The sequence below is a fragment of the Tachysurus fulvidraco genome, chromosome 10 (genome assembly GCF_022655615.1).
Source record: "Tachysurus fulvidraco isolate hzauxx_2018 chromosome 10, HZAU_PFXX_2.0, whole genome shotgun sequence".
In the NCBI taxonomy this organism is placed as follows: domain Eukaryota; kingdom Metazoa; phylum Chordata; class Actinopteri; order Siluriformes; family Bagridae; genus Tachysurus; species Tachysurus fulvidraco.
In genome coordinates, this window is record NC_062527.1 from 4,066,792 (window position 1) to 4,330,970 (window position 264,179).

At 38.0% G+C, this 264,179-nt stretch overlaps 14 protein-coding genes and 1 long non-coding RNA gene across 54 annotated transcripts in view; 9 read left to right on the top strand and 6 right to left on the bottom strand.

Annotated features, from left to right (window-relative positions):
• Window positions 1-481: 481 nt before the first annotated feature.
• On the bottom strand, window positions 482-20,617 carry LOC125145789. 22 transcript variants are annotated; one of them, XR_007144237.1, is made up of 27 exons: window positions 20,247-20,399; window positions 19,895-20,072; window positions 19,190-19,359; window positions 18,832-19,001; window positions 18,482-18,657; window positions 17,769-17,938; window positions 17,425-17,594; window positions 16,706-16,875; window positions 15,662-15,831; window positions 14,969-15,138; window positions 14,625-14,794; window positions 13,565-13,734; window positions 12,522-12,689; window positions 12,178-12,347; window positions 11,135-11,302; window positions 10,092-10,261; window positions 9,748-9,917; window positions 8,703-8,872; window positions 7,338-7,507; window positions 6,983-7,150; window positions 6,639-6,808; window positions 5,585-5,752; window positions 5,227-5,396; window positions 4,167-4,334; window positions 3,823-3,992; window positions 3,097-3,272; window positions 482-1,041 (listed from the first exon to the last, which is right to left on the bottom strand). It is a non-coding gene; the product is annotated as an uncharacterized LOC125145789 (long non-coding RNA). The 22 variants fall into 22 exon arrangements; XR_007144226.1 differs by lacking the exons at window positions 16,706-16,875; window positions 17,425-17,594; window positions 17,769-17,938 and adding exons at window positions 16,007-16,174; window positions 18,128-18,295; XR_007144236.1 differs by lacking the exon at window positions 17,769-17,938 and having other exon boundaries at window positions 20,247-20,397.
• A 10,685-nt stretch (window positions 20,618-31,302) lies between these two features.
• LOC113654025 (protein SCO2 homolog, mitochondrial) lies at window positions 31,303-33,076 on the top strand. The gene is made up of 2 exons (XM_027163961.2): window positions 31,303-31,442; window positions 32,089-33,076. The coding sequence occupies exon 2, from the start codon at window positions 32,097-32,099 to the stop codon at window positions 33,018-33,020; it is 924 nt and encodes a 307-aa protein (XP_027019762.1). The 5' UTR covers window positions 31,303-31,442; window positions 32,089-32,096; the 3' UTR covers window positions 33,021-33,076.
• A 105-nt stretch (window positions 33,077-33,181) lies between these two features.
• On the bottom strand, window positions 33,182-45,760 carry ncaph2 (non-SMC condensin II complex, subunit H2). The gene is made up of 20 exons (XM_027163959.2): window positions 45,629-45,760; window positions 44,368-44,494; window positions 43,943-44,044; window positions 43,743-43,804; window positions 41,995-42,073; window positions 40,978-41,040; window positions 40,655-40,734; window positions 40,174-40,298; window positions 39,725-39,876; window positions 38,037-38,111; window positions 37,409-37,478; window positions 37,184-37,285; window positions 36,012-36,056; window positions 35,861-35,931; window positions 35,644-35,740; window positions 35,451-35,537; window positions 35,313-35,362; window positions 34,937-35,038; window positions 34,397-34,546; window positions 33,182-33,660 (listed from the first exon to the last, which is right to left on the bottom strand). Exons 2-20 carry the CDS (start codon window positions 44,473-44,475, stop codon window positions 33,520-33,522), a joined length of 1,761 nt encoding a protein of 586 aa, XP_027019760.1. The 5' UTR covers window positions 44,476-44,494; window positions 45,629-45,760; the 3' UTR covers window positions 33,182-33,519.
• Window positions 45,722-54,325, top strand: cradd (CASP2 and RIPK1 domain containing adaptor with death domain). Of its 2 annotated transcripts, XM_047820050.1 has the most exons (3): window positions 45,722-45,837; window positions 46,514-46,835; window positions 52,344-54,325. In XM_047820050.1, the coding sequence occupies exons 2-3, from the start codon at window positions 46,514-46,516 to the stop codon at window positions 52,637-52,639; spliced, it is 618 nt and encodes a 205-aa protein (XP_047676006.1). In that variant the 5' UTR covers window positions 45,722-45,837; the 3' UTR covers window positions 52,640-54,325. The 2 variants fall into 2 exon arrangements, with proteins under 2 accessions (XP_047676006.1, XP_047676005.1); XM_047820049.1 differs by lacking the exon at window positions 45,722-45,837 and having other exon boundaries at window positions 46,013-46,835.
• Window positions 54,326-63,812: 9,487 nt separating this feature from the next.
• plxnc1 (plexin C1) lies at window positions 63,813-87,855 on the top strand. Its single transcript, XM_027163930.2, has 31 exons — window positions 63,813-64,927; window positions 65,069-65,200; window positions 65,469-65,603; window positions 65,795-65,895; window positions 67,648-67,753; window positions 68,172-68,319; window positions 68,453-68,558; window positions 69,584-69,677; window positions 71,342-71,380; window positions 72,379-72,509; window positions 72,593-72,769; window positions 73,517-73,619; window positions 73,816-73,995; window positions 74,704-74,865; window positions 74,971-75,070; window positions 75,189-75,290; window positions 75,561-75,664; window positions 75,755-75,796; window positions 76,383-76,507; window positions 76,826-77,024; window positions 77,278-77,430; window positions 77,881-78,049; window positions 78,255-78,355; window positions 78,533-78,608; window positions 79,640-79,674; window positions 79,923-80,015; window positions 83,364-83,527; window positions 85,167-85,317; window positions 86,047-86,187; window positions 86,355-86,429; window positions 87,246-87,855. The coding sequence occupies exons 1-31, from the start codon at window positions 64,013-64,015 to the stop codon at window positions 87,348-87,350; spliced, it is 4,464 nt and encodes a 1,487-aa protein (XP_027019731.2). The 5' UTR covers window positions 63,813-64,012; the 3' UTR covers window positions 87,351-87,855.
• Window positions 87,856-91,892: 4,037 nt separating this feature from the next.
• Window positions 91,893-95,129, top strand: gcc1 (GRIP and coiled-coil domain containing 1). Its single transcript, XM_027164045.2, has 3 exons — window positions 91,893-92,067; window positions 92,441-93,527; window positions 93,622-95,129. Exons 2-3 carry the CDS (start codon window positions 92,508-92,510, stop codon window positions 94,921-94,923), a joined length of 2,322 nt encoding a protein of 773 aa, XP_027019846.1. The 5' UTR covers window positions 91,893-92,067; window positions 92,441-92,507; the 3' UTR covers window positions 94,924-95,129.
• Window positions 95,130-95,695: 566 nt separating this feature from the next.
• Window positions 95,696-112,231, bottom strand: dennd6b (DENN/MADD domain containing 6B). Of its 2 annotated transcripts, XM_027164047.2 has the most exons (21): window positions 111,948-112,231; window positions 109,561-109,774; window positions 106,216-106,254; window positions 106,081-106,123; window positions 104,645-104,760; window positions 104,476-104,556; window positions 103,791-103,896; window positions 103,383-103,462; window positions 102,258-102,320; window positions 102,117-102,172; window positions 101,479-101,601; window positions 99,134-99,229; window positions 98,868-98,962; window positions 98,721-98,786; window positions 98,535-98,599; window positions 98,331-98,420; window positions 98,160-98,213; window positions 97,865-97,974; window positions 97,665-97,767; window positions 96,988-97,062; window positions 95,696-96,769 (listed from the first exon to the last, which is right to left on the bottom strand). In XM_027164047.2, the coding sequence occupies exons 2-21, from the start codon at window positions 109,717-109,719 to the stop codon at window positions 96,641-96,643; spliced, it is 1,749 nt and encodes a 582-aa protein (XP_027019848.1). In that variant the 5' UTR covers window positions 109,720-109,774; window positions 111,948-112,231; the 3' UTR covers window positions 95,696-96,640. The 2 variants fall into 2 exon arrangements, with proteins under 2 accessions (XP_027019848.1, XP_027019849.1); XM_027164048.2 differs by lacking the exon at window positions 111,948-112,231 and having other exon boundaries at window positions 106,203-106,254; window positions 109,561-109,649.
• ppp6r2a (protein phosphatase 6, regulatory subunit 2a) lies at window positions 111,412-132,517 on the top strand. The gene is made up of 24 exons (XM_027164042.2): window positions 111,412-111,732; window positions 113,987-114,133; window positions 114,982-115,236; window positions 115,610-115,796; window positions 116,082-116,219; window positions 116,517-116,582; window positions 117,530-117,642; window positions 118,107-118,220; window positions 119,065-119,191; window positions 120,124-120,276; window positions 120,521-120,721; window positions 122,955-123,019; window positions 123,133-123,248; window positions 123,588-123,673; window positions 123,927-124,007; window positions 124,141-124,238; window positions 127,552-127,609; window positions 127,710-127,837; window positions 127,964-128,127; window positions 128,253-128,379; window positions 129,071-129,105; window positions 129,185-129,323; window positions 130,136-130,240; window positions 130,381-132,517. The coding sequence occupies exons 3-24, from the start codon at window positions 115,010-115,012 to the stop codon at window positions 130,421-130,423; spliced, it is 2,571 nt and encodes an 856-aa protein (XP_027019843.1). The 5' UTR covers window positions 111,412-111,732; window positions 113,987-114,133; window positions 114,982-115,009; the 3' UTR covers window positions 130,424-132,517.
• A 3,299-nt stretch (window positions 132,518-135,816) lies between these two features.
• On the bottom strand, window positions 135,817-147,214 carry fam3c (FAM3 metabolism regulating signaling molecule C). Of its 2 annotated transcripts, none has more exons than XM_027163928.2 (10): window positions 147,130-147,214; window positions 146,394-146,462; window positions 146,197-146,301; window positions 144,412-144,438; window positions 142,282-142,405; window positions 141,159-141,217; window positions 141,007-141,057; window positions 140,724-140,808; window positions 137,509-137,635; window positions 135,817-137,365 (listed from the first exon to the last, which is right to left on the bottom strand). In XM_027163928.2, exons 2-10 carry the CDS (start codon window positions 146,407-146,409, stop codon window positions 137,276-137,278), a joined length of 684 nt encoding a protein of 227 aa, XP_027019729.1. In that variant the 5' UTR covers window positions 146,410-146,462; window positions 147,130-147,214; the 3' UTR covers window positions 135,817-137,275. The 2 variants fall into 2 exon arrangements, with proteins under 2 accessions (XP_027019729.1, XP_027019728.1); XM_027163927.2 differs by having other exon boundaries at window positions 147,005-147,142.
• Window positions 147,215-149,660: 2,446 nt separating this feature from the next.
• cep83 (centrosomal protein 83) lies at window positions 149,661-166,995 on the top strand. 6 transcript variants are annotated; one of them, XM_047819662.1, is made up of 16 exons: window positions 149,661-149,809; window positions 153,719-153,921; window positions 154,029-154,179; window positions 155,279-155,371; window positions 157,382-157,513; window positions 157,640-157,891; window positions 158,605-158,736; window positions 158,858-158,972; window positions 159,117-159,261; window positions 159,423-159,572; window positions 163,766-163,841; window positions 163,960-164,117; window positions 164,960-165,110; window positions 165,419-165,522; window positions 165,609-165,777; window positions 166,486-166,995. In XM_047819662.1, the coding sequence occupies exons 1-16, from the start codon at window positions 149,681-149,683 to the stop codon at window positions 166,642-166,644; spliced, it is 2,319 nt and encodes a 772-aa protein (XP_047675618.1). In that variant the 5' UTR covers window positions 149,661-149,680; the 3' UTR covers window positions 166,645-166,995. The 6 variants fall into 6 exon arrangements, with proteins under 6 accessions (XP_047675618.1, XP_027019727.2, XP_047675619.1 ...); XM_027163926.2 differs by having other exon boundaries at window positions 149,662-149,809; window positions 164,981-165,110; XM_047819663.1 differs by having other exon boundaries at window positions 149,676-149,809; window positions 153,657-153,921.
• A 9,300-nt stretch (window positions 166,996-176,295) lies between these two features.
• On the top strand, window positions 176,296-188,691 carry lrrc17 (leucine rich repeat containing 17). Its single transcript, XM_027163738.2, has 4 exons — window positions 176,296-176,507; window positions 180,953-181,741; window positions 186,672-186,827; window positions 188,027-188,691. The coding sequence occupies exons 2-4, from the start codon at window positions 181,021-181,023 to the stop codon at window positions 188,452-188,454; spliced, it is 1,305 nt and encodes a 434-aa protein (XP_027019539.1). The 5' UTR covers window positions 176,296-176,507; window positions 180,953-181,020; the 3' UTR covers window positions 188,455-188,691.
• Window positions 188,692-190,565: 1,874 nt separating this feature from the next.
• On the top strand, window positions 190,566-216,681 carry ccdc146 (coiled-coil domain containing 146). 5 transcript variants are annotated; one of them, XM_047819280.1, is made up of 21 exons: window positions 190,586-190,700; window positions 191,583-191,739; window positions 191,922-191,990; window positions 195,480-195,635; window positions 200,350-200,432; window positions 201,056-201,265; window positions 201,820-201,877; window positions 202,701-202,877; window positions 202,953-203,026; window positions 204,374-204,601; window positions 205,254-205,440; window positions 207,137-207,229; window positions 207,357-207,527; window positions 208,030-208,118; window positions 209,621-209,785; window positions 209,983-210,207; window positions 210,529-210,757; window positions 211,852-211,980; window positions 212,068-212,205; window positions 213,164-213,388; window positions 215,788-216,681. In XM_047819280.1, exons 4-21 carry the CDS (start codon window positions 195,486-195,488, stop codon window positions 215,986-215,988), a joined length of 2,832 nt encoding a protein of 943 aa, XP_047675236.1. In that variant the 5' UTR covers window positions 190,586-190,700; window positions 191,583-191,739; window positions 191,922-191,990; window positions 195,480-195,485; the 3' UTR covers window positions 215,989-216,681. The 5 variants fall into 5 exon arrangements, with proteins under 5 accessions (XP_027019535.2, XP_047675234.1, XP_047675236.1 ...); XM_047819279.1 differs by having other exon boundaries at window positions 191,583-191,686; XM_047819278.1 differs by lacking the exon at window positions 191,583-191,739 and having other exon boundaries at window positions 190,585-190,700.
• fgl2a (fibrinogen-like 2a) lies at window positions 197,028-199,238 on the bottom strand. The gene is made up of 2 exons (XM_027163739.2): window positions 198,598-199,238; window positions 197,028-198,416 (listed from the first exon to the last, which is right to left on the bottom strand). The coding sequence occupies exons 1-2, from the start codon at window positions 199,157-199,159 to the stop codon at window positions 197,710-197,712; spliced, it is 1,269 nt and encodes a 422-aa protein (XP_027019540.1). The 5' UTR covers window positions 199,160-199,238; the 3' UTR covers window positions 197,028-197,709.
• LOC113653871 (gamma-secretase activating protein) lies at window positions 216,649-243,392 on the bottom strand. Of its 4 annotated transcripts, XM_027163735.2 has the most exons (32): window positions 243,049-243,388; window positions 242,836-242,965; window positions 242,362-242,432; window positions 240,867-240,923; window positions 238,846-238,915; window positions 236,601-236,651; window positions 235,200-235,288; window positions 232,542-232,611; window positions 232,272-232,321; window positions 230,626-230,730; window positions 229,987-230,043; window positions 229,852-229,898; window positions 229,659-229,738; window positions 229,211-229,288; window positions 229,040-229,126; window positions 228,789-228,881; window positions 228,150-228,373; window positions 227,393-227,462; window positions 227,149-227,228; window positions 226,616-226,696; window positions 226,119-226,253; window positions 225,873-225,931; window positions 225,336-225,367; window positions 224,855-224,916; window positions 224,346-224,441; window positions 220,725-220,795; window positions 219,879-219,973; window positions 219,672-219,791; window positions 219,366-219,427; window positions 217,577-217,681; window positions 217,197-217,293; window positions 216,649-217,094 (listed from the first exon to the last, which is right to left on the bottom strand). In XM_027163735.2, exons 2-32 carry the CDS (start codon window positions 242,915-242,917, stop codon window positions 216,976-216,978), a joined length of 2,595 nt encoding a protein of 864 aa, XP_027019536.1. In that variant the 5' UTR covers window positions 242,918-242,965; window positions 243,049-243,388; the 3' UTR covers window positions 216,649-216,975. The 4 variants fall into 4 exon arrangements, 3 of the variants coding, with proteins under 3 accessions (XP_027019536.1, XP_027019537.1, XP_047675237.1); XR_007144062.1 differs by having other exon boundaries at window positions 224,297-224,441; window positions 242,836-243,392; XM_027163736.2 differs by lacking the exon at window positions 236,601-236,651 and having other exon boundaries at window positions 242,836-243,388.
• Window positions 243,393-256,073: 12,681 nt separating this feature from the next.
• Window positions 256,074-264,179, top strand: part of ptpn12 (protein tyrosine phosphatase non-receptor type 12) — a 56,015-nt gene continuing 47,909 nt past the window's right edge. For all 4 annotated transcript variants that reach the window (XR_003443226.2, XM_027163798.2, XM_027163799.2 and 1 more), the window contains exon 1: window positions 256,074-256,519. Coding sequence is in view for 3 of the 4 variants with exons in the window: in XM_027163798.2 (XP_027019599.2) it covers window positions 256,421-256,519 (99 nt within the window). In the remaining variant the exon portion in view is untranslated. The remainder of the gene's footprint in view (window positions 256,520-264,179) is intronic.

The window sequence follows — 264,179 nt, forward strand, 5'->3', positions numbered from 1 at the left end:
ATGATTTAAAATAAGAATGCTAATCAAAACTTAAATAAAGAACACAAAACATAGCTTTATCTGCATTAACGAAATCCATAAAGTCAGGCCTGTCACAGCACTGTCAGTCCTGTCACACAGGAAATCATTATATAAAAATATAATTTGAGGAAATATTGATGAATTAATCTCTTTAACTGTGTAGATGAATGTGGGGGTATATATCCACTATTATGTTTTTGTAAAAATCTCCTATGTAAAGGTAGTTATTTTATAATTATATGAGTGCCTGGTGGGTATTCTGTGATTTTTGTGTACTATAGTTGACCGAAAAGTTGCTTATATTTCTTATAGGGATTACAAAACCATGTGAAATACAATCAGGGACATGTGACCAATAAGAAAATGCTATTTATATATTAAAAAAAAAATCATTAGGAAACCATTCTAGCATATACAAATTTGTCTGTGACAGGGCCAGACATTTTAGGGGTGCAAAGCGTGTAAAAATGTATTTTATTCAATCATAAAAACATGCTGAGATGGCATGATATGTGTTTCTCATAGTTTAACATGTCCTCAGTATGAATCAATGTTCAGATTTAAGATTCCACACATTAAACGAAAAGAAAAGTCTTCAGCATCCAAGACGCCCTAAATACACTACACTTACTAGAAACAAAAATACAAAGAGTGGCACGTGCACATGTACATCACGTGATGTCTTACCTGTTCTATCTCTTTCCCCGTTTAATACTGTCATTTGATCAACCAGATAACAGACGGTAGGAAACCCCAGAGAGACACGACCAGAATGAGGCATGAAACACTGACTCACCAAAGAACACAGACTTAACCAACATACTATACATAATACAAAGATGGTACAAGGCAAAACAAAACCACACGAGTCAACCACCAAACTACCAAAAGAATGCCGCGTGCCTGAGAACTTCCGCCTCCTGCACAGGTGCTCCTTTTAATCACCAGTGGGCGCCCTCATTGGTGAATACGCGCGTTGTCGTCACCACACGTCACGGTGATTGGCAGACACAAATTGACCTGTTAAAACAAAAAGAGAAGGGAAGATCATATCGGCCATTCATCTTGTGTTTACAAGGTAACAAGTACTCCCATGTTGCTAAGAATTTCAGGTGCAACAGGCCAAGTCACAATTAAGGGTTGGATGATCACCTTTGAGGGCTGTGTAATCTCTGAGGGCATCACATAAACATTTGCAACGGGACTTGCTGCTATGTTTGCAATCTACTACATATTCAACCTTCAGTATGATGAGGCAGCCTGCACTCTGGAATTTATTCAGAGGTAAAAAAAAAAACACACACACACACACACACCCATCTCCAGTCATCATTATATGGATATATACAATTAAATGACTGTGTTTTGTATCTTTTGCATAAAATGGTATTAGTACTGTACATTTCAAGCCTCAACATACACACACACATCTGCACACGCGCATGCACACACACACACAGGGTATAGAGGCTTTATTATAATTCCATTTGATGTCATTTAAGCCACTCTATTTGTGCAATGAAGAAAGACAAAAAAATTAATTGCATTTAACTGCATGAACAAAAAAAAGTATGTTGTTGCAACCCCACTCTGATCTTAGACCTCTGATCTTTTGCTTTCAGGCGCTTCATTGGTATAAATCCAGAGAGAGGGGCAGAGGCAAAAAGGGGCAAGGTTGTCTCCAAGAAGAAAGGTGTGATCGTCTAGAAGTCTTCTGCAGTCAATACACGTCTCTATGCTACTGAAGAATCTCCTTGACTTTGAATGGAACTTCATAGAGATCGGTGAGCTCTTTAATCTTTCTCTCTTTGTTTTGACAGTCTGACATTGCCAGACTCAGTATGTTGTTGCCGATATGATATACAATGTGTCTATCAATGAATCTAAATTATATATAATGTATATTACCAGGCAGTATCAGGCGAGGACTTGCAGGAGACTGAGAGTTGTCTCAACGTCAGCTGCACATACTTTTCCCAAATTGCAATTTAGCAACTGTGACAACATTGGAGGTAATTTATCAGCTTACACGCAGCTTCTCTAAGCCAAAAAATAATTTATACTTCTGTTTTCACATATGTAGTAGAACTCCCCAAAACTAGTACACTAGTAGTGGTGTCTGGACACTAAAGACTGCTGAAGTCACCCTTTAAAACACAGTGATAGAAAGAATAAATAAAACTTACATCTGTAAGAAGGATTTTTGTACATGCATGCAGGGATTCACTCAAAACACATGCTGATACCTAAGATTTCATGACACTGATCATTCCACACACAAATCATCAGATTATCGAGTGTAAATCATATTTTTATCAACACAGTGTGTTTATATCAGAAATCTCAGAAAAAAGCTTTTTTACATTATTTTATGCTAAATAATACAAAATATAATGTTGATGGTGATCTGTGTGTAGTATGATCATTTTCATGCAATCTTAGGTATCAGCATGTGTTTTGAGTGAATCCCCGCATGCATGTGCAAAAGTGCTTCACAGAAGCTGAAAAGCCGTTTGCTGCAGTCTCAGCGCTCTAGCGCCTTTCTTTCATGCTTCTTCTTGAAACCTTAAGTAAGCACACAGCTGACAAGCTTGAAATAGGCTGTGTTGTTTATGTCAGAAATCTTTGAAAAAAGGCTTTTTTACATTATTTTATGCTAAATAATACAAAATATAATAGTTCATATTGAAGGCCAATATGCTGATAAAAATATGATTTACACTCGATAATCTGATGATCTGTGTGTGGTATGATCATTTTCATGCAATCTTCTTGAAACCTTGCATCCCTGCATGCATGTACAAAAGTGCTTTTCAGGAGATGAAAAGCCGTTTGCCGCAGTCTCAGTGCTCTACCGTGTGTTACTTTCATGCTTCTTCTTGAAACCTTAAGGAAACACACATCTGACAAGCTTGAAATGGGCTGTTTTACCTGGTTTCCATGAAACATGATAGGTCACAGTGTGTTTGTCAGAAATCTTGGGAAAAATAGCTTTTTTACATTATTTTAGGCTAAATAATACAAAACATAATAGTTCATATTAAAGGCCATTATGTTGATAAAAATATGACTTACACTCGATAATCTGATGATCTGTGTGTGGTATGATCATTTTCATGCAATCTTAGGTATCAGCATGTGTTTTGACTGAATCCCTGCATGCATGTACAAAAGTGCTTTTCAGGAGATGAAAAGCCGTTTGCCGCAGTCTCAGCGCTCTAGCGTGTCACTTTCATGCTTCTTCTTGAAACCTTAAGGAAACACACATCTGACAAGCTTGAAATGGGCTGTTTCACCTGGTTTCCATGAAACATGATAGGACACAGTATGTTTTTGTCAGAAATCTTTGAAAAAAAAGCTTTTTTATATTATTTTAGGCTAAATAATACAAAACATAATAGTTCATATTAAAGGCCATTATGTTGATAAAAATGTGACTTACACTCGATGATCTGTGTGTGGTATGATCATTTTCATGCAATCTTAGGTATCAGCATGTGTTTTGACTGAATCCTTGCATGCATGTACAAAAGTGCTTCTCAGGAGCTGAAAAGCCGTTTGCCGCAGTCTCAGCGTTTCAAGCGCGTTACGTTCATGCTTTTTCTCGTAACCCTAAGAAAACACATCTGATAAGCTTGAAATGGGCTGTTTCACCAGGTTTCCATGAAACATGATAGGACACAGTATGTTTTTGTCAGAAATCTTTGAAAAAAAAGCTTTTTTATATTAGTTTAGGCTAAATAATACACAACATAATAGTTCATATTAAAGGCCATTATGTTGATAAAAAATGTGACTTACACTCGATGATCTGTGTGTGGTATGATCATTTTCATGCAATCTTAGGTATCAGCATGTGTTTTGACTGAATCCCTGCATGCATGTACAAAAGTGCTTTTCAGGAGATGAAAAGCCGTTTGCCGCAGACTCAGTGCTCTACCGTGTGTTACTTTCATGCTTCTTCTTGAAACCTTAAGGAAACACACATCTGACAAGCTTGAAATGGGCTGTTTCACCAGGTTTCCATGAAACATATGTCAGAAATCATTTTTAAAAAAAAGCTTTTTTACATTTCTTAAGGCTAAATAATACAAAATATAATAGTTCATATTAAAGGCCATTATGTTGATAAAAATATGACTTACACTCGATAATCTGTGTGTGGTATGATCATTTTCATGCAATCTTAGGTATCAGCATGTGTTTTGACTGAATCCTTGCATGCATGTACAAAAGTGCTTCTGAGGAGCTGAAAAGCCGTTTGCCGCAGTCTCAGCGCTCTAGCGTGTCACTTTCATGCTTCTTCTTGAAACCTTAAGGAAACACACATCTAACAAGCTTGAAATGGGCTGTTTCACCTGGTTTCCATGAAACATATGTCAGAAATCATTTTTAAAAAAAAGCTTTTTTACATTTTTTAAGGCTAAATAATACAAAATATAATAGTTCATAGTAAGGCCATTATGTTGATAAAAATATGACTTAGGGTTAGGGTTAGGGTTAATCTGATGATCTGTGTGTGGTATGATCATTTTCATGCAATCTTAGGTATCAGCATGTGTTTTGACTGAATCCCTGCACGCATGTACAAAAGTGCTTTTCAGGAGCTGAAAAGCCGTATGCCGTAGTCTCAGCGCTCCAAGCGCGTTACGTTCATGCTTTTTCTCGTAACCCTAAGAAAACACATCTGATAAGCTTGAAATGGGCTGTTTCACCAGGTTTCCATGAAACATGATAGGACACAGTATGTTTTTGTCAGAAATCTTTGATAAAAAAGCTTTTTTATATTATTTCAGGCTAAATAATACAAAATATAATAGTTCATATTAAAGGCCATTATGTTGATAAAAATATGACTTACACTCGATGATCTGTGTGTGGTATGATCATTTTCATGCAATCTTAGGTATCAGCATGTGTTTTGACTGAATCCCTGCATGCATGTACAAAAGTGCTTTTCAGGAGATGAAAAGCCGTTTGCCGCAGACTCAGTGCTCTACCGTGTGTTACTCTCATGCTTCTTCTTGAAACCTTAAGGAAACACACATCTGACAAGCTTGAAATGGGCTGTTTCACCAGGTTTCCATGAAACATATGTCAGAAATCATTTTTAAAAAAAAGCTTTTTTACATTTTTTAAGGCTAAATAATACAAAATATAATAGTTCATATTAAAGGCCATTATGTTGATAAAAATATGACTTACACTCGATAATCTGTGTGTGGTATGATCATTTTCATGCAATCTTACGTATCAGCATGTGTTTTGACTGAATCCCTGCATGCATGTACAAAAGTGCTTTTCAGGAGCTGAAAAGCCGTTTGCCGTAGTCTCAGCGCTCCAAGCGCGTTACGTTCATGCTTTTTCTCGTAACCCTAAGAAAACACATCTGATAAGCTTGAAATGGGCTGTTTCACCAGGTTTCCATGAAACATGATAGGACACAGTATGTTTTTGTCAGAAATCTTTGAAAAAAAAGCTTTTTTATATTAGTTTAGGCTAAATAATACAAAACATAATAGTTCATATTAAAGGCCATTATGTTGATAAAAATGTGACTTACACTCGATGATCTGTGTGTGGTATGATCATTTTCATGCAATCTTAGGTATCAGCATGTGTTTTGACTGAATCCTTGCATGCATGTACAAAAGTGCTTCTCAGGACCTGAAAAGCCATTTGCCGCAGTCTCAGCGCTCTAGCGTGTCACTTTCATGCTTCTTCTTGAAACCTTAAGGAAACACACATCTAACAAGCTTGAAATGGGCTGTTTCACCTGGTTTCCATGAAACATATGTCAGAAATCATTTTTAAAAAAAAGCTTTTTTACATTTTTTAAGGCTAAATAATACAAAATATAATAGTTCATAGTAAGGCCATTATGTTGATAAAAATATGACTTAGGGTTAGGGTTAATCTGATGATCTGTGTGTGGTATGATCATTTTCATGCAATCTTAGGTATCAGCATGTGTTTTGACTGAATCCCTGCACGCATGTACAAAAGTGCTTTTCAGGAGCTGAAAAGCCGTATGCCGTAGTCTCAGCGCTCCAAGCGCGTTACGTTCATGCTTTTTCTCGTAACCCTAAGAAAACACATCTGATAAGCTTGAAATGGGCTGTTTCACCAGGTTTCCATGAAACATGATAGGACACAGTATGTTTTTGTCAGAAATCTTTGATAAAAAAGCTTTTTTATATTATTTCAGGCTAAATAATACAAAACATAATAGTTCATATTAAAGGCCATTATGTTGAGAAAAATGTGACTTACACTCGATAATCTGTGTGTGGTATGATCATTTTCATGCAATCTTAGGTATCAGCATGTGTTTTGACTGAATCCCTGCATGCATGTACAAAAGTGCTTTTCAGGAGATGAAAAGCCGTTTGCCGCAGACTCAGTGCTCTACCGTGTGTTACTCTCATGCTTCTTCTTGAAACCTTAAGGAAACACACATCTGACAAGCTTGAAATGGGCTGTTTCACCAGGTTTCCATGAAACATATGTCAGAAATCATTTTTAAAAAAAAGCTTTTTTACATTTCTTAAGGCTAAATAATACAAAATATAATAGTTCATATTAAAGGCCATTATGTTGATAAAAATATGACTTACACTCGATGATCTGTGTGTGGTATGATCATTTTCATGCAATCTTAGGTATCAGCATGTGTTTTGACTGAATCCCTGCATGCATGTACAAAAGTGCTTTTCAGGAGATGAAAAGCCGTTTGCCGCAGACTCAGTGCTCTACCGTGTGTTACTTTCATGCTTCTTCTTGAAACCTTAAGGAAACACACATCTGACAAGCTTGAAATGGGCTGTTTCACCAGGTTTCCATGAAACATATGTCAGAAATCATTTTTAAAAAAAAGCTTTTTTACATTTCTTAAGGCTAAATAATACAAAATATAATAGTTCATATTAAAGGCCATTATGTTGATAAAAATATGACTTACACTCGATAATCTGTGTGTGGTATGATCATTTTCATGCAATCTTAGGTATCAGCATGTGTTTTGACTGAATCCTTGCATGCATGTACAAAAGTGCTTCTGAGGAGCTGAAAAGCCGTTTGCCGCAGTCTCAGCGCTCTAGCGTGTTACTTTCATGCTTCTTCTTGAAACCTTAAGGAAACACACATCTAACAAGCTTGAAATGGGCTGTTTCACCAGGTTTCCATGAAACAAAGGTCACAGTGTGTTTGTCAGAAATCTTGGGAAAAATAGCTTTTTTAGATTATTTTAGGCTAAATAATACAAAACATAATAGTTCATATTAAAGGCCATTATGTTGATAAAAAATGTGACTTACACTCGATGATCTGTGTGTGGTATGATCATTTTCATGCAATCTTAGGTATCAGCATGTGTTTTGACTGAATCCCTGCATGCATGTACAAAAGTGCTTTTCAGGAGATGAAAAGCCGTTTGCCGCAGACTCAGTGCTCTACCGTGTGTTACTTTCATGCTTCTTCTTGAAACCTTAAGGAAACACACATCTGACAAGCTTGAAATGGGCTGTTTCACCAGGTTTCCATGAAACATATGTCAGAAATCATTTTTAAAAAAAAGCTTTTTTACATTTCTTAAGGCTAAATAATACAAAATATAATAGTTCATATTAAAGGCCATTATGTTGATAAAAATATGACTTACACTCGATAATCTGTGTGTGCTATGATCATTTTCATGCAATCTTAGGTATCAGCATGTGTTTTGACTGAATCCTTGCATGCATGTACAAAAGTGCTTCTCAGGAGCTGAAAAGCCGTTTGCCGCAGTCTCAGCGCTCTAGCGTGTCACTTTCATGCTTCTTCTTGAAACCTTAAGGAAACACACATCTGACAAGCTTGAAATGGGCTGTTTGGTTTCCATGAAACATATGTCAGAAATCATTTTTAAAAAAAAGCTTTTTTACATTTTTTAAGGCTAAATAATACAAAATATAATAGTTCATATTAAAGGCCATTATGTTGATAAAAATATGACTTACACTCGATAATCTGTGTGTGGTATGATCATTTTCATGCAATCTTAGGTATCAGCATGTGTTTTGACTGAATCCCTGCATGCATGTACAAAAGTGCTTTTCAGGAGATGAAAAGCCGTTTGCCGCAGTCTCAGCGCTCTAGCGTGTCACTTTCATGCTTCTTCTTGAAACCTTAAGGAAACACACATCTGACAAGCTTGAAATGGGCTGTTTCACCAGGTTTCCATGAAACATATGTCAGAAATCATTTTTAAAAAAAAGCTTTTTTACATTTCTTAAGGCTAAATAATACAAAATATAATAGTTCATATTAAAGGCCATTATGTTGATAAAAATATGACTTACACTCGATAATCTGTGTGTGCTATGATCATTTTCATGCAATCTTAGGTATCAGCATGTGTTTTGACTGAATCCTTGCATGCATGTACAAAAGTGCTTCTCAGGAGCTGAAAAGCCGTTTGCCGCAGTCTCAGCGCTCTAGCGTGTCACTTTCATGCTTCTTCTTGAAACCTTAAGGAAACACACATCTAACAAGCTTGAAATGGGCTGTTTCACCTGGTTTCCATGAAACATATGTCAGAAATCATTTTTAAAAAAAAGCTTTTTTACATTTTTTAAGGCTAAATAATACAAAATATAATAGTTCATATTAAAGGCCATTATGTTGATAAAAATATGACTTACACTCGATAATCTGTGTGTGGTATGATCATTTTCATGCAATCTTAGGTATCAGCATGTGTTTTGACTGAATCCCTGCATGCATGTACAAAAGTGCTTTTCAGGAGATGAAAAGCCGTTTGCCGCAGACTCAGTGCTCTACCGTGTGTTACTTTCATGCTTCTTCTTGAAACCTTAAGGAAACACACATCTGACAAGCTTGAAATGGGCTGTTTCACCAGGTTTCCATGAAACATATGTCAGAAATCATTTTTAAAAAAAAGCTTTTTTACATTTCTTAAGGCTAAATAATACAAAATATAATAGTTCATATTAAAGGCCATTATGTTGATAAAAATATGACTTACACTCGATGATCTGTGTGTGGTATGATCATTTTCATGCAATCTTAGGTATCAGCATGTGTTTTGACTGAATCCTTGCATGCATGTACAAAAGTGCTTCTCAGGAGCTGAAAAGCCGTTTGCCGCAGTCTCAGCGCTCTAGCGTGTTACTTTCATGCTTCTTCTTGAAACCTTAAGGAAACACACATCTGACAAGCTTGAAATGGGCTGTTTCACCAGGTTTCCATGAAACATATGTCAGAAATCATTTTTAAAAAAAAGCTTTTTTACCTTTTTTAAAGCTAAATAATACAAAATATAATAGTTCATATTAAAGGCCATTATGTTGATAAAAATGTGACTTAGGGTTAGGGTTAGGGTTAATCTGATGATCTGTGTGTGGTATGATCATTTTCATGCAATCTTAGGTATCAGCATGTGTTTTGACTGAATCCCTGCACGCATGTACAAAAGTGCTTTTCAGGAGCTGAAAAGCCGTTTGCCGTAGTCTCAGCGCTCCAAGCGCGTTACGTTCATGCTTTCTTCTTGAACCCTAAGAAACACACATCTGATAAGCTTGAAATGGGCTGTTTCACCAGGTTTCCATGAAACATATGTCAGAAATCATTTTTAAAAAAAAGCTTTTTTACATTTCTTAAGGCTAAATAATACAAAATATAATAGTTCATATTAAAGGCCATTATGTTGATAAAAATATGACTTACACTCGATGATCTGTGTGTGGTATGATCATTTTCATGCAATCTTAGGTATCAGCATGTGTTTTGACTGAATCCCTGCATGCATGTACAAAAGTGCTTTTCAGGAGATGAAAAGCCGTTTGCCGCAGACTCAGTGCTCTACCGTGTGTTACTTTCATGCTTCTTCTTGAAACCTTAAGGAAACACACATCTGACAAGCTTGAAATGGGCTGTTTCACCAGGTTTCCATGAAACATATGTCAGAAATCATTTTTAAAAAAAAGCTTTTTTACATTTCTTAAGGCTAAATAATACAAAATATAATAGTTCATATTAAAGGCCATTATGTTGATAAAAATATGACTTACACTCGATGATCTGTGTGTGGTATGATCATTTTCATGCAATCTTAGGTATCAGCATGTGTTTTGACTGAATCCCTGCATGCATGTACAAAAGTGCTTTTCAGGAGATGAAAAGCCGTTTGCCGCAGACTCAGTGCTCTACCGTGTGTTACTTTCATGCTTCTTCTTGAAACCTTAAGGAAACACACATCTGACAAGCTTGAAATGGGCTGTTTCACCAGGTTTCCATGAAACATATGTCAGAAATCATTTTTAAAAAAAAGCTTTTTTACATTTCTTAAGGCTAAATAATACAAAATATAATTGTTCATATTAAAGGCCATTATGTTGATAAAAATATGACTTACACTCGATAATCTGTGTGTGGTATGATCATTTTCATGCAATCTTAGGTATCAGCATGTGTTTTGACTGAATCCTTGCATGCATGTACAAAAGTGCTTCTCAGGAGCTGAAAAGCCGTTTGCCGCAGTCTCAGCGCTCTAGCGTGTCACTTTCATGCTTCTTCTTGAAACCTTAAGGAAACACACATCTAACAAGCTTGAAATGGGCTGTTTCACCTGGTTTCCATGAAACATATGTCAGAACTCATTTTTAAAAAAAAGCTTTTTTACATTTTTTAAGGCTAAATAATACAAAATATAATAGTTCATAGTAAGGCCATTATGTTGATAAAAATATGACTTAGGGTTAGGGTTAGGGTTAATCTGATGATCTGTGTGTGGTATGATCATTTTCATGCAATCTTAGGTATCAGCATGTGTTTTGACTGAATCCCTGCACGCATGTACAAAAGTGCTTTTCAGGAGCTGAAAAGCCGTATGCCGTAGTCTCAGCGCTCCAAGCGCGTTACGTTCATGCTTTTTCTCGTAACCCTAAGAAAACACATCTGATAAGCTTGAAATGGGCTGTTTCACCAGGTTTCCATGAAACATATGTCAGAAATCATTTTTAAAAAAAAGCTTTTTTACATTTCTTAAGGCTAAATAATACAAAATATAATTGTTCATATTAAAGGCCATTATGTTGATAAAAATATGACTTACACTCGATAATCTGTGTGTGGTATGATCATTTTCATGCAATCTTAGGTATCAGCATGTGTTTTGACTGAATCCTTGCATGCATGTACAAAAGTGCTTCTCAGGAGCTGAAAAGCCGTTTGCCGCAGTCTCAGCGCTCTAGCGTGTCACTTTCATGCTTCTTCTTGAAACCTTAAGGAAACACACATCTAACAAGCTTGAAATGGGCTGTTTCACCTGGTTTCCATGAAACATATGTCAGAAATCATTTTTAAAAAAAAGCTTTTTTACATTTTTTAAGGCTAAATAATACAAAATATAATAGTTCATAGTAAGGCCATTATGTTGATAAAAATATGACTTAGGGTTAGGGTTAGGGTTAATCTGATGATCTGTGTGTGGTATGATCATTTTCATGCAATCTTAGGTATCAGCATGTGTTTTGACTGAATCCCTGCACGCATGTACAAAAGTGCTTTTCAGGAGCTGAAAAGCCGTATGCCGTAGTCTCAGCGCTCCAAGCGCGTTACGTTCATGCTTTTTCTCGTAACCCTAAGAAAACACATCTGATAAGCTTGAAATGGGCTGTTTCACCAGGTTTCCATGAAACATATGTCAGAAATCATTTTTAAAAAAAAGCTTTTTTACATTTCTTAAGGCTAAATAATACAAAATATAATAGTTCATATTAAAGGCCATTATGTTGATAAAAATATGACTTACACTCGATGATCTGTGTGTGGTATGATCATTTTCATGCAATCTTAGGTATCAGCATGTGTTTTGACTGAATCCCTGCATGCATGTACAAAAGTGCTTTTCAGGAGATGAAAAGCCGTTTGCCGCAGACTCAGTGCTCTACCGTGTGTTACTTTCATGCTTCTTCTTGAAACCTTAAGGAAACACACATCTGACAAGCTTGAAATGGGCTGTTTCACCAGGTTTCCATGAAACATATGTCAGAAATCATTTTTAAAAAAAAGCTTTTTTACATTTCTTAAGGCTAAATAATACAAAATATAATAGTTCATATTAAAGGCCATTATGTTGATAAAAATATGACTTACACTCGATGATCTGTGTGTGGTATGATCATTTTCATGCAATCTTAGGTATCAGCATGTGTTTTGACTGAATCCCTGCATGCATGTACAAAAGTGCTTTTCAGGAGATGAAAAGCCGTTTGCCGCAGACTCAGTGCTCTACCGTGTGTTACTTTCATGCTTCTTCTTGAAACCTTAAGGAAACACACATCTGACAAGCTTGAAATGGGCTGTTTCACCAGGTTTCCATGAAACATATGTCAGAAATCATTTTTAAAAAAAAGCTTTTTTACATTTCTTAAGGCTAAATAATACAAAATATAATTGTTCATATTAAAGGCCATTATGTTGATAAAAATATGACTTACACTCGATAATCTGTGTGTGGTATGATCATTTTCATGCAATCTTAGGTATCAGCATGTGTTTTGACTGAATCCTTGCATGCATGTACAAAAGTGCTTCTCAGGAGCTGAAAAGCCGTTTGCCGCAGTCTCAGCGCTCTAGCGTGTCACTTTCATGCTTCTTCTTGAAACCTTAAGGAAACACACATCTAACAAGCTTGAAATGGGCTGTTTCACCTGGTTTCCATGAAACATATGTCAGAACTCATTTTTAAAAAAAAGCTTTTTTACATTTTTTAAGGCTAAATAATACAAAATATAATAGTTCATAGTAAGGCCATTATGTTGATAAAAATATGACTTAGGGTTAGGGTTAGGGTTAATCTGATGATCTGTGTGTGGTATGATCATTTTCATGCAATCTTAGGTATCAGCATGTGTTTTGACTGAATCCCTGCACGCATGTACAAAAGTGCTTTTCAGGAGCTGAAAAGCCGTATGCCGTAGTCTCAGCGCTCCAAGCGCGTTACGTTCATGCTTTTTCTCGTAACCCTAAGAAAACACATCTGATAAGCTTGAAATGGGCTGTTTCACCAGGTTTCCATGAAACATATGTCAGAAATCATTTTTAAAAAAAAGCTTTTTTACATTTCTTAAGGCTAAATAATACAAAATATAATAGTTCATATTAAAGGCCATTATGTTGATAAAAATATGACTTACACTCGATGATCTGTGTGTGGTATGATCATTTTCATGCAATCTTAGGTATCAGCATGTGTTTTGACTGAATCCCTGCATGCATGTACAAAAGTGCTTTTCAGGAGATGAAAAGCCGTTTGCCGCAGACTCAGTGCTCTACCGTGTGTTACTTTCATGCTTCTTCTTGAAACCTTAAGGAAACACACATCTGACAAGCTTGAAATGGGCTGTTTCACCAGGTTTCCATGAAACATATGTCAGAAATCATTTTTAAAAAAAAGCTTTTTTACATTTCTTAAGGCTAAATAATACAAAATATAATAGTTCATATTAAAGGCCATTATGTTGATAAAAATATGACTTACACTCGATGATCTGTGTGTGGTATGATCATTTTCATGCAATCTTAGGTATCAGCATGTGTTTTGACTGAATCCCTGCATGCATGTACAAAAGTGCTTTTCAGGAGATGAAAAGCCGTTTGCCGCAGACTCAGTGCTCTACCGTGTGTTACTTTCATGCTTCTTCTTGAAACCTTAAGGAAACACACATCTGACAAGCTTGAAATGGGCTGTTTCACCAGGTTTCCATGAAACATATGTCAGAAATCATTTTTAAAAAAAAGCTTTTTTACATTTCTTAAGGCTAAATAATACAAAATATAATAGTTCATATTAAAGGCCATTATGTTGATAAAAATATGACTTACACTCGATAATCTGTGTGTGGTATGATCATTTTCATGCAATCTTAGGTATCAGCATGTGTTTTGACTGAATCCTTGCATGCATGTACAAAAGTGCTTCTCAGGAGCTGAAAAGCCGTTTGCCGCAGTCTCAGCGCTCTAGCGTGTCACTTTCATGCTTCTTCTTGAAACCTTAAGGAAACACACATCTAACAAGCTTGAAATGGGCTGTTTCACCTGGTTTCCATGAAACATATGTCAGAACTCATTTTTAAAAAAAAGCTTTTTTACATTTTTTAAGGCTAAATAATACAAAATATAATAGTTCATAGTAAGGCCATTATGTTGATAAAAATATGACTTAGGGTTAGGGTTAGGGTTAATCTGATGATCTGTGTGTGGTATGATCATTTTCATGCAATCTTAGGTATCAGCATGTGTTTTGACTGAATCCCTGCACGCATGTACAAAAGTGCTTTTCAGGAGCTGAAAAGCCGTATGCCGTAGTCTCAGCGCTCCAAGCGCGTTACGTTCATGCTTTTTCTCGTAACCCTAAGAAAACACATCTGATAAGCTTGAAATGGGCTGTTTCACCAGGTTTCCATGAAACATGATAGGACACAGTATGTTTTTGTCAGAAATCTTTGATAAAAAAGCTTTTTTATATTATTTCAGGCTAAATAATACAAAACATAATAGTTCATATTAAAGGCCATTATGTTGAGAAAAATGTGACTTACACTCGATAATCTGTGTGTGGTATGATCATTTTCATGCAATCTTAGGTATCAGCATGTGTTTTGACTGAATCCCTGCATGCATGTACAAAAGTGCTTTTCAGGAGATGAAAAGCCGTTTGCCGCAGACTCAGTGCTCTACCGTGTGTTACTTTCATGCTTCTTCTTGAAACCTTAAGGAAACACACATCTGACAAGCTTGAAATGGGCTGTTTCACCAGGTTTCCATGAAACATATGTCAGAAATCATTTTTAAAAAAAAGCTTTTTTACATTTTTTAAGGCTAAATAATACAAAATATAATAGTTCATATTAAAGGCCATTATGTTGATAAAAATATGACTTACACTCGATGATCTGTGTGTGGTATGATCATTTTCATGCAATCTTAGGTATCAGCATGTGTTTTGACTGAATCCCTGCATGCATGTACAAAAGTGCTTTTCAGGAGATGAAAAGCCGTTTGCCGCAGACTCAGTGCTCTACCGTGTGTTACTTTCATGCTTCTTCTTGAAACCTTAAGGAAACACACATCTGACAAGCTTGAAATGGGCTGTTTCACCAGGTTTCCATGAAACATATGTCAGAAATCATTTTTAAAAAAAAGCTTTTTTACATTTCTTAAGGCTAAATAATACAAAATATAATAGTTCATAGTAAGGCCATTATGTTGATAAAAATATGACTTAGGGTTAGGGTTAGGGTTAATCTGATGATCTGTGTGTGGTATGATCATTTTCATGCAATGCAGCATGTGTTTTGACTGAATCCCTGCACGCATGTACAAAAGTGCTTTTCAGGAGCTGAAAAGCCGTATGCCGTAGTCTCAGCGCTCCAAGCGCGTTACGTTCATGCTTTTTCTCGTAACCCTAAGAAAACACATCTGATAAGCTTGAAATGGGCTGTTTCACCAGGTTTCCATGAAACATATGTCAGAAATCATTTTTAAAAAAAAGCTTTTTTACATTTCTTAAGGCTAAATAATACAAAATATAATAGTTCATATTAAAGGCCATTATGTTGATAAAAATATGACTTACACTCGATGATCTGTGTGTGGTATGATCATTTTCATGCAATCTTAGGTATCAGCATGTGTTTTGACTGAATCCCTGCATGCATGTACAAAAGTGCTTTTCAGGAGATGAAAAGCCGTTTGCCGCAGACTCAGTGCTCTACCGTGTGTTACTTTCATGCTTCTTCTTGAAACCTTAAGGAAACACACATCTGACAAGCTTGAAATGGGCTGTTTCACCAGGTTTCCATGAAACATATGTCAGAAATCATTTTTAAAAAAAAAGCTTTTTTACATTTCTTAAGGCTAAATAATACAAAATATAATAGTTCATATTAAAGGCCATTATGTTGATAAAAATATGACTTACACTCGATAATCTGTGTGTGGTATGATCATTTTCATGCAATCTTAGGTATCAGCATGTGTTTTGACTGAATCCTTGCATGCATGTACAAAAGTGCTTCTCAGGAGCTGAAAAGCCGTTTGCCGCAGTCTCAGCGCTCTAGCGTGTCACTTTCATGCTTCTTCTTGAAACCTTAAGGAAACACACATCTAACAAGCTTGAAATGGGCTGTTTCACCTGGTTTCCATGAAACATATGTCAGAACTCATTTTTAAAAAAAAGCTTTTTTACATTTTTTAAGGCTAAATAATACAAAATATAATAGTTCATAGTAAGGCCATTATGTTGATAAAAATATGACTTAGGGTTAGGGTTAGGGTTAATCTGATGATCTGTGTGTGGTATGATCATTTTCATGCAATCTTAGGTATCAGCATGTGTTTTGACTGAATCCCTGCACGCATGTACAAAAGTGCTTTTCAGGAGCTGAAAAGCCGTATGCCGTAGTCTCAGCGCTCCAAGCGCGTTACGTTCATGCTTTTTCTCGTAACCCTAAGAAAACACATCTGATAAGCTTGAAATGGGCTGTTTCACCAGGTTTCCATGAAACATATGTCAGAAATCATTTTTAAAAAAAAGCTTTTTTACATTTCTTAAGGCTAAATAATACAAAATATAATAGTTCATATTAAAGGCCATTATGTTGATAAAAATATGACTTACACTCGATGATCTGTGTGTGGTATGATCATTTTCATGCAATCTTAGGTATCAGCATGTGTTTTGACTGAATCCCTGCATGCATGTACAAAAGTGCTTTTCAGGAGATGAAAAGCCGTTTGCCGCAGACTCAGTGCTCTACCGTGTGTTACTTTCATGCTTCTTCTTGAAACCTTAAGGAAACACACATCTGACAAGCTTGAAATGGGCTGTTTCACCAGGTTTCCATGAAACATATGTCAGAAATCATTTTTAAAAAAAAGCTTTTTTACATTTCTTAAGGCTAAATAATACAAAATATAATAGTTCATATTAAAGGCCATTATGTTGATAAAAATATGACTTAGGGTTAGGGTTAGGGTTAATCTGATGATCTGTGTGTGGTATGATCATTTTCATGCAATCTTAGGTATCAGCATGTGTTTTGACTGAATCCCTGCACGCATGTACAAAAGGGCTTTTCAGGAGCTGAAAAGCCGTATGCCGTAGTCTCAGCGCTCCAAGCGCGTTACGTTCATGCTTTTTCTCGTAACCCTAAGAAAACACATCTGATAAGCTTGAAATGGGCTGTTTCACCAGGTTTCCATGAAACATGATAGGACACAGTATGTTTTTGTCAGAAATCTTTGATAAAAAAGCTTTTTTATATTATTTCAGGCTAAATAATACAAAACATAATAGTTCATATTAAAGGCCATTATGTTGAGAAAAATGTGACTTACACTCGATAATCTGTGTGTGGTATGATCATTTTCATGCAATCTTAGGTATCAGCATGTGTTTTGACTGAATCCCTGCATGCATGTACAAAAGTGCTTTTCAGGAGATGAAAAGCCGTTTGCCGCAGACTCAGTGCTCTACCGTGTGTTACTTTCATGCTTCTTCTTGAAACCTTAAGGAAACACACATCTGACAAGCTTGAAATGGGCTGTTTCACCAGGTTTCCATGAAACATATGTCAGAAATCATTTTTAAAAAAAAGCTTTTTTACATTTCTTAAGGCTAAATAATACAAAATATAATAGTTCATATTAAAGGCCATTATGTTGATAAAAATATGACTTACACTCGATAATCTGTGTGTGGTATGATCATTTTCATGCAATCTTAGGTATCAGCAAGTGTTTTGACTGAATCCTTGCATGCATGTACAAAAGTGCTTCTCAGGAGCTGAAAAGCCGTTTGCCGTAGTCTCAGCGCTCCAAGCGCGTTACGTTCATGCTTTTTCTCGTAACCCTAAGAAAACACATCTGATAAGCTTGAAATGGGCTGTTTCACCAGGTTTCCATGAAACATGATAGGACACAGTATGTTTTTGTCAGAAATCTTTGAAAAAAAAGCTTTTTTATATTAGTTTAGGCTAAATAATACAAAACATAATAGTTCATATTAAAGGCCATTATGTTGATAAAAAATGTGACTTACACTCGATGATCTGTGTGTGGTATGATCATTTTCATGCAATCTTAGGTATCAGCATGTGTTTTGACTGAATCCTTGCATGCATGTACAAAAGTGCTTCTCAGGAGCTGAAAAGCCATTTGCCGCAGTCTCAGCGCTCTAGCGTGTTACTTTCATGCTTCTTGTTGAAACCTTAAGGAAACACACATCTAACAAGCTTGAAATGGGTTGTTTCACCAGGTTTCCATGAAACATAGGTCACAGTGTGTTTGTCAGAAATCTTGGGAAAAATAGCTTTTTTAAATTATTTTAGGCTAAATAATACAAAACATAATAGTTCATATTAAAGGCCATTATGTTGATAAAAATATGACTTACACTCGATAATCTGATGATCTGTGTGTGGTATGATCATTTTCATGCAATCTTAGGTATCAGCATGTGTTTTGACTGAATCCTTGCATGCATGTACAAAAGTGCTTCTCAGGAGCTGAAAAGCCGTTTGCCGCAGTCTCAGCGCTTTAGCGTGTCACTTTCATGCTTCTTCTTGAAACCTTAAGGAAACACACATCTAACAAGCTTGAAATGGGCTGTTTCACCAGGTTTCCATGAAACATATGTCAGAAATCATTTTTAAAAAAAAGCTTTTTTACATTTTTTAAGGCTAAATAATACAAAATATAATTATTCATATTAAAGGCCATTATGTTGATAAAAATGTGACTTACACTCGATGATCTGTGTGTGGTATGATCATTTTCATGCAATCTTAGGTATCAGCATGTGTTTTGACTGAATCCTTGCATGCATGTACAAAAGTGCTTCTCAGGAGCTGAAAAGCCGTTTGCCGTAGTCTCAGCGCTCCAAGCGCGTTACGTTCATGCTTTTTCTCGTAACCCTAAGAAAACACATCTGATAAGCTTGAAATGGGCTGTTTCACCAGGTTTCCATGAAACATGATAGGACACAGTATGTTTTTGTCAGAAATCTTTGATAAAAAAGCTTTTTTATATTATTTCAGGCTAAATAATACAAAACATAATAGTTCATATTAAAGGCCATTATGTTGAGAAAAATGTGACTTACACTCGATAATCTGTGTGTGGTATGATCATTTTCATGCAATCTTAGGTATCAGCATGTGTTTTGACTGAATCCCTGCATGCATGTACAAAAGTGCTTTTCAGGAGATGAAAAGCCGTTTGCCGCAGACTCAGTGCTCTACCGTGTGTTACTTTCATGCTTCTTCTTGAAACCTTAAGGAAACACACATCTGACAAGCTTGAAATGGGCTGTTTCACCAGGTTTCCATGAAACATATGTCAGAAATCATTTTTAAAAAAAAGCTTTTTTACATTTTTTAAGGCTAAATAATACAAAATATAATAGTTCATATTAAAGGCCATTATGTTGATAAAAATATGACTTACACTCGATAATCTGATGATCTGTGTGTGGTATGATCATTTTCATGCAATCTTAGGTATCAGCATGTGTTTTGACTGAATCCCTGCATGCATGTACAAAAGTGCTTCTCAGGAGCTGAAAAGCCGTTTGCCGCAGTCTCAGCGTTTCAAGCGCGTTACGTTCATGCTTTTTCTCGTAACCCTAAGAAAACACATCTGACAAGCTTGAAATGGGCTGTTTCACCAGGTTTCCATGAAACATAGGTCACAGTGTGTTTGTCAGAAATCTTGGGAAAAATAGCTTTTTTACATTATTTTAGGCTAAATAATACAAAACATAATAGTTCATATTAAAGGCCATTATGTTGATAAAAATATGACTTACACTCGATAATCTGATGATCTGTGTGTGGTATGATCATTTTCATGCAATCTTAGGTATCAGCATGTGTTTTGACTGAATCCCTGCATGCATGTACAAAAGTGCTTTTCAGGAGATGAAAAGCCGTTTGCCGCAGACTCAGTGCTCTACCGTGTGTTACTTTCATGCTTCTTCTTGAAACCTTAAGGAAACACACATCTGACAAGCTTGAAATGGGCTGTTTCACCAGGTTTCCATGAAACATATGTCAGAAATCATTTTTAAAAAAAAGCTTTTTTACATTTTTTAAGGCTAAATAATACAAAATATAATAGTTCATATTAAAGGCCATTATGTTGATAAAAATATGACTTACACTCGATGATCTGTGTGTGGTATGATCATTTTCATGCAATCTTAGGTATCAGCATGTGTTTTGACTGAATCCTTGCATGCATGTACAAAAGTGCTTTTCAGGAGCTGAAAAGCCGTTTGCCGCAGTCTCAGCGCTTCAAGCGCGTTACGTTCATGCTTTTTCTTGTAACCATAAGAAAACACATCTGACAAGCTTGAAATGGGCTGTTTCACCAGGTTTCCATGAAACATGATAGGACACAGTATGTTTATGTCAGAAATCATTTAAAAAAAAAGCTTTATTACTTTTTTTAGGCTAAATAATACAAAATATAATAGTTCATATAAAAGGCCATTATGTTGATAAAAATGTGACTTACACTCGATAATCTGCTGATCTGTGTGTGGTATGATCATTTTCATGCAATCTTAGGTATCAGCATGTGTTTTGACTGAATCCCTGCATGCATGTACAAAAGTGCTTTTCAGGAGCTGAAAAGCCGTTTGCCGCAGTCTCAGCGCTCTAGCGTGTTACTTTCATGCTTCTTCTTGAAACCTAAAGGAAACACACATCTGACAAGCTTGAAATGGGCTGTTTCACCAGGTTTCCATGAAACATGATAAGACACAGTATGTTTATGTCAGAAATCATTTTAAAAAAAAAGCTTTTTTACTTTTTTTAGGCTAAATAATACAAAATATAATAGTTCATATTAAAGGCCATTATATTGATAAAAATATGACTTACACTCTATAAACACATCTGACAAGCTTGAAATGGGCTGTTCCACCTGGTTTCCATGAAACATGATAGGACACAGTATGTTTATGTCAGAAATCTTTGAAAAAAAGCTTTTTTACATTATTTTAGGCTAAATAATACAAAATATAATAGTTCATATTAAAGGCAATTATGTTGATAAAAATATGATTTATACTCGATAATCTGATGATCTGTGTGTGGTATGATCATTTTCATGCAATCTTAGGTATCAGCATGTGTTTTGAGTGAATCCCTGCATGCATGAAATCTTGGAATCTTGGAAAAAAAATCAAATCAAATCAAGATTTCTGACAAACATACTGTGTCCTATTATGTTTCATGGAAACCAGGTGGCTGTTTCAGAAACACGCTAGAGCGCTGAGTCTGCGGCAAACGGCTTTTCAGCTCCTGAGAAGCACTTTTGTACATGCATGCAGGGATTCAGTCAAAACACATGCTGATACCTAAGATTGCATGAAAATGATCATACCACACACAGATCATCAGATTATCGAGTATAAATCATATTTTTCTCAACATAATGGCCTTTAATATGAACTATTATATTTTGTATTATTTAGCCTAAAATAATGTAAAAAAGCTTTTTTTCCCCGAGATTTCTGACAAACACACTGTGTCCTATCATGTTTCATGGAAACCTGGTGAAACAACCCATTTCAAGCTTGTCAGATGCATGTTTCCTTAAGGTTTCAAGAAGAAGCATGAAAGAAACGCACTAGAGCGCTGAGACTGTGGCAAACGGCTTTTCAGCTCCTGAGAAGCACTTTTGTACATGCATGCAGGGATTCACTTAAAACACATGCTGATAACTAAGATTGCATGAAAATGACCGACCCCTGGTCTAAGACAAAAGATGTGGGACAAGTTACGCGCCGAAAAAGTGTCCGGAAGAAGAAGAAGCAGAACTACAACGGTACATTTCCTAAAGAAAATGTGAATGTGCTTACACGTGATGTCAGTTCCCCTCATCGTGCTGAGTGTTTTATGTTGTGTAACTGAGATATGGCTTCTTTATATTGCAATATGGTAAGGTGCACTACATGGTTGCTAGACTAGTTTCTCACCTTCAACAAAAGAGCACACCTGAAAATCCATTTATCTTTTCCTGAAACAAGCGCCATGAAGATCTTGAACTAAAGCATCAATAAGTGATTTTACTGGGAAAAAATGTAATCACATTACAATAAGGATCATTAGTTCAAATGTAATGTATTAACTAACATTTACTAACCATGAGCAATAAATTATTGTATTTAGTAATCTTTGTTAAAATAAAGTTTATTCTTTATTCATGTTAGTTCACAGTATATTAAGTAATGTTAACACGGTGTTAATAATGTATTAGTAAATGTTGAAATTAACATGAACAAAATTAATAAATGCTGTAGAAGTGCAGTTCATTATTAGTTCATGTTAAGTAATGTGGTAAGTAATGTGGTAACTAATGTCAACTAATGAACCTTTATTATAAAGTGTTAGAAAAAAAAATAGTGTCCAAGGGTGGATTCGAACCCCGAATCTCTGCGAGCTAAACAGGTTCGCTATCCACTAGGCCATCCAGGAACACGAGAAAGCCTTTGCGGTTTTATGTATTAATTCACTAATGTGAAGAATGGCGTGTCTACCAGTACCCAAGCTTTATTATATTACAGTCATTCTTATCATTCTTTGTGATGTACATGTGTCATATGTTTAAAAATTAATTATGTAATGAGCGGAGACAAAGAAAAAATGCGCTTAATTTGAATTAATGGGTGGCTCTTAAAAGAGCCGTTGCTGTTCGTAGTTTAAACTGAAATAAAAAATTATAAAAACTACACTGATAGTTGAAAACAACAAAAAGTTATACAAATGGCAGAAACAATAACATATGCTGTCCAAGGCACGCAACACTAGTTTTAAGCATTAAATACACGGTTAAATGTTATATTGTTTGAAAGCTTAGACGCTCCGGATTTTATTAAGCCCACACACAAAGCATAATATGATTTATAGCCATCATACTAATTTAATCCAACTTGATAGTCACCGGAAATAGGCGGCGCTTACCTTTCGTCACTGGGGTAATATTTTCCAAAACAAATGCTTTTAAAAAATCCCCAAGAGTCTAAGGAACTGGAATATGTAAGCCTTTTAATCCAAAACACTTTAATAAAAAAACGCGTTTCTTGTCCTAGGAGGCTTAAAAAACTACACTGAGCCGTCAGATTTGTAGTCCAGGGCCCAACGAATCAAACGAAAACCATGAAAATAGGGGGCGATCCCACAATATATATATATATATATATATATATATATATATATATATATATATATATATATATATATATATATATGAAATGAAACTGAAGCTCACTGTGAAATATAGCAACAAGCTTTAAAGACCTTTACACTGATTCACTGGTGTCTGCTGCCCTCTTTTGGATGTTAGCACATCTACAGAGAGATTCCCCATTCAAGTCTATGGGGAAAAAAACACCCCTTTGAGCTTCCATACTGGGAATTCTGGAATTCTGATCGCTTATAAAACCTATAGCACACCTCTCCTCAATGAGCCGGTCGATTTCACACCTCATTTATGGGTCTAGGACAAAAGCTGCGGGAGAAGTTACGCACCGAAAAAGTGTCCGGAAGAAGATGCAGAAGAATAATTATCACAATAATAATAATAATAATAATAATAATAATAATAATAAGTATGCAAGAGAATAAGAATGTGCTTTGCAAGCACATTAATAAGTATGCAAGAGAATAAGAATGTGCTTTGCAAGCACATTAATAATAACTAGAACGGTACATTTCCTAAAGAAAATGTGAATGTGCTTGCACGTGACGTCAGTTCCCCTCATCGTGCGGAGTGTTTTGATATATGACATGTCCATGTTGTGCTAAATTTTTTATTTCGCTTATTTTGGGGGCGGGGCTACACGTGACGTCAGTTCCCGTCATCGTGCTGAGTGTTTTATGTTGTGTAAACTAGATATGGCTTCTTTATATTGCAATATGGTTCATAAGGTGCACTACATGCTTGCTAGGGTATGCCTGCACAGTTACTATGGTTATATTTGCAGACTAGTTTCTCACCTGCAACAAAAAGCACACCTGAAAAATCCATTTATCTTTTCCTGAAACAAGTGCCATGAAGATCTTGAACTAAAGCATCAATAAGTGATTTTTCTGGGAAAAAATATAAATCACGTTACAATAAGGATCATTAGTTCAAATGTAATGTATTAACTAACGTTTACTAAATTGTATTTAGTAATCTTTGTTAAAATAAAGTTTATTCTTTGTTCATGTTAGTTCACAGTATATTAAGTAATGTTAACACGGTGTTAATAATGTATTAGTAAATGTTGAAATTAACATGGGTGGATTCGAACCCCGAATCTCTGCATGCTAAACAGGTTCGCTATCCACTAGGCCATCCAGGAACACAAGAAAGCCTTTGCGGTTTTATGTATTAATTCACTAATGTGAAGAATGGCGTGTCTACCAGTACCCAAGCTTTATTATATTACAGTCATTCTTATCATTCTTTGCGATGTACATGTGTCATATGTTTAAAAAATAATTATGTAATGAGCGGAGACAAAGAAAAAATGCGCTTAATTTGAATTAATGGGTGGCTCTTAAAAGAGCCGTTGCTGCTCTTAAAAGGACATTAGTTTAAACTGAAATAAAAAAAATTATAAAAACTACACTGATTTGTTGAAAACAATAAAAGGTTATACAAATGGCAGAAACAACAACATATGTGACCGCAGTGCTGTTAACAATGTTATATTGTTTGAAAGCTTAGACTCTCAGGATTTTATTAAGCCCACACACAAAGCATTATATGATTTATAGACATCATACTAATTTAATCCAAGTTGATAGCTGAACTAGGTGGCGCTAGTCCAGTCGGTTACTTACGATTAAACGCTCCCCTTTCTTCACTGGGGTCATATTTTCCAAAACAAATGCTTGTAAAAAATCCCCAAGAGTCTAAGGAACTGGTATATGTAAGCCTTTTAATCCAAAACGCTTTAATCCAAAACGCGTTTCTGACCGAAAAATGTACTTCCGTCTTAGTTGTTTACTTCCAACGTTGTGTGATCTGACAGATTCACTGGTGTCTGCTGCCCTCTTTTGGATGTTAGCATGTCTACAGAGAGATTTTAAGAATTCCCCATTCAAGTCTATGGGGAAAAAACACCCCTTTGAGCTTCCATACTGGGAATATGAAATCTACATCTACATCTACATCTACAGAGAGATTCCCCATTCAAATCTATGGGGAAAAAAACACCCCTTTGAGCTTCCATACTGGGAATTGTGGAATTCTGATCGCTTATAAAACCTATAGCACACCTCTCCTCAATGAGCCGGTCGATTTCACACCTCATTTATGGGTCTAGGACAAAAGCTGCGGGACAAGTTACGCGCCGAAAAAGTGTCCATAATAATAATAATAATAATAATAATAATAATAATAATAATAATAATAATAATAAGTATGCAAGAGAATAAGAATGTGCTTTGCAAGCACATTAATAATTATAAGTATGCAAGAGAATAGGAATGTGCTTTGCAAGCACATTAATAATCAGAAGAATAATAAGTATACAAGAGAATAAGAATGTGCTTTAGCAAGCATATTAATAAGTATGCAAGAGAATAAGAATGTGCTTTGCAAGCACATTAACGAGTACCTAACCACTAAAGGGCTACGCTTCAAAGAGGACTTGACTGCATCGGACAGAGAAGCACGGAATCGTCTTTGGCCGGCTGTTGAGAAGGAGGGCAAGAATGCATACTTCAGCGGAGCAATGGCGTTTGTGGATGGGAAAGAAATTTGTTTTGAAGAAACAAATCAGTTCCCCTCATCTGGCTGAGTGTTTTGATACATGACATGTCCATGTTTTGCTTATTTCGGGGGCGGGGCTACACGTGATGTCTAGTGAATACCGAATGGGGTGCCAATACTATTGGACAAAAGTTGCTACTGAAATAAAAATTCGTCCGGAGTAAGGTCCTAAAGGAGCTGGTCGAGTTTGGTGTAAATCCCTCGAAAACTTGGCGAGTTATAAACCTCCAAAATTTATAATGGAAGTCTATGGGGAAAAAAGGCCACTTTGAGCTTCCGTACCAGGAATTCCGGAATTCCGATCGTTTATGAAAGTCATAGCACACCTCTCCTCAATGAACCATTCATGGGTCTAGGACAAAAGCTGCGGGACAAGTTATCGCCAAAATTTTGTCCAGCACAATAACAAGAATGTTGCTTTGCAAGCACCATTAATTAGATAACATATATGAGGAAAAATCAAGGGGAGCATTTGCGCGATCTAGACTTTAAATGGTTAGAAAAAGGGGTAAAAAATACTAAATATTTTTTTGGCCTTGAGAAGAGAAACAATGAATTTGCCTTAGTCTCAAAATTAATGATCAACAACGAAATTGTAAATAATCATTTAGTTATTTCAAATTATATAGCCCAGTTTTATAGTAATTTGTATTCCTCCAGCTTGACCACTTCCAGTATTGATGGTTTTTAATAAAATTTATGAGTGACATCAAAAAAGTAGATCAGGATTTTTTTGTACTTGTGTGATAAAGAAATTAATATTGAGGAGTTGAGGGAGTGTATTAACCTGATAAAAAGCAATAAGTCACTATGAAATGACGGGCTAACAGGGGAGATCTACAGGACTTTTTCCAAAGAACTTTCACCTTTTTTATTATTAGTTTTTATAAAAGCAGTAAATAAAGGTGAATTGCCAGCTTCATTAAAACAAGGCGTCATAACATTGATTCCCAAACCTAACAAAGATAAGTCATTTATCGATAATTGGAGACCAATTAGTCTGCTCAATAATGACAGTAAATAGTTTGTGATGATTTTTGCAAGAAGATTGAAACAAGGTTTAAACAAACTCATAGATGAAGAACAGTCTGGTTTTATGCAAGGCCATCATATTAAGAATAATATTAGGCTTTTCTTGGACATGATTGATTATAATCACCTTATAAATTATGACAGTTTTATTTTATTTATTGACTTCTATAAAGCTTTGAGACTGTAAATCATGATTTTATTTTCAAAGTTATTAAGTTGTTGGGTTTTGGTGATTTGTTTTTAAAAGCAGTAAAAACATATAACAGATGTAATAGCTCGGTTAAACTTGCTGGTGGAACTTCACTAACGTTTGATATCAATTGTGGAATTAGGCAATTCCCCTCTTTCTCCTTTTTTATTTTTGCTAGTCACTCAAATTTTGGCAGTACATATTAAGAAAAGTCAATGTAATGGTATCAATGCTTTAGGTGCAGAACTTAGCCAGTTTGTTGATGACATGGCTATTTTAAAAATAAAAATAAAAATTGAGGTTTCAGTTATAATTAGAGTTATTGAGGCATTCTCTCTCTCTCTCAAATAAAAAGTTACATTTTGAACCAATTATTGAAAAAACAAAAAAGAAAATTAATTTGTGGTTAATGAGAGATTTATCAATTTTTGGGAGGATGTCATTGTCTAAGGCAGAAGGTATTTCCAGATCTGTATACACTTCTTTATCATTAGATATGCCCTCCATTGTGATGAAAGATTTGAATAAGATAATGTATGACTATATCTGGAGAAAAAAGATCCATTATTAGGACCGCCGTGCCGTGTACGGCACGGAAGACAAAGTGACCACTAGGGGATGAGCCAGAAACAAGCCTCATTGCAGCTTTAAAGCATTAAATCCTCTAAAAACACAGAAAAAAACTATTTACCTAGTAAAGTTTATACTTTCAAGATTTTCTTAAGCCCACACACAAAGCATAATATGATTAATAGCCGTCATACTATTTGAAAAAATTTTTGGAGAAAACTGACCTAGGTGGCGCTATACCAGTTTTTCCCTTACCTTTAGACGCTTCCCTTTCTTCACTGGGGTAATATATTCCAAAACAAATATTCCACAAAAATCCCCACAGGTCCAAGGAACTGGAATCTTTAATCCAAAACGCTTTGGTCGCCTCGCAAATATTCCGTTTGTGTTCCGAAAACTGGAAACAGTAGTGCGCCACCATCTTGTTTTTCGGCTCTAACTTGTCATTGGGGGTTTCTTCTTCTCCTTCTTCTTCTTCTGATTTTTATTGGCGGATGGCAAACCAACTTTAGGTGCATTTACCGCCACCTACTGGACTGGAGTGTGGAGCGCATAATGGTTTGGAAGAAAAATAAATAAATAAATAAAATAAAATAAAAAATAAAATAAAAAAATTATTAATACAACTGTATGTTAAATTCTATTGATCAGTTTTGTTTGTTTTAAGAAAACAACTAATTACTGGAATATCCTAAACTGTTTTGATTCGTTTCCTAATAGAACCCGAAGGGAAAAATCATTTATACCAAACGATCGTAGTGCTTGAATTAATTTATTTCTTGCTCCTGCATATGCATCACACTCTATAAGTACATGCTCTACTGTTTCTGCTTGACCACACTTATCACAATTGACATTTTCATGTTTACACATTTTATATAGACCCTGATTTAATACACAAATTCCGAGACGCAGTCTTGACATTAAAACATCTTCTTTCCTGTTGCCAAACGTTCTTCTTTCTAGCCCTACGTTCTCTTGTACATGATGAAAGTGTCCACCTTTTGTTCCTCTATCGCACTCCTTCTGCCATTTCTTTCTTGTTTCTTTTGCAATTATCCCTTTTACCTCTGTTTTACTCATTGACACTTTAATGTCAATTTCTGCATGCTTTAAGGCCAGTTTAGCCAGATGGTCTACCTCCTCATTTCCTTCCACACCCTTATGTGATGGTATCCACAGGAATTTTACCATAATTCCATACTGCCTTATTCTAAATAGACTCTGCATCACTTCAATGATCATATCTTGTCTGGCTGTTGATGTTCCACTTAGCAAGCTATTCAAAACTGAAAGGGAATCTGTACAAATGACTGTTTTTGTTGGCTGTACTTCCTCTATCCACTGGAGTGCATTGGGGGTTTCAAAAATTTACGTCATATTTATAGCCCAGAGCCTAAAATCAAACAAGCCCTCACTTGAGCCAATCGGCGCTTGTATTGCAGAGATAGACGGCTGAGAAGCCAATGATTCATGACATCATTTTTGGGAACCCGCCTTTGACTGACAATTACTCCTTCCAATAGCAATGAAATGGGCCGGGACCTATACAGCTCTTTAGCCAATAAGGAGACGATTCCAACGATATGCAACATCCCCCGTCTCCGCTGCCTGGATCTGCGTGAAAAAGCTGCGCACAGGAATTATTGCGCAATCCTTGACCTTTTCTCACTCTCGCAGCTCAGGGTGTCAGGTTACAGGCCTTTTTTTCACAGCAGACTTGTAGACAGAGAGGCTCTGTGTGTTTTAGGCCTTTTAAACTGAGCATGCAGTCTTTTAATTCAAAGTTATACAGTAAACAAGTACACAAAAACACATGACCGGACGGACATGCCCGTAGAAAAATATTTTTATTGAAGCCATTTTTGGGTCTTTTGACTTGAATTTTTTTTTGGTGAAAGCCAAGACATGTGGCTATGACACTCAGTTGTTATTTGGTCCCTAACATGTTCCAGAGAAATAAGATTAATCAGTTTATCAGGTAAACAACTCAGGCAGAAATGAAAATCTTCCATTCTAGCCTCTGTAACTTTGTGCCAGTAAGGCCTAGAATCAATCTGACACTTGTATCTGAAACTAGAGAAACTTCTTTCCAATGAGACCAGGCTCACCCCTGTGTGTCAAAGTATGTGGGAGCTGTACCACTTTTTGTTGGGTAGGTCATGTAGGCGAAAAACCTGCAAAAAGGGGGCGAGGTCCTAAAAGGTTAAAGAAAGAGGTCATATGCAATAATAAAGAACAAGGGGGGCTAGAGGTTCTGGATTATAGTACACTCAGTAATACTTTCAAGATTAGATGGTTAATAGAATTTATGAAAAATAAAGATAGTGTTTGTATTTTCCTAAATATATATTTAACTCTGCTGGGGGCATACATTTTTTGTTGAAATGCAATTTTTCCGGTTAAACTGGCTGGTTTCCATAGACAGGCCCTGTTAGCATGGAATTGGATCTATAAACACAATTTTTCACCACACAGTTATTGCATTTGGAATAAAAAATACATTATTTAAAAACAAATCACTTTTCTATCAAAACTGGCTTAATGAAGGGATTATTTTGGTAAAACAGCTGTTAAATTCTGATGGGTATTTGTTGTCTTACACAGAGTTTCTTGAAAAATTCCAATGACTAGTTAAACCAAGAGATTTTGCTATTGTTATTGATGCAATTCCAAAGAGTGTTGTATTTCTTTTAAAGAATTCGAGTTCGTTGCAAATTAATATAGATGGCTCTTGTGGTAGTTTATACATCGGCAATGTTAATATCTTGAAACAAAAGTGTAGCAATAATATTATAAGAAATGCCCTCTGTTGTGTTTCTTTCCCCGCAGCAAGGTTTTTTTTTGGTCTTCCTTATTTGGCAGTATATACTGGGATAAAACATGGAAAAATACTGAACAGGTTTTGTGTCAACAATAAAATTAAGGTCTTACAAAATTCTACATAGGATTTATCCTGTTAAACATGTTTTGGAAAGATTTAAGCTTAATATTTCTTATGCTTGTGAACTTTGTGGTCAGGAAAAAGAAACAATTTTGCATCTGTTTTATCATTGTATTTACTCAAGACTTTTTTTGGAAACATATGGAAAATTATATTAGTAGAAAATTGGGTTGTGTGGTAGAAATCTGTGTATTTCGTGTGTTTTTTTATTTTGATAAAGATAATTTGGAAAATAATGAACAATATATTATACAGCTATTTATTGCATTAGGAAAGTACCATATACAGTACACAAAACAAAGTGGGCCCTTTGTAAGCTAAATCTGTCCCGTTTTAGAAACGATTTCAAGTTATACAGTAGGAAAAAGTAAAAAACAAAAAAGCTCAGAAAACATGTGATATTTTAAAAGTATTACATTTTTTGTAATTTATTTTCTTTCTTTTCCTTTCCTTTTTGGTAACCTATGTGACTGATACCTCTTGTTCGTGTGGCATTGAACAAAATGTGTATTTTGTGTTTGTCGTTTTGCAATTAAAAAAAGTCATGATTGAAATCTCAAAAAAAAAAAAAAAAAAAACCGACTCTTTTTATAACGAATCAGCTAGCGAAAATCAGCGACTGAACATAAGGGTTGTTGCAAATGTAAATCACAATTTTGAAATATATTAAAATACAAACAGTAATGTTTTATTAAATACACCATTCAAAGTAGTCAATATTAAAACAATATCTCGACTTCATAAAATAAATATTTCTGACATGGCGAATCTGTTATTTCGAAAGTAAAGGAGTATTTACTTGTTTCATGTAGTCCTGGTTCGGCGAGTTATGAAGCTATTGCTGAGGTGAGAAAGATTGGAAATAAGATTTTCATTTATTTTAATCTTTTTAGAGATGTTTTCATGTGAGAAATTCTCGACAGATGAATTTAATACATTTTTACGCGTATGTCAGTGTGTCTAAACGGACTCTTATTGGATGTAACACACTGCATGAGGTTCAGATAAAAGTTATTGTGTTCTAGTGTCGTGTTTAAGGAGCAGGATCACAATCATTATCTTAAACAAATATGGTTTATTATCTTGGTGGTATTTTTCCAGTTCTGGTCCTGAAAAGACTCCAAACCTCTCATCTGAAGTGTGTGTTAACAAAGTGCAGGACAAACACAAGGTCTTCTCCCATCTGGTCCTGCTGAAGGATTTTTAATTAGCTGTTTACTTAAATCGAGAGTGTTTGGACAAAAAATAACTAGAATGCAATACTTGGGGCCTATAAAACTTCAGAAGTTAAATTGCCTTCTATTTAGGCTGCAGACTTTTATTAATGGCAGGTGCGATCTCTGCTTTTAGGGAATGAAAACCTGCAGACATTCTGGCCTTTTCTGGATAAGGTTAATTGTGCAGGTCTACTAGGAACCGCAATAGGAACCAAAATCCTGAAGTATTCAGTGTTTACCTAAATCATTTGTCTGCATTTTTTCTTCTTCTTCAGATCTGAAGATGCTTGGTGTCCGATCTCTTGCCAGTTTTACATCATCATGGAGCATGCTGAGAATCACTCTACAAGCCAGCCACAATAAATGCAATTATGACTCATTATATTATATACCAAGGTTGTATAGCTGCTACACAATACACACAAATAAGTGTCAAATCAGTAAACATGCACATTTCAATAGTCCTTGCAAGAGAGCCTTTCTGTTGCAGTCATTTGGTCACCATCGAGCTATGTTTTCTAAGGACAACAACCAACCTCCAAAGTCCAGTTTCTCAGCCAGGATAAAGCTTCAAACACGACTGGCCATGACGATGCTTGTTGGAGGTGCTATAATTGGCACCTGGTGGTATGTGCATGAGGAAAAACAGCAGAAGTTGCAGATGCAGCGGATAGAGCAGTTGAAGAAAGTGGCCATAGGTCAGGGAGACTTCTGCTTGCTGGACCACACTGGTCAGCAACGGACCAAAAAGGACTTCCTGGGGCAATGGGTGCTTATATACTTTGGCTTCACACACTGCCCTGATATCTGCCCTGAGGAAATGGAAAAGATGAGCAGTGTGGTAAAGCTGCTAGATGAGACAAACCTGCCTTCTGTGCAGCCATTGTTTATAACTGTCGATCCGGAAAGAGATGATGTGGCTGCTATGGCTAAGTACATCACAGATTTTCACCCACGGCTGATTGGATTGACTGGGACACCCGAAAAGGTAAAGGAAGTCGGACAGTCTTACCGGGTTTACATGAGTGCTGGACCCAAAGATGAAGACGGAGACTATATTGTGGACCACACCATCCTTATATACCTCATCAGTCCAGATGGCCTTTTCCTGGACTATTACAACCGAATGAAAAATGCCAAACAGATTGCTGAAAGTATTCAACAACACATGAAGAATTATAAGACGTTATTCCCTAGCCAACATTAAGTCAAGTACAGGGAGATTTCATAATATATTGCAAAATAAAGTGTACTTGGATATGAGAGATGGACTAGTCTTATATTTTTTAAATTGATAAAATCTATCCAAAGGCTTATCCACATAAGAGCTGAACAAAATTAATTAAAATAAATAAATAAAAAACTATATTTTGAAAAATTATGCATGTTCTTTATTACGTTGTTGATAAAAGACAAACATTTAAGATTCATAATCAGTATAAATGTAATATAGCAGTCGATGGTTTAAACGCCAGGTGCAAACAATATATGTAATAAAATATATATAATATTCAAAAGGCATCAGACAGTGACACAAATGACATTACATAGTAAAAATGTGCATAATGAACATCTCGTACACACAGAGCTAGATTTCCCAAAAACTGTACTTAAGACTGATTTTAAAACCAAATGACAAAGGAACCTTTGACCAAAGGAATTTTAATCATACACAGACAGTGAGCCAGGATAAATACTCTGAAAGTTCAAGGAAGGTCATGCTCTAGATGGGCACTGTAGGTCTTGAGGCGTTCATGTGCCCGCTGTTTGGTCAGCAACGTCAGGTGAATGGTGTCTATGCTCTCAAGTCCAGGTCTCTTATCAATCTCTACGGTGTAGTCATTGGCCTGAAGAAGACAGATGTACACACAAACCAACAGCCATCATATCCCAAACTCAAAATCAGTTCATAATTGTACAAAAACTGAATATGAGCTGCTTCTATTTATTTTTGGGCACATTTGGGAGTTTTGTTCCAGAAAATGGAATGGCTCCAGCATTGTAACTTACAGAGAAGCCAAAGTTCTCCCAAACACTAAGCCTTAAATTTTTCCAGTTCTTGCTTGCTTTTTTAGTAAAAAAATCATAAAAATATATATATATATTGGACATTTCCATTGATCTAAGATTGATCACAAAGGAAATCCCTACACGATCTACTCTTTATCATCTTATCTCACTATCAGTATTAAATAACCTATACAACACATTTCTTCTTCCACTTCGGCTTTCAGCCATTTTCTCCTCTCCTAAAAAAATCTTAAGGCTCTTAAAAATCCTCCTCACTACTACTAACACGTTTTGACCTTAAGAGCTCTTTTAAGGGTTAAAATGCTTTATGAACAAATATGAAGATCTTTACTAGGATCCTCTCTTTAATGTTAAAAGGAAACATCCATATTTCTAAGAATTCTCTTAGAATTATGTCACTAGGAGCAACTCTTTAATTGAGAATCTTTATGAATATAGGACAAGGAGTGTGTAGGTCTCACTACAATAATCTTTTCATGTTCTAAACAGAAATCAACCTTATCTAATCACAATTGTGTGTGTATCTTCATGTGTGTGTGCACATTTACTAACCAGCTGAAGAGAAGCCAGCATGTATCTACAGGCCTCTGTGTTTTCCATGCCTTTGACAACCGATGCAAATGATCGCCTTGTCCCAACAGCACCAAGCGCATGGACAATCTGGTCACCATAGTCATGAATGTCAAAAACCCCACGGTCCTCCTAGACAACAGAGCACCACAGATTAAATCAGCTGAATACATCACTTTTTTTTTCCCAATAATAATTGAACATTAAGGGTGATTTTACAGAAAAGCTTATTTAAATTATAATGACAAACCTTTTTATTTTTAAATAATTATTTTTTTTAAATACAGATGTAACAGAAATTCTAAAAATATGTATATCTAATGGTATAGACCATTGGTCCTGCAAGCATGCAGACCTTATTGCAAAATAAAGAGAACACAAGGGTTAAAATGGCAAGAGAAACATATAGTATTCAGCAGATACAGGAATGAAGCTTACATGCAGTTCTAGGATTTGATAAACCCTCCACAACACCAGTAGCTTTTAAAGTACAAGTTCTCCCTCAAACAGATTATTCTTTACCTGAACCAAGAGCCGAGGGTTGATCTCATCCTCCCACTCCTTTACTCTGCGAGACAGCTCTGTCTCCTGAGCGTACTTCTGGGAATTGGCTAAGAACAACTCCTACAGCCAGAGAGGACACAGAATTACACATGCTTGTATTACTTAGTCTGCATAGCTGCATTATTACACAACTGTCCAGTGAATATAATTTGAGCTGTATCCCTGGATCTATAAATAATTTAATCTCTCTAAATAAATGGTGATTGAACAGCAACCTTTATCAATGCTTGACCCTCTAAGAGATTAACAGTTATGCAAAATTAATTACACCAGTTATTAGTTATGTATATGAACATAGATCTGGATCTCTTAAGAATTACAAGGCCATGCATACCACACTCTTTTTGACCAAGTCCTCATAACTGATGCGGCCCATCTGCAAGTCTAAAAACAAAAAGTCAAGACATATAGCTGCAATCCTAAAAAAATGCATTCACGCTTACGAGAACTAGACTAAATCTGTATTTATTACCAGTGAAAACTGGGCCATGTTCACTAATGTCTCTAGGTCCATGATCTTCAACCAAATTCTCATTTTCATGATCTGAGAAGTCATCACCTGCATTAAACAAATCTCATTTATGAAATGAAAAAAGTTAAATGTAACTTATCTGCTTAACAAAACTGTACACGCTATTTATAAGTAGCAAGCTTGTTTCTCTCACCATCCATGTCTGGATGACGGACCACCTCATCTTTTTCCTCTTCATTCTCTGGCTCCAAGAAAGTTCTTCTGAGCTCCTCATCAGAGATGTGCACACCCTGAAACAGCCATGGTCACACTAACACTGATACACACTCCAATTTGCAATTTTCCATTAAGACAGATAAACAAAGTACATAAACACATTAGCCACAATACATTCTATAAGTACAATATACCGCTTTTCTTAGAAACTTCTTCCTTGATTTAAGCCGCTGACGCATCTTGCTCACATACATGTAGTTGAATTCTATAAAGTAAAAATGCATAATGCATTATTTCAAGCTAAATAGGTTGTAGATTGCAGTTGTACATGTCATGAAAATTTACCAGGATAAAAAGGTCCATTTCTAAGCTTGCGGTCCATGCTCTCATCTATAGGAAAAGAGAAGCAGAAGCATGAGAATCATTAGATGGTTCAATCACCTATCTCTCCAAAAAATTACAGCCACCCAAAACATAGTATATACTGCTATGGCTAAATGGATGTGTACACCTGACCATCACACCAATATGTGTTTGTTGAACATCTCATTTTAATTCTATTCCCTCTGCGTTTGCTGTTATAATAATCTCCACTCTTCTGGAAAGGATTTCCAGTAGATGGAGCATGGCTGTGGGGATTAGTGATCAGCCAGCTAAATGAGCATTATTGCAATCACAATGATGTTGTAAGAAGGAGGAGGTCTGTGGTTCAGTCTGTGTAAATTTAGAGTCAGGGCTCAGTGCAGGACACTAGAGTTTTCTTATTCCAGCCTTAACACACACTGTGCACCGTGGGCATTGTCATAGTGGAAGTGTTTGAGCCTTTTATTACAAAGAATCTACTGCAGCAGTGATTGGCAGTGAAGGGAAATTGTCAGTAAAGCTACAGTGTACTAATTCTATACAATTGTGTGCTTCAAACTTTGTGGCAACATTTTGAAGCAGAGCCACAAACAAAATAAACAAAATTGCCATATTAATTTTATACAACAAAAATCTAATTGCTTAACCATTATAAATGTCTATGGTCCCCTATGAAAGTATTTAAATGGTAAGGCTGATTCCTTTATCTTTGCTTTTGAGATCAAAAGTGAAATATCAGCTTTAATTTCCTGATATTTACATCTAGATGTATTAAATTTGTACACAAGTTGTTTATTTCTTTTTCAATACATTGCAAAGTACAGTGCAAGAGCAGTGGCAATGTCTTGCAAGTTCAAATTCTATGGCCATCAAGCTACCACTACTGGGCCTGTGAGACCCAACCCCTCAAATGTTGTAACGATGACAATTATTGCAAACAAGGAATATTCTCATATTCATCTCATTTGCATCTGGTGATGAAACAAATCAGTGTATACAAAAAAAAACAATAAAGCAGTTTAATACTGAAGTACATTAACATAAGCAGTGGAGATTTGGGTTGACAATTCAAGCAGCACCCTACAAGTTTAATGTGCAACATTTTTTCCATATCATAGGAGTCAGTCAGCAATGCCTTTAAAATACAGACTTACAAGCACTTGTGCACCAGCCCCAGAAGTCCTGAATTTTTGAGTTGCCTTTCCGTTTCCTTTTGCCTGATTCATCTAGGCCAGCAGGCACATTGTAGCACTTCCCTAAGAAAAGAAAGAAATGTTTATGTACAGCAATTCAGAGTCAGAAATGTGAGATGGACCACTGCCTATTTTTTCTATTTTATAGAATTTATAATGAAGACATTTCTATAAAGTTGTTTTTACCAGTTTTTAGGGGATTATCTTCTCCTATATGTACATAGGGGTCATGCCATTTCCAAGGATCCACAGTTTCCTGTAACAATTACATGTATACATCATGGCATTTATGTTTTAGTAAACCAGCATCTAAAAGAGATTTGCCAATTGCTCATCCTATATGTTGGAAGTCCATCACATATTGCTGACTTGCCTGCCCAATAACCATTATAAAATGCAGAGTCTCCTTTTAGGGAACCCAGTTATCTGTGCCATAAAATCCATAAAATAAGGTTAGCACACAAATGTTCCATGAGGGAACATGATATCTTGCGATCATTATATCTTAGATATCATGATATCTAAAAAAATTAACTAAAAATAATAAAATCAATAAGACTTATTGTGTTTATAAACACAATATAAATAAATAATAGATTGTGCTGTGCTTATAAACACAATAAAGCTTATTTATTTATATTATTTGTTTTCCATGTGGACAAACTGGACCCTTGATATAAAATATAGAGTGTATATATAATAAACAATAAAATATATGTTATGCAGTTAGTGTCATGTCAATATTCATATAAAGAATATAAACACTATCGATTTGGCCTCTGCAGAATCTGTCTGCAATTTCCTGACTTCTGACCTGCAGCTGCTTGGGCTCCTCAGCAACTGGTTGCACTGTAGGCCTCTCACGCAGCATTCTCTTCACACTGGGGGCCTAAAGGAAATTCAAAGACACCCCTGAATTAGAGGGCAATTCTCTACATCATACTCAAATTGATGTCTCCTAGAGTCATTGATATTATCTCCTTCAGCTTGTCGTCTATCTATTAACATTAATTATCAATGTATGAACTGTTTAAATGCAATCAGAAGAATTATAAGCAGGTGCAGTCTACCACCTTTCTATTTATAACAGTGGTCTAAATTCTCAACCTCCACAAAAAAAATTCATAAATTAACAATTATAATGTTAATGTAAAATAATGCCTATTAATAATAATAATAATAATAATAATAATAATAATAATAATAATAAGTTGATTGATTTCACTGCCTTAAAGATTTATAATACTAAAAGGGAGGTGACTGAGTAGAATCCTATGAAGGCTAAAATCTAATACCTTCTAAAATGTAAAACGTTCAAGAACATCCAAGTGCTGTACTTGTCCAAAGATGTGGAGTGTGTAGTCAAGGTTTTGTGTTTCTGTATAATAGCTATGCAACAAGTCATCAAAAGTAAGCAAAGACAACTGGCATCAATGAGAAAAAATGTCAAGTAAAAAATAAATACATAAGGAAGAGTAATATACAGTACAGACCAAAAGTTTGGACACACCTTCCAAAAGTTTGGACACACCACCTTTTCACCAGGACAATGACCCCAAACACACCTCCAGGCTGTGTAAGGGCTATTTGACCATGAAGGAGAGTGATGGGGTGCTGCGCCAGATGACCTGGCCTCCACAGTCACCGTACCTGAACCCTGATCGAGATGGTTTGGGGTGAGCTGGACCGCAGAGTGAAGGCAAAAGGGCCAACAAGTGCTAAGCATCTCTGGGAACTCCTTCAAGATAGTTGGAAGACCATTTCAGGTGACGACCTCTTGAAGCTCATCAAGAGAATGCCAAGAGTGTGTAAAGCAGTAATCAAAGCAAAAGGTGGCTACTTTGAAGAACCTAGAATATGACATATTTTCAGTTGTTTCACACTTTTTTGTTGTGTACGTATATAATTCCACGTGTGTTAATTCATAGTTTTGATGCCTTCAGTGTGAATCTACAATTTTCATAGTCATGAAAATAAAGAAAACTCTTTGAATGAGAAGGTGTGTCCAAACATTTGGTCTGTACTGTAAATTCCCTTTAGAATAGTACAGGTTTGTCCAGGAATGAGGTAGTACACAGCCAACATTCCATGATGGGGCCAATGTGGGCATTATGTGGGCTGCACCTGCATTAGCCCATATGATTCTCACATCATATGTGGGCTAATATGGGGCCCAAATGGGCAACATACATTATCCATATATATTTATTTATATTTATTATGCTCAATTCTAATTTACCTGTGATTTTTATGTTCTAGCTGAATCCCAAAAAATAAAATGTGATTAATTGATCAAAGCAACAAAAGAATTTCCATTTCATAAATTTCAGTTTTCAGCATGAAAATTCACTGTTCACTTATCTATAAAATCACAAAACATGAAAGAGTTGTAATCTGAAAAATAAACTATAGAAAATAACTATAGTTAATGGTGGAAAAAAACAATTGTTGCTTTGCCAAATATTTTATAAAGCATTAATATAATAAATAATTTATTGGTACCTGATGTCTATCGATATGCTTGTCAGACTCTGGTTCCATGTCCATACTATTGTCCACCAGATGAGCAAGCTCCTCACCACCATGGCCATCATCATCACCATCATCATTCTCATAATGATCAATAGCACCAACTGTCTGTGCCTTACCCAACCCTACACACCAATGCAAAATCCAGAGAGGCATTAAGTGTTTCAAAATACAGAGTAATGATAGATGGTCTCCTGAGCTAAACCAATCTAACAATATAGATCATTCTTTCTTATTGCTTGTGTTCAGCATGTATACAACAAACTGACCTTTTAGTGTTTACAAATTCTCTTACTTGCTCAAGAGCCAATACAGACTATACCTATATATACCTGTACTGCGTCAGGTATATATGGTTGAAATGACAATAAAGGTTTTTTGACTTGATTTAAAGAATAGAGACTGGTGCAAAAGTCGATTACCTGAAGCCTCTCTGTTAAATTGAACACAAGAGGAACCCAGACCCAGGCGCAGGATTCCCATCATGTCTTGGGTGAAGTTATTGATCCGAAAATCTTTACAACTGCCAAGAATCTCACCCTTAAGACTGGAACAAACACAAATAGTTCAAATATCTGAACTACTTAGTTCTGCATCATCATAGTTATTATTTATTATCATTATTATTGTGTGCTTTTCATATTTCAATTAAGCACAACAAACTACATTTTTAGAAGATTGGGCTTGTTTTTAATGCATTTTGTTCAACATTCACAAAATATATAAAATCAGAAAGTATTCTCTATGCATATAGTACAGTTTAACCCTTATTCTAGGCAATGAAAGTTTTGGAAAAATGTTGCTTAGCCTGACCCATTTTGCTTCTAGTGCTTGTCCTGTGAAAAGGCCAGCAGAAGTCCTTACCTAATGTCAAAGAACGGATGCCTTGTAGCTGGTCTTTACCTGAGAAGCGGATACTTCTGTTTTTCATGTGCTTCTGCAGGAATCAGAGACTCGGGAGGGAGCCGAACAATCTTCACTGGCTGAAGGAACACAGAACAGTTATGAAGCAAACACACCCAACATTATACCCGAGAACAATTATTTTTCATCACGTGCATAATATATTACTTACAAATGCCAGTGAACAATGAAATCACATTCATTACATTTACTTGTAAAAATCAGCCAAACTCAAGCAGCATTGATGCACACACTTTCTTGACACAACAAACCCAAAAAAAAAAAAAAAATAAAAAAAAAAAAAAAAAAAAAAAAAAACTTACTTCAGATGGATCACTTTTCATCTCCACACTGTGAGTACTAGGCTCCTCTCCCAGTACATCAAACTGTGCAAGAGCAGAGTATTATTACTCATATGGCATGTATGAGTATTAACTACCTTTTTTATATTTTTAAATAAAACAAAACAGTAATAAAGTATCCAAAGGTAATATTTGGTGTGAGCCTTTGTATTTTATAAAATATCAGTAGTCTCAAGTACACTGTGTGTTTTAAACGAAATTAGTTGATAAGTTTTACTGAGATTTTGGGGATTTTTGTTTCTGGACTCTGAATCGATTCTGTTTTTGTACATAATCCCTGATAAGGTTGAAAATGAGGTCTGTCGCATAATATATTGCTTTCTTAAGTGATATACAGTTTTTTTCAGCAAATATTTCTTTGTTTGAAAATAATGTCTGGAAATATAAAATTTCATTTAGTAATGTAGAATTTACAAAATAAACATCTAAGGTTTTCATAAATCAACCTCAAGCTCTGTGCATGAGCAAAAATTCACTATGTCCCCAACTATATATTTACTTAACTGCAAAACATCACTTGATTTCTCTACTGCTTCACACGCTTTGATAAATTTCATTTCTTATTTGGCAAAGAAATGCATACTTATTCTATGGTCATCTCCACAGGTACAAAATCTGGAGATGTGTTTGGCACAAGTGGCTAATCTTACGCATGACTTGCAGAACAAATCTGAAATGTTTCGGCGGACATGGGCCCCTTTGTGGGATTTACTTGAACAAGCAAGACCCCAACTCTGACCTGTTTTGATTTGCCCTTTGCCTTTCCACAGTCACTCCCATATTAAAAATGCATTGTTGTTATATTGTTACTAATATGTTTGAATGTATACTGTGTGTGCTGACTGATTGGCTCTGTTGTTGATTTGTTTTGTTTTGAGTTCTAATAACAAATCAATAAAATAATTAGAAAAAAAATTAGGTTCCCTAAGACTTTAACTATTTTAAAAAGAGTAATTAAATACCATAGTAATTAAATACCTCACAGTCATCTTCCTCGTTATTTGTGGTTGCTCCATCAATTGCACCATCTGCTGATGCAGAGCCTTGCTTGTCACGTCTATGGGAAAAATAATGCAACAATTTTACACCTGTATCTCAGACTATTTCAACAAACAGTTATAACTTTATTACCCTTAAATCATAATTTAGTTCATCAAGCGCTAATGTAAATTATTTAATTTTTACATACATGTCATATGCAAAAAAATTTGGTGTCCTAGATCATTGTATCAGTGACCTACTAAATGGCAGGTGGTGCTATTTAGCGGCTTCAGATGCTCCAATACCTAATGTCAGAGGTTTTTGATTGGATTCAGGTCTGGGGAATCTGAGGGCCAGGCAATTTCATCAATTCTTTAGACAATCTGAAACTGCCTACAAACTCTGGCCAGATGAGGGAATTATCATGCACCAGGATGTAACTGTGAAACTGAAACTGTGCTGGAAGACACACCAAGCTCCATGTGCAAAAACATATGGATGTGCCATCCTTGGAGGAGCTGAACTACCTATGCAGACTGACTGGGTTGCAGGTGCTGCCCCATGCTGCAAAAAGTGACAAGGACCCTAACAAAACAGGGGTGCTCATCATAGCTGCCCTTAAGCTTTAACCCAAACCTCCAAAGCTGGTATATATGAAGAAAATAATTCCAATGTGCTGCAACATATGTGTGGCAACAGCTTCTTAAAACACTAAAATAGAGACCATTCAGAAGGGATAAGGAGAGAGCAATTGCCTCAGACTACCATAAGTAAAACCATTCCCTTTTTTAGGGTTGTCTTGCTGTTGCTTCTCTAGTGCAGATTTTGTCACTTTGACTTGCACATCAAAGCACTTATGCTGGACAGATTCATATCCCTTAAGTTTAACTGACTTGGTTGGTTACTGTGATGATTAAGTGTTTCCCTTCATTTTTATCATAGTGTATTATAAACAATATTTCATTATTTTTATACAAGTTAAAAATTATATAAAAAGTGCACAGGTTGAATTACAACATGTCAGAGGTTGTGAAATTTATGAAATTACATGTGAAAATGAAGTAATAAACAATCACAAAGAAGTCACTATGCATGTATGCTATCTCAATTCCTGAACTGTATAGACCAGAAGAAGTATCCTAAGAAGTAAAGAATTTACAAACCATTAAATGTACCACCATCATCAACAAACAGAGAAAATGAAACACTGTAATGACATCAAGAGCAGGACGTACCTCTAAGTTTTATAACAGGACAAGATACTTAAAACTTACAGGGAGGATGCCTTGAGGTCTACGGCAACATTAAAGGAGCTGCAGGAATATGTGACAGGTTCGGAAAAATGTCCTTTTTTTGCACCAAACATACCTTTTGGAATTGGTTCATCAGACCATAGCACATTAAGGAACAGCACACCCACATTGCAGAACGGCGGTAGCAGCATCATGTTTCGGGTGGTTTTCTTCAAAAATTAAGCTTTCATCAAGTTGGGGGAATCATGAATAGCTCAGTTTGTGCTACAGTACATCTTTTATGGGATTTGTCCAGATGGACCTCACAATTTGTCTCTTTGATAAAGTTACTTAGATCCTTACACTTGGCCATTTTTCCAGCACATCAACATTGAGAACTAACTGTTCACATGCTGCCACCCAATAACATGTTCCATTGTAGGAGATGTTAGTCACTTCAGCTGTCAATGGTTTTAATGGGATGGCTGAAAATTGGCTGAAACACAATATTACCTGCGGTTCTTGTTTGAAATGTAGTCCAATGTCTGAAATACCAAACTGTGAAGCAGTTCAACCTGAAAAAAAATGTTGAAATTGTTTTTTTAAAGTAATAACCACATACTGTTTGAGACATGTTATCTTTTCTTACAGGAACCAGTCAAGATAACATTATGACCAGCCAAATTCATTCCTATAGCCAGGCTGAAACTCACCTTTCTGCCATAGATGCATGTAGAGCCTTGAATTAAAAGGGCTGCTTCAGCAAAGTTCATCATGGTCTTGCCTCCATCAAATGAGATAGTCATTTGGTCCAGCTTCAGAAGATGCAGATATCAGCAGAAGAACAGTCACAGAGTCTAATCCCTTTAAAATCTCATGGTGTCTGTTGCTCATATGCACCTAAAACACTACATGATTCTTGTGCTGAAATGCAAGAGCTCCCAATGGTGCTCAAGTGGTGGTGTTGGGTCTTGCATAAGGGTATGAGACATACCCTTATGCAAGACCCAACACCACCACCTTATCAGCTATTTGCTTGTAGACAGTATACTTATTTATTAAAACATTTAGCTATATGTACACATGCTTTAAGACCCGGCATTAAGAGTGTAATAAAAAATGATTTTTACAATCTTACCTCTTCTAGGTACTCCCCAAGCTGGGTGGCCAGATCAACATCCCAGTTTTTTAAAAGGTCCCGGATGGGTTGTAATAGGTGAGCAAACCTTGTCTCCACAGAATTCATAGCTATAAATCTGCAAGTCCTTCAAAAGACACATTTCATTTTCTTTGTGATGTTCAGATACATTAACTATACAGAAGTATTTTGCAACTGCATTATCTGTTTGTGGTATAACTCAAATTAAAATGCAAATTGTGTATCACAGTTTTGATTTTCTTTATCGTGCAGTGTCAGTCAAAATTCAAGTGGGAAAAGTCTATTTGCAGTTACATTTCCCTTTTTTTTTCTTTTTTTTTTTACATTTTTTCATGCATTTCACTGTGACATATGAAAAGCATGTCTAATTACATTACAGAAGTGTAATTTTAATTATAAAATTCGGAAGACTCCATTATCAAGAGCAATGAACAACAGTGCAAGTCTCTATCAATGAATACATTCATACTGGTTCAATAGGTTACAATTAGGTTACAACTTAAGATACCATCAACCTAAAAACTCTGTGCAAGGATTATTTTAACAAACAGTCAGGAGGGAAAAGTGCTAAGTATTTTAAGGAAGAGGTTTATTAAAGAATAATTTCTATTCTCTCATCCTTATGATTCTATATAGACAACCAGTTTTATAAACAATATTTGGTTTGACATCTTAATAAGTTACTGTATTTACTGTAATGAATAAATAAAATTCACAGTATGTTCAGATATTTACCCATCAGGGTTTTATTGTTTGCTTGCTTATGTTTTTTGTTTATTATGTTTGTAATGTTTATGCATATAAGGCAGACATGTATTATTTGTATAACTTTTAGTTTAGTCTACATCCACTATTTGCTTTAGAAAAATTGATTTATAACATTGATGCCAATAAAGAACTGCTGAATTGAACTGAGAGAGTGAGATTTGGCTTCTAAGAAAAGAAGTCTTACATTTATGTGTTCAGTCTGCACAGAGGCTTTATACAGTCAGGTGACAGAAACAGAAGTTATGACAGGTGACAATAACAAACTGGCCATATTCCAACTCGTTGTTTATTGTCTGATATACTGTAGATCCTTCTGTAATGTGTTATACAGTGTAACACAGACCACTGAACTGTAAACAATATTCCAGCTCATTGTTTGTCTATATAACACATTACAGGAGGATCTATATCAATGTAACACTGAACTGTAAACCACCATCTAATCATCCACTGCAGCACACAGTCAACTTACTTTATAAAGAAGAGAACTCCTCGGCCAGTTATAGATGAAACTTGCTCTTTACAGAAAGTTGCAATCCGAAACTCTTGAACTGAGCTAAACCGATGATCTAAAGCACAGCCCGCGTAAACACCATATTCAATTTTTTACCGCCTCAGTGACGCTCACAAGAGGAAGTGACGCCACACGGACCGGAAGCGGGAAAGATAGCCGGATATGAGGTATTAGTTCGTACACTAAGGTATTAGTTCGTCATAGATATCTATACACACACACACACATATGTATATATATACATATGTGTGTGTGTGTGTGTGTATATATATATATAATGATGAACATGAAGCTCTGAACAGTATTTATTTGGGTTTCAGCACTTTAATTACATAACAAATATACATACATAATAAGTATGGATTATTTGGTATGTGTGAAAGCACATAGTCAACATGTGAAAATAGTCAACATTCAAAAGATCTAACATAGTAAAACTGCATCGTTTGTCTCAGTATGACGCACTGAGTTTAACACACGTGATTTTAAAACGATTGATAAGTTAGAAGTAAAAATAAGTTTCCATCTTGTGTGGTGGATTAAAATAAACGACTCTTGTGTAAACGTGATGATTTCGCACATGCGCACTTGCGCAGTGGCAGACAAACTGAATTCACCAGACCACCTGCTTAAATATATGAGCGATAAATAATCACAGCCTAAATTAAGCTCGACTATATTTTGATGTCTTGTGTTAATCATAGCCAAACACATGCTGTGTTCGTACTTACTCCTTACTCACACATAACCAGGCGGCTGTAACGACACTACGATTAGCCTGGAAGCTAATAACTTATTTACTTTTATTATCAGCTGTTAATTGTTTCTGTGCTCATTTAAAAGATGGAGCCAAAGCACCAAAAACTTCTCCGAGCGCAGAGGCTGCATCTCTGTCATCAACTCGTTGTGGATGATACGATAGTCCATTTCTTATACCAAAAGGACATTTTAACCGACAGTCAATTGGAAGACATTCTTTCACAGAAGTCGAACAAAAACAAGACGTTAAAGCTGCTCAGTATTCTTCCAAACCGCGGACCAAATGCTTTTAATGAGTTTGTTCAGTCCCTAGAAGAAGGTTTTCCCTGGATTAAAGAGGAACTGCTTCGTCTAGCTGAAGATGATGATGATAGAGGAAGAGGGACAGAGGAAGCCGAAATCACCGGTGAGTTTCAGTGTTCAACCAGCAGGAAGTTTATTACTCACATCTTAAAGGAAAGACTTAATAAATCACAGCTGTCAGCTGGATCACCTCTGTTTAGATCCAGATTCAGCTTTACATAACAGTCATTATAGTATTTAACCGTTCATTACTAGTAGTGGCCATTTAAAATCCACCTGACCGTCATAAAGACAGCTGAATGGTGTTATCTATCCTTCTAGGTTCGATGGTGGACTTTACTAAGCAGAAGGAAATTGCTGTAGTGTTTTCTCACTCTTTGTCTGAAATTAACTGCACATACAGAAAGGATTAAAGTTGGTAAACTAGTTTTAAAACAAAATACAAAATTAAACTAGATTTGTAAAGTTTGTCGCGACAAACTTTGATGTTGGCTTTGACGATGCAAGTATTCACAAAGGCCGGTGCTTTTTGGAGGCGAGTGGACATAAGGGACAGTGTTATGGAAACAAGTAGACAGAAAGCTAGGTGCCAAAACATTTCGAGGTAAGTGGAGACGAGCATGTGATGTCACCCGAATACTCTTGAGGAAGTTTTCCTCATTGTGCTGAGTGTTTTGATACGTCACAAGTCCATGTTGTGCCAATTTTTCATTTTCACGTGACCTCACGTGACGTCATCAGAATACCTGTGAGGATGTTCCCCTCATTGATCTGAGTGTTTTGATATATGACCTGTCAATGTTGTTTTTTGATTTTGCATATTTTGGGGGCGGGGCTCCGGGACAACCGAAAGGCCAGTCGGTACACCAAGGAGCTGGCCAAGTTTGGTGTAGATAGTTCGAATGCTTGCCAAGTTATAAAGCTCCAAATTTTATAATGGGAGTCTATGGGGAAAAAAGGCCATTTTGTGACCCAGTACCAGAAGTACAGGTACTCTGATCGCTTAGAAAAGTAATAGCAACAAACTTCAGACCAGGGTCTACAACATATTTGGTGCATGTGGCTCGAAAGCCCTAGGAGGAGTTACTCTTGATAAATTTTTGTCTAAGCTTAAATAGGAAAACATAGGAATAATCATTATGTTGGCTTTGTAGAAGCCAACATTCTGATTTCCATTATAAGCTTATTATTATGTTGGCTTTGTAGAAGCCAACATTCTGATTTCCGTTATAAGCTATTACTTTTCTAAGCGATCGGAATTCCGGCATTCCCGTTACGGAAGCTCAAATTGGCCTTTTTTTCCCATAGACTTCCATTATAAAGTTTTGAGGTTTATAACTCGGCAAGTTTTCGAGCGATTTACACCTAACTCGGAAAGGTTCTTTATGACCTTACTCTAGACCAAATTTTTATTTCAGAGTTCCGACGGAATTTTCGGTTTTTCGTAGTCAACGGTTGAACATCCCATAGACTTGAATAGGGAATTACGAAAAGTCCTCCAAGCTCTCACACACACAATCCATCCAACATTAAGAATTGCATGTACAGTTCTATGCAGTATAATAAGTAGAATCCCATAATGACTGCAGTATTGACATGAAATGTCCAAACCCTCAGTAGCCACTTTTTGCCAAAAGTATTGGCACCCCACCGGGTATTCTGGTGACATCAAAATTTGCACAACATGGACATGTGACATATCAAAACACTTAGCACAATGAAGGGAACTGCCCCACGGGTATTCTGGTCACGTCACGTGAGGTCACGTGAAAATTAAAAATTTGCACAACATGGACATGTGACATATCAAAACACTCAGCACACTGAGGGGAACTACCGGATCACGTCACATAACTATTTGGATCACGTCACATGCTCATGTCCGCTCACCTCCAAAAGTATTGGCACCCTAGCGGTCCAGTAGCTTTCACAATCTTTCTGTCCACTCGCCCCCAAAATGCACCGGCCTTTGCGAATACTTGCACCGTCAAAGCCAACATCAAAGATTGTTGCGACAAACTTTACAAATCTAGTTATAATAGTCATTAGAAATGACAGCAAGATACAGTTAGAAAGCATCCAAGTATAAGCTACTGTATAATATCACAAATGATCTAATCCCATGGAATCATCAGATTTTGTCAAGGCTGTCAATAAACATGTTAAACATTATACACTTTCTATAGACTATACTATACCTCATAGTTTTGATACTTTTAAATATTTCTGAATTATTGTGTGTTTAAAGTTTTATTATATATTTATTATATAATCAATTAATGATTGATTATATTGTTGCAAAAGAAACTGTACAATGTTCTTTTGTGTGACAAATTGCTGCATTCATAGGCCTGGTTTTCTTTCTTTTCTTTTTTTATTTATATATGGTAATCTCTATAATATCCGCATATCTCTTGTGACTCTGCCTTGGCGCAAATCTCTGTTTCTAATCTGTGATTGGGTGAATCAGGTATTGTGGTTTAGTTTCTTTTGTTGAGGATTTACTTTGTATTTCTGTGTCTCTGCTTTTGTTGTTCTTGTTAGAAGTTATAAACTTGTTATTAATTTATAAACATCATGGGGTATGGTATATGGGCCCTGATAGTGGTTCAAGCTGCCCGTGATTTTGTGCTGTGTTTGGAAATTTTATCAAACTAGGGATGTGATCTTTCTTTTTCAAATTGTGCTATTCAAACAAAACTCTGAGACACACTGAACAAAAAAAGACATGATTATGCAGTAGTGCTCAGAAATGGCATTCACTGTGAACTTTAGAATTTAATTCAGACTTCCTTTCAGTGATAGTTCGCAGAGGTGTAAATTTGTATGTCTGCTATTTCTGCTGCTCCGTTTTTGTATTCTATTTGGTTTGGTTTGTAGTGGTATGGGCTTAGCTAAATTTTAAAGTTGAAATGCAGTTTACATTTACATTTACATTTACATTTACAGCATTTGGCAGACGCCCTTATCCAGAGCGACGTACATAAGTGCTTAAATCTCTAACACTGAATACATTAATGCTGGTTCACTAGGTTACATACTTAAGATACCAAGAGTTTAAAACATTTGTTCAAAGTTAGAATGAAAAAGTGTCAGGTTTTTTTTTTTTTTTTTTTTTTTTTAAAATGCAAAAGATAAGGAAAGAAGTGCTAGTTGAAGTGTTTCCTGAATAAGTAGGTCTTCAACCGCCGCTTGAAAATAGCCAGTGACTCGGCTGTCCGGACCTCTATGGGAAGTTCATTCCACCACCTTGGTGCCAGTACAGAGAAGAGTCTTGTAGTATACTTGCCTCTTACCCTAAGAGATGGTGGAACCAGTCGAGCAGTGCTGGTAGATCGGAGGTTACGGGGTGCAGTGCGAGGAATGATGAGGGCTTTGAGGTAAGAGGGGGCTGGTCCATTTTTGGCTTTGTAGGCCAGCATCAGTGTTTTGAACCGGATGCGTGCAGCTACCGGAAGCCAGTGGAGGGATCGCAGTAGCGGGGTGGTATGCGAGAACTTTGGCAGGTTGAAAACAAGCCGGGCAGCTGCATTTTGGATCATTTGCAGAGGACGGATTGCGTTCATAGGTAGACCTGCCAGCAGTGCATTGCAGTAATCCAGTCTAGAAATGACAAGAGACTGAACAAGTACCTGGGCAGTCTGTGTGGACAAAAATGGCCGAATCCTTCTAATGTTGTAGAGAAGAAACCGACATGAGCGAGTCACATTTGCAACATGAGAGGAAAAGGACAGTTGATTGTCCATGGTTACCCCAAGGTTGCGAGCTGTGGCTGAAGGGGAGATCAGATCGTTGTGCAAGGATATAGCAAGATCGTGACCTGGGGATGAATCACCTGGGATGAACAGCAGTTCAGTTTTGCTAGGATTGAGCTTTAACTGATGAGCAGTCATCCATGATGAAATTTCTGCCAGACATGCTGAGATCCGGTCAGAAGCTGTGGCATCTGAGGGTGGGAAAGAGAAGATAAGTTGTGTATCATCAGCATAGCAGTGGTAAGAGAACCCATGTGATGAAATAACTTCACCAAGAGAGTGAGTATACAAGGAGAAAAGAAGAGGACCAAGTACTGAGCCATGTGGGACGCCAGTGGAGAGTCTGCGTGGAGCAGAAGTCACTCCCCTCCATGTTACTTGATATGAGCGTCCTTCCAGGTAGGAGGCAAACCATTCCCAAGCTGATCCGCAAATCCCAAGACTCTTGAGGGAGGATAAGAGAGTCTTGTGGTTGACCGTATCAAACGCTGCTGAAAGGTCAAGGAGGATAAGGACGGATGATAGTTTGGCTGATCTAGCAGTATGTAGCTTCTCAGAGACATCCAAAAGGGCTGTCTCTGTAGAGTGAGCTGCTTTAAAGCCAGACTGTTTGGGATCTTGGAGGTTGTTCTGTGAGAGATAGACAGACAGTTGATTATAGACAATGCGTTCAAGAATTTTTGAAAGAAATGAGAGAAGTGATACCGGTCTGTAGTTACTGATGTCTGATGGATCCAGAGCAGGTTTCTTTAGGATGGGAATAACCCTTGCTCTCTTGAAAGTAGTTGGCACCTGACCAGATGCTATGGATCTATTGACGATAGTGGAAATGAAGGGCAAGAGGTCTTGTGAGATGGTCTGGAGCATAGTGGTAGGGAGTGGATCCAATGGGCAGGTGGTAGGATTGCAGGACTGGATGAGTTGTAAAATCTCTTCTGCTGCCACAGTTGAAAAATGTGACAACGAAGGTGTAGGGGAATCCATACTCTGAGATGTAAGTGCAGTCGGGGCTGAAGTGAAGGTCCGGCAGATTTCCTCAATCTTCTCCTGGTAGAAAGAAGCAAAGTCTTCTGCAGTCAGGGAGGATGAGGAAGGTGGAGCCGGGGGGTTGAGCAGAGAAGAGATGATGTTGTGGAATTTCCGAGGGTCATGTGAGGAAGCTTCAAGCTTTCCTTGTAGAAGGAAGTCTTGGCAGAAGTCACATCTGAGGAGAACTTGACAAGAAGTGTTCTGTAAAAATCAAGATCTGCATCAAGTTGTGATTTCTTCCACTTTCTCTCTGATGATCTTAGCTCTCTTCGATTGTTGCGCAGCACATCTGAAAGCCAAGGAGCAGAAGAAGAAGTTTTCTTGGGTTTAGTGAACATAGGGCAGAGGGAGTCCATAGTTGAGGAAAGAGATGAGAGGAAAGTATCTGTGGCTGAGTCTAAGGGTAGTGAGGAAAAAGACTTAGCATCAGGAAGGGAAGAAAGAGTGCAGGAAGCTACAGATGAAGGTGAGACAGAGTGAAGGTTGCGGCGAGTAAGAGCAAGGGGGTGAGAGGTAGTTTTAGGTAAGATAGGTAGAGTGATGGTGAAGGATACCAGGTGATGATCAGAGACGTGGAGTGGGGTAGCAGTCATATCTGTAGCTGGAGAAGGACGGGTGAAAACCAGGTCCAGGACATTGCCTCCTTTGTGTGTGGGGATGTAGCTGTTGAGTGTGAGGGAGAAAGAGTCGAGAAGAGACAGGAGGGAAGAAGAATGTAGCTTACAAACTACATACATGTAGTTTACATTAGATTAAAATGTTAAAAGTAGGAGATACAGTTTGGTGATATCATTAAAATAATTTTCTCTCTCTCTCTCTCTGTTTAGCTCAGTGGGCCATTAATAAACACATCCTCCAAATGGTTCCATCTGATCAGCAGCTAAATCGGCTGGCAGTTCAGCTCGGCTCGGAGTCAGAGATGGTGCTGTTAGACTTGGGCTTGACCTCAGTAGAGCTCTCCCGCTGCCGTGCCGATCATCCACACAACAGTCACAGTCAGGTTTTGGCGGCTCTGGTAATGTGGAAGCAGACTCAGGGACGGAGAGCCACGGTGCAACGTCTACTCCAGAGCCTACAGAATTCAGAAATTCATCCTTCTTCCCTCAACCAAGTATTTGTCTGAGGCTACTAGGAGAATGTGAAAACTAGTTGTGCCACTAAGATTAAACATCTGTGAGCAAACAGGAAAGAAAGACAAAAGCACACACAAATGCTGTACAGAGATTTCTTTCTTAATATTTTGTATTTTGTCATGACAGCTTGCTGATATATGGCAAATGAAAATGGCAAGATTAGTTATACCTACCAAGAAGGAAATCATATACTGTATATATCATTATATCATATCTCAATAGTTCACTTATAGTGAATAGTAAAGCAGCACAGAGGACTAAAGGACTATGGGCACAGAACACTCTAAAGACTCTCGTGTAGATGAAATTCCTTGGACATCAGCAGTTTTAGAAATATTCAAACCAGCAGATGAAATTAAATCCAAGTCTGGTGAACAGTGTTGGAATTACAGTGGTTTCCATTTTAAGGAAGCAGAACAAAGTGATGATCTAACATTAAATCATACTGTCCATGTTTCATAAAACTCCAGAGGCTTTGGAGATACAATGAATTTCATAAAGAAATTCACCAGGGTCAAACACCAAATTAGAATGGTGACTGGTGGAGATAGCAACTTCCCCTCCATGCTTCCCCTCCATTGCAGTAAGCTGCAATTAAAGAGTTTTTTAAGTACTTAGCTAGTTTATATATGTACAAAACAGTTCCCCATATATGAAATATATATATCTATAGATATATATATATATATATATATATATATATATATATATATATATATATATACGTATGTATATATAAACCAGTTAAATAGCCAAAAAATGCTTTATTTTTATTCTGTTATTTTAATTAATTGTTTTTTTTTTGTTGTTGTTGTAACTGCATTCCAGTAAAGAGGGGAACACTGGAGGACACCCTCTCCAGTGTCATCCATATGAGAATGGGTTCCCGTTTGAATTTTATATATTTCTGTAAAGCTCCTTTGCAACAATGGCCTTGTCTTAAACTTAAATAATTGTATTGAGTAACTTCTATGCACCACAGTAAAATCCAGTTCTGTTCCATTTTATTTCGATAGCGCTTATTACAATACAAGCGCTAACGAAATAAAATGGAACAGAACTGAATTTACTGTGGTGCATAGAAGTTACTCAATAAAATTATTTAAGTTTAGATAACTCAGTGGTATTCCTGCCATGGGCTCATTCCACTGGTTGAGGCAGGCTTTGCTTAAGTAAAAAGTGTACCTATATGGTTGATTTAAATGATACAATGGGCAAAAGTGTTATATCTACATGTGATAGAGTAGTGGTTAAGGTGCTGGGCTACCGATCGGAAGGTTGTGAGTTTGATTGAAGGTCCACCAAGCTGCCACTGTTGGGCCCCTGAGCAAGACCCTTAACCCTCAATTGCTCAGTTGTATAAAAATAAGATAATGTAAGTCGCTCTGAATAAGGGTGTCTGCCAAATGCCGGAAATGAACATTTACTGTAACCCACATGTTTAGATGTGGTTCTCTGATCTTTATACAGATAAGCTGTACTTGTTCAAGGGCCCATATTTATATATGAATAAGTCTTGTGGAACTTTATTAGTATCACCTTTGACAGCTCCATGCTTAGATTGCATTTTGCTTTACTTTAAGGTCACAATGGATAAAATAAATAATTATGCAATTTATTTCATGTATCAAAATTAAAATATTTGAAAAGCTGAGAGATTCACTCATATAACAACAGATTATGTTGTACTATGGTTTATTTCCTGTTTCCTGCTGTGGTTTTCTTTCTGAGTATTAGAGCTGTGTGTGTGTGTGTGTGTGTTACTTCACAACTGTTCTTTAATATTGGGTGTGGTGTTAGTGCGGCCATTTCCCTGTGTGTATTCAAGAATGTAAAACAGACACGCACTGTATCAGTCTGCAGTACTGCAGCTCCCCATATCAACACAGTTTTAGTCTGACAGTTTCATGTCAGAAGTGGGCACAGTGTCCTTCATCACTGTAGGTTTAGACCAACAGTTTCAGAAAACTGTTTTATTTGTGTTTGCAAAAAAAAAAATATTAAGGTATACATATTACAGGCAACAACAATAGTATTAGATGGTTGCAGTCTGCTTATAATAACCACAAGAACACATTAACCATAACCCAGAGACACCAGTCCACCTCCAGCCCCAGCCTCCAGCCCCAGATTTTTTAAGTTTTTACTTTTTTTTTTTTTTTTTTTTCAGTAGGCTAAAAAGTTTCTTTATTTGTCATTTCGCTACATGTTGAGACTCACAGGTCAAACGGTGCAACATCCATACAGACATTAAAAAAAAAACCACAAAGCACAAAACAAAGCAATACCATTTAAATACACAAAGAATATACACTCAAGCAGTAAATATAGGTATGAAGACTCTACAATGCTTCCTTGTTATTGTACACGTGCAACAGGAGGCATTCAAAGACTAGTGCAAGATGTGGTGTGGAACATGAGCATGTAAACATTAAACATTTTTGATGTGCCAGTGTGCTAATGCTGAGGAAAGTGTGACTGGTGGCAGTCAGGTGGGTCACGTCACAGGAGGCCTGTGTATTTTCAGGGGGGTGGCTATGGAATAAAATCACTGTCAATAATAATCGTACGTAATTCAAAGCATTTGTGTGTAAATTTTAATTTTGCGGAGTTGGATCCCAAAAAGGTCACATTAGGTGCTTAAAGAATACAGCTGTTTAGGAGGTCATCACTGCAGTCTGTAGCGTGATGAGATAGGCCTACATAAAACATGCACACACACACCTCACACCTAGCCATTTCCTGCTGCACTGACTGCCCATTTGACTTGGACCTTCTTTCTTGTGCTGACTGTCCACTGATATTGGACTGGTTCAACATTTTCTGATGTCCAACACATCAGATGTTGGTCAAAATCGGCACCAGATTCTGGGCTGAGTGCAAGATGTCACCTAATGGAACCCGATAAACAATAAAATATGACTTTAACACTTAAGCAGTGAACACATATTGCATGACCTGTGTATTCCAGTGCATGTACACAGCTGTTAGTAAGTTAACACTTAAAATTGCTAATTCTTTTATGTAGGCCTATCTCATCACGCTACAGACTGCAGTGATGACCTCCTAATCAGCTGTATTCTTTAAGCACCTAATGTAACCTTACTCTGAGAGCTAATCTTACTTACTATAGTTAACCTATATCTGTAACATTACTCCTCTCTGTTATTAGTGATAACTAACCCTTAAACATGTCCGAATTTGGAAGGAAAAACCAACGTACCTGAGACGATGAGCAGTGTTGTAATGTAACGGAGTAAAAATACTTTGTTACTGTACTTAAGTAGAAATTTCACGTATCTGTACTTTACTTCGCTAATTAAATTTATGTCAACTTTCACTTTTACTCCACTACATTTCCTAGATAAAATGTATACTTTTACTCTGTTATATTTCCACTAAGCATCTTCGTTACTACAAAATAAAATCAGAAGAAATGTGTGTGACTAATAAGGGAGGTTTGGTGAATCACTGCTCCTAGAATGCATTACGCTCCGCACGCTGTACGGAGAAGCACAGGTACGCGCATCGTGCACGCGCAGTCAGAGCTGGGGGCGTTTATCTATAACGGTAATCGGAAAGATGCAAATACAGCAACCAAAAGCAGTGAAATTTCACTATTCTTATTACCAGAGTTGTAGCACAAACAAAATATTAATGCAAACAATCCATACAATACTAAATAAAAACAACATTTATTGATTTGGTCTTTGTGAATATTTGTTTATTAATGACTGCATGCATTGGACACGCACTGTTTGTAGACATACATGAACTGATCTGATTCAAGACTGACATCATTACATCATGTATAAAATTTTGGTGTCCACTTTTGCCATTTAATAATACCATAACTTTTGGCTTACTATGTAGTCATATAATATATAATATAAAACTCTTCTTGTTTTAAATTCTCACTGAGGGATAAAACCCCTAAAGATGAAACCCTAGAACTGCCCCTGCTCTTATACCTACTGAAAATCACTGACATTTTACTATTTACTTTTTACTTCAAATACTTAAGAAAATGACTTTTGATACTTAAGTACAGTAAATATCAGATAATTTAAGACTTTTACTTGAGTAGTATTCTAAAAGGTGACTTTCACTTCTACTAAAGTCTTTTTCTAGTATGATACTTGTACTTTTACTCAAGTATTGCTTTCTTAGTACTTTATACAACACTGACGATGAGTGAGCGCTTGGCTGCTGATCCGCCATTTCGGCGCCAGTGGGTTAAAAGAGGGCGGGGCGCATGCGCACTTCGTGGAATCGATTCATCTTCCCTCGGATAGTAATGCCTGTGAACGTGATGACGTATTTTTGACAGTTGTTTCGCAGACCGTTTTCGTGTGTGAAAAAGAGGTGTTGTGAAAACAAGCGTTGTGTGTGTAAACTGTCATAGTCGTACATTTTGGAGTTGTATTTGAACAAACACGCAAAATCTCGTATCTGTAAACTGTCGTGGCCGTAGATTTTGGGATCCAACTCTGCAAAATTAAAATTTACACACAAATGCTTTGAATTACGTACGATTATTATTGACAGTGATTTTATTCCATAGCCACCCCCCTGAAAATACACAGGCCTCCTGTGACGTGACCCACCTGACTGCCACCAGTCACACTTTCCTCAGCATTAGCACACTGGCACATCAAAAATGTTTAATGTTTACATGCTCATGTTCCACACCACATCTTGCACTAGTCTTTGAATGCCTCCTGTTGCACGTGTACAATAACAAGGAAGCATTGTAGAGTCTTCATACCTATATTTACTGCTTGAGTGTATATTCTTTGTGTATTTAAATGGTATTGCTTTGTTTTGTGCTTTGTGGTTTTTTTTTTAATGTCTGTATGGATGTTGCACCGTTTGACCTGTGAGTCTCAACATGTAGCGAAATGACAAATAAAGAAACTTTTTAGCCTACTGAAAAATTAAAAAAAAAAAAAAAGTAAAAACTTAAAAAATCTGGGGCTGGAGGCTGGGGCTGGAGGTGGACTGGTGTCTCTGGGTTATGGTTAATGTGTTCTTGTGGTTATTATAAGCAGACTGCAACCATCTAATACTATTGTTGTTGCCTGTAATATGTATACCTTAATATTTTTTTTTTGCAAACACAAATAAAACAGTTTTCTGAAACTGTTGGTCTAAACCTACAGTGATGAAGGACACTGTGCCCACTTCTGACATGAAACTGTCAGACTAAAACTGTGTTGATATGGGGAGCTGCAGTACTGCAGACTGATACAGTACGTGTCTGTTTTACATTCTTGAATACACACAGGGAAATGGCCGCACTAACACCACACCCAATATTAAAGAACAGTTGTGAAGTAACACACACACACACACACACAGCTCTAATACTCAGAAAGAAAACCACAGCAGGAAACAGGAAATAAACCATAGTACAACATAATCTGTTGTTATATGAGTGAATCTCTCAGCTTTTCAAATATTTTAATTTTGATACATGAAATAAATTGCATAATTATTTATTTTATCCATTGTGACCTTAAAGTAAAGCAAAATGCAATCTAAGCATGGAGCTGTCAAAGGTGATACTAATAAAGTTCCACAAGACTTATTCATATATAAATATGGGCCCTTGAACAAGTACAGCTTATCTGTATAAAGATCAGAGAACCACATTTAAACATGTGGGTTACAGTAAATGTTCATTTCCGGCATTTGGCAGACACCCTTATTCAGAGCGACTTACATTATCTTATTTTTATACAACTGAGCAATTGAGGGTTAAGGGTCTTGCTCAGGGGCCCAACAGTGGCAGCTTGGTGGACCTTCAATCAAACTCACAACCTTCCGATCGGTAGCCCAGCACCTTAACCACTACTCTATCACATGTAGATATAACACTTTTGCCCATTGTATCAGGTAAATCAACCATATAGGTACACTTTTTACTTAAGCAAAGCCTGCCTCAACCAGTGGAATGAGCCCATGGCAGGAATACCACTGAGTTATCTAAACTTAAATAATTTTATTGAGTAACTTCTATGCACCACAGTAAATTCAGTTCTGTTCCATTTTATTTCGTTAGCGCTTGTATTGTAATAAGCGCTATCGAAATAAAATGGAACAGAACTGGATTTTACTGTGGTGCATAGAAGTTACTCAATACAATTATTTAAGTTTAAGACAAGGCCATTGTTGCAAAGGAGCTTTACAGAAATATATAAAATTCAAACGGGAACCCATTCTCATATGGATGACACTGGAGAGGGTGTCCTCCAGTGTTCCCCTCTTTACTGGAATGCAGTTACAACAACAACAAAAAAAAAACAATTAATTAAAATAACAGAATAAAAATAAAGCATTTTTTGGCTATTTAACTGGTTTATATATACATACGTATATATATATATATATATATATATATATATATATATATTTCATATATGGGGAACTGTTTTGTACATATATAAACTAGCTAAGTACTTAAAAAACTCTTTAATTGCAGCTTACTGCAATGGAGGGGAAGCATGGAGGGGAAGTTGCTATCTCCACCAGTCACCATTCTAATTTGGTGTTTGACCCTGGTGAATTTCTTTATGAAATTCATTGTATCTCCAAAGCCTCTGGAGTTTTATGAAACATGGACAGTATGATTTAATGTTAGATCATCACTTTGTTCTGCTTCCTTAAAATGGAAACCACTGTAATTCCAACACTGTTCACCAGACTTGGATTTAATTTCATCTGCTGGTTTGAATATTTCTAAAACTGCTGATGTCCAAGGAATTTCATCTACACGAGAGTCTTTAGAGTGTTCTGTGCCCATAGTCCTTTAGTCCTCTGTGCTGCTTTACTATTCACTATAAGTGAACTATTGAGATATGATATAATGATATATACAGTATATGATTTCCTTCTTGGTAGGTATAACTAATCTTGCCATTTTCATTTGCCATATATCAGCAAGCTGTCATGACAAAATACAAAATATTAAGAAAGAAATCTCTGTACAGCATTTGTGTGTGCTTTTGTCTTTCTTTCCTGTTTGCTCACAGATGTTTAATCTTAGTGGCACAACTAGTTTTCACATTCTCCTAGTAGCCTCAGACAAATACTTGGTTGAGGGAAGAAGGATGAATTTCTGAATTCTGTAGGCTCTGGAGTAGACGTTGCACCGTGGCTCTCCGTCCCTGAGTCTGCTTCCACATTACCAGAGCCGCCAAAACCTGACTGTGACTGTTGTGTGGATGATCGGCACGGCAGCGGGAGAGCTCTACTGAGGTCAAGCCCAAGTCTAACAGCACCATCTCTGACTCCGAGCCGAGCTGAACTGCCAGCCGATTTAGCTGCTGATCAGATGGAACCATTTGGAGGATGTGTTTATTAATGGCCCACTGAGCTAAACAGAGAGAGAGAGAGAGAGAGAATTATTTTAATGATATCACCAAACTGTATCTCCTACTTTTAACATTTTAATCTAATGTAAACTGCATTTCAACTTTAAAATTTAGCTAAGCCCATACCACTACAAACCAAACCAAATAGAATACAAAAACGGAGCAGCAGAAATAGCAGACATACAAATTTACACCTCTGCGAACTATCACTGAAAGGAAGTCTGAATTAAATTCTAAAGTTCACAGTGAATGCCATTTCTGAGCACTACTGCATAATCATGTCTTTTTTTGTTCAGTGTGTCTCAGAGTTTTGTTTGAATAGCACAATTTGAAAAAGAAAGATCACATCCCTAGTTTGATAAAATTTCCAAACACAGCACAAAATCACGGGCAGCTTGAACCACTATCAGGGCCCATATACCATACCCCATGATGTTTATAAATTAATAACAAGTTTATAACTTCTAACAAGAACAACAAAAGCAGAGACACAGAAATACAAAGTAAATCCTCAACAAAAGAAACTAAACCACAATACCTGATTCACCCAATCACAGATTAGAAACAGAGATTTGCGCCAAGGCAGAGTCACAAGAGATATGCGGATATTATAGAGATTACCATATATAAATAAAAAAAGAAAAGAAAGAAAACCAGGCCTATGAATGCAGCAATTTGTCACACAAAAGAACATTGTACAGTTTCTTTTGCAACAATATAATCAATCATTCATTGATTATATAATAAATATATAATAAAACTTTAAACACACAATAATTCAGAAATTGCACCGTGGCTCTCCGTCCCTGAGTCTGCTTCCACATTACCAGAGCCGATTATTATTGACAGTGTTTTTATTCCATAGGTGGCAAAGTAATTTTATAAGTTGTGCACGAGGCACTTCAGATTATAGAGAGCATTCGAATGGACAGTGTGATGTTAAGATTGTTGATCCATAATGATAGTAGACAGGGACAGTACATTTTGAATGCATACATCTTCTTGACGTGAATAATGTTTTGAATCACAGTTGCTTATATACATAGCCTTGCATATGTAACATATTGACTAACATATTTATAAAAGTCACAAAACCTCAATTTTGAACTAATGGAGATTTTAACTACAGAATGGCTTTTCTCTATATCATAATAGAAAATAACAAACAGTGACTTTAATAAGAACCTAGAACCACCTAGTTAAGAATGCCAAAAGGTATGTAGTAACAATGTGCATAATTTTCATGAAAAAGAAAAATGAAAGTAGTAGACAGAAAATTCATCTTAAATAGTCTGACATTAAGATGTTAAAAATTGTTAGGTTTGATTACAATCCAGGTGATGAACAATGTAAATTAAGTGGAGACAGGGACTCCAGCAAGACTAGCTATGGCAGCTTAACTTAAAGGCTAGAGCCAGAAGGTGACACAGACACAGACTGCAATGTCATTGCTAAAAATTTCTTACATTTTCAAGAAAATTCCTGGCAGTCCTTTTTCAGAAATGGAAGGTAAGAAGACTCTAATTGTGAATTCATTTGAAACACATTAAAAGTGTATATGAATGGCCAAACTCAGGTTCAGTTCAAATTACAAGGTATAATATTCAGAGTAGTTGGTGTGGACATATTTGTATTTTCACACTGCAGCCTTGTGCTGTGCCGTAAATAATCTGCCCTCTACCACATTTATGAAGAGAAACCACCACAGAACTGCTGCTGACTCAATGTTATTTTGGTGGTGGACTAATTTCAGCATACTGTAGCAGTGAGACTAACAGGGTAGTAACAGAGGACAGTGGTGGTCCTTTGTTAGAAACTGATAAATGACAAATGGGGTAGATGGGAGGCTGAAACTGTGCAGCTGTATGTGGGCTATAGTCTAGTTCATAAACTACAAAGTGCATTTATTTAATAGGTTTTGGTCTATTTAGAAAAAATCCATAGAAGGTGGAGAAGTAAATTGGTCTCTTAATGTATATCCTTTTCTTTGTCACTACAGGACCTGCCAACCTTTACGCATTTTGTGTAGCAGATACGCATTTAGACATCAAAGTACGCTGCTACGATTTGTCACTTCAAAATACGCATTGTAAAAAACCATTGATGCTTTTGAGTACAACTGTCTGTGCATTTGCGCACCAGGCAATGCGCCTATGGGTGTAACCGCATTGGGCAGCAACCTGGGAAAATAATAATTGGCCCAATCAAAATGAATGTGGTTTTCATCTGTCTCTGTCCGTCTTCAATTCTTCTTACAGTGACTGTTTTTTACAAGTTAGGACTTATCGTTTCAAAGTTAAATGGCCAGAATTGTGAATTTCATCCATTTTAATAAGCCTGCCGAACCAAAGGCGTCGTTAGACTCCTTTACTGGGGCATGTGCCCAAGTGTCCGGTGTTGTGCCTCAAGTTTAAGTTTTACGCACAGACCAAGTTTTACTTTATTTGCCAGTATTTATATAGGAAACGTAAGTCATACCTGTAAACGCATTGCCGTCGTACTTTAACGGAAAAGACAAACTGGCGCAAGCACGCAGACATCAATATCCGCGAGCGTCTGTGTATCCCTTTTATAGCACACAGCCATGCTATAACATGACGAAACTAATGTCATTTTTTAAATATCAATCGTATTCTGACTCGATTGTTACACGCTCCTGTAGATCACATCTGATGGACATCAGATTTTTTTGTGAACAGCAGGGAAATAAAAGCAGAAAGTAGAAATGATGAAGGAGGTATTATTATATGATCAGCCAGTCAAAACCATAGTGAAGTCTAGAGTCTTGCATTATTGCTGAGAAAATTAACACATGTATGTGTTGTCAGATATGAAGTTACTGTTTAGTTCATTTGATCTAATTTATGGCAATACATAAAGAGTTGTTAAAATAGTTTTTATGTTGCCTTTTCAAGAGTTCAAAGAGTTCTTCATGGTCTACTTGTATGTTGAATAACTAGATATGGTGGTGAGTGAGAACTATGTGCTAAGTAAAAAGTTGTGATGAGTGTAAACTTAATCAACACTGACCAGCATATGTGCCTGTCCTCGCACCGCGTCGCTGAAGTAAGTTGCTACTCAAAATTTTTTTCCAAGGTTGGCAGGTTTGGAGACCACACCTGTAGAAGCTGCTCTGAACTGGAATACAGCTAGTAACACTCGAGGAATAATCACCTGAATCCAAAAGTATTTGATATTAATAAAAATAAAATAGGTTGAATAGGAGTTTAGAGAATTAATGTGTGAGGTGTGGTGGGATGCAGACTGGACTTGACACGTGCTATATCCAAGAAAGAACCAATAAACAATATCAGTAAGCCAGCTCACACAAATTAGAGTGCATATACAATTAAAATATACAAACAAAACATGATTTGACCAAAATAAACCTCCTAAGAAGGGAATGATATTGTTATGAGAGCCATGAGGGCTCCCTCTGCTGGCCTGCTAGTACTGATGTACTGTGTACTGTAATATGTACTGATGATTCGCTGTATCAACAGCTCATCGGTTCTCGGACGCGTCCGAAACAAGCAGTTCTCAGTTCAGTGTACTGATGATTCGCTGTACCAGTTCATCAGTTCTCGGACGCGTCCGAAACAAGCAGTTCTCAGTTCTGTACTGATGATTCGCTGTATCGGTTCAGTAATTCACGCATGCGCAGTATCAACAGTGTACAAATCAGTTCAGTGTACAGGAGTTACATATACTCCGGGATATTAGTTTATTTAGAGTCGGACCGACTGTCAGGCATGACCGAAAGTGAGTAAATTTAGTAACTTGTGGATCAGCGCTGACTCAAGACGCCAACTGTTTAGAACGAATCAGTCCGATTTGGTGAACCGGTTCATCCAGTTCACTAAAAAGAACTGGTTCAAAAACGATTCGTTCACGAACTGGCCATCACTACAAACTTCATTAACAGCATCAACTGAGCAACAAAGAGGCTGAAGGCTCCAGGATTCAGTCCCCACGCATACAAACGCCATGAGGACTGTGTTACTCATAGTATTTATTTTCTTAAAGGGAGCAATTTGCATGTCTGTCTACAACTTTAGTGGAGTGATCAGACACTTTGCTGTGGGAAAAAGTAAAGTGTTTGTTGCTACAGATTCTCAGCTTTACCAAATGCGGCACGATCTCGTAGAGGAAAAGATTAAAGACATATCAAACACCACGCACCAGAACGACGTGATCATCTTGTTGCCTTTCGAGGCGAACGGAACTCTGATCACCTGCGGCACTTTGGGCTGCAGTTACTGCGAGGTGCTGGACATAAAGGATATAACCCAAACTATCCACAGGGAGACATACATGCCGTTTGTGGCGCCTGTGAATGGATCGTCTGTTGCGTTACTTGTCGATGCCCGTACTTCAAGCACAAGTACTGATACTTACATGTTGGTGGGGAGAGAGTATAAGAATACAAACGATGACTGTGTAGTCGATCCCGGTGTGACATTACGCAACACTCTCGGAACTCAGGCAGGTGACATTTTTTCTAAAACAGGTGCATCTGCAGCTGAAGCCAGCATTAAAGTTTGGCGTGTTGAGTGGGTAGACGGTTTCCAGGTATCTTCAAATTTTCAGTCCTACCTCTTCGCCAACCTCTTTACCTCTTCAGACAAAAAAGTGGTTTTATTAAAGATGGAAAACAAAGGGGGAAAACCAGAAATAACCAAATCTCTGAAAGTTGCCCATTTACGTTGCTGCAAGGATCTTCATCGCCATAAACTTTTGGCCTCCACCACTATCTTGTCATCTCTTTTATGGATTGGAATATTCACTGCAGAACTTCCCCAAAACCCAGAGAACACTGTATTGGCTATTTACAACATTACTGCGATCATACCAGGCAATCCTACTAAAGAATTCACATGTCAACCATCGTGTGGTCCACAGGTTTGAAACAGTCCTAGAAAATTCATAGACGTACTATTTAAAACATGTTGATGTAGAACTATTTATAATTAAGTGATATCCATGCAAGCAATATTAAGGTTATGAATATTACTACTGATAACTGTTTGTTGTCTGTTGTAGAGCTCCTCAATAGTGCCTGTTGAGCCTCTTGCTGTTGTATTCAAGCACAATTCAATGACATCTGTGGCAGCAAAAATGAAAGGCTCTTGGATTGTGCTATACATTGGAACTGCTAATGGGCAACTGCTAGAGGTCTGATTCTCATTAACATTAACTCTCTCTCTCTCTCTCTCTCTCTCTCTCTCTCTCTCTCTCTCTCTGGAGTTTTTATGTTGTGCGCAGTAACAGTACAATACTCAGTATAAACACAGTAAAAACAGAACACATTTTCTATATTTTCCAATCCAATCTATGTAGTTCTCTATATATTGGAATGATATATCAAAATTTGCAATGGCTATCAAATGCTGTTAAAATGCCACATAATGATTCCAAGCCTTGTATTTTTGTGATATAACAGCTTGTGCTGTACCCAGATTATACATCTTTCTGTGCAAAAGTGCTGTACAGATCTGATGATGACAGGATGGTGTTTCCCAAAATGTATTTTGACCCAGTGGATCCTAATTATATCTACATAGGGTTGAGAAATCAGGTGAGTTTTAGCGGCTTAAAGTTAAAGCTGTGCCCACACACATGGATTTCTAGAATGAAATTGAGATATGTGGCCATTTATATTAATTATTTTGAACACATTGCTGCAAATTTAAAACAGATCTATTCAGACCAATAATGTTTGTGTGTGTGTGTGTGTGTGTTTCTGTGTGTTCTGTGTGTGGTCTGTAGATTAACCGTGTTGCTGTGACTCAATGTGGTATGTATGACACTTTGAGAGCCTGCATTGGCAGCATGGGCCATTTCTGTGGCTGGTGTGGGGTCACAAATAGGTACTATCTCACCTAGATACTTTCTCACCTATCATTGTACATGTTTAGTTTAGTAACTCTTCTAACAACCTATGCCTGTTTAAGCTTTCATTCGGCAGTTAGCTAAGTTAGTTAATGTGACTGTCTCATGTGCTTATATCATCCTGCCACTTTATTACGGTAATCATTTTCTAGTAGCTGCACATATCCAACATAATGAAATACAGTCACCACCCACTTTTGTAAGAATGCATGCCCATTCATGCAGTTAATTAATTAGTCAATCATGTTACAGCAGTGTAGTGCAAGCTTCATTACAATGCAAAAATCATGCAGATACAGGCCAAGCACATCACATCAAACATCAGAATAAAGAAACGGTGTGATCTATGTGACTTTGTTCATTGCATTAATGCTGGTGCCAGAAGGGGTGGTTTGAGTAATTCAGAAACTGTTGAGTTTTATATTTTCACCCATGAAAGTCTCTAGAGTTTACACAGAATGCTAGATGGAAATATCTTGTTAATAAGTGAGCTCTCAGGAAAATGACCAGATTGGATGGAGCTACCAAAAAGGATATAGTCACCCTTTACAACCATTATTTTTACAGCCAATCAATCAGCATGCACAACACACCAATCTTGAGGTATATCAGGTTCCACTTCTGTCAGGAACAGGAATCTGAGGATATCATGGGCACAGCAGCTGAACATTAGGTTTAAAAAATTACATTTTCCATTCTTCTACTGTTTAATATCAGTGCCTATGATAGTCTCAGTTTTCTGTTCTTGGTTGACAGGGGTTGACCCTGATGTAGCCTTCTACTGTTGTAACCCACCTACTTCAAGGTTCGATATGTTGTGTGTTCACATGATTGCCTGACTGGATAAGCAAATTATTGTACAGGTGCTACTTACTAAGTGGATGGTGTATGTAGTCTCCTGGTATTAACCTGCTGGATAAAATATCCAGAAAGGATAAAGGGAAAAGGGTTGGTCCACCTGAGATTACTGAAATGTGTACTCTAATGTAATTACATTTCTATAACAAAATACATATTTTACTCTTTACATTTTTATTTAGTTATTTACAATACTTACAGGCAGTAACTGCATGTTAGATATCAGTAATGATTACTAAAATGTAATTTTTAACCAGTGTGTTTTTAAAAAAAAAAAAAACTTGCTGGGTGAAGTTCAGCAACATTTGAATAATATTTTTATACCAAGAATACCTAGATACATCAGTCCTGAATCTATTATCCTTATACAGTACTAATTAAAAGTGTATCCTGACTTATTTTATGTCTGAATTTAGTGATTGATGGTGTCATATGTAATGTTATTAAACATTTTTGTTATTAAACATTTTTGTATGGTAACCATGCACCCATAATATGGAAATGAAGCTGTTTTCTTCCTGCTTGAGAGTTTATCTCTGTCATTAATGATCAGTGGAATGAATTAGAAAGCTACGTTACAGATGAATGAGGCTAATTAAGATATGTGAACTTTTTGAAAAGTGCTTGGGCAGGATGACACCTTTACTTATGTATTAATAGTTAACATTTACATAACATTAACATTTTTGCTTTTGGTATGGTGTAAATAGAATGATGTTTATATTTCTTCAAATCATTACCAGACCTCTCAAAGTACTTACTTACTTGCCTATTCATGATATCCCACAGTTTGTCTGTGTTTAAATGATCAAAAAACCAGCCCCGTGTCATATGGTTATAAATCTCTCCCCATCTTTTTATGTTCACGTTAGATGCTGTATGCAGGAGGAATGTATGAACTCATCTTGGATCTCCATTTCTAAAGAATCTTTTCGGAAAGAGTGGATTTCTTTTAAGGTCTCCATGATCTCTAAAGAGGTAAATGTTATTGAATGTTGAATAATGAAACCAGCTTTTTTTGCTAAACATACAGTTCCTCTTCTTCTTTTACTTTTTCTTCTTGTCAAGTCAAATGAGGAGGATTTTATCGTAATTATAACTATATATAGCTTTTGCAGAACACTGTGGAATGAATAAACATTCCTCTAGGACCCTGGTGCTACTATTAAACACAGATCAACATAAACACAGATCTACATAAAACAAGACAGAAAAAAGAACTAAGTATATTAACATAGCTCTACATAAAGTGTGTGTGCATAATACAGCATAATACAGTTTTGTACACAGAGGAATGCTGATCAATATGCAATTTTGTAGTAAAGTGCAGGTACTGTAAGGGTGCTACAGATTTTAATTGTAATTCTTCATTTTTTTGATTGTTGTTCACACTCAGATCAAGCTGACTCTACACCTGCACCTGAATGCTACAGAAAGTCTTCCATTAATATGTACATTCAAGGCAAGAGGGGGTGATCTGTGTAAAAGCTTTGTTACACATTTGCCCAAATGCTCCTGCAGTTTCCCTGAAAAGTCTTCTGATGGTCAGTATTTTTGCAGTATTCTTCAGAATTGTGTTTCATATTACATTATAAAGACTTAATAAAGGAAACATTTTTTAAGATCAAGGTGATTGAATGAGTTGATTTTATCTAACAATATATAACTCTTCTTCAGGACTCGAAGTTACAGTGATGGTCACAATTAGTAATCAGACCTTGACAGAGAGCCTGACACTGAGGAGCTGCCCAACCATTACAAAGAATATGCAGTCAGAAGAGCAGTAAGAAAATCTCTTATTAAAAATTTGTAAAAAAAAAAAACAAAAAAACAAAAAAACAAAAAACAACAATCTGTCACTAGAACAATACTTTCTTTATTTAACCAGGTAAGTCAATTGAGAACCAGTTCTCATTTACAATGGCGACCTGACCAAGAGGCAGCATAAAAACTAATACAATACACATAAACACAGCTATAAACAATGACATGTAAAAACAAACAACTAAAACAAGTGATCTTGAGTTAGTGACTAAATTTAATTTATAAAGGAAGAGAGCGATATAAATGAACTAAGCTTAAGAGTCAGCTGCAGGTGATTCCAATCATATGCAGCAGAGAACTGAAAAGAGCAACGACCAAAGGAAGTATGGACTTTAGGGATGCAGAAATGAAAGAATCGGCTAGAGCGCAGATTACGACTTGTATTATAAACATTCAGAAGGACTGTAAATACGAGGGAGTTTTACCAATAAGAGTTTTATAAATGAACAGGAACCAATGAGTTTGTCTACGGGAATGAAGAGAAGACCAATTCAATGGTGAGTGTTAAATGAAGCTCCAGTCACAAAGCAGATTGCAGCATGATAAATAACATCCAGTTTATGAAGGAGAGATTTTGAAGTTTTTAAAGCAAGTTCTGACGGTTCCACTGCAGTCTATGGCTGGGTGTCTGCTCCTCTCTGTCCCCTGTCAATCAGAGGGACTGCTCAGTTGCGGCTGTCTGTGAGCTCATGCTTGCAGTTTATTAACTCATTGATATTAAAGCTGTTATTCTGGCTCTGTCTGATTAGTCACTTGATAGAATTGCAGACAGTATGAAACTTACATCAATCAGTGCCCCTGACAAGGAAGCTGATTATCATGCCATTTTGTGATGATTGTTCCTCATTATCTGTTGTTTTGTTGTGAATTGACTGGTCTGTGAGGTTAAAATGTAAAATTAAATTTAGGCGATTAGTTCACACTACATGACATTCTAGATCAAACCAAGAATCAGGTGTCTGATTTAATGTAATGTTTATTTAGATGTGCAGCCTGTGTCTCAGCTGGATGTTATTGGCAAAGCAGTAACAAGACTTGTACCTGGACTCCTGTATCTACACCATATTTACAAATACTGGTGAGCCTACAGAACGTACTCAGCTATAAACAGCATGACACATGTCTCACTAATTTCTATATTTTGGTTACCTTTAGCTAACCTAATTCCAAACACATGTATAATGTATTTAATTAGAGAATTTATGGTACAATCTATAAAGTTCCTACACCGCCCCTTCTGCAGCCTATGTCATGTTTGTTACATGCTTCCTGCTTTTTTTAGTGTTGTCTTAATTTAAGTGTTTTTTTCTTGTTTTGCCTGCTTCTGGAATATGATATAGCCTACATAACCAACCTGACTTGTTTCAGAAGTACCCAGGATTGATTACCTATACGTTTTTACATTTTAGTTTCATGTCTATGTGCCTCTGTATCCCAATGATATCTGCAATTGTCAGGGTGCTCAACATTTCCTTTTCTTTTGCGATCAAAACACTGTAATTATTTTTACTGTAATAACTAACAAAATTAACAGATTCCTTACACTGTTTAACATTTTTGTGCTATTTTATTAAGCTTTATCCTATATTTCCCTGAACATTGTTAAATATTCCTGTGTTCTGCAATGTTATTTCTATGTCTTTTATTTTTCTGTAAGTGTACAGACAAATTCCACTGCCTTTTCTCGGTTCCTGTTTGTCATGTTTCCTTAATTGTACTTACTTAATTTAGTACCTTAAAGTTATAATTCCGGTCTGTGTCCCTGTGAAATGTTTTTGAGGTTTGAACATTTGTATGATCTAAAAATATTTGGATCAGCTTAAACACAGACTAATGTCCTAATACCTGAAACAAATCCACACGTATATACTACCATCTTATATAGTTATTTTGTATTGTGTTTATACACATTCAGAGCTGAGTCATGTACACATAATGATGAGTCATTATACAGTCAGAATTGCACACATCGATATTAAACAAACTTTAGTCTCAATGACTACCTGGACAGTTTCGTAAGAATTTTACACAGATCTCAGGCTTCAGTTTTCTTGTATGATATCGGATTAAATGATGAGCTAACCTTATGTTCATTGTCACTTGGTTGTAAATATACTCAATAAATGTGTAAATATGACTCTAATAATTAATTACATTGTCCCTTTAAATTCTAAAAAACTAGTTTGTTTTACATTTTAGGACATTGGAAGAGACGAATGTTAATCGGAGATATTAATTATTGAGAGAATTGAAAACTTATAGATAGATAAAGTGAGCCGAAAGTGGTCATCTTTTAAAGTGGTCAACATTTTCAATCGATCAACATGTTTTGTTTATCAGGAGAGTAAATAAAAAAATTCAAAATATTCTAGTAATTCTACAATTAAAATCATTATTTAAAAGTGAGAAATTTTGCACATACTGTATTTGGCTTAAGGTGCCAAATCCAAATATGGCTGAGTAATTAATTTCAGAATTATACATCTATACTTGATTTTATCTTAGAATCATAGCTGATTTTGAGTTGTTCCCTTCTTCTTCTTCTTCTTCTTCTTCTTCTTCTTCTTCTTCTTCTTCTTCTTCTTCTTCTTCTTCTTCTTCTTCTTCTTTGTTTCTTATCTAATAATGACTTATATTTCAGCACAGTATTCGGTTTTTAGGTAGTAATTGTAGGTAGTTACACTTTGAATTTGATTATTATAATACTGAAAACATTAAAATGCATTTTTATTCCTTATATAGGACATATGCAGTGGGATTTCATCCGATAGAAATTACAGGGTGAGTGACACAAATGTATGCACAGCATTAGTGAAAATATGGTTTCTGATGGTGAGGAGGAAATTAATTGTGAAAGAAGAATTGGGTTTGTTTGCATTCATCAGGTCTTTTAAAGATTTTTTTAAATTTATACCTTGATATTAGATTTATCTTGATTTATACCTTTAGTATTTAATACGTATTGAATATTTTAATTCTAATTTCATATTAACCAGAATGGCTTTTTGCAACCTCATATGGAAATCATTTCCATTTGTATATTGCCCATGCGTCTATTTCTGCTTCTGCTGGTGATTATAATGATTATGATTAATATTATTAGTAGTAGTAAATAATAATTACATATGCTATATCCAGTTGAGGCCAAGTTTACAAAAACCTTGGCTAAAAATATTCTCATTTCCACAATGCTAAAACACCACACGTGTTCATTGTGTTTCTTTTAGAAAGTCTCTTTGAGTGTCTACTTTATTCATATCAAAGGGATAAACATTTGATTAATTGCTTAGAGACCAATTAATTTCATTATGTCAGATTATCAGATTCTAGAAATTTGAACGAGTCCAGAAATTTGAACTCAGAATAAACACTTTTTGAAACTTCTGATCAATAAAGGAGTTCATGGGTAGAGCAGCTGTGGCTATAAAATGGCCTACTGTACCTTTAAAGTCAGTGACTTTTTGCTCTTGATACTATGGGACAATCAAAGCAGCTCAGCCAAGAGCTCAGAAAAAATATTATGTGAGTTAAATAAAATAAACAATAGCTCTAAACAGGCTAAACAGTCAGTTATTGTGATTGAAGTCAAGCTCAAGTGAATTGATCCACTAAAAATCTGACGTAGTAATTAAAAGCTCAAAGACACCTATATTTGGTCTGTTATTTAAAAAACCTCTTATGAAAATATTGATAAAATATTTGATCAAATTTAATCATAAAATGTTTAATTAAGTGTTATTATCACAGTATCAAATTGATTTTGTCTTTATCCCCATTAGCCAGAGATCCTGTCTGTGTGGCCTAATGAAGTTTCTTTTCATGGCAAAAATAATGCAGAGATAAAAGGAAAAAATCTGGGACTGGTTGTGAAAATTCGCTTCCAAGGTTTTATGGACTGCAATTTAAAGGAGTAAGTGTTACTTAATGTCTGTGTGCTTGTGCACATGTTTTTGAAGACAGATTTGATTTGTTCTGTGTATCAACTGTTTCCAGGTCACCAGTGTTGGTGCGCTCTAATGACACACTGAAGTTTCATATTCCTGGTGGAAACAAAGAAACTATGAGGGTGTGTGTGGTGACGGCAGATGGACAATGTCATAGTAATGCCACCATAAGATATAATTCTCAGCCCACCTGTATGGAATTTCAGCCTTTAAGCACCTGGTCCAGGTAGAATTTTGGCAGAATTTCTTATCCAGTGTGATGTACAAAAATTAAGTCTGCATAAATCAATACTGATTCACTAGGTCATAGAATAAGTATACCCTGAATCTGAAACACAGAATTCAAAATAAGTGCTAGTTTGAGTATTTCAGGAAGAGTTAGGTCTTCATTTATAGTTCAATGACTCGGACCGAGGTGACAGAACAGAGGAGTCTCGATGTATGAAGACAGTAATTAACACTTTTAAAAAATAGCTCAAATGTGTCATTCATTTAAAAATATTTCCTCTGAATTTTTATACCTATAATTGAATTCAAATCCAGATTGTATTTTTGGCTAGATTCTTATAACACATATAAGTATATTATTCTTCAGTGTACAAAATGAAAACCAGTAGTTAAAGTTAAAGAGAAATGGGCTTCCTGTCAGCTAGCTTTACACAATGAAACTGATCGTGAGGAGGATCTATGCATTTGAACAACAGAGGCAAAAAAAAACACATGACATGTATGGAACGGATATCCTGGTGCTCTGATTGTGTGGCCCACTTAGAGATGAAGAAAGATTTAGTCACTTCCTGGTTTCACTTCCCTTTCACTTTAACAGATTATTCTAAAAATAAACATCTGCTTTTCAAATGGATCCTCACTTGCAGTTTAGCCATTTTAAACTTCATTGTATTCTGTTTTACTGTAGCTGAATCTGATACTCTGCAGCTGTTCTATGATAAATTATTGTTTATATGTCATTCAGTGGTGAAAGGAAGATTAATGTGCTGGGGAGTAATTTAGAGTTTGTGGATGCAGTCAATATTCATACGTCTTCCAAAGAGATTACCCTCAAAACTGACAACAAGGTATGAAATACATAGCAAGTAACTAGAAAGAATGTTAAACTCTATGAAACAAACACATAGGCATGCCCCTATGTTCAGGATTGATTTAACTCTGTTATATAATAAAAAAAAATTATAATAAATAATAATAATAACTACCTGTTAAAATAATAATAAAACACCAATATCAATGTCATTACCTTTTACATTCTCCTAGAGCTTTTGGTTTCACACTCACAATCAGAGAGAATTCAGAGATGCTGGACCATTCATTGTCTCTCTTAAAGTGGTGAACTCAACAGTGGTCTGTGCAGGTAAACTCTCTTACCATCCAGATCCGGTATTCTCCAGCTTCTCCACCTCAAAGGTGGTCAATGACGTGCTGGTCACCATACAGGTAGGACAGCATTTCAGAATGTGATTTCTAGCACACTCATGTTGTTTACATACACTCATTTAACAAGGTGGATGCAAACAGATTTTTTCCAAAATCATTTAAACAAGCATTTACACAATAAATTTGGCATCACATAAACTTGTAAAAATATTTGTATCCTACTCATGTTCCTCAGTATGTATAAATTTCTTCTCTAATAAATGTAAACCTTTGTAAAACATGATCAACTTCATATATACTACAAATATAATCTGCACTTTTATATGTGGAGAATTCTGTCAAATTCATATAGCTTTTTTAAAAATATGTTTACAGATTTTAGCAGATGTCCTCATATAGAGCGACTTATAGAAGTGCTCAGCTAATGGAGGATTTAGTGCTCCTTTTTTAATATTGATATTATAAACTCTTAAATATTTGAATTGACATAGAAGTGGGTCAAAATAACAAACACTTGTCTTTCAAACTCTACCCTCATTGTTTGTTTTGTGCTTCCAGCTGTCTGTGCACTTGACCCTGTATGAGATATAAAGCCATCACTAAATGAAAAGGAGCCAGTGTGTTAGATAGCACAATATTGGTTTTGTTTATATTTCAAATGATCATTACTCATTTATCCGTGTCATGTACAATGTAATAAAGAGTCTATTGCTCTTTTGTTTCCAATATGTACACTTATTTTTTTATATTTCTATTTTCTCTCTTTAGAAAAAGGAAGATCAATTAAGGATAGGTGAAGATGACCTAAAGGTGTGGGGCTTAGAGGAAAAAAGGGAATTTGAGTGTACAATAGAGAAAGTGAAGTCCAGTGCAGTGATCTGTAAGATTTCAGTAGTTAAAGATGGTGAACTCAATGTGGACTCAGTTAAGGTATGGTTTATTATTTATTTATTTATTTGTATCGTTTTATCAAGTGTTATTATGCAATGTTGCTTTTTATTTTGAACCCTAAAACTCTGTTTTGTTTTGTTTTAGATTATGTTTGGCGATGTTAAAATAATTTTGACCCAGGATACTTCGGAATATATATATATACTTGTTGCATTAGTCATTTTGATTGTTCTTGGTGCTGTTGGTGAGTATTGACCATATTGTGTATTCTATGTTTGATTTTCTTTGTCCTTGGATACCGTTGCAGCCTGATATTATTACCGTTGCAGCCTCTATATTTATTTATTTGCCATTTTGTCTAGCTGGAGTATTAATCCACCGTAAGAGCCAACAGCAGATGAATGCACAAATGAATGAGCATCTGGAAATGCTGGAGAATGAAATCAGATGTGAGATCAGACAAGGTTAGTCTGGTTACTGTAGCTATATAACTGACATAATAATAAGAAAAGGGTTTTTCAAAATATTCTTGGTATTGTTATGGCTTTGTAGCTTATTTTAACCATTCTGGTTCCTTTCTGGTAAGGAAATATTTTGTTGCATGGCACCAGAAAGGACATTAAAGGGTTCTTCAAAGGGACCTTGAGTGTCTAATAACTTAAAGGAAACAAGTTCCTTAAAATTAATTCAAATGATCTCCTGATTTGAAAGCGATTGTTTTCTGTTTTATACAGGATTTGTGGATTTGCAGACAGAGAGATCAGATCTGGTTGAAAATGTTGCTGCCATTCCCTACCTAGATTATAAACATTTTGCGTTGAAAATATTTTTTCCTGAGGTTTGTTCATTCTAATTGGATGATGTATCAGTGATCTCTATGTGTTTTTTGGGTGTGCGATTAAATTAGTATATTTTGCCCTATATTTAGGGAGGGCCTTTGGGAAACCAGATGATCAAAGAAATTGGGCAGGTGAGAACATTTTTACTGTATGTTCTGATTAGTGCATAAAAAATGGAAACACTATTTAAAGAATTGCTTATTTTGTTTATATAAAGCTTAAACAGAATGTAGTGATGAATTTTATGAGTTCTAGTTGACTGCAATGTGAAAAAATGTATAACAATTTTTTAAATTAAGGCACATGACTCACTGACAGGTTATAGTATGAGTCACCCCACATTACTGTTTAATTTAATTCAGATAAATTAAGAAAAACTGTATTACTAGACCAAAAACACTCCACTATCTCAGACTAACTTCACTGTATGTCTTTTGGTATGATTAATTAATCAGTCTAAAGTTTCATTTGTGTAACTTTGTGACTGTGGTGTCTTTGATCATGCCTTTACTCAAAATGTCTTTCTGAAACTCTTCAGTCCAGAAACGAGGTTTATCATTATCATGCCCTTATGCTTATGATAAATTAGATCTGTTTTTATGGAATTAGGCAGCTTGTGGAGAAGAGTTTTATAGCAGTTTTGACCACTTAGCTGTTTGTTATGTTTTTATAATTTGTATAAAAGGATATGTGCTGGTTCTGATGTGTTCTGATCAGGATGCAGTGAAGTCAGAGATGGATGAAAAATGTCAAGCTTTCTCCTCACTTCTTCGAGACCAGACATTTCTCACATGCTTTGTTCATGCTTTGGAGGAGCAGAAGAGCTTCAGCATAAAGGACAAGTGAGTCTCACAGCTCAGCAACAGACACTCATGAAAAGAAGAAACTACTGTTGTGGCTTCTTTGTAAAAGAAAAAAAAAGTGGAAGCAAAAGATTTCCACTTCACTTTCAATTAAATCTGAGATATGTTTCTGTTCTTTTGGTTCAAATGTGAGATGTCACCCACAAATGTTATGATTTCCTGTGTGCCTTGATATATATTATATTATTATGGCTGATTAGAGGAGTTTTAAGTATTTATGAATTCTGCTCTGCCCTGATTGGTGGAGATGGCACCAATGATTTGTTGGCCTGCTTGTCTTTTCACGTTGGCTCTCAGGTGTATGGTGGCATCCCTGTTGACTGTAACGCTGCATAGTGACCTGCCATACCTCACCCAGCTGATGGAGACGTTACTCCAGAGTCTAATGGATCAGCCCAGCAATGCTCAGCCTAAACTCATGCTGCGTCGTACAGAGTCTATTGTAGAAAAACTTCTCACCAACTGGATGTCCATCTGCCTCTATGGCTTTCTCAGGGTCAGTCCATTCTTTCAGTTTACATGTCTTTTATCTGTTCTATTTTAATTATATATATATCTATATATATATATATATCTATATATACATATATATCTATATATATATGTATATATACATATATATATATATATATATATATATATATATATATATATATATATATATATATATATACATATATATATATATATGTATATATATATATATATATATATATAATTGTTATATGCTTGTGTGATTATTTTCACAGGAGTCGGTTGGTCAACCTCTTTTTCTAATGATATCAGCTCTAAGTCAGCAGATTTCTAAAGGACCAGTAGATGCAGTGACAGAGAAAGCTCTGTACACACTGAATGAAGACTGGCTCCTGTGGCAGGCTCAGGGCTTTAACTTCAGCCTTTTGGTTTGTGCCTTTCTTATTTCCTGCTATTTATGCTGCATTTCTCACATTTGTTATGGATCCTTCAAATTTGATCACTTTGCTATGTCCCTTTTGGAGGTTTTTTAAATGTCCTTAAATGATTACCATATTTTTTCCTTTTGTAATCATGTTATGATTAACACCCCATCTCTTTTGGGGTGAAATTAGAGAGAGTCAGGTCATTTACAATCCATGATTAAGAGGTAAGTGGTTTTACATACTGGGCTGCTTTTAAATAGACAGGGGCAGTAAAAATTCATCTAAGGGTAAAAAAAAACAACAAAAAACTTAACCGTATCCCAAAAATGTGCACAGGTTATAACTCTGTATGAATCCAATACCATGTTAAGAGATATAGATTCCATTATACTAACACACAAACATAGTTATTATAGCCAGTAATTCTCCTCCACCTTGTTTTGCCTATTACAGAAGTTGAAGGTGCTGTTTGCTGTGGGGACAGAGGGAGAAGTAAGTGAACCACTGGAAGTGAACGTCCTGACATGTGATACGATAGAACAGGTGAAGGACAAAATCCTCCAGACCTTCCTGCGCAAGTTTGGCTTCAGATTTACTCAACAGCTTAGAGACATTGGCATTGGTCAGTATATATATATATATATACCTGTGTATACAGTGCTATTAATAATTATTCATCCATTTGGACTTTTCGACTTTTTGTTGTGTTTCAACATCAAACTGGTTTGTTCATGAAATATAATCACAATTTAAAACATTAAGAAAATCTAGTGATAGGTTATTTCTTACTGTACCTGGTAGTTCTGTTTTTTCTTAAACATTGACAGAATATCTGAAGGAAGGAAGTTATGTGCCTCTGGAGGAAATAGATGGAAGCTCAGAGGTGCAGGGGGAGGTGACTATGCTGAACACACTGAAGCATTATCAAGTAAGTATCAAATACACAGCTTAGTGTAAGTCTCTATTATATGCATAGTTGAGGGAGAATGAGATCTTGCATTAAATTACAAGAGAAAGTATAAAATTAAATACTTTGGAACAGATTTACAAAACCCCAATAATGAATTAATAATCAGTGAGTCCATAATCTTATTTCATTCCACAGATCCCAGATGGGGCTCCCATCAAAGTGATCACCAAAAAGGTTCATGCCCCACTTAGTCCACAGACAAGCTTAAAAGGTGAGTATACGATTTCACACAAGCCTGGTATAGCAGAAACATGTCACAATTACTTCCTTTTTAGTTACTGCCTCATGCCTGTTCTTGTGTGGAGTTGGGTTGTGTGGGTAGAGGCAAAGAGGCTTTTTTCATATTGACATATTATGTGAAAGAATCTCTTTACACACATTTCTAATAATTTAACTTTAACCATTTACGTATTTAAATAGCATGTTTTCTTCTAATCATGTTCACTGATCAGTTACATTATATTATACTAACTACTTCTTGATTCTACCTCATAGTCCTGCATACTTTAAAAAACTGATATGAACAAAATAATATTAAGATTCATTCGATTCTAAATTATAGGTTATCATAGATTCTATCATAGATTATATGAGGTATTTTTTGTTCAAACTTTTGTTGGTTAGTGGGAAACACTATGCTTCTTGTCACCTGTTCCTCTTTTTTAAAGAGAACAAGCTTCTTCCTAATTTGCTCCCATGTTGACTCTGTGAAGTTTCTCCTCTGCTGACTCATTAGACATGTGATACATGGATATATTATGAAATGACTGATTTCCCAGAGCCTTTGTCTTTAAAAGTCTAAGAACATTTGCAAGCTAATGTGATCTGTACAGGATGTGGTGTGGCTTGCCCGTCTGCTCAGGATAAGAGCTAACTCATATCATGAATTTTTGAATGAGACTGATTATTTAGATGTATTTTATGCTACTTACAGAAATTGTAGTCGATCAAGTTACACCATGGCTAAAACTTCCCCTAATTCTACTTCCCCTAATCTGAATCTTTTTTATATATGCCATGAGATTCAGCTTGTTTGTATTGTAAAGAACTTAGCATTTTGTTTGCTTGTGCAATACACTAACCGTGTAGTGAAGTCATGTGAGTCAGTGGTCCTGGGAAGAAATAATCTGAACCACTGCAACTAATACTTAGAACTGCACAAAAAAATTCACTCTATGAAAACTTTAATGTAATTCTTATTGAAGTTTTATTTATGTATTTAATCATATTTCATTGTGACAGATGATCAGAACTTCACTACAAAGTACTTTCACTTGGTGAGTCATAACACAAAACAGTGTAATGTGTGTGTGTGTGTGTGTGTGTGTGTGTGTGTGTGTGTGTGTGTGTGTGTGTGTGTGTGTGCATGCGTGCGTGCGTGCGTGCGTGTGTGTGCACGTGCATGGCTCACAACTCAAATTCTCTTCTTTTTGTTAGAGAGCCTGTGTGAATTAGAGAAAATTGCATTATTTTCTTTGGATAATAAAATTATGAATATTACATTAATCAATTCTGTTGTCATCAGATTGACCCAGACATTGCCGAAGACCCAGAACACCCAGAGAGGAAGAAACTGAAGCTCAAAGAGATTTACCTTACCAAGTTACTTTCCACTAAGGTGGGATTACAGAATATGAGTTAGATGAATAACACCTTTTTATTTGTTGAAAACTGGTTTTAGAAGCAAGAAAGGGGTATATATTATTACAGTGGATCATTTTGTTGTACACAGTATACTGCTGTGATAAAATACATTTCAGATCACCAGACTGTTATAAATTCTTTACTTTACCCACTGTTTATATTTCATGTAAGAAAATAGTGACACAAACCAGCTGATAATTTAACCAGAGTTAAAACATTGGTGAAAAAACATAAGACAGATACTTATGTGTATTAAAGAGTATCCGTGAGTAATTTTGAATGTCAATTTCAATTCAATTCAATTCAAGTTTATTTGTATAGCGCTTTTTAAAATAGACATTGTCTCAAAGCAGCTTTACAGAACATAAACATAGAGCAGAAGGTAAACATAATTAATGATAAAGGAAATAACGAATAATAAAAGAAATAAGAATTTACAGAATAAAAATTCTAGGTTATTGTGACCTGTGGGAATGTGCCCTCAAAAAGACAATATATAAAAAGATCAACTTATTTTAAACTGGAATTCTGACAGAGATTGTGGACAGGCTGTGGCTGTAATGTTTTGGCCATTTACAGTGGGCCTGCTGATTCTTCCTCATGTTCAGCCCCGTGGTGTTTTTTTTTAAAACTCAGTCAAACAGCATTTACCTTTATCAGACTAAAAGCAAATTTCTTATCATGAAAGAGCACACAGACACTTATGAGTGTTATAACTGACAGTGAAGGACTGCAACTGAATTACCAATCAGTGTTGTTTCATTGCAAAAGTGTGGCATGCTTTATTTTTGAGCAGCTGTGTGTCAGTGTGTGCCAGTTTATCTGCAATTGCAGCCAACCACAAACTTCACAAACCAAGCCAACCAAGTCTACACAAACAAAAACTAAATATCCTGACTCAAATTTTCCACACCCCCACACATCTCATCATACATTTCTTTTCAAGTCACTGTTGTAACGTATACAGTCATATCCAAAAGTTTAGGAACCCCTGACAATTCCTATGATTTTCATTTATAAATATTTGGGTGTTTGGATCAGCAATTTCATTTTGATTTATCAATTAACTGAAGGACACAGTAATATTTCAGTACTGAAATGAGGTTTATTGAATTAACAGAAAATGTGCAATATGCATCCAAACGAAATTAGACAGGTGCATAAATTTGGGCACCCCAACAGAAAAATCACATCAATATTTAATAGAGCCTCCTTTAGCAGAAATAACAGCCTCTAGATGCTTCATAGAGCCTGTAATGAGTGTCTGGATTCTGGATGAATGTATTTTGGACCATTGTATTACAAAACATCTCCAGTTCAGTTAGGTTTGATGGTTGCCGAGCATGGACAGCCCGCTTCAAATCACCCCACAGATGTTCAATGATATTCAGGTCTGGGGACCTGGATGGCCATTCCAGAACATTGTACTTGTTCCTCTGCATAAATGCCCGAGTAGATTTTAAGCAGTGTTTTGGGTCGTTGTCCAGCCCTGGCATAACTTCAACTTTGTGATTGATTCCTCAATTTTATTCTCAAGAATCTGCTGATATTGAGTGGAATCCATGCGACCCTCGACTTTAACCAGATTCCCAGTACCGGCACTGGCCACACAGCCCCACAGCATGATGGAACCTCCATTAAATTTTATTGTGGGTAGCAAGTGTTTTTCTTGGAATGCTGTGTTCTTTTGCCACCATGCATAACACCCCTTGTTATGACCAAATAATAGAACGGGGGCACAGAAGCCTTTATTATCGCCACATATACATTACAGCACAGTGGAATTCTTTTCTTCACATACCCCAACTAAGGAGGTTGGGGTCAGAGTGCAGGGGCAGCTATGATACAGCACCCCTGGAGCAAGGAGGGTTGAGGGCCTTGCTCAAGGGCCCAGCAGTGGCAGCTTGGCTGTGCTGGGCCTTGAACCCCGATCCTCAGATGAACAACCCAGAGCCTTAACCTGTTGAGCCACCACTGCCCCCAACTCAATTTTTATAACTCAATCTTTGTTTCATCACTCCACAGCACCTTATTCCAAAATGAAGCTTGCTTGTCCAAATGTGCATTTGCATATCTCAAGCGGCTCCATTTGTGGCGTGTGTGCAGAAACGGCTTATTTTGCATCACTCTCTTGTACAGCTTCCACATGTGCAAAGTGCATTGAATTGCTGAATGATGCACAGTGACACCATCTGCAGTAAGTGGATGTTCTAGGTCTTTAGAGGTGGTCTGTGGGCTGTTTTTGACCGTTCTCACCATCCTTCGCCTCTTCAATATTTTATGTGGCCTGACACTTCTGGCCTTAACAAGAACTGTGCATGTGGTCTTCCATTTCCTCACTATGTTCCTCACAGTGGACACTGACAATCTCTGCGATAACTTTTTGTAGCCTTACCCTAAACCATAATGTTGAACAATCTTTGTTTTCAGGTCATTTGAGAGTTGTTTTGAGGCCTCCATGTTGCCACTCTTCAGAGGAGAGTCAAAGAGAACAACATCTTGAAATTGGTCACCTTAAATACCTTTTCTCATGATTGGATGCACCTGTCTATGAAGTTCAAGGCTTAATGAGCTCACCAAACCAATTGTGTGTTCCAATTAATCAGTGCTAAGTAGCTACAGGTATTCAAATCAACAAAAGGGTGCTCACACTCATTACAGGCTCTATGAAGCATCTAGAGGCTGTTATTTCTGCTAAAGGAGGCTCTATTAAATATTGATGTGATTTTTCTGTTGGGGTGCCCAAATTTATGCACCTGTCTAATTTCATTTAGATGCATATTGCACATTTTCTGTTAATCCAATAAACCTAATTTCACTACTGAAATATTACCAAAAACACAAATATTTATAAATTGTCAGGGGTTCCTAAACGTTTACATATGACTGTATGTGACAAAAATAAAGGCTGCTTCTTCTTCTTGAACAATTTCAAATTTACATATTATATTTACATATTAGAATTAACTTTTTTTTCTTAATGTTCTTCATAAAATCATGTGAATTTTGAAGGATGGGTTGGGGCTAGAGGAAAAAAGCTACCTTGTTAAGGAAATAAGGATGTACAGCTGAAAAAGATAAAGATGAACCACTATATGTGACTTCACATATACTATTCACAATATCACAATAGTCAAAAAATCACACAGATTCATTTCAGTGAGAATTACACAGAATAATTTATAGAAAATACTGTATCCATTACAATATATAATATATCTAAATTTATTTATATTACTTTTGATGTAAAAAGTATACTTACTTTGTGCTAGGACATGACATAACCAGTTAGCTGATGTGACTTTTCTATTACTCCTGTCAGGTGGCTGTGCACACCTTTGTGGAGACTCTTTTTCGGAATATCTGGGGAATGCCCAACAACAAAGCTCCCTTAGCAGTGAAATACTTCTTTGATTTCCTCGATTCACAAGCTGAGAAGAAAAAGATCATGGATCCAGATGTTGTTCACATATGGAAAACAAACAGGTACATCCATTGAACATGTAGAATTGGGTATAACATCAATTATCTAATCATATTTGCCTCAATTATATTTTTGAACTTTCATCACATTTTGACACATTACAACCACAAACAAAAATTAATTTTATTAGGATTTTATGTGATAGACCAACACAAAGTGGCACATAATTGTGAGGTGGAAGGAAAATGATAAATAGTGTCCAAATTTTTTTTTTTTTTTACAAATAAAAATCATTCTTACACATGAATATGCTTTGATCTAAACCACTCCATTGTAGCTCTGGCTGTATGTTTAGGGTTATTGTCTTGTTGGAAGGTGGACCTCTGCCCCAGTCTCAAGTCTTGTCACAAACTGCAAATGGGATTTCTTATGGCTTTCTTTCAACAATGGCTTTATTCTTGCCACTCTTCCATAAAGACCAGATTTGTGGAGTGCACGACTAATAGTCTCACCTGAGCTGTGGATCTCTGCAGCTCCTCCAGAGTTATGATGGGCCTCTTGACTGCTTCTCTGATTCTAATGCTATTCTAATGCTCTCCTCGCCTGTCAGTTTAGGTGGACGGCCATGTCTTGGTAGGCTTGCAGTTGTGTCTGGATGATGGATTGTACAGTGTTCCGTGAGGTGTTCAAGGCTTGGGAAATTAATTTATAACCTAACCCTGCTTCTACTTCTCCACACACACACACACACACACACACACACACACACACACACACACACACACACACACACATATGTGTGTATATATATATATATATATATATATATATGTGTGTGTGTGTGTGTGTGTGTGGAGAGAGAGAGAGAGAGAGAGAGAGAGAGAGAGAGAGAATATCTGGGTTGGAGCAGTTCTCCACCAAAGAAAGAAAGTTATCACATAATTATCACAGATGTCCCCCTCGCAGCCAGGATTGTTGTATGGTACTATAGTGGCACTGTTTTTTCAGAACACTTTAGCCCAAGTACTTTGGCCCTGAAGGTGTCTTGGTGACCCTGCTAATCCTCAGACATTAGCATATACTTGTTCACTCAACAACTCTGTGATGGTCAGCAATATAGCAATAATCAACCATCGGGTAAGGCATCCTTGCCAGTGCCATGTGAAGCCTGAAGTTCTAACTCACAGGTGTCCCTTACAGTAATACTTTTACTCCTCCATGTTTAATACATTCACTCTGTCCAGGTTAATTTCAGCAAATAGACTACAGAGTCCTAATTGCAACCCAACATGACCCATTGCTGCTTTCAGTGGATGTTGGGACCACTGTAGAAGCCTCCTCACTGAGCAGGTCTGCTGTCCCTGATGGTTGGTCATGTTTGGCAATCCAACCTAAGTTGCCTGTGTCTGTGGGTTAGGTCCGTCTGTATGAATATCCAAATTCTAGCTCTAGATCGAGAAACATTGCTGAACTGAAGATCCACTGGCACCTGTGCCATGTGCCTTATGTTAAAAATGTTATGTGGATTGTATTTTTATTTGTATGAAATGCTAGTTTGGACCACATTGGACATTTAACTAAAAAAGACCCTGAAATCTGTTATATTAGGTATCAGAAAACAAATGTGGGAACAAAACAAAAGAATGCATTCTCAGTCTACATGTTAGTCTTGATTTAACAAAGGTGTTCTTTTCCTCCTAGCCTGCCACTGCGGTTCTGGGTGAACATTTTGAAGAACCCCAACTTTGTGTTTAGTGACCTTGAAAAGACACCTCACATGGATGGTTGCCTGTCTGTCATAGCTCAAGCCTTCATGGACTCCTTCTCCCTCACAGATCACCAGTTGGACAAAGTAACTACATAAATGACCTACAAATCATATTATTTTTGCAGTCTTTCGTGATTACAAATGTGGAAGCATATGTCATAGCATTTCAATACTTGAGGCTAGAAGCTAGACAATGGCAACAAATACAGCTCACAATCTCCACAGCTTACTGAAATTCCTGAATATTTCAAGCAAACAGCTAAACTTTTTTAACTTTTACTTATTTTCCCCTGGCATGCTTGTGAAAAAAATAAATTTTTGCTGGGATGTTGTATCTCTCGGTTTTAATGAACAGGTCAAATTGTTTATTCTGTTGTCTGTTAAAAATTTTCACCCTGCTCCTGCACCAGACTGTTGTGAAACTGTGAGTTAACCAGACCATTCTAAAAGGTTATTATTTACACTTCCTCATTTGCAACATGGAAGTGTGAAAAACCTTTATTTATCTGCCTTAAAGATATTTAGAACAATTTCTTTCTCTTTCTCTTCCCTGCCATTTGTGATACAACATCAGTCAATTTGTATCAAAGGCATTTTTGCTTAGCTAAAGTAAAGCTTCTTAGTTAGCTCCTAGAAACCACCAACCCCCAACCACTCTCTGTCACTCATAGCTCCCTCTTGGACTTGCAAGGATTTCTCATGATTCCACTTTATGCATGAGCAGTGTATGGGTTTAAGAGACAGAAAAAAGTGTGAATCTTACAAATTCCACATATAAAAAAACTGTTCTCTATCCGCTTTTTATAAACACAGCATGCACCAACCAACAAGCTTCTGTATGCAAAAGACATTCCCCAGTATAAAAAGGAAGTAAAGATGTACTACAAGCTGGTGAAGGATCAGCCATCTGTCAGCAGTCAGGACTTTAAAGTGTTTCTGCATGAAGAGTCAAAGGTCTGCCACACAAACCATGCAAAAAATAAAAAATAATAATTTGAAAATAATTCTAAAAAGAAATTGTAAACCAATGTATATAATGTTTCCTTTATTAAATAATCATTGGGTAAGATGCTTTTTTTTTTTAATAAAAAAAAGTACTTCTATTGTTTCTTGTCCTACAGAAACATGAGAACGAATTCAATGAACCTGTAGCATTGCGAGAGCTGTACAAATACATGGAGCGCTATTTCACTCAGGTATGGAACAAACAGTTAGCTTTTTAGACCATTTCATTTGTATTTTTATTTAATTCCTAGAAGTTTCATTTCATTTGCATGCTGGCTGTCATTGTGTCTCATTAGAGGTCTGTGCTCTATCACTATAGACATGAAGGCTTTATGAAACCTGTTGTTTATTTCCAGAAACACACACACACACACACACACACACACACACACACACACACACACACACACACACACACACACACACACACACACACACACTTATCTCTACCACTATGCCCTATTCAGAGATTGAAAACCACTGAAAAAAATCACGGATACTGGAAATATAAGATTTATATATTTATATCTATATATAAAACATCTAGGTTTGTTTGTATCTATTATAAGGTCACTTTTGTATCTATTATAAAGTGCAAAATGAACATTAACAATATCTGTAATTGTACTATTTTTAATCCCAACAGAATAAAATCACTGGTCACATTAACCAATATATTTTGCTGATTTCTCTTCACTGACTTTCCATAGAACAGTGTTGCTGGTTTTACTTCCGTTTGCTTCAGGCATTTCAACACATGCTGTTGTAACATAAGGCAATCTGTTACATATATATCACAATGTGTGTTGTTTCCCATTTACACTGGCATCACTACAGTGTGATACACAACAAGATGCATGACAGAAAAGAAGATAGTAGAGACATACATCAGTATGTTTAGTGTTTAACAGATAAATATAAGTTTGACGCTGAATCTGTCACAGCAGTACAGTTGTCTCCTTACGGTCTCTCGATCTGATGAGAGCTGTGGTTTTCTGTATTTGCAGATTGAACAACATTTAGAGCTAAATGGCGGCTCCTGTGGACTAAAAGAGGAAATGCACCGTGTGAAGGAGCTTTTTCAAAGTGTGAAAAGGAGTGCATGGATCTGAGCCAATGTACCTTCAACACTCAGATTATATTACCTATTGCCTTAATCATTGCCCGTCTTCTCCGAAGCAACACATGCAGTATGAACCTGTGCAGCACTCGAAATCTACGAGGAGTTTAATTTAAACTTGAACCTGTGCAATGCATTTTTTCCCTCTGACTGTCATCAAGAGCAAATAAATACACCAATGTGGAGGCTGGGCATATCTTAAAAACCACACTTCACTACTCCACTATGTAACTGTTGATTGAATGCGTTTTGTATTGTAAAAGAAACCAATGTGCTCACAAATAAGGGTCTCAGAGAAAATGTTAGCATTATATTAAACTTATGTTAATACTAAACAATGAGCTAAAATGTGCTGGCAAAAAAATTTTTCAAGCTATTTCTGTTATATTTCTCTTTTTAATTGTAGGGTGCATTAAGAGTGCAGATGATGAATAAACATTCTAACTATGCACATCCTACAGATGTACAATAGTGTTAATAAAATGTACAAATCTGCATTTTTGATTGTGTATGTTTTACTTGGGTTTTAGTTTTCTAGAGGAAAAAAACTGATAGTGATGGCCATACTATCCTATTTCTTAAAATTAGTTTAAAAAATAGCTAATCTAGCCATGGGGGTCACAGTCCAGTGACTTCTGTGCCGGTCCCAAGCCCGAATAAATAGAGAGGGTTGCGTCAGGAAGGGCATCCGGCGTAAAACACTGCCAAATTTAACCATGCGAATCGTCAATACGAATTTCATACCGGATCAGTCGAGGAATGAGGATTTGAAGATAGTGGGTGCAAGTGTTGGGGATGCAGAAGATAGGGATAGGTGGAGAGAGATGATTCGCTGTGGCGACCCCTGAAGGGAAAAGCCGAAAGAGGAAGAAGAAGAAGAGTTACAAATAATAGCTCAAAAAGTAACTCAATAAAACATATTGTATAACTAAAAGGAAAAATGTCTTGTAATAGTATTTGAACTGAAGTGGCCTGACTAATTAGAACCAGTCTGACTTAATAGAAGCAGCCCGACTAGTTAGAACCAGCCTAACTAGCAACATCCATCCCCACTAACCCAGAACCATCCTAATTAAAAGTTCATAGATACCCTGACCAACTTTAGCAACTACAGAAAAATATATTTTTTTTATCAATTAAATTTTTCAGAGGAATTGTTAGGGGTGCCAATAATTGTGGGACACATGATTTCAAGTAGGGTTTTTTTTTTCTAAATGTGTGATTTTTTTTTTTACCACCATGTACTTAAATGAAAGGTTGGATTTTTCTCTTTTTTTTGCATTTGGGTTCTATGTTGTTTAAAAAAAAAAGGAGAATTTTTAGAAGTCCACGACCACATCTTAAACAGGGGTGCCAATAATTGTGGAGGGCACTGTATATGGGTGTGTTAAATGAAGATATGAAGGTGATTGGTGCGAGAGTAGAGGATACCCAGGCTGGTTGTCACTAGTTGGGCTGCTTCTACTTATTTAGACTGGTTCTCTTTAATCAGGCTGGTTCTGCGTAGTTGGCTAGTTCTAATTAGTTGAGCTGGTTCTTATTAATTAGTAATTCATGACTTCCTGTTTCCCTGGGGTATAAATATGACTTGACATAGACGCCAAATTCTCTTACCCATTTGTCAACATGGCAAAGACAAGAGAACACATCATTCAAGGCAAAGGCTACAAGAAAATAGCCACTTGCCTGAACTTGCCCGTATCTACAGTCAGAGGAATCATTAAGAAGTTTAAAACAACTGGAACAGTGACAAACAAGGCTGGAAGAGGTCTCAAGTTTATCTTGCCACAACGCACAGTGAGGAGGATGGTAAGAGAAGTAAAAAAATGTCTTAATGTCTTAATTCACAGAATTGCATCAAAGAGTTTGGGGAATTTTGGGGTCACAAAGTCTCCATAACAACCATCAGACACTCTCTACATGCCAACAAGCTGTTTGGGAGGCATGCAAGGAAAAAGCCTTTTCTCACTAACACAAATGTAAACGTCTGGAGTTTGCTAAGCGGTATTGGGACTTAAATTGTAAAATAAAATTTTTTGGCAACAAAAACTCTGGCATAAAACAAAAGATGAGTATGCCAAACAGCACCTCATGCCCACTGTAAAGTATGGTGGAGGATCTGTGATGCTGTGGGCCTGTTTCTCTTCCAATGGCCCTGGGAACCTTGTTAGGGTGCATGGCATTATGAACGCTTTGAACTACCAGGACATTTTAAATAAAAACCTGATGTCCTCTGCCAGAAAGCTGAAGATGGGTTGCCATTGGGTCGTTCAGAAAGATAATGATTCAAAACATGTGGCAAAATCTGCACAAAAATGCTTCAGCCCTCACAAACTCAAGGTCCTCCCATGGCCATCTCAGTCCCCAGACAACCCAATCGAAAACCTGTGGGTCGAGCTAAAGAGGAGAGTGCATAAGAGAGGACCCAGGACACTGGATGATCTAGAAAGATTGTGCAAAGAAAAATGGTCAAAGATCCCTCTCTCTGTGTTCTCCAATCTTGTGAAATGTTATAGGAGGAGATTAAGTGATGTCTTGTTGGCAAAAGTACAAAGTATTGTAAAGGGTTGTACAAAGTATTAACATCAGGGGTGGCAATAATTGTGGGACAAGTTGTCAAGTTGTTTTTTTTTTCTAAAATGTGAGATTTTTTTTTTTACCACCAAAATAATGTACTTAAATGAAAGGTTGGCTTTTTCCCTTTTTTGCATTTGGGTTCTATGTTGTGTAAAAAAAAGGAGAATTTTTAGAAGTCCACGATCACATCTCAAACAGGGGTGCCAATAATTGTGGAGGGCACTGTATCTCCTCTTTGGCCTTCCTCTTGTCCTCTTACCTGGCAGCTCCATCTCCAACATCCTTCTACCGATATAACCATATCCCTCCTCTGTACATTTACAAACCATCTCAATCTAGTCTCTCTGACCTTGTCCCCAAACAGCAAACCTGTCCCCCTAATCCTGTCCATCCTCATCACTCCTAAAGAGAACCTCAACATCCTCATCTTTGCTACCTCCATCTCTGCCTCATGTATTTTCCTCACTGCTACAGTCTCTAACCCCTACACCATAGCTGCACTCACTACTCTCTTCTACACCTTTTCTTTGAATAACTAGAAAAAAAACAACAGTGTTTTGAATCAGATGCGTGCAGCTACCGGAAGCCAGTGGAGGGAACGTAGCAGCGGGGTGGTATGCGAGAACTTTAGCAGGTTGAAAACAAGTCGTGCAGCTGCATTTTGGATCATTTGCAGAGGACGGATTGCGTTCATAGGTAGACCTGCCAGCAGTGCATTGCAGTAATCCAGTCTAGAAATGACAAGAGACTGAACAAGTACCTGAGCAGCCTGTGTGGACAAAAATGGCCGAATCCTTTTAATGTTGTAGAGAAGAAACCAACATGAGTCACATTAGCAACAAGAGAGGAAAAGGACAGTTGATTGTCCATGGTTACCTCAAGGCTGCGAGCTGTGGCTGAAGGGGAGATCAGATTGTTGTGCAAGATGACCTGGGGATGAATCACCTGGGATGAACAGCAGTTCAGTTTTCCCAGGATTAAGCTTTAACTGATGAGCAGTCATCCATGATGATATTTCTGCCAGACATGCTGAGATCCGATCAGAAGCTGTGGTATCTGAGGGTGGGAAAGAGAAGATAAGTTGTGTATCATTAGCATAGCAGTGGTAAGAGACCCCATGTGAACAAATAACTTCACCAAGAGAGTGAGTATACAGGGAGAAAAGAAGAGGACCAAATACTGAGCCCTGTGGGACGCCAGTGGAGAGTCTGCATGGAACAGATGTCACACCCCTCCATGTTAGTCGGGCAGTCGTGGCCTGTTGGGGCAGTTGTGGCCTAATCGTTAGAGAGTCTGACTCGTAACCCGAAGGTTGTGGGCTCGAGTCTCGGGCCGGCCACCACTGAGGTGCCCTTGAGCAAGGCACCGAACCCCCCAACTGCTCCCTGGGTGCTGCAGCATAAATGGCTGCCCACTGCTCCGGGTGTGTGTTCACGGTGTGTGTGTGTTCACTGCTGTGTGTGTGCACTTTGGATGGGTTAAATGCAGAGAACGAATTCTGAGTATGGGTCACCGTACATAGCCGTATGTCACATCACTGTTACCTGATATGAGCGTCCTTCCAGGTTGGAAGCAAACCATTCCCAAACTGATCCGCAAATAAACAGAACTTTATAATCTAGCCTGGTCTGACCTTTATAGTTTATTATTCCCCATGCCTCTGAAATATGAATCACAAGTTGAGGATAAAAAGTGACAAATATATAAAACCCCATCATTCATCAGTCAGTCATTAAAACATGTCGTCACCAGGGTCACTCTGCCCTCCATTTTGTTAAGGAGCTCCTCTTAACAATTAGTATAAATAGAATTTAACATATTATTGAATAAATCGCATAAAATAAATGTTTTGTCTAATTTAGGATAAATGTTGATGATGCATCGAAAGATTTCACGTTTTTTTTTTTTTTTTTTTGCTGTTGTTGTTTTTTTTAAATTAGATTCCACGTGTTTGTAACATATGGAACGTCCCTACGAGCGTCACGCACTGACGTCACTTCCTAGTGCGCTCTGTGGAAGAGAAGCAGGAAGAGACGCGAGTTAGCTAAATACTTAGCAAACAGACTTTAATATTTAAAGTACAGGTGTTGTTACGATGTTATCACTGTAAGACCACCAGGAGAATGTGAATGGTAATTTTCCTCTGCCGTTGCTTTGTTTTTTTAGCATCCGAAATAGCTAAAATGCTATATAGTTGTTACGATGGCAACGGTCCTGTTTCAACAACAGTATATCTATAATGTACATTATATTTAAAGATAATTAATTATACTACCAGTTATTATAGTTACCAAAGTTGTAGGTTGTAGCATAAGTATTGTTTTAATGTGATTTTTAATTTAGCCTGTAGTCAGTAGAAGACTGTGTGTGTGTGTGTGTGTGTGTGTGTGTGTGTGTGTGTGTGTGTGTGTGACAGAGAGAGACTGTGTGAGTGTATAAATTAAGTAATATATATTGTATTATATATATGCACACTGTTTTAATGTTTTTCTTACACCTCTACAGGTTTACATACCTAACCCTCGATATTATGAAACCTCACTGAATTTATGAGTCGAGTGTGTCTTTAAACATGGAGAAATTTGGTATGAGCTTTGGTGGAGGCCTGAGCAAAAAAGAACTGCTTGAATGTATTGAGAGTCAGAAGAAGCAGCTCATCCAGTACCAGACCCGCTTCAAAGATCTTGTTCAGGCCTATAAGAGTTTACTGAAGGAGAAAGAGGCTTTGGAAGCTAGTTTCAAAGTGCTGACTGTGTCTGCACCGTGCCCAGTGACCACCGACCATCCTGATGACCATGGTTCAATTCACAGTGAGGACAGCCTGGATGCCGCTGAGTCAGGGGTTGAAAGCATTGTGACTAGCAGCAGCACTCAAAGTGATGCAACAGATGAAGACCAGGTCAGTCCTGGAGAAGGTAACTCAGTGTTTCTACAGTCTGAGAAGAGTGAACTGGAAAATGGTGGTGTTTCTAGTGGCCCTGTGAATGTGGAGCAAACTGTAGCTTCACCAAATGCAGAATCAGACCGCCGGGTAAACCAACTAAAGTCTCAGCTATCTACTTTGACCATGTCTTTGGCCACGGTTACACAGGAGAAGTCTCGAATGGAAGCATCTTTCCAAGCCGATAAGCGTAAGATGAAGCAGGAGCTGGATGAGGCACGGGAAAAAGCAGAGGAGGAGCATAAGCAGCACCAGATTGAACTCCAGGCTGTACAGGAACAGTTAACAGAGTGCAGAGCACGTATGATTATGCAGCAACACCAGTACGATCAAGAACAGCTTGACCATGGCCACATGCTTCGTGAAATCCAGAAACTCCTCCAGGAGGAGCGGAGCCTTAGGCAGGATGTTGAACTTAGTTTGGAGGATGCCAGGAAAACCCTTGCTGAAACCATGCAGAGCAAAGACCAGGGTTTCGATTATGAAGAGCAGCTGAAGCAGGTTACTCAGGAATGTGAAATGCTGAGAACAAGTCTGCAGGTTCTCAAGGTTGAGAGAAGCAAGCCTGAGCAGCAGGTGATAGAGCTGCAGCAAGAGATTGCTGATCTAAAAGCACACTTTAACCATCAACTTCAGCAGGAGATTAAAAAGGTTTGTCTTCACTCTGATAGTTCTTCTTTAACCCTATATGGCTTATTACTGACATTTGTTAAGATGTTATTTGTTGAATTTCAAATTTGTGCAGGTTTCACAGGCAGAAGCCGCCTTACAGGAGCAGGCAAAGTTGGAGGAGAAACGAGTGGCAACTTTAGAGGAGCGAGTTTCTGAGCTGTCAGGGCTGTTGGGTGCCAGTGAGAAGGCCAGGCAGAAAGACCAGCAGAATGCTCAGAGGCAGCGTGAACAGATCCTTCAGCTGGACACAGAGAACAAGGCCCTAGCTATTGCAGCCAGCACTACCAGGCCCAGCGATTGTGACCTTGGTCTTGATGAAACGAATCTGGATGTGAACACGCTGAAGGATAAGCTGGAGAAGGTGAAGAAGCTGTTGCAGCTGGTTGCACAGAAATCTCCAGAACAAAGTTTGGAAATTGAGAAAATAATTGAAGGAACAGGAGGACAGGATGTGGAAAAAGCCTCAGTGCAATACTATCAGCAAGAGCTGCGGCAGTTGAAGGAGGAGTTTGAACGCTACAAGGTGCGAGCACAGGTGGTCCTAAAGAATAAGAACGGCAAAGACAGCACCCAGACCAAGGAGCTTGCGGAAGCTCGAGACCAGCTGGTTGAACTGAAAGAAAAGTACATCAACCTGCGTGTCCAGTCAGATGAAGCCAACATGATACACAAACAGGAGATCAAGGTGCACCAACAAGCACTAGCAGCCCTTCAGCAGGCTCATAAGCAGGACCTAGAGAAGCTAGAAGCTCAGTACAGAGAGAACTTCTTGCATCTTGAGGAAGAGCTGCACAAGCAGAGGGAGCGCACCATGGCGTTACTCCAAGAGAAGGATTTTGAGCTAGAAAAACTACGAGCTGAAAGCATTCAAGGACAGATTGTTAGTGATGGTGCAGCAGAGAGAGGAGTTAAAGACAACATCGACTTTGAAAGTGGCAGTTCTTCACAAGAGGAATGTGAGATGATTACGCACACCCTGAAGCTAGCCAACCCCCCAAAAAACAGTTTGCTACTGTATGCTGAACAACTGGCTCGAAACGAGGTGGAAATTTCTGCTTTGCGCAAACAAAAGCATCAGCTGGAGGAAGGCATGCATCAACTACAGGCGAAGTTCTTTTCTACTGAAGAGAGGCACAAGGAGGAGATGGATGAGTTGCAGGCTCAGCTGGACAAAAGCATTCGTGACCAGAGCAGAGACGGTGCTAACTTAGAATACCTCAAAAATATCATCTATAGATTCCTTACACTACAAGATTCAAAAGGACGTCAGCAGACGCTCATGGCCATTCTGACCATCTTACACTTCAGCCCTCAAGAAAGGCAGTCTGTCATGAAGCAGCAAGTGCAGAGCTGGTGGACACCCAGGAAGAGATGATGCTGTCATTCAGTTCATTTATTTTTAAAGCTTATATCAAATTATAATTGCAATATCTGTTATCTGTTAATCATATAGAGTAATTCTGTTCAGCTAAAATCTTCTGTGGATTTTCGAGCATTTTCTGACATTCCAGGTGAATAATTCTCTCAATTTTGTCTAGAATATTTATTGGTTGGTAATGGAAAATAAATAATCAAAAATCAGTTATTTAATTTCCTCCTTTGTACAATATTAGTCAACGGTGCCTTGAAAGCTTGTTTAGAAGTGTGTGTGTGTGTATGTGATTATAAACAGAAGCAATATTAAGGCAAGCAGTCCTCTTACCTAAGGCATTTTTTAATTTATGCACAACAATTTGCTGTTTCTTGGTATTTTGATTATGCTATTCTCTGTATTACGTTCTGCTAAGCAATTCTGATTATTACCTTGTAATCAGCAAACCCTTACTGGAGCATCACCAGCTGCAAATTTTGTGACTCTCCAGCTACCGTCAACATATCAGTGAAATACTAATCTTCCTGTGATAAAGTTAGACTGTATAAAAGCCACCACCATGTCATTAATGTTCTCTCTTGACATTTCTTACAGCTATAATCAGAATAATGTATCCTACTGTGTAAATTACAGGTGCCAGCTTAAGTCTTGCTCATTTACTGTCAGAAGAAATTATTCAGTGCCTTTTTAAATGTATATTTTAAATCTTTGCTATACATCCAGCCAACAGTTTTTTTCTTAATAATATGAGGATTTTGTCCTGGGACTGTACATATGTAGGAAACATCAAACTTTTATTATAACATATTAATACACTACATTAAAGATCAATATAAACTCTCAGTGCCTTCTAACATTTTAATGAAAACACGCAAGAATGGATAAACAAGTTAAATAAATACTTTTGTGAGTTTGATCAGTTTTGCATTATAAATAGATCAGTGTAATGAAATGCTAAATATAAAGCTATGTATATGACAATCCAGACAACTCACAACTTTCTAAACTCTAAAAGTTATGACTGAGCATCTAAAAGTCATCACATGCACTGAACACCTTTGGGATGAACCGGAACACAGAATAAACCCAAGACCTGCTCACTCTTACATCGGTGTCTGATCTCACTAATGCTCTTGTGCTATTGAATGAACACAAATCTGCACAGCCACACGTCTAATATCTGTGCAAGTGGAAAACCTTCCCAGAATAGAAACGTGGAGATTATTATAACAGCAAACAGGGGGAAATAAATCAACAGTAAGATGTTCAACAACCACATGTGGGTGTGATGGTCAGGTGTCCACAAACTTCTGAACATCGAGTGTTTTATGTAAAAAAAAAAAAAAAAAAAAATTAAAAAAAGCTTAAGGAAATAATGGCATAAAGTGCAGTATGAGGTTCTGTCATACAAGTTAAGAACATACGAGTTCTGGCACTACATTCCTTGATTTGCATCTCTGATGCAATATAATATATAAATATGCTTAAAACATTAAAGTGATAATCTAAAACATTACATAAAATACATTTCCAACCATTCACCCCACCCCAGTTCATATGTGCCACACAGATCACAGACGTTACATACAGTATAGTACAACGCTACCTCAAACATTTTCATGGGTACGTCTGTTTTTATTGCTGGAGCTCGTAACTGTCTGAAATGGAGCAGCAGAGTTACACGCTGAACTCTTATTCTAATTCCTGCATTAAAATCATTTTAATGTTTGTCTTTGTATAGTACTGTCTGCAGATCCTCTGGCAGAGAGCTGATCACAGAATGGATGTAACGTTCCAGCTTGTCCAGCAATTCCTCCTTCACTGGAAGCTGATACATATGAGCTCTCACCTAGGGCAGGAAGAAGAAATCAGACAAGTCTACATTTAACCTCAGACCTTTTCACAGCGGCGTTTATCTAATTGAAATATAGATGAGAAAACTAGTAGAAACTAACGATAACTAAAACTGCAATCAGGAAGAATTAAGCTGCAAATGCACCAGAAAAAGTAGTGAAATGTCTTTATATATGTGTAATACTGTTTCTAGTTTACAATTCAATCACTAACCAATTTTTCACGCAATTTTAAAATTAGGTCAACGGTCTCTACTTCTGACTTGTCTTTTATCCAACTCAGCAGATCCTGTAAAAAATAAAACACAGCAAAACAATTCCAATAGATCAGACCAGAAAATCCTCCATATAATGAGTCTTAATTATCTAGCATGATACGAACAGATTTACATAAGGATTCTTTTACAGATAATTTGATATTCATGAAAAAACATTCATATCATATTCATGCTCTTGAGTGTGTGAAAAACATCCAAATATGTAGACCAATAACTAATGCTTACCTCAGAGACCTGTCTGTATGTGCATCGCCTCAGCTTTAACAGTTATAAATATTAATATGATAATATGATATAAATATTAATATGATATTAAATAAAAAAATTACCAAAAAGTCTTTTGTCTTGCACTGTTCACACAGGGTTGCACACATGCACTTTATGTGAATAGCTTATTTCACTTTTTAATCTTTTTTAAACTTTTGTAATCTTTGTGTAGCATCAGGGTCCTGGAGAAACTCTGATTCATTACACTGTGTACATTATCAGCTATATATTGACAAAATGAAAATAAAAGCTTATTGATTCAACATGACTAAATGAATAAATGAGGCCCAATGTTGGTATGTTCCAATGTTTTTATGTTTATTAGTAGTTTTTATTTAGTACTCACAGCATCACAGATGGCCTCTAAATGAAGACATTCCACCTTATGTGTCATTTCCCTTTGCTTTGCCCGAAACCAGCCGTCAAAGTTAGGGGACTGAAAGAATTGCCTTTGAAACAGATAAATATATATTCTGTATAAATATAACCTGTATATTCACTGACCAAGAAAACATAAACAGTGTAAGACTGTAGACGGTGAGTTACTTATAAAGTCCCAGCCAGTCTCCTTTGTGCATGGAGGTAATTTGAGGTCCAGCATGATCCAGAGTTGCCAAGAACTCATCCTGACTGAAGGGGCGGACCTGAGGAGGAGTCTAGACACACACACACTTTCTTCATTGTCTTTTTCCTCTTTTACTTTTTTTCCCCCAGCATTTCCATGTCTATTCATTCATTTTTTAAAACTTGCTGCATCAGAAACAATCAAGTCATTTATCATGAATGCAAATTTGTCTTTAACATTTAAAATATAAGCAGGTTTGAATTAGGTTTAATTAACCTTCCAAGGAGTCATGGATATTTGCAGTGGCATCAGGCTGGCCATGTATCGTTCCTGTAAAACATGACAGGGTTTTGAGGTATGACACCCTTCTTAATCGTTGTATTATTTTTTAATTAGTCATATAAAATGAAAAAATGTACTCAGCACAAAGACATAAAATGTCCTCACCAGTGGATTTATAAAGCTCTGTGTCAGTTCTAAGTAATGCCGTCTCAAGATGGCGCTCTGCACCTCAGAAGGCCTTTTCCTCTGAATTCCCTAGAAATTGAATGTTTAGGTTTGTGTGTGTGTGTGTTGGGAAGGTGTTAATGGGTTGATTCAAAACACATTGCTATTAATGTGCAGAGTTTAATATGGCTCAGATTTATTTACCTTTAAGAGTCGCTTGGTCAGGGCTTTGTCTTTATGAAGAAACGATTTGTATGATGTGTATAAACCTTGATGATGAAATAGAACAGAACAGTGATGGACACATATAAAGACAGGTACTGTTCATTTTACAATATTTAGTCATTATGACTTTTGCAATTAAAATTGATGGAATGCATTTATATGCACCTGGTTTTGTGTCCAGTATTTTCAACTTGGACAGTTTCTTGACCTTAACTTGTTTTAGCACATCTCCTAAATGTAAACAGTTAAAATTAAATTGTGTAACAAGAAATGCTTTCATTCCACAAGTATTTCAAATAAAGCATTACTCACTGGACATTTTCAGCTCCCCAAGACACATGATGTGAGGCCAGCTCTGAAAGGTCTTTATAAAGAAAGGATTTGTAACACCTAGTAGTACATTAGGCCTAAAATTACAAGCAGAAAAATGAGGAGAGAAAGTAATGTGTCCTCTTTTGGGTTTTAATGATCCTCTAAAACATGCCTGAACATTTGTAATAATTCTTCATAAAGAATATTTAAATTTTAAAGTGCTATAATTAAGTTTACATTAATGTTCATAACGTGTTGGTGCTTACGGTGCCTGAGTTCTGGTTGTGTACTCCTTAAACTCACTGTCATGGATAGTAAAGTAAGGCCGAAAATCACAGCAGTACTTCAGTGGACTGATGCAGCTAGAAAAAAGCGAACACGACAGAATTATACAGCAGATACTTCACTCTAGGTCACCCTATTTTAGCTAAATGAGTTTAAGCACTTCATCAAATAGAAATCTGAACAATATTTTGGTGCATAATACAAAATAAAAATCAAAATGCAACTCTATTATTAATTCTTCTTTAGTAATTGCTTGATCCTGTTCAGGGTTAAAGTCAATCCGGTGCCAGCGGACACGAGGCTGGAGACGAACGCTGAGCACCTCACATATACACACTGCACTCGTTCAGACCAAAGGGGTTACCAATGCACCTACCAGCATGTTTTTGTGAGGTTGGTGGAAACTGGAGAGGTGCATGAGGTGAACATGCAAAACTCCACACAGACATCAGCCCAAGATCCAACCTTCTTCTAAAGATGGATGACCTGAGAGCTTAAGATATTTTATATGAATTTTATTTTATGGTATTTAAATCTGGATTTATTAGGCCACCCATTACTTTTGTTCAAGCAAATCTATAGGTACAGTCTTTAAGAAAAACTCAAGTAAATAATAACAACATCCTATGCTTGAAATAACTGCATCAAGTATGTGACCCATTCATATTACCAAACTGCTGCATTCTTCTTTTCTAATGATTTTCTATGTTTGTTGCACAGCTTTAGATGTTTTGTTTTGTTGGGTTTCTCCCTTCAGTCTCTTCTTCAGGAGGTTATTGACTTGACCACTCTAAAACCTTCCATTTTTTATCCTGATGAAGTACTTTGTTGTGTTGGCATTGTTTTGGGTCATTGTCTTGCTGCATTATCCTTCTAATTAGGTTAAATCCATTTCTCCTTATATTGTCAAACAGAATGTTTCTGTAGACATCTAAATTCAGAATGCTGTTACCATCATTAATTGATCCAAGTTGACCAATGAGCTTGTATGTTTTGGATCATTAGCAGATCCTTTCTGACTCCACACTTTTTCCTTTCCCTCACTTTGGTAGAAGTTAATCTATGCTCCAGAGATTTTGTAACTCATCTCTGACTTTGTGAAACTTTCTTTGTGATCGGTTCTTAATGGTGAGGAGTTGTTTACATCTTGTGCTATGGCCTATGTCTCAGAGACCTCACCTCTGCCTTGTGGAGATTGTTGGTGATGTCACTGACTGTTGTTGTTTTTTTTCTTCAGAGCTCTCATAATCTTTCCCTCATCAGCTGTTGTTGTTTTCCTGGGTTTTTTGGCCGACCTGTTCAGTGTTTAGTTGTTAAGTGTTTGTTTGTTTTTTCAGGACATTGCAAATTGATGTATTGTTAATGTTCAATGCTTGTACAATGTTTCTGACTTTCCCTCTTTTCTCAGCTTGCATCTCTCAACCAAGAGCTCTTTCTTCACATTAGCTTATCATTTGTAAAAATACACACAGCTTCACAGGTGAAACTGAAGGGTAAAACCAGGAGAAGAGATTCAGAGCTAATAACTGATTAAGCAGTCGACCTAACCAGGCAGTCTCGGGCAAAAAGCAACACCTATCAGCAACATATTCTAATATTTTTGCTCATCTAAAAAGGTGGTCTTATACAAAATGTTCATTCATTCATTCATTTTCTACCGCTTGAACTTCTCGGGTCACGGGGAGCCTGTGCCTGTCTCAGGCGTCATCGGGCATCAAGGCAGGATACACCCTGGACGGAGTGCCAACCCATCGCAGGGCACACACACTGTCATTCACTCACACACACACTACGGACAATTTTCCAGAGATGCCAATCAACCTACCATGCATGTCTTTGCACCGGGGGAGGAAACTGGAGTACCCGGAGGAAGCCCCCGAGGCACGGGGAGAACATGCAAACTCCACACACAAGGCAGAGGCGGGAATCGAACCCCCAACCCTGGAGGTGTGAGGCAAACGTGCTAACCACTAAGCCACCGTGCCCTCCTTTATACAAAATGTGCCATGTTCTATTTTTTTAACATAACTGCATACAAATACCAGAAAAAAAGCTACAATTCTAAACTCTCTTCCTTTGATCTCAAACCCAAATACATTCAGTCTATAGCAAAAACAAATGAATTGGCCTTGCCTTTCAATTAGTTTTGTTGGGTATTGTGTATAATTTACTACCTGTATTGTTCATGCTGTATACCATTACACATATTCCTCTTTAGGTAGATGCAGTCCACCATGTTCCATTTCTGCTATGTTTCTGTATTAGTAATCTATTTATCTTAATAGTCACAGTCAGCATGGGACAGACAACAAAATGATAAGTATACCTAACAAGAGACAGAACCGTCTCTGAGGACACAGAGGGAGAGGGTGCAATGACGACCAATGGCTGTCCTAGCAACATCAGCTCCCACAGCAACTGTATGTGAATGAGGACAGACTGGAAACACCTGATTGGGTCAAAGGTCAATAATTGTCTTTATGTTAGTCCATTACATGACTTTAATTAGGACTGTGAAGATATTCATTTTCTTTCACTCATTAATATCTGGAAAAATCATTGTTCAAATTGTATAATCAAAACTTTTATTCCTAGATTTAATCCAGAGATTGGGAATAAATAACTTAGAGACACTGCTATCTCCAGTGGTACAACTTGTCTGAAGCTCTGAAGTATTTTTTTATAATGGGGTGTTTGTTAAATTCCAGACTAAAAACATATGTCTGTGGCATTTAACATAAAGACTGTAAAGTATGACACCTTCATCAATAGAATTATCTGAAAAGTGTTTTAAAACAAAACAAATAAAAGTACAGAAACAATAACTGTGTCTATGTTAGTAACATATACAATACATTATTAACGACTGTATGTTAACAGCCCTACCTTATATGCAAATATTAAATGAGAGGTCTTGGCTTAATTATGCATGCAACAGATAAAACCAAGCAGCCACATACGTACTTGAAAAGATCCAGCTCATGGATGGTAGGGAGAACCATTGGAGAAGAGAGATGTTTCTGCACAGCACACAAAACATAAAAGGGTCTCAATCAACATTTCAACTACTGACTGCATCATCAAACATAAGACGTAAACTCGCACCTCTTTTGGTCCCTGTTTGCTTGGACTTCCTCCCGGTTTATCATCTTTTGAAGGAATTTTGACCTGAAAATAGAGCATTACACAAATATGAGTTAAGCCAACCAACCAAATAACCAAGCAGCCCATCAAACCAACAAACAAACTCATCAACCCAACCAGCCCAGAACCAGAAAACTAAGCCAACACTAGTTGGACACACTAGTGCTACCCACAGCACCACTGAGACACATCTTTATTTTATTTTTCTCTTTATCTTTTTCTAATAGTTTCTAGCTTTATATTTTCATTTTATTTCTTTCTTCTATATTTTTTTCATTTTTAACATTTTCCCTGATTGAGTGGTTTATTTTTTCAATTAGATTTTCTAAAATATCTAGACAAAAAAGTCTAAAATACAGGAAATATTTTTATTTATAACAGGTATTATTAATAGCCATCTAATAATATTTTACCACCTTTATTTTGTGTCATATAATCGCACAGGCTTGATATCACGATTGCGATATGATTAATCTTGCAGCACAACTACACAACCATGGTAGAAATGTGGTTTTACTTTGGAGCTCAGTGCAATACTTAGGTCATCTTAAAACCAAACAGTACATCTCCCATTATTACAATGTCAACTTTTTTTTGCCATGAGCATGGCTGCCAGTTTCTGTGTACAATGACCACTAAGAAAAATAAGAACAATGATCTACCATATTCTTGAACATTTAAAATTCAGGTCTTTTTTTATTGTTTGTTTGTTTTTGAGTAGTAGTTAGGATGGGAATTTTGTTGAAACATGGTATTCTTCTCCATCCTCCATGTGAGCTGTTCTTAAAAAAAACCTCATACTTGCACATAATGTTTTGTTTTATCATGTCCTGAGAGATCCTGATGGACATCTAATCTGGCTTTCTGGCAAGGATCCTCAAAGAAGATGAAGATGTTATTTGTATTTGTATTCATTTAGGACAAATGATCTGTTCAGTCCATATAAATATTATGAAGGGTAGGTACAACACAATACATCCTGATGCTGCTGGCATAAACATCATTTAAATAAGCATTTCCAAGTTTGCTTCAGCATGGTCTATTTTACTACTAAACCATAAGCAAGAAAGAAGGGTGACTCCAAACCTGTAAGATGACTCCCATCACAGGCAAGCTGAGAGTCTGGCTTGGCACAGGTGGGGGCCACTGATCAATTTCATTGCAAACTGCAAGATTTACAACACATATATCAGGCTACTGTACGAATAAATAAAACAAATAGAACAGTATGAATGCACTAATTAACTAGCTATTAACATTTTATTACTTTTTGTGAACTAACATTTTTACCTCACCAATTAGGTTTCAAGAGAGCTTTCACTACCCTGGCAGATATGCAGCTTTTGATTTATTGTTTAGTCCATCACTGTATTATCAAGTGTGAAACACAATGTTAGAAACCTGCACATCCCATATAAAAAATATAAAACAACATAAACCTAAAATGCAATTTAAATAGGGCTCTTGTTAGACAGATGTACTAACTGTCCTCACCTGCCTCCAAACAAGGCTCTGACTTCTCAAAGTACTCAGGAGCAATGATCTGGAGTAGAGACTGGAACAAGCACACATACGGCAGTCTGGAAACCAGCACCAGAGACTAGGACCAAGAGTAAAATAGTTCAATGTTTATTTTTATTTGCTCATATCTTGAAACGAACTGTGCTATGTGAGAAAAACAATAACGCATTGTGTGAAACAGGTTAAAATTCATGTAAATTATTGACAGCCTTGGTAAATTAAATGTGGGTAATTAGCTTAATCTCAAGCTGAAATTCTGATTTTTATCCTTTAGTTGAAGGAAATTAAAAAAAACAACAACTATATTGTAGGGAAAAAACACATGTAATAAATATATTAATAATTCTAATATGCATAATTTCCATATTATGTATTTGACTACCTATGTATAATATGTATCTATAAATCTTATGTACTATTAAGTGTGCTTAAGTGGGCCGGTGTGGGTGCAGGTTTTCATTCCAACCAAGCAGAAGCCACACCTGATTCCACCTGTTTAATCAGTTGTTCTTGGAATTTAGTAGACTCTGGTGTGGCTTCTGCTTGGTTGGAATGAAAACTTGCACACACACCGGCCCTTTCCGGATAAGATTGGAGACCCCTGCTCTATATTATAACTATGCTCAAAAAGAATTAAAGTGCCACTCCATTTACTCACCTTCTGAAAGTAGCCCCTTTTGACAGAGACATCCTTTACTTGTCTAAAGTAAACATAGCCGTAGAAGTGAGCCATCTCCTTCTAACAAGATAAAAACAGAGCTCTATGACTGAGTGATCTATGACAGATCCTGTTTCATTATTCTGTATATACTAATATCACATTTTACCTGCAGCGTTAGTGGTGCTTCCTTGTTGTACGCATCTTTGTCACCAAAACACATGCCACTCTCTCGTCCCACAGACTGCCGCAGCCTAAAACTGAACTGGGTGTCCCCAAGGCATCCTATAAGCAGAAGAATTGCACTACATGTGACATCAGCATAAAAAATCATAAAAGAAACAACGCATTTTCATTGTAACAATAACAGGATCAGAACTGCTGACCCAATCCAGTAATATCTCACCCTATAACAGACCTACATGCAAAATTAAACTCAAAGTAAACAAAACTGCAGAAGTACATGTTCAAATATTTCAAAAATCTTACACATTGTCCCTGTTTATCTAATTTTTATCTAAAATTTACAATAAAACTTTGTTCATGGATCGCTTTACCATGGCAGCGATGTTAATAAAATTTTCTTAAGAAAACCCAAAAACAATTTTTCTTCACCCTTATCCCTGCCTCCTCCCTACCCCGTTCCTACACTACACATTCAGGATTCCTCTCCTCTGTCTTTGACATTTTCTCCTCTATCAGATCCTGCACATTATCCCCAGCTAGATCCCATCCATTTCCCAATGCTCCAGATCATCACACAAGACCTCATCACCTTCATCTCTTGTATTATTAATGACTCTATAACATGAGGATATAAATACAGAACTCATCAAGGGCAAACTGAAGGCAGAAAAGCACAACTAGGAAACATGATGGTGCTAACCAATGAGAATATCGGGGCAGGACATAAAACAAGTGGCGAAGAAAAAAAGGTACGACAACAGTTTTAATCAACAGTTTGTATGTTCATCTGTCATGGGGCTCCCTAGTATAAACAGAAACTGGCCCCATATGTGGTGCTTGCTGTGTGTCATAATGAATTACCAGTTTGTCAGATATCAAGCAGCTGTCAGAACATGCCACTCCTCCACTCATAGGTATAACTTAAAGGCATGACACTTGCTACTGCTACTTGAATGATACCATATGAAAGTGGCAGTCATCTCTGAAAAGCTTTCCAATCAGTCCTCATGTGGTACCTCATGACCCTGTGGTATGATTTATTCTCACCACACCTGGCAATTTAGGTGGGAAACAAATTGAATTGCTGTATGTAACAGTGGAAGGATTCCCTTCAATTCAAAACCAGCAGGAACTCTGACAGAATGTTTCAGAAAACACTGGCTGTATGGCAATTTTTCAATGAGTCATTTTGTGACTTTCCAAATGTCATGGCATTTACACATAGGCACAAAAAAGTGTACTGTAATTCTTACTTCCCTTGGAGGTGCTCACTGAATGAAAGTTACATATATATCTACCGTTTTAGTACTGGTTCATTTATTATATGATGTTACTAGGATAGTCAGGATTTTGATACTGGCACTGAACTGTTTTTATATCCCAACTCTGACCATTCTGCTCAACACTTAATGAACTTACCTGAAAATGAGTCAGGAAATGCTAAATAGCATATGCTTGTTTTCTGGAGGAAAAAATAAAATAAAAAATTAGACTCAAAGAATAGTGCAGCTAATTATCCATTTTCATAAAAATGCACATACCTCATGCACTTACCTCCTTCTCTGTCATTTTAGCATCATGTGGGTAGATCATCTACGAAAAGAGACAAAAGCAAATACTGCTAGGTTCTAGTGGCTTGTAATATGTGGGATGATTTTAAGAAGTAAAAATTATCCAACAAGCTAATGTGAAATCTCAAAATGTGCTGCATTAATTTATGGTCTATTATTCAGCATCGTTTTTTATATAGTAATTTAGTACACTTGGACAATGACAGAATTTCAGCTATGTAAAAAATCCACCTCGCATACATTCAGCCAGTGACAGCCAATGTTAGCTGAGTTCTGAAAGTCAGCTTCTTTGAAGCCATTGCTTGTCCAACCAAATGTGTACTAACTTTAAATCTGCAATGGCCTAGAGTAGAACAAATCAGATTCTGCATCAGATTCAAGACTGAATCCACATTAAAATCTCTACTGGATAGAATCTTCAAAAGCCAAAGTTACAAAACAATTCAATTCAATTCAATTTATTTGTATAGTGCTTTTAACAATTCCCATTGTCTTAAAAACTTTACAGAAGTTTGGAAACAGAAGACAGAGAAAAAAAGTAATAAATATAAAATAATAATAATAATAATAATAATAATAATAATAATAATAATAATAATAACATACTGTATTATTATAATAGTAATATAATATAATATTAACACATTAGCTAACACATTGCATATACATTGTATATTTATGTATTTCTTTTTTACTACATTAAATGTCATACCTGGTGGAATTCAAATTGAAACATACAAATAAAAAATAGAAAATAAGTTCAGTGTTGGGTGAATGGCTGCACTGAGAAATTAACAGGATCACTAGAGACCTACTGAACCTTATAGTAGTCATGTTTTTACTCTGAATGCTGAACTGAAGGAAAAAACGTACAGAGGACAGGGTGCAGCTTACAACAGCACACAGGAGATGATTATAAAGCTCCACTCGAGTGTTGTTTAATGAACTTTAGGAAGCTCCTTCACCTTCACCATGATGCTGTTTTGATAATTACTCTGGTGTACAAGAATCCTTTTTTGCAGCATCATGAATCTTTCACTATCAGTTTCATTATTTTAAGTCCATACTGCTCTCCAGGACATGTACATATCCCTTACCAGAAAGCGGGACCTGTCACACCCCACAAAGCCTGTTCAAACGCCTAACCTCTAGCAGGTTCATCCGTCATGAATGCGGGAATGAAACGGACCCAAACGCAGGATAGAAAATTAAACAGGGTTTAATAACAAAGGAAACACGACACGGACTAGAGACAGAACATGACGACAGTAGATTACGTGCTGCACAAGGCAAAACGGCACAGTTAAATACACAGGGTAATCACAATAGATAACTGGTGTGTAGACAGGGAGGAGCAGACGAAGGCGGGGCAGACACGTGACGAGAAACGTAAAGAGATGCACGTGGCCAAAGTCATCCTGGCACCGGAATAGATTTTCCTGGAAGCTACAAGGATTAAAGGATTATAAACATCCTCCCATAACCCTCAATTTTTTCACCCCACTGTGAGTGATATGTTTCAAGATGGTGCCCCGTGTGGCAAAACATTTTTTGTCAGGAATTTTTCCTGTTATGTTCAGGCTCCCCGTGACCCGAGGTAGTTCGGATAAGCGGTAGAAAATGAGTGAGTGAGTGAGTGAGAGTGAGTATTAGCTCAGTTAAGGTGTTGGACTACTGCTCGGAAGGTCATGAGTTTGAATCCCAGGGCCACCAATCTGCCACTCATGGGCCCCTGATCAAGGCCCTTAACCATCAATTGCGCAGTCATATCAATGTAAGTCACTCTGGATAAGAGCATCTGCCAAATGCCAAATGCCATTTGCACGGTTAATGGTTAGAGAGTCTGACTCGTAATCCTAAGGTTGTGGGTTCGAGTCTCGGGCCGGCCACGACTGAGGTGCCCTTGAGCAAGGCACCGAACCCCCCAACTGCTCCCCGGGCACCGCAGCATAAATGGCTGCCCACTGCTCCGGGTGTGTGTTCACGGTGTGTGTGTTCACTGCTGTGTGTATGCACTTTGGATGGGTTAAATGCAGAGAACAAATTCTGAGTAGGGGTCACTGTACTTAGCTGTATGTCACGTCACAATTTAATGTAAATTGTCTAGAGCTTCTCTCTCACGCTTGATGGAATCATTGAAGATTTTTGTTGAAAAATAAGGGACTGCTCCATATATACAGTAAGAGCAGAATACCATCTTTGCTTTGAGGGAATTCCACTCTGTGTTTTCTGCCCGCTAGATGCTCATACACGATTATCACAGCTGCATGCTGCTTCAGATTAGACTGTTCATCATGGGAAAATGTATTAGTAGAGCAATCCAGAAATGCTCTACAGTAAATCGTAAAGTTTTAGTCAGCAGCAGGAATGGAGCCATGTCCCATCTCATATTCTCACACCTGTACCTCAAGTCTCTTGCATTTCACTGGAACATTTTCTCCTTTCTTTCTCTCTCCTCCATCTTAAAAACCTGAGGTCTTGAAGACTTGTTTTTAACAATTTATAATTGTTTTATACACAATAAATAAAGACAACACATGTGATTTTGTTCCACAAACCTTCATTGCAACAAACAGTTGGTGCCCTCAGGATCCCAGTACTTACAGCCTCCTCAAGAACCTCTACATGAATTCAACAGTAGGTGAAATTCATCAATCTGAACAGTTTAATAAAGAGGTATTATGTATGTGGTATTAGAGGAACCTGACATACCTACTCTAAAACTACTCAAAGTACATGACTTACATAGTTTACATGTAAGTACATAACTTACATCTGTTTTTTTTATTTGCTCATTAACTCTTTCTTTCTTTTATGGTCACTGTTGAAGCTATATGTACAACTAAAGAAGCCTAAAACTTGGGCTTGTTGCAATACTCTTAATACTCAATACCCTCAGAATCCTCAGTACCAGTCACATACTCAGTATTCCAGTACCCTCAGCATCCTAAGTACCAGTCACATACTCAGTATTCCAGTACCCTCAGCATCCTCAGTACCAGTCACATAATCAGTATTCTAGTACCCTCAGCATCCTTAGTATCCCAGTACCCTCAGCATCCTCAGTATCAATCACATACTTAGTATCCCAGTACCCTCAGCATCCTCAGTACCCTCAGCATCCTCAGCATCCCAGTACCCTCAGCATCCTCAGTACGTCCCATTCTCAGTACTCAGCATGTTCAGTACTCTTGGCATTCTCAGTACACTTGATTTGCAGAACACTGGTACAGAGATGGATACCAGCGTCTTGGCCAGCGTCACTGTGCTGTGTGTGTCCTGCACTATGTGATGTGAGTGCAGTACCGAATGGAAGGCTGTCACTCACCTCTATAGCTTGTCCGAGCTCGAGGTCGAAGGTAACGACACACACACACTCGAGCCAAGCTGTGAAACGCGCCCACGGTACAGAGATCAACTCATTTGTTTCTTTCGAGTCCGTCTTTCTTTTTTGGCCGTTAAAGCGATCCATCACTCCTGCTTTCATGCGGTCTTTCTTCTTCTTCCAGTAACGTGGGGGTCAGTGTTTTTACCGCCACCTACTGATGGACCAGAGTGTTTATAAAGCAGTGTAGTTCATCAAAAAGACATTGAACAAAGCATCAATCAATATAAATAAATAAATGCGTAACTTTTGCTTCCAATTTTTGCTTGTAGCTCGTATACACAAGATGCACTTGGCCCTCTGACCTTCTCTGTAACTGTAGATCATGGTATAAAATGTTCTTTCTAAATTTCTAAAGTAACTCTTTCTCTGATCTGAAGCAGTGGGACAGTAAATGACGTTTCACTCTTCATCTTCTGTTAATTGAAAATCACATTTGCCTATTTTTTTCCTTTTCTGATGGTCTTTTGCCTAAACTCACTGCCCTTTTCCTTGTTTTCCTCTCACTGTTTATTTTCTCTTCATCTCTTCATCTTAATCAAGATCTTACATCTTGTCAGAGAGAGGCTGGTGTAAGAGTGATAGGGTGTTAGTAGGATGGTAAGGTGGTAGGGGTAGAGCCCAAGGGAACGCATGAAAAAGTGGCAGCAGAGTTTGACAACATGGTGGTAGAAGATAGTAATGTGTGTCCTGTAGGCAACTGGAGCATAATTTGATCACTATGCATACATGCTGTAAAACAGAAAAGTAAATACTGAGGACCGCATAGCACCATCTGTGTGTGTGTGTGTGTTTGTGTGTGTGTGTGTCTGATATTACTAGAGCTATAACTCTAACATGTGCAATGTGTTTTACATAGTGATTGAGTACTAAAACTGTTTTTTTTCTATTATAATTAGTAATTGAGTGAAAATGTATCTCGTTACAATGACACCTGTCAGTGGATGTGGTATATAAGGCAGCAAGTGAACAGTCTGTTCTTAAAGTTGATGTGTTGGAGGAAGGGAAAATGGGCAAGCATAAGGATCTGAATGACTCTAACATGATGTCTGTGTATGTAGTTAGTACTGAAAGGGGTCAAGTAGTTAGTAATGTGTTTAGTATCAGTGCTGAAAGCTCCTACACTGTGGACGGCTGTGTGTGTGTGTGTGTGTGTGTGTGTGTGTGTGTGTGTTTGTCTGTGTGTCACATACCTTGGGAAAAAAGGCAGTGTGGTGCTGTGAGTCATGTTGTAAAACCTACCTAAACATTGCTGCAGAGTAAGTTTACCCCCTTTATGCCACTGGCACCACTTAATATCAGCGTCCACTGCAAAAATGATTCAGTAATGTTTTTAGGAAAGTGACAAAGAGTTGGCGAGTTGTTGTACAATTTGTGCATATTCATAAGGTGTATTAATGTTCACTATCCACTTTGTTAGGAACTCCTGCTAATGTGTGCAGTAATCTAATCATCATGTTAATGTTTACATCACACATCAGGATGGAGAAAGTGTTTGATGTTTGTAACTTTAATCTGTTCTCCTAATGTTTACAATATATCTCCCATTAGAAATGTATCTTTATTAGTCATTAGATAGATTTTATATATAAAATTTGACAATGTAAACCGTGTTAAATATAATGTTTATGTAAATTGTCCAACCGGACAGTTAGTTTTTCAACTTCACAACAAAAACCTGCAGGTGGCGGTAACCTGTTTATGCTGCTTATGCATAACCCAAGGAGCAAGAGGAAGACGCGGAGGACGAAGAAAACGATCGGGATGTTGGAGCACTGGCGCCCCCTGGTGAGTAGGGCGGCTTGTGCGGCTCTGAAACTCTTAACGCCATTTTGAATAGAAGAATATGACTTTTTGCTTGTATGTGAGGGTCGGAGTCCGTCGACAGTCTTGTGATTTGTTTTAATCAGGAGCGTAACAGACTGCGTCATGTGTGTGACCTGGAAGAGTGATAACTGTGTGGCTGTGACAGAGACTGTGGAACAGAGTTAGTGCCTGAGAGCTGCTGCTTTACAGAAGCAAAACAGATTGTTAGTGTGTGTGTGTGAGTGTGTGTGTGTGTGAGTGAGTGAGTGAGTGTGTGTGAGAGCAGTTAAACTCCACGAAGAGCCTGAGGTAAGTTTGTGTAACATCACACTGATGTCGCTTAGCGGCTTTTTCTCTCAGTTTCTCTTCATCTTTTCGTCCTGAGGGAGACGTGTTAACTTTCCACTTTACTTTTAATGCTTGGTGACGTTTAACGAGCGAACAGAAGCAAGTTAACAGTCAAACTTAACACACAGCGACACGTATACAGGTCTTCTGTTTACTTTGACACGAAAACTACTTACTTTAATGAAGTAATCCGACTGTTTGGTTGTAAAACTTACGCGGGTCGTGCACCAGCTAGCTGTGCTAAGCTAACGTCAGTGAGCTAACGTCAGAGCTCAGGCCTCTGGTACAAACACACTAATAAACTAACATGCACACGTTACTAGATTTGTGTAACAACAGCAGTTCGGATGGTTTTAGCACGTTTAAATATGTTAGTATCTTTATGTGTCGGACAATTCCGTACTGTTTGGTTTACTTTACTTCAGTGGACGTTTTTTGTATTAACTTTGACGTAGCAACGCAAACGTGACGTCAGAGGCCGACTAGTTCCACACGTGAGTGGCGTGTTAACGAGTAAAATCTGTGATTTACTGTGTTTGTTATCACAGAGTAAAATCGTCATATGATGTATATTTACCGGTGAAATCAGACACGCTGTGATGTGTGTCTTTCTTCCTGTTTAGAGGTTAAATTTCAGACAAACAGAGCTGTCAGTTCTGTGTTTGTATCATGTTTAAAATCCTCATATGTGTCTGTGCCCTTTATTCTGGGCTCTCAGTCATTGTGCAGGTGTGTGTAGGGCTGCAGGTGATAATCATCACAATATCTAACACCAAACCGATGGTAAAGTGTCGTTTTTATGACAGGTGCATTATCATCATTTATGAAATCAGATCTAAATCTTGTGGACTGGTAGGTGCTCGATATGATGCATGTTTTTTCACCAGAAACCTAACAGAGCAACACGATCAAAAATGAAAATATTTTAAATTTGTTTATGTTGGCAAGTCAGCCGCATTAAACATGCCTTGTTAACCAATAACATTTAGGGGACCGAGCACCAAAGATAGGGTAAGTTACAGTTAGAATATTCATCATGGTTACTGGGTGCAGGATTTTGACCAGGCCCAATAATCACTAATGCAAACTTCTGAAGTTTTGAAATTTTATTAAATTAGGGTAAAATTATGTAGTAGCTACAATCTTTAGTCTAAATGAAGTTCATGCCAAAGGTGCTTTATAACGTAGTAATACATCTTTAATAAAATTGCTTGCAAAAAATTTATTATTTGTCTCTGACAAACCTTTTAAGATATAACAGAAAACTTGTGACAGTGACCTCATAGAGCAACATGGCACCTTGGAAACATCTAGAATATTTATAAGACGAACATTTCTAAGACGGTCAAATATGGAAAATTGTCACCTTCTGAGGTCTGTAATGAGGTACATTTGTGTTATTAGAACTTAGGTTCTCTCTTACTCCACTGGTCAGGTCTGTACTTTGTAAAAATATTAATAAAAATAATATACAGTTTGACCATTTTTTTGTGATTGATAAACAAAGGCAATTTTAATAGAAACACCTGTACACCTGCCCATTCGTGTGGTTGTCCAGTTAGCCTGTCATAACTTTGAGCCAATCATGAAGTAGCAACACACAAAAGATAAAACAGCAGATTGGGCAAGTTCAGATTGGGCAAAAAAAAACCTGACTGACTTTGGCCATGGTATGGATAGATTGAATATTTCAGAATTTGATGTAGGCAAAATTAAAAATTTCCAAATTTTGAACCATGAAAATGTTTCAGTGATCTGTATTTTCCAGAGAGTTCAGCAGTTCAGTGTTGCCAATCATGTCTTGTTTTATGAACCAGACTTTACTCTCTTCACTAGTCCACCTTATGTTCAGCCTGACCAACTGACAAAAATCACATTTTTCCCCATTCTGCTCTTCGATGTGAACATTAACTGAAGCTCTTGTTCTGTATCGGTCTTATCATATACACTGCACTGCTGCCACAAGATAAATGCTCCATTAGAGAAATGAATGAAGGAATGAATGAATGAATAAGTACAAGCATTCATAATAAAATGGTGACCGATACGTTGTATATATCGTTTTAGTCTTGTTGCATTACAGATATAGCCTGGTATGTGCTACAGTATTTCCAGAGTGAAAAGTGGTTTCTGGTCAGACATTGTCATCCTAGTTTGCAATCTTTTCTCTGCCTTTGTTTCTCACTCCTGCTTCTGCTCTTTCTGACCCTCTAAGGTATTTGTGTCCTGAGGAGGTGCTGGTGGGAAGCGGACTCCATGCTGATTAATGCTTGTTCGCTCCATGCCCTCTGCAGTCTGCCACTCCAATGCCTTTCTACTTGTGCAGAAGGTGTAATTAAGGATTCACTTATTTCATCTGCTGGTAAATGACTGTTCATTCATTGCATGCATTTTATTCACTGGAGGCCACAGGCTTTTGAAGTAGCTAGCATTTATTTCTGTACTGATTATGTAGTACAAATATGAAAACTAGGAATTATGTGGAGGCCTGAGAAAACTCTTCACTCAGGCAAAGTGGCTTCACTCAGGCAAAGGCATATTCTTCTATATGTAGCACTGAAGATTGCAAGGTTTTCTAAATGGATATTGGTGTATATTTGCATGGATCATATTAATTTCATCAATTATATCGAAAGACACTAAAGAGACACATCTTTCTTTATTTGTAATATAAGCTACTTGTGGAAAAACTACGTTAATGGTGAATTTGAAGGGATTTAGTGGGAAATGACTTCACTTCTCAGCTTCATCCTCATCAGTCTGGGTCTCATCACCTTGGGTAAAGGTTTATGGTACACATTAAAATATGCACCTTGTCACCACTTTACTATACATATCACTGTCCTCTCCTACATTGGGAAATAATCACTCATTAATTTACTGAAATTCTGTTGTTGACTTTCTTTTTATTAATACTTTATTGATGAACGTTATTTGAACATTTTAAAACTGTCTTCAAAACATTCTGTACAAATGTTCTCCTTTTTTAGGCTTATGTGCATTTCACCTTTTCATGGGTAAACTAAAAAGTCCCAGCAAGCTGTACACTCTGTCAGTATTAAAATTAATTCAAAATTTTAATACTAAAATTTTATAATGTTTAATGAAGAGAAAAGTGGAATGTTTTGAATGGCATGAGTCCTGTTCATTCATTTTGTATGTGACTGATTATTTGCCAGATGTTTACAGCTGTCTACACTCTTTGTCCAGGCACGTGGGTTCTCTTGCAGCCGTTGCCATGTTTTGGAAGTTTGACCTGCACACCACCTCCCACATTGACCAGCTGCTTGATCGGGAGGATGTAACTCTGAAGGAGCTTATGGAGGAGGAAGACCTGCTCCAGGAGTGCAAGGCACAAAACCACCGACTCCTGCTCTTTCTCTCCCAGGACCACTGCATGCATGAGCTGGTCAGCCTCATCACAGAGGAACCATCTTCTGACCTGGAGGAGAGAACGCGCTTCAAGTAAGATGTCTCATTGGGTCATTTTTAAAAGGCCAACAAACTGATGAGTTATATGTCATTCCAGCATCATTTCACAGTCACTTCCTGCAATGTAAGTGTGTTTCTCAGTGTTGGACACTCATGCAGATACAGTGGAGAATAAAGCACAGCGTCTGCATGTATTTCATTGCAGGATTCATAGTAATATTCCTCACATGTAAATGAGAAAATCTGTGATATAGTAATTACTAATAGTAATTACTTTTAGAGATTCTTTATGCCTATTCTTTTTCTGTTTAGTTTTGTCAGTTATATGCTTGTCAAACAGTAGTGTCTTTTACAAGGCATTAAGATTTAGATTGCATATATAATTATTTTTTCTTTGTTCATCTAGACTTCCCAATATTGCCTGCGATCTCCTCACCTCTGATGTGGCCATAATTAATGACAAGCTGGGTGGTGATGTATCTTTGCTGGAGAAGCTCTACAGCTTTCTAGAACAGGATCCACCTCTTAATCCACTGCTGGCCTCCTTCTTCAGCAAGACCATCGGTAACCTGATAGCACGCAAAACAGAGCAGGTAAGTGCTTTACATCATAAACCATGATATGATTGTAGTGTCCAGGTTACATCGTTTAGCAGTGGAATTGGCATTTGGATTTTAACTGTTTGTTTTGCGTGCATGTGTGCGTGCATGTGTGCGTGCATGTGTGCGTGCATGTGTGCGTGCATGTGTGCGTGCATGTGTGCGTGCATGTGTGTGTGCATGTGTTTATATGTGTGTGTGTGTTGACTTGAGATGTGCATAGATCTTCTTTTTTGGTCAGAAGAGCATGTGATTTGAAACGGGTTTGTTTGCCTTTAGATGATCTCGTTCCTGAGGAAAAAACACAACTTTATCAGCCTGGTGTTGAATCACATAGATGTGTCCCCCATGATGGATCTGCTCCTCCGTCTCATCAGCTGTGTGGAACCAGCGCCACTCAGACAGGAGGTTCTCAATGTGAGGGCACACATGTATTTCTTATAGTCACTGATAATCTATTATGTTTCCTCAGTCATTCTGCAATTAATTTTTATTAGTAAATTTATTATTTATTTAGATAACTAGAAACGGCCCTGATTGATGATATATCACTAACCTATTGCAGGCACTGACTTATTACCATTCCACTGAATTTAGCTGTGAGGTTGACTCTGCTGAGTCCTGGTCTCTTTCCCACAGCTGAGTGACTAAATTGGTTAGTGTTTCCACCTCTATCTGTCTCCTGAAAATGTGTTAATGTTGTTCTGTCTCCAGTGGCTGAATGATGAGCGATTGATCCAGAGGCTGACAGAGCTGATGCACACAGGGAGAGATGAAGAGGTACTCTTGAAATTTGGCACACACGTCAGAGTCGGGCGACGCTAGGCTTGGGCAAAGGCTGGAATACGGGCGTGGCAGGGGGGGCTCTGTAGCGCCTCCTGTAATGCAAAAACAAACATTTGTGCACAGATTGGTCAATTATGTACGCACATGTACAAGAGTTGGTACGCATATAGATCTCATCGACCCGAACAACTTTCGCACTCTAAACTATGAGCTCCGCGCAACAGGAAGGTGGCCATTTTGGATTTTTTTTATAAGTGCATGCGGTGAACTTTTAAATACTCCTCCTAGGGAATTCATGCGATTGACATCAAACGTGGTGAACATGATGCCGAGACGTTGCACTTGCAAAATTGCGAAGGGATTTTTGATATCTCAAACACCGTTGCCATGGCATCATCTCAAAGTTTACTTTTATTTCAGGCATATTTAAGGCTTTTGGCGTTCTTAGATTAACTTGAAATTTGACACATACATCACATTTGTCGGCTGTTAAGTGTGGACAAAAAGGTCAGACAAAGGTGTGTCTCTTAAGTGGCTCACCAGCGCCCCCGTTTGTCTAAAATGAGGGGTTTCATTTATCTACAGTCTCCAAATGGGTCAGTAACAACATAAAATAGTCCACTGATATTTACCCACTTGATGCACTTGCCCACCGTGCATTGTTTTCTGGGAGGCACCGTATAGCGATAAAAAATCGTGCGAGGGCCTGCCAGCGCTGTTTGCAGCTATATTTTATTTGTTACTGCTGTCCTCGAGTGGATGTTTGGAAAAGATACAGTAAATGCATTCTTATAAAGTGCCATGTGATCTGCTTACCAAGGAAGGTGATGATGTAGATGATTTGGACAGATTAAGGAACATCTGTAATTTCCTCGAACACAACAGACTGTGGGGACTTGCACGTAGGGCTGTTAAGTAAAAATTCTCTTGTGCTCCTTCAGAGACAATCAAATGCGTCCCAGACTCTGTGTGACATCATTCGTCTAAGTCGAGATCAGGCCAATCAGATCCCAGAGGCCGTGGAACCTGACCCGTTACTGGCCGTCCTGGAGTCGTAAGTTTCCTTCTCAGTTGTTGCAACAGACTTGTCGCTGTTATGTTTATTAATGGCCACAAGTCCACACCATGACCTGATTACTGTTTCAAAGTTTCAGTGAATAAAAGACATACTGGTGAATGAGTTTACTGTTACGAGTTGTAGGTATCTAGTTACCAATTGATTGATGAACTTGTAGAAAAAGATTTTCTCTCCTTATGTGTCGCATTCATGAAGATAGCTGTTGTTCACAGATAATCCGTAGTGGTCCTTTTAGAACAAAGCTGTGATATAATTTTCTATTAAAAAAACCCATATATAATTAGTTAAAAAAACTTTGAGTGTTTATTGTCACCTCTATAAATCAAAGTACTCAGTTAACGTCTTAGGCCTGGAAGGGGCTTGAAATGGAACTGGGTAACAGCATATTTTCTGAGATATATTAAAGTAGTACCTGTATTAATAGTTTTGTTTGTCTTTAGAGAAGAGAATGTGGCACAGCTTTTAAAGAGCATGTTTGAGAAGATGACCAGTGAAGCCTCTGTTGTCAACGGAACTCAAGTGCTTCTGACATTACTGGAGTCACGAAGGACAGGGTGAGTAGAACCACCACAACCAGTTTTTAATGAACACCATAAACAGCTTTCCAAATGCTGTTAGATGAGCTGGAGTTTGATACTGCAGTTCCTCCAACAGCAGTGGAAGTGTGTGGTTATATTACAGCAAATGAAGCACTGCAAAATCAACCAGAAAGCCAGAAACAATTAAACAAAGGAAAAACAGAATTAATAAATATAAAGACAAAATGAATAAACACTGATTTGCCTACTTGTTCTTTTTTTATTTAATAAAGATACTATAAAAATGAATGAATGAATATTGATTCTTCTTATTTTGGTTTTTCTCTCATTATTGCAATTACATGTGCTCTCTGACACTTCACTTTCTTCCCCCCTCTCTCACTCTCTTCTCTCTCTTTCTCCCCATTAGCTCTAAAATGATGTTATAGAATTGGAGAAGGGACGTGTAATATATTAGTTGTACATAGACGTGTTTTAAGGTTAAGCTGATGTCTTAAAATTAAACCAGGTCTTGAAGTGTGATTTATGTGGTCCAAGCTGAAAAATGTTAACAATTTTGGACTTTAGAGGTAAGATGTGAATCATAAACATATATTCTACTTTTCTGTACTTTACTTCAGTGTGTTCATTATTGGATACTGAATAGTACAGTCCTAATTCAAAACAATGAACAAAACAACAATTATACAGTATATTTAATAGAAGTATATACATTCAAACATACATACATTCACCTCATTTTTGTATTCATTCCATGTAGGAACACTGTGTGTGGGGTGAATATATATATATAATTTTTTTTGTTGTTGGTTGTTTTTTTATGGCTTGCTATATTGCCTCTGCATTTTGTTTATTTCAGGCTGGAGGGTCTAATGGAACTGTATTCTCAGGGATGTGAAAGGTCTTACACTGTCAACAGCAGTATTCTACGTACTATTGAGCCTCATTTAAAGGACTTCCAACAACTTCTACTGGACCCTCCTAAGGTACTCTTCTCTGAGCTATGATTAATAGTACAGTTAAAGGCGGGATCTCCGATTTTTGAGAAATGCTTCAGAAAACTGAGTCGGGCTGAATACTAAACAAAAATCAAAACAAACGTGTAGCCAATGAGCAGAAAGGGGCGGAGTAGATATGCGGTGTAGAGAGTGTGCATGTGTGTGACATTAGCAGAAAGCGGTTTTAACATTGACATGGAGGATAAAAACAAAGAAAGAAAGCAAAAAAAGGCTTTCAACAGGCAAGGACCTGTGTTAAAGGTAGGGTCTCCGATTTTTGAAAGCTTTGAATTTTGAAACAATTGAAATTGTTGATATTTGAAATCACCAAAAAAAACATGCCCCAACCCAAATGGGTCCCACTCCTGTATTAATAGCTCCGCCCACAGATTCGCAGGTTTGAGGTTCCCAAGTCAATAACTCCTGAGCTAAACGCTGTTACTAGCAAAACTCGGTTGTAGCTGCCTCTCTACATTACTATGATAGAAAAGAGGTGTTATTTTTGTAGTAACAGTGTTTAGCTCAGGAGTTATTGACTCGGGATACTCCAATCTTTTAATATGTGGCCAACTTTGCTTAAGACGCTGAGGCGCTTTTTTCATTCTCGATAAGTGAGTAACGTTGGTTTTGCTTTGTTACACGGAACTAATATATGCCGTCCCATCGTATTGTTCTTCCCTTCAGCTATGATAAAGACACATTTCTTTCCATTAGTTGCCTGGGTTGCGTATGTATTTGTGGGCGGAGCTATCAATACAGGGGTGGGACCCATTTGGGTTAGGGGCGTGTTTGTTTTGGTGATCAAATATCAACATTGGCTTTCAAAAATCGGAGACCCTCCCTTTAATTAGTGCACCGTTTCTCCATTCAGATGCGTGTTTTACTTTTTTTAATGTTTACTTTTCTTTTTTCCACTGTAGAAAAGTGCAATACTCACAACTGTTGGTGTTCTGGAGCAGCCGCTGGGGAACGCACGCCTTCATGTGGCCAGACTGGTGGCCTCTCTGCTACAGACAAGTGACGACAGCATCTGCCAAGAGCTCTGTAGACTTAACACCATGGACCTTCTGCTGGTGAGGAGTTCTCACTTCCTGCTTAGTCTGAATTAATTTCTGGATTTAGGTCAATTAATTTAAAATAAATATAAAATTACAATTTTATTGACGTTCTCATTGCTACTTAATATATTAGTGACTTTGTATGGTTGGAATGGAAACGATCATTTTATAGTTCAAACAACAGTTTGAGCTCTTTTGAGTTTTAGTTTAGAAAATACATATTTGAAATAAATGACATTGTTTTCTTTTTTGGTTACAGGATTTATTCTTTAAATACATCTGGAATAACTTCTTGCACTTTCAAGTAGAGATGTGTGTGACATTGATTCTGAACCACTCAGCACACATGGGTCTGCACTCTTCGATTCTCCAGAACCACGAAGAGAAGCCGGAGTCAGACGACCGAAATGGCAGCACAGACACAGCACACATGTGCACCAGTGATGCCTTGGTTGCCAATGTAAGCCACTGCTACATTTCAACTGTAGTTCCACTCTATCTTTTATACTAGTCAGGGAATTCAAGATTTGTAGTGTTTTTCCACATGACAGTGCAGCTCAGCTCACCAAATTGCCCATAATCCCCACACCATTGTTCATCCTGTGAAACTGGCTCACAGGCTCCATTCAGCCAAGCAAGCTGTGATGTACTTTAGTATCTGTGCATAGGTGTCTTCAATAAACACTTCCATGATAAGGTTATCACAGTTCCTGCATTTCTGGTTTATTCACTATAGTTGTGGTATTTTATACTCAGTGCTTGCAAGAGATCGCATAAATCAAAGTCAGTGATGTTCAACTGTATGTATATAAAAGTTATTTATATACATACAGTTGAACATAAAAAAAAGATGTATATAAAAGTTATTTATATATATATATATATATATATATATATATATATATATATATATATATATATATATATATATATACAGTTGAGGCCAAAATCGAGCCCCCCAGGAATTTTGGAACATTTTCCTAAAGATCGTTCCAATGTTTGCAGCATTGATAAAACTTGATATAATCAAACATTCACCAGTGCTATTTAGTAGCTTTTGGTACACTTTGGAATATAAAATACATTTTTAGGCTTGCTTTAAATCAAATATAGTGAAAATGGGGTGGTCAAAAATATTAGCCCCATGTGAATTTTCGCTTTCAAAACACACCTTAATTAATCAATCAGCTTTCAAAATACACCTCTGCAGTCGATTGGCTTCCTAACAACACCTGGGCATTCAATCAGCATAAAAGGACTCCAAGGAGCAGGGCACTTGATCACATTATTGGGCGAGACTACTTTTACTCACCATGCCAAACACAGGAAGACAAAGGAAATCAGTCTTGAGCTCAGAAAGAAGATAATGGAGGCTCATGATAACAGGGAAGGGTATACTGCCATTTCCAAGTGTTTCACAGTGTCTAAAACCGCTGTACGTTGCATCATTGCCAAGTACAAGGAGACAAATTCTGTAAGAAACAAACCTGGGTGTGGTCTTAAGCACAAGATTTCAAGAACTCTGGAGGGGAAAATAGTCAGAGATGTCAGCAAGATGCCCCAGACATCTGCCAAGATGATTGTTGCTGACCTGGCCTCTTCTGGAGTTGATGTCTCAAGGAATACTGTTGTGAGGGCTCTTCATCGTGGTGGGCTTCAGGGCCATCGTCCCAGAAAAACCCCTTTTACTCAAAAAGCGGTACATCACAGCCAGACTGAGGTTTGCCCGTGAACATATGAAAGGTAAAGATGAGTTTTGGGAGTCTGTGCTTTGGTCTGATTAGACTAAACTGGAACTGTTTGGGCACATGGATGTTGCTTATGTTTGGTGAAGAAAGGTTGAGGCCTTCAACCCTAAGAACACAGTTCCCACAGTTAAACATGGTGGTGGGAGCATCATGCTGTGGGGCTGTTTTGCAGCTTCAGGCACAGGGAGCCTTGTTCGGGTGCATGGCATCAAAAATGAAAATTATGTTGACATTTTGAGGGATAATATGCAGAAATCTGCTCGTAGTCTAGCCTTAGGTCGTCGCTGGGCCGTTCAACAAGACAATGATCCAAAGCATACATCGTAATTGGTCCAACAGTTCCTGAAGGATACCAAAACCAAGGGTCCTGGAGTGGTCTGCACAGAGCCCAGACCTCAATCCTATTGAGAATCTGGCGAATGCTCAAAGTGAATGTCCATGCTCGGAAACCACGCAATTTGGACCAGCTGGAGCAATTTGCGATGAAAGAATGGGCTAAAATCACTCAGGAGACCTGTGCCAACACTATTGACTATTAATGACCAGGAGGCTAATAATTTTGGACATTTCATTTTTGCCCTTTCTTGTTTCAACTCTCTATTTCAATTAAATATGCTAATCAAACTTAGTGGACATTTTGTCTTTGTTATTTTGGAAACAAATACACTATAAAACACTTGTTGTTAATGGTCATTTCCATGGAGAAATCAAGAGTTTTGTCTAATTTCATAAGGGGGCTAATAATTCTGTGTGTGTGTAGCCTCAACTGTGTGTGTGTGTGTGTGTGTGTGTGTATATATAATATATATATTCCTACCTACCTATACTCGCAACACACCTTCCTTTCGTTCCCTTCAACATGGGTATGTAGTCCTAAAGATTAAAAAAATACATAACAGAAGCGATCATGCAAGTGATAATTTTCTATTTGTTTGTATCATACAGCTTTTCCAACAATGTCGCTTGGTGCAAAGAATTTTGGATGCCTGGGAGGAGAATGACAGAATTCAGTATGAGCTCTTTCAGTTTTGCACCATAAAAACACTTCTTTTAATTAAGGATTTCTTGTATATTGTGGATGCTCTTTCTCTCGCTGTTGGTTTACGGTCTCTGATATATCTAGAGCTGAAGGTGGGACCAGGAGAGGTAACATGGGTCATCTGACTAGAATCGCCAACACAGTGGTTCAAACCCTGGAGAAAGGACATGTGCAGTCTCAGATTAGTGATCTCATCAAAGGTTGGTGTGCTGCAGTAGTTATCTTTATCCTCTGCTTGTCTGTTCATTTTCCAATTCTTTTGAGGCTAGTGTGAATATATATATATAATTTATCTTGGAGTTTGAAGAAGAGGAACATTGAGGTGTTTTTGGCTATTTACAGGCTTTAAAATTGGTCATGTTTCAGCAATAAGAAAAAAATTGTGTATATTGAAATATATTAGTATCTTGTATTCCTTCAAAGTTGAATTTTCAGCATGGGTCTCTTGCCTATAATTTGTTTGTGGGTGTATAAGAGGGCCATTATTTAAAATATTTTTAGAGTAATATTTGAATATAATAAAATTTGAATATTTGCAGAGCTCCCAGAGGACTGCAGGGGTCGTTGGGAGAGTTTTGTGGGAGAAACTCTTAGAGAAACAAACAGGAGAAACACAGTAGATTTGGTAAGCAGATTTTTATGAAGTTCAACAAACCGGAGAGATTAGCAAGCCATTGCTGTAACCCTCATAGCTCAAATTAGCTACAGCAGAGCTATAGATTTAAGGACCTTGACTAATTTCTCTCAAATCAGAAATCTTATCATATTATCTATAATGCCTGGTTTGCCTGTTGCTCCACCCTGTTTTTGTTCAGTAATAATATTGTTCTCTGAGAGTTTTAAGTATTGTCATGGCATATTGTTTTACCTTGTTACAGGTCAGCACACATAACCTGCATTCCTCTAGTGAAGATGATGACATGGAGAGCCCTTTCCCCAATGATCTGTCTATCCAACAGGTATATTCAGTGATAGTGTTTATCAAAAATTTGCTTTGTGTTCAGTGTCAAGTGTCAACCACAATAGCATGAAAATGGCCAGTCTTCCTGACATGACTAAAAGCTGTGTTCATTATTACCTGTTATCATCTAGGCATTCTCTGATTATCAGATTCAGCAGATGACTGCTAACTTTGTAGATCAGTTTGGCTTCAATGATGAGGAGTTCAGTGAACATGATGAGAATATCAAGTGAGTTTCTGTTCTGAATTATTGTTCTGAATTCTGTCTGTCTCTCTGCCTTTGTCCTCCTCTTCCTCCTCTTCCTCCTTCTTCTTCTTCAAGGTGTTCGTACCTCTGTTGTTTTCATTATTCTTCCTGTTTTCTTTTTCTACATTAAAACCTGATACTCCAAAGTAAACAATAGGCAAAAGCATGAAACTTGGTCAATAGATCGATGAGCCTGTTAATAGATCGATGAGCCTGTTAATAGTGCTGTAGTTAAGATTTTTACCTTTTGGCTTATATCAGGAAATATCATACAAAAAGTCACAGAAACATTTTTCCACAAAGTCTCATTGGTACAAATAAACTCTAACAATTTGGCTTAGCTTACCTTATATTTTGAGCTAATAAAATAAATTAGCCTTTTCACTCATGCTTTCTTTAAAAAAAATGGTACACATCAGGCAAATTCTCTCAAGGTATGCAAACATTTGAGTATAACTGTTAGATTTTAAGTTCATATGCTCAGCTACAGCTGCAAGTTAAGCTGTAATACCTTTTTCCCAGGAAGCATTAGTCTGAGAGAAATTTGCTTTACTGCATTGATATGATCATCTCTATGTAGATTTCTAATTACTAATGTACTTTTTAAAAACTGCTACAGGCCAATCACCTTTCAGCACTCCAGCACAATGCTATGTAGTATCATGACTTGTGCTCAGGTTATTGTTCGGTGCAACATGGAAAGAGTTGTTTTTTATTGTTACTATAACACACATGGGTAATATGAGTATTAAATATTCCTCAAGTAAAAGTTCTCAAGTTCTTATTAAGAACAAATGTTTCTGCACCTTCAAGTTCTTTTTAGAACACGATTAAATGCTTATGAGTGATCCGAGTGAGCAGAATCCATGATTATAGACTGGGCTGTTGTCCAACATCTGGATTAGTAAATCATCTGGAGTTCTCTAAGATCTAAACAGATGATTTTGGTGCAGTTCTCACTGTCGAATGAAGACATTTTTGGTATGCACTCAGGTTGCTAAACATACTTAGAGTGGATATAAAAAGGACACCTTTATGAAATTGCAGGTTTTTAAAATCTAAAAACAGAAATAACATAAATGTCACGCTTGTTACATCTTTAACGTGATCTTCCAACAAAACAACAAACAAACAAACAAAAAAAAGAGATAAAAGTAGCATTTAATAATTGGGAACATCTTAAACAACCCACAGCACCCTGATTACATAAATCTGCACACCCTTTCATAACCAGTTAACCAGTCACAGTTAACAAAACACAGTAGGTGTTGTAGGCTTGTAGGTAAATGGCATACACATCAATTCATCAGGGTAAAAGTCAGATGTTGCTCTAGTGTTTCTTGTTTGGGGTTGCATTCTACTGATTTGCCACAAAGAGTTGCCAAAGAAACTGAATACACAAACCCATCTGAAACATACCGAAGGATTCAGTCATGCCAAACCATGTGTGAAAATGTTCTATGGTCAGATGAGACAAGGGTTGAACTTTTTGGCCTTAATATTAAAAGGGATGTTTGATGCAGTGCCAAAAAAGAGCATCATCCAAGGAACACCATACCTACAGTGAAGCATGGTGGGGTAGTATTATGCTTTGGGGCTGCTTCTCATCAACTGGGTCAGGAGCATTTATCAAGATAGATGGTAAAATGAATATGTTACGAACTCAAATTGTCTAGGGGTTATTGAGAACGTAAACAAGTAAAATAAATAAATGAGAACCTTCCTTTTCCTTTATCCCAGCCCGTCTCACTTTTTGAATTGGTACTACTCAGAGGTTCACTCTATTTAACACCATACTTGGAAAGAACACCGCACCAAAAATATTCTTATATTTTTGTTTATTGTCGAGGGCATAACAAAAGCCTACGAATACAAACTATAAATTAGCCTAAACAACCCAAAACGTCAGGAGAGAGCAAGTGCTGAAAACAACAAACAAAAGAGAAACTTACTTAAATGTTAACCAACTAACTTCCCTGCCCAAAATAAAATAAAATTAAAGACAATATTCTTACCTCTCTCCCTGACTAACAAAAAACAGGTGAAAAATATAGAAGCCCAAATAAATCGGCACCCAACTCCCTACACAGGTTGACAAAGACGGACTCATACATCAACACTTTGTTTACATATGACCAATTGCTTAATAGCAGACACAACAGCCACGGTGCTGGGATAGCGGATAAGGAAAGTCTCTCTCGTGCGCTGTGTCTCTCTCCTCTTTTATCTCCCTGGCATGCCATATAGCAGGTAAGCCGTGCTGCCGCTAATTAGCCTCAGCTGCAGATGATTTGGAAGCGCTGCTTAGCAGAGAGAAAGAGAGAGAGAAAAAAGACAAGGGATAAGAACAACATCCCAAAACCTATACATGACGTAATTGAACGTAACAAATATCTCCAAATACCAATATATTTTGTCACAAAACACTTCTGTCCTCTGTCAAAAACCTGAAACTGAAGAGGAATTTCCGACATGACAATGACCAAAGCACACATCAAAACATCAAAATCAAATCAACCAGGAAATGGCTTCAGAAGAGGAGATTTGTCCAGGAATGGCTGAGTCAGATCACAAAGTCCCATCAAAATCCTATGGAATGACTTAAAAAGAACCATACACAGGGGATCCCCTGCAATTTGAACTTACACTTTTTTTTTTTTTTTAACAAAGAAGAGTGGGATAAAATTTTAAAGACTAGACATGTGAAATTAACAGAGTCTTATTTAAAAAGACTTCTCTTTGTTGCAATATTGCATTAAAGATGTAACAAGTCTGACATTTATGTTGTTAATTCTGTCTAACCCTTATAAAATTGCATAAATAATTGCATAATATTATACATTTTATATCCACTGTACCGCCAGTCAGGAAACCTTCCATTGTGTATCAGTAGAAGATGCCTCATCATGAAGCTTTCCATGCATTGACTTGTTAAATGTTTTTAACCGCATCTATTGTCAAGTCAAGTCAAGTCACCTTTATTGTCACATGAAATTCTTGGGAGCGAGCTCCAGAGCTTATTGGTATGGTTTTGCTGGGTAGGAGCACCACCGGTGAAGCTGAGTTAATGTTTATAAACCGACATGACGGGTATCCAGTTCATCAGAAAGTGGGGACCCAAATTGCTTGTAATCCTTCAAGCAGTTCTGTTCAGAAATAGCCAAGACCTGTATGACCCAAACATAGCTTGTTTTTAAGTATATAAATCATAAATGGTCCACCAATACGAAATCATAAAGCTTTTAAAAATATTAGGACTTTATAAATTCATTTCACACTTGATTTCTGTTTGCAGTGCTACTTTTGATCGAATTGCTGAGATTAACTTCAATATTGATGCAGAAGATAATAGTGTAAGTGTCTTGATCTGGAAGTCAAACATATACTTTTAATTTTAATTGTGGCTGGTGAATGATAATGCGTGTTTGGGAATACCCTTGTATATAATTATAGGCCAGTGCTGCTGCCTTTGAGGCTTGCTGTAAAGAGAGAATACAGCAGTTTGATGACTGTGAAGAAGAAGAAGATATTTGGGAGGATAAAGAGATCAGCTATGCAACTCAAGTAAAATCTCGATCTAGGTACGCAACCTTTGCTATATAGAAACAATGGAAGACATTTTTAGAAGGTTTGTGTTCAAATTGTGTATCTTGATCCTGTAAGTGTTGACCTAGTGCTAGGAAAATGTCTCTTTGTTTCTCTGTTAGGTTTGGTGTGTCTTTATCTTCAGGAAGCTCACCAAAAGGTTCTGTGAGGAATGGGATGCAGGGCTGCGGGTCGGCCAAAGAGGATGAAGATGAGGAAGAGAAGAACTGGGTCTCTATTCAAACAGCAACCAGCCCAAAATACTCCATACCACAGACTCCAGAGAGTAAGTTTTATACTAATCTGCCCTTTATGAAACACATTCTGTCATGCCCTTGTGTTCCAGTTACTCCATTGAATGTCTCAGATGGCACTCATGTAGAGACTGACCTTTGAGGTGTGTTTGTTAAGGTCCTATGTCCACAGCCGATTTAGACGAAACGAAGGACACTTCATGGGGCTCTGCCTCCAGTCAGGCCAACGAGGAGCATCATGGTACAGGATGGGCCCATTTCACAGAGTTTCAGCCTTTCTGCAGGTAATCTAGGCATGGGACTAAACTAACGATCCTGTTCATCCTTGTGAAAATCTGGATCTCAAAATCATTTGGAAACTCGTCAAATGTACAGAAAGCAAACAATGTTCATAACCTGAAGGAATTTTCTGAAGAACTGCAGGCAGTGTAACTGTTCAGGACAAACAAGGCACCATCCCAAAATATTAACAACGTTTATTAATTATAAGCATTGTGAATTGAGGGGATGTTAAATTTTGAACTAGTTAATTTATGTAGATTGTTGAAATTGCTTAGTCACGGCAAAACATAATACCTACAATTTATAAGATCCTTCTTATTTCATTTGTTATTAACATTTTGCAGATTCATCAAGAGGGATGTATAAACTTCTGTTCTCAACTGTATTTAATCTGCTGCTAACTTTTAAAGCCAGTTAATACCAGATGTGTGTGTTTAAGGTTGTACTGTCTAATGCACAGTGACTTCAGTCATTTAAATATCTCTATAAATTCTCAAAAGGCAAATTAGAGCAGTTATTTTTTTAATCATTTAGTACATACATTTCCACCAGATTTATTCTTTTTAGATGGGTTGCAATAGAGTTTTAGGTTGTTTGTTAAACAATAAAATCATTTCATTGTCGGCAGAAAAGCAAAATACTTACAGCATCTCACAACGTTTGATGTCACTGATTGAGTATTTGTCTCGGCAGCTCCAGTAACACTGAGAACAAGTCTGAAATAAAAGGTGAGTATTCACTAATTTTATGTCTTAAAGAATTAAGTCAATAAATAGAAACTAAAAGTGGAGTATAAAACACTTGCAGGCCAGAAGGCTCCTCTGCGCATCTCAGGCTACAGCTCTTCTGGAGACTCAGGCAGCGAGGAGGATGCGGGAAATGACATGACTGAGGATGCATCCAAAGCAACAGACAACCAAAAAGCAGCAGCAGCTCAGGCACTCAGGTTAGTGTGAGAATCATCATAGTACAGATTGGAGAAGATATTTGATTTAAATGCCATTTGATGATTTGTCTGTCAGTTGTTTTTTTTACTAGTGGTCCTTGTGCTGCTTGTTATAATTGCCAGGGGATTAAACCATGATGGATTAATATTTTTAGAAATGATATCTTTTAAATCAATTCTTCTTAAATTATGTCTATTTTTAGGCTAATTAAATTACAGAAGAATATTTTTTTTAGATTTTTAAATAAAACCATAGTCCCACTGTATGTATTCTCTCTGTAATGTAGTAACACTCATTCTAGAACGCCCTCGATCTGTGTTTACCCTGTCATTGTTATCGCAGGTGTTAACTGCGTTGTGTTTGACTGCTTGGTTAAATAACAAAGGCTACTTTAGACCGATAATCAGATTTAGTGTGATGTAAGCATTATAACATTTTACTGTTCATTCCCAGCTGTAAAAATCTGTCACTGTGTAATGTAAAATATTAATGTTAAGTCTGCAAAAAGTCACTGTTAATGTTTAATTCATGTCATTAGCAGGCAGTATATCAAATCTAATACTAAACTAAAATGTATTCCATTTAATACTTCGTTTATCTCATTAATACATTTTAGTTCCCGGTGCATGAAAGTGTATCTGGCCCATTGTAGTGATTCTGATGTAGAAGTTAGTTCACTGATTGTGGATGAGAGGAGGTGTAGGAAAGTTATGTGTACTGTGTAAATGATTGAGAATGAGTGAGTGGACAGAAAGAAGCAAATCTTGCAAGAACTAAAAAAGATGCTAACTGTTTTATTGTGACTTTTTAGTGATGCACCTGTTGAGGAATTGGAAAAGCTCACTATTACAGATGCAGCAGCCCCTTCAGAGTCGCAGACACCCGATGCAGAAAACACCACTGTGATAGACAAGAGGTACGAGCCATTTGTACAGCCTTTACCACACCTGGATGATGATTGGGTTTACGATTGATGGCAGAGTCTGAACATCAATAGGCTGAGATCCGCTTTATTTTTCACACTTTTTCCTGACTCTTTTTTTTTTTTCTTCCCAGATTTGATGCACCTTCTGAACCCACACCCAATGGACCCATCTGAAGGCATTTAAAGTGAAGCCAGACAAAAAAAATCCGTTTTGTTCCCTCTTTTTTCCACTTCAGTTCTAACTCTTAAGAAAAAAAACAAAAAAAAAACAATACCACTTTTGGTGTTAAAGTAAAAATGCTGCCAAGTTGTTGAACATGGACACCACCAATCAGCATGCACCACAGAAGGAGGAGGGATGTGTAGCACACACCCAGTAACAGAACAGTGCTCACAGGAAGCTTTTATTTCTTTCAACTTTGTATGAAATGTGCGGTTTTTAATGTAGCAGTTATGTTTTATTTTTGTTTTTTTGAGTTACAAAATCATTAAGCATTCTATTTTTCTTTGTTTAATTTCCCATCTCTTAATTCATTATTCACCTCCATCTCAAGCACAGTGAGAGATATAAAAGGTGTTATAGAAAGCACAGGATATTGAATCATTATATAATGTCTCACCCTTGTTTTTCACTTAAATGACATTGTTAATAAGCACTTATGCAAGACGTGTATATAAACACATCACAACGATTGTTACAGATAGTTTTGTGATGTCTGTAATAACTTTCCTACACCTCCTCTCATCCACAATAAAACTCACGCATGTAAATTTAATCCGAACCAAACAGGGCTATAGTATCACATCTCGTTATGTGCAATAATGACATTTCAGCTGGATTTTCAACCCACACTGTTAGCATTGATAGTGTGGTGTATTTTTCAGGTTCTGAATAGCATTATAAATTGTGTATACAAAGGCATATGGTTTCTGGTCAGCATCCTTTCTTGGCCTTCTGGATATAAAAAAATACAGACTTTTTTTTTTTCCTCTTTTTTTCAAATCAAGAAGTTTCAAAAGGTTGTATTTTCAGACTTTCTGCTTGCCTTCCCTTGCCTTAAGTCTTTTGATGTCTGATGTCATCTCAATCACAGAATTGATTAAGTGGTAAATGGGAGTCGTGAAGTAGTTTTTCACTGTACCAGAGTGTACCAGATCTCCCACAGTCTTCCTGTTTCTCCACAGTTTCAGCTGATTATCCACAGGAAAGGCAACAGTGACACTCGTACATTAAAAGTTATTGGGATACTTAAAGAACAAAAATGCATTTCTAAATTAAAATGACTGTTCATTTAGTTATCCCATGTAAATCTCTATGTACTTGTTTGTGCACAATCTTCTGGCTCGATGCTCTTGATCATATCCCAAAGCTTAGGATCATAGTTTTCTCTTTAGTTGTATTATTATTAATGTTATTATTATTATTATTATTATTATTATTATTATTATTATTGATGTGTGGGAAACTCACCCAGTGTTGTCTAACTTTTTTTTTGCAAGCTGTTTATTCTCTTCCCGAAGAAAAGAAAAGAAGGGAAAAACAAGCCTTCCTCCACTGTGTCTGTATCTCACATTTTCAATAGGTTTGTTTCCCAAAGCCAGAATATGTTTAGCCAGTAAACCTTTGTTTATAACCATAAACAGCAGGTGGAAAAAGAAATTGAGCACGTTCTATTTTGTGATATTTGTGCAACACTAATCCTGTTCAACTCCATTCCTCTGTCGGGTTTGTTTGTAGACAAGGTTTTATAGATGCACATGCAAAAGTGCAACGCTTTTCAGGTCACCTAAAAATAATTACAGTTTATTAGATTTTAGCAGCTCTATTTCAGTGGGTAGAATGGGCACACAGTCACTCTGAGATTGAACACTGAGAGTTAAACTGCCTTAACTTTTAGCCAAACTATTAAAAGGTGCATTGAATATCCAGTAGTGGATCCAGGTTTATCATCAGATTTATCATCAAAGATTTATTTTTGTTTTTTTCCATGGTTATGCCTTATAGCCATATATGAATAATGCTACATCAATTAGCATCACAAGATTGCATTATACTGAGAGATGAATTGGGTTAGGGTTGTGTACTGAGATGCATTTCCTCGTAAATTACAGCCAGGGAAAAAAACAAACTGCTACACTGAGGTTTGGATTCTCAAGGTCATATATACATATATAAATGATGTATGTGTATTTTTATAGATATTTTGAGATTTGTTTGATAAAGTTATGTTCCATATCATGAATAAATCATAAATCTTATCATGAGAACTCATTTTACTATGCATCAGTCTGTAAGGGTCTGTACCCACAGGCCACAGATACATAGCTAAATAAGGAGAATTTGAAGCAGGAAATTACATGCACTGATCAGCCATAACATTAAAACCACCTGCTTCATCTTGTGTAGTTTCCCCTTGTTCTGCCAAAACAGCTGTGGACTCCATAAGACCACTAAAGGTGTGATGTGGTATTAGGCACCGATATGTTGGCAGCAGATCCATTAAGTTCTGGAAGTTGTCAGGTTGTTTGTCTTGTTTGTTCAGCAGGGAGCATAATGCAGCTGAAAGGCATCATTAATGCAACTTGATCTGCAACATGTTTAGGTAGGTGGTACGTGTCAAAGTAACATCCACATGAAAGTTTCCCAAGAATCTTTGCATACAGGAAGTTGCATACAGGTCAGTGCCAACAAGTGCATCAGTGATAGATTTAAACGGTTTATTGTTAGTCAAGCCTGTACTTTACAATTTATATGAACTCTAAATGAGTATGGATCTGCAGGTGGATGTGGTGGTGATGAGGTATTAAAGGACATGAGTAAATGCTGTACAAACAGAAGATTCAGACACATTTCAGTTTCGTATTTTCAGATTGTTTCGAGTCTTTACATTAAGGGTTTTATTTATTATGTTGGCTTTGTAGAAGCCAACATTCTGATTTCCATTATAAGATTATTATTATTATTATTATTATTATTATATTTTTTACTTAGCCAGCTTTCTACGAAAAAAAAAATGCGGCCTAGGGCTTTCGAACCACATGCACCAGATTCGGATATGTCGTAGACCCTGGTCTGTAGTTGGTTGCGCCTACTTTTCTAAGCGATTGGAATTCCGTCTCAAAGTGGCCTTTTTTCCCATAGACTTCCATTATAAATTTTGGAGGTTTATAATTCGGCAAGTTTTTGAGCGATTTACACTGAACTCAGACAGGTTCTTTAGGACCTTACTATGGACAAAGTTTTATTTTGGGGTTCTGACTGAACTTTTGGTTTTCCCGTAGTCGACGATCGAACATCCCATAGACTTGACTCTAAGCTCTCACACGCAGCGTGAGCAGAGCTCAGGCACGGCTTCTCTTCTGTGTTCTATGCAATATAATAAGTAGAATCCGAGCTTTGTTGATTTCAGCTCATCTTTTAATACAGACAGCCCTTCCAAGCTAACCCTGAAGCTGGAACAACTTGGCATCAGCACACAACTCTGCAATTGGACTCTGGACTTCCTTACGAACAGATCACAGTCTGTTCGTCTGAACACTGTCACCTCCTCCAGTCTCACCATCAGCACTGGGGTCCCCCAGGGATGTGTATTGTCTCCACTACTATACTCCCTTTTCACCCATGACTGCATACCTGTCCATACCTCAAATAGCATTATAAAGTTCGCAGACAACACCACAGTGGTAGGCCTGATTGAAGGTGACGACGAGACGGCTTACAGGGAGGAGATCCAGAACCTAGTAGCATGGTGTGAGGACAATAACCTGGAACTTAACACCAAAAAGACCAAGGAGGTCATTGTGGATTTCTGACGTGCTGGCAATCACACTCATCCTCCATTTCACATCAACGGAACTGCTGTTGAGCGTGTACCTAGTTTCAAGTTCCTTGGAATACACATCTCTGAAGACCTTACCTGGTCTCTGAACTCCTCCATCTTGATCAAAAAGGCACAACAGCGCATATATTTTCTGAGGAGACAGTCTCGTCTCGAAAAAGTCTCGTCAGTGCTACAGGATACTGGAGAACTTTTACCGCTGTATCATTGAGAGTATCCTCACAAACTGCATCTCAGTGTGGTATAGCAGCTGCACAGCTTCAGACCGTAAAGCCCTTCAAAGGGTGGTGAAAACTGCCCAACAAATCATTGGAACTAAACTACCCACCTTGGAGCACATTTTCAAAAAATGCTGTTTGCAAAGGGCGAGGGGCATCAACAAAGATCCCTCTCACCCCAACCACGGACTGTTTACGCTTCTCCCATCGAGCAGACGCTACCGTTGTCTCAGAGCCAGAACAAACAGACTGAAAGTTAGCTTCTTTCCCGTGGCTGTTTCTGCACTGAACAGCTGATATGGTGTTAACAATCACCATTGTACTATCACTTTTTCTACTGTGTTTTGCACTATTTTGCACCACTTTAAATCATGCATCCTTGCACCACCCAAAAACTATCATTACACTTCTGTATGTCCATCCCTATTTATTCTGTTTATTCTGTGTATATTTATGTATGTGTATATATGTATATATGCATAATGGCATTCCTTTTGTACAGCTATCTGTCATACCAGTTCATACTGTATCATACTTATATAAAAACCACACTACATTTACCCTTATTCAGTTATATGTACATATTACTACACCTTCTGTATAACCTTCATTCACCTTCATTCATACGTTTTATAACTTTTGGTAGTGAAGAACTCTATTTATTCGATTTGTTCTTTCTTACTAGACATCTGGTTTGGAGGTCTGGATCGGTTCTCCCTCCTGATGAGATTTACGAGACCTTCTTTTATCTAATTAACCATTCCCTGTAAGAAAAGTAATTAATATTGTGTTTGTTAATACAGATTTCTGCTCTACAATCTAAGAATAAGCAAACACATTATTATTTTGCACTTTGGTTGGTGGACTAGATTTATATAGTAAAGTTTAGATATATTGCATGAATAAAAGTTTTAAAGCTCGTTTGTCATCTTATGTAATTAGCTCCTGGTTCCAGTTTCAAATGACTATATACAGTTAGAGTGTATACAAAATTGAAATCTCTCTCCAAGTTTTTTTCCTCTCTGGGAGTTTTGCCTCACTCCTTAGGGATAAATTTAAATTTGAAACTTTTTTCTGAATGTTTATATTTCTGTAAAGCTGCTGTGAGAAACTTTAAAAGTCCAATAAATATAATCTGATTTGAATCAAATTAGTCAGGCACTAATTACTAGCCCATCTTTGCTTATGTCTGATAGATAACAGTTGTTGTGTGTAAACTGAAAAGACCCATGACACATTTCTGATGTAGCCATGGGGTAAGAGTGCTTGGCTCAGGTGCTCCAGGGTCACATGGGTGATGTGTTACAGAGAGAGATGGAGAGAGGACAAGGAGATTTTAAGTGCACTTTGACACTTACCATGGTAGAGCTCTGGCTGTGATCACACACAAACACACACCAGAACAAACACCGTTTTTGAAGCCATTTACACTGCAAACAATATGTATAAAAATAGGCTCTTCTAAAAAGGGCCGCAAGACCGCAAAGTAAAAATGTACTACAGAATTGAATTGGTTTACAAGTTTATTTTTAAAAGCTCAAATATGATTGGTATGTGGGCACAATATCCTTTGTGGATATATAAAATAAGGCACATCACTGGTTCTCTTCTAACTTTGGCAAATCAGCAACTGCAAATCACTCAAATTTTAGTTGATGAAAGATGGCTATATGCTGTATTTAATAACGATCAAGAAAATGAATTTGCAGATTACAATACTAAATGTTCCTATACATCTCATTAGCCACAATATATCAGGGGAAGAAGTGTGTGTAAGGAAAATACAGTAACATGCTACATAATATTGTGCTGTTTAAAATCAGTAAACACGAATAATCTGAAAGTACAGAAAAAGGAACAATCTTTGCTCCAGCCATCTTAAACACTTTGTGCAGTTTTATATGGAAATTGTCTGGTACGGTTTTCTAAGCATCTTGGAGAATGGGTAAGTTTGCTGTGTGCCTGTAAGCGTTTCAAGGCAAACGTGAATCCATTACTGTAAGGGATGCAACAACATGCAGTATAGCAGGTCCCAGGCTGAGCTTTACAGCAAAGGGACATATTGTATATTATTTTACCTTTTCTACCACTAGAAGACTTGAAAGCAAGTTGTTAAATGAGGTAGAATGATAAACTTGCTCATGCTGTTGCCCTCCAACACTGCAGTTCACCATCCTAATGGCAAGAGACAATAAATAAAGCAATAAAAAAACAGGACTGCGATTGTTCTTAAGATAAATACATTTTAACATTCACTTGCATCCAAACACCCCAGTAATCAAATGACAAAGTGTTAATCTAAGGAAAAATTAGAAAATAGTTAACTGCTCAGAAAATATGAGCAGTAAAGCACTTAAATAAGACTGAACCTAAACAAACACTGTCTTCAAAGAATCTTGATTAAAGTGCAATGAACAAATTAATGAAAGAGTTTGATCATCAAAATGATTAAGAAAGAAAAGAAAAACAAAATAAAACCTGTGCGAGAGAGTTGACACAGGATGATTCAATAGGTTGAGTAAAATCATTATTCAAGCAAAACACAGTTTCAACCCAGAAAGCATATTATTTAAAAAAACAAAAAAATGAAAATAATAATAATAAAAAAAATCAAAAACATGAGCAAATGGCAAAACAAACCCAAGAAGCCACATCAGTATCTGTCTGCACCAGTTTCACATTGTGTCAACAAAAAATGTACAACATTCTCACCTTTTCAACCCTTAGGCATAATATATATTTTAAAAACTCTTATATTTACAAAACAAGCTGAAACGGCGTATGAAAAAGCTGAAACGGCGTATGACTGCGGCCGTCTACACCTTGCCTGTCAGATTGCATATTCACTGAATGAAGAATCTAGTATAATCTTTTGCATATAGTGAAAAGTGAATTCTATGGAAGAACTTTTGTTCCAACTGACTGGACACACAGGCCAAAAATACTTAATTTGGTCCAAGACGAGAACATCAGTCCAGTTTCTGAGGAATGCAGCCCTCCATTTCCAGAACTTCTGGCCAGCCTTCATACTTGTTTGTTTCGGCATTGTTCTTGATGTACTGAGAACATTAGAAGAGTTTTAGTTCCAGTTCATTACAGGCCTAAGCTTTACTTAAACTGAAGAAAGTTAATTGAATTCAGTATAATTTCTGAGCCATGCTGCCTCCTGATCATGCTTAAGATGGAGATGATGTAAATTCACCTGCTCAAAAGGACTCTTGGTTTTGATCCCTTTTCCTCCGACGAAAAGCCAGTTGTCCCTGAAGCTTAGTGAATTGATATAGGAGCTGCCTAGTGCTGATATTATCTTCCTTGCCTCAGTATTAAGTCTGTTAAAAAGAGGAAAAAGAAGGATACGAATGTATATTACCGATAGTTTAATGCTCTGAAGCAGATCTCTCAAATAAATCCCTAATAACCAAAGTAATCAGAGTACAATAGGTTCGAAACACTGTTCTCTAAACTGCATTAAAGTCAACCATTGAAAATGACAAATCATTTTTGAATAAACAATAAAATAATTCTATTTCTAAATAATTCCAGAAACTTCGGCACAAATATCCACTTAACACTTTTACACACAATGTATTCCAAGTCTAATAGCTTGTGTGAATTAATTTAATATTAATAATAATAATAATAATAATAATAATAATAATAATAATAATAATAATAATAATAATCATAATAAACAGTTTTTGTTGCCACTTACAGCTGAGCTTTGAGACATCCATGGTATTTGTTGCCACAAAGCTTTGAGACATCCATGGTATTGCGTAATTAGTCTTTTGCAGTGTTGTGTTTAATGTATAGCCCAGAACAAGCTGAATTATTGGCCATGAGTTCTAAATTTGCTTTTTCTGCTCAGAGGATGATGTTGCAAAGATTTGTTAATTGTGTTTAGACAAGTGTCTATGTGCTTTTTTTAAGTGGAAGAGTTCAGTGTGGGAAATCTGTGTAACTGATGTTTTCGAATCTTTCTGACGCTCTTTTAGAATGACTGCTGGCTTACTCACTCGGTCTCCCCTTCATCTGTAGCTTCTGGCACTCTTTCTTCCCTTCCTGATCCTGAGTCTTTTTCCTCACTACCCTTGGACTCAGCCACAGATACTTTCCTCTTATCTCTTTCCTCAACTATGGACTTCCTCTGCCCCATGTTCATTAAACCCAAGAAAACCTCTTGTTCTGCTCCTTGGCTTTTAGATGTGCTGCGCAACAATCGAAGAGAGCTAAGATCATCAGAGAGAAAGTGGAAGAAATCACAACTTGATGCAGATCTTGATTTTTACCGAACACTTCTTGTCAAGTTCTAGTCAGATGTGACTTCTGCCAAGACTTCCTTCTACAAGGAAAAGCTTGAAGCTTCTTCACATGACCCTCGGAAATTCCACAACATCATCTTTTCTCTGCTCAACCCCCCGGCTCCACCTTCTTCATCCTCCCTGACTGCAGAAGACTTTGCTTCTTTCTACCAGGAGAAGATTGAGGAAATCTGCCGAACCTTCACTTCAGCCCCGACTGCACTTACATCTCAGAGTATGGATTCCCCTACACATTCATTGTCACATTTCTCAACTGTGGCAGCAGAAGACATTTTACAACTCATCCAGTCCTGCAATCCTACCACCTGCCCATTGGATCCACTCCCTACCACTATGCTCCAGACCATCTTGCAAGACCTTTTGCCCTTCATTTCCACTATCGTCAATAGATCCATAGCATCTGGTCAGGTACCAACTACTTTCAAGAAAGCAAGGGTTATTCCCATCCTAAAGAAACCTGCTCTGGATTCATCAGACATCAGTAACTACAGACCGGTATCACTTCTCTCATTTCTTTCAAAAATTCTTGAACGCATTGTCTATAACCAACTGTCTGTCTATCTCTCACAGAACAACCTCCAAGACCCCAACCAGTCTGGCTTTAAAGCAGCTCACTCTACAGAGACAGCCCTTTTGGATGTCTCTGAGAAGCTACATGCTGCTAGATCAGCCAAACTGTCATCCATCCTTATCCTCCTTGACCTTTCAGCAGCGTTTGATACGGTCAACCACAAGACTCTCTTATCCACCCTCAAGAGTCTTGGGATTTGCGGATCAGCTTGGGAATGGTTTGCTTCCTACCTGGAAGGACGCTCATATCAGGTAACATGGAGGGGAGTGACATCTGCTTCACGCAGACTCTCCAATTGCGTCCCACAGGGCTCAGTATTTGGTCCTCTTCTTTTCTCCCTGTATGCTCACTCTCTTGGTGAAGTTATTTCATCACATGATTTTCATCACATGGTTTTGCTATATCCTTGCACAACGATCTGATCTCCCCTTCAGCCACAGCTCGCAACCTTGGGGTAAACATGGACAGTCAACTGTCCTTTTCCTCTCATGTTGCTAATGTGACTCGCTCATTTCGGGTTTCTTCTCTACAACGTTAGAAGGATTCGGCCATTTTTGTCCACACAGACTGCTCAGGTACTTGTTCAGTCTCTTGTCATTTCTAGACTGGATTACTGCAATGCACTGCTGGCAGGTCTACCTATAAATGCAATCCATCCTCTGCAAATGATCCAAAATGCAGCTGCCCGGCTTGTTTTTAACCTGCCAAAGTTCTCACATACCACCCCACTGCTGCGATCCCTCCACTGGCTTCCGGTAGCTGCACGCATCCGATTGAAATGGACCAGCTCCCTCTTACCTCAAAGCCCTCATTACTCCTCGCACTGCACCCCGCAACCTCCGATCTACCAGCACTGCTCGACTGGTTCCACCATCTTTCAGGGTAAGAGGCAAGTATACTACAAGACTCTTCTCTGTACTGGCACCAAGGTGGTAGAAGGAACTTCCCCTAGAGGTTCGGACAGCTGAGTCACTGGCTATTTTCAAGAGGCGGTTGAAGACCTACTTATTCAGGAAACACTTCAACTAGCACTTCTTTCCTTATCTTTTGCATTAAAAAAAAAGACGACACTTTTTCATTGTAACTTTGAACAAATGTTTTAAACTCATGGTATCTTAAGTATGTAACCTAGTGAACCAGCATTAATGTATAAAATGTTAGAGATTTAAGCACTTATGTACGTCGCTCTGGATAAGGGCGTCTGCCAAATGCTGTAAATATACTCATCATTAGGCTTAGAGCACGGTTGTGAAATCTTGCATCACCTGTGTAATTAAGTAGTTGGTTCTTTCCACTTTTGTATTATGAATCTGCCCTTTTCCTAAAGAATTTAGTTTTTAAACATATCTGGGTTTATGCTTATGAATGCATATGTTTCTGTTAATATGTGATAAGTTCAAATAGACATTATGAGTGTACATTTGAAGTGGATCTTTGCACTAGTAATATATATAATTACAAATGCAGTAGTATAGAAGTATACAATATTTACTTAGCTCACTGAAAACGATTAAGAAAACCCACTTTGTAGCAGAATCATCAAAAGTAGCCATCATGACAACTGTTCCATCTTCAATATCCTTCAAATACTGGATGAGTATGTTGACATCTGGGAAAAGAAAATGTAATTTTTATTTTTCCTGACAGACAAATGGATGGATAAACCGAGTGTTTGGGCCATTTCATATAATGAATTCCAGCAACACGAGTTGTTCTGTATATCAGCATCAAAAAATAGACTATGGTCTGGTAATCCATTAGCAAAGAAGGTAAACGCTGAAAGTGTGTGTAAGAAGTAAACACTCACCTCCATTATACATATCGAAGGATTCAGACTTGATCAACTTGCCAGTGTTTCCTACAACAGGCACAAGTATGGTGCATCAGTGATTACAATTGTCTCAATTAAGTCTTTAGTCTTCATGATAAACCAAACTGTTCATCACCACCAAGTCTTACCATTGACCAGGGCAATGTTCAAACCCCTTCCAACGTTGTTCCTTACACCACTCATCAATCTGAGAAGAGAAAAATCATACAGATGGAAACCTATTCACTTCAATTTTAACATTTCAATTTTATTTACACCTTTTCAAAATATGGACAAATAGTAACAAAGCAGCATTACAGAAATCTTACATTTATGACTAATTATCAAGGCAAAGGCACAGCAGGAGGAAAAGAAGAGAGAAACTAAACCCAAAAGAAAGCCATCCTCATCTGGGTTAGAAAAGACACTGGCTAGACAGCAACATCGGGGGATAATTTTTGTTACTTATTTGTCTGAAATACCCTTAAAATATACTTTGGCAAGAAGAACTGGAGTTCTCAGGTATTTAACATCATACACCATCCTCCAGGTGACCCAGTTAAGGCTAATCAGACCACAGTTTGTGTTTACATGTTCAGCTTCCTACTGTCTCCATGGCTCAATATTTTCTTCAATAGTGTTTTCTCAAGTTCTCTCACCTTTTAGCAAAACAGTGATTTCAAAATGATCACACTCACAAACAATACTTGCTCCTCTGTAGAGAACAGCACTCTTCCCAAAAGTTCCAGAAGCATGTAGATGAATTAGACAGAGTAACATCCCATACAATATCACCATGACAGATGAATAGGTGGTCCTGATTAGCCGATAGCAGCTGTTCATTTCAATGATACATGGAAGGGACAATTCTGCAGGTTGACCTTCGAGGTTAATCACCTGGTTCACAAACCTGTAGCTGAGCACTGTGGATTGGATGCTACACGATCAGATCTTCAATTTTAAAGATCCTTCATAAATAGGGACAAATGAGTGCACAGAATATTTTCTCATTGTTTCAGAAAATGTTGTCTTCAATATCTTAGTTGGACCCTTGCTGTGGTGCAGTGTCAGAAAGGACCACTAAAGGACAAGTTGCTGTCTCGCTGTACTGACAAATGTGAACAATACTTCAGAATGAATATGAAAGGTGCACCATTTTAAAAAGAATGTGTCCTGACATTGAGCCACACACAATGCAAGGCCTTCCACACATACAAACACAAAAGAAAAAGACATGATTTATAAATACCCAGGCAAAGTGAAGGTACATACATCTCATCATCTAAGCAGATTTTGGGCCCAACGATACTGGCAGCTCCACTGGCCATTTTGAAGGCGAAATGGTTTTCAGGACAAGCCTTATACACGCCACATTTGTTACGAGGTGTCTTTGTATCTAGGGAACATAGGGGGAAAATGTTTAATATACATAGATATTTTCAATCCGGGTTCTACTACAATTAAGTCTGTAATGCCATTTGTCAAACTCTTCCAGCAGGACCCAGTGTTGTAAAGCAGGCATTACAGAGCAATTTCCCATCCAGAGTATAATTTTCCCATAAAATTATTAATATGCAGCCTAAGCATAAATTAGACAGCTTTTAGTTTTGTTGTTTAGCATTTGATCCAGCAGTGGGTGCCCTGAAATTTTTGAATGTCCTCTTGACCCATCAATAAATTAAAGTAATGATTTTAAAATGAAATATAAAAACAAGCAGCAATGCAAAGTTACCATCAAAGATAATGCTGCTGTTTGTCAACTTTGTTAAAATAAATAAAATAAGCTTTCTTAGACCTCCATGACAACAAATCTTCATGTTCAGGTAAGGGTTACCATCTCAACAAGGCAGAACAAAGTCAGACAGAGGCACAAACAAGCAGAGCAGTGCCAAGCATACAGCCTGGTATGACTGCATATTTTCGATGACATGGTACGGAGTGTATGTAGACTTTTATTGAGAGGGAGGATATCTGAACATATTCAAAGAAATTTGAAAAGGTGGCATTCGTTCAAATTTGATTTTTCAAAAAAGTGTCAGCCCTATTACATATGGGTGTATTGGACAGGTGTCCATATAGTTTTGGATTCAACTACTCTATTTTACAAATGAAACTAAAGGAGGCGTAATTACTATTAATGCATATCCCGCTACAATTATACACCACACCCTGCACCAGTTTAAGGGCAATCTGGCACCAATATCAAGTTTAAACCGTGATGTCATGTTCAACTGTAAACTCCCAGTTACACCCACAAAGTTTCTAGTATTAAAAAATAACCTTGCACAGACAAAATAGAAAAAAATGCTTTAACTTTATGTAAGTTATTATTACAGGATTATTGTTCTTTTCAAAATTGAATGTCATAACATTTCTATATAAATGAATGACCTATAGAAATTATTTAATTTGGAAGGTTAAGCATTTTCATTCCACTCTCCAGGTTTTTGCTGTTATTTTTCTGAGAAATTGACATTCATGTGAATAAGGCGACAATATTATTAGAAGTAGTAACAAAAAAAATCAGTTAAACCTAAATCAAGCTGCTTTTTTAACACTTATTTTTAATCAGTTAGAACTAAATCTCTCCACTGCCTTGTGCTGGCATGTTTAAGTGGTTTCTGAGAATGAATTAATTTGCTTTGAGGCCATCCTTAAAAATAATTTGGTTTGCGGTAACAGTAAAAAAAAAAATAAAAAAAAGGGTCGGTAGGTATATAGGTCTATACTTTTTTAAAAAAATTTTTTTATCAAGTTTCAATGTAAAAAAAAAGTACAATTTTGGTGATGGTGATTACGTGGATATGACTTTAAACAAATTAGCATATCGTGACGTCACTGACTGGGTCTTCAACCCGCGCCTTCGGGCGCATCATCGCAAACCTTATTTTGATGCTGGACACAGTTTTTCCAGAACTTCGTGCCAAGTTAAAGCGGTATCGAGCTGTTTTAATGATTTTTTTTTAGATTTATTACGGTGCCCGAATCCGTTAATATCATTTTATTGCTTTTGTATTAGTTGTTTGAAGAGTTAAAAAAAAAAGGTCGGTCTTAACGCAAATACAACCGACAAGTCGGTCGGACTTAAAGGTCCTAAATTGACGGGGTCGGTCGGGTTACGGCAAACAAGAATATTTTTTACACACCACACTGTTGCCAAACTGGGAGCCAAAGTTTGGAGCGTGGACTCACTGTGTGTTTACAAAGAAATGTCAATTGACATTTGTTAATACAGTTACATTAAAAATGTGGAAAGCAGTGTTAAATTCCCTTTTTGGGACCCCTGCACTGTAAACATTCTCTATGGACTTTGTGTCCAGATTTCAGAGAGTAACATTTCAAATTACAGAATTAGTAGATTATAAAATACACAATCTGTGATTATAAGACAAATACACTCACCCTCTTCTTCAATGACTCCAGTTCCCCCTACAGAGATAAAGAGAATGTTAGTGTTTACTTTTTGCCTTGATGCACATATTAATAAAGCCCATAATAAATGTTTTGAAAGTGCAATGAATATGATTTTATGATGTCAAAATTGTTACAATGGTCAATGGAAATAATGAACTTGTTGAGGGCTGGATTCAAAATCATACTTTAAAAATAAAAATTTAAAAAAGCTGAATAAACTTGCATGAATTTCATCACAGAAACTCGATACAAGTCAGAAGAGTTTATTACCCCTCTGTGCCTGTCTGCACTCCCTACAAGTCTGAGGATGCACCTAATGAGATGGTGAATGTTGTCCTGGGGGATGCACCATAAAGTCTGACAATGGCTTTGTGGATTTCATCCTGGTACCTAACAGCAATAAGAGTAGGTCTAAGTACTGTATATTCCTCCCCAGACCTCCACTGACCCACCACCAAACCAGTCATGGGTCTTTCACATGTCACATGTGCACAGTGAACTTCCTCTCATCAACGAAGAGAATGGGGTGGCACTGTGGGCCTGCAAATTCTGGTGTCCTCTGTCAAATGCAAGACAAACTGCAAAGTACTGAAGTATGAGCACAGGTCCCACTAGAGGCTACTAATATAACAGCAAGCAGCAACTGCGCAGTTGTATAAATGCAAAATCCACTTTGGACAAGAGTGTCTGGCAAAGGCCTAAATGTAAACAACACCATGACTTCTACTGCTGTTTTTATTCATGATTTGATTCCACCTAAGTAAGCTACAATAATCATTCAAGATTTTATTCTGACCACATTTCTTCCTTAAAGATGACTGTTCACCAATATACTTCTAGGTTTTAGAATCCGTTGCATTAACGTTGGACAGTTCTTAACCCAATTTTAGTCTTTTCAGCTATTGTCTTGGTTGCTTTCTTAAACCAAAAATTTGACCCATAGAACATATTTAACATGGACATAACATGGACATGTCTTCTGAAATGGTTGCTTAATAAATGAGAAGCTACTCACTGCATCAGATAGGGTTAAAGAACTTGCTACTAAAATGTATTTATTACTGCAGTAATTAGAAATCACCAGATGAATTAGATGAGCACCAGACGATTTCAAGAGCATTTGGAGAGCTACAAAAGGGCTTTAGAAAGAAAAAAAAAAGACTGCATCAAGACTGTTATCAGCTCTTTTTTTGCAAGGAGGACGACCAGGAAGAGCACTACCAGAGCCCCATGACACTTTCAGTATGTTCTGAAGAAATTAACCAGAAGAACTGGTCAAGATTTTAACTTGATTAGAGCAGATTAGGTCTGATGGGAAACATTATGTATCCACAGGCATCAAACTAAGGAAAAACAGAACCCAAAGTAAAAAGACAGTAAAAAGTGGTGTAGAAAGTGTCATGGTTTGGGGGATGCTTTCTCTTGTTTCAGCTGTATGGAAGGGTCAATGCATCCCCAGTTTCCCGAGCTAATATTCATATTAGAATTTTATTACAAAAAAAAAGTGCTTACACATTGTTCTCTAATTTTGATCTTCTGTGCATATGTTATTGTGACGACTTCCATTGTTAAAAATGTTACAAATAAAACTGAATTGAATCGGTTCATCCACAACCTGCCACTCCTGCCGATAACAAACAGTTTAAGATCCTGGAAAGGTGACTGGGCTTCTGCCCGTAGTATTTACTTTTACACAATCATCAGGTGTGTTCAAACATATATGGTACTAAATGTTATAGGACAATCAGGAAACTGCAGGCAGGTAATATTTACCTAATAAACGTGACAGACCGATATCCATGTGAGTTTCCAGGAGCTGAAAAGCCAGGAAAGCTGCCAGGAGGAAGGCAGAAACCAGGACTATCAATCTCAATATTGCTGTAATTAAAAAGAACATCATGATGAATTAATACCAACTGAAAACCTCAGCAAAACAAAACCAGGTAAAATAAGGGGGGAAAAGTACAGACCTCCTGTTCTCATCATTTTATCAAAACATGTATTGGTAAAACTGCGGAGATGAAGAATGATTCAATTTCCTGAAACATAACACATCAGCATTAGTACAAAGTCAGTAAACTTCATTCATCTAGAGAACTTTAAACGCATAGCATTTCAAGACAAGATCACTTAGTTAGCCAAATCGCCTGCCTGGTTATTAATGTGAGTGCAAAATGTAAAAAGGAGCACTTTCTGTAAATAATGAAGAGTTAATCTGATTCAGTGGAAGTTAATGAAGTCAAGAAGGAAACGTCAGACAGACGCTAACAGACCACTAGCTGTTAGCATTCGGAGACCTGTGGTGGAGAAAAGCTAGTTCAGAACCGGAAACTTAGTCCACTATCAAATTAAAGCTTTTTTTTAATTATCAATACGCTACAGCTAGTTATTACAAAAAAAAGGTTTTATATAAATTAATTCAGTTAGCCGTGTTAACATGTGAACCAGCTGCGGTATTTACACGTCGCGAGACCGGTTTCTCTACACTGACATTACACACCAGACCAGTTAGCAAACACCAGCTACATGACACGACAGCCATAAACACCAATATAAAGCTTTACAAAATGTGAACACATACCAAACTTTTTTAAAATCCAAATCCGAGGGAATTTGAATTACTAGAATTTGGGTGCCACGAATACAAGAGCTACAGACAGTAAAAGAAAGCTCCAACAAACAAACCAGACTTCATCAACTACTCACCAACAGAAACGAAGCTGTAAAACGAAGGGGGCGTGGCTTAAAGGCACTAGAGTCTGCGCGCACACGCACAGGAGTGTGATGTGTGCAGGTCTGTACACGGTGTCGTGCAATTTACATTGCGTTATTGGGTGGGGAAGACCGGCACAACCAGAACCGAACAGGCTGATGATCTCTCAGTGCATTCCACATCTCAATATATAGCAGTGTTAGGCATAATATTATATAAAATAATAGAACAGAGTAGACACCAGTTTATACACCAATGGCACTAATTTTATAAACCAATGACACCAATTGAATACACTAATGACACTAATTTTATACACCTTTGACACCAATTTATACACAAACACACCAAAGGCATCATGGCCTTTATCATCACTATATATATTACAGCAGAATTCTTTTCTCCACATACCCCAAATGAGGAGGTTGGGGTCAGAATGCAGGGGCAGCTATGATACAGTGCCCCTGGAGCATGGAGGGTTGAGGGCGTTGCTCAAGGGCCCAACGGTGGCAGCCTGCTGTGCTGGGCCTTGAACCCCAATCCTCCGATCAACAACCGAGAGCCTTAAGCAGTTGAGCCACCATTGCCCCAAGTTCTGGATCATTTACAGATCATTTAAAATAAACATACTGATAGAATTAAACAGCTGCCCTAAATTTTTTCTTGTTTTTGTAGTTTCAAGTCAAATCAAATCAAGAAGGTTTTATTGTCATGTCAACTATATTAGCGTTGCAGTACAAAGTGAAATGAGACAATGTTTCTCCAGGACCATGGTGTTTCATAAAACAAAGACAGAGCTAAGGACTTAGTAAGTTGTCCTAGATACATAAAGTGCATCTGTACAACCTGGTGCAACCTGGTGCAAACAGTGCAGGACAAGACAAACAAGACAGACAAGACAAAAGACAGTGCAGACAAAAAATTACAAGACAATATGTGAAATGTAAAGGATTGTGCAAAACAGCAAACGACTGAAATGTGAGACAGCATGTGCAAAGAGCAAAAAAGTGTGCAAAACAGCATGTAAACAGATTGATGGATATATATTGGAAGTGTGTGTATTTGGCGTAGGCCTGTGCAGTCCAAAAAATAGATGGATCCTGTGTATATATCACAATTATGGTAGTTTTAGTAGTAGTATAGTATAGTATAGTATAGTATAGTATAGTATAGTATAGTATAGTAGTATTGTAGTTTTTCACAAGTTCTTGTTTTTCATATACAATGTCTCAAAATTAGACTGAAAAAACACTGTTAAAAAAACAAATGTTAACAGGTTCCTCCTACATGCATCCCTCCACTCCATCTTCTTCCCTTCCTCCCAAACTGATGTCTCCAAGCCTCTCTTCTCTAGTCATCCTACAACCTGTACCCTAGACCCCCCACGTCACTATATGCACTCACACACATCTTTACCACACCCTTCTCCAACAGCTTTACCTCAATTAAGCAAGAATGTTCTAATCGAGAAACTCAAATACTTAGAAAACATCACCATTAACCAGGACTACTGCACCATTACCTGTTCTCTGTACTGCTTAATTATTCGTGATTAACCACTAGGAATAGTTTATAAGGTGTTGGGCTACCAATTGAAAGGTTGTGGGTTTGATCCTAGGTCCACCAAACTGCCACTCTTTGGCCCCTGAGCAAGGCCCTTAACCCTCAGTTGTATAAAAAAAGATATAATGTATGCTCTGGATAAGGGTGTCTGCCAAACACTGCAAATGTAAGACCTCACATTACTTAGCTGAGGGTTAAGTTTGTGTGGAATTTTTATGAGTGTAGGGGACATGCATCTGTATGAAAATGTACTTGGGGTAAAATATATAAACGTTAACTGAATTTGAAAACACAACAAAACAATATTCTCACAGTAATTTGTGGAGATATAACTTAAAACATAAGTTTCACTATCCTGGGAATGGGCAGGCTACAGGCTATATCACAGCCTGCCACTAAAGGGCACCAGAGAACATATATACTGCCACCATATACGCAATCATTTTAGAAAAGATAGTGGAGTCAAAATGCATATTTAACCTGACATTTAGAGTTTTTAATTCTTTAATCGGAGGTATGGTTTCATAGTGAACAACTCCTTTACATTTTGAGGAATCAAACCAATCCCTGAGTCCACAAAACAAACAAAATTAGGTGTGAAAACTGACTTTAATACCGTTTATCACCTATTGTTAGTGAGATCAGACACTGATGTAAGAGTGTTAAAGTTCATCTTAAAGGTGTTGAGTCATAGTCAAGGCTCTAACCTTAACACCTTAATCATGTCTAGAACATTTCATCAGGAGAGAAAAGCTGCCATTCACATGTTCATCAGAACACACTGAAGCACTGTGTATAGCACCTTTATATATCCTTGTATGTTTATACTTATATGCACCAGTAATAGCATTAACATCCAAACAGAGATACGTGACTTTTAAAATATACAGTTAGCTGCCTAGCTGCTGCGAACAAACGACTAATGTGGGGACGTGTTATTTACTACTTGTAGTGCGAACACTTGTAGTTCGGAATTCGGAAATGACGTCATCCAGCGCGGACTCTCCAAGGATTCGGATTCTACCAGCGGTCATGATTCAGCACAACACCCCCGGAACCTCCGCGTTGCTCTCTGTAACGGATACGACAGGGATTGGTGTTTACTATAAGGTAATGTTTGTTTACTAAATATCTGGTAGTTGTCTTCAGGTGCAGTGGGACGAGATGCGAACTGAATTATTATTTATCCGCTGTAGTTTTGTTCACTTTCTGTCCTTTGCTAAACATTTTCACAGAACCCTCACTTAGATCATCTGAACCTTTATTAAACACACACACTTCTCTCTCTCTCTTGAGCAGAGAGAGAGAGAGAGATGAGAGAGTAGAGAGAGAGAGGAGTCAGACAAATAAGATAGAGATAGAGAGCAGAGAGAAATAAAAACACATACCGACAAATACAAAAATATAAGAGAGACGAGAGTAAGAGAGAGAGAGACGAAAAAAGACGAAGTGAGCGATGGGAAGAGATTGGTAGTAAAAGAAAAGGAGGTAAAACAAACTATAACAGATTAGAGTACGAGATGAGAGCGAGAGTACGACAAGAAAGAGAGAGAGAGATCTAGAGAGAGTTAGAAAAAAGAAAGGTACAAAACGCTAAAGAGAGAGCGCGCAGAGAGAGAGAAAAAGAAGAAACAGACAAAAAAGCGGTGGAGAGAGGAGAGCGGAGAGCTGAGAGAGAGAGAGAAGTAAAACAAAAACAAAACACAAAAAAGATACAGTATAAGCGAGAGAGACCGAAGAGGGAGAGTAGAGAGAGAGGAGAGAGAGAGAGAGAGCGCGACGAGGAGAGCGAGAGAGAGAGAGCTGAGAGAGAAAATGAGAAAACAACAACACACACAAAAACAAACGAAGCGCGCGGCAAAATGGGAGGGGACGAAAAAGAGCAGACAGAGAGAGAGAGAGTGCGAGAGCGTGCGCGCACACGAGCGAGAGAGCAGAGAGAGAGCGAGAACAAGAGATGAGAAGAGAGAGGAGAGAAAGGACGAGAGGCGAGAGAGACGAGAGTGAGAGAGAGCGAGCGCGAACAAGCGAACTAGCGATGAGAGAGAGAGAGAGAGAGAAAAAGAGGAGAGGGGAGAGAGAGAGAAGAGTAGAGAGAGAGAGAGAGACATTAGAGAAAAGAGGCAGATACGAGGAGACAGGAGCAGGAGAGAGAGAGCGAGAGAGAGAGAGAGAGAGAGAAGCAGAGAGAGCGAGAGAGAAGGATAAAAAGTCGCTTATACGAGAGACCGAGAGAGCTAGAGAGACGAGGAGAGATGAGAGAGAGAAAACATAGAGCAGAGAGAGGTCGGAGAGAGGGAGAGAGACAAAACAGAGAGAGAGAGAGAGAGAGAGAGAGCAGGAGAGAGAGCGAGAGCGCAAAACCAAGAGAGAGAAAGCGGCGAGAGAGCGAGAGAGAGCGAGAGAGAGAGAGCAGAGAGAGAGAGAGAGATAAGCGGAGATGAGATGAGAGCGATAGGAGAGAGACAGAAAGAGAGAGAGAGAGTAGAGCGCAAGATGAGAAAAAACAAAGAGAGAGAGAGAGTAGAGTAGAGAACGAGAAGAGAGAAGACATCCAATCAAACAAGAGAGACGAGCAGAGACGAGAGAGCGAGCGAGCGCGGAGAGACAAAAGCGCGGGCGGACGCGAGCGGGGAGCGCGCGAGCGCGCCGACGCGACGCGAGAGCAGCGGAGCGCGAGCGAGACAGCAGCGAGGAGGGGAGCGCGCGCGCTGAGCGCGCGCGCGCGCGCGCACACACGCCGCGCGAGCGCGCACACACCACCGCGCGCGCGCGCGCGCGCGCGCGCGCGCGCACACACGCGAGCGCGCGAGCGCCGCGCGCGCACACACGCGCGCGCCCGCGCGCGCACACCGCGGCGCGCGCGCGCGCGCGCACACACACACAGCGCGCGGCGCGCGCGCGCGCGCGCGCACACACCACACGCGCGCGCGCGCGAGCGCGCGCAGCGCGCACACACACCGCGCCCGCGCGCGCACAGCGCGCGCGCGCGCGCGCTGCGCCGCACCACACACGCGCGCGCGCGCGACGCGCGCACACACACACCGCGCGCGCGCGCGCGCGCGCGCGCCGCACACACAACGCGAGCGCGCACACGCGCGCGCGCGCGCGCGCGCGCGCGCGCGCACACACACACCACGCGACGCGCGCGCGCACACACGCGCGCGCGCGCGCGCGCGGCACAAGCTCGGCACACACACACACAGCCGCGCGCGCGCAGACACACACGCGCACACGCGCGCGCGCACCCGCGCACGCACGCGCGCGCGCACACACACACGCACGCGCGCGCGCGCACACGCGCACACACCACACGCGCGCGCGCGCACACACACACGCACGCGCGCGCGCCGCGCACACGCGCACACACACACGCACGCGCGCGCGCGCGCACACACACGCACGCGCGCACACACGCGCGCGCGCGCGCACACACACCACGCGCGCGCGCACACACACACGCGCACGCGCGCGCGCACACACACACGCGCGCGCGCACACACACACGCGCGCGCGCGCGCGCGCGCGCACACACACGCACGCGCGCCGCGCGCACACACACGCACGCGCGCACACACACGCGCGCGCGCGCACACACACACACGCACGCGCGCGCGCGCGCGCGCACACACACACGCACACCACGCGCGCGCGCGCGCGCACACACACACACGCGCGCGCGCGCACACGCGCGCGCGCGCACACACACGCACACACGCGCGCGCGCGCGCACACACACGCACGCGCGCGCGCACACACGCACACGCGCACACACGCGCGCGCGCGCGCGCACACACGCGCGCGCGCGCACACACACGCGCGCGCGCGCGCGCGCACACACACACGCACACCACACACGCGCGCGCGCGCACACGCGCACACACACACACGCGCGCGCGCGCGCACACGCCACGCACACACACGCGCGCGCGCGCACACACACGCGCGCGCGCGCGCGCGCACGCGCGCACACGCGCGCGCACACACACACGCGCGCGCGCGCGCGCACACACACACGCGCACGCGCGCACACGCGCGCGCGCACACGCTCACAGGCACGCGCGCGCGCGCGCGCACACACACACACGCGCGCGCGCGCGCACGCGCGCGCGCACACACACACGCGCGCGCGCGCGCGCACACACACGCGCGCGCGCGCGCGCACACACACGCGCAGCGCGCGCGCGCGCGCACACACACACACGCGCGCCGCGCGCGCACACACACACGCGCGCCTCGCGCCCGCTCGCACACACGCTCGCGCGCGCCGCGCGCTCACACACACACCACTCGCGCTCGAACACTCTCCACACACACACACTTCTCTCGGCTCTCTCTCACACACTCGCTCGTCTCGCGGCGCGCTCACATCCGCTCACACCACACACCGCGCTGCTCAGCTTCTCTCTCTCTCTCTCACACACACTCACTCACACACACACACTCTCTCTCTCTCTCCCACACACTCTCTCTCACACACACACTCTCCCTCTCTCTCTCTCACACACTCTCTCTCACACACACTCTCTCTCTCTCTCTCCCACACACTCTCTCTCACACACATACACACACACTCTCTCTCTCACACATACACACACACTCTCACGCTCTCTCTCTCTCTCTCACTCTCTCTCTCTCTCACACACACACACACACACACACACGAGCTTTTCTCAGTCAGCTTCAGTTGCCCAGACAACACACTGCTTTCCTCTGTGTACACTTGTGTAATCACACACTTCGTATCCACAACAGAGAAATCACTTGAGTCTAAACTGTACAAGCTGCAATCATGTGAAGCTGCTGATTCCATGTCACTTCCCTGATGAGCCTTTTGTAGTGTAGAGCACGTACTCATCTGAACAAACCCTCATCCTGAAGCCCTGAAGCCTACAGATTTACTTCAGAGACAAGAGCTTGAACATTGTGTGTGTGTGTGTTGATTGGTTTCCTCCAGGTCTCTGGTTTGTGCTGAAGGTTTACTGACCCATTTCTCTTTGTCCTTGGCTTGAAGAAAAGATGGACGGTGGTGTTCCAAGTCATTTCTCAGCCATGTTTCCAAACTTGGAGGCTAGCGGAAGCGACAAAGCCCAGAAATCAAACCCAGGATCATTAGGGCTTCACTGCTTGGACACGGAACTCCAGAAGATGCTCATCGATGAACGGATGCGCTGTGAGAATCACAAAACCAACTACCAGACGCTGAAAGCTGAGCACACAAGGTCTGATGGTACTTCACCTGTTTTTGCAATAGGAAATGACTTGCTTTAGACAGAGCAATTGGTTTATTGTGTTGTAGCAGTTTAAATAATTTTAATGGTGTGTGTAGACTGCAGGGTGAGTGTACGCGACTCCAGGGTGAGCTCAAAAGGATGCTGAGTGAGAAGCAGGCTGGTCAGGAGAAATTGCAGCTGTTGCTGGCAGACCTGAGAGGAGAAGTGTTGGATAAAACCCGAGAGCTCGAGGAGCTCAGATTACAGGTACATAAATGTATCTAAAATTTAAAATGGGAGAGGTTTCATGTTTGTGTCTTGTTTAATGAGAACTGAGACATTTTCAATGGATGAATTTTAAATCTTTGTTTTGTAAAAGTCCCGAATGGACCAGTATATCAAAAACAGTTCATCCAGGAATTATTTATTTTTTCTTTACACTTCTACTTAAAGACACAGACAGGAAACGTATTGAACGCAGATGTGTGATTTTTTTATTATTTTTTTTTTTTAAATTCTCAACAAACCAACTGCTTGTGCATGCACCGGTCTACAGGAAAATGCTGTTTGGTTAGCAGTGAGGTTTGTCTGCTTGTACATGGAAATGTTTAGCTTTTGTCAAGATGCCTTAATTATTATTATTATTATTATTATTATTATTTGAAGAAGCCTTTATTATTGCCACACATACATTACAGCTCAGTGGAATTAATTTATTGCAGCTTGGGGACAGCGCACAGGTGGAGCTCTGATACAGCTATGATACAGCACCCCTGGAGCAGAAAGGGTTAAGGGCCTTGCTCAAGGGTCCAACAGTAGCAGCTTGGATTTGCTGGGGTTTGGGGGGGGAGATGTGATAGTGGTTAAGGCATTGGAAAACCATTCAAAACGTTGTGAGTTCAACTCCCAGGTTCATCAAGCTGCCACTGCTGGGCCCTGAGCATGGCCCTTAAACTTCATTTGCTCATTTGTATAAAATGAGGGGGGGAAGAATTCTCACTGTATAAGGGTGTCTGCCAAATGACTATACTATACAACACTATACTATACAAGACATCAGTATTAAACATATACAACAAGAACTGTGTCCATCTACTGGTGTCTGATTGTATACTTTTGGAGCAGATGGTAAAGTGCCAATAACTCGCCAGAAAATACATCCTTCAGTCTGTGGAGTCTGTGAGTGCGTTCCAGATCCAAGACATGCTTTGCATCTAAAAATCCTGTAACTGTTGTGTATATGTACAAACTAGAAAGCTTTAAGTACCTGATAATGAAGGTAAAATTATGTTGTTTTTTTAATTGATTGTACTCTAAATTTCATGAGTGTTGGAGTAATTTAATTGTGTATGTACAATAACCCTAGGTGATGACGCCTCAGCGGTTGGAGTTATTAAAAGCCCAGGTGCAGCAGGAGATGGAAGTTCCTATCATGGAGCGCTTTAATAGGCTAGAGAAAGTAAGTGATTTGTATCTTTCTCCTAGTCGGACTTCTGGTAGGACCGTGTTGCACTGAAAGCCAGTGCTGATGCTTTTTTCACTGGCAGCCATAAAATTTGCTGAAGAAAGAGCACTCATCTGTCATCTGATGTCATCTGTAGCTCTTAAGTATATATCAGAATCAGGTTTATTGGCCAAGTGTGTTGACACACACAAGGAATTTGGTTCCAGCTGTTTGTCACTCTCAAAAGCACAGACATAAATAACACGATACTATATGAGACAAGATAATACAGACTATACAAGACAATGCAGATATGATACAATAGACATTATGAGTATTAAATATGAATACAGAATATATGACTGATCAGTTATGTACATAAAATGTGGGACGTACACGTATCTCCAAAACTATTAGTTTTCATGAAAAAAAAAAAAAACGCTGTATTTTTTTGATTTATTAAACATTGTATCGTTAAAGTGGTTATTATACCTTATATTGCTATAATATACTGTTGTGTACCAACATTAACACATTTTCCCAAAGTCACGTTTTATCGGAGATACAAGCTTTATGACTTGGGAGCAGGGAGATACGAGATTATGCTGTCATTGGTAAGAATGGTACGGACACAGACGTCGCTGCTGCCAGCAGTGTTCAATAAAGTCTACGAGCACGTTGAGCCTTGTGACGAGACAAGGCTTCAATAGTTAACCAAAACTAATGATTGTAGTTACATACATCTTCCTAAACTCTATTTTAAAGGTTTAAGAGCTATAAGTGATGCAATACAAAACACAATAAGCTGATTAGGCTGTCTAATAGGTGGAGATTAGGCTGTCTAATAGGTGGAAATTAGTCTGATCTGCTCGCAAACGTACCTTCGTGGCTCACGGGTTTCTTTCTATCGATTTTTAACAAAACGGGTCTACTCAAATGTATCTAACCTAACTATTTTCACTTGTTAGTGCCTAAAAAACAGTGTTTTACATGCACAGTGCCAAGAGAGGCCGCGAAGCTCTCCTGTGGAGTGAAGAAGAGGTGGAGTTATGAGATTTCTCAGACAGTTGAAGTGTCCAATGGAGTTAAGAGATTTGCGCTCAAGCTATTTTTAAGACTTTAGATTGGTTAATAACTTATCGATATGTGAAAAAATATGAAATTGACAGAATTTGGACATAGGAGGTTTCCGCCCGACAGCGACGAAATAACAATATTGTGCAATAATTATGCCTTTGTGCAATATGCAGCAGCAGCAGTAGTGTGTGTAACATATATACTGATGATGTGATGACGACAGTTCTGATAATGCAGTACTTATGCTATGAAGTAGGGAATATAATTATGGTAAGTTGTTAATCAGGGTAATAAGGGGCCGGGGGGAAAAACTGTTCCTGTGTCTGGCAGTTTTTGTAAATGTGTAATGCCTGCCAGAAGGGAGGAGCTGAAAGAGGTTGTGTCCAGGGTGTGAAGGGTCAGTAGTGATTTTTCCTGCCCGGCTTCTGGTTCTTGTATCGTACAAGTCTTGGGGAGTGGGCAGGGGGCATTATTTTTTCTGCTGTTTTTACTGTGCAATGCAGTCTGTTCCTGTCCTATTTTGTTACTGCACCAAACCAGATGGTGATGGATGTGCACAGGATAGATTCAATGACTGCAGTTTAGAACAGCAGACTATAGAGTGTGTGACTTGTACGGGATGAGAAGAAAGGGAACGGCGGTATTTACTACAGCACTATTTATTTAACCAGTTGTGCATTCTGGTAAGGTTTCCACACATACATGGACATATGGAGGTGTCAAGTTGTTTCATACCATCCCTAAATGTTAGAAGTCAAACTACATTAAAAAATGTGCTTTAAACAAGATGACCAGGGTGAATCAGAAAGTGTTCCAGCAGGTGATACAAGCATAATAGGTGAGATACAAGGTGAGAATATATGGTGTATTGGTAGCATGTCTGTACTGTTGTTTTTAAATCAAAACAATTGGTTCTTTATTTGTCCGTGTTTTCTCTACATGTACCAGGAAGCTGAGAAATACAGATCAGAATACCATAAGCTGCGCTACGACTTCACCTTTCTCAAATCAGAGTTTGATCACCAGCGAGAGGAACACGAGCGCATTTTGGAGGAGCAGCAAATCCGTCACAGTACAGATGTATGTCTTCTGTTGCTTGCATGCATTGACCCCAGCACTGTCACTTAATCTGTAGTATTGCTATAAAGATGCATTGGCTTTTTTTGGGTTTAATTTAACACTGTGTGTGTTTGATATTATATTTAGCTGGCTCTTCTGGAGAGGGAGAAGGAGACGCTGAGTGCGCAGCTGCAGAGCAGAGTGTGTGTGAGCGATGGGAAGCGTGTGGAAGTGCTGTTGAGGGAAAAGGCACAGCTTCATCAGCGGCTCTGTAGCCTTGAGGCCGAGGTGGCTGAGCTGCGTGCAGAGAGGGACAGCACAGGGGCACAGGCAGAAAACACGCACCGCATCCAGCTCCGGCAGCTGGCTGAGTCACAGGCTGCACTCAAAACCCTGGAGGTAAGAGGACTTCTGGACAAATAGGACTAAGACTAGGACTAGTGTGGTTAAGCATCGGTCTGCTTACATGTGGTCCTGTCTGTTTCCATTCTGTTTTCATTACACTGAGTATTATTGGCACCCTTCATAAAAATGAATTAAAATATGTTACAGATGTTTCACACATTGGGTCTTATATATTCATAAATGGTTTGTGTCCACCATGATAACTAAGGCCCAATGTGTGCGCAACATCTGTAAGTTATTTGAACTTATTTGTGACTGTTTATAGCAGGAAACCTTATCCAAAGTGACTTAAAAAGTTTTTGGAGGCACTTTCAAAACCATCATCTTCATGCAAATTCACTAGGTCAGGGCCTGAGAATGGCATCAAGAATTTTTAGTGAAAAGCAGTCATTTGATTTTATTGGCATGAATGTGCAAACTAAAAGAGCCAACAAAAACTCAAACAAAAACAAAAAACATCATCATTCAATACAGTGAATGAAACGTCTTCTTATAAACGGAGGATGAGCTGGTCGGTATGTGCAGAGCTGTGAGCAGTAAATAAATGCCTCAACTTACATGTGTTTGTTTTTGCTGGAATAACAAACAAATTTCAAATAAATTTCACTTCTGCCTTTAAGATCATAAATACAAATGAGCTATTTCAGGATTTGCTTTGCAGTTAATATAATGGCTTGATGTTCATGTCACTCTTTGGTATGTTACAGTCTGAGAAGCAGTCGGTGTTCATGCAGTTAGACCGCGTGGAGAAGGAGCTGCACTTAAGCCAAGAGCAGAACGCTGTGCTCACTGGCAAACTGCACAAGGCTGAGAGGGAAATAAAAGCTCTGAACAGTCAGGTCCGTTCAGCTTAGATGTGCAAAGATTTACACGATTTACATTCTTTGTGCTTTTTTTCACATAGTATAAAATGTCTGGTTTTCTGTTTTTAATATTTAATTTGTAACACACATGGAACAGATCGAAGAAATGAAACATGCCCATAGGCTGGAACTGGCTAATGTAAAGATGGAGTTCTTGAAAGCCAGAGGCGAAGTGGAAATGGAGCGAGACAAACTGCAAACTCAAGTAGAGAGTAAGGTTTGATGTTTGTTACCCTTCCCATTTCTCACTGTGCCTCACATACTAGCTTTATTTTCTAGACTTAACTCGAGAAGAAAATATTTTATTAAATATTTTTTTCTCAAAAAACACTTCCACGTGCGTCTCTCTGTCTCAGGTCTGCAGTCAGATCTTGAAGTTTTGACTGCAGCGGATGAGAGGAATAAGAAGCTGCTGTTAGAAAAAGAGCAGGAAATGATGCTAAGAATACAGGGAGCTAGAGAAGAAGAGCTGCAAAAAATTGTTGTGCTTCAGGAAGAGAAGTAAGTTGTTTCTTCTTTCCTTAAGCCTTTGTTTCCTTCCAGGCTTTCCATTAATAATGTATACATTTATTTCAAAAAGTCAGGTCATAATTTATTCAGTTTATATTTTTTGTATTTATAACATAATGATTTGATTGTTTCTCTGTGTGTGTGGGCATCAGGTTAGAATTGGAGAATCGTCTGTCGGAGCTGGAGCAGCTGAGGGCTTTACAGGAAACAACAGGAAACTCCAAAAATGAGGAATTTGAGGATCGTCTTCGAGCTGCTTGGCTTGGGGAGGAGTCTGCGCGCAAAGAGCTGCAGAACATCAAGTATTCATACTTATGCACATTTCTATATTTTCAGTGTCTATACATTTACTTTATACTTCAGTTCAAAGGTACAGTGGTTAGAACAAGTATTTGATACACTGCCAATTTTGCAGGTTTCCACACTTACAAAGCATGTAGAAGTCTGTAATTTTTATCATAGGTACTCTTCAACTGTGAGTGACAAAATCTAAAACAGAAATCCAGAAAATCCCATTGTATGATTTTTAAGTAATTAATTTGCATTTTATTGCATAAGTATTTGATACATTCGAAAAGCAGAAAATAATATTTGGTACAGAAACCTTTGTTTGCAATTACAGATATGTTTCCTGTAGTTCTTGACCAAGTTTGCACACACTGCAGCAGAGATTTTGGCTCACTCCTCCAGACCTTCTCCAGATCCTTCATTTTTCGGGGCTGTCCCTGGGCTATACAGACTTTCAGCTACCTCCAAAGATTTTCTATTGGGTTCAGGTCTGGAGACTGGCTAGGCCACTCCAGGACCTCTAGATGGTTTTTACGGAGCCACTCCTTAGTTGCACTGGCTGTATGTTTCGGGTCATTGTCATGCTGGAAGACCCAGCCATGACGCATCTTCAATGCTATTACTGAGGTAAAGAGGCTGTTGGCCAAGATCTCGCAATACATGGCCCCATCCATCCTCCCCTCAATGCGGTGCAGTTGTCCTGTCCCATTTGCAGAAAAGCATCCACAAAGAATGATGTTTCCACCTCCATGCTTCACGGTTGGGATCAGATGTGGGAAGTAACGGAGTAAAAATACTTCGTTACTGTACTTAAGTAAATTCTTCTGGTATCAGTACTTTACTCCACTATTTATTTTTCGGACAAGTTTTTACTTTTACTCATTACATTTTTACACAAATATCTGTACTTTTTACTTCTTACATTTTCAAAAAGGACTCGTTACTTTTAGTATTATTCCTTCTCATTGAGCGCTGTTTCCAGCCTATCATCCGATCATTGTGCGGCTTTTTCCCTATGTGACTGATGTACTGTATTATTTACTGGCTATCAGACATAGACTAAGGATAGCGGAGCTAACAATGAGCAGCACGCATACAAAAGGAATGGCTAATGTTAATTCAGAGGGAGTCACCGATGTTAAAATAACTAACAACGAGGACATTCCTGAACACACATGGCCATATATGAGGGAGATGTTTGAAATAATCGGCATCAAAAAGGATTCCTGGCGAATGCGTTGCGAATTGTGTCAACCAGGGGCGGTTCTAGTCCTTTTTTAGGGTGGCTTCAGCCCCCTGTCTGTGATCTCAGCCACCCTAAAACTATAAGGATCATTTTTACTTATTTTTGTTTATTTTTACTAAATAAACAATAAAAATTACGTTAAAACGTCGTCGAAGGGAAAGAAAATATTTATCAGTTTAATCCAAGAGCGATTTTTTTTTTACTTTTCTTTTACACACGTGTTGTAGTCTTTCAAAAGTGCGTCTTCAGCTGTCTGCTTAATTAGAATGGAGAAGCACAGGTACGCGCAGCGTGCACGCGCAGTCAGAGCTGGAGGCGTTTATTTCTAACGTTAATTGGCGGAAAGACGCAAAGACGGCAACCAAAAGCAGTGAAATGTCCCTATTCTTATTACCAGAGTTGTCATATAATATGTAATATAAAACTCTTCTTGTTTTAAATTCTCACTGAGGGCTAAACCCCTAAAGATGAAACCCTAGACCGCCCCTGGTGTCAACCCAAAAACACGAAGTGCTTAATTTAATTAACATTAATTTTGTCATTTGTAAAACATCACAATAATTTTGAGTTGTTTTCAAGGACAGAGCTGGAATCTCCCTACAGTTTGGGATATGGCCTTGGTGATACACTTGGTATACATTACATTTCCAAAAGTATTGGGTCACCTGACCTTTCCTGCTATATGTGGTTGTTTTCTGAACTCATCCCTACTGAACACCTTTGGGGTGAATGTGACCGCTGACTCCACCCTACCTCACCTACATCAGTACCTGCCTTGTGGCTGATGAACACAAATATCCATCAGCACACTCCAAAATTATATATACATACATACATACACACACACACACACACACACACACATATATATATATATATATATATAACATGACGTCCAGTTACCAGCATGACACTAAACAGGTAGTAGTAACGGCGACTTTTTACTTAAGTACATGTCAGAGCCCATACTACTTTACTTTAACTCGAGTAAAAGAGTGTAGTCACTTCTTTTGTCTTTTAAAAAATGAGTATCTGTACTTCTACTTGAGTAAAGGATGTGTGTACTTTTGCCACCTCTGGTTGGGATGGGGTTCTTGGGGTTGTACTCATTATTCTTCGTCCCCCAAACACGGCGAGTGGAGTTTAGACCAAAAAGCTCTATTTTTGTCTCATCAGACCACATGACCTCCCATTCCTCTTCTGGATCATCCAGATGGTCTTTGGCAAACTTCAGTAGGGCCTGGACATGTGCTGGCTTGAGCAGGGGGACCTTGCGTGTGCTGCAGGATTTTAATCCATGAGGCGTAGTGTGTTTCTAATGGTTTTCTTTGAGACTGTGGTCCCAGCTAGCTTCAGGTTATTGACCAGTTTCTGCCGTGTAGTGCTGGGCTGATCCCTCAGCTTCCTCATGATCATTGACACCCCACGAGGTGAGATCTTGCATGGTGCCCCGGACCGAGGGAGATTGACCGTCATCTTGAACTTCTTTCATTTTTTAATTGTGCTAACAGTTGTTGCCTTCTCACCTTATTGCCTACTATCCTGTAGCCCATCCCAGCCTTGTGCAGGTCTACAATTTCATCCCTGATGTTGTTACACAGCTCTCTGACCATTGTGGAGAGGTTGGAGTCTGTTTGATTGAGGGTGTGGACAAGTGTCTTTTATACAGGTAACGGGTTCAAACAGGTGGAGTTAATATAGGTAATGAGAGGAGAACAGGAGGGCTTCTTAAAGAAAAACTAACAGGTCTGCAAGAGCATGAATTCTTAATGGTTGGTAGGCGATCAAATACTTATGCCATGCAATAAAAGACAAATTAATTATTTAAATATCATACAAAGGGATTTTCTGATTTTTTTTGTAAGTTGGCAAACCTGCAAAATCGGCAGAGTATCAAATACTTGTTCTCCCCACTGTATATCTTATCTTAAAAACATTCCACTCAAGGCTTGTTTTATGGAAGTATTTTTTTTTAAATCCCATTTTCAGTCTGGCTGCATGATAAACCACTTCCAATCACCACACACTCCATTTTGCATTCCTTCTATTTTAATTTTAGTAGAACTGAATTTGTTAACATCCAGGTGGCACTACAATCTGTCCAATCTGCTCCATTAAACTTTCTGATGCCTGAAAACACTATGATTAATTAACTCTATTATGCTTTATTGGGGTGTAATATTACGGTGGATCACATGCATACTTATACACTCTCAATACAAGGTTCTTGGTTCAATTTGTCAGCATACTGATCAATGCTTTCAATAGACTGCATAAGAATGTAAGCTGTACATAATAAAATACAGTTTATGTGTAAAACATTTAACCTTTATCGAACCCAAACGATCTCTGAAAAGAAACATCCTCATTTAAGAATCAGCAGAATGAAAGAAACAAAGCAAGTTCTAAGCAAGTTGCTTTTCACAAGCTAAGGAGCTAACATAATAGCATAAAATGTATTGGTGTAAGAATAACAAATCTTTAAGTTCTGGTGTAAGGGAGCATTTCAGCTTCTCACAGTATATTGAAAATGTACGCTGGGAGCTGTGGACCCAAACACTGCAGTGTAAAGTCTGTGGTAAATTTTACAGTACATTGGTGCTAATACCTTTTGGTGGTCCAATGACAGCATCCAACCACCATGTCCCAGGTTTGCTTCCCACTGATAAAATGAGAGAGTTACATCAGGAAGGCATATATAAAGAATTAAATATGCCGACCAACAACAATTACATCAGTTCTAATACTATACATACCCTTGTCTGACTTTAGACAAAACATGAAGCAAACACATTTAATGTTGTACGGTTTAATAAAAAAATATAATGTCAGCTAAAATATTGTGATTATACACCACCATGTGACACTGTGTTGTATTTTAATTCTGTGTCTTACACTTATAGGATGTGTATAAATCAGTATTAGCTGTTGATTTTCTGTCTGTGTTTTGGTATGTCTTAGAGCTAAAATGCAGCAGCATGCACAGCAGCTAGAGGAGCTGGAGAGACAAAAGTTGGAGAACACAGAGTTGAGAAGAGTACGTCCTAAACCTGTCCATGACTGTAGACAATATGAAATATGTCTGTTTATACTTAAATGATTTCTGTATTGTTTCTGACAGTTTTCTAATTTCACGACTCATCTTTATTTTTCAGCATAATGCAGAGCTAAATGTGCAAATCAGCACTCTGTCATATTCAGAGCATGAACTGATGGACACTAGCGGAAGGCTGAGGGAGAGTCTGGAACGGGTGAGAGAAGAGTTACGAAATGCTCGGACTCAAATGGAGAAAACACAACAGGAAGCTGAGAGGTACAAACTTAAAGCTGCCTTTCTGTATTCTTTGATTTTCATTTCACGCTCACTTCTTCATATCCCCACTTGTGTTCTTTCCCTTAGTCAGTTCTTATTTTTAGTTAGGTGTTTTTTCCTGTTCCTGAAATATTCAGAGCTTATTCCTTCGAAAACCAGAGATTATTATCTCTATTTTAATAATCTTGACATATTTAATAGACAAGTTAACTAACTAAACTCACTAATACAAGGTCAAGAGTTCAGGTTAGAGAAAAATGGTTAAATCAGTTCTAGAAGCTAAGAAGAATACAGTATTATGACATTATTTCAGGGTATTGTCACTTCACGTCAAACAGTGTATTGTATTGAGTTATCGTACTTTCTTTATTAAATGCTTTATTAAATGCTTTACATATTTAATAGACAAGTTAACTAACTAAACTCACTAATACAAGGTCAAGAGTTCAGGTTAGAGAAAAATGGTTAAATCAGTTCTAGTAGCTAAGAAGAATACAGTATTATGACATTATTTCAGGGTATTGTCACTTCACGTCAAACTGTATTGTATTGAGTTATCGTACTTTCTTTATTAAATGCTTTACATTTTTGTCAATTTTCTTGTTATAGTCCTGCTGTTTTGCCCACTAGTAGAGTAACTATTGATGTATAATAATAATTCTGACACCCCAATCCACCCCTCCACCATATCTTTTAATTCACAAATTATTCACAAAATTAAGATTTAAATTTAATTTGGGTTCTGAAATTGATTTGATTGGCAGGATAAGAAACATCAGCTGCATACTGAAACAGTAAACATCACATGAGCCTCTCTTCACCAGTACTCTAATCCCACACAGCTGTCCTCTTATCTGTTTCAGGCTGGAAGAGGAGAGACGTGTGGAATGGTTGGAGGAGAAACATAAACTTCAGCAAAGAGAAGCAGAACTGCAGGAGAAATACAGCCAAGCCAAACAGCGCATGCAAAAAGCTGCACTTGCACAAAAAAAGGTCATTGTCTTTTCGGACTGTATCTTTATCTGTCGTGTTCTCAAATTATTTCCTCAAACTACCAAGGGACTGATGGGCCATATTATAGCTGATAGAATTATTATTGTTGCTTTGCATCACTTCTTATGTTCAGTAATTAAAAAAACAAAGCTTTTTGCAATAGCTATTGTTTTGAAGCCAGAAAAATGTTAACATCTCATTCACCTGTATTTTGTTTACATTTTGAAACAATGAATAAATGCTATGTTTAATTTTAATCTTTGTATTATTTCACCATGTAATTATTTCTCCCACTTACCTTTTTATAGAGAAAGACCCTGACTGAGGCAAAGGAGAAGAAACTGCAGGATAAATTACAGCTGCTTGAAGCCAAGATAGAAGAACTGGAAATTGAATGTTCTTTGTCCAAGAAGTGTGAATGACTTGACAAAATCTTTTTAATAATAAGTGATCTTGTTTGTTTGGATTTTAATCCAGCTTTGTACATGTTTGTCTCAGAAATCCCTCATTTGCTGAGGAGCATGCTCAACTTATCAGACGTCTAACAGAGCTGCAGAGGAGACACAAGGAGTTTCGCCAGCTGCTCTTGGGAGACCACATGCCCTCGATATCTCATCCCCACTCAGTGCTCAATGCAGGACCTGAATGCAGCTTTATAACCCAGCAGGTGAACTGAACTGAGTAAAACATTACCATTGGCAATATGGAAGTACATACTTTATCTTTATTTGCTGTCTTGATTAAAGCTTAAGGTGATGAAGTATAGTTTAAGTCATTCATAGTTCCATTCAACTTCATTCCTGCTTGTTTTCTTTGAGTAATATTTCCATAATACAATCACTTATTTGACTACCATTTACAAAATGTTTTTTATATTTTTCAGACAAAGGTTTGCTCTGTTCAGAAAGATAGATTGTTTTTTCTATTATTTGTGTGTAGAGTTTGGATCGTGAGTGTACTGTTTTATTTATAAAAAAGGGCACTGAGCCTCTTTGTGTACTATGTCAGAGACACCTGTAGAGGGCTCTGGAAACCTCCTCCATGCAAAGTATTTATATACTCAGCTCAGAGTCTTTAACTGAAGTAGGATTTAATAGGGTTCAACTCCAAAGACCAGGATCACTAAGACAAGAGAGATCTTAAAGAATAAAATGTATTTAATTTTTAAAATAAATGAAATTTGTCATGAATTAAACATGCTCATTCTTATTCTTAGCTGTGTCCATAATTATGCCCAGATATTAAAATGTTCTTAAAGAGATTAGTAACTTCTCTGGTTGTATGGAGTTAGTGAAATATTTATTATATAGAATTATTTTTGACTCTTATATTTAGAACATTCTTTGTGCTTTAAAAACTATTTCCTTTCTTCCAGGAGGAGCAATATTTACGGCAGTTATCAGGGTTGCAGAGAAGACTGGAGGAGCTGGAGAACAGTCAGCAGCAACAGCTGCAGGAACTGACTCCTCCTCTGGATCGGGACAGAGAAAAAGAAAGACTTTTAACACCTCAGGACAGCCTGACTAACCTCTGACCCTATGCTATTTTGGGACTAGAGGTGATCATATTGTGTCAAGATTTGTATTGTATTAATTTTTTATTTTTTTATTTTTTTTATTTTTGGTGTTTAATAAATGGTTTTCAAAATATAGCTCAAGTCTTCCATATTCCTGATCCTGGTCCAAACGATACCTTGCTTTGTAAACTAATTGTACTTATCCAGATCTTCATGCAAGATGATGGACTAGTTTTGAGTAAATTAAAAGGTTTTATTCGTTTTTTTTTGCAGTTAGCTGAAACAAGCTCAAAAATATCTTGCCTACATTAAATCTACACCCATGATTGATCTTAACATAGTTGTAAATAAAATTTAATCAAAAATCACTACTTTATCCTGTTTGAATAATTTTGTCTTGCCCTAGAAGCTGCAAGATACCCAAGCCTATCAATTATTTAGGTTATCTTTAGGAAATGACTGTGCTTATTGGTGCTACTCCACTGTTAGTTTGTTGACATTATATGCTGCTATACATATGAGCAACCAGATTGAATGTGAAACAAAAATGTCATTCAAGTTCATGCAAATCCAAAGGGATTGCTACATACCATGCTACAATCTGAAGAATGTTAATTTAGCATTTTACAGGGGTTGGACAAAATAATGTGGACACAATATGCAACATGTCTTTGCTAATAAGGTGTGTCCAACACCTTATTAGCAAAGACATGTTGCATATTGTGTCCACCATTTGTATTTAATACAGCTTCCAAGCTTTGTGGAATAGATTCCTTCTAACTTCCATTTTCTAGCAGAATTTTGTACCATTCATCTAACAAAATATCTTTTAGTTGCTTCAGAGAGGTTGGAGCAGGGAACCTGCTTCTCACTCTTCTCTCCAAAATTTTCCAAGGTCCGTTCGGGTTCAGCCCGAAGGAGCGACGTGGGGCCGATCTCCAGTGGGCCCACCACCTGCAGGAGAAACCGTAAGGGGCCGGTGCATTGTGAATTGGGTGGCAGCTGAAGGCAGGGGCCTCGGCGACCCAATCCCCGGACACGGAATCTGGCTCTAGGGACATGGAATGTCACCACGCTGGGCGGGAAGGAGCCTGAGCTGGTGCGGGAGGTTGAGAGATACCGACTAGAGGTAGTTAGGCTCGCCTTCACGCACAGCTTGGGCTCTGGAACCCAACTCCTCGAGAGAGGCTGGACTCTTTACTACTCTGGAGTTGCCCGTGGTGAGAGGCGGCAGGCTGGTGTGGGCTTGCTCATAGCCCCCCAGCTCAGCCGCCGTGTATTGGAGTTCACCCCGGTGAACGAGAGGGTCGTTTCCCTGCACCTTCGGGTCAGGGATATGTCTCTCACTGTTATTTGCGCTTATGGGCCAAATGGCAGTGTAGAGTACTCGACTTCTTGGCGTCTCTGGGAGGGGTCCGACCGGGGTGCTTCGACCGTGCTTCGACCGGGGACTCTGTCGTTTTACTGGGGGACTTCAATGCTCATGTGGGCAGTGACAGTGACACCTGGAGGGGTGTGATTGGGAGGAACGGCCCCCCCGACCCGAGTGGTGTTCTGTTATTGGACTTCTGTGCTAGTCATAGTTTGTCCATAACGAACACCATGTTCAAGCATAAAGGTGTCTATCAGTTCACGTAGCACCAGGACACCCTAGGTCAGAGGTCGATGATCGACTTTGTGGTTGTTTCATCTGACCTCCGGCCATATGTCTTGGACACTCAGGTAAAGAGGGGGCGGAGCTGTCAACTGATCACCACCTGGTAGTAAGTTGGATCCGATGGCAGGGGAGGAAGTTGGACAGACTTGGCAGACCCAAACGTACTGTGAGGGTCTGCTGGGAACGTTTGGCAGAGTCTCCTGTCAGAGAGATCTTCAACTCCCACCTCCGGCAGAGCTTCAACCAGATCCCGAGGGAGGTTGGAGACATTGAGTCTGAGTGGACCATGTTCTCCACTTCCATTGTCGGCACGGCTGCTCGGAGCTGTGGCCGTAAGGTCTACGGTGCCTGTTGTGGCGGCAACCCCCGAACCCGGTGGTGGACCCGGGATGTAAGGGATGAGCCTGGTTGGCTTGGGGGACTCAGCTGAGAGGTACCGGAGGGTCAAGCGAGCTTCAGCCCGGGTGGTTGCAGAGGCAAAAACTCGGGTATGGGAGGAGTTTGGTGAGGCCATGGAGAAGGATTATCGGTCGGCCTCGAAGAAATTCTGGCAAACCGTCTGGCGTCTCAGGAGGGGGAAGCAGTGCCCTGCTCACACTGTTTACAGTGGGAGTGGGAATCTGCTGACTTCGACTGGGGACATTCTCGGACGGTGGAAGGAGTACTTTGAGGTTCTCCTCAACCCCACCGACATATCTTCCACTGAGGAAGCAGAGGCCGAGGACTCAGTTGTGGACTCGTCGATCCCCCAAGCTGAGGTCACTGAGGTAGTTGAGAAGCTCCTCAGTGGCAAGGCACCAGGGGTGGATGAGATGAGGTACTCAAGTCTCTTGATGTTGTGGGGCTGTCTTGGTTGACATGCCTCTGTAACATCGCATGGCGGTTGGGGACAGTGCCTTTGGACCGGCAGACTGGGGTGGTGGTCCCTCTGATTAAGAAGGGGGACCAGAGGGTGTGTTCCAACTACAGGGGATCACACTCCTCAGCCTCCCCGGAAAAGTCTATGCCAGTGTACTGGAGAGGAGAATTCGGCCGATAGTCGAACCTCGGATGCAGGAGGAACAATGTGGGTTTCGTCCCGGTTGTGGAACACTTCACCATCTCTATACCCTCACCAGGCTGCTGGAGGGGTCATGGGAGTTTTCCCAACCAGTCCACATGTGCTTTGTGGATCTGGAGAAGGCATTCGACTGTGTCCCTCGTGGTGACCTGTGGGGGGTGTATGGGGAGTATGGGGTCCGGGGCCCTCTGCTAAGGGCTGTCCGGTCCCTATATGACCGGAGCAGGAGTTTGGTTCACATTGCCGGCAGTAAGTCAGACTTGTTCTCAGTGCATGTTGGACTCTGGCAGGGCTGCCCTTTGTCACTGGTCCTGTTCATTATTTATATGGACAGGATTTCTAGGCGCAGTTGGGGGCCGGAGGGAGTTCGGTTTGGGGACTACGGGATTTCGTCTCTGCTTTTTGCAGATGATGTCCTGTTGGTTTCCTCAAATCAGGACCTCCAGCATGCACTGGGACGGTTTGCAGCCGAGTGTGAAGCGGCGGGGATGATAATCAGCACCTCCAAATCCGAGGCCATGGTTCTCAGCCGGAAAAGGGAAAATTATTGACCGGTATCAATAATCACACCAAGGTCTTTTACTGCTGCACATGATGTAATAGAAAAACCATCCAACATTACTCTGTAATCAGAAAGCTAACTTCTGGCTTCCTGTGGTTCTAATAAAAGCACTTCTGTCTGGTCAGAGGTAAGCAGGAGGAAGTTAGTAAACATCCACTGTCTAATGTCTTTCACACAATCTTCAATCTTAAGCTGGTGACATCATCTGATTTAGCTGAAACATGTAGATATGCTTGTCATCAGCATAACAGTAGAAGCCAATACCATGTTTACAAATAATTGCACCAAGGGATAGCATATATAGGGAGAAAAAAACAATGGGCCTAAAACAACATTGCGGAACACCGAACATTACCTTAGTTTGTTTAGAATAGTTACCATTTAGATCTATGAACTGATAGTGATCCATCAAATAAGACCAGAGCCAGGAGAGGGCTGTCCCTAACACCAACAGCATGTTCTAGCCCATAAAGTAGAATAGCATAGTATAGCGTCTGGTACAGGTCATTTAGATTTCATGTCTAAGGCACCCTAAACTTCGGCATCTAATCTTCAATCAACCGATGAGCAACCCAGGTTTACACACACACAACTGGCTTCAGAATGACTGGAGCCTACACAAAGACCAGATAACCCCATGCCGCTTCTCTGATTGAACTCATAGGGGCCCTCAACCAGAACACACACACACAAACACACACAACACAATGAGACATTCCTTTTACTAATAAAACAAGTAGATAAGATACTCTAAGATTCTTATTCTTATAACCCTGTTGTAATGTGTTTCTTCTGTTAAGGCTTGCCTGACTTAAAATTATTTACTCCTGATATATTGATAGCTAAACCACGCCCACAGACACCTGAAACAAAGGGAGTTTTTCCCTCCGAAATCTTGGCTGTAGTATTGGCCATCTCCCCAAAGATGGGTGGAGTTCGCGACCTTTAAATTGTCACAAACACCACCAATCCGTGGTCAGACTTTCGGAACAGCTTGGAGACGACTCCATCTTCCTTCAAAGAAGTTCCAGCAAGCTTCACTTCCAAGAACGACAACTATTCTGATCTTCAGGAGAACTTGGAAGAACATCTGACCCTACCCTAACTGACTTTTCAGAGATTACTCTGTTGCATCCGGACTCTTGTGCAGTAAGCCAATGCAAGTAACCGTTTCCTTTACCAACCAATTTAGATGCATATTTTAAGTATGAACCTTGTATTGTGTCTTGAGGTGAATTTAAGTTTCTGGTGACGATTTCCCAGTTAGGGTGTGATATTAATTTTGAAGTTTAAGCTTGCCATTCCTTTCCTTCCTTTCTCTAATTCCTTCTTTCCAGTCTCTTCCTCCCTTTCCCCAATTTTAATTTCTTTTGTTTTATTTTATTTTATTTTCATCTTCATTTTCCCTATTTCTTTTGTTTGTTTGTGTAGTTAGTTTTATGTTGTGTTTGTCTCATTCATTAAATGTCATATTTTTGTGCCACAAGTGACAATCCTCTGAGTATCGCTCATAAATTTAAGGTAACTGCAACATCTGGTCTGAACTACATGCTCTATTAAGTTAATTTAATTTACATTATGTTATAAAGTAAAAGGGAAGTGAATCTTTCTTGGCCAGGAAGATACCGCCTTCATAGAATTAATAAAGGTTACACGGCCTGTTCGCCGGACGGACAGACCAAATAAGTGTAACATTAATTCCATTACCGTTAATTTCAACTTAGGTTAAAATATTCAGAGTCACTATAATGTGTTATAATTACTCATAAATATTTACCTTGCTTCGCGAGCCAAAAACGCTACAATAGTCACCAGTATCAAAAGCTGCACTAAAGATCAATCAATACCAGCAAAGAGACACAACTGATCAGAGGCCCATTTACATCTTTAACCAGCGCTGAATATTATTCCTATGTAAGTATGTGCATAACTGCTGAGCTACAACCTTTTCAAGGATCTTGAAGATAATGGGGAAGTTTGATCTTGACCTTTTGTTGGACATTAAGCCAGTGCCAGGATTGCTAAGCAAGATAATCTGCAGGATTTTTTTCTGTATAATATAAATTCAGAAAATTCTGATATGGAAAGTGATTGAGAAGTGCAGTAATCAATTAGCAGATTATAATAAAATGTCATAAAGCAACTTTGCACAAATATAGTTCATATGGACTGGCATGTACCCCCAACCCCTACCCCTTTGCCAAAAGAAGGAAATCAGGAAATAAATAAATAAATAAATAAACTCTGCCTGCAAATTTGCAACCTCTGTGATTTGGGATGTTGAGAGGTGAATTTTATCAAAAATTATGAAAAGGCATTTGACAGCATGGACAGACCTTCTGGAAATTGCTGAAATATTATAAGGTGCCTGTGAATATCACAAACAGGACCTACAAAAATGGAACAGCATCCATTGGACATACTGGGCACAGCATGAACTCCACTGATGGGAGTTCTCTACCCTTCTCTCTTACACCCAAAATCATACGCAGAAAAAAGACAAACAATGTTACAGAAAACTTCAAAAGATGACTAGGACATCCACAGAGAGACAAGTCAAGTCAAAAAGCTTTTATTGTCATTTCAACCATATTTTGCTGATGCAGTACAAAGACAACATTTCTCCAGGACCATGGGTTGACATAACAAAGACAGAGCTACATAGAAAATCCCATAGCTAAGGACTTATGTAAGTTAGCCCTATCCACATAAAGTGCATCTGTGCAACCTGGTGCAAACAGTGCAAGACAAAAGACAAAAAGACAGTACAAGACAAAAGATAAAAGTGTAAACAAACAAGACAATACACAAAAGCAGCACAGACTAGAGTACATATTGTATATAGTACATGTGCATAAATCATGGAATGAACACTTAATATAATAGCAGCTGTTATGAGGTATTGTAATGTATTCTGCAAAACAGCAATTGAAATGTGCAAAATGGCATGTGCAATAAGCAAAAAGTGTGCAATAAAGCATGTTTGACAGTTTGATATGGGTGGTGCTGAAAACATGAATGTATATTGGAAGAGTGTGTATTTGGTGTAGGTCAGTGCACCTCATACAGTTGTGTGTGCATGTGTGTTTTGAGCTCTGTACAGTTCAGTTCAGTTATTAAGAAGTCTGATGGCTTGTGGAAAGAAACTTTTACACAGTCTGGTCGTGAAGGCCTGAATGCTTCGGTACCTTTTTCCAGACAGCAGGAGTGAAGAGTGTGTGTGAGGGGTGGGTCTGGTCATCTGCAATGCTGTTGGCTTTGCAGATGCAGTGTGTGGTGTCTATGTAAGAAGTAGAGATGGTGCTGGGCTTTCTTTGTGATGGAGCTGATGTTGAGTGACCAGGTGAGGTTCTATGCTAGATGAGCATCACAAAATTTGGAGCTCTTAATGATCTCTAAAGGGATCTTTCAATGTTCAGCGGAGAGTGGTTGCTCTGTTCTCTCCTGAAGTCAACAATCATCTCTTTATTTTTAATAAACATTTAGAGACAGGGTTTTGGCTCTACACCAGGCAGTTAACTATTGCCCCTCTTGAACTTGATTATATGGTTCTATCTGTGCATTTCTCGTGAGTCAGCCAGGTTAACAGCAGTGCGTTGAGCATGCAGCCCTGGGGGGCTCCAGTGCTCAGTGCAGTGGTGCTGGAGATGCTGTTCCTGATCCGGACTGGCTGAGGTCTTCCAGTCAGAAAGTCCAGGATCCAGTCGCAGATAGTGGGTGTTCAGTCCCAGCAAGCTCAGCTTCTCAGTTGGGTGCTGAGGGTGATTGTGTTGAATGCTGAACTAAAGTCTATGAACCCTGCCAGGAATTTTGTTTGGTCCAGCAGCCTTCTGTGGGTTAACTCTGCATAGAGTTCTCCTCACATCGTCTGGACTTCAGCAGCGCACGCAAATGCCTGCAGAATCACCACTTCCAACAGAATTGCGACATTAATTTAAAGCTGCCTCTGGTCTGACATCAACCGAAAATTTTGGCAGCAAACCCTACAGCAGCCTATGGAAGTTGAAACCCTCCAGAGATGCTGAAGATGGATCTTCCACAAGCCTGCTCACAGCATCACAAGGTAAGTACACACCTGGAAACTACAAGGAAAAGACAAAGGTGCCAGTCAAGAAACACCTTGTGCTGAGCTTTAGATACAGTATGGACTTGAAGAGAACAGGCTGCATATGGTGACAACTGGCCCTGGATCGAAATGCACTTGTTGATGGCCTATATGCCAACAGAGTCCAGATAACATGGAGGGGAGTGACATCTGCTCCATGCAGACTCTATTGATGTTTCTTGGTCTATTGTTTAAGCATACTCACTGTCATCAAGCAAATTCTGATAATGATCTTCTCTTTCAAACTGTGGTAAGATGGTTAGTGCAGTGGATAACTGGCAGCAAAAGAAATGGCAAAACTGGAAAAATCCAAGGAAGTGTCTTTTTTATTTATGTGAGCCACCATTCTCAAACATTTGTGAAAGAAGCCAAAGCAAAATCTCCAATTTACCAAAAAAAACGAACAAATAAAAACTATTCAAAGTACAACTCAACACTTAACAAAACACAAAAGGGAATAACTAAATTGTTGGCTACTGTTCCAACAAACACTCCCCTCTCTCTGCAACATTTCCTTTGTTCTTTATCATCCTGGTCCCCTCCCTTCAGACTCAACCGGACCAATCATAACACTCCATTTGTTAGCAAAACTATATTTTACACTTCGCAGATCTTATCACTTTACAAGTCACACCAAAATAAAGTCTACCTGTAATCGAAGGCATTATCCTTTAACAAATCACCAAAATATTTATAATACAAGACATTTTTAATCCTTGCATGCTTGATCAGACGACTCCGCCCCTTCAGGATGCTATAAAACTGGCTTCCTGTTTGCTGGCCACTCCCTTTTTGGCCATTCCTGAATTGGTAAGACAAGCATTTACATTAATACAAACATTTATTGATTTCTCCTTACTTTGGAAATGTGCCCTTTCATGTGACTGCTTCAAAACTAAAACAAACACAAAATAAAGAACTTACAAAACTGTATTGTGTCTTTATTTAACCTGAACTGTGTGTGCCACATCACACAAACTGTGCATACAGAGAGTTTAGGAATTATGAATCATGAGATGCACTTTTCCAACATGCCACAAGGTTTAAAATCTGCAGTGTTGTATAAATTACTAGAAAGCAATACTTGAGTAAAAGTATTATACTAGAAAAAGACTTTGGTAGAGGTGAATGTTACCTTTTAGAAAATTACTCAAGTAAAAGTCTTGAATGTATCTGATATATACTGTACTTAAGTATCAAAAGTAATTTTCTGATAATGTACAGTATTTGAAGTAAAAGTAAAAAGTAAAATTTCAGTGATTTTCGGTAGTGATAAAGGGGCACTTCATCCGGTAGGAAGAATCTTTCATTCCAACGTACAGAAACATTTCTTGCAAATACGGCCACGGGTGTATAATGTTATCTTCTTCACCCTGTTCACCGTGTTCACCACTATCGTCGGGGTGGTCGTCTACGATAACAGGAGGTCCTCCAGTAGGTGCTTCCATGGCGGTTTCAGTTGTGCTTCCTCCTCCTTTGGCAACATTACGCTGAAATACAGCGTGCGGACGTGCGTAATGCAATCTAGGAGCAGTGATTCACCAAACCTCCCTTATTACAGTCACACACATTTCTTCTGATTTTATTTTGTAGTAACGAGTAACGAAGATGCTTAGTGGAAATATAGCGGAGAAAAAGTGTACATTTTATGTAGGAAATATATCAGAGTAAAACGGAAAGTTGACATAAATTTAAATAGCGAAGTAAAGTAGAGATACGTGAAATTTCTACTTAATTACAGTAACGAAGTATTTGTACTCCGTTACATTACAGCACTGAAAATCTGTAACACTGGAAATCCAGTTAGATCTTATATATAAAATAGAAAAACATGTGTGAGTTGGCTCAAGCTTCTGCACATATACTGCTAGAAATCTGAAGAAAAGCAAAAAATCCTTGAAATTTAAAGCTGCTGTTTATCACAAGATGAAATGCCATATGGCACAGTCAGGGACAGTTACAAGGAAATTTGGAAACAGACCAAAAATCCCTCTGCAGGGCAGCTGTTTGCACCGGAGGAAGGGTGTCCATCATTATTATTCATCATTTTTAGTTGATGCATAAGAAACACAGAAATTACACACAACAATATTAATTACAGAATTAATATCAGTTATCATTAGTCAATTAGAGATGCTTCTTTTCATACATGTCTAACCCATTATTCTAGCCTAGTCATCTGCAAGCCCTTCAGCCTTGAGGTCATTTACAAATTGACCCAGTGCACAGGAAGTGGTGTTCTGGAGGCGGTACTGTTATATGACTGCTGAGTATAAGTTTTAGACTGCCTACACAGAGGAGCTGTGCTGTAATTTAAAACCTGCTGAAGGCTGCGACTGCCCCAAGCCTTTCACTTACACACACATACACATTGAGCAGCAGGCTTTGTTCTAGACTCTGGCACAACTCTGTGCTCACAACAGCACACAGCACAGAGAAGTCTACACTTTGGATTTACTAACTGGATGAAACATCGATTGTATTTCCCTGTGACCAGGTAGTCTTTCCCTCTCTCTCTCTCTCTCTCTCTCTCTCTCTGTGTGTGTGTGTGTGTGTGTGTGTGTGTGTGTGTGTGTGTGGAAGGGGGGTCTTTTGTGTAGATCAGGGGGGTCATCTCCATTGCCAGATGATGAAGACTTGCAGTATGCTCTATTCAGAACTAGGCATGTTGCAAATCTGCTCCCTACTTTTGTATTACCTTTGCTCTAGCTCTAAAATAAACTAGCCTGCAACATGGTTGTCCACAGAGAGGTTTTCACTTGCAAAGTTAATTTAATCAGCAACAGAAATCTGAGAATGTTGTTAAGGTAAAAATAAATTTGGCATGGATTTGAAAATGTAGTTTGGAACAGGCTAGGGAACAAGTATCAGGTAAAGTAAATGTAAACTTTGATCCAGGATCATGTATAGAACATGTTTGTTTTTTTAAAGTCTTTCAGATAATTTTGTTTCATCTCTGCAGCTGGTCACCTAATAATTCAAGTTTGTATGGTCTAACTTTCCTGTCCATTCAGAAATGGTTTTAATTAACCACTTGAAGCTACTCTCTCTCTCTCTCTCTCTCTCTCTCTCTCTCTCTCTCTCTCTCTCACACTCACTCACTCACTCACACACACACACACACACACACACACACACACACACACACACACACACACACACACACACACACACACACACACCATCTTTCTCTCTACCCCCCTAGCTTCTTTCTGCTCCTCCCACTGTCTAGCTATGCTGATTGATGCATTTGGTCACGGTTATGTAATGGGGTGCTGGAGTGTGTGGGAGAATTCTATCTGCTCCAGATAAGCAGATCAGTTGAATCAAGTTGAATTTTGACAGAGAAGGACAGAAAATAACTTTCCCCTATTTTTAACAGTACTGCAAATAGTAACTGTTTCCGCATTATTTTATGCAGAAGTCCATATGTATGTTTGCCTTATAATATAACAATACATATAAATGGCCCAGAGCTTTGCTCTACCTTATCATGGGTGCAGTCAAGTTCACTCTTGCTCTTAAATCATGACCGAACTCTGATGTGTTTTGTATAGATTGTGCATATTTGCTGGTGATCTATTGAATGGGCATGAAAGTGGTGTTAAATATAACTGGCAGTTTGTATTCTAAAGGTTCTAGGTCAACATAATTGAGATTTGTTTCTCAGGTTTAATTTAAATTTAATTAATTTGATGCTATTTATTAAATGAACAAATATTGCCTTATAAGCACATATATTAAGTTCCCTGTATGAAGTGAATACTTGTAGTGTAACAGTGAGATTAGATATTCTAAGATAAGTGGAATGAAGAAATTTAAACAGGGCACACAAAAGGTCATATTCAGTTTTTGAGGTTATGTAGTCAGATTATTCTGAAACTCTGTGCTTTGGTACTCTGACCTTAACTAAGCACTCAGTATTCAAGTGTTGTTTGAGAAATGAACAGAATTGAGAACATAGTTTTCAGAAGTATGTCTCAGTTGTTCAAAATTCTGACATTGCCTTGAGCTGTATTAAGTCTGGCGCCACTGTCTGACAGTTTGATGTAACCACCATAATTATTAATAATTCTAGCCTTTGTAAATGCTCTCCAAACCTATGGAATACTATTTGAGGCAGAGCTGCTGATTCTTTAGGCTATCATTATGATCATTATCTGTCTATCATTATGGCTATCATTATTCATATATCATATGGCTATCATTATTATTATCATTATTTAGGCTATCATTATGATCATGACTGTCATTATCTTTCATTTACTTGCTGCTGGGAAAAGTCAGGAATTTGTGAAGACATATGTTATATATGACCGGTCATCATGCTCCTGCACAGCCATGTACACAAACCAAATTTAATTGCTGGTTTAATTTATTTCATAGATACTCTGAAATTTGGATATTTTAAAGTCCCAGATTCAAATCCATGGTCTAATCTCAAGTCACCAGTTACACTCATTTAATTTTTCTCTCATCCTTTAGGTGAAGGACTAGGGTTTGATTGTGTTTGATTTTTGTTTCAGCTTTCCAACATTGTCTTAATTTGTTGCCTACTTTAATTGGGTTTGCTGATTACATAATATATGCTAATGTTTTGTTCAAGATTGTAGGCTGCAGAACACATTATCTAGAAATGAGCAGTTTTAGAAATAAATATTTACATCAAGTTAAATGGCTGCCGCTGGAAAATTAAATAATACATCAAGATTGATGTTTACCACATGGGATGTCAGAGGTTTTGTTAAATATCCCAGTGAAATGTTCAAGGGATTTACTCATTTAAGGTTTCTTAAAACAGATATAGCTTTTCTTCGGGAGATGAATTTGCCAATAGATGACTTGAAATAAGTGATTCAGGTTTTACATGCCTCTTTCAATAGCAAAGCCAGTTTAATGTAGATAGACACATTCCTGAACAAGGGGGTTGACTTATAATTGTATCTGGAATGATTTTAAATTACTCTTGTCATATATACCAGTTATATATGCTTATTCTTGAATAATGTACATTTACCTAGACAGATGCAATTCCAAATCTAAATTGAAGACTATGGCATAGCTGCTATTTTGTTAAAGGTTACCCATACTACTCTCAAGTTTATTCAAGAATCATTTCTTTATAGACAAAGCCATGATTTCAAGTAGTATACATGATGTATAGGTATGATGTTAAGTTTGATTTGCCTTGATTCAGTTGTTGATCCATAGAGGAGAGCAACCTATTCATCTGTGGTATATTTGCAACTTTTTAGGAGCTTACCTCTGAATTGACTTTGCCTCAATGTCATTGTGTTTATATCTTTACATTTACAGTTATAGTGAACACTGTCTAAACTTCACAGTACCTCTCCTTTACAACATTATACTGAGAAGACATTTTCTGAGTTATATAAAACAGTGAAATAATCCAGAACTTCTCTTTACTTATCATGTGGTAGCCTAGTGGTTACAGTGTTGGATTACCAATCAGATGTTTGTGAGTTTGAATCCCAGGTCCATCAGGCTGCCACTTTTGGGCTCCTGAGCAAGGTCCTTAACCCTTAATTGCTAAGTTGTATAAAATGAGATAAAAAACTTAAGTTGCTCTGGATAAGGGCATCAGCTACAGTAAATACTGTAAATGTTTAAAAATGTTTTTTTTTTCATATAATTTGTGGGAAACAGCAATGCTAGTATACCTATTGCTCAGTTTGTATTTGTGCATCATAACTGTCATAGGACATCAAGTTTCATAATTACATATTGAATTGAACCATAAACAGTTAAGGCATGCATGGTACATCATCACTACCTGATCCATGTCCCTTACTCAATACTTTTGCTTAGATTTGGCAAAATGAGTAACCATAGATAGACCTATTTGTGCTGGCATGCGCCCCTGATCTGTCTCTAAACTATTTTTTTCTATTTATAGGATAGCAAAAATAGCTGCTGGAGTAATTCCTTTGCGATTTGATAATCATGTATTTAAGTTAAACACACAGAGCAGTGGTGGCTCATGTAGTTAAGGCTCTGGGTTATTGATTGGATGATTGGGGTTTAAGCCTCAGCACTGCTAATCTGCCACTTTTGGGCTTTTGAGCAAAGACCCTTAACCCTCTCTGTTCCATGGGTGTTCCTCTGTTCTGTATCATGGGTGACCCTGTGCTCCAAGGTTGAAATATACAAAGAAAGAATTTCACTCTGGTGTAATGTATATGTGACAAATAAATGCTTCTTCTATTCAGAAATTGTGATGGTGTAAAAATGATTTTTCCAACCTAGTCTTGTGCATTTGCAATTCGCTTCTTCCAGTCTTATATATCTTTACTGATGCTCTGACTGATCTACTTATCAGGACTCTTCCTGAAGGTCCTGATCTCCCCACAGAACTGAACAATGAATGAACTTAAATTGAAAGTTTTGTTTATATAAAATATAAAAGTTTTTTTTTTAGCATGGAACCTTGACACTCAAATACGAGTATTTATAAATGAAGCTTATAAATGAAGCTTATAGAAAATAAATTTGCCTTAAGTGCTTTACAAAAATATAAAGAGAATAAAAATGCCAAAGTTTAATATTAAATTAATATTTATCCCTAACATTTATCAATAATGAGGAAACCCAAGCCAAAGGTAGCAAGGAAAAACTCCCTGAGATGATATGAGGAAGAAACCTTGAGAGCAACCATTTGTGTGACACTGGACAGTAAATAATGTAAATGTAAATAATATTCTTTTTACAACGGTTTATAGTCAAGTGGAATTGTGCAACCAAGAGCTCCTCTGCAACTAATAGGTCAATAAATCTGACCCAAATGAATGTGTGCACTTACCTGTAATCCTGTAACAAAGACAAAAAACACTTCATGTAGCATTTATAGCTTTAGTGCAAAAAACAAAACATTGGTATGGTTTCTGTTTCCATCTTCAGCTTTGTGTGTTTGTTTTTAATCAGGGACTGCAACTGCACTGGTTTACTAGGACAGCAGTGAGGATTGAGGTGACCAAGGCATAACTCTCACCATGCGACTCTTTACTGCTTTGCTGCTGCTGGTCCTGGTGTTTATAGTGGCTGCGGCATGGCGGGGAAAGAGACAAAGACAAGAAAATTCTCCAGACAGAAGAAGGTTGAACACCGTTAAGCACTTAGCAGACCGCTGCAAAGAGTACATAGAGAATGGTGATAAGTTTCTGGACTGCCAGGACTGCCATTTGACTGCTGTCCAGTTTGGTTGGCCAGAGGATATCGACCACCTTTTGCTGGCACACAACAGGATAAAAGTGCTGAAAGATAATACATTCAGCCATTTTCGAAACCTACTGAGTCTGGATTTGCAGCTAAATGAGATTTCACTAATTGAGGAAGGTGCTTTCAGTGGTCTAACCAAGCTCACCACCTTACTGCTACAGCACAACCACCTCCAAGTGGTTTCTGAAGCCATGTTCATTCCCTTGCCTCGACTTAGATTCCTGCGCCTTCATGACAACCCATGGACCTGCAACTGTGAGTTGGACAGCCTGGTGCGCTTTCTGCAGGTGCCAAGCAACCGTCACCTTGGTAACTTCGCAAAATGTGCAGAGCCTACAAGGTTTTGGGGGCAGCACCTGAAGACTCTGGATCCTAAGTTGCTGTGCTTGCCATACTTGCAGGCACAGGTTCGGTTACCTAGACCGCATTCAGATACAACATTGCTGTGTCACACTCAAGATTCTCCGAAACCGCTGCTTGACTGCAGGAGCAGAGGTGAGAGCACCACAAAAACTAGTAACAGCTTTACATTTCATTAATGTAAGAATAGAGTTCTGTCTAACATCTCGGTGTTTCCAGTGTTCTACAACTCAAAGATCTGTTTGTTTAAATTTGGTGAAATGGAAAATCCAGTTTTTAGATTCAGCTAATTCAGCATGCTGTAAATATGTCCTAAACCACACACTAGTAATTTGACGTACCGTTTAGGAGAACAGTCTGTTCCAACAGGCTATTCCTAAATAACAAATCTAAAGATAAAATTAAAGTAAATTGAGAGGGGAAAGGTTCTCTTGGCATTCTCACAGGTATTCCCAATGTGGTATAAAACGTGCTACACAAAATGAATAACCCACATTTTTAAGACAGATTAAGGAAGGAATGAAAAATCATGTATTTATTTAACCATCATTTACATCTCACATAAACACTTGAACCTAGCATTCATGTATAATTGCATTGAAAATGATGGGATCTGCAGGGGTACAATGGTACATTCCCATGTGTGGGATTAATTGAAACAGACATAGAGAGCTGTAACACTCTGAGGCACAAACTAATCTTCATTTGTACTGTTTGGGTGAGTCTGTACCCAGGAGAGCCAGTAATCAGGCTTTTCTGCAACCCCAGAGATGTGAGGAAGAATCTTTGCTTGTTTGCTTGCTTACTCACATTTTAAAGAGCTTACCATCTTCTGGGACTGGGATATTGCTGACCAAAATTCTGTATTTTTCCACACCAACTACCACTCAAAACCCACACAAAAAGACATGACAACAAAACGTAAATGTATAGGAATAAAAACTGTTTTTGATTAATGGTGATGTGCATTTCTGATTTGTAGTACATAAAACAATATGTGGTCATTATTCAGAATCTGCCAACCATGCTTATAGAACTTAAAAGAAAAGTGTGCTGCAAAAACTGAAATTGTGAAACTATACTGCTCAATGTAATTTTGAAACTATGCACTTCAATTACACCGCAGACTAAGGGAGAGAAGAATGGAGAGCTTTGTTGTTAAGATGGTTTTGTCCATGCCCATGCACAGGGAAAAAAAGGAAAGCTCAGCACAGTTCAGCTTTGCTGTCACCCATGTGTGACACTGCCACTCGGGTGGCAGACTATGGAAAGAAAGCTAGGCTTCTCCAATTAGGAAATCTTGAATTCACAGCCCTATTTTCCTTTTTGCCAGCCACTTGCTAATTTGGTATCATTTAACATCTCCAGGTGCATCTCTGTGTTTTCTTCCTGGCCAGAGAGAAGGGGTTGAAGGGGGTACTAACAGGAGAGAAGGAAGAATTTAACAGGCTCTGGCTGACCACTTCCAGTTTATATTCAACTAGAAAGACAGATAAAACTGTTTTGATCAGATGCTGATACAAATACAGAACAAATACAACTATTACGCCTGACTAACACACACTATATGGCAAAATGTTTGTAGACAACTAACCATAGTCCTCATATGTACAGTACTTGTTGATTATCCCATTCCAAATTTGTTCCAATTTCTAAGTTTCTACTCGACTTGGAGAATGGCTGTAGGGGTTTTTCCATTCAGCTACAAAATCAGTAGTAAGAAGGCACTGATTTCAGGCAAGGAAGCCTGATGTGTAGTTACATTCCGTTTCTTCACAGAGTGGGGTGGGGTGGAGGTCAAGGCTCTGCAGGCCACTTGTGTTCCTCCACAAAAATCTTAGAAAACCATGACTCCATGGTATTCACTTTGTCATGTGGAACAATTATGGATCTCTTTTCTACAGTGAATTGACTGTAATACCACAACATACTAAAGAATTCTATACAATTGCATGCTTCCAATTCTTGTAACCATATAGTGTAGTTGTGTGGGTTTGTCCCAATGTTTTCAAAACTGTGTACTGCAGAGCCCACTACCTTATCTGTATTTGTTAAGACAGCACTGTGAAGAAATGGTTTAGCTCCATTCATACCTCATTTTCCTGAACTCTTCATTGGCATTTAATACTTAGATTAGTGCACATCAGACAGTCTGCCTGTCCTGTGGCTCCAAACAACTTGCACATTTAAGTTATTTGGATTTACATTAACACACAGATTTGAGTCTGGAGTTCGTTTTCCCATAAAATACTGGACCCCATTTTTTCAGGATACACTGAGTAGTTAAATAAGCAGTAGAAAGACAAGGTCCAAAGGAAGCCAATAATGGGAATCAGGCCTTCAAAGCTTTGAAAAATGTCAGTAAGCGATGTATGATGTATTATTTGTAATAGACACTGTCATCATGTAGTCATATTTGCCTGGAAAGGTCTTGCTAATTCTTGCCAGTTTAGAGTGTGGTTCAACTTAAAAGAAAAACTCCAGTGTATCACGCTGAATTAGTTTGGGAGCAGTTGGAATGTCAAATCTTCTTTACAAAAAAATCCTTGCACTGTGGAGTAGTGATTTATGGTTTAACATTTAAATGGTCTGGGTTACTGTTCAACAGTGACTGTACTGGTCACTGTTGGTGCCCTGAGCTCATAACCCTATCTGCTCTAGAGCTGCCACATAAAGTCTTGTGACACATAAAGTCTTCTCTTTCTTGCTTATGTCTGTTTCAACCTGCACTGGAGCAATCCAATGCCACTCTGGACACCAAATTTTAAAGTGGTTGCTATAGTTAGTTCTGTGTCTGTCATCAGCACCAGATCCATTTTCAGTTGTCAGTTGAAATGAGCCGGATTGACCACTGGAGTTCAAGTACTAGACCATTCTTGAGCTCCTTGAATGAGGAATATGAAAGGTGACTTTAAAGTGGGCTCTTGTGGAGGACATTAATCAGTCTTTCATCAATTGTTCATCAATTTTTACATTACTTAATGTGGGCATTTGCAAATAGCAAACTGTTTAGTTAGTGTTTGGGTTGAATGAGGGTCTAAATCTGCCAACTGAGCATGTCGTATCTGAAAACTGCATCACTACAATTCTAAAGAAAGAAATTTAGCTTTGTTTTTTCAAATCATACATTCTTACATATTTTCAACAATACTCTCACATGATAGCACTACAATACATTATCACTCCTGTGTACAATGCCATTAGAAATGAAAGACTTAATGAGCTTAAAGTCAGACCTGCAATACTTCTGCCTCAGACTGATACAAGTTGGCTGACTGTGCCAGCCGGTACAGAAATATGACAATAAAGAGCAACAGGCCACAGCCAATGCCAGGGCCTGGTTGGGTTAAATCTTTGGCAGCAAGACCTTGTGGTTAGGGAGTAAGTGCTGTCAAATGAACAACAGATTGATCTGGGCTTTCTCTGCTCGTCTCAGAAAAGCTGAGTCAACACTGCAGCAGAGGAGAAAAAGCCTCTCCATGATCTCATTATGTCCTGAAAAGATGACTGCATTGGGATTTAATTTCTCAGAACAAAAACTCACCCACAAAAAAGTCCACAACAACTATTTTTGTAGAATGTATGCAATAACAAAGGAAAAGAAAAGTCTTGTTTTATTTCTTTCAGCTTCAGCTATTTGCTTGACATAAAATAACAATAATAAATTATAGCACTCACAAAAAACACTCAAACTAGATCTCATCTCATCTCTATAAAGATGATATGATTACTACTAAGTATGATATGATTACTACTAGTATAGACCAGCTACAGGATTATTTGTTAAACGCTGACAACGCTTGTTTAGTTGAGCTTTCCTTTAGCTATAAAGCTGGACTTCTGGTAAAGATGAGATGGGAAACATGGTCTGTGTCTGTTTAACATGTCTTTTGCCCACATGGTCGGTTCCTAATGACATTTCCTTACTTTGCTAGATGATTAATGTTTCACATGGCCAATAAATTTTCAGTTAAAAAAAATGGAATAATGTAATAGCCAGAATAGGAAGGTTTACTGGACATGATGCCATTTACAGTCTGTGTTTAAAATACACAAAGCCAAAACTACTCATAAAATAAACAAAGGGATATTTCCATGGCCATGACTTGCCTCATTTGTACTTACCACTCAGCTCCTTACTTTATACACACTGGACAAGACAGAAAATCACTTTCAGCTCAAGTACCAGTAAGTATTATTAGACTATGTAAGCTTTAAGGGACCACCACTGTTGCCCAAACTGCACCAGAGCTTTGAGCAATTACTGCAGAAGAGTTTCCATCTATGGTTAGAATGCTGGGAAGCATTTTACTCCAGGGTGTCCAGTTTGATCCTAAGTTTAGGATACTGTTAACCTTTTAAAAACCTGACAGTAGCAGTGAATTATCTGTAGCTGTTATAGACATCCTTTTGGGCTGTATTTATGCCATGTATTTCTAGAATACACATGGCATAAAGATGAATCAAATATATATTTAAAAGAAAAAGATTAATTAAATATATATTTAATTCTTTAATGCAAGAATTACAAAAAAAAACAAAACGTGAAATTATTGGTATTTTCATTAAACAAATGTGCAAAACTGACAATGCACAATGATTATACTCTTCATTTTTCTTTCAATACATACAAACTCTCTATTGCTCTATGAACAAATCCATTAAAATAAAAAAACACAATCATGACTGTCATCATTGTCCTGCCATGCTTTTTTGGTTTTGGACATGTACTTTGGTTCACACTGAGGTCTTGAAAAACGTGTGCTAGCATAGTTACTGCTTTGGCAACAGTTTTATTTAGCAAAAAAATAAATCAACATATTCATGTGCATGACCATAGCAAAAAATTGTCAAATACCACACAAGCATGATTTATAGGATGCAGAACAGGGATAGTCCTCAGTGAGTTTTTCATATCCCCCCACATACTGTATTAAGTAAAATAAAGGGAAATCTCAGAACTCATGGTAAAATGAAAAACTCACTGAGGACTATCCCTGTTCTCTATTGCACACAACCTTTATATGTTCTACATTATAGATTAATGACACTTTCTCTTTTCCAGGGCTGAAGGCTGTGCCACGTGATATTCCAGAAAACACTGCAAAAATCGACCTTGCTTTTAACAACATAACAGAGCTGAAGCCTGAAGTGTTTACAACCATCAAAGACTTAAAGCTGTTGAACCTGAGCAGCAACAGTCTGGAACACATTGAAGCAGGTGATCCAGTGTAACAGTTTATAGTCTGTTCAAGTCAGGAATGTTCTATGTCCTAACTGTCACATTTACCAACAGCTGGTCATGGGTTAGTGCAGCAAAAACTCTAACTTATCCACATCTGTTGGCATGCCCTGCCTCCCTTATCAAGTACAGCCATAAAATGTACTGATCTGGTTAAGGGCACCTGCCAAATTCCATAAATGGAAATTTAATGTTACTGTCAAAAACATTGACCTTGATAGACAGGTATAGTGATTCTTGATACCAAAATCTTAATGATATAAATTTGAAAAGTCAGATGATACTTCAACCATGATTAACTAAACAAATAAGCAAAATACATATTAAAAAAGGGAAACATGTGCACACACCTACACATGCTCATGGTATTATTGTGATGAGCCATGTTGAACTGCCTCAGCTGTTTGTTACCAACAGTTGGATCATCTCTTCCTTGCTTTGAGTTTCCTGTATCACTCAATAAACCATCAGTGTTCCTCACTTGCTCAAAATTTGTTCAGGGGAGGAATATAACTGCACCAATCGAAAATCTCCAAAAGGAATGTGGTGGGTGAGGCAAGGACTAAGTGTAACCTCTACTTTGTTTTTGCCCCTAGCATTTTAGAAATACTGGCACAAAGGGCTCTCATTAAAATGCCTCACCATGCCTTCAAAACTGCCAAGTTTCTACTTGTGTGGATAGTGGCAGCTGAGGTAGATGTAAGAGTGAGAAGGAGAAGGGTGTTTTATTGTATAGCTGCAAATATTAGTAAAAACTCAAAGTAAGATCTCAAATATGACCGCACTGCTTACACCAATAGCAAGCACTGAACTGTTATAACGAGTATGAATATAAATTAAATATTTAAATAACAGTCTTGTTAAAACAGCACCATATTTCTGCGCATTCAAAAAAATAAAGTGCAGCAATCTATAAATAAACATAGATATAAACAGTTGATTATACTTTGGTTGAATTGAGCCCAAGAGAGATTTAACAAAATTCTACATTACATGGATTAATTAAAAAGAAAAATGATGGATGCGAACCTCAGCCCCTCACCATAAACTTTAACACTGATAACCTTTTGATGACTTTTTTTTTCCAGTTTGACCTAGTTATTTAGTTTGTTTGATTATTTAGTAATTAACAGTTCAGTACAGCTCACCCTCTGTTATCCTTTTTCCCACCCTTACAGCTGCATTTGCTGGCCTTTTGCACCTACGAGAGCTGGACCTCTCCAACAACAGCCTGCACTACTTTAATTATGGTGTCCTGGAAGACCTTTACTACCTCAGGACACTGTATCTAGGTGGCAACCCCTGGATTTGTGATTATAACATCCACTACCTAATCTACTGGCTGAAGCACCATCCAGCAGTAGAATACAAAGGCCTGATGTGCAGCGAACCAGAGGAATACCAAGGTTGGTCTGTTGAAAGCTATGTCAAGACCTACAACGCTGAGTGTCCTAAAGACAAGCAGGTTGACTTACACAGAGAAACTGGTCCCACAGTCAGCACATCACAAGAGCTATTTGTAGAGATGGAGGAGGATCCAGGACTGCTGCCCAGCCCACTCCGAAAAAAGGAACCCAATAAGTTTGAGATTTTTCGTCTGAGTTAAAAAGACCAGAGTAATTATGGCTCTTTCCTGATAAACTGCCATGTTTTCCAATAGAACAGTTCTGAGTCAGTCTGCACTTTATCGGGAAAAAAGACTCTTAGATCTTCTTTATTTCAGTTATAGAAAAATAATGCCTTTTTGCATTTTTTTCAAATTTGTAAAAAAAAAAAACAACTCAATGTATTTTTTCTACTATTGGATTTCTGATTAATTAATAAAATAAGACAGTTTTATTGAGATGCAGTTTAGTCTTACAACATAACAGCACATGCACTTATGCTCATGTTTAAATGAGCCCTTTGATGCAGGTTCCACATAAATGTCTTTAATAAGGAAGTGGAATGTCCTGAGGGAGGACCTTTATGAGGCTGCTGTTGCTGTGTTCTAAACATTTGCAGATGAGTGGAGATGTTCAACAGGCACTGTTTTCTCTGATCTAGATTGGTGTTCATCTAAAAGCTTGGAAATCCTTGAGTCTGATGTCTCTATCTTTGACGAAGATAATTAATACCATATTAAATCATGTAAATAAAAGTGCAAATCAATCAAGATTTTAATACCCACATTTAAAATTCTAAGATTTTGTGGCATGCTCAGAGTTGAGTTCTGCATATGTATGTTCCTCATATGGGAAGTATTAATTATACTAAGTAGTATTAGTATTAATGTTTCTTTACACATTCCTCAACTTCATTAAACTGATGTCTGTCATCTGGCTTTACTGAAATTATGTGTGTCAAGTCAAGTCTAGTCATGTCAGTCAAGTCACTCAAATCAAGAAGCGTTTAGTGTCATTTTTATCACCCAACATTTCACAACACAGAGCTAAGGACTTAAAGTAAGTTGCCCTAGCCATATAAAGTACATCATGTGCAACCTAGTGCAAACAAAAGACCAGTGTGCATATTGTATAATATACAGTACATTGTGGAAAAATATAGCAATTTGAAAAAAGAGCATTTTATTTAGTGTGAAAAACAGAATGTAAACAATTTACTGTTGGTTGTACTGTAGACATGGGTATATTGAATGAGTGTTTGAGTGTGTTTTTTGATTTGTTGCAGAAAATTGCAGTTCACACAGTTGAGGGTGTGTGTGTGTGTGTGTGTGTGTGTGTGTGTGTCTGTTTAGTACATTCCAGTTTAGTTGATGAGGAGTCTTATGGCTTGTGGGAAGAAATCTGGTTGTTAGGGCCCAAATGCTTTGGAACCTTTTTCCAGATGGCAGGTGGGTGAAGAGTGTCATCAGCATAGCAGTGGTAATACCATGTAAACAAATAAATATCCTCAGAGAAAGAATTCATAGGGAAGCAACTGCATATAAAACAAAACCTTAACCTTGTTTAACATCAAATGTTACTTTAATAAGTCATTATTAACAAAATTTGATCGTTAACATTAAGAAACCGATAATGATTAGTCTGAGCCAGAAAACACATATTTCTTTAATATTTCCTTAACAACATTTTCAAGGATCTCTAAATAAATACTGTGATTCATATGATCAAAATTTGTTAATTAATGCGTTAAATGTGTTAGCCACTCTTGCTGATCTGATCAGCTCCTCCTGTCATTGCACTTTCTTCACTATCATACCAGTCTTTGCTTTGTTTTGTACTAAGTGGACCCTATAAGCTTGTGCCAATAACACATCTGACCCTGACCAACAATGGTCCTCATTTATCAATCTGGATACAAATGGATTTATTCAAAGTGTTTGTAGGAGCTGAAAATGATTCAAAATGCAGCTGCATGACTTTTTTTCCACCCCATTGCTGCACTTCCTTCACTGGTTTATGATAGCTGCACGCATAGATTTAAAACACTGATGGCTGCCTACAAAGCCAAAAAATTGACCAGCACCCTCTTACCTCAAAGCTCTTATTACTCTCCGCATTGTACCATCATTCTGCTTGAATGGTCCCAACACCTTTCAATGTACAAGCAAGGGAGGGCCGTGCACAGGCGGGTGGCCAGAGCCACTGCCCTTCTGCCCTGATCGACTGAGGTGCCCCTGTTCCACACCCCCACCGCTCCGCTCAAAGCATTCCGCTGATTCCGCTCCAGGTTTTCCAGCTCGCTCCGCACGCCGCAAGCGCAGCATCACTCACAGTATGTCTGCGGCGCTCTCTTGAAACGAGGACTGAACACGACACGAAAGTTCACGAGTTTCCGAAAGCTGTCACATTAACAGTTAGGCTATGCAACACAGCGGTTGGATCTGCGAACTTTTTTGTATTTATGTCGGTAATGTTTTGCTCTTGGTCTTCTACTAGTGCTAACAACTTATTCACGTTCTTAGAATTAGCTGTTTGTCTAATCAAATTATTGTACTCTCGATAGGATCTAATACAAACAACTACATTTTTTGTTGTTAGCACACTTTGTAGACCCCCCCCCCCACACACAAAAAAGACTAACAAAAAAAACAATACTGTAAGAAAGATTCCTCCTCGCACTTGTCCGCGTCTCTTTACCTCTGCAAAACAATAGGAGCTCCGGAGCACTGAGAGAACAAACCACACGAGTGAAATCAAATCTGGTTTATTCCAAACAGCTGCTGAAAGAACTGAGCGACAGAACAGAATATATACGCAATGAAATACAGTAAGCTATGGTGTATGAGATAAGGCGGAGGCCAAGTTTTGTCAACATAGACAGGGATATGCTAGAATGCTGCTTCCTCACAACTCTCATCCAAGCATTGAAGGTCAGAAAGCCTGTACATGAGCAAAGTGTCCTGAGAGAAATCTCACAAGCAGGTCAACCTATCTTGTCTTCTTCATCCTGTCAAGAGCACTAAAAGAACAGGATAGACTCAAATCAAGAACCTTAAATCAGAAGAGGTGAAGATGACATATAACATATAACACAGAAATACATTTTTACATGACAGAGATTTCCTCGTTCTCTATTCCCTTAAGATTATGGTTACGTTATCAGCAAGCCTTACCATCCTGCTTATGTTTGCAGATACACACGGTACGAAAACAAGAACACACTTATCACAGGTCAGCATGACCAGAGTTGGGGGGGGGGGGGGGCATTCATTTCGACATAGAAAGAGAAATGTAGAAAGAAAATGAAATAAGCACAAAAATTAATTACCATAAAGAAAATTCATTTCAGCAAATACCTTCACAAAAAAGAAGACAGAGAGAAAGAGCGAAGGGAGGCTGCTAAAGGCCGTTCAACACTGCAAACATAGATTAAAAGCTCCAGCAAGCCAGCAGGTGAATAATCATCATATAGAACAGTTAGCAGACACTTTGTCAGTTTAATTATTGTAAGTATATTTCACACTATAACCATCATAGGCTCTAAATGAGTTGTATATTAACATATATATATATATATATATATATATATATATATATATATATATATATATATATATATATATATATATATATTTATGCTGTATGCGAATATGAAATTAAATGTCTATTACTTATTACTCCATTGAAGATGAGGCAGAGGCAGGCTCAGAGAGTGAGGGAGAGCCCATTGAGCATCAGCCAAATCAGACACTTACAGGTAAGTGTTTTTAAACTGGCTAACAGTAAAGGATTCTGAATATGCTAGAGTTTGATAACAAGAAATATAGTCATTAAATTATTTGAATGTAAGAGTAATATTACAAGAACATAAATTTAATTAGCACTAAAGCCTAACAATTGTATTTAAAATATGATTGTAATAGGTTTGTTATTCATTCTCTATATTAAGATGAAACTGCCTCAGAATCAACTCAAGAGAGTAAAAGTGTAGGTCTTGGAACTGAGCCAGAGACAGAAAAAGTTCAGAATGAGAAAGAAAGAAAGGCAATACAATGAGACAGAGAGGGAAGAGACAGACGCAGAACAGGAAGAAATGGAGAGTGAGGCAGCCACAGCCATGTACACAAGGGAGAAAAAGCCAGAAGACTTTGAGTTTTTGCTTCAGTTACAAAGTCCATCAGATCCTGCTCATGTAAAGAAATACAATATAACATACAATGTGGCCTTCACAAAATGTTCAAATTCAGTAGGACCCTGTCGTCCAATTTTGCAGTTCCTAAAAAAATGAACTAGGTCGTTTGTTTCAGGGACAGTTGTATGAAGAATTTTTAAATAAAAAAAGTGTTGCTGTAAATGGAGCAGGTAAATATAAAAATGTAAAACAGCAAATAGTTTCTGTTATTATCAGCAATGTGTAATTGTTATGTTCTATCAAAACATCTACAATAACGTCTAAAATGTATTTGAGAGTGTGCTATCTTCTCTTTTAATTGTACATTTTGGAATAACTGGATAATTTGTGTTAACAAGCGACCACAGGTCACGGGGCGCCTGTGCCTATCTCAGGCGTCATCGGGCATCAAGGCAGGATACACCCTGGACGGAGTGCCGATCCATCGCAGGGCACACAACACACACTCTGTCATTCACTCACGCGATCACACACTATGGACAATTTTCTAGAGATGCCAATCAACCTACAATGCATGATTTTGGACCGGGGGAGAAAACCGGAGTACTCTGTAGAAGTCTTTGTTGGGTTTTTCTGCAGGCCTTCAGCCCCACAGGTTGGCAGAGCAGGAGAGTCTGCATTTGTTCTCAGATTTTACGACTATTGCTCAAGCATGTGGGGCGGCTTTGGTGGCTGCAACAAAAGAAATCCAGTCTCCAAGCAGCACCTTATGCAGTGTAATGAAATCTATCTCATAGGCCTATGGGGTGTGCTGTGTAGCTTCGCCTTTAGGGATTATGGCTCACTCGGTGTATTGCCCTGTCCGGCTCTTTGGCTAGGGACATTCCCCTCCAGGAGATTTGTGCTGTGGTGGGATCTGGTTTCCTGAGATAAGAACGAGACTCTGTATTGCTGGTTAGACTCTGGGCATCCACTTGCACTTTCTTCAGACAAATAGAAGCTGGAGTAATGTGATATAGATGCCCTTTAATTTCACACACAGCTTCAGACACCACTTCTGCAAAGTGCATTCCCATAGCCATGACACAGCATCCATCTCATTCCCATGTCAGGGAACCGAATTACATACCTAACCTGGTGTAGTTTGATATCCCTATTTACCATGTAAAGATAACAAAAGCAAAAGTTTTTCTTGAATAATAATTTTAAAAAAATTCCAGTAAGTTAACAAGATCTCAAAGCTCTGAATATCTACTTTCATATTAGCTTTATATTAACCACCACAGTGGAGTGTGGCATGACAGACACATTCAATATTGAACATGGACACAACAAACAGGCACAAATTCCATTTTTTTACCTCTGGGGAAAAGAGATCGTTCTTGAGGTAAGTTCATTTCTGTCCGATATGTTTGTAGCCAGAAGTGTTATCTAAGCCTCCTAGTCTACAAAATGTGATAATGCATCTACTGCAAGATAACGTCTTAACAAAAAGGGAGAACAGAACACACTCTTTAGAGACCTCATTACCTCCCTGATTAATATGAGATTCCTTCTTACATTTGACAGTTTGGTAGCATATGCATAACCTCAACAAACCTATCCAGAGGTTTCATATCTATGGGATGTACCCAAATAATTTTTTGAGCTTATTGTCATTTTTGTGTAACAAGGAGTTCATGAGAATGACAATGTAAAAAAAAACACTCCTGGATTATATTTACCACAGTTCCTGTGTTTCTGGTTAATTCACTACCCTTAATAATAATAATAATAATAATAATAATAATAATAATAATAATAATAATAATAATAATAATAATAATAATAATCTAATGCAAAAAAAAAATACTCAGCAGGAATAATTTTCTTTTGCAAAAGTATCTAGGGAAATTGGTGCAGAGCTAGTCAGGATGGAGACAGGGCGTCCTCTAGTGAACATTTTTGTAGCTACAGTGACGGATGTCTCTGCTTGGATGGTTGTTATGGAAACACCATTAAACAATCCTAGGGCTGAGATTTCAACGTTGTTGGCACTGCATTCAAAATGTTTAAATATAAGCGATTTTAGTGTTACTAAATATGCAGTTTTGCTGTTTGCTTTAAATATTCAGATTATAACAACCCAGATACACTGGTAAGTTAATTTCACTTATTTACTTTAGAATTTGGAATTTACCAACACTAACTAGTTTAAAGGAGAAGATTAGTCAGGTTAAACAGATCAAGCTTATCATGTCAAGCTAGAAGATCTTTGTCTTTAGGAATAACATCTTTCTTTAAAAAATATTTTATAGCTGTAATTTGATTTTTAACATTCCCGTTGAATAAGTATGTGCTGCATTAACAGTGCAGGTTCCCAGGCCAAAAATGGTGCAGTGAGTTTGCCAGTGAGAGTGCCATTTTGTGTCTGTGCAAATTAATCACTGCTTTTTAATATTTTGTATCAGTAACCATACAGATGTGTAACACATCTGTATGGTTACTGATACAAATTATTAAAAATATGAAAGCATATATGAAAATATACAGATACTTTACACAGAAAATTCTCAAACACTACTATTACAACAATTAAATTCATCACATACTCATGTTACTATAAGTTCCGTATTCATCTTGTTGTCCAGGAGTAAATGAGGTAGGCTCTGTCAACATGAGTATTTAGTAAAAAGCAAATAAATTCAATAAGGTGCAAGCTTTTGCTTTTTAGACTACAAACCATAACTTACCAACATTAAAGAAATTTGATACTACATTTTCAGTGCATCAAAATAAACTACATTTTAGTCATTTCTGCCTACAAAAGACTAAAAGCATCAGGTGGTTGTAATTTTGTCAATTTGGATAAAAGCATTTCCTGAATGAAGAAATGTAAGGTTGCATTGAAGGATCATTTACAAGACGCATTCTGACACTTCTAAATTATAAGGCATATGTTAACCAGATAATAAGGAGAATAACATCTCAGATAAATTTTTATTCCAAAAGGTCAGTAGGCAAATGCTAATCATCAGCTCTTGTTTAAGAGAAAATAGCTATGACAGTTGTTGTTAACAAAGCAACAGAAAGGTAATCAACATATTCTGTTTAATTTGTGTTTCTGCTTTACAGTAGATCATGAGTCAGTCAGATGGAAGCAGCAGTCCTCCACCTGGAGGTCAAGAGAATCAAAGTCAATTTCAGCCAGAGAAGTCTCCTGAGATTGATTCACAGCATGTATATACTAACTACTTTTCAACAAGTCTGGCCCTACAGTGCCTGGAAGAGGTAAAGATCTTCCCCAATCACAGCTTATACACAAGCTCTGCCTTTGGAGCTTACTATTATTTTACCAGAATTTTCTGTTAATACATGCTACTGGATGCACCACTGAATTCAGCCTTGTTTGATTTCACGGTAATGGTAATGCTCGTTAGGGCAACATTCAACATTTACTGTATATTCATTAAATAAATATATATATTCACTCACTCACTCATTCACTCACTCATTGCTAAGTAGATTGACATCTTTGAATCCTAGGATCCTAGGAGTAGTTTACAAAATTAGGCTCTTTATACTATGCAAATTAACAAACAAAAGTGGTCTTAACTACATGGATCTTGTGGATTATTGTTTGAGAATCCATGGAATCAGGGCAAAAAGAAAATTAGTTTGAAGTATTTATGCTAATGAGATATGGGCTAAAATGTAAATTATATAACTGATACTTCGAGTGCAATAATTTGATTGGACAATTTTCAACATTGCCAAAAATATGTGCACCACAAACATTACACCCATATGTTCTTGTTCCCCAAACTGTTACCTCAAATCTGGAAGCACACAATCGTATGGAATGTCTCTGTGTTTGTAACATGAAAAGAGAAAATGTCATGTTACAAACACAGAGACATTCCATACAATTGTGTGCACCCAAAGGTGTTCACTGGGTTGAACTGGAACACTGACTGAACCCCAGACCTCCTCACTCTTTCAACATTGTCTGATCTCACTAATGCTCTTATAGCTGAATAAACAGAAATCCACCCAGCCACAAGCCACCATCTAGTAGAAAACCTTCCCAGAAGATAAGAGTGGTGATGATTATAACAGTACAAGCAGAGGGAATAATCTGGGATGATATTTTAGGTCCAACAAGCTCAACAAGGTTTACACATTCTTTTGGCTGCAGAGTGTTAATGGAGCAGAGAAGAAATAAAATATGACTTACATTTACAAATATTAATCAATTTTAACACTTAAAATGCTGTGGTTGGAAGTCCTAGAGACCAAAGAGAGCAAAAATCTGACAGTTGCGGCAAATGTTTCTGCATTCTTTTAAATGGGAGGGATGGCATTACTCTCACTCATATTAATTAGAGTAAACTAGCAGGAGCAGCAGGTGGATAAACCTTCATCCTCCCTGGTGGTTAGCTGTGTAAAATTTATAAAAAGACACAATAGCATTAACAGAGATTACAATATTTCAAATAGTATATTTATTACGGATGCACTGTTTTTTTTACAGACCACAAGTACAAGAAAATGAATTTGGTACTTACTGATAGTGGACACATGGAAACAGATTTGTTTTGGCAGCTTCAGCATTCAGTTCAATTATTTCAATTATTTATTTATTTTCTTTTGTTTAAAAAAAAGTCACAAGGACACATGGTATAACTGGTGTGTATTTGTGTTTATTTTGTTTCCCCATGTGTATGTAAAATGAGTATCAGAGCATACAAACACTATGCAGCTACATTCATCTTTTTTTTTTCAATTCATTTATTTGAATTGAAGTTGGCATACATATTTATACTTATGAACATATTCAAATTTCACATACAGTTTTTGTTAATATAAAAAAATGTTCATTTGTAAGTATGAAAAAAACTTGATATGCTGACTTTTTTTAGTGTCAGTTCCCTTTAAGCAAATTTAATGACACATATGGAGTATGCAAAAGTTTTAGGAACGTTACATTTTTCAAGTTATTAAACATTTATCTTCATGAATATTTTATGCTTAATGCAGTTTAAAAAAGAACCAAACATATTGTTTTTGCTATAATCAAATTTTACAGTGATGTTATTTAAGGGAATTTCTAAGAAAAAAAATATTATTATGGATGTCTAGGATTTTACCCAAAGCTGTACAAGAAATTGATCTTGTTCTATTTGCATGGTACGTAGATGGCAGTATTACACAGTGGATGGATTTGTGATTTTTTTTTTTTTTTTTTTTTGTAATTTTTTGTGTTCATTTCTCATTTTTAAAATGAATTGTGATGAACAAGTATTTTAAACATAGAATGCTTAATTATCTAACAGTAATTTTCTGTACTAATGCTCTTATTAACTTATGGGGCATAGTTCTTTGGCCTTATCATCATCTTGACAGTTTTGAAGGGATATCTGTTGTTGGTCAGGAACTGATCCTTGGGTGTGTTGGGCCATGTGCTCCAGAAGATGCCATTTCGCTTCCCTGTGTACCTCTTGTTGTAGTATTTGCCATTGAGGTTAGCCGACATACAGGCATTGAACCACCAGCCTGATCCATAGTAAGCGCCGCAGTTTCCAGATGAGTACAAATCATTGTCCCTGTCCCATGTGGTGAAAAACATCTGATCATGATTGTAGTCCTTGTCGATATGCAGGGCATCACCAGCAGTCCCTAAGTATTTACTTATGTACAGGCGGTATTTAAGGAATTCGTTTGCTACATAAAATTGGTCGTACTTTGCATACTCTCGCACACCATACAAGTCCTCAAGCTCAATTCGCAGCACCATGTCCTTGGTCCTGGTGAGCAGATGGATATGATCATTTCCAAGCCAAAAATCCCCACGCAAGTCCCCAAAGCCATTCTTATATTCAGCCCAGGTGCGATTGAAGTTCACACTGCCATTGATTCGGTGCTGTATAACCGTCCAGCCACCACCATTGGACTCCATCTCACAGAGAACCTCGAAGGTCTTATTTCTGTAATCAGGGGTAACTTTATAGACTCCATTCTTCATCTTCTTCATGACACTGTAGTCTGAGCAGTCTCTGGGTGCTATGATGTCTAAAATAAGAAAAAGAAAGGAAAGTCTAAATGGAAACCAAATCACATCAAGTCTTAGGCCAATTCATGGTCAGTTATTATTATTATGGCTCACATTTATGTTGAATTATTGAGAGATTGTTTTAGAGTTTAATTTTGGTCACTTCATTAAAAAAATGCCTTAAAATAGTTTGAGACTTACGTATTGGTGCATTTTCTGCAGGGCACTCAGTCATGCAGCTACTGTTGTTGTCAGCCTTTTGGCCCATCATTTCTTTAACATTCTTTGTGTTAAGGTGGCTGAGCTGCTCCACCTGTCCTTGTAGGTCTTTAATCCGTGTATGAGCGTTCTTCAAGCTGGTGGACATCTTGGTTATCTTCCCTTGCAGCTCTTGGAAAGCATCACTTGAATTCTGATTTCTGGGTGTGATTGTTCCTCCATCTCCCCTGTTCTGTGTATCTGAGCTGTCCCTTTGAAGGCTGCAGCTTAGACAGGCACTTTTCAGTTGCCTCACTGTCTCCTTCATGCTCTGCAAATCCATCATGGCCTTCTTCAGCAGCTGGAACTGCTTGGGCAGTTGGATGGTGAGAGGTGGAACGGTGATCTGGTAAGGGCACTCATCTTCATTTCCGCACTGGCCAGCAGGTTTCAGCTTCATCTGGTAGCAGCTCTCTGGGGCCGCTGTCTTCTCCACTGAGCCACTAACCACAGCATCAGAGCCCAGATCTGCAGCTAGGAGTATAATATACACACACAGGAGCATGATCTTTTGCAGCTAGAAAGTGTGTGCTGAGTAAGAGAGAGACTGGGGAGAACTGGTTCTGCTTGTGTTAGCAGTGAGATAAATACAAGATACTGGAATGGTGGGTGGGGCAGTTCAATTGCATAAGAACTAGCAAGCTGGAACAGAAAAACAAAATCTAGTCGGAAAACTCCTCCTTTTCCTCACTACACAGTACAGAAATGCCAGTATGATTTCCCTTGCTTACAGGTTGAGTTTGAATGTGCTGTTCACATGTACAAAAGCAGTCCGTCTTTAGTCTGTGTTCATTTTCTGTCCATCTTTTCAGTACCTTACAAAATTAAAAAATTCATAATAAGACAATACATTTCAGATACCTTTTATATACTCTACACAACTTTAAGTTCTTCCTGTGTTGTTGTATCGTTCATATTTTATTTAGAAGTGTCAAATCATCATGTGGTGCAATCTTCTAACCATTAGTGTAATACTGAAAACCAGTTTAAAGCTCTAAATCTTTCTATATTTGATGTAACTAAATTTGGCATCATTTAAAAATGTCATATGAAGCTTTTAAACATTTGCATTTTTAGTTTCATAAGATGCTATTGAAGTGCTTTTTATTTATTTGTTTATTTTTCAAAACCCTTAAATTTTATGAAGTGGGTCGTGTGATCATTTTGCCAGCCTCTTGGTGTTGGGGAAAAATTTTCAGGTTATAACAAACTTCACAAAACATTTTTTATTATCAAATGACAAGATAGTTCACTTCACTGCACATTCCTGAAGAAAAGGTGCTACATTATTATCATTGCATGTTTTATATAAATACATGTATACTGTGGCAAGGAAATAATACAAATACTTCCAGGCAAGATATATACCCAGCATTTTATAACCAAAGTCTATTTTTTAAGTCAAACACTCACAATTACATGACAATAAACAAGCAGTAGACCATCATTATGGAATGTGATGCTTTTTATGATAAGTGTGTGTTATTCAGAAGGACGCAATGAAGTCAGGGTTCACAGTTACATCATATTCAGCTCAGTTTTTTTAAGAGGGTTCCTGTCAAGCTAACCTTTAAAATTTCAGAGGAAATCAGGATTTCTCTTTGGTCTAGTTATGATCATATCTTTCAGATTTGGAATTTTAGCTTTTGTTTAGCTTTTGGATAAATGTGTCATTCTTTCTTTAAACCTTCTTAGCTTTTCTTAGATGATATGATCAGTGGAGACAAAATGGCCAGACTAAAGGCCAGCCTCAATGTGCTGCATGACACCTTAAGAAGGTAAGAGCTGCATCATCCAGTGCATCATCCTATTTTTAATGTTTTCTACACATGCAGCAATGCTTGCCATTTAAATATACAGTTGTGAAAGTGTAATGACTCATTATCAATAAGGATGGGTTTCCTTTTGAGTTAAGTTCCTCTCAAGCTTCTTCCTCATATCATTTCTGGGAGTTTTTTCATGCCTCTGGTTTGCACATTGACTATTGAAATCTACATCCATAGCTGCATTTTGGGCTTTGTGACAATGTTAAACAGTGAAAGTGTTATTTAAATCAAATTCAATTTAGGTAATGATGTTAACAGTTACTACTGTATATGAAGAAACATTTTTAAAAAGTGAGAAAAGCTTTGTAAATATAAAACAGCTACAATGAGTTAATTTGCTCTTGGTTTTTAATTTGTAGCTGAACTGTGAGGATTATTTCAAGGAAATATATTGATGTAAGTTTATTTCTATAATAAATCCTGATAGAAATTTGCTCAGTAGGACCTTCAACTCAAAGCACTGGACCAACTAACACTATTATTACAGAAGTACACTGTGCAACTCTAACATGTGGCTGCAGTCCATCCAGATAAGCACAGCATATCAGGCGATAATAGGCTTCCTTTCTCTATAGCTCGCAGGAATCTGAGCTGAAACTGCTGCAGGAGGAGAAGTGTTTCCATGCAGAGCTGAAGCGGCAGCAGAAAGAGTTAGAGAAGGCAGAGCTGTTGAGTGACGGCCAGCACCCGAATGGTAGCGGCATGAGACAGCAGCTCTTACAGTTTTACAACAAGCTCCAAGAGGCAGAGGGGAGAGCGGACCAGATGCAGTACAAAATCACATGGTGGGAAGCTTTCTTCTGAGTACCACTTGATTTATTGTAATCATTACTATTACTATTGAATCATAAAGTTACCCAGACTACAGAACCTTACATTAGTAGTCACTGCCCTGAATACTTTTAAAACTTAGGGGGGAAAAAATAGACTTACTTGGCATTAGATGTTATAAATCTACACATGCTGCCTAAAATACTAGCAGAAAAAAATTATATATTTTGCAAAAGGATTTATCAAAAAAGCATAAATGTTATTACACCCATTACTATAAAAGCAGGTGGCACACAATGAGATGAATAATGAAGTAAACCTGTGTGCAATTAAAGCATCTGTATGATTCTGCGTAATAATAATAATAATAAGAAGAAGAAGAAGAAGGACAAGAAGAAGGAAGAAGAAGAAGTTAATTTCAGTTCCAGTAACTGTAACATGACAAATATGTAAAAGTTCAAAGTGGTGAATACTTATTCAAGAAATATAAATATTGTGTTTTCTACATCTTCTAGTTTGTTGTAGTCTAAATGGGTCAAAATGTTCTGCCGTTATTCTTTCTTTTCAGTCTCCAGGAGGAAAAAGACTGTCTCAAGAAAGAGTATGAAAGACATTCAAAGCATGTTGTAAGTATACCACAGACTTACTCCAAATTACTCTAGCATGATGGGTTAAAATCTCCAGACCCAAATACACTACAGTTTCTGCGCAGTACACTTATCTGATGTATTATTGTTATTGTTATTATTGCTGATAGTGACAACTGATAAGAGACTCATCTGGTATGTCTCAATCTGCAGTGTGTAGTATACTCCCTACTGTACTGTACTGCATACCATCATAAAGGGCATTAAGGGGCAGTGGTGGTTCAAATGATTAAGGCTCTAGCTTACTAATCAGATGGTCAGAGCCACAACACTGATATTCTGCCACTTTTGTACCCATGAACAAGTCCCTTAACCCTCTCTGCTCCAAGGGTATCTGCTGTATCATGGTGACCCTGTGCACTAATCCCAACATCCAAAGCTGGGATATGTAAATTCATTATTTATCAACAGGTTTCCTTTCAGCACACATCCTCCTCCTTTTCCATCACAACATAATGGATAGAACTGATTAGCGTAAGACTGAAGTGTGTAAGAGGATGTAGAACATATCTGCATGTAAATCATCTGGCTGTTGTGAGACTTCAGATAATAAAATATATCAGTTTCACTGTTTGAAATTGATATATTTTACTGTTACCTTTCTTCTATTTTCATGTCACAGTTCTTCCTTTTCACTTAACGTATTTTACAGTTCTTTCACACTCATATTAACTGGGGTTAAATACAGGCTCAGTGTAATTAAGATTATTTGGTGTGTGTGTGTGTGTGTGTGTGTGTGTGTGTGTGTGTGTGTGTGTGTGTGTGTGTGTGTGTGTGTGTGTGTGTGTGTGCGCTTTCCAAGGAGAAAGAGAAGAGGTCCATGGCTCTTAAGGAGAGCTGTGAGAAGATGAAGAAGGAGATCACCCAGAGGCATCAGGAGATCGAGACATTAACAGAGAAAATCAAGGCAGGTGATACACAGCTCCAAAAGGAGCAACAGGACCTGGAGGAAAAGAAGGACATGATCATGAGCAAAGAGGTGAGCAGCCTTCGCCACTGTGAGACTTATTGCCATCCTCTCTGTCACAGTTTATGACCTAGTATTCATCTCCAGGCTGAACTGGCACAGCTGCTCTCCATTCCTGCTAAGCTGGAGAAAGAAAGTCAGAGAATCAATTCCAAAATAAAGTAAGTGCCTTAATTTTCTGATGATGGAGCTCACATGATTAATTTAATTAACACGTCGGGTATATACGAGGTGTTTATTTTTTTTTATAGTTTTCACTATTTACAGCACAGCTTCAGTATTCCTACATCTGGGAAACAATCATGAGTGAAATTTATCTGTAAAATGTGGAACCACCCAACATAATGCTAAAATAATACCATATTTAGAAAGTTAATACTTATAGGCTGTGCATTTCTGTTACTTTGTCTCTGCCTCTTCATATTTCTCATGTCTCTCACACAGAGAACCTGTATCCTAGTCCTTAAAACTTGTTTTCTTTCCCTGAAAGCTAGCTATCTATCTACGCAAAAGTGAATCACATTTGGAACACATCTTAACACATTAAAACAAGATGATGCAATATGAGACAAGACACCTGCCTTAAATATATAACATTCAACAAGCCCATCTCCCTAAAAACCGAATGTCCAACTTCTACCGTTCAGCCATAGAGAGCATGTTGCTCTACTGCTACACGGTGTGAACAGGAAGAACAGAAAGGACCTTCGGGGAGTAAGAGCAGCCGAGCATGTCATAGGGACATCACTGCCCATACTCCATAACATCTACAGTGGCCGACTTCAATAGAAAGCCAACTGCTTCTGAAAAGACCCCACACTCCATAGATATCATCTGTTCTTCCCTTTACCATCTGGAAGGAGATATAGAGTAATAAGATCTAAAACAATACACGACCAATCAGGACTCATACAATAACCCCCTTCCTAACCCCTTTCCTGACTTTGCAATAATGCACTACGTACTACACTACTGCTCCATTATTACTCCACTTGCTCTACCACATTGCATTACCTCAGTTTATTTATATATTTACATTATCCATATTTTGTATCTGTTTATACTTTGTCATTTATATATGTCCTTGTCTGCTTATATTGTCTACCTGTATATATTGCTGTTTATAAACCTGTTTACAGTGTTTGTTCACTGCTAATTCAATGGTTTTTCATTGTCTTTAAACAATGACAATAAAGTTATGTTCTATTTTATTCATACGTTCATATTTAAAGTGTATAATATATCCCTGGATGGAGTAAAAAATGTTTAATGGGTGCATAGCACAATCATCTCCATATTTCACAGCAGCTGGTGATGGAAAGGTCTTCAACGATTGCTTATATAACTGCCTGGGTAGACCGTAAAAAGCGTGTGTGTGTGTGTGTGTGTGTGTGTGTGTGTGTGTGTGTGTGTGTGTGTGTGTGTGTGTGTGTGTGTGTGTGTGTGTGTGTGTGTGTGTGTGTGTGTGTGTGTGTGTGTGTGTGTGTGTACATGTGTGTATGAACCAGGAATGTACAGAAACAGAAGAGTGAACTTGAGAAGCAGCTGTTGGAGCTGGGAGAGAGGGCGAAGCAGACACAGGTGGGCTGCAGGCAGCTGGATGAAGAGCGCATGAGCATGATGAAGGAGTTGAAGCGCTCCAGGGCCCAACTGGAGATGACTCAGAGTGAAAGAAGCATTCTACTCAAAGAACAAGAGATGACCAAGGAGGAGGAGGCTGTCATCCTCGAACAAAGGTGGAAATCATCTAATATCATTAACAGAGACTGTTTTTTTCTGACTATATTTTCAGTCATTCATGTTATCATGTCTAGTAGTAGTGATGTGGGGGATGTGGTAGCTCAGTGGTTAAGTTGTTGGGCTACTGATTGGAAGGTCATGGGTTCGAACCCCCAGGTCCACCAAGCTGCCACTGCTGGGACCCTGAGCAAGGCCCTTAACCCTCAGTTGCTCAGTTGTAAGTCACTCTGGATAAGGGTGTCTGCTAAAAAATCAATTGAATCTGCACAGAATTGCAGCACATAATATGTTAGTAAAGTGGAGTAAGTGCCAGAACTACAGTTCAGCATAGCCAGGGGTATACTTAACTATAGAAAATTATGAATGATGTAGTGTGGAATAATGATATATGGTAGTTTCGGCAGGTGCTCGGTCATACTGAGGGTTACTGAGACAATTCTCATGACAAAAATAAAAGTTTATCCAACTTGAATGATGTAATATGACATAAACTGTAATGTAAACACACATTGGTTGAGTAAAGCTAAATAAGGGATATTACAGTCCCTACTGTTGAAATATTTAAACATATGCAACACGAGAAAAAACTGATAATGAAAGAGAAAGATTTTATTAATTGTATTTTGTAATCATTCCTCTTATACTCAGGGGCCTACTGGAAATCAGCCTGAACCAAATCAAGGAGGAGAGAAAGACCCTTCATGACAGTCTTGTTAAGAAAGTGCGAGAGAAAGACCGACTACAGCGTAGGTTAAAAAACATGCTACTACAGCATAAAATGTCTAAAGATGCCCTGCACCACACTCAGGAACTCTACAACAAAACGAAGACCCAGGTTTGTCTGCACTGTTATTCTATACCTATGAGAATGTGGTGACACAATTCATGAACTTTTATAAACAGCAAACACGTCTATCAACAACAAAATCTACACTGGGTTTTCTGCATTAGGAAGAAGTCAACGACTGCCAGAAACAGTGTCACTTGTAGTTAAGTGAAGTTGTTTTAAAAATTTGAAAACCAAAGCTTTGTCAAATGATGAAATGGCTGTTCATAACAATCACAGGCTTATACTGTTAACTCGGCATTGTAATTCCTGCTAAGTTCTTATATATATATATATATATATATATATATATATATATATATATATATATATATATATATATACGTGTATGTAGAAAAGATCAGAGCAGAAAAGTAATTAAAGGGAAGTGAGAGAGGGGTTGTGCGTGAGAGAGGCACATGTACAGTTATAGAAGAAGAAGTTCAATTCTGTGAAACTGTCTTTTCATCAGCAACATAATTCTATGAAGTCACAAACCATTTGGCAATTACAATTACAATTACTTTCAGAGTTTCATTTACAATATTAAAAAATATATAAAAAAGACTTGCAGTAGTACACAAAATAAAAATTCAGAATAAGAACTGTAATGTATTTTATCATAGTACGTAATAAATCATGCTATGCCTATAGCAACCCATAATAATAACCTTAACCTTAGTAACATTTTTTTAAAGCTGCAGTTTTCAGTTTAAATTTGGAAAAATATTTTAGTTCCAGGTTCAGTTGATTTTAAAACAATACTGAATTTTACTTTTGCTCAATGAAGGTTCCTTCTCTAAATTTTCTCTGATGATGTCTAAGACTGGCAAATTTGTCCCTAAAATCAGTGGATGGGTGAGGTAGCGGCCAATTTATGGATTTTATTTACATTTACATTTAAAGCATTTGGCAGACGCCCTTATCCATAGCGAAATAAAAAAGTGCCTTTTGCCACTGGAATTGGATGAGGATAGGCATGCACATCCCTGTGTACACATCCCACCTTCACCTGACATGCTTTACCAAATACCCCACCTTAACTAAGAATTGGTGAATTGGTGAATAGCCTGAATCCCAATACATGATATGTAGCACCTTGAATATTCACCAGTATGTGGTAAATCCCGGCTCAATTGCAGTAGCATGAGGTGTTGTTTACAGATACTGAGAGATGAATAGGGAATACTCAAGTTTGGGAACTGGTTTTGGGGGAAATGGCCCATGTTTAAATGGTGCTGGGAGAAAAAGGAGAGAAACAAGAGGGAGAGAGAAAAAGAGCATGGTGGCTTGTCTAATCCTGGATATGCCTCCAAGTGGCCTGCTACTTCTAGCAATGCCAGGTGGTCGCATTGGACCCATTTCGCCATTCTTTCAGAACCTGCACAGTTGTTGTTCCATACCATTCACTTTACCTGACTCACAATGACACTTACTGTATATCCAGTACACTGTAGGTACCAAGTAGAAACATCTATATTCTATAGGTTTAAGTTTAAATCAAGACACTTAAGTATAACCACTAAGAAGATTATTATTTTTATTATTTTTATGGTATATAGAATTATAGTTTCATAATAAGATCCAAATGCTTACATTATTTAAATAACTGTTTTGTTAGCGCATTCTAAAAGCAGTGAAAGTAGCATTGGCGCTTCTGTACTGTCTAAATATGCCACTGATAAACATAATAGTTTTCTTCCAGAGGGATATAATGCCTAAGAATGATGACTTGCTAAAGAATATCGAAGATCTGCAAACAGAAGTAGACAACGTGAAACTGAAAGTGGGCCATCAGGTATTTTTTTAGCACATAGAATCTTATACTGTAAGATACCAATGTTTGTATATAACATACAAATATATGAATATAGCATGCAAAAGTATGTATGTGTGCATTCATCTCTGCTTGACTGTCTGAGCAGCAGTCGGTCACAGGTGTTGAGGCCCAGGAGGTTGAACAGTGTATAGTGCAGCAACAGACTCTGATAAACGAGTGCAATCGCCACTGTGAGGAGTTGCACCATGTTCATGCCCTGACCCGCATCAAAGCAGACGAGAGAGATCAAAAAAGCAGAGAGTTGCTCAAAGCTCAGGTACGGTGCTTTATTATGTTTCTAAGTTCAAAATTTTCATATCTTTTATAATATTCTTAAGCTTAATATGTATGATTACACACATTAGGAATTTTAAATGGTTTGCTTTTGTTATTATCAGATATTTATATCAGATTCTCTGTAGACATGAATTTGGACATTATATGCAGGATTGTGACTGTGAGGATTTCTGTTCATGTAGCCACAAAAGCATTTGTGAGATCAGACACTGATATTAGGTGATTGAGGTCTGGGGTACAGTCAGTGTTCCAGCTCTTCCCATAGGTGTTCACTGGGATTGAGGTCAGAATTTAGCAACTCTTTGGTATAAATACTTCTTCAGTAGAATTACTGATCAATGTACTTCAGGCTCTAGTAGCCCTAAGGCAACAATTGCTTGGTTTTTGTTTTGTTTTATTTTTTATTTTGTAATATCATTTATTTTCCTATCACTCAAAAATAAGCTGTTTGACTTCAGTGCTAACTGAAGACATCTTTACAGATGAGATGCAACCAGATCAAACAGGACATCAGAGGAAAACAGCTCCAGATTCTGGAGCACAAGAAACAATATCAGGAGATTCAGTCAAGGTAAATAACTGCTTTTGTTATGGCAAGAAATTGGTTTTCCATGTCATACTACACTTTACCTTCTATTACAGAAAGTATTTACATATTGGCTAATAGGTTTTTTTTTATATATTCGATGCACATATTTTATTATTCACCCAATATAATTGCAGAACTTTTATACATGCATTGAGTTTTATGAGAGAGAACGTGTTTAGTAGTTTAGTGCATTTAGACAATATCAACATCTGCCAAATAAATATCTGATGAAGCCTTCCCTCAAGAAAATAGGTTCAAAGTTAGTGACTGAGATGGACATTAACTGAATGTTGTGTTTCTGTAGTCATTTTGGTGTTGATTGTTATATGTGGTTGAAGTAATTATATTGTTGAATGACTCCAATATCTATTGTCAATATCTGTCAATATCTATTGACAGAGGCAACCAGGTATTGGGCTAAAAAGTCTTTGTATTTGGAAGAATGTCATAATATCCTCTAAACCACCAACCACAAATAAATCTAAAATGATCTAAGTAATCAATTATCATTTAGTGATCAATGTTCCTTATATCACCTCCCTGATGATGTTCAGGCTAAAACATATTGGTCTTGCTCTTACCAAAACACACAAATTTAAATCTTTTAAGTTCTTTTACGCAACCCTTCCAAACAGCTTGATCTCAGAGAGGTGGCATCTAATAGTTCATCTAATAGTTAAAGAATGAAAGTGTGAAGAACTTTTGAAGAATTTTGTGACTTCCTGTTTCAAAGGTCAATACATCAACCTATGGAATCAAATCAAAGGTCAATACATCAACCTATGGAATCAAATCAAATGAATTTTCCAGTATTTTTTGAGAAGCCAGTATTTTCACAGATGCATTTGGGGAAAAAGCACACTTCCAGGGTTTCTAATGTGATCCAGAGCCAGGGATATTGTCTATGTGGCTTTTCACATCATCCCAAACATGCCAGTAAAATGATGACACTTAGTTGTGTTCCTGATGTATTTTTGTATTCAATTCATTCATTCATTCATTCATTCATTCATTCATTCATTCATTTTCTGCCACTTACTGTATGATGCCAGATGACGCCTGAGATAGGCATAGGCTCCCCCTATTCATTTCAATTAAATTGTATTTGTTTAGGGTTTTTAATGATAGACATTTTCTCAAAGCAGCTTTACAGACCATAAGAAATATAGTACAAAAGTTCAAGATTAATTTTAGACTTATATTTAAATGTATTTGTATTCATCCCTAATGAACAAGTCTGAGGTCTCATGCAAGGAAAAACTCTCTGAGATGGTATGAGAAAGAAACCTTGAGAGGAACCAGTCTCAAAAGGGACCCCAAATGACAGATATTTACTACAGTCAGTTGGAGTTATGTAACCAGGAATGGATACACTACAGTATGTCCATTGAATGATAACATGTCCATTGTTTTGTACAATGCCAAATTCTTGCAGTTCTTTCAGAGTGCTAATTGTAATCATTATTTTCCCTTGTTGTGGCCAGGCTCTGTGTTTTCGGCAAGCTATATGAAACCACCAAAGAAGAGTATAACAAATATGTAAGCCTACTACAGATCGCAACCCAGCACATGACCAAGATGATGGAGAAGTTCAAAATCTTGAAGAATGAAATTGATATTCTGCACAGCCAAACAGTCAAAAACGACAGGTTTGGAGACAAAAGCTGCTTTTTATATAACTGATCCATAATAATTTGGAGCTACAATATGGTGGTGAGACAAATTTAAATACAGTTTAATAATGGTGTATAGTATCTTGAGAGAGAGAGAGAGAGAGAGAGAGAGAGAGAGAGAGAGCGCTCACCATTATAGGTCAGTACAGTCATCACTGCTGTGTCTGTTATAGGCTGCTGCAGAAGTCTCGTCTGAAGCATGTACACAGCCACACAATCCGGGACAGCTTGAAAAATGACATATCCAAGGTGGCCTGCATGCTTCATGAGATGCAGCACAAGAGCGAAGAACAGAGACTCAAGATTGTTCAACTTGGACAAGTGATCAATGCCCAGGAACAAGATCTGCTGCACATGCGCAAGAGCCATGATATGTCTGTCCAGAGCCGCAATGAACGGTGGGTCAGCCCACAGCACAGCACTAGTAACAATATATTAACCATTCTCTTTCTTTTTTCAAATATAACTTCATAATAAATATTTTTTTACAAATGAGCAAAAAGTTGTTTTATAAGCTTTAGTCTTGTGGTACCAGGCCTGATATCTTACTAGAATAACAATGAGCTCACATTCGCTCTAAAACGTGCCTCAAAATTTTAGAGATGCCCCAATGCTTACTTATCAGTCTGAACTAACAACTGATCCAGACTTTTGTTGCATTCTGAGTCTATTTTCTGCTTAATATAACTTGAGTTTCTACATACATGTGTGATTGATAGGGGTGTGCAACTCCTGGAGAGAGAGGAGGAGATATGTGTATTTTATGCAAAGGTAAATGTGCAAGAGAATCTGATCTGTGAGGGGACGCTACAGATACAGGCTCTGGAAGAGGAGATCTGCTCTCTTAAGATGCAACTTAATGAGGAACAGAGGCAAATCAGTTTGAGGAAAAAACAGATGACTTGCAAGAAACCCCTGGAGGATGAGTGTGCCTTACTGCAGATACAGGTACTCGAAATGCTTAGTGATTTCTCTTATGTGGATGTCTTGAGATAACTTCTAAAATAAGTCGCAGCTATTTCAACATTTACGTCAGTTGCCTAAAACTTTTTAGTTCTGACTTATTGTTATTACATTTTATTGTAATGTTAATGTTGCCATGCTATCAATTAATTTTCTCAATAAACCTGCTAAAGGCTGCTACATGGCAGACATGCCAAGTAATGGCGGCTTAGTTCCCTGTGTGATGAGGCAGCAGCCGGGAAACATGCAATTCCACCATGTCTCCATAGTCTGTAAAGCCTTGGACAGGTTTGCAACCCAGAATCAGTCCAGGGCATATCTGGAGATACGGAGTGATAGTAGCTGCAGTATTGGTAGGGTAGGGATGAGTGTGCCTGTATATGCTTGTCCCAGATGGCCACGATTGCAAAGTTCATTGGCTGGACCCTGTACTGTTGGTTTTAGCATCAGCTCCATTTCTGGTTTCAATCATCCTTAATGGAAGTGTGCTTATTAAAATCTGCCTTTATAGTCCTTCAGAAAGGGTCTGAACAAATCTGTTGTGAATTGTCACCTGGCTTCTTTGGAATTTGGTTGGGTTGAACCCACAGCTTTGTGGCCAGAAGAAGCCATGCCATTTGCTCTCTGGGTTGCTGACTGGGTTGGGAGGCCTAGTTTTGGTCTCCCACTTTTAACTGCTCATAGACATTGGCATTTCAATGCTGAGAGACAAACAGACTATTGGCTGATATAGCTGGGATTCTTCTGTAAGCTAGGGGGCTATGATGTGGCACCATCTCTTCTATCCCAGATTTCAACAATTGTGCAGGTAGGCCTTAATTATGTCATAAGCGATTCATTTAGTCAGGAAACCCAGGGTGCTTTGCCTATAAAACCAGTGTTTTCTAAGATTCTTTTTTTTTATCCATATATTCTTGTTGTAAAGATTCTTTCTTAATCACTGCACTCTATGACTGGTTACTCTGCGTACACAGCAATCAAAAGGAAATATCCTCACATTTCTGATCTAATTAATAAATATTAAATGGGTCAGCATTTTAAGTTCACAGACCTCTCATAGCATGTGTTCTGTGTGCTAGCTGTCTGAGTGTACGGAACACAATATATCCCTGGAGCAGACACTCGAGGGCCAAGTTACAGAGAGACGACTGCGTGAACTGAGTGGTGAAGATCCATCTCCTGCTGAGCTTATCAAGAAGATAGAGCATGTATGACACAGTTAAACTTCACTAGTTTGCTTTAACCTATTTTTTATGTGGCCAGTTTATTCTCTATATTGACTATGATGTACGTAGCTGGAGATGCAGCTGGCAGCGAGGGAGGCTCAGCTTCTGGAGAAAGAGCTGATCTATGATCAGGTGATCCGAATGTCTCAGCACCTTCGCACAAAGGCAGATAATGGAAAAGAGGACACACTCAGACTGGCCAAGAAGGTAAACACACACACACACACTCACACACACACACACACACACACACACACACACACACACACACACACACACACACACACACACACACACACACACACACACACACACACACACACACACACACACACACACACACACACACACACATTATTGGACCAAGCAGTGAAGGTGCATATTGCTATTCTACAATTTTCTTTTTTTTCTGACTTTCATGTCTATGGCAGCCCAAAGAGCAGGTTAGATGTGAAACACAGATTGGGGAGAGTTTAAGGAACTAAATTTGGACCAAATGAATTGTGTCGAAATGTAAACGCCAGGAATCCTGGATCGAGACCAGTTCAATGTAGCTTGGATTTTGTCAGAAACAATTTTTCTGCTGCTACTCCTACAAATGATGATGTACACCTCATATCCAGAGTAAATACATAATAGGAACAATTGATTTGATGACGGTGTCCATTATTACTTTTATTGTTATTATTATTATTATTATTATTATTATTATTATTATTATTATTATTATCATTATTATTATTATTTAAAATCAAAGTTTTAAAAAAATATCAAATGCATATGCAAAGAAAGAATTTCACTGTGCTGTGATGTATATGTGACAATGATAAAGGCTTCTTTTTCTTCTTTTTCAGATGAAAAAGAAGACTTTATCATTGTATCAGTGCATAGTGCCAAAGAGATTTATGTCATTCAGTTTGAAACCAAATAATATAAAAGAGTAGAAAAATTATTTGTAAGGCCAAAAATCAAATGTCTTCATTTATGTTATTTTTAGCCACAGGAATTAAAAATTGCATTGCATTGCATCCATCCCATTTAAACATTATTATTTTACAATTATGAGCAGACTACTACAGATTTTTTTTTTAAATCCTGCCACCAGAAATGCTGTTTATTTAAGGCTAGGTCATGTGACGGTCTGTTTGTGTATCTGTCCCCTCAGGTCAACGAGTTCCAGAGTCGCATTAAGGAGTGCACTAAGAAGCTGATGGCTGTAGTGTCGGAGTTGGCCATGTTTCAGTCTCAGGCTCTGTGTCTCCAGCAGGAGCTTCGTGAGAAAGAGTTGGAGCTTGACTTGTGCCACCGAAGAATGGAAATGGGACTCGCACCTTCTGACAGCATAGAGCAGGAGTGGCTGCGCAATATCCAAGCCCAGAAGAAACCCCAGGTAAATGCCCAGGAGAGAGCCTGGGTTAACGTTAGCATTAGCTATGCAACCCATATAAGGAGACTCACTAATACAGTATAAACCTATAAAGATTTGTGTGATTAAGACAACAGTTCAGTTTAGTTTAAATTTATTTGCATTTCATGGTCCAAATAACTTTAATCATTCAATGATAAGGATCATTGAAGGGAGGACGGGCTGATCATTTTAATTGCTCAATTCATTTAAATTCACCACTCCACAGTCTGCAAACCTGAGCAATTTGCGAGAGTGGTAAGGTGACAGCATCAAGACATCTCAGTTCACCAAACACTCTTTGCCCATGAACCTTCCAGATGTACTCCTTTACCTAAGAAAAGCTATTCATAAAAAGCTAAAGTATGGTGTCAGCCTGGACTTAAACACTAAGACTGTGTCTGAGTCCCAAACACTAATTGGAAGGCTGTTTCATAACTGTGGGGCTTTTTAAGGAAAAGTTCTGCCCCCTGTTGTAGCCTTATGTACTTGAGGTACTACCAAATAGCCTGAATCTTTTGATCTAAGTAGGTGTGATGGATCATAAAAAAACCAGAAGATCTCTCAGGTACTATGCCGCGTGACCATTAAGTCCTTTATAGTTCAGTAATAGTGTTTTATAATTAATGTGTAATTTGACTGGGAGCCAGTGAAATGAGGATAAGATAGTGTGATATGTTCATATCTTCTGGTTCTAGTAAGGACTCTAGGACTTAGAACTTAATTCTGACTGCCTGTGGTCCTAGTAAAAGCACTACTGTCTTGTCAGAGTTATGCAGGAGGAAGTTAGTAAGCATCCACTGTGTAATGCCCTTCACACAATCTTCAAACTTATTAAGCTGGTGACTCACATCTGACTTAGCTGAAACATATCATCAGCATAACAGTCATCAGCATAACAGTGGACGCTAATACAATGTTTACGAATAAGTGCAACAAGGGGTAGCATATATAGGGAGAAATGGGCCTAAAACAGAACCTTGCGGAACACTGACCATTACCTTAGTTTGTTTAGTAGTCACCATTTAGATCTAAGAACTGATAGTGTTAAGTCAAATAAGACCTGAGCCAGGAGAGGGCTGTCCCTTTAACACCAACAAAATGTTCTAGCCTATAAAGTAGAATAGCATAGTCAATGGTATCAAAAGCTGCACTAAGATCAAGCAAAGCAACGATCTAGATCTAGTAAGATCTGTAAGATCTAGAACACCAGCAAAGAGACACAACTCTGATCAGAGGCCAGTAGCAGGTTGTTTACAACTTTAACCAGCGTTGTCTCTGTGCTGTGATGAGGCTTAAATCATGACTGATGCATACGTGCTACAACATTGGCCTATAGTTGGACAGCTGGCTTGGGTCAAGGTCAGTTTTTTTTAATCAAATAACTGCTAGCTTAAAAGATTTTGCCACATGGCCAGTGCTTAAGGGATAATTTATTATTTGTAAAATGGGTTGGGTACCGACCGGTAATATCTGTTTAAAGAAACATGTGGGTAAGGGATCCAGTATTAACTTTTCTTTAATTTGTCTCCAGATTTGATCCATTTCAGGTACTGGTGTGATGCTGAATAATATTTTTATTGCCATACAATTTGAATCAAAATAACTTTCACTTTTGCCTCCATTTCACAAATTCTTTTTCACCCTTTTGTGTTCAGATTTCTCTGAACTTTACCTTTTAAGTTATCAGCGTCAATAAGCACAAATGAACTGTTCATGTGTGGCCATGAACATTGAACTTTATCTGTGATTGTCATATATCAATATGAATGTGTGATAATCAGTGAAACAAGCATTAGATCAATTCTGGGAGTATTTTATTTAGTGTGAAATGAAACCCTATACTCCTAACTATACTAGAAAACTAATAAACGAGGCCCAGTGTGTCCATTTCATTGTCCTGTTTTTTAATCACAACTAGTGCGAGTAAAAAAAGTAACACAGCAAACAAACTACACAGTAAAACCATGTCACCGTTGTGTGATGCATGATGGGAACAGTTAATGAGGAAAAAGTATCCACTGATTTTTAAGTATTAATTTAGAAACATTAAATATAATATTCATAGCACTACTAATTACGTGAAGCAAGAAACATGTAAATAATTACAAGACCATTATCTGGGTGGAAGTGGCTTTCTTTCACCTGTCCATCACAGTGCCACTAGTCATGTGTGGCTGTATCTGAGCTCATGTATGCAGAAGTAGAGCAGCAAGTCAAAAAATATTGTAAGAAGATAATAGCTGTTGTATGACCAGGGAAAGCTGACTGGTGGACAGGGATTGCTAAGAAAGTGGGGACCATATTTGTACCTTGAGCATTAAAGCAGGGAAATTTCATTAACTGTGCATTGTCAATCATACATGTGTCTTGTTCTGTATTAGATTACCGAGGAGGAAGAATGGAGTCAGCTTCCAAACGGAGTCTATACCACGGCAGATTTGCGGCCAAATTCCTACATCCCAGCAGAAGATTCACTGCCCTTGCCAAAACCCTATGGAGCCCTGGCACCTTTCAAACCGAGTGAGCCTGGAACCAACATGCGCCACATCCGCAAGCCTCAGCCCAAGCCCCTTGAGACCTAGAGCCTTGTATTACATTCATGGCCACAGCATTTTCTGACATTTTTTATATACATACAGTAAATACAAAAATAAATAAATAAAAATAAAAGTGAAAGACTTTTTTAAAAAAAAAGTAACCAACACCTGCTTTTGATTAGTTACCTCATGTTTATCGGCTAAGGGGAGTTTTCTTTGGAACTTAAGTGTGAGAGTTTCTGTGGGGAATCTTGCTGGTTCTTGGCAGAAAAACTACTGGATTCAGTTTCCACAATACACAGAAAAACAAGGACACTCTCACTGTCACTCCCTTTTACATTTCACATGTTCAGAGGAAGTGTGTGCTCTGACTGGTGATTCAGTGTCATAATACGCACATTCAGAAGCTTTACTGTCAAAAACTGTGATCGTGAGATGAATCTTGAACATGTTTGTACCTCCAGCTCATCTGTTTCTAGTCAGTCATCACCATTAGCCTAAATTTCTCCTAATGAAGGATTAACCCTAGATATTATTCATGTTTTACAAGAACCCACCTTAGGCTTAGTATTTATATAGAAACATAGCATTTTATAGAAATCTTGCTCTCATTCATTTAAGGAAATATTTGACTAAGATAGGCAAAAAAAATCACTCAGATTTTCACATTTGCAACAGCCATATGGTAGTAAACGGCAACAGAAAGAAACAAGATACACATTTAATTAAAATAAACTGTTATATACAGCAATATAAACATCTGACACCTGATACAGAAATCTCTTTCAACTTAGTTCATGTACATTACTGAATCTTATTTCTCTATAGAATAATCAAGCAGCTGTTTCACTTTTTTTATTTCGAAATCAGCAGGCAGAATACATGTGTGTGTGCCAGATTCCTGTTTTGCAGATAAATGTGATGTTAAAATGTAGGTAATTGTTAAACATCACGTTATCACTGTGTACACAACGAAGCAAAACACCAGTCACTAGTTTCCAGTCTCTCAGTCAGCTCCAGTTCCCTCTTCAGCTATTCTTCTCCTGGTGTTAATTTGCCCTCAAATCCCAGCTTGATCAGAGTCTGTTTTAGTGCAATTTCCTCCACAAATCTGGCATCCATATTCTTCTGTTCCTCAAAGGGATGTGTAGCTAAATCACAAAAAATATACAAAAGCACTTTTATATTTTCTGCCCAGAAATTACCACACCACATCAACCAAATCAGGAAAAACATCTCCCCAAATAAAATACCTTGCTCTTCCATTTCTGAGAGAATTGCGATGAGGTAGCTTAGTGGCAGAAACTCAAGATGGGAGGATATTTTGTCTCTGTCCAACTGCACTGATGCCTGTGAAGTATACAGTATCTTTAACTCTGCAATCTCAAACAATATCACATGTTCAGAGCATGTTACATAATAAAGAACTCAACAACGTGTTTGTGCTCATATAGAATTCATATTAAAGACATGAACAGTAATATCACACAAACACACACAAACACACACCAAAAAAAAATTAAAAATCTAAAAAAAAAATTGTTTGAATATGTTGTCATGACCAGACTGCTAACTGTTAGAGGTTTTTGGATTAAATGGAACATGATTTCTGACAGTGTGTCTCTAGATTTACTTTGGTTTTGGTGTATTTCTCCAACAGTCTTCTCACGCACTGTCTGGTGATGCAGGCTGAGCTGATAGGATGATCCCAAAGCTGACACACTCTCTGGGCCAGACACTGAAACAAAATGAGTCAATCCATCAGTCCTGTAAATCTCATGTGTAAAGTGTTATTGTTCCAGTACAATTTCCAGTACAAAAAAAACAACAAAAAAACAGAGAAATGAGGAACTGTGCTGTTAGTTTATTAGGTTGACTTTAGTTTGTAAGCACAACTGTAGAGAAAATTGCATCTAGCTGATTTTAGTTTGTGTGGAAGAATCAAGTTATACCTTACTTTTTTCATAGAGAATCATTATCTATACCTAGTTCTCTAAAGTGTTAAGAAATCTGTGTGTGTAATCTACCCCTCTTTTATAATATTTCTATTATTATACATGATCATGAGAACCAAGACATTGCCTAAGTGTTCACACCCTCGTGATCAGAAACTTTTCTATAGGGAAAATTGAAAAAGTGAAAATAGCCTGGTATTAGTAATAGCCTTGTATAAGTGTGAACTTCCTTTTAGAACTGTATGTGTGGCTGTGTTCAGAATGAACCAATCACATTTAATCCCATGTTCAAGAGTAATAAAGAGTCTGTGGTAGCCTAGTGGTTAAGGTGTTAGGCTACCAATCGGAAGGTTGTAAGTTGTATAAAAAAAGAGATAATGTAAGTCGCTCTGGATAAGGGTGTCTGCCAAATGCTGTAACTGTAATTACCATTAGCAGTCATCAATGAGAACGATTCTGATTAAAGTCAGCTGCTTCTGTAAAAATCCAAGAGCTTAAGGTCCATCATCAACAAATGGATCAAATGGAGCACCACAGTGACATCACCAAGAGCAGAACGCCCCTCCACAGTTAATAAAATGACAAGACACTTAAAGTTTAAAGGGAGGCTACAACAACATTAAAGGAGCTGTGGGAAAATCTGACCAGCACTGATTACTGTCTGAGCAATGGGGATAAAAAGAAAAAAAAAAATCACCCCAAATTGTGAGAAAAATTGTTCTCTTGTCTGATTGGTCTGAGACCAATTCCAAAATGTATGTTTGGTGCAAAAAGGCACATAACGAGAACAGCATACCCACACTGTAGCACGGTAGTGGCAGCATAATGCTAGAGCTTTCAACATCTTGTGTAATCATGAATAGCAACAAATACCAGATGGAGTTTTAGTGCAAAACCTTCAGGTGTCTGCTGCTAAGCTGAAGATGAAACAAAATTTCACCTTTCAGCATGACAATCACACAAAGCATACATCCAAATCAAAAAAGGAACAGCTTCACCATCAAAGACCATCAATATTTGTAAATGAGCAAGTGAATCACACTAAAAATCTGTGATGTGACCTGAAGCAGGCTGTGCACAGGAGTCGGTCTTACATGCAGACGGACCTGGAATGTTTTTGCAAGAAAAAGTGTGAAAATATCAACAAGACAAAACAAGACAAACGCTGATGGTCTTTTTGGGTAAAAGTCTGAGTGGAGAACTCACTCAAAAGATGCTTCAGTAAAGAATAAGTTTAAGGTGTGGTTACGTTTCTTATTACTATTAAGTAGTTAGTATTTTAGTTCATGAATATTGTATTGCTTATGAATGTCGAAGTGCGGATCATTTCAGAACACTCAGAATGAGTCGAAGGAAAATGTATAATTATAAATATTTCATTTAATTAGATTCAGCACTGGAACCTATTTATTATAAATGGCAGATTTTTATTGTCATTACAAAGAAATATGGGCAGGTAAACATTACCGCAGGAAGTCTTTTCAGGACACTGAACTTTAGTTCTTCATTGCTGGTGCTGTTATCCAGATCTGCAAAAGAGAAAGAAGAACAAACTGTATAGAGAGATAAAGAACAAAATACAGTAAATTTAAAGTGCAGTTAAGACAGAATCCAACCCTAATTTACGTGTTGAAGCTTGACTCAAGATTCATGAACGAAAATATAATCTTTGCCCAAACCGCCATATTTCTTTATGTCATGTTTGTGTATGTTTTTCATATGCACATGTCGGTATGTGTATTTTTTGTGTGCACGTGTAATAGTAATCATTACCTGTCATAAGGCGTGACACAAAAGGCTCAGTGAGGTGTAGAAAGCCACGGTCCACATAGAGCAAGAAAGTGTGGCGAGGTAGGCAGCGTACACCCAGCACACTTAAAAGTGTAGAATAACCTAGACCATATCAGATGCCAGCATTTATTAATATGTAAAATATAAAATGCAAAGTACAGTAAGGAATAAACAGGAAGTTCCTCTCACCAGGTGGGAGGGGAAGACAGAGTCCTTTAGCTGCTTCCAGAATCCGACACATGATATGAAACATGGTCCACTCCTCCGAGGTGCCTCGCTGGTTGCTAATGCACACAAAGATGATAATAATTCTCAGGCTAACCATGCTGTTGTTACTGGGAGATAAAAAATAGATAAAGAGAGTCCTAGACCATTGGTCTTACTATCTGTAACAAGTCATAATGAAAAGAAAACAGAATGTCTGCTTGACTGCCACTATTACTATTATGTCTTTAACTAGAAGTGAATAGTTCAATAGGGGAATGTTAAACAAATAAACTAGTTAGAGGCACTAAAAAGTAAATTAGTGCAAACAGAAAAAGATAACGACAGGACGAAGGGAAAATGAGTAATGGTAAACTGCACAGCCTTTAACGTGAAAATCAGAGGCAGAAAAAAGGCCAGAGCTTCACAAAACTTTTCCTTGTAAAAGTTTCCATCACAAGGATTAAAGAGAATTTACGTGATTGTGACACCCAGTGTTTAAACCAGGAACTGAAAACAGACTTTGATTTGGATATTTCACTTAGTTCACCTCGCTTTCCACTTGTTATTTGCAATCAGACTACAGCTGCCAACAGCGCTAACACCTGCTTCCTCTGAGACGTGTCACAGCATCGCTATTTCAATCTGCTGCTGCTTCTACATTCATCCTTCCCAGTTCCTACCCAGACAGTGACATCCTTCTCATCCATTAGACCCTTCTACGCTTCTGAAAACCTTGCAGTTTGTTTTCAGTATGGTGGCAGTCTGCAACATTGACACAGTGTAAAGCAGCTTCACTTATCCCTCTTTATACAGTACATCACTACTCACAGGCATAACACCGTGCGACCCAAGTTCAGCTTCAGCCACAGAGTCTCCAACATGTGTCTGAGCAGCTCCAGCTACACACACACACACACACACACACACACACACACACACACACACACACACACACACACACACACACACACAATAAAGGAATGAGTCTCTGACAAGCATAAAAGCATTAGTTTTTTCATCACATAGTAATATGTTTACACTTTAATATTTAAAACAAAGAAAGCAAACTGTTCAACATTTTGAATATTGAAACCCAAGATTCTGCACTATTTCTAGGTCCCTATTTAATTAAATGTAAGCAAATGTATGATTCTTATGATTCTTAAATGTAAGCAAATGTATGATTCCACAAAATTCCACACAATCATATATCCTATATGGGAATAGCACACTTGTGCTTCAAATTGTGTTGTTTTTCCCTACAGTTATTAACACGACCGTTTACATTTTACTGCTTTCACAAGATTTGGGCCCTTCTTATTTCAGATATATTTTCTATATGCTTCCTATACAAACAGCTACAACCTAATAACCATCTGGTGTCATAGTGAAACCACTTCAAGAAACAATATAGAAACCAAATAGATAAACAAAGCAATGATCTGGCAACCTAGTAACCAAGCTGAATATGCTACACCCACTTAGCAACAATGTGAGTTAGCTCAGCAACTACCTAGCAACCAACCTAAATATGCTAGCAAAATTTTAAAATTTTAAATATAAGCACTAAAGTTGATCCATGAACTTTAACCTTCTAGATCTAATTTTGTCCATTTAACCAAATTTGATCAAAATCACAAACATTTTGTCCTGCATGATAAAATGAATTCATGAAAAATGTAACAAAACAAGTAAAAAAGTTATATTCCTTTGTTCAACAATCTAAAACAGTCCCCCTGTATTCAGCACATTTTAGTCATGTACTAATCATGTGCAGGTTCATGGAACATGCTGGACTTCTCATATCCTCATGCGTCAATGACAGGAAGCCTCCTCAGCAAAAACACATCCTATTCTTTCGGTTTCACCAGAGATATCTGGTTGTTACTTGGAAAAATGTCACAGTGACAGTTTCCTGTTTTATCTGTAATTATGTGTCAATTTATTTCCTTTAAACTACTAGCTTTATGATCTAGAAACATCTGTAATAGCAGCAAAAACACACCGGTGCTAAATAACTTAATTTTCTAATGGGAAATAATTCACCTTCTTGATATTAAGTGTACAGTTGTGTTCGAAATAACAGCTGTCCAACATCCCTGTTTGTGGTATAAATTATATTTCTACATATAAAATAATTTAGTAAAAGTGTAATCGTAATTGAACAGATCCAACAGTCATGACATGCATGCTGCTGTGTAACCGAATCATTAATTGAAAGGGGTGTGTTGAAAACAATAGAAGTGTGGAGTTCAATTAGTTAAGTCATTTATCCTGTGAAAAAACTCGTGTCAAACTGGAGGCCCTTATTTAAGGACGGAGGCAGCAAATATTGAACATGCTGGATATAGTTTATTTCTCTCTGAAAATCTGTGTAAAATGGGTCTTTTCCTTGCTGCCGTTGCCTCCTCCTTGCTCATTGGGGATAGGGATAGATATATAGTATTTTAAATTTTTAAGTTAATATTTTAAAAATACAATTAATTTTAAACTTTAATTGTATATATTTATTTATTTATTTTTATCCTTATTTTCTTCTTATTATATATGTTTCTTTTTTCTCTCTCTTCTGTTTCCATACTCCTATAAAGCTGGTTTGAGACAATGGGAATTGTTAAAAGCGCTATACAAATAAACTGAATTTGAATTGTGGTACAGTATGTAGTACAATAGTTCTGGGCTGGAAGACCTGCCAGAAGTTGATCGAGTCCATGCAGCACAGTTATACTGTACAACTAAATATTAGTTTGAGTAAGCTAAATCTTCAAGCATTTTTCAGTTTATACAGTAAATGCAGACACTGCTATTTTTTTAACCTTATATATTTCTTTTTCTTCAGTTTCTGTAAACTTATAAATATTTCTTCATGTTTACTCACTTTTTAAACACATGTATATGGACAGGAACTGGGATCAAATGTAGATTTATTTTTTGATCTAAGTATCAGTGTGGTATAAAAACTAGCCTTATTACTGACATAAAAACACTGACACTGGCACTGGAGACTCCTTACAAAATTGCTATGTAACAAAAAAAATTCCCCATGATAGATAATGACTCTACTGACTGTCTGCCATAGAAGTCAATGCAAGATTTTACTTTAAATAATAGAAGATATTATACCTAATATTTCGGTCTATGAAACTGATAAACATTTTAAAGATAAAGGACAAATGGAAGGTTGAAAAGAATGAAAAAAATTCTCCCAAGATTGGGGCGGGGGCACGTGGGGAGGCTCATTTAAGGACCAGCTCTGATGAAGGGAGTTTAACTGGAAGGAAATAACAAGATCTCACAGTCTCAAAAATAACAGCAACATGGATCCCAACCAGTTCAGATAAGTGCTAAAGATGATGTGGACAGCAAGTTGGTTAATCACAACCATGCTTCCCAAACTTTTAAAAGGATAGAAAGCATGTATTCGACACATTTAAACAAATATTCCTTAAATGTTTCCTAAAGATCCCAGAGCAGTCCTTCTTGGCAAGCACCCAGAAGGGAGAGCTAAAATATATCTGCCATAAGTCTGCTGTTAAGAGGATCACATCCAAATCATTAAACCCTCATCTTACATCATACAATGTCCGGGTAAATCACACGAAGCAAATCACATGCACTGCCGAAATTTGGAAAGAGTTCAAGTTCCGTAATGTGAGATACTTCATTCCAGGCCATACTTTACATTCCAGGCCTGACTACCTCAGTCATCCAGCTCTTGTTCATGAATCATTTTACTTATTCGTTTATTACTACTTATCATTGTCATTTATCAACCTTTATTTTTCTTTCCTCCTTTTTACCTTCCCTTTCTCCAGGCTTGTGTTTGGATGTTGCATAATGATCTCTTCTATAATGTACTCGAGTCTGACTCTAAAAATGCTGGAATATGAAAAGCCAAAGAGAACTGCATTGAACGCAATGCTAATGTTAGGCAAAAAGGCTAACATTAAAATGAGCACATTAGTAGAGTTCAACATTCGAGTTGAATCTTACTCAATGTTGTTCTGTTATAGAAAATCAACAGCTTCTTCACAAACGTCTGCTCCTACAAGGCAGCTAACTAATAATACGTTTTTTTTTGTCAAGACATTTTCTTTTTGGATTTGTCACCAAAGTGTGGACTTGGAAAAGGACCACAGGTTTTACATTAGAGATTTAGGCTATAAGCAACGTGTCTCCCAAAGGTGAAATTAAACTTACATCAAATAAATAAATGAATACATGGTATATTCATCTCCTCCTTAATCTAGCTGTCCTGCTCTGCCAGTGTTGAAAGCAAACTCTTTTTCCATATCCTGTTTCACAAGCTTTGGTTCAAGCATTTTTGTTTTATCAGTTAACATTATGTGAGGAGCATTTAGCTAAAAAAAAAAATCTAGCCAAAATCTTTAAAAATTTACCAGTGAGACATGAGCGTGCGCACACACACACACACACACACACACACACCATCTTGGCCATGTAGTTCACCACCAGCATTTCAATCTTTTTCTTCCCCAGCTGTGGCAGGAACTTGTTCAGGTGATCCCGGAGTTTATCCACCATCTGACAAAGAGAAACAAAAATGTGAAAATGAAGTATGTCCACACCCTGTACCAGGAGCATAAGGCTCAGTCAACAAACCAGCATAATAAAGTAGAGATCAGTATGATACATGATTATAAACAGAAAATATCAACAGTGACAACATCTCGGTTTTCTTTATTTTTGGTCATCTTGGTCAATCTCAAGAAAGCGGGGTGTTCACAACCATGATTCACAAACATGACATGATTTAGTCACAAGTCACCACAAAAAAAAGGCCTTTATTTAATTTTCTAGTATTTTCTTTTTATAATCACATATAATACTGATGATTCTTCTTTATTATGTTGTTTTGCATTATGCTCCTGTCAACAGTTGGAATTAAACAGAAGGTGATAGAAAGTTTGAGGAAACCAGAATGAGCTGTGACTTACTAGGCCTATTAGTGCCCTCTGCGGCTGGTCAACCTCCTGAAAGAGGGGAAGCACTCTCTTATCTGTAGACCACAGACAGAGTCAGAGGTCACTGGCAGTTTATGCATTAGCTGTAGGTTCATCAGTTGAGTTTACTTGTAATCAGAACAGAAGGAATGTTTATCTGTGATCAGACAGAAACTCCACGGTGTAAAATGATAGTGAATATATGCAAAAACAAGGGGAATTTGAGGAACTTTCCTAACCCCAACTCCACCATTCCTCTTCTCTCAGTGCACTTTTTCTCTGTGTTTATTGTCCTACATACTTGATTGATTACACAGAAAAGCGAAAAATTCTCCCACAGGATCTAAACTATTTGGCCATAAAACGTTAGGAAAATATTGTCTGTGTGTGTGTGTGTGTGTGTGTCCTGCCATTACTCCTACAGGTCAAAAATAAAATCAGAGCATTGCACCTGTTGTACAGTAGTTTAACTTACCCAAATGCCACATATCCACCACAGATAGGACTCTAGGGAACAAGTGAAGAATATAAACTTTAGAAGGACTTTAGTGTGTAGTGAAGCCTGGGAGATGTTTAGTAACAGCAGTCTAAACTATAATAAAGAATATTTTTGTTTTGTATTTATAGAAAAACATGTTCTTCAGTAGTCAGTTACAGGACTGTCTGTGTACTGACTAAACTGTGAAGTATGACTTCCCACAGACACTCTCACATCTCTCTCTCTCTCTCTCACACACACACACACACACACACACACACACACACACACACACACACACACATATTTAGAGATACAATACATACACACACACATATTTAGAGATACAATACATACACACCACCCACATGACGGACACTCTCACATACACACACACAGACACCTCACAATCTCACACACACATATACACACACACCACCCAACTCACACACCTTGCAAACACACACATGCACACACACACACCACCCAACTCACACATCTTACAAACACACACACACAAAGCACTCCACTTACTTTTTAGTGTTTTCCTCAAGTCGTTGCAGATAGTTAAAGGATTTTGTTTTCTCTGAGTTCTGTAAACATATTTGGGGGTGATAAATACTCATGAAACACATGGCAACTATTTTATATGTAACTAACTAAATCTATTGTTCAAACAGAAATCAGCCTCCAAATACCAAAATTCTGCAGAGAAATATAACATTGCTTGACAGGGAAAAGAAAACAATGGCTGAAGAGGATTATGTATTGTTTTCTCACCAGTGCTGCTTGTAGTTTGGCCCAGTCACCCTTGAGCTGGGAGAATCGGTATCGAGGGTTAGGCACAGTCTCAAAATATTTTGTCCTTTCAATAATCCACTGTAGCTCATTCCAGTATCCCTGCAGGCTCCGGGCCTTTTACACACAAAAGTAAAACAATGTTGGATCTGACGCATTCTGAGAAAGTCAAGAGTTCACTGATTAAATATACTTGAATGTACAGCAGTTTTAAGGCATCAATGTCTTTAATAAACAAGATGTTTTCACATTCAATAGGAAAGATACAATCAATCACAGATTTGTGCTCTATGGAATATCCAGAATTTTATTTAAATGAATCAAATTGAGTTGCAGCAGAATTAGCTTCATTTCATTGACACATCATATTTAATAACAACTCACTTAATTGGAATGTACTTCTTTTTTGACTGATGCTTCATTTCTTCATCTAAACTAAACTTTCTGTCAGTTAAACAATCATCTGAACTGTGCATTACCTTCCCTTTAAATACTGGTTGAGTGAGCAGCTCAGGTGTGCACTTCACACCAGGGATAGCAGTCAGGGCAACAGGAAGTTCCTGCAGCACAAAACACTTCATTGTTTATCATCTGTAGCGACGGCAAAAAATTTTTTTGACATGTTCAGTTCTGCTTTCATTTTTAAAATTTCGTTTAACAAGAATTTCACTTCTCTACATTCCCTTTTGCTACTTGCTTTTTGTTACATGACCAAAAATAACTATTGAAATGCACTGTAGACATTTGGTATAGTAGGTCTATTATATTCTGTAGTTTTTGTTTTTTTAATTTAGGCTGCTTCCTGTTCGGATCATCTGAACTCAGATCAATGACAGGAGGGGACCCCAGGAGGCAGGTCTAATATAGTCAATGTTACTAATCAGTGATAGTGATGAAGATGTTGATGATTCCTGCAGATTTTGTAAACTGTGACCCGACATCTCTGCTTACCTAATTTGCTATAAAATGACGAATGAAGTTTGTTAACTTGTATGTATTTTTTTTACATTACCTTCTTCTCAAACACAGATGAGTACGGAAGCACTTTATTCAGACTGAGAGACTGCTGACAGCACGTCCTGTATAAAGAACCTATGAAAGAATATTGGATATCATCTCATATGATTCACTGCCTTGACCCATACAAATCTACACACACACACACACACACACACACACACACACACACACACACACACACACACACACACACACACACACACACACACACACACACAGCACCTATTCCTACTTACCCAGAATAAACTCCTGAATCTGATCGTAAGCATTAAAGCTCATCATGTTCTCGCTAATCCAGTAGATGATCTGAACAAAGAATGCAATGCAAATCAAAATTCTTATCATGATCTCTCTTATTTTCCCACATACACAAACACAGACAAACCTTTCTGCCAAACAACCCTCAGGGCTGAATCTCTGATATATAGTTTTGTCATGAAGTCTGATATGTTTCATCGTTAAATGTGGCCAAGAATAAGTGCCTACATTCAACTTCCATCTTCAGACCATGATTTACTCACCACTGATCCAGTACAAATTGCTCAACAAAATTGCATCGAGGAAATCACAACCCTTTATTGAAGTTAATTCAGTAGTAGAATCAGTTAGTGTCATTCTTGTTAAGGTTAAGGATTTGAGTCACAGATCAGAAGTCTGTGTGATGAAATCCCTGCATGTCAAGCGGTCATTGTTTGGCAAGACCCTTAACCTTCAGCCCAGTTGTGCTTCATGCATTAGCCATAAGAACGTTTACTGGGTTTTTTGTTATTATATACAACATTAATATGTTAGTGAAACTATGTTGGCTAGCTGTTTATCAAATATATTAAAAGGTATCCAAGCTGCAAGTAAATTACTGTACAGCAAATTACTTTTTACAGTGTTACTACATTTATGGTTATGGTATTTGACACCAAATGACACAAAACTCAGTTTTGCAAAGCGCTCATTTCAATCTCTCTCCTTCAGCTTCTTTCCCTCATTCTATCCCACCTTGTTCTCCAAGTCCTGGTCAGATCCAAGGTGGACCATTACACAGTGAAGGGCAGCAAGACGTTGTGCCTCAGGCCGATCAGTGCTAAGCAGCAGCTGAAGCAGGAAATCCAGGTTGAGGTTTATGGTATATATCCTGCCCATCCACTCATCCAGCAGCTTGTGAGCAGAAATGTTCATTAAAACATTGTTCACTCCCAATTCATCCACATGGGTATCAGCACCTGCAAGCCCAGGCACACAAAATAGGAAATGGAAAAGAAAAAAAAAAAAACACTAAATAGACCCTGTGAGACACCCACTGAAAAACCTGGTGAAAAAGCTCTGGTTATATCATGGTAGGAGCCAGTGCAGTGCACAGGAGGTTGCACTGGAGGTTATGAGGGTCTGTTACCAGTGCAGACCTTCTAAAATAATCTCACATAGCATCTCTAGACTTGTCCCTTCAGAGCACTGCTGTAGAGACTTTTCTTTACAACTTGCCCATCTTTTCACATACTGTTCTGTTTGCCTTTGGGTTTCAACAGCAATATATTATAATTATTCATTATCCCATTATCAGTTTCCGTCGCTGTCTTTTGTTTATCTGAAAGGTGCACAAATTAGCCTTCAATGTCAGCTGTATTCATTGCTACCTACCTGACAGAAAGAGGCTGTGACAGAGCAAGTCCTGCTGAATGCAGTTGATCAGATGGAGGAAGTGACCAGCAAGATAAACTACAACATAATGTCCTGTGGGAAAGATTCAGATATTATATTTTGAGAGAACTTGCACTTAGATCAATTTTATTGCATGTCACGCATCAACAGAATAAACAATAGGAAACTGCAGATTGCAGGTGTGAGACTTAATGTGTCTTTCTGTATGAAGATCAGATTCCAGCACGAACCCAAAAAGATGAAGAATGGCTGGAGGTTTGGCTTGATGTCTGTTGGGACGGTTTGCTCAAGTGCTACAGTGAAAGTCTTACTAAAACCTGCAGAAACAAGTTAGACAGAAAAAAAAGGTTATCAAATGAACAAATGCGAGTTTATTCAGAAAAGCCTTGTAGTCCTTGTACCTCTGTGCACAAATGCAATTGTGTATGTGTAATCCTCAGCACCATGCAGGGGATGACTGTAGCACACACACATGATCCCTGTTGGGGTAACATAGGTAAGAGGTTCATCTAAGTTTCGGAAGAAGTTAATATTTGCTCTTTATGATTTCAAATAAAAGATTAAAAGAAAAATCCTTTTTACAATGTACAGTTGCACATGAACTGTTCCCTGGGATTAACACATTATTGTAGACTTCACATTCTGATTATTATGATCTGAACACATATCCAATACCTTCACCATATTCCTGCATTACTTGGACTTTGGCTACCAACATGAACATGAATTTCTATCCCGGGTGAAGAATATAAAACATCCATAATCCCTGACTTTATTAATTAATGTGTAACTTTACAGCATACTGTTTCTAAAGACTAAAAGAAAACCAAAGTTCATCATATGACTTACCTGTCCTGCCTGTAAATACCACCAGTTTCATTCCCTCATTTTCCCGCTCTTGGTAGTGATCATGTCCAAAATTAATAAACCTATGCAAAGCAAAACAATCAAACCCTACTTTACTTTTGTGTTCAACAAAATTTTATTTAGAAATTCCACTGAAAATAAAAACTAATGCACTGAAAACTAACACACTGCTTACCTCACAGAGGTGAAAGGATTGCTTGGTAACACTAAGGGGAGTTCAAACTGTCATACATAAAAAAATAAAAAACTTTAAATTCTCTCTTCAAACATAATGCAACTCTAAAATACTGACAACGATCCATATATTTACCAAGGTGTCAAAATTGTGATCAGGGAAAAACTGCACACACTTGAGCGTGTATTTCTCCTAAAAGGAAAGAAAAACAATTAGAAAATAAATGCCAGATGTTAATAGAGACGACATTAACCATGTCCTTGATAAATGCAATATCAGTAATGCCGTTAAATGCATGATGTGGAAGAGAACGGTTTGAGTTCATTCAGTTCAGTACGCTCTTCTTATAAGGTGGTGCAAATAAATAGAACGAAATGGTAAAGGTAAAAATATGAACAACATAATATCTTCTAAAAATATATACAGTGAAGAAATAAAAATATGCATAAAGATCCCCTTAAATACATCCACAGGGCCTCATTTAGCTTTTATATTTTTTGTTAAAGATGTGCATAAATGTAAGTTGTGGGTCAAATGCTGTAAATGTAAAAACTTCATAGTACAGCAACTGAAGTATAATCTAAAATTATGGAATTTTCATGAATTTTTGTAATGTTGTGTAAAAGCTCCTATGAATGATTTCTGATTAAACCTGTTTGTATACAGCTTGATACAATCTTTCTTCTATGCTTCAAAAATCTAGCACCAGATGAGCTCTTCATATGCCTCTTTTCATATTTTCTGTAGTCTAGAAGAATTAAAGGGAATTCTGACCCTGCTTGTGAGGAAGAAGAGTCTTTGGTTGTCCGAGTCCCACTGAACCCAGCAGAACTCATCTGTCACTCTGTCTTTCACCAGATGCTCCGTGTTCTGGATCACCTGTTACGTCAAACATCAGAGACATTCTCAGCTACTCCATAATCATCATACGAAAGAATACGTAACTAAAAGCCACTCTTAAGTGAATTTTTTAAAGGAAATTTCACACAATTTTTCAGCAAAAAAAACAAGGACATTGATTTCTCAGCATGCTAATGAAGTAAAAACAAATGAGAGCAAAATCTAAATGCTGAAAATAAATTTGCATATCTGATGAAGAATTTCTGCTAGAGTAACTATTAATAGAACAATTGGATGCTGTCAACATTATACAGTGGATAACGTGACCTGGATACTGTAGACTTGAAACTAAAGCTAAAAATGACCCAGAAGCTTATATTGAAGAACTTTCTAACACACTGAACACTACTTGACTCTAAACTTACAGTTATGTAGGATGAGGATGGGTTTTGTGTCTGGTTTCTCTCAAAGTTTCATCTCAGGTTATTCCTGATGGCTTACTCATTAGTAATCTAAATCTTTAAACAATTTATTGAACATGAGTTACAAAGATGTTGTGTTGGCTCCCAACTAATACATTAATTCAATTTAATTTATTTGTATTGTGCTTTTAACAATAGACATGGTCTCAAAGCAGATTTACAGAAGCATAGTGAAATTGTAAAGTTTATATATTTATCTCTAACATCCATCCCTAATGATCAGGCCTGAGGTGATGGTGGTGAGGAAAAACTCCCTGAGATGATACGAGGAAGAAACCTTGAGAGGAACCAGACTCAGCATTAAACCTCCTCCTCATTTGGGTGACACTCTACAGCAGTGGTGTCCAATCTTATCCGGAAAAGGCCGGTGTGAGTGCAAGTTTTCATTCCAACCAAGCAGAAGCCACACCAGAGTCTACTAAAAGCCAAGAACAACTGATTAAACAGGTGGAATCAGGTGTGGCTTCTTCTTGGTTGGAATGAAAACCTGCACCCACACCGGCCCTTTCCGGATAAGATTGGACACCGCTGCCTTACAGTAAATAATGTAAATATGTAAATGTCTTTTTGTGTCAGTTTGTAGTTGAATTGTGTAACCAAGAGCTTCTGAGGAACTAACAGGTCATTGTTTTTTTTTTTTAACATGCTCTATATGGCCAAAAGTATGTGCACCCTTGACCCTCACACCTATACAGTAAGTTGTTCTTCCTCAAACTGATACCACAATGTCTTTGTATGCTGTAACATTACAATTTCCCTTCACTGGAACTAAGAGACTTAAACCCTGTTCCAGAATGACAATGCACCTGTGCACAAAGCTCCATGAAGACATGGTGTGGTGGTTAAAGTTGGAGTGGAAGAACTGTGTCCAGCACAGACCTCCTCACTCTTACAACACTGGTCTGAACTCACTAATGCTCTTGTAGCTTAATGATTACAAATCCACACAGCCATGCTCCAACTTCTTGTGGTAAACCTTCTTAGAAAAGTGGAAGGCTGTTATTACAACAAAGAGCAGACCAAATCCAAGTGTACAGGTGGTCATGGGTCCAACGACATTCGGTTAGGTTGCATATACAGTACAGTAAAAACACTCACAACTTTACAGCCTTCCTGACTCCTCAGTAAAATGTGGTACTGGTCAATATCTAGATAAAACATAAGAATCAATGCAATACATCCTTAAACATTAAACTTAAACGTTCACATGTAAATATGTTAGAAGCATCATGTACTACAAGTCTGATGAAAATTTGAAAATACAATAAACAAACTGTTAAATGGTAAAATATTAAATGATAAAATGTTAATAAACTAAAGTTGAAGCACAGAGGATTTTGTAAACAAATACAACACTCTAATACATACAGCCGTCTTCTGCTGCCACCAGCAGATGACTTTCCAGCACACTGTTCCGGGTCAAGTGAGGATACAGGAACTAAAGAAAATGAAACAGTAGCTTCATCATCTGTACTTTGCTAAACTGCAACAACGGTGAAAAGTGTTGCCACGATAGATGAAGTATACTGCTAGAGATTACACAGATGTACAGAGAGGTGACAAATGAAAGGAAAAGCAGTGGCTCTTTCTTGCTTTAGGAGGCATTTTGTTCGCCTGGTTTGGGTTCACTTTTCCCCTTAGAGGGAAAGGTCACTGCAAAGCAATAAAGTTATCCTGAGAGATCATCTTTATATGATGATGAAATGTGTTTATCCTGCAGGGAGTCGCCTCTTCCAAGTAGAAATGTCCCCATGCAAAGGGCACGAGAAATCACTGAATAGTTTGATTTGATACGTCACCAGATCTCAACCATCAGTTGAGAACAGTTTTATGCTAACTCTGTTAATGTCAGTTAGTAGATGCCCGATTGTAATCAAAGATAAAATGATATGAAAAAATGAAATGAAAAGCTGCACTTTCAAAAAAAGGTTTTGACCCTGTAATGTATAGCATACCATCATTGGCTGGATGAGACCTTAGTGATTTGAAATATATACAGTTGAAACCAGATATTTACATACACTTCAGAAAAAAAAAATAAAAAAAATTATTTCTTTACTGTCATACATTAAATCAGAGTAAACTTTTTTGTTTTAAATCAATAAATATTAACATATTTATTTAACACATGTTAAATGTCAGAATCGACCGAGGGAGAATTTTTATCACTTTCATCAAAGTCAGAAGTATACATACACTAAGTTTATCGTGCCTTTAAACATAAAAAAACTCCAGATGATTCCATTCTGAGCTTAAGAAGCTTCTGATAGGTTAATTGATTCCATTTGAGTTAATTGGTGGCACACCTGTGGATGCATATAAAGGCACACCTCAAACACAGAGCCTCTTTCTTTGACATCAAGGGAAAATCAAGAGAAATCCACCAAGACATCAGAAAAAGAATTGTTGACCTCCACAAGTGTGGCTCATCCTTAGGTGCAATTTCCAGATGCCTGAAGGTCCCACGTTCATCTGTTCAGACAATAATACGCATGTGTAAAAAACATGGAAATATACGACCATCATACCGCTCAGGAAGGAGAGGGATTCTGAGTCCCAGAGAGGAACGTGTTTTGGTGCGAAATGTGCGAATCAACCCCAGGACAACAGCAAAAGATCTTGTGAAGATGCTGGCTGAAACTGGTAAGACTGTCATTATCCACAGTAAAACGAATACTGTACCACCATGAGCTGAAAGGTTAATCGGGAGGAGAAAGCCATTACTTCAAAACCACCATAAAAAAGCCAGACTACAGTTTGCAACTGCACATGGGGGGGAAAAATCTTAATTTCTGGAGACATGTCCTGTGGTCTGATGAAGCAAAAACTGAACTGTTCGGCCATAATGATAAACGGAATATTTGGAGGAAAAAGGGAGAAGCTTTGAAGCCTCAGGACACCATCCCTGCCATCCTATTTACTGTGGATAATGACACTGTCTTACCACTCTCCATCTCTCATTTAACAACTGTCAGGTATGGGGGTGGTAGTATAATGTTGTGGGGCTGCTTTGCTGCAGAAGGGACTAGTGCACTTTAAAAAATAGATGGCATCATGAGAAAAGAAAATTATGTGGATATATTAAAGCAACATCTGAAGACATCAGCCAGGAAGTTAAAGCTTGGGCGTAAATGGGTCTTCGAAATGGACAATGACCCCAAGCATACAGTACCTCCAAATTAGTTACAAAGTGGCTTAAGGACAACAAAGTCAAGGAATTGGAGTGGCCATCACAAAGCCCTGATCTCAATCCCATAGAAAATTTGTGGGCGGCACTGAAAAGGCAAGTGTGAGCAATAAGGCCTACAAACCTGATCCAGTTACACCAGTTCTGTCAAGACGAGTGGGCCAAAATTACAGCAAACTATTGTAGAAAGCTTGTGGAAGGATACCCAAAACGTTTGGCCCAAGTGAAACAGTTTCGGGGCAATTCCACCAAATACTAAGTAAGTGTACAGTATGTATACTTCTGACTTTGATGAAAGTGATAATAAAAATACATAAAAATTCTCCCTCGCTCAATTCTGACATTTAACAAATGCAAAATATGTTAATATTTATTGATTTAAAACAGAAAAAGTTTACTCTGATTTAATGTATGACAGTAAGGAAAGTTTTTGTGTTTTTTTCTGAAGTGTATGTTAATATCTGTATCAACTGTATATACTTATAAATAAATAGTCAAAAAAAATAATAATACTTTTTTGGAAATATAAGTATTAAATTGTAATAACACTCAAGTGAAGTATAAATAAACTATAAACACACCAAACTTAAGTCAAGCATGGCAGCACAGTGCAATGCTACGCCAGTGTCCACATCTGCTTGTTACACAGTGCTCTCAACCATCATCATCAAAGCACAAGCTGTAGAAATCTATATCTAGAGCCTAGTAATATGGAGGCAAAGACACAACAATGCTGTACTAATTTTACTGACTTTCTATTGTTTTTTTCTTTGTCACCTGAAAGTTTTACATCACATGCTAACTGCTATATGGTGTTCATGAAAATGACTGCAGCCTACCTGAACTTTGACCTTGCAATCCACAGCTTTTATGACCTTAGTGTTGTTAACTGGGTGTATTTCTATAAGTAGAGTCAGATATTTTGCAACTAGGAAAAAAACAGGAAAAAAAATATATGAATGTATTGCATATACTGGAGAGTTCTGAGTTATCAGAACAATGTTTTACCAGGTTAAGAGTATGCTGTGCGTAACTGATGGAGATCGAATGCACTATAGATAAAAACTCGCCTTGAGTTTTTATCTTTGCAGCACAATTACCATTTCTTTGTGGCCAATATATATTCGCTCTGCAGTGGCATTCTGCTTTTTACACCACAGAAATCAGTATCACTTCTATTAGAACTACTCTTCACTACCAGTATCATAATATACTGGCTCATGGAATAAACTGCAGTCTGCTTCCCCAGCTGTATATGACAGATCAGATCCCCTCTTACAGACGCTAGCCTTCTCTTGATCATGTATGTAGTATAATAGTTGTATTGTGGTTTTGTTGCTATTATATGTCTGTTATTTGACACTGACAGGAGCAGTGCTCCAAATTTCGTTGTTTATGCAATGACAATAAATACTATTCTTTTCTTGTCTATTCTCTTGACTTTGGCCTCATACTTGTGGCCTGCTATGATTTACCTTTAACATTCATGTTGACACAAACTGCTAATTTTAAAAGAGTTTAAGTCTGTACTGTAATGTTTTAACCTTAAACTCCACCTCCCGTATGTGTGGTCATACTGTCTCTGGATCTGTAGTTAGTATTTGTGTCATCACCTCACCAGGTTTGAGACAGCGGACATTGGTATGGGGAATTATCTATAAAATCCAGCCTTTCCCAATGGAGAAATATAAATGTCAGTCAGAAAACATGGTATCAGTGTTAAAATCAAAACGTTTCCATAACACCTGTTTCCTTTTCACATGTTTCCTTTATATCCTTTTACAACTATTTCCTTATGGATCTTTTACAAGCTAAGGACTTTAAACTATTCAAAGAACCCTTGATTGAATCTTTTTATAAGAGCATACTGTAGTGATGACAGAAGAATGCATAGATGGATCTAAAAAATCAGATCTACACTCAGGCTTATTCAAATGCACATGGAGTAAATGTCATAGTTACAATTACAACACCGTTAATCAATAGCATGTTCAAGATATCAGAAAAAAATAATACAATTCCGAGTAACTAAATGAATACTGTATATTAGGCTGTGTATTAGGCTTTCTTTATTTATACTGTGTATTAGGCTTTCTTTTTTATTCCTATGTAATTCCTTTCTTTTCATTTCAGTGCTAGATATTACTACTGAAACAAGGCTATGATTAATTTTGTGCAAATAAACTGTGTCTTCATTTCTGCAGTGTGTGTTTTTTGGAAATAATGTTAAATAGGCCTACCTGGTTTAAAATGATATTCTCCTCCCTTCACTGACCGTGTCAGACTGACCGCTGATACAGACACAAACATTTGTTATAAAAATGCAGTATTACTATTATTATTGAGAAGACATCAATTCAAAGCCAGATCTACCAGAATACCAAGTCTTCAACTGCTAAAATGATTTGGATCCTTCCTAAGTTGCACAGGTGATGGATAAGTCAATGGAAGCATGCAAATAATATAATCTATTAAGGATTTATTAAAGAGTATGGCCAAACTTTATCTCCGCAATAGTTTTATTCCTTTTTTGAAAGCGGTCATAGAAATACTGAATGGTTCATGGTAGGACACTGGAACATTTTTACAAGAAGAAGCCACGTGTTTACTCTCATGTGTGACAATGAACCTGGCTAGGGAAAGAAATCATGTAAATCATGTTTTATATAGTAACTGATGCAGAAATGCTGCTAGGTCTAGAGTCACCCACGGAATCAGTGTTAGCAATGTAGCTGCTGCAACACCAGTCTTCTTGTGAAGTTTTGACTTAGTGGGTTGATCTGTGAGGTTTTAGAGAGTCCATGTACAGTATGTACGTTTCTCCTGCTTGCTCCTGCTTTAAAATGATGTAACTGACAGTCACCATGCTGCCAGAATGGCTCAGGCTGTGACAACGTCACTAAAACAATTAGGAAGAACCTGCGGGAGAGGCAGGCTTGCCCTAAATTTGGATTGGCTCATGTGCCCTAACTTCTGAATCTTTGCAAAAGCATTGCCATTTTAGACCAGTTTTACACATGCATTCAGCTTCAGTGTGGAAGCAACAGGGGAAACCAACAACTTTATGCTGGTGGGTAAAACAAAAAAAAAAAGTCAAGACCATATTTAGTGTATGTGTGAACGAGTTAGGGCTCTGTGAAATTTTGGAAATATTGGTTACGGGGAGAACTGGATTAAGTGTTAGGGCCACTACCACTGCTTGCCCACCAATGACTTCTACCAGCCCACCCTAATAAAACCAGCCCTGGCTGTGAGTGATCATGGCATGTATACGGCCAATTTGGGGGAGACAGCTGAATATTTTCCCCATAGATCAGAAGCAGATGCACAAATTGTTTATAGCCTGACAGTTACCTCTACTGGTGGTTAGTAGAGGCCAAATCCGGCTCACTCCTAGATACTACTAAAGCTGCAGTTGCATGGTGCTGCTCATCCATCGGTTCATAGTCAGCTGGGAAATGCCTGACAGAGGTGGCTGTCAACAAAGCCTGCTTTAAGAGAGTCTTTAAGCATTTTTTTAGCTCTGCATCACTGCATAATTAGCACAGAGAACAAAGACATCCAGGCTAAAACACCTGACACATTACTGGTGTCTGTCCCTGGCATCCAAAGGGGTTAGACATTAGTTGCCTGGGCACAAATTCTGATCATGGCTTTAAGCAGGGTATTAACTAATGTTAGCAGCATGCATGCACAGCATGGTGAATACAGCTAGCATTGCTGCCTCACAGCTCCAGGGTCATTTGTCAGGGTAAGCTCCAGATTCCCCATGGATCTGACCAGGATAAATCAGTTACTAGAAGTGAGAGTATGTAAAAGCATGCATAAGAGACTCATCATATTGGAATATGGAAATAAAATCAGGACACTTATGCTCTTTACACACTTCCAGTCTTTGCAAAAGCATTTAAAATACTTAAACACCAATATTCCTGCCATTTCCTGCTAGTGTGGCTCACCATATAGTTTTTATAGATTCTGCATCATAAAGGGGCTCATTCATTTTCGGAGACCACTATTCTGTCCATGTTTGGCACAGACTGCCAATACACACTTTGATCTCTGAGTTCTAAATTTGTTAGCTGTGGTTTTAAAATGAAGTCATTAGGAGTTAAATCTGATACTGTTAGGTGAAATTTAACCTAATGAACTGAAAGAAAATCGCCTGAACAGCTGCATTTATAACGGAATTAGTCGTTTCAGTGTCAAGATCCTCTTTCATTTGGACTTTTTGCTATTTGTCCACCACCTGTAAGTCACTTGGTGTAAATATAACTGCTGAAAGTAATGTACATGCAAAATGGTACGTTATGCTGGCTGTGTATGCATAATGAAAATAAAGAAGTTCATTCATTCATTCATTTATATTGTATTTACCATATAAAACTGAAGCTATGCAAATCAACCTGATGCTCTACTGTAACATAAGGAGCTTCAGAGCAAACACTATGTAGATCAAATTTTAACTGAGGGTGAGAAACCTACCCAGCAGTGTTTCTTCTCTATTCAGAGAGCAGCTGCTAATAAACACTTGCTTGTCAAAAGTGTACAGTAGCTGTGAAACGGGAGGAAAAAAGCAGCAATAAGTAAGGGGGTGGGGAAAAAGCACCATAACAATTTATCAACATATATTATGATATATTAATCAATCATATTTGGTCAACACTGTTGATGTTTGTCATTGAGAAGAATATTATGATTAAAAGTTGCTTTGCAAAGGTGTGACAGACTATGAACACATTCGAAACAAGGAACTACAGATGGGTGAAATGAAACAATGGTTTCATTTAGAGCTTCTTAGTAATGTTTTCTTTCACCACAAACAGCTTCAATGAGTCGTTCAATAGATCCTACAAGTCTCTATCACCGTACTGTACAATAGATATACTGTACTTTAGTCAATTAAAGTTCTTCAGGAGGTAAAATGCTACACAGCTGGGTTTAGATCTGGTGTTTGACTTGGCAAGTCTAAAACCTTATTCTTTTTCCCTCTAATGAGGTCCTTTGTTGTTTTAGTAGACTTTTGGGTCATTGTCTAACTGCATGATGAAGCGCCTCTTGATTAGATTAGATGCATTTCTCTACAAATTGACACACAGAATGTTTCTGTAAATTTGCTCCCATCATGAGTTCAACAACAGTCAATAAAGTTTCTGGTCCAGAAGCAGCTATACAAACCCAAGCTGTGACACTACCTCCAACATGTTTGACCAATGAGCTTGTATGTTTAGACCATGAGCAGATCCTTTTTTCTCCATATTTTGCCATGTCCATCTTTTTCTGAGGTTAATGTTCATTCTAAAGATTTTGTAACTCATCTCTGTGATTCTTTGTGAATTCCAACATTTCCTATTGTTTCTTACTACTGATGAGTGATCCATACCTACATCTTGTGGTATAGATGTGATAGCCTAGTGGTTAAGGTGTTGGCCTACCAATCTGAAAGCTGCGAGTTTGAAAACCAATGAGCCCCTGAGCAAGGTCCTTAACACCCAATTGCTCAGGTGTATAAAAATTAGATGGTGTAAGTTGCTCTAGTTAAGAGCATCTGCCAAATGTCAAATTTATTAAGTAAATTAATTTATTTGCTCTCAAAATCTTCAAATCTTTGATTGTGCTACCTTCACCCATATCCTGAGGAGGTTGTTGGTGATGTCACTGACTGTTGTTTTGGGGTTTTCTTCACAGCCTTTTACAAAGTTTCCCTCAGTAGTTGCTGTTGCTTGGCTGACTTGTTCCATGTTTGGTTATTAGTAATCCAGTAGTTTCTATCTTTACATTATATCTACTTTACAAATTGATTTATTGGTTATGCCCAATGCTTGTGCAATGGCTCGGATTTTTCATTTTTTCTCAGATTCAAAATAGCTTGCTTTTCTCTTATAAACCGCTCTCTGATCTTTATGTTTTAGAGACATTTAGAGCTATTAACTGTTTAAACAATCAATCTAACAGAAAAGACCCAGACAACAAGAAACACCTGTCAGTCATATATTCAATGTCTTCTTCTTCCTCTTCTTTCTGCTTTTCCCGTTAGGGGTCTCCACAGCGAATCATCGGTTTCCATCTAACTCTATCCTCTGCATCCTCTACTCTCGCACCACTTAACTTGTCCTCACTTAACACATCCATATATCTCCTCTTTAACCTTCCTCTTGACCTCTTAACAGGCAGCTCCATCTCCAACTTTCTTCTAGATTGAGTCATATCTTCAGTCTATAGCGCAAAAAAATCTACCTTGTGATTCCAATACTTGAATCAGTAAACCCTATTTTAAATTCACTCTCCCTCTTACAAACTTGATGTCACTCTGAATTTTAACCATGCAACCAAAAATCTGCATTTGTGTTCCTACAGTCATTCATCCAGGAATTTCTTGCAACTTGTCAACCCTTTTTATGTATATACATAAAGACATTCCATCAGGATGTTTAGATCAAGTATTAATAAAAATGCGTTAGTCAGATATTTATGTGCACATGCCACAACCCAAAATATCCACGTACCTTATTCTGTTTTGTATGAGGGTCATATTTGCCAATTCTGGTGTTTCCTGTGGCACCCTGTGAAATGCAATCAAAACATTAGTAGTAGTCAAAACGATTAGTCGTATTATTGCTCATCCTTGATGGATGAGCTTTTTACACTGAAACTTATGAGTGAATGAATATACACCCTCCTTCAAATCTATGTTTTTATTTATCGGGGCCTAATTGTGTGGTCCTTTTTTTAACACACAAATAATCAAATGTAACAACAAAAAACACAACATATTTTAATAAGCAGTAATTGTTTCCCAAAAAGTAAAACAACATTCAAAATCCAGGTGAGAAAGTAAAGTACTTCATAATCATTAAGAGAGGAAATAGGAGGCAGGTTTTGCTAATGAACTGCACAAGATTAGTTAAACCTCAAACATTTTGTTTACACCACGCGAAGAAGAAAGGACATCAGCAATCACCTCAGAGAAGCAGTTGTTGCTACTCATCAATGTGGGAACAGCTACATAGTGAGAACACAGTCTTTACAAATTGAGAGGTCTCAAGACAATGGCCAATTTTACCAAGAGTGTCATCCTAACATATACAGTACATAGTTTGACCATTTATTACTCAGACATATGAAAAGAAAAACCTAAGAGCTGCATATTCTTCTAACCAAAAAGAATATGGGACATGATCATACATGATCATCTGAGCAAACCACAAAAGTTTTGGAACTATATCCTTTGGAGTGTTGACACCAAAGTGGAGGTCTTTTCATCATGCACAGTGACAAGTTTTGTGAAAACCAAACATCACCTCATGACAGCTTGTGAAGTGTGACCTGGACCAGGACCTGGGAATTTGTAGTCATTTAGACAATGATGAACTCCACTTTGGAACTTTATATTCTTAAAACACATGTGAGGCCTTCTGTCCAGCAGCTTAAATTAGGTCACGTAACAGGAAGATGATGCCAAATGCAACAACAAATCAACCTCTGAATGCCTGAAGAATAAAAATATCAAGATGTTGGAATGACCAAGTCAAACTCCAGACCTCAACTCCATTGAGATGCTGTAGGAGGATCTTCAGAGCTGTGCACAAACAAAAGCCCTCAAACATCTATGAACTGAAGCAATGTTGTAAAGAAGAGTAGGTCAATTTTTTTTTTTTTTTTGCAAAACAGGACTGATAAAATCCTAAAGAAATTGTTCACTTCAAGTTATAGTTTTTAAAATTATAAATTTTTAATTTTACTGACAAAATGTGGTGTAATTTTTCCATTCTCCTGGTTTCCGAATGTAAGCTTATTGAAAAATTCATACATATTGTTGTGTTTCATTGTTGTCACCTGAGGTTATCTGTTGGTAAAAACATGGAGTGAAGAAGGATGTACTTTCTTTTTCCCATGAAGAAAATTGGATGGGTTTTTTTGCCCCTTTTTTGCATATTTTTTTAAACATGTGAAATGCAAATAATAATAATAATAATAATAATAATAATAATAAAGACTCACTCTCCAGCAATACAGAACACCATCATCCCTCTCAACATTGAGGATTTGAGTGTCAGCAAACAGCACATTGTCTTTACAGCAGAAGACATGCAAAATGAAAGAAATAAAGAAATATATGTTGTTTATACAGTATTAAAATATGTCTGAAAAGGATTTGTGTAAATTATATATATGTATGTGTGTGTGTGTGTTTGTGTGTGTGTGTGTTTATGACTTACTGATGACTCCTTATGTTACAACAACTGTGCTACACATTGTTTTACATGTAAATATGAGGTAAAAATAAAGATGTTCCTTCTGTAGAAGATGACAAACTTTTGTTCTTTCACGTTTTAACACTTTCAGTATTTCAGAAACGTGTCATGTGTTAAAGATTGTGCTTTATTCATCTCAATAAAGGTTAGCAACAGTAGAAATTCAGAACCTCTCAGATTTTCAGCAGTCACAAGTTTCCCGTCATCTCCTCACACTCACCTCGGCTTCTCATTGTGTCTCCTTTGGCTAAAGGTCCCCAAACATCTCTCTCCATGTCGAAAGTTGGTGTTAATTGCAGCATTCTGTTATTTCCACTATGTCCTTCCTCAGACACGACGGAGCAGTGAAACTGGATTCAGGAAATGATCCGAAATCACGTTTGATCCAAGCACAAAGTGTTTGTTTATCGAGGCGTTATTTATGGGGTCTTACATGTTTTCCTCTTAAACTTCAAATCATTTCTAATTGCATCAAGGTGGATTTTCAGCTGACATGTCAACCTGCCAAACGTCCAAACAGTCTCACAGAACAATGGCTTCGTCTTCATATCCTAAAGTAATGTTGTACGTCACCATTAGGTTGTAACACAACTTCCAAGCTCACGGTATACTACAATATAATGGACACACACACATTACTGGAACATGTTCGACGTGCTTGTGTGTATTTCTGGCTCAGGCGCTTTAAATACCCAAACAATGTAACACACACGATAGCATGTAACACAGACAGTAACAGTGTCCAAGTTCACCCGTTATCAGGAAACAAAACTTGTTTAAAACACGCCCCCTTGGAAAATACCCCGTTTTCACTTGTTCACATGCTGTCGGTCAAGTTGTCACGTGACGCACACCGAATAGTGCAAACAATGAATAAAATTGTCGTATGTAGGGGATATGTAAGGAGCAAGTAGGGGGTATTAAGGAGTATGAAGTACCTCCATAGACTCTCTGCACACTCCTTACATACACCATACTCTTTATGTACACTATACCCCCACATACTTCATATTCCCTACACACTCCCTACACATGCCATACTTTTTATATACACCTCACACATATTCCCCAAATACCCCATACTTTCTACATACTCCATATTATTTACATATGCAAAAATCTTTGCATACTCCAAACTCCCTGAATACCCCATACTTCCTACATAACCCCTACTCTTTTTGTATTTCATACTCCCTAAATACTCAATGGAGTATGTAGAGGGGTATGGAGTACAGTATGCTTTAGTATGAGTATAGTATGAAGTATGCTTTAAACTTCTCACATACACCTCACATATTCAAGAGGATGAGAGGATGTAAGGATTATAGAGAATGGTATTTATGGAGTGTCTAGAGAGTATAGAGTATATGTAGGGAAGATGCAGGGAGCATTTTAAATGTAGGCACTCTTTAGGTTTAAGGGGTTATTTATGAAGTATGTAGGGAGTATGGGGCGTATATCGGTGTATGGTTGCATGTAGGGATTATGGAGTATGCAGGGAGTTTCATTCATTTATTCATGCATTCATTTTCTACCGCTTATCCGAACTACTCGGGTCACGGGGAGCCTGTGCCTATCTCAGGCGTCATCGGGCATCAAGGCAGGATACACCCTGGACGGAGTGCCAACCATTCACAGGGTGCACACACACTCTCATTCACTCACACACTCACACACTACGGACAATTTTCCAGAGATGCCAATCAACCTACCATTCATGTCTTTGGACCGGGGGAGGAAACCCGGAGGAGTACCCGTAGGAAACCCCTGAGGCACGGGGAGAATATGCAAACTCTATAGGGAGAATGGAGGAAGTATGCCATATTCAGGGAGTGTGTTAGGAGTATGGAGTATGGGTGGAGTGCAAGGTTTACCAAGGTCCTGAAGAAACACACTCTGAATCACTCATACATCAGCAACTACAGACTGGTATCACTTCTGTTATTTCTTTCTAACTGCACTTTTGGTACAGTATCTCCGAGAAGCTACGTGCAGCTAGATCAGCCACACTGTCATCAGTCCTCATCTTCCTCAACCTTTCGGCAGTGTTCGATGCAGTAAACCACAAGATTCTCTTGTCCATCCTCAAGAGTCATGGAATTTGTAGCAGCACATGGCAATGGATTACTTTCTACCTGGAAGGTCAGTCATATCAGGTAACATGAAGGAGATAAACACCTGCTGTACTCAGCCTGTCCACTGGTGTTCCACAAGACTCAGAACTCCTTTTCTTCTTCTCGATCTCTTGGAGTAGTCACCCCTCACATGGGTTTTCATAGCACTGCTATGCGGATGACAATCAACTCACCCCTTCCTTCCTTCCTTCAGACCATGCTGTTTTGCTCAGATCTCAGCACATCTGGCAGGGGTCTCAGCATGGATTGTATCACAGCAGCTGAAATGTAATCCGGGCTTCACTACATTTACATTTACATCATTTGGCAGACGCCCTTATCCAGAGCGACATACATAAGTGCTTAAATCTCTAACATTGATTACCTTAATACTGGTTCACTAGGTTACATACTTAAGATACCATGAGTTTAAAACATTTGTTCAAAGTTACAATGAAAAAGTGTCAAAGGTTTTTTTTTATTAAATGCAAAAGATAAGGAAAGAAGTGCTAGTTGAAGTGTTTCCTGAATAAGTAGGTCTTCAACCGCCGCTTGAAAATAGCCAGTGACTCAGCTATCCGGACCTCTAGGGGAAGTTCATTCTACCACCTTGGTGCCAGAACAGAGAAGAGTCTTGTAGTATACTTACCTCTTACCCTGAGAGATGGTGGAACCAGTCGAGCAGTGCTGGTAGATCGGAGGTTGCGGGGTGCAGTGCGAGGAGTTATGAGGGCTTTGAGGTAAGAGGGAGCTGGTCCATTTTTGGCTTTGTAGGCCAGCATCAGTGTTTTGAATCTGATGCGTGCAGCTACCGGAAGCCAGTGGAGGGATCGCAGCAGCTGGGTGGTATGCGAGAACTTTGGCATTACTGTTCAATACAGGTTCATCCCCATGTCAGAATTTAACCATGGACAATCAACATCTTTCACATTGCTAATGGTTTTTCTTTTACTATATAAGAAGGATTCGTCCAATTCTATCTACACAGGTCACTCAGTCACTTGTTTCAGTCCCTTGCTTGCCTACAAAGCCCAAAATGGACCGGCACCCACTTAAGATTTTACCCAGATTCTTGCAAAGCACTATGTTCTCTCTGATCTTCTAACACCATTCAACTGGACCCAGTATCTGTCAGGGTACAAGGAAGGTATGCATTAAGACTCATCTTTTGGAAGAGTCTGATCAACTGGTTTAATTTAAATCTAAAAAAAATATTGTCCATGTCCTTTTCTTCTCAGATTCCCTCCCAAGAATTTTAATTTTATGGCCTAGTAAACTGTCCATCCATTCACTACAACACTTATTTTGTGTGGTCACAGGAAACCTGGAGGCTACCTAAACAACCAGAATCAATGTATTCATTGATAGAGACTTTAAGGCTCTTCTGTGAGTTGTTCTGGATAAGGGAATCTGCCAAATGTTATAAATGGAAATGAGAATAGAAATTAGTTTTTATGATACATTTTCTCAGAGCACATCCACCTACTATGCAGTAGATGAAACAATGCTAGACCACAGGCTCTGCCTACTCCCTTTCTGTTCTCTTAAGTTGCCAGACTTACAAAATTAATCCCTTTCTGAGTGTGTTTGGTTGGGTGTTTTGCACATATGCGCATATGTTTCTACATCACATCTAAATATAGAGCTGTCTCTTTTCCATTTACATGTATTACATTTAATTAAATAAAAATATCAATTGGCCCAAATTAAACATTATTAATTGACTTATGGTATCCATTCTACAATATTGCTGCAATAAATAAATTTAAATAAATACATATATTGTCAAATTTAATTGTCCAACATATTTGAGTGCCAAAAATATAACCTGCTGCCAGAAATATAACGAAAGTTGTCTCACTAGTAAATAAATATAAAAATTTAAATATCAAGTACAGCATACAGAATAATAGATAGATAGATAGATAGATAGATAGATAGATAGATAGATAGATAGATAGATAGATAGATAGATAGATAGATGTGATTTATTTAACTGTTCAAACTGGGAAAAGTTAAATAAATGTGATTTATTTAACTTTACCCAGTTTGAACACTGGGTGTCGCTATCACCTAAAGTTGAAAGTTCTCTCAGGAGACAATGCACTCTCAGTTAGTCATGTACGTCTCTGAACAGTTTAACATGTAAAACATATCTAATTTTCGCTCTGATTTATTTCATTTCAACAGAATAACTTGAAAAAATAATTAAACTGTAATGTCAGAATCAACAGAATCAAGTACCTTAGATTTACAAGGAATTTGTCTTGGTGTACTGGTGCATACTAATAATGAAGCAAAGAAACTATAAATCTAAAGAAAATATTTCTATAAAAATTTCTTAATGTCTAAGGAGGCGGATAAGAGACAACAGTGAGTACTGGATATAACTTGTAGCTTGTGTAGGGTTGGAAACTGAAGTGCAGTTTGATGTGTTTGAACTAAAATAAACTAAAATAATGTAAATGTGCTCAAATTGCTTGAATGTGGAAATTTTATAATCAGTTGACTTACTGGTCATTAGTATTCATGTAAATAAAAAAATGTAAAAAGTCTCATTACACATTTACTGAAGCCAGAGCATCAAGTTCTAAATTTGTGCATAAAATAATACACATTGTCCTACATCGTCTTAATCACTGCATGGCCACAGTTATTTGTATAAAGAATCGTTCCAAAAATGACCATATATAGTAAACTACATCCCTTTTAAAAAGCCAAGTAGCCTGCTGCTGGTGACATGGAGGCTTCAGGAGGACTAGGAGATGAACATCACTTATGGAGTAGAGTACTGTGGCATAAAGTAAAAACAAAAGCGAGACATTTTTTAAAAACTCGTGTCTAAGAAATAGATACCAATTTCTCTCTCTCTTTTTTGTGCATTCTACTACCGCAATCACATGGGGGGAAAAACTGCAATGGTCTTTTCTGCTGCAGTGTTGTTGTTTTTTTATTGTAACCAGATCTTCTTTTTTTTTTCAATTAAACATAAAAAGAGGTTTTGGAATTTTGAAATATTTATGATGAGACAGTAAAATATTAATGTCTTGCACATTTAACAACCAAAATTTAACATTTCTAGGTCCTTATTTATAACTTATTTATAACTAAGTGAATTTGTGATATTGATCATGTTTAATATCTGCAACTGCTTTATACAAATGGTCAGATTTTCCTGGGGCCTAATTTCTTATACTGAAGCATGTGTTCAGGCGACAATCTGATTAACGATCTGGTGAATTTGGTCTAAAATGGATCACAAAATTGTGGAATCCATGCGAGCTTGAGTTGCAGTGTCAACAAAACAAAAATAAAATAAAACAAATACTTAGAAACTCACATTTGTTATAAAAATTGTGGGCAATAATATAATTTGTAATGATTATTGTATTAAACTATAAATGAATGTAAAATAGATGAAAATCCGCATGATTAATAAATAAGACTTCTGCAGTCTTTTGTTACTAATCACATACTTACAGGGACATAATTGCTATAAATGCTAATCCGAGAGGACATTACGGCATGTACAGTATAAAGGGGGAAGCATTGAGGGCCTGGCTAAAGAGAGTGGCATTGCTTAAGGGAACGGCTGTAGACAGAATGTGGAAATGTTCAAGAAAGTAGAAAATGTTTGACAGCTTGCAATATCTATGACTATAGAACTACAACACTCAGAACAAAAGAAAACATGATATGCCATGATATCTACAAGAAATAGAAATGCGTTATTTACATTTACGGCAGTTGGAAGACCCTTATCCAGAGTGACTTACATTTTTATACATCTGAGCAATTGAGGGTTATGGGCCTTGCTCAGGGGCCCAGCTGTGGCAAATTGGTGGACCTGGGATTCGAACTCACAATCTTCCGATTGCTAATCCAACATCTTTACCACTAGGCTACCACATGTGTTATTTCATTTGAAATAAATGTCCTTAAAATAAAATTGAAAGATTTTTTTTTGACCCGAAAGCTCTGAAATGGCAAAAAAAATCTGGTTACTCTTTCAGCTGCCGCATGTCGAGGCATTCCTGTGTATGACATTGTGTACCTGCGGGGCAGTTATTTTAACACAGGCAGTTGCACGCTCACCATTTCACCAGCACTTGGCAGCGATGCCTTGAGTGTTTACCCAAAGAGAAATGAAGGAGACCAGTCAGATGATACATAGAGATCAGAAATCAGTAATGACATGTTTGTACCTGCTCTGATCAAACGTTTAAAGCTTGAGGTTATAAGTGGACACAGCGACTGATGCACTTCTACAGTTTTATGAAGTTGCAGTGGTGAGTGTAAGAAATGCTATGTGTTCTGTTACCAGGCTGTGTCAGGACTTGCTGGAATGCATTTTCCTGCTCAGCTGCTCAGTCCTCTATTCCTGAAGAGAATTCTTTCGACATGCAACACACACACACACACACACACACACACACACACACACACACACACACACACACACACACACACACACACACACAAACACAAATTCGCAAGTACAGACAGATCCACCAGTAGTAGCATGCCAATGTACAAATAGTCTGAATTGTAAGGGTAAAGCTCTAAAAAACTGACTTTGTGTAAAAGAATCTACTAAATGAATAAATGTAAGGTTTTGTCCATGTTACATTATTCCACATAAGATTTTATGTGGAATAATGTAACATGGACAAAACTTTATCTGTCATTCCAACAGACCCTTTTTGATTACCATTTTCAGATACCTTTTCTTTCCCCTCAAAAGAGGGGATGATTTGGTTCTTGAACAAAATGATTATTGTTATATTTATAATGTATAATGTGTTTTTCTAAAATAAGTAATCTCTCTCTCTCTCTCTCTCACTCACACACACACACACACACACACACACACACACACACACACACACACTCTCTCTCTCTCTCTCTCTCTCTCTCTCTCTCTCTCTCTCTCTCTCTCTCACTTTCTATCTCTCTCTTGGTTTGATTTGTCTGATGGCTCTTGGGTAAGCTGGGTGTTGCACTCTGACTCACTAAGCCTAAGTCCATAGCCTGATTTACTGATTTACCCCATATCACTGTAATAGAGAATTCTGTCACACACACACACACACACACACACACACACACACACACACACACACACACACACACACACACACACACACACACACACACACACACACAGCAAAGTAGTGTACATCTTTTTTCTCAAATTGGACTGACTTTTAACATAACGTGTTTTCATATTATTCTTTTATACTTTTGAAGAGAACTGGTACAGAAATATTAGTGACAAGTGAAAATTGAAAAGCTAAAAGAAAACTTTTAGACATTTGACCTTTCTGGGAGAGCCAGACACATAAACAACCCTAAAACATAATTCCAAATGTACATAATTATAATTAACCTTATGTTTTTAGTAGTTAGGGTCATGCAGTTCCTCCAGAACCACGTCAATCAGCCACTGCAACTCTACTGGGGGATAAACACCAATAGGTCAAAAGATATTTCCTCGTGTTTGAGCAAGAGTAATGTAGAGAACCTCAAAATCTCCAAATGCTGATCTATTATGTTGAGATCTGGTGACAAAGTAGGTCATAAGCTCTCAGTGAGTCCTGTGCAGAAGGTCTGGAAAAGACCACGCCCATGAGCACAGACATGTTTCTTCATAGAATAAAGGTGATGAGTCCAAATAATTGTTGGTGTGCATGTGTCATGAATCTTCTCTGTAACCCTGTAAGTTGATAAGTGGATTAGCAGATGCCTACAAAATGCCAAAAAATCACAACAGTCTGCTGATTTGTCTGCTTGTTAAAACAAGTTTCATTTTAAAGGACAGATGTTTGTGAGAGCAAAAATCGTAAAGGAGAAATTATTTATTCCTTTTAGCTTGATGTTTTAATGAATCACTCCTGTTCACTTGGCAAACACTTAACCCTAGCCAAAAAAATGAGGCATAATACAAACCTAGCATAGAGCTAATAAAGGAAGTGTCAAAACATGCTGTAAGTTTCTACAGCTTACTACAAACAAGTGCTAGTTCGACCTATAATGGATGAAATAATAATAGCACTGATTACTGTTGCACACATTAATCACAATAATGCCATTTAACTACAAATAATCCAAGTGACAGGACATATTGGACACACACGCTCGGATGATAATGACTTTGAATAGTGTGGCAGATAATAAAAGAACAGTATTTAGTGTATTGAATAATCTTTTGAGTGGAATGAGAAAAATGGTTTTAACATCTTAGATGTCAGATCTGAGGTTTTACTATAGTAGATTGTTGGTATGGTGTTGGTTTGGTGTTTCAATGTTAGAGAGTTGGTATGGTAGATTGTTGGTACACTAAGATGTTGGTATGATGTTGGCATGTTAGAGTGTTGGATTGGTGTTCATATGGTGTTGGTATGGTAGATTATTGGTATAGTGTTGATATGTTAGAGTGCTGGTATGGTAAATTGTTGGTATGGTGTTGGTATAGTAGATTGTTGTTATGGTAGATTATTGGTATGGTGTTTTTACGGCATATCGATGATATGTTAGAGTATTGGTATGGTAGATTGTTGTAAGAGCAGAGTATTGGTATGGTGTTGGTATGGCAGAGTGTTGGATTGGTGTTGGTATGGTAGATTATTGGTATAGTGTTGATATGTTAGAGTGTTGGTATGGTAAATTGTTGGTTTGGTGCTGGTATGGTAGATTGTTGTAAGAGCAGAGTATAGGTATGGTGCTGGTATGGCAGAGTGTTGGTATTGTAGTGTGTTGGTATGGTAGAGTGTTGTTATGGTGTTGGTACTGTATGCTATCGGTATTGTAGATTGTAGGTATGGTGGATTGTTTCAAAGCTTTCAGGGTTAGATACTAGATACAGGGTGGCACCTGTATCTAGTACAGAGAAGAGTATAAATACCTGCAGGACCAGACAGTTTGTCTGCATATCTCTCTGATAAAATGATTATTCTGTCTTCCCTTGATGGAAATGCTTGTTTCTGGAGTTTCTTTGCTTGTTCATTATTCATTATCTTCATATTCTGTCTTGGAGACTAAACATGATATTATACAATCACTACCCTTTCTGGTTTGCAATGTTAATGTTGACTGAATGTACAAGTGATGTGATATTACCAGTGATAAATGACTGCAGGTTTCAGTGTGATGAATGTTTTTTGTTAGCTGTTTCAGAAGTTTAGAGATATTTGTGATGTTCCCTTCCAGCAGCGACTCCACTTATTCTCGCTTCTTCTTCTTTTATGGATGTCACTGAGTATATATATATATATATATATATATATATATATATATATATATATATATATATATATACACACACACAATATTCTCAATTAACAGATGATGCATTCTGTTTCATCCCTCCTAACTACCAGGGGGCTGTGTTTTTTTTTTTACCTGTTTACCTACTTGTACTTATGTTCTTACACCTTACTACAAAGTCACATAGTAAATGTGGGATAAAGTATTTTGCTATTAAATCATTTGTATATGCCTTGGAGTTATTATTATATATTTTTATATTATTAGTTATATATTTTGTAGTATGCAGAACCGATTCTGTCCAATGAACTATTATACCAGATTCGGTCCTGGGGGAATGTTGTTTCATTTCACTGTGCTAAAATCAGTGATTTCTAAGGTGACACCATATACAGCAGGAACTTTTCATGTATGCTGAGAGTTGGCTCATTTTTCCACTCCTCAGCAAAAGAGGTAGAGGATGCTGTCAGTGACAAAAGCAAGTTGGCAATTTAATGACAATTGAATCAGCATCCAGAAATGTATCTCTATATTCTAATAGGATGTGATAACCACCTTCTAATGCTTGAGACTGGACTGAATGGTGACATACAACCCCACAGTGCCAATAGGTACACAATATAGTCAAAAAGAAGCTTGATCCACCGAGATAATCACACTCACAAAGCAAATCTGGGAAGGCCATTATGTGCAATTCCAGTTTCTGCTAAAGATGCTTGGGTTGTTAACCACAGCACAAAAGTAATCCACAGTTATTATATTTATCGTCTGGTAGCTCAAACACAAATACCAGAAACAGAAAAGTATACTCATCCCAGTGAGAAGGACACAAGCCCCAGCTCCCTGGGTGATCAAGGCATTTGTCCAGACAAGGGTCCACCTGGGTTGGATTCATAGAGTTACTGTGCCCATATTATGCAAGATTTGACAGACCACATCAGTCAGCTGGAGCTACTTGAGCTTATTGCAGCTTTTGACACTATTGATCATATTATTATGCTGGAGTTAAGGGAACTGCCCTCCCTGTCTCTTTGAAATGTTGTAGTGTGTGGATGAAAATGGCCCTTTCTATATATATATACTAAGGTCAAGTTCTGTGTTCTACAAGGTTCTATTTTATCCCAACTGCTTTTTTCCTTATATATGCTACTTCTGGGTAAAAAAAATTACAAGCATTGTAATACCGTCTAATATGTTTCAGCAAAGCCAAATGAGAGACAGGTAAATAAATTTGAGTAATGTGTAATGGATATTAGAGAGTGAATGGGGATGCTTATTAATTTGCTTTATTATCACAAGACAGAAGTACTTGTACTAGGACCACATGAATTAAGCTTTCTAATTACAGAGTAAGTCATGAAAGTTACATCATGAAAGGCCTCTGTGTCATTAATAATTCCAGTCTCTCATTCTAAAGCTCTTGTAGTTAATATTACTATGATAATATCAAAAGATAAGAACTAGTGTCACTACATAAGGCAAAAATACCAGTAAATGCTTTTGTTACCTCGGTTGGATCATTCTAATGTCTAACTGTCTGGAAGTTCCAGTAGGAGGATAAATGAATCACCAGTTAGTCCAGAACGCAGCAACTAGAGTCCTAACTAGAACCAGGAGTTATGATCAAATCACTTCTTCTATCTTATCCAAACTACATTGGCTTCCAGTCAAATTGTGGATTGTTTATAAAATATTACTACTGCCAGTTAAAGCACTGAATGGACACGTGCCATTGTTCTGGAGCAAACTTCTGGTCTTTAACGATCCACCACATTAAGGTGCATACTTTTTGTTGGTACCTTTTCATAGCATGGTCTATTAAGGGGTAGGGCTTTCTCTCACAAATCCCCATGGTTCTGCTGTTGCCCAAACTGTGGATGTTTTCCTAGATAGTCATAAGACTGTAACTGCTAAGAACAGTTTGCATTCAAGTCTCTTATAATAACAATTCTGAAATGACTCTGAAGCTTACACTAAAGTTCCTGTTGAGTTTCATGGCACGTTTTGACTCTATAGTAGAGAGTTAAAAAAAGGAAATGATTAGTAATAATACACTCTTAGTCTCAGAGTTAGGCTCAGTAAGAGTGACACATTTCTACACCCAAACGTGGTTACCTGGCTCTTGGGAAAAACTTGGCAGGGCAACGGATGGACCTCTTTGACACTGCTAGATAAATGAATTATTATTCTCTCTGCTGGAGCAGGACAGTCAGTAAGGTCAGGACGCATCGGCTTTTGAATGGTTTCACTACCTGCTGTATGTGTTTTCACCTCTACTAATGATTCTGCTAACACTGCACTGCCAACCAAAAGAACCTAGTCAAAAATGTACCACTGACAGATAGTTATAAAGTTATAAAATATAGAGTGTATCTAAAATATCTATTAACTATGAACATTTTTGTGATGTAAAAATGATGCTTTGTGAAAAACAAAGAGAAGGTTTTAAAGGAGAAAATAAGAGATTTTTCTCAGTAAGTCAGTGAGAATATCTATATTAAAAGTTGGTCTAATAGGTACTGCCTTTAAGCAGAACAAATGCTTTATAAGCAAATTTTTGTGTCCCTTTATCAGACCAAATTAATGCTTAAAGACAGTTTGAGACAGCTAAAAGTTTAGCAGCAGAATTAAACAGCAGGTTGAGCAAAGGCAGGTTTAAGAGCCTCAATCTGCTTTGTACAGACAGCAGATATTCACCCAGCGTTCCAGACCTATCCATTTCTCACAGTGTCAGAAGAGGAAATTGTGCAAGGCTGTAACTCAACACAGACATTAAGAGATGCTAAGATAGATGAGAGTGTCCCGGAGGCCATTTGAGGACACAATGAAACAGGTCTTGGAGAAAAATAAGATGTTGGATACCAGAGATAAATAGGTATAATTTTCCTTTTAAAAGGTTCCTTTAAATCTTGATAATCTTTTTCATTGTTTTCTTCAGTGACATTATTTTTTTCTAAATGAAGTAATCAACAGAAGCAATGTTTAGATGCTCAGGAAATAAGCTGGCTCACATGGGAGCTTATCTGAGAAGATTCAGGGCAGAAGGTGGGTGATATTCTGAGGGGACATCACTCTCACTCTCACTCTCTCTCTCTCTCTCTCTCTCTCTCTCTCACACACACACACACACACACACACACACACACACACACACACACACACACACACACAACATGCAATTTATAGATGTGATTCAGTCTACAAAGCATGTATATAGACTGTGGGAGGAAACCAGAGTGCCCAGAGGAAGCTCTAAAGTGGTGAGAACACACACACACACACACACTCTGATATAACTGCAAAAAATGATGCTCAGAGTAACTTTCTATAATATTTATTTCTTAATTCATTTCTTTATCAGGAAAAGGCTATGAAGGCAGTAGACAGAGTAAAAAAAAAGCTGAGTTTAATTGTAGAATATTTCCAGTCTGCTTTATTCCCCTGACTCCCCTGATTTATTTATAAACCTCTGTATTCATTATGTGAACTATAAAGTCTTATTTTATTACAGAAATGCATTTTATGTGTATTTGTATATCATAAATGCGTGGAATACATGATTCAGGACCATTTCTAAAAGCAATAACTAACGTCATTAATCCGACTCCAAGATCTTTGGGGGCAAACTTCCGGTTTCAGACTGCCCACACCCATTTAGATGATGTCACGTGAGTCAGGTCACGTTATTCCTATCAGTAATATTTCATTTCGATGATGCTATTTATTTTGTTTCAACAGGACAGAAAAATAAATGCTACAGGCTTGAATTTCCCCAATTTTAGAGCTTGTCCCAGTTTACCTGAATTCACACTGTATCAAATCGCGTTTTTTTTTTGGTTATTGATTAACACGCACACGTCACATATAGCGGAAATCTGGGTGGGATGAAAACGCTGGATTCGACCAATTATAACCTTGCTGACGTCATGTCCAGATCGACAGCGAGATCTTACAATTAGGAAATAAGAAGATTGATAGGCAGAATGTTGTAGCCAATCAGACGCTATTATTTGTACGTCGCTGTCCAATTGTAGCAGGGTTTTTCTCTGCGGAGGGTGGAGACTGGATCGTGGCGGCTTGTGGGCGGTCCAGACAGTTTTGTTTCTGAGTTTAGTTGGTAATGTGGCAGTGTGGAGCGAAGGAGGGGTGAAGTGGTGCTTCATGTAGATGTACACACACATATATGCATGCATGTACTGTATACATCCATAACACAGTTTCCCAGTGAAAGAGGACATATTCACAGCTGACACGTTCATCTGGGAGTAAACAGGATCATGGATCTATAACGATGTCGGAATTAATCTCCAGAGAAGATTTTTCCCTTTGAGATATTTATTTAATTTATTTTTCTATATATTTTTTTCTACTTGATATTTTGTATCTACGTTTCGGCGCTGGTGCCGGTGTTCAGGGACAGTGAGGATGGATCAGGCGAATATCTTGAGGAAGTTCATTCAGGGGGTTCACGCCATGCGATCAGGGGAACAGAGAGGAGAAGATAACTTCGGCTCCGACTTCATGGTGAGAAACAAGGCAGCAGATTCCTGCTTCTGCGCCGCTGCTACAACACACAGCTTCAACTTGCGACTTAGTAACACTCATATGGCCTCGGCGCTACTTTTGTATCCTGCATGACATTTTGTATCCTCTAAGAGCGCTTTGATCCCCTGCTTACACACACACACACACACACACACACACACACACACACACACACACACACACACAACCTCCCCCTAACTCCAGATACCAGGCTTCTCCTGAGGCCTACCTCTCTCCTCCCTTAAGCACACACACCATTTTAAATCACTGTTCATCAAACACAAACTCTCTCATGTCTGTTTCTCCTCAGGACTTTTTATTCCCAGCTTCAGAGCTCCTTTTCATTGTGAAACACTGAGACATGCCGTTTGCTCCATTGCTAAAACTAACGTTACCTTACTGTCTTGCTTGTGGTCTCTCTTTCTCGACAACAAAGATGCTAATATATAAAGACGAGCCCCACAAAGCTTCCCAGTGTTTATTTCATGTTGTTTGGGTCGAACTTAAAGAGGGCTTTTTAAAAGTAGGGCAGATATCCGGCGGTGGCAGCGTGCTGAGGGCGCGTCAGCTCAGTAAACAGTGTGTGTGTGTGTGTGTGTGTGTGTGTGTGTGTGTGTGTGTGTGTGTGTGTGTGTGTGTGTAAAGCAGAATCACACACTGCGGTAAGTTTAACTTATTTATCTGAATAGCAGATGTGGATCATTCTCCCAATACTGTACACTGTTTTATAATCTATCCGGAAAGTGAGACACTGCAGTTCTTTATAAATAAAAAACCAAAATTATATTATTTGCTTGCTGCTGTGGTGCCATTACTTTATGTCGGCGGAGTTTTTAATGGTGACTGGTGTCGTTACACTAATTACAGTTACAGCAATTAATTAATTCCCATTAAAGGTCTGTTTTCCAAGATGGCGTCACCGGCGTCACCCCACGACCAAGAAACAACTATGTTTTCATTAACAATATTTGACAGGATTTAATAGGTGTAGAAACAATGATTCATTTAAATGATCCAATAAAATTTTTTTTTTACAGGATTTAATATGTGTAAAAATGATTCATTTAAATGGTTTAATACAAATATTTTACAGGATATAATAGGTGTAAAAATGATTCATTTAAATGGTTTAATACAAATATTTTACAGGATTTAATAGGTGTAAAATTATTCATTTAAATGGTTTAATACAAATATTTTACAGGATTTAATAGGTGTAAAAACAATGATTAATTTAAATTATTCAATAAAAATATCAAGTAATTAATAATTTATAGTTCTTGTTCTGCTTGAAATAGACACTCAGACCTTTATGACATGTAGATGAATGAGTGGTTTAAAATGTCTGTAAAAGTCCCTGAAGACAGATTGCTGGCTTGCAGGACACAACCTTGATCCAGTACTGGGGGAAAATGTGAAAACCAAAATGTACATTAAAAAGTGGCTGATTGCTGCTGAGTGGATGTTGGATGCTGGAGAGATGAGTATTATTATATTCGTCTATCTCAGTAGGTTTAATGTAATCAGTCTGTGGTTTTGGATATTTAAGGGCAAACAGTATGTGCCAAGTTCTAGGAATGCTGTACTGTTAATTTAACTGAAAGCCTTGTAAAAAGGTTAAATGCTGAATTCAAAATTGTGGCTTCTCTACTAGAAGGGGTTCAAGATCCTTTTAGGATGATAGTAACCTTGACCCAATTGCGGTTGTTTAGCCTTGAACTAAATGACAGAGAGAATATCACGTGAATTCTTACGTTATTTTTCATGTCATCTAGTGTACAGTCTAGAAGCTAATTTTTAACATACCTTTGTTCGCTTTTGCTCGATACGGCAGGCGTGCTTCTCATTTGTGAATTAATAACAGTCATCATGTAGCAGGTTGCCATGTGTCAGCAAAATCCAGCACAGGAAAGTGAGATGTTTTTTCTTTTTCCCTAAGTTATTATGTGATGGGTCTTGAGGTCATTGTGGTTCACATGCCTGTCTGACACATGTGCATTATCCAGTCCAGAATTCTTTCTCTCTTATACTTAGCCTTATACATTACAGTAGAAATATTACTGTAGGTCACTCTCACACACACACACACACACACACAGACACTGTCTGCACTTTGATGGATTTAATTTTGATTCTTTGCTGTAAAAAAAACTTGGTTGCTGCAGAGTATTTGTAAACGTGTTCAATCTTTTTTTTTTGCTCTTCCGTTTGAGCATGAGGCAGCAAGTTTCTCTATTAACCTTTATGAAAAGCCTGTTTTTGATTGATAGAGACCAGAAAGTAAGAAAATGAATAGAATAAAAAAGAGAAGGAGATTGAGAACAGCCTTTCTCTGCTGATATGGAAAATTTTTTAAATAAATCACAAGTCTATGCTTCTTGAGACCATAAGATCTGTCTGTCTTGTTTAAGAATGATATCTGGCAACATCGGTGGTGCATAACTCTAAGGTGTGAATTGTTGAAGCCTCTCTGGTTGTTTGTTGCGTGGAATCGCTTTCGATCAGTCTGAGAACACTGTGTCTGTCTGACTGTGGGGCTTATTGCAGCCCCTGCATCAGGTTGTGCTTCAGGTTTCATTCCCACATGCACATCCAGGTGTTTTACACCACAGCTTTAGATATCATGGAGTTTACAGTATCACAGTTGCACAAATGGTGTAGTCTTGGTGTGAACACCACACCCAGAAGTCTAGCCTTTTTCCCGTGTTTCATTTGTTTCTGATCAGAGAGACTGTTTTGAAGATGATGATGATGATTGAATGTAGAATGTGTGGAATGTGTCACGCAAGAATGTGCACATCAAATGCCAATTTGCCCCAACACTAAGCCTACATGCTGGATCCAGTTTGTATCATTATACCTAAAAAAAAAAAAAGAAGAGGGAATTTTTTTACTAAGGCAACCAATACACTTTGGACGAGATTCAGATAGTCATGAAATACTCGGCACAAATATACATCAAATTTCTATTTAGGTAAACGAATGATTTTTAAAAAGATGCTCTGTATGCGATGTGTATGGGATGATGATGATGATGATGATGATCTCAAAAATGGCTGATAGAAACTCCAGAGGAACTTACCGTACTTGGGCTGTTGCTTGTGACATGTTCCCTATTGAACCATAATTACCCACTGTGTCTGACTCCACATGTAGACCTGATTTTTCTTTTCACATCACAATAATTCCATTTCCTCAGTGTAATTTATTTATTTATTTTTACATTTTTTACTGTAATCATTTTATTTTGGATCATTTAGTCTTCAGCTCAATCAGTCGTCAGCCTCCGTTCCTGGCTCTACAACTCCACACTCTACTTGTGGCTTCACAATAACTTGCTTCTCAGCTTACATGGAATTCAAAGGTCTTTAAATGTTTTGAAATATATCAAAAGTCATTGGTTATCTTCATGCGATTGGTGACAGCATCTGTTGCAGATTTTCAGGTTCTTGTTTAAAAGAGCCATGTCATGAGAATGGGGATGTGGCTGGAAGTCTGTTTGCTTCCTCTCTGTTTTTATAAAGAAGCTAACATGTTAAAACAAAAACACGTTGCTGAAATTCTGATCTGTTGTAACTTCCTGCTGGCTTAAGTGGAACACACGAAAGCATACTAATGACCTTCCTCAGTGGTTGTGTAAATGGAAGATAGATAGTTTGTAATGATATTCAGCTGCAAAAACTCTTGTGTCTCGTTCCAGATCGATCTGAACGGAAGTCTGCTAGCCGAGCGTTTTCATCTGTCGTTTACAGAACAGCATGTGGCTCCATTTAGTTTAACATGTTAGCTTGAGTGATTATTCAGGACCTGCTCGCTCTATAGCACCGCCCCTTTTCCACCCCGTAAATCAGCAGCGTCTTCCTGGGGCAGTACATAGGAGTGGGGCTAATATTACACACATGGCATGTCATCACTTTCAATGTACAAAAACAGACATGTTTAAAGTACAGAATAATCATATCAATTAGCTGCTATTCTAAATTTTTCTGATTGAGACCTCAGAAAAGTGCTTCATATCACAGAATCACTGAAGGACTATCATCAATATCCTAATAAATTGCGTTATCAAGTGACCTTTGAAGGATCTTGCAATTTCTTTTTATTAAATTAGGTTAAACACCGATTTGGGCGGAGACAGGTTGTGTGACATCATAATATGCTTTCAACCACATCCTACTTTGAGTCACGGAACACGACTCTCCCGCGCGGCCGGGTGCTGGTCTCCCGCGCGGCCGGGTGCTGGTCTCCCGCGCGGCCGGGTGCTGGTCTCCCGCGCGGCCGGGTGCTGGTCTCCCGCGCGGCCGGGTGCTGGTCTCCCGCGCGGCCGGGTGCTGGTCTCCCGCGCGGCCGGGTGCTGGTCTCCCGCGCGGCCGGGTGCTGGTGCTGGCCTAAAGCAGGTCAGTTTAAAGAGCTTGAGTTCAGAGATTAGAGGGAAGTGAATGTGTAAATGAAATGCTGAGCTTGGATAAACATAACATGTTTATAATCATAACCTTTGGATAAATTGTAATATTTTTCTGCAGTGATCTTAAAGGGGTTCAGAGCAGTCTGTTAACTGTAGGTTTGTATTAACTCCAGGATATTAAATCATTTCTGTATTTTTTTTATACATGTAATTTTTGGAGTTTTCTGCTGCTTATCATGTCATTTTCCAAATCAATACAATGTGTGTATTAATGACTCCCATGTAAGTGGGACGATGTAGGACCCACATTTTGTATTCTTGGTTGTAAGATGTTCCCTAAACAATCCTTTTATTAATATTAGAGTTGATGACAGATTTTTTTGTATGTAGTCATTTTTTGCCTTTAAAAATACATTAAATTGCGTAATCAACCAAAATCTCCTACATACACTATTCATTTATGTATTGGGTATTTTACATTTATTAGAAGAGTCAGTATATGATGTGACCTCTGGCTTATCTGTAATGACTTTCATAATACCTTAAAGAATGTCTTCCAACGTGGTTTGAGTTGTGTCTCGCCTGATCATTTTACTCTTTTGTACTGAAAACCATTCAGCAACACAGCTAGAAAGTTTTGCTTCATTCTGGCCTTTTTCAGTGGCTTGTACTATCTCAGTTCTGTGTGTGTATATGTATGCATGTGTGTTTGTGTTTCTAGTAGAGCTGCGTGATCAACTATTATAAATCAATCCATATTTGTGGAAATCGAATTTTGTCTCAAAAAATCAGGGATTCAATTTATAGGTCATATCACCCAGCTGTAGGGGTGTGTGTGTGTGGGGGGGTCTGTGTGTCTATGTATGTGTGTATGTTTATTTGTGTGTGTATTTTTATATTTGTGTGTGTTTTTACATAGGTGTGTGTGTGTGTGTGTGTGTGTGTGTGTGTGTGTGTGTAGTAAACAGTTTGTAGTGAAAGTTCTTGGTCAGCAGTGGGAAACTGAAGTGAAACCTCAAGTTCGCTGCTTGTGCAAAGCTGAAAATAACTTTTTTCCCAAATGTTCTCTTTATTATAGGCAACTTTTTTTTTCATTTAGCAAAAAAAAAATAAAAATAATGCATTAAAAATTAAATATAAAAAATATATATATTTAAGCAAAAAACACCCGTCCCAGAAGATTGCATCATGGCGTATTATATCATGATGTGGATGCTATATCCTCAACCAGCCTGCTATACATTTTCAGTGGAAGTGGAGTGAAATTTTTCTCTCTTTCACTTTCCAGGCCTTTACTTCTGAGTGTGATGTGTGCAGGAGAGAAACGTCTTTCAGAAGCTTGTAGCTTACGGAACTATCACAGAAAATGTGAAAGGGGTTTTCCAGGCAGCCGCAGACACACACATGATGTGGGTGATTAGTCTCAAGTCATGTGAGTGAAGAACTGTGCTGTGAGGTTGCACAAGACTCTGAGCTGGGTTTAGTTCAGTCACAAAAGTTTGTGTACAAACCTGTCTGCTGTTGAACTGCGTCCCAAATAACACCAATAACACAAACCAGAGGACATTAAGTGGTTATCATAAGACAGGAGACTTAAGGCAGTGTGCAGGTCCATCAGGTTATGTCAGTCTGATGAGATAAGATGGATGTGCGTGATTTGAGATCAGATTTGCAATAAAACAAACAGAAAATGACCTGCCATGTTGCTAGGGCTCTTTAGACCTGTAAGTACCATGTAGGTACCCTTGTAGTACCCTATAGGTACCCTGTAGTTACCCTGCCTCATCACAATCCATCCCGAGCCAATCCAAAGTGCTTAACATGACCTGATGACCACCTAGTGTTTCCAAAGACACTGTCCACTGCTAAAGCCATTTGTGAGTGGTGTTTGTTCCACTTATAAACGAGTCATTTCCTAAATAAAGCAGGATGAGGGGAAATGAATCAGTAGCCCAGGCGTCCAGGACAAGCCGGTTTGGATGGCGTGCTGGGGCTGGCTGAGCTGTGAACTAGTTTTCGCTAAAGATTTTTACCAGCCAGATTTATTTGCTTCTTCATTTAAATTAGGAATACAGAACATTAGTCTCGACATGCTTTTTGTACAGACACAAAGTGTTTTAAACTGAATTTAGGGGATTGTATTCTTGTTAATTTTCTTGTATTATTCTGCTGGAATGTACCCTTTTTTTCCACCTAGTCTCTGAGCAAAACATGAAACTGGGGAACACAGTGGAGCTTTTACCTGCTGGTACAGCTAGTGGGTTTATGATTTGATCATTCCAGCAGAAAAGAAAGTTAGTCCTGTTTCAGCACCGTAGTTTAATCAGTAAAGACTTCAGAATAAACTCCGGAAAATCCTGATAAAGCGCCGCATGATGAAGTCGCATTGTTGTCACGACATACAGGAACAATGTGATGCTAATGCTCTAGTAACTCAGTGTGGAGAGAGAGAGAGAGAGAGAGAGAGAGAGAGAGGGAGGGAGAGGGAGAAAGAGAGAGAATGAGCAAGACAGTAACATGAGTTGTATCTTCACCTGCATGAGAGAATTATTATTGCCGAGTCTGCACACGGAACGAATATCACAGTTTTGTAGTAGGATAAAAAAAACTTTTGCAAGTAGCTGATACTCTCCTCTTTCCTAGCTTGTGATTTAGGTTTAAAATCATCAACATTAACCATTTAATCGTCTCGAGCCAACTGACTAAAAAATGCCGGGAAAACGAGTGTTCCCACCCTTTCCTGTTTCAGGAGACCAGTCCACTCAGCTGGAGGGGGGATTTTGACAAATATTTGAATCTTTTAATCATTTGATCAAAAGAATCGTCTTTTAATAGTAATACATATAGTAAAGTAATCTTGGATATATATTTATGCGTTACTAGAACTGAAAACGTTCTCCATTTTCCTTAACGGAAGTCGAGTCTGCTCCCTGAACACACGTGAAATGGGAGGAAGGGGTGAAGCTTCCAGCTGCTCTCATTTAATCACACGTGAGTGAGAATCATTCCAGGTTCACGAGTCAATTGTCTTCTATTCTATTCTATTTTTACTGGAGAGGAAGAGAATGGTCTCGTGCTGAAGTTTCCAGTGAAAGCTTCACAAAGGTCACTGGGGTAAATCAGGGTATAATTAGGGTAAATGCCACCGAGAACTATGGCAGTTTAACATCATGTAGGGACAATTAAATCAGTTTGAACTGCAAGCGGTGACTCCGAGGTACGAGAGTACATCAC

Coding starts and splice junctions, on each gene's coding strand:
- LOC113654025 (XM_027163961.2), top strand. CDS start 32,097: ATGCTTGGTGTCCGATCTCTTGCCAGTTTTACATCATCATGGAGCATG.
- ncaph2 (XM_027163959.2), bottom strand. CDS start 44,475: ATGAATTCTGTGGAGACAAGGTTTGCTCACCTATTACAACCCATCCGG. Junction 35,932..36,011: donor AAATGGACCTTTTTATCCTG/GTAAATTTTCAT, acceptor TTTACTTTATAG/AATTCAACTACATGTATGTG. Junction 35,741..35,860: donor AGAAGTTTCTAAGAAAAGCG/GTATATTGTACT, acceptor TGGCTGTTTCAG/GGTGTGCACATCTCTGATGA.
- cradd (XM_047820050.1), top strand. CDS start 46,514: ATGGAGCCAAAGCACCAAAAACTTCTCCGAGCGCAGAGGCTGCATCTC. Junction 46,836..52,343: donor AGAGGAAGCCGAAATCACCG/GTGAGTTTCAGT, acceptor CTCTCTGTTTAG/CTCAGTGGGCCATTAATAAA.
- plxnc1 (XM_027163930.2), top strand. CDS start 64,013: ATGAGGACTGTGTTACTCATAGTATTTATTTTCTTAAAGGGAGCAATT. Junction 78,050..78,254: donor GCTTAGAGACATTGGCATTG/GTCAGTATATAT, acceptor AAACATTGACAG/AATATCTGAAGGAAGGAAGT. Junction 85,318..86,046: donor CAGATCACCAGTTGGACAAA/GTAACTACATAA, acceptor TTATAAACACAG/CATGCACCAACCAACAAGCT.
- gcc1 (XM_027164045.2), top strand. CDS start 92,508: ATGGAGAAATTTGGTATGAGCTTTGGTGGAGGCCTGAGCAAAAAAGAA. Junction 93,528..93,621: donor TTCAGCAGGAGATTAAAAAG/GTTTGTCTTCAC, acceptor AAATTTGTGCAG/GTTTCACAGGCAGAAGCCGC.
- dennd6b (XM_027164047.2), bottom strand. CDS start 109,719: ATGAAAGCAGGAGTGATGGATCGCTTTAACGGCCAAAAAAGAAAGACG. Junction 103,897..104,475: donor AAAGGGGCTACTTTCAGAAG/GTGAGTAAATGG, acceptor TCTTGGTCCTAG/TCTCTGGTGCTGGTTTCCAG. Junction 96,770..96,987: donor TAAAATTGCGTGAAAAATTG/GTTAGTGATTGA, acceptor TTCCTGCCCTAG/GTGAGAGCTCATATGTATCA.
- ppp6r2a (XM_027164042.2), top strand. CDS start 115,010: ATGTTTTGGAAGTTTGACCTGCACACCACCTCCCACATTGACCAGCTG. Junction 115,237..115,609: donor GAGGAGAGAACGCGCTTCAA/GTAAGATGTCTC, acceptor TTGTTCATCTAG/ACTTCCCAATATTGCCTGCG. Junction 116,220..116,516: donor TCAGACAGGAGGTTCTCAAT/GTGAGGGCACAC, acceptor TTCTGTCTCCAG/TGGCTGAATGATGAGCGATT.
- fam3c (XM_027163928.2), bottom strand. Junction 141,058..141,158: donor GAACATTGCCCTGGTCAATG/GTAAGACTTGGT, acceptor TGCCTGTTGTAG/GAAACACTGGCAAGTTGATC. Junction 137,636..140,723: donor TTTGATGATTCTGCTACAAA/GTGGGTTTTCTT, acceptor TCTTTTTAACAG/ACTTAATACTGAGGCAAGGA.
- cep83 (XM_047819662.1), top strand. CDS start 149,681: ATGACGTCATCCAGCGCGGACTCTCCAAGGATTCGGATTCTACCAGCG. Junction 164,118..164,959: donor ACACAACAGGAAGCTGAGAG/GTACAAACTTAA, acceptor AATCCCACACAG/CTGTCCTCTTATCTGTTTCA. Junction 165,111..165,418: donor CTGCACTTGCACAAAAAAAG/GTCATTGTCTTT, acceptor ACCTTTTTATAG/AGAAAGACCCTGACTGAGGC.
- lrrc17 (XM_027163738.2), top strand. CDS start 181,021: ATGCGACTCTTTACTGCTTTGCTGCTGCTGGTCCTGGTGTTTATAGTG. Junction 181,742..186,671: donor GCTTGACTGCAGGAGCAGAG/GTGAGAGCACCA, acceptor TCTCTTTTCCAG/GGCTGAAGGCTGTGCCACGT. Junction 186,828..188,026: donor TCTGGAACACATTGAAGCAG/GTGATCCAGTGT, acceptor CCACCCTTACAG/CTGCATTTGCTGGCCTTTTG.
- ccdc146 (XM_027163734.2), top strand. CDS start 195,486: ATGAGTCAGTCAGATGGAAGCAGCAGTCCTCCACCTGGAGGTCAAGAG. Junction 201,878..202,700: donor AAAGACATTCAAAGCATGTT/GTAAGTATACCA, acceptor GCGCTTTCCAAG/GAGAAAGAGAAGAGGTCCAT. Junction 207,230..207,356: donor AACTGAAAGTGGGCCATCAG/GTATTTTTTTAG, acceptor CTGTCTGAGCAG/CAGTCGGTCACAGGTGTTGA.
- fgl2a (XM_027163739.2), bottom strand. CDS start 199,159: ATGCTCCTGTGTGTGTATATTATACTCCTAGCTGCAGATCTGGGCTCT. Junction 198,417..198,597: donor TGCAGAAAATGCACCAATAC/GTAAGTCTCAAA, acceptor TTCTTATTTTAG/ACATCATAGCACCCAGAGAC.
- LOC113653871 (XM_027163735.2), bottom strand. CDS start 242,917: ATGCTGCAATTAACACCAACTTTCGACATGGAGAGAGATGTTTGGGGA. Junction 229,289..229,658: donor GGTATTTACAGGCAGGACAG/GTAAGTCATATG, acceptor TTACCCCAACAG/GGATCATGTGTGTGTGCTAC. Junction 220,796..224,345: donor TGAACTACATGGCCAAGATG/GTGTGTGTGTGT, acceptor GTGTGTGTGTAG/CTGGAGCTGCTCAGACACAT.